Source organism: Pseudorca crassidens, chromosome 11 (assembly GCF_039906515.1).
Source record: "Pseudorca crassidens isolate mPseCra1 chromosome 11, mPseCra1.hap1, whole genome shotgun sequence".
Classification (NCBI taxonomy): domain Eukaryota; kingdom Metazoa; phylum Chordata; class Mammalia; order Artiodactyla; family Delphinidae; genus Pseudorca; species Pseudorca crassidens.
In genome coordinates, this window is record NC_090306.1 from 41248129 (window position 1) to 41536486 (window position 288358).

The 288358-nt window shown below is 40.7% G+C and overlaps 2 protein-coding genes and 2 long non-coding RNA genes across 9 annotated transcripts; 1 reads left to right on the forward strand and 3 right to left on the reverse strand.

The window, feature by feature from the left end:
* Window positions 1-43219: 43219 nt before the first annotated feature.
* On the reverse strand, window positions 43220-47002 carry LOC137202821 (uncharacterized). The gene is made up of 4 exons (XR_010932798.1): window positions 46024-47002; window positions 45479-45520; window positions 44919-44990; window positions 43220-44344 (listed from the first exon to the last, which is right to left on the reverse strand). It is a non-coding gene; the product is annotated as an uncharacterized lncRNA (long non-coding RNA).
* Window positions 47003-70048: 23046 nt separating this feature from the next.
* Window positions 70049-73133, reverse strand: AMIGO2 (adhesion molecule with Ig like domain 2). Its single transcript, XM_067696300.1, has 2 exons — window positions 72995-73133; window positions 70049-72619 (listed from the first exon to the last, which is right to left on the reverse strand). Exon 2 carries the CDS (start codon window positions 72554-72556, stop codon window positions 70991-70993), a length of 1566 nt encoding a protein of 521 aa, XP_067552401.1. The 5' UTR covers window positions 72557-72619; window positions 72995-73133; the 3' UTR covers window positions 70049-70990.
* Window positions 73134-73144: 11 nt separating this feature from the next.
* PCED1B (PC-esterase domain containing 1B) lies at window positions 73145-222519 on the forward strand. 5 transcript variants are annotated; one of them, XR_010932374.1, is made up of 4 exons: window positions 73145-73253; window positions 96544-96622; window positions 134238-134311; window positions 141144-141257. XR_010932374.1 is itself a non-coding variant. In XM_067696301.1 (4 exons), exon 4 carries the CDS (start codon window positions 221060-221062, stop codon window positions 222377-222379), a length of 1320 nt encoding a protein of 439 aa, XP_067552402.1. In that variant the 5' UTR covers window positions 73145-73253; window positions 96544-96622; window positions 209400-209601; window positions 221004-221059; the 3' UTR covers window positions 222380-222519. The 5 variants fall into 5 exon arrangements, 3 of the variants coding, with proteins under 3 accessions (XP_067552402.1, XP_067552404.1, XP_067552403.1); XM_067696301.1 differs by lacking the exons at window positions 134238-134311; window positions 141144-141257 and adding exons at window positions 209400-209601; window positions 221004-222519; XR_010932375.1 differs by lacking the exons at window positions 134238-134311; window positions 141144-141257 and adding an exon at window positions 98069-98149.
* On the reverse strand, window positions 203160-209434 carry LOC137201832 (uncharacterized). Of its 2 annotated transcripts, XR_010932376.1 has the most exons (5): window positions 209298-209417; window positions 208594-208729; window positions 207449-207698; window positions 205837-205888; window positions 203160-203651 (listed from the first exon to the last, which is right to left on the reverse strand). It is a non-coding gene; the product is annotated as an uncharacterized lncRNA (long non-coding RNA). The 2 variants fall into 2 exon arrangements; XR_010932377.1 differs by lacking the exon at window positions 208594-208729 and having other exon boundaries at window positions 209298-209434.
* Window positions 222520-288358: the final 65839 nt, after the last annotated feature.

Here is a 288358-nt window from a genome sequence, read left to right on the forward strand (position 1 = left end):
GTTCAAGGGGGAAACCTGGCATATATCCTGGGGCAGAGGTTCCTTTGGGTCTGCAATAAACCACTTCTATGAGCCAGTTTGGTTATAGATCTATAAGACTCTTCATGGTTTGAGGGGAAATTCCCATGGAAAGTCTCAAACCAATAAGGGGATATTAATGCAGATGGTTCAGCACAAGTTGAGCACTTTTCTTACTGACCAACCTTGGCATGGATCTTTGACAGGTCTAAGCCTTTGCAGCATCAGAGCCACCGTGGAGCTGCATGTAGATTGGGCCCTACTCAGGACACCTGTCCAAGAGCAGAGAAATCAGCCAATGCACTGCTCACCAGTCCATGAGGTGCTAGTCTCCTGGTAGAAAGGGCACTTTTTTCTTATTTTCACAGGAGTGCCATAGAGGCTAGGGTTCCTGAGAGACATTATACATACCCCCAGGCCATGCCAAGAAGGACCTAGGGATCTGATCTCACCTTCACCTTTTACTAGAGGAAAGACCATGAAGAAGAAGTAAATGGGGTTGGTTTAGAGGTACTGGACTGCTTGATTTTGCTCTACTGATGTTCTGTTAAGCCCTCAGGAGATGTACAGTCAGCTGCTGAGAGTGTCTTGTCTAAACAATGGATGAGGGAGATGGATGGGCAGACCACACGCTACAGTGGAGCGTGGGTGCGCTCTTAAACAAGTGGGAACTCCTCCTGCCAATCATCCCAAGAGCAGGAAAGGAAAAGGTCTAGGACTGGGAAGGGGTCTTGCAGTCCATGAGAAATTGAGCCTAAATTTCAGGTAGGAGAATGCAGGCAAAGATCCTTGAAGATGGCAGCAGTCTAAGGATTAAGGAGAAAGAAAATCAATAGAGGATGATCTATAGAAGGGCCCAGATAATGGACTTAAGAGTAGCGATAGTTGGATATTTTTGGACCATTTAGTAACCTCCAAGCCTTCAATGAAGTTTTCTTGAAAACTCAACCTTATATAGGGATGCTTCAGAGAAATAAAGATGTCCAGATCCATGCATGGGGTGCAGTTGTAAGGGAGAAGCCACGGCAGACTGGACAAGCCATTGTATGAGAGGGGAGCATAAGTATGGAGAGCAGTGGCTGGCTAAAGGGACAAATGCAGGGGAACATCTTCATGGGTCATATAAGCATTCCTTGAGGACTCTCAGATATACTTGGTGAGGGCAACCATATAACCTGGACTTCATGCAGTTGTGCAGGTTGGGAGCTTAGATTAAGTTAACTGGTATTAAAGGAAAGATGGCCCTGGAAGGCTAGAGGTCCTGGGGACATGTGAGATACCCAGGGAAGAATGAATAGCTAGAAGGGAAAGGAACATGGTATTCCCACTGCATGGTTACCACAACACAGTGTTCTCTTAGCTCTTAAAAGGAAAAGCTGACAATTCCATTCTTATAAAGGGAAAAGCATTTTGCTAGATGTATTTTCATTTCCTCTCTGTTGTGACGAAAACACTGATAAATTGTAAACACTTGTTCAAGAAGAATTCAGATTCAGATTAGTTAAGAATTAAACATATATTTTAAACTAAATATATTATTTCAATACATACGCAAAGACAGAAAAACAAATCATATTTTGTATATTTTTCTCCGTCACTCCTTTATATTGACTAGTTACTTACCTGTTTTCCTGTCTTTCAGTCATCTAACCTCAGGCACCTACAAAAAGCCAATACTGCCTATTGTTAAAGAAATAAATAAATAAAATAAAATACCCATTTCAGAATGTAGTGTATTATTTTAAATAAAACTGCATATTACTTCCAGATGGTCAAGTCTAACCCAACCAGAAAAAAGCTTATTAAAATAATAGCATAAAGTTCAAGGGAGACAAAGAAGACAAAAGCAAGAATAATATTTATTGAATTATCGATTCATAATTTCCCTGGAATTCTAGTTATCTGAACTAATCTGAGGAAAAGTTTACTTTAGTCAATTTGAAATTTAGTATTAATCTAACTATGTTGATTTGAAGTGTTGAAAGTGTTTCAATAAAAGAAACATCTGGGATGAAGTCATGGATTTAATATTCCCACTGCAGTTGAACAGCAAGCCAAGAATTTCACTCTAAAACTCCACTGCCAAGCACTATGGAGACCACTCTTTTCTATTTGTCTTCAACATCCACAGTTTCACATAAATTGTACTTATTAGCAAACTAATATCTTTATCATATCTGAGTCTTATGCAAGAAGACAGTGAAGCCACAAAAAGTGATATGCAAATTCATCCAATAATGAATATTTATTGAATGCCGTTTATAGGAGGGCATAGAACTAGGTGTTGCAGTTGAAGACATGCATAGGACGCATGTCACTTCTGCCTCACAAACTGACTGTGTAACCTGGTGTTAAACAAATAAATGTAACAAGTTACACCAAAGTGTGTGGGTGGTCTAGATGTGGGTAGCATGGAGGAAGAAACATCAGTGAGATGTGGCCTACCTCGATGTCCTAATCTAGTTATAACTAGAGTCCCTGAATGAGAAAGAGAGACATAGAAATATTTGAAGAAATAATGGCATATTTTTTTCCTAATTTGATGAAACTATGAACACACAGATTCAAGACATTCAGCAAATCACAAGCACAAGAAACATGAAGAAAACTACACAAAACTGCATCATAATCAAAATTTTCAATAGAGCAAAGATGAAGGGAAAACCTTGAAACCATGACAGGGAGGAAGGGGAGGCATTACATACAGAAATAAGGAAGACAGCAAACTGCTGGTCAGAAACAGTGCCAACAGGTAGAGAGTGGAGCAACATTTTTAACATACTGATGGGGAAAACCCTGTCAACTGAGTATAATTCTATATCTAGGGAAAATATCTTTCAAAAATGAAGGCAAAATACATTTTCAGACACACAAAAGCTGAAATAATTTATCACCAAAACACCTGCACTGTAAGAAATGTTAAAAGTCCTTCAGGCAAAGGAAAATTTATATCAAATGGAAGACTGGAACTACACAAAAGAATGAAAAGTCCTGGAAATAATAAATATGTGGATAATAATTTTTCTCTTATAATTGAATTTCTTTGAAAAATAAATGACTAAAGAAAAATGATAATACATTGTGAGTGTTACAAAATATGTAGAAATAAAACATGAAAAAATAGCATCAAAAAAAAAAAGAAGCACAAAGAAAGCGAGGGGAAAAATGGAGGTACACATTGTATTGTTCTTATACTTCACTCAAAATGGTAGACTGTGATAAGTTAAAGTTTTGTACTAAAAATCCTAACACAACCAGTGAAAACACAATAAGGAGTTATAGCTAATGAGTTAAGAAAAGATATAAAATGGAATCATTAATAAAAAATTAATCCAAAAGAAGAGAGAAAACTAAGTGAAATGGAAACAAAGAACAGATGGGACAAAGAGTAAAAGCAAGACAATAGATTTAGACACAACCACACAAACAACCACATTAAATTTAAATGACATATACATCCCAAATAAAAGGCAGAATTTGTCATATTGGATAACAAAAGCAAAACCCAATAATGTGCTGCCTAAAAGAAACACACTTTAAATATAGAGACACAAATAGGTTAGCAGTAAAAAATGGAAAAAGTTATACCAGGCTAACACAGGCCAAAAAATAAAGCTGGAGTGGCATGTTAATACCAGATAAAGTAGATTTTTGAACAAAGGTTATTATCTGGGGTAAAGAAGATCATTTCTTAATGATAAAGGAGTTAATTCATTAAGAGGGAGTAACAATCATAAACATATATGTATTAACAACAGCTTCAAAATACATGACACACAAAAAAATTACAGAATATCAAAGAGAGATAGAGAAATCCACAATCAGAGTCAAAGATTTAAACAACATTTTCAACCAACCAGACTTAGTTGACATTTGTATAACACAGCACCCATGATCAGCAGAGTTAGACATTGTTTTCAAGTGCATCTACTAAGATGAAGACTACTTAGACGAACATCTTAGAAGAACATCTACTAAGATATACTATGTTCTGGACCATAAAACAAACCTCAGTAGATTTTAAATCATTCAAATTACATTAATTATGTTCTCTGTTTGTAAAAGAATTAAATTAGAAATAAGTAGCAGAAACATATCTGGGAAACCCTCAAATATTCAAAAGCTAAGTAACACACTTTTAAATAACTCACTGGTCAAATAAAAAGTCAAAAGAGGAATTAGAAAGGTTTTTTTTAGCTGTATGAAAATGAAAGCACTGAACACAAAATTTGTGGGAGGGAGCTAAATATATTTTGAAGATTGAGCCAATAGAACATATCAATTAAATGGATGTGGAGTATGAGAGGAAAAAGCCAAGTCTGACCCCAAGGACTCTGGCCTTAGCCTGTAGCTGGATGGTGGTATGAACTGCTGAGAAGGGAACAAAGGGCTGGAAGAGTTTCTAGGCACTACAAACACCCTCTCTCCCTGGGGCAAGAAGCTCATGAATCCAACCTCACATTTGGAAAAGGTACAAGGAAATAAAAGGGAGAAATAAAAAGGCATTGGGTTAATATTTGTAAAATGTTATCCCCAGTTACCCTGTACATAGTCTAATCTTAACCATGTTTTAAAAATGCACAGAAAAAAACAAGAAGGATATACCAGAAAGATAACAGTGGTTATCACTGATTAAAGATTTACTAAAGGATTCCATTTTCTTTCGTATAGGCTTCTGTATTTTACAAACCTTCCACAGTGAGTGTTTACTACTCAGATACTCAGAACTAAAATGACCTATAGAACTGTCTTAAGTCCAGAACCATTGTGGTATACATGAACTTGAGTAGATCTCTATTTGAAGAGACGTCATCCTCCCTTGAAAATATGTCAGTGGAAGATGCTTTATATATCAAGCATAATTTTCATCCTAGTTCATCCAAGATATGTACACCTTTACAAATAATTGTTTTTTGGGCTTCCCTGGTGGCACAGTAGTTGGGAGTCCGCCTGCCAGTGCAGGGGACGCGGGTTCGTGCCCCGGTCCGGGAAGATCCCACATACCGCGGAGTGGCCGGGCCCGTGAGCTATGGCCGCTGGGCCTGCAGGTCCGGAGCCTGTGCTCCGCAACTGGAGGGAGAGGCCACAACAGTGAGAGGCCCGTGTACCGCAAAAAAACAAAAAAACAAAAAAAAACAAATAATTGTTTTCTACCACAATATTTTCTTCAACTTTTTAAAAATTAAACTCAATCCAGTTTAGATTTGACTCTTTTTGGGTGAGAAAGAAGTATTCTTGAATAGAGATTCTGAAAGCCCCTGATTAACACAATCCCTAAAGAAACATCAAGCTAAGTTCAAAGTTGGTCTCTTGTCCCTTGTGTCCCTATGCTTGCAGAATCAATTTGATGCCAGGGTTTGGAGAATCTATCCTGGAATGAAAATACATTTATCAGTGAGGCTGTACATGTGACACTTGAATAAACAAGGACCAGATAGAAGGAAGTTGCCACTGCTGTTGGTGAACTGGATGTCCCAGGGAGCATGCCATGTACCCTGGTTTGATAAGCTACTGACTGAAAACCAATCAGTCTGTGTGCCTGCTGTGTCAGAGGTCAAAGTGAGATGGAGAAGTGAGATGCCTTCTTCACACCTAATAACACTCACTTTTCTTGTTTCCCTTCACCACTTCAAAAGACTGTCACGGTAAATTTTGGGTTTCGTCCTACAGGAGTATTTCATCCCAGCCAAGAAAGCAGCCAGCCACTTTAAAGTAATAAGACTTAGTAAAAATTAAAATTGTCTCTCAAATCTCCATAAGGGTCTTTGGAGTCATACTGTACACAGCTGGATTATAAAAATAGCCTTAGTCACTGAGGTAGCCCTGGAGCCTCCTGGTGTCCAGAGCATTTGCACGTCTACTTTCTCCTTTGTAAGCCTTACCTCTGGAATAGAGATTCTTCTGGAATACCTGAGAGGTTGTGAGGGGTGTGCCTGTTGTTTTGGAGCAGTAAAGGCAGCCTAGCTGGTCTCTGAGCTGCTTCCTTTTCCAATGAGCCCCACTCCGAGGTCTACCCTCTCACTTCTGGTTCTTTCCTAGATTTAACACCCAACTTGTTTTCTGTTCATTAAGGTGAGATGGAAATTTTATATAACATAAGTAGGGAATTCAGGCCCAAACCTCCTTGAATGTCAAGGCCAGTCCCCGAACCTTATCTCATCACTTTTATTTTTGGTCAGGGTTCATTCAGCCAAACCACTGTGGTGTCACCTTTCATTTGTTCACCTGGCTCCTGCCTCAAGGCTCATAGTCATTCCACAATTCTGGAACACTTCCCTTCCTCTACCCATCTCTTCTGGAGGAAAAAAAAAAACACAACTAATGAAGAAATAAAGTTAAATAAAATTAGGAAGATTGTGTTTAAACATAAGGAATAATCACTACTTTTAAAATGTCAGCTGAAGTGAATTTCCAGATATATTGTTCTGTGTCATTTCTGGATTTAATTAAGAGAAGAAGTGATAGCTCATGGTATGCCTGATCTAAGGCATTCCCTCACCTATGTGAAGAGGTCCGGGTGAGATGCTTTCCTAAGGTCTCTTCCCAAGCTGGAGTTCCATGATTAACACAGAGGAAGTAACTTCATCTCACAATTTGATTACATTGTCACAATAATCTAAGTGATAACTACATGGGAGAGATAATAAAAGCATCTGCTAATATTTTGAAAAGAAGATAAGTAAAATTATCCTCTAGGAGGGAAAAAGATTTAATCTACACATAATGAATGAGATTGATCATCATGGTGGTAAACCTGGAGACTGTAAATGTTTGCTTGGAGAGTTTTGAGAACAACCAAAACTCCATTCAAGGGCATAGTGTAATCTCAGGGAGGCAAAGGTAAAGAACCAAAGGGACTGGCCAGTGTAAAGCATAAAAAAGGGAGACCCAAGAGTCATAGGTGATAATATATGTCGAGCTACATCCTATGAAGAATTCGGCTCAATGCAGATATAATTACTTAACAGTGTGCACTTTGGTGGGTAGGGGTAGTTCAAGGTCTCATCTCCTAGTAAAATATCCCTCCCAGGTTATTCATAGTCTTTTCCGTTAACTATAGTATTCACAAGGTGACTTCCTACTTGCTAACTCATGTTCCCAGCTACCTCAATATTCATGCAGGTACCCTGGATGGAAACACAAACAGTCTGGTCATTACAACTAAATTAGTAAAGACCCTTCACTTTTTTTTTTTTTTTTACTTTCTCAGATAAAGGTATTTAGTCATTTGAATAGTTGCTCTGCAAAATCTTTAAATTTAAAAGTCCCTTACTTTTAATAAAAATAAAACCCCTTACTGGCATTATGTGGAAAAGAATACATACTTTCAGATCAAAATAGGGAATATATGTAAGACCCCTAGCACAGGCCTGACCCACAAGAAACATCTGGTATTTCCCTCCTCTTACCCCCGTTCATATTATAACAAATAAGTGATGCAGAATTATACCAACCAATTGATATGGAGTACCTACTCAGCTCTCTATCCCTAATGGGTTTCATCCTTGGGCAAGTTATTGATCCTCTTGGGCCATCAGATTCCTAAGATAAAGTGAGGGGTTTGGAGTAGATGATGTCCAATTTCCCTTCTATCTCCAACGGTCAAAGAGACTGAGTATTTGCCTGAGATTCAATTATTCTGCTCAATTGATCTTTCTTAATAATAAACAAAATCAAATAACTTGAACAAACTTTCAGATTAACATGGCAACAAATTAGCAATACCTAACAAACATCCTCTCAATTTCTTTTTAAAATACCCCTGAGAATATACTAAAAGATAAAAATCTGGCACCAGCGTTGTAAAGCAAAGAGAAGATGTGTCAAAGTTCAGAGGGACTTTCCAACTCTCCACCAACTACATCATTTATTGGGAGGGATTGAGAAACATATTCCTGGATGGTACAAACTCTACCCTTTGAACCAGAACAGCAAGAACTACCGCAAAGTAAGAGGAAGACTTTGACTCTCCCCCAGTGCCTGCCCTTAACTCCAGGACAAGGGGATCCACTGTCCAGAAAATGGAGAGCTGTCATCTGAGCCAGCCAAAGTCATAACCTCTCTTCCTTCTCCATCAGCCATTCTATTTCTATATCCATTTAGAGACTACATTTCCCAGTGTGCCCCTCAGCCTGAAGTAGAGGAGGTTGGGTAACAGTGTAATAAATACCAAGTACAAGTGGGGATGGGAATTGTACTGAAAACTGGGTGTGGTAAGTGCTGGGGGGCAGGGGGAAGGGTTCTATTTTTCACGTGCTACACTTGCATAGGAATCACATTTCAATCACTTTCAGACATCCCAGCTCCTTCCAGCAGATGTACGATGTGCCATACAGGACCTTTGACCTTCTTTGGGTAGATCTGGGAAGGAGAAACTCTCAGGCCCAGAGCGAGCAGTGAGGGAGACTAAGGGAGCGAGCAGTAAGGGAGACTAAGGCCTACTCACCCACGCTGTCTATTGGTAACCCAGTGCAAAGGCCTGTGAAATTATTTAGTAACATCAGAGAAGAGGATATTTATACTAATGAGTCAAGGAAGAGCTAATTTATTTATTTATTTATTTAATTTTTTTTTTGCGGTACGCGGGCCTCTCACTGTTGTGGCTTCTCCCGTTGCGGAGCACAGGCTCCGGACGCGCAGGCTCAGCGGCTATGGCTCACGGGCCCAGCCGCTCCGCGGCATGTGGGATCTTCCCAGACCGGGGCACGAACCCGCGTCCCCTGCATCAGCAGGCAGACTCTCAACCACTGCGCCACCAGGGAAGCCCAGAGCTAATTTTTTAAATGATTGCTACAAAACACAAATACAACGATTCTTTATTTTAAAACAATTACTTCAATGTTTTCACTAGCTAACTATTCTCAGGCTCTTTTAATGTTTGGAAACCATTTCCTGGTGAGCCTTATTCACATGGGTTGTTTTGAGCATAGCGTTTCACAAGAATTATCCAAGAGACTGGATTAACTAGCGTAACTATATCACCTTGAACGGTTCTGTCAACTGGAATATAGCCGATGTAATTCGTCATTTCTATGATTGAATGTATTCTTAATTTGAAAGTAAAAACCAAATGGAAATCCCTGTCATGACCAATAATTCATTAGACACAGTGTAGACTGTTACCAGAAGGATTTTGTTCTGCTTTCTCTTCAATAGCTCACGTTGAAAGAATGGCTGTAATATTCTAGACAGTTATATTATTACAATCAAACTGGGGCTGGAAAGACTTAGAGTCTAGATAGTTTGAATAGATGAAAGGCAATTCAGAATTTGCCCACTTTCCACTTTACCAGCAGGATAACAGATAGCTATATTTTAGATCCTTTAATTCTCCCCCTAAATTTAGAAAATAGAATATTTTAGAAATATGTTAATAATTAATAGATTTCTCCCCATTTTCTGTACTTTGAAAACTTTCCTTATAGAAGTCTAGAGGTGGCTGCAGCCACAGCAGTGGTCAGAGCTAACATTTGTTAAATGCGCGCTGCCCTTGTGACCACATGCCACGCACTGTGCTCAGCATTTCACATACATTATCTCATATAATCTTGATGATCATTCGAGGAAATAGGTATATGATTACCCGCATTCTACAAGTAAGGGATGCAAATATCAAACACACTGGAGAATGCTCTCTGAGGAAGAAAACCTGTAAGAGTGGAAAGGTAGCGGTTCACAGAATGTTGTGGTAAATTAAATCTTATGTGTGACCAAGAGAGTTTCTGTCTTAATTAATTCGTTAATTAATTAATTAAAATCAACCAATATTTATAGTGTGCCTAGTATGGCAATTTTCTAGGCAATTAGGGAAATAGCAGTGAATAAAACATAATACAATCACAGTGAATATGGGTTACGGGCAGACACAGGCCATGAGTAAACCAATGAACAAGTTATAGGCCCTATGAATAAAAATGAAACATGATAAGGGATTAGGCAGTGATGGGAAATAGTCAAGGATGTGGAGGGTATGGAAATGGTGACTACAGATGCTTTCTCCGAGAAGACAGGTTTTAAGTTGAGAACTCAATGAAGTGAGGGAGTGATACGTGTGAAAATCTGGGGGAAATGTTCCAGACAGAACAAACAGCATTTGCAAAAGCCCTGGGGTGAAAACAGACTTGGTAACGACAAGCAACAGAAAGAGGGCTGGTGAACTGGCATCTAAATCAGTGGGAGGAAGATTAAAGTTTGTAGACGTAGCCATGGGCTTTACGTCTGGTAAGGACTTTGGATTTTATTGGGTGTGAGATATGAAATCTGCTAGGTGTTCATCCAAATCTCTGTCCTCCTCTTCCTTCTGGGCACGTAGTCAGACCAAATTTCACAGTATACTTTGTACTTAGCAGTAGTCATACGAATGAGAACTAACCAATGGAATGTGTGAATGGAAGTGATGTGAGCCATTACCAGGGCTGGCCAGTAGAAAGCATCCATCCATGCATCTCTGTGCCATTTCTCCTTTCTTGCTCTCTGGGATAGAAATGCTGATGGCAACCTTCAAATCCACGTGTTGAAGATGACAGAGCCTCCATCACCTGAAACCCTAATGACCACATTGAGAGAGTCACGCCGGCTGATATCCACTTACCCAAAACTCTTACATGAGAAAAAATTAACTTCCGTTTTGTTGAGCCCTAATATACTTGGGTCTGTGTATTACCATAACCTAGTCTACCATACTATCCCTGAATATCCATTCTCACTTTTTGCTCTTGTAATAGAACCCTTAATTTCCAACTTAGTATAAGACTACATGGAATTAAAATTATATTTCTAAGCCTCCCTTGCAGTTAAGTGTGGTAACACAGCTCATTTCTGGCCAATAGAATGTGAGTAGAAGCAATATGCACATTTTCAAGGTTGTATCCTTAAGGGAAGGGGCATGCCCTCCTCTTTTCCACCTCCTACTGGCCTGAAATCAGATGAGGTCGCCTTCGTGAATCAGGATGAAGATTACACATTATACACAGTGAAGCGATAAGATATATGTAGACTGGGTTCCTGACCTGTGGAGGCATCATTAACAGCCCTTTTATCCTGTTGAAGCTGTAGTTATCTGGGGTCTCAATTTCAGTAGTTACCTATATGTTAAATAATCCAGCTGTTGGAAGATTTTTAAGGAAAGGTATAATTAAACATATTTTGGTTTATATTTTAAAACTCTGATTGCTAGGTGGAGAATCATCTGTGGGGGCCAGAGTAGAAGTAGAGAGACGAGTTAAAAGGCTATTGCAGTAATCAAGGGAACAGATGATGGAGCAGGCTGAGGGGGAGAGAAGTGGTATGATTCAGGATGTTTCTGGAAGACTGAGCAAATGTTATCAGATAGAGATGAAAGTAAGGTGGTTGCCAGAAAGAGAAGAGGAGAATATGATTCCGTAGTTTCTGACTTGAGCAATTGGGTGAATGGTGGTGCTGCTAACTGAGATGGGGGACATTGAGGAAGGAGCGAGTTTGGGGTAGCAAATCAAAAGTTCTTTTTTGGCTATTTGTCCAAGTGGAGATGCCTAGTGAGCTTAGGAGTGTTCAATCTGGAGTTTAGAGAAGGTGTTAGGGCTAGAATATATTCGAGGAAATCAAATTAATACTACTAACACAATGTACTAGTGTAATCTCAAGAGGTCTTTTTATAGCCAAGAATACAGGTAAAACAGAGACAATACCATGTTGGACTGGCCCAACATGACGTTTGATATTTTTCTAATTGGCAATAAAATAGGACTTAATACATAGGATATTTGTTTATTTTTAATTGACATGTACAACAAGAATTGGTATCCAGCTCTGAGACCTTCAAAAGATGACATAATGTTTTTTTTATTGAAGTATAGTTGATTTACAATGTTGTGTTTGTTTCTGGTGTACAGCAATATGATTCAGTTATATATATATATAACTGAATATATATATATTATAAATATATTCTTTTTCATATTCTTTTCCATTATGGTTTATTACAGGATATTCAGTAAACTTCCTTGTGTTATATATACAGTGGGACCTTGTTGTTTAGTTTGCATCTGCTAATCCCAAACTCCCAATCCAATCCTCCCCTGCTGCCCTCCCCCTTGGTGACCACAAGTCTGTTTTCTATGTCTGTGAGTCTGTTTCTCTCTCATAGATAAGTTCATTTGCGTCATATTTTAGAATCCACATATAAGTGATATCATCTGGTATTTGTCTTTCTCTTTCTGACTTACTTCACTTAGTATGATAATCTCTAGGTCTATCCATGTAGCTGAAAGTGGCATTATTTCATTCTTCTTTATGGCTGAGTAATATTCCATTGTGTGGTGTGTGTGTGTGTGTGTGTGTGTGTGTGTGTATACATACATACATATATGTGTGTGTGTGTGTGTGTGTATATATATATATATATATATGTCACATTTCCTTTATCCATTCATCTATCAATGGACTTGTGGACGTTTAGGTTGTTTTCATGTCTTGGCTATTGTGAACAGTGCTGCTATGAACACTGGGGAGCAGGTACCTTTTCTAATTAGAGTTTTGTTCAGATATATGCCCAGGAGTGGGATTGCTGGATCATATGACAACTCTATTTTTAGTTTTTTGAGGAACCTCCATACTGTTCTCCATAGTGGCTGCTCCAACTTACATTCCCGCCAACCATGTAGGAGGGTTCCCTTTTCTCCACATTCTCTCCACCATTTCTTATTTGTAGACTTCTTAATGATGGCCATTCTGACCAGTGTGAGGTGATACCTCACCGTAGTTTTGATTCGTATTTCTCTAATAATTAGTGATGTTGAACATCTTTTTCTGTGCCTATTGACGATCTGTAAGAAGATGACATGATGTCTTAAAACATTTAGAGAGGGAAAAGAATTATTTGGCCTGATGCCCAAGAAGAACATAGTTAATTGTCTTCTACTTGTTTTTAATCATGTTAACTATAGAAGTGTTCCTGTCTGTCTTGCATTGTCTCCCAAAGAGTGGGAAAGCCTTTATCACTGGGAGCCATACTTGCTAAAGAATAGAAGAAAGTGGTATTTGTACCTCCAGAGGCACAAAATAAAAGAGCTACTTTTCACACTTTCCCCTCCCTTTATCTCCCACCTTCTTAGTGGATACATATTCTCTGGCTAATTGTTGTCTATTTTGTTTGTTTGTTTTGTATTAACCTCACCACTAGCCACCTAGGAAGGCATATAATGGACTCATAAAGCCCACATGCTCAATAGGTTTAATTACACAGACTTGAATGACCTTTCCCCAGTTAATGTAAATACAATTTACAAGAGTACGCTCAATGCACTTGAAATTGTTAATGATGTATAGATGGAGCTTCCAACGGTGAGAGACCAAAATCATAATAGCCTGCTAAATTGTGAGCATCCCTAAATAGCAAAAAGATGTACTATATTATTTCCAATTATTTTCTCTCTCATTCCCACATTCAATCTTGCCTTAATTACTTTTGCTACTTTCTGTCACCTAAGTCATGTCCTTGTATTTGTTTCCTAGGGATGCTGTAACAAATGACCTCAAACTTGGGTGGCTTAAACAACAGAAATTTATACTCTCACAGTTCTACAGGCCAAAAGTCAGAAATCAAGGGGTTGGCACGGTGGCACTCCCTCTGAAGGAGAATCCTTCCTTGCCTCTTCCTGCTTCTGGTGGCTCCTGGCACTACTTGACTTGTGGCTGCATCATTCTAATCTCTGCCTCTGTCTTTACATGGCCTTCTCTTCTTCTCTGTGTCTCTTATAAGGATGCTTGTCATTGAATTTAGGGTCCACCTAGATAATCCAGGATGATCTCATCTAGAGACGCTTAATTGCATTTGCAAAGATTCCTTCCAAGTATGATTACATGCAGTTTCCAGACAATAGGGCATGGACTTATTGTCCGATCGGGACCTAAGCCCGATCCTTAGAGACTCTGATTCCACAGACCTGGTTGGTTTGTCCGTTTGTGTTTTATGGTGGAAGATAAGAACTACATCAGTGTTAAAAAAAACAAAAACAAAAACTCTCCAGGTGATTCTGATAGTTGTTCTGATAGTTGTTATCCCCATCCTTTCACGATCTTGATTTTTGAAAATGCCATTTTGATCTGTTATTTCATCAAGGCAGTGAAAGACAATATAATATCAAGAACGGTAAGATGGTACAGGGGAATTTCTGGACTGGGGAATCTTCTAAGCCTGAATTTGAAATCGGTCTTGTACTATCACCTGAATTCTCCACGCTTCAATTTTCTCATCTGTGGAACGGAGATCTTTACATTATCGTGTTATTGTGAAGGTTAATAAGGTAACGTGTAAAGCCCCAGCACATGCCCAGTGATCAATTAAATCAAGACTATTATTGACAAAAGGTGGATTGAGCTGCCCACTTTATTCCATATAGTTATAATACATTTACCTGAAAGTAACTCATTAATCGTGTATCATGACTTGCATAATTTTAATATAACAAAAGAATAGTTTTGATCAGTTTTAGGATTATGGGAAAGTTTGACAAAATACTGAGAAAATGTGGTAGAAAATATCACTTCCTTACCTGCCACAATGATGATTTTGCAACTTCCATGTAGTTTCTAAAATCCTAGGTAAGTGAAAAATCTCCAATGTGCAATTGATTGAGTGGCTATATCTAACCCACCGTCGTGGACTGAATTGTGCCCCCAAATTCATATGTTGAAGCCTTAACCCCCAATGTGACTTATCTGGAGATAAGATCTTCAGCAGGTAATTAATGTTAAATGGAGTCATATTGGTGGGACCCTGATATAATAAGGCTGTTGCCTTATAAGAGGAAAAATGCCCTCTCTCCCTCTCTCTCTCTCTTTCTGCCATGTGAGGACACATCAAGAAGGCAGCCATCTATAAGCTAGGAAGAAAGCTCTCACCAGAAACTGAATTGGCTCGCACCTTGATCATGGACTTCCCAGCCTCCAGAACTGTAAGAAATCAATTTCTCTTGTTGAAGCCACCCAGTCTGTGGCATTTTATTGTGGTAGCCAGAGCAGACAGACACAACCCCCCACCTAGCCTACACACTTTTTAGCACCATTCTGAAAGGGTATATCTTCAGAGTTTTGCTGCCCATTCCCCAGACCTGCTACTTCTCCTTATTTTTGACAAGGGGCAGTGATAGGGCCACGGGGCAGGCAACAAGACATGTTTCCTAGAAATGAGTTTGTAAACTCATCAAGCATAAACTGAAGTCGTCATTATAGACTGTTTAAAGGGAATATCAGATCCATAGTTTCACTTAAATCAGAATTTATCATTTTCCTTGAGTAAATTTTCTTTTCCTTTTTCCATGAGTAAATTCCTTGATCACGGGATGGCTCGTCAATTCATGGTGGCAAAGACCTACCATACCTTAGCCCCTCCTCTTTATGTGAACTTTCTGTCAGGTCCAGCTGGTACACCGATGTCTTACTGACCGGCTTTGTTCTTCCCCCCTCTGCACATTTCTGCATCTCATTTCCTCTGTCTCACATGCTCTCCTAACACAGCCGCCCAGATCCAATCTAAACAACACTTTCTACTTCACCTCCTACCTTTTCTGAAAAGGCTTTGCTGCCCACTCCAGACCAAGGCTCGATTCATGGGGATTTTATTCTTGTCCCAGCACATTGCACAGGGTAACTCTTTAAATACGCTTGTTGATCTAAACATATTTGTCTGTGTAAAGATAAAATGGGAAGAGGAAAGACAGATTTAAGTGACCTTATAAGGCCCCTTCTGACTTGAGACGCCCTGATTCTATGAACTTTAAAGTGTATCAAAACACATCGTACAGAGGCCTCTCAGTGTTGAACAATATGCCCTTTAAAGTGGTGTCTGCATTTCCCACATTTCTTTCATTGTCCAGAGGAAGGCCTGACAAGCCCACTAAATGATTTGGAACTCTTTCAGGTCTTGTGATCCCATTGTTTGCCATTATCTAATCAGCATTTTATAGTCGTTGGACCCAAAGGAGACAGTCTGAAAACTTGTTGGAAGGGATGGAAATTTCCAGTTGTAGAGAAGAATGCTAATAATTTAGAGACGTCTCACTCCTGTTGATGTCCCAACAAAAGGTTAATGTGAATGTTGCCTGTGGAAAATTTCCAAATATAGTTATGTTTCTTGAAGATAGCTGAAGGCCGTTGTATAGAGACGCAAATTAATGTTTTATTTAGGTGATCTTTACCTAAAAATGAAGCTCCAAAGAATTTGCTCTCTTGATTTAAATTGGAATATTATAATCTTTTGGAATCTCATTTCCATATATTATTTCCATGCATGAGAGGTCAACGCCTTTGTGGGACAGTGACATGGAGAGATGTTTGTGTTGGCAGTATTGGGAGGCACGAAGGCTGAGTGATTTCAGCGATATCAGAATCCCTGTTGCTTCCAGATATAACCTCTTCTGGTTTTCACTCAGCCTGAAGTTTCTACTTTTGGAATCCTATTTTTGGAAAAAATCACTTTTATACACCTGTTATAAAAAGTATACACAAACACGCATACAGAAGTGAAATGCAAACTTTTTAAAAGATATGGAGGTCCAAAAGGTCTACAAAGTCATCCTGAAAAGGAAGAAGAAAGTAACATTTTAAAATCCTGTTTGAAAATTTTATCTGGTGTGGCCCCGTGTGAAAACCAAAATCTTCTATGCCAAAATCTTAAGAGCCAAAAGCATGTGTCTAGATTTCAATATGCTCAGGGCTGTATCAAGAGCTGTTATCCTATGAGCCATTCAGCCTTCACAGAATCTCTCCACTCTTGTCTTCACTCCCCTGCTCAGTGCCTTTGTTCAGCCCAGCCTCTCTTGTCAGAATTTTAAAAACAACTCTCTGATCTCACAGCCTTTACTTTCTCTCCACTTCCATCCAGAGCTAAACCAGAGGACCTGCTCTGCTTAGCAACCCTCAAAGCTCTGTGTTGCTGCAGGAGAAAGTCTAGGCCCCTTCAGGGCTCTTGTGTGGGGTCCTTGCAGACTCACCTCTGCTCTTTCCCCAGCACACTGTCCTCCATTCACACCTTCATCTTCCTAGTCTCTAAACAACTTCCAAATGCTCAAGCGCTCTGCAAACATCTATGCCTTTTCACACATTCCCTGGATGTCCTTCCCCAGCCTTCTATGTCCGGCCAAAGCACCCTAATTTTTCCTGGCCTTGCTCAGCTGCCACACAGACCCTATAGGCAGAATCAGGCTGTCACCTAGATGCATGTGATTTCAGAGTCCCAAGCTCTTCCTCCCATCACGTTACACTAACTGGATTGTGAGATGCAAATTGTGACTCTGAGGCAAGAGGCACACAGAAGCCCTGGACCACATGGCTCAGGTTTCTCCCACCCTACCTCATCCAACTAGGCCCCCAAACTCTCGTTACAAGGTACCCCTGCTCTCACCACCACCTCTGGCATCCTGCTTTGAAGTTTCTCCATAGGGCCCAAGGCTGGGAGGTCAGACTCAAAGTTAGAATTCCCACATTTCTCGGAATCCCACACAGGAATTTTAAGGAGTTGCCCCCTTCTCCTCCCACGCCAGCTCTGTCTGGTACCATGAGGACCCTCAGGCACAGGCACGTGGATGCCCTCTCCTGCATGTCCAAACTCAATCTATACCCATGCCCAATCACCATTGCTTGGAAAATGGGGCTAAGAATTCCAGGGTCATGAGTGCCTAGAATATGGTAGAAAGGAGGGCATGGGCCACCAGTGGCCATATCCCTGTGGTCCCAAGACCATTTGCATTATGGGAGGGGTACAGCCGCATCCACCTGGGCCTTCTGATGAAAGCAAGGATGGGGGTGGGGAGTAGAGGGAGAGAGGCTTCTCTTGTCCTGATCTAAGAAGATGAGGCAGTGGTGTGTCTTCAAACGAAAAGTTAAAGACAAGTCTCACTTGGTGAACCATGTGTTTCTCGAGAATAGTGGATCTCAACCAGGGCTGTTTTTGCTTCCCATGGGATACTTGGCAATGTCCAATGTCCGGTGGCTGTCACAATGTGAAGGGGGTGGGAGTTGCTACTGTTATTTAGTTAGTAGAGACCAAGGATACTGCTAAACATCCTACGATGCACAGGACAACACCATCTCAACAAAAAACCTTCTCTAGGGAATTCCCTGGCAGTCCAGTGGTTAAGACTTTGAGCTTCCAATGCCAGGGGCCCAGGTACAATCCCTGGTCAGGGAGCTAAGATCTCACAAGCCGCACAATGTGGCCAAAATTTTTTTTAAATATATATAAATATATATATAAATATATATATATGTATTTTAAAAACCTTCTCTATAAGTTAATTTTTAAGTTGTCTATATATCATACTGTTGCCAAATAAATCTTAAAGAAGAGTTTGGTTCATGTCACTTGACTACCCGCCCCTGAATTGCTTATAGACCAAAGTCCAAATTTCCTAGCTTTGGATTCAATATTCTTTATCTGGAGCCTACTCTGTCTATCAATTTCATTTCTCTATTATCTCCATATGTAGCCCAAAGCCTGTGTCTGCACTAGAGCCAGACTTAAGTGTTGTAGAATGCCATATGGCCACTTCCCATATTTTCCCTATCAATCTTTGGCTTACTCAACCCTGTATCCAGTAGTGAATTAAATCCCCAGCTGGACCTTCTAATGTAAAATGTTCACAAATCAGAGACTGTCTACACTTAAACATAATTACCCAATAGCATACATCAAGGCTGTACCAGTAACACCGTGATGACTAGTTCTTGAAGTTGGGAAAATTAAAATGTATAAATCACTAAAGCTGTTACCATTATGATGTCCTTAGCATATAATAGGTGCTCAATAAACAGTCTCTGTCCCCCACCCCCCTAATGAAAAAAGCATTCCTGTTAAAAAATAACTTTTGCAAATAAATTAAGGTAAGGCTATTTGCTGTTTAAAAAAAATCTTAATGTCTTAGCACAATTGAAGCTTATTTCTCACTCACATAAAATCCAAAACAAACGTTCCTGATGAGGTGGCAGGAGTGAAAGGACAGGCACAGAATTAGAGGAAGGCTCCACTCCCTATGACCATTCAGAACCCTAGGCTGATGGAATCTCCACCACCTTCCATGTGGCTTCCAACATCATCCTGTTTGTTAATATCCACTTGGTGGAAGTGGAAGGAGAAAGTGCAGAGAAGGTACTACCACTTCCTACTCTCTTGGCCAAGAAGTGACCCACATCATTTCTACTCATATTCCACTAGCAAGAACTAGTGACGTGGTCCAACCTGGATGCAAGGAAGGGTGGGGCTGGGAAATGTGGGCCTGGGCAGGTCAGGGCTTTTCAGCACCATCCCTACACTATGGAAAGGGATTTCCCATCTTTGCCACAGCAAAGTACAAGGGAAGAGAGGAGATGAAGCGATATCCAGCACAGCAAGCAGGCTTGCCTGGAAGGGCTAGGAATTGGGGACCCCCAAGGCACATGAACATACTTAGGCAGCTGCAACTAGAGATGAACATACAAAGTGAAGTAAGTCGGAAAAAGAAAGACAAATACCGTATGATATCACTTACATGTGGGATACAAAATACGACAAAAATGAACCTATGTATGAGACAGAATCACGAATATAGAGAACAGGCTGATGGTTGCCAAGGGGGAGGGGTTGGGGGAGGGATGGGATGGGAGGTCGGGGTCAGCAGATGTAAGCTTTTCTATATAGAATGGACAGACAACAAGGTCCTCCTGTATAGCACAGAGAAGTATGTTCAATAGCATAGGATAATCCATAATGGAAAAGAATATAAAAAAGAATGTATATTTTATATATATATATATATATATATATATATATAAAAAAACTGAATCTCTTTGCTGTACAACAGTAATTAACACAACATTGTAAATCAACTGTACTTCAATTTAAAAAAGGAAGAATAGTTAGGCAAGTGCAGAGAGCCAGACAGAGAGCCAGACCTTTGATCCTATCATTATGAATTTTATTTTGATTTAAGAGACAGCTGTAAATCAGCTCTTGATGAACAGTTACTTGATGAACAATGCTGTTTATATCAAATAGTGTAGCTTCGAAAAATGTTCGTTTCATTATAAAATGAACCTGGTTTTCATTCAGGCACGCCTTCATAATTTAAAAATCGAATCATTACATCATTAAGGACTCTTTTCACGGAATTCTCACATCCCTTCCAACTCTCCCTTTCAATGAATGTGCTTTCCCATGGTTTCAGTTATGCCTACAAACCTGTAGGATCTGCCGCTGTGTTTCTTTATTTGCTGTTCTGTTTTCATTGCTGCCTCTGCTGTGTTTAGTTCTCCTTCTTTCTCTTGGCCCAGACTATTAATTTCTAAAACCCGTCAGCACCCTGTGACTATTAGCAACCACTTCAGAGAACCGCAAAGGAATTACGCCTGAGTGACTTTTAGCCCATATATTTGGTCCCATTAAAATTCTAGACTTATATGATGTTGTGTCAAACATGAAATTAACCTTAACTGTACAACATTTAAATCTTGACATTTCAATACCTTTATTGAGATGTTAAAATAGAATGTTCCTTTAAATATGTCAATATACAAGACTTGGTGCTTTCCTACCTGATAGTTTATATCTCCCACATCAACTTTCATCCAGAGAAACACATCCGATTTTATAATAGAAGTCAGTGGAAAAAGGAAATATGTTGTATAGAAATTCATATTTACAGTCAACTTTTTGATGTTTTCATTCAGCCAGTTATATAATGTACATCCATATAATCTACTGTTTTAACTCTACAGATTTCAAAAATGTTATTTTGTCCTCCCGTTGCTGGAGTATCACCGCTACTAGTGCGCCATCTAGTGGCTCGTATTGTGATATTTTCTATTCTTTGTTGAGGTAGAAGACACTTTAAATGACATTTAAGAGGGTCCAATGAGATTCTTTCCTTGCTACAATGGAGGGACAAGATTGTTATATAAACTATCCAAGGCAAAATGCTGAGTCATCCACAAACGTATAGGAGATCATTGTAAATTCTTATTTAGCCAATATAATTAAGAAATGGAGCTTTTGGGACAAGTGAACATGTTTGTTAAATTATTGTATCATAATATACAAACCATATGTGCATTGGCAATATACCAAGAACCAGAATGCAATAAAATAAACTTGACCCTAAACCTAAGGTAGCTTTAATTTCACTTTTGTTATTCATATAAACTTTAGGATCCTATAGATGTATACTTTGAATACATGAGAATAATTTGAACACTTTTTAAAATGCACATTTGGGCTTTCTGGTTGCTTGGACTTAAAGTGATTTTCTATCTATAAAGGACCAAACCTATAGGAATCAATGTGAGTGGTGTCAAGTCCACCATTTTAATTGATCCTTTGTAGAATTATAACCACATCGTATTATATATTGCCTTATTCTTTATGTGTAGTAAATAAAGAGTGAGAGATAATGATAATGGTTTTTATCTTGTAGTTTTAGAAATGCCTTCAAATGCCTTGTTTCCCAACCATCCCAAAGTGATAGAAGGGATTCTTTTCATTACTATGTACTTTCCCAGAGGTAAGTTATGAAAGAATGAGTGATTTTGCTGTTGAAGATGAAAGGACAAGAAAGCAAAATCATATAGATAATATTGGAAACATTATAAAACATATAAAAAGTACATTTTTATGTACTTTTACATAAGAGTACTTTTTGTACTTTTTAAAGTACAAAACATTATAAAAAGTAGTTATTGCATGTTGGCCCTTGGAAACAGCAATTATTACAATAAAAGGCATATTATATTTATTATTATTAAAGGGACAGTTATCATAAATACAATCATTTCAGAAAAACTTTTTTGGAGTCAGACATGGGAAAACAGCAAGTCTCACTTATTAAGTTCTTAATATATACTAAGCACTTTACTTACTTTGCTTCCTTTAATCCTTACGACAAAAAGTGTCATTTTACAAAAGTAGAAACTGAGGCTGAGTCGTTAAGTAACTTCTTCAAAGTCATGTTGCCGGCAAAAGGCGTCCTCTGGGTAGAACCTGTGTGTGTCTGATTCTAGGTCTTGTGCTCATAAATGTGACCATGCATTTGACAGCCACGTTACGATAAAGCCTGCGCTGCCCATGCTTCTCACCAACGCCCAGACAAGTGCAGACACCATGCGTTCTCCTGGTTGCCATAATCAGATCAATGGGACAGTGAAGCATAAGCAGTAGTTCACTATCTTGGGGTAACGTGATGCCACAGCCACCATTATTGCAGAGCAAGTCTACCAATCATTGGAGTGACATGCTTCTTAGACGCCAACGTAGGTAAATGCCATGTCAGGCTCTTTCAAGGTTACAATCGTCACAGCAGAAGAGTGCACTTCTTTTTTTTTCTGGCTTCCTCCAAATAGCCAGCATTAGGCTTTTTCTTCAGAAAGATTTGTAACCTCTGTTTTGTCATTATCTTCTTTCAACTCTCTGTTAGAACAACGTGCCGAGTCATTGATTCTACCTTAGTCAAGGCCCCTCTTAAGCAAAGAAAGATTAAAGGTCACAGTCCACAGCTGTAAACAGACCACTGTGGAGCACAGAGACTGAAGTCTGAAGGCTCAGCTTTAAGAATGAACTATAGGGCTTCCCTGGTGGTGCAGTAGTTGAGAGTCCGCCTGCCAATGCAGGGGACACGGGTTTGTGCCCTGGTCTGGGAAGATCCCACATGCCGCCGAGCGGCTGCGCCCGTGGGCCATGGCCGCTGAGCCTGCGCGTCCGGAGCCTGTTGCTCCGCAACGGGAGAGGCCACAACAGTGAGAGGCCCGCGTACGGCAAAAAAAAAAAAAAAGAGAGACCAACCTGGAAACAGTGTGTGAGGTCAGTCTATACTTTTAGGCTAGATGCTGCCAGACTGTGAACCTCCCTCATCAAATACCCCTCCCCCCTCTCCCCCAGTAGCCGTTTCGTCTTTTGTGCAGTTGATCAGTGCGTTAATGATTTGCTTATAAGGATGAAAGGACCAGGAGAAAGGTGTCACGCCATATCAGTATCATAGCCCAGTTTGGAGGGCACCTAGATATAGATTGTCCAAAACATTTTTACTTAAAGTATGTTAAACGAGTGTTGAGTAAAAGACATTATAATTGACAAAGGTGTGGGAATTCTTTGGATGCCAAGCATAGCATAAAAGCAGAGAGTAACAAACTAGTAAGAACCATAGGCCTTTCCTCTACTATAGAATGCCAGAAATACAAATATTTATGAAGTCATATAGAAGCTGCAGCTTTTAGAAAATGGTTAAGTCTTATAAACTTTTACAAGACTTGCAACATTGTGAACACATTTGGGCTGAATATTAACTATTCTTATTTGGAGACTAGTCCCCTTTCTTTTGTATCCCCTCTGTATTTAAAGGGCTAGAAGTCTAAAAACTACATTTTTCAGAATTGCTTGGAGCTAAAGTTTTAAATGTCATTTGGATCAGGGTAATGATATAGACTCATAGAGATATAGAAAGCATAATGGCGGGAAAGCCCACCTCTGTGGTGTATAAGACGGCAAGCAAGTTCCCTAAAGCATAGGTGTTTGTGGCAGCCGGACGCTGTTCTCATGTTTAGTTCTCAGCTTCCCGGACGTGAGCAGTTGTGGTGGCAGCTTGACAGCGGCAGCAGTAGCAGCAACGGTGGTTCATCTTGGTACCAACAGATCAGTGGTAGCCCCATGACCTTCCAAAAAATTTGTAAGTGCCTAATTGTCTCTGTTCCATTCCCTCCTAACTGAAAAATCTAAACTGGTTTCTATTTCATGTGCTGAGCTCTGGAATAATATCTAAACAGCAACTTGGAAAAGCTGATTTATTAAAGAAAAGGCATATAATTCAACATCTATGACTAACTCTGTCATATCCCCACTATGCTAAGTCAGAAGATGGATCTCAAAACTGAGGTAAGGGTTACTGTAGGTCTGTTTTTGAGTATGGTATTTCCATATATGTCTTGTGTAAATATGTGAAGCAGAAACTGAGGAATCAATGAGGAATCAATAGTTATAAGAGGGATCCGAAGAAGGAGTGACCTCTGAATTCATAAAAAGCCAGTAATGAAATGGCTTTTTTTAAACAATCGTTGGTGGTTCTCGCCCTCCCCTCCCCCATCATCTCCTCTGCTGGATTCTTCTTTCCCAGACCTCTGAATGTGGGAGTACCCCAGGCTCTCCACCTTGGACTTCTCTCTGCACCTGTACTCACTCCTCAAGTGATCTCATCTGGTCATATGGCTTTAAATGCCATCATTAAGATGATGACTCAAAGTCCTCAAGTCAGACCCTTTCCAATACACCACATGGTTCATTTCTTCATGGATGGGTTGAGGAGAGGATTGTGGTAGGAGGTGGATAATTGACTAATTCTCAGGTGTTTGGGTTTTTTGGAATCCATATGACTGATGAATAGAGTGTTCCAGAAACCATCTACAAAGGGCATCTCTCAGGCTGAGAGGTGCCAACCACTCATACTGAGACCCCTGGTAACATTCAAAAACAGAAAAAGGACAAAGCAATGTTACAAAATTGAAGTATATTTTAAATCTTTACATTGAATAAATTAATGGCTTTAAAGCACAGGCAAATACAATGCCTCTGCTGACAGCCTCATTTGCCATGGACCCAATGGCCTCTAGCTCCCTCCTATCGCTGGTCCTGCAACCATGTGAGCTGCTGACACAAATCAAGACTCTGGGGATGTGGGAGAACTTAAACTGGAGGCTGTCCTTCTTTTGGCAAAGAGAAGTGAAGCTGAGTTCACCCCAGTTGGACTTCTTACTCTCATCCACTCATTCCCAATGTTATCTTCAAATATTCCCGTCTTTGACAAGGACTATCTCTTTGACCAAATTTAGTCAGGTCTTCTGAGCACTCTGCTTGACTGGGCCTTGTCCTTGGCCTGCTAAGCCAGCTGAACCACAAGACTTCCCCTATTATAGGATGTCAGAAATACAAATATTTATGAAGTGAATCCTCCCATCCTTGATATTTAATCATGTCCCTCTTCTCTCACTTCTGATACGTAACCAAGTCTCTCTTAATAATCCATCCACTGAACCCCTCACCTTGACCCTTGTCTATAATTCCACAGAAACCCCTGCTGTTTCTGCAGTTGAGCTCAGTTGTGTATTGAAGTCTCTCTCCTCTACTGCAGTAGCTCAAATAAACTCTGCCTTGCCATTTTTAACGAGTGTCTGGTGCAATTTCTCTTTGACACCTTGTGTCCTTCCTCTCTCAAAACACAACTTACTTGAGACTGGAAAAAGGATGTTAACTTCAGAGATGGGGCTGATAGACTAACAGGAAGTCATCATATTAGCTGCCAGTTGGGAGTCCTGCTAGTTCTACCACCAGGCACTTACGGGTAGGACACTGCGCTCTGAATCAGAAACAGGACGAAGGTTAACCCTGAAGCAAAACTAGAGACAATATTTTGTCTTCCACTTACTGCATCTTTTATAACGTTCTTTAGTGCACACAAAATACTGCTTTGGGGAAGCCATTGTGCTCTGCATGGGAGCCCTGTAACCCTGGACTGTGACATCCTACCTACCTGCCAACTTTCTATGCTTAAAAATGTCTATCTTTTATCAATATCAAAGCTTGGTAAAACTATGTCTATTCTCTCAGAGAACTGTTTCCATTTAAATATCCTAATAGGAAACAATCTTAAAACATAGTCATTCTAGAGAGCAAAATGCTTATAGTCGTTAGATATGATATTCCTCTAAGTATTTGCATTTTTAGCAGGGAATATTGCTTTGACACCATGAAGGCATCTTAATTGTGGAAGAGTGCTAAGAACTGAAACTGTCCTCCCTGATACTCAGTCTGAACACGGAGAACCAAAACCACACCTACTGTCTACATTAGCATCACTTTACTGTTCCTCTGTCTTTACCAGCATTGCTTTATTTGTCCAGGAGTCTTCTGCCCAGGGAAATGGCTTGATTGTTCATTATAGGATCTTCCCAAAAGACCCAGCACCTCTGGATAACATCAACAGAGAGTTTGCAGCTAAGATTCTTTGAACACCTTGCCTCGATGTTTCCAGCTATCTTGGGTGGTTGTATTGAGATCCTTAGCGCCATCTTAAAAGACTCACCTTACATCACCCTTTTAATTCTCAATAAATTCTATCCTCATCTTCCCCCAATCCAAGACAACAGCAGAGCTTCGTGAGGTGGTGGTCACCCTTTATGAGGTAAGCAATAAACTCAGACTTGTCTTATCAAAATTTCTGTTGGTGATATTTGGGGAGCTAGCATTTAATAGCTCAGGAATCTTGCACTGAGAGAAGTCTGTAGCTGTTTCTTTAAATCGTTGACATGACTTAAATGTGAGGCTGTTCCTAGGCTGAATTCTTTCAAATTGGATATAATAGTCAGAGAAAGAGAAATATCATATGATATCACTTATATGTGGAATCTAAAAAAATTATCCAGGGCTTCCCTGGTGGCGCAGTGGTTGAGAGTCTGCCTGCCAATGCAGGCGATACGGGTTCGTGCCCGCTCCGGGAAGATCCCACATGCCGCGGAGCGGCTGGGCCCGTGAGCCATGGCCGCTGAGCCTGCACGTGCGGAGCCTGTGCTCCGCAGCGGGAGAGACCACAACAGTGAGCGGCCCGTGTACCGCAAAAAAAAAAACAAAAACAAAACTCCATAACCAACCCAGAAGATGCCAAAATTCCATCCTTCCTCAAAAATCCAAAAACTCACATGAGTCTTTACTGTGTGCACATTTGAAAGAGCCAATAAAAAAAGCAAGATACGTCTTACAAAATGCTGTAGCACTAGTGTTGTATGTTAATTTCTAAATATGAAAATATTCTATCTTTATGTTGTAAGATACCCTTCAGCAAGGAGCTATTTTCACACGTAAACTACCGTGGGAATGCAAAAACAGTAACAAATTTCATTTTGGAGAAAGAGAAAGGATATATATGAGTTACTACAAGTTTTCCAATATCTGTCTTTAAAGCTTCTGAGAGCTGATGTGTAGCAAATTTGAAGAGATTTTTTTTTCTCTTATTCGGCTTAAAGGTAATTTTTATTATTTCATATTCAAGAAACCACTAGAGGGCCCTAAAGGCCACCTTAAATCCAGAAGTTGTTCCTTTCAAGGAGAGGGATCAGTGCACACACGGTTATGTATAAGCTGGCAAGAAGCAGAAGAAAAACTCTAGTCATTTGCTCAAAAACTAGAAAAAGAGAATTCATACAAAGGTATAATATCTAACCTGTATCTACTTAAATGCTTAATAGAATGAAGTTTTATTCCTCTAATATAGCAGCATTTTTCTTTCTGGGAACATATAAGTACAGGCCATAATAACGACTTGTCTTCAACATGAGTGATTTTTGCAGGTACTAATACAAGTAGTTTGCTTTCCAATGTTGACCCAATTGTTAGAGTTTCTTAGTAGGAATTTTATAGTAAACAAATTCAACTTATAAGAAATAGTGAATTACAGTGAGGCTGCAACTCAGTTGCATTGAGCATAAGAAACAATACTACACAGAATCTCTTACAAACGTGCACCTGCACAGGGTACACGGAGTGTCACTGGCTCTCATGGCCCATGGTACTTCCACCCCTCATTGGTGTCCCCGCCGGCAGGGGCAGGGGCTGTGGCTCTCTTGGTCACAGATACCTGCCCATCACCTAGTTCAGTGGGTCATTAAAGTGTCTCTGGCATGACAGGGCCAGGGATAAAATAAGTACTCAACACGTATTCACGAAAGTTTTATACTTTACTCAGAAGGAAGCAGTCACATTCAGTGCTATAAATCAGTTGACTTATTCAAAAAAGAAATACAAATTAAGTAAATGTCCAGAGTTCCACAGCCGCATTGATGCTAAAGTAGAGAAAAGGAATTAGCACAGGTGCAGAGTAAAAAGCACCGACTCATCAACAGCAGGAGGTAGGAGCCAGGGGTGTCTGTGAGACCCAGGTGAGCCTCCTGGGAATTAGGTGGAAACTTGGAGAAGATACTAGATTTTCCACAGGGTATGAAATGGGGACTCACTCCAGTCTGATTAAAATCTTCAAGACTCAAAAGACCCCAGTGGGCCCAAAGTTGTTACGTAAGCATTTTAAAATAGGAACTATATAGAGAAGTGGGCAGCTGAAATGCAAACGACAGAAAGGCTCTGGGCAAATTGGCCCAGGAGATTCATAATGCTGGAGAAAATGAAGTCAGCCTCAGGCAAAGAGGAAAGGCAGAAGAGGAAAGACAGAGCCCTGAGAAGTAAACTTTTGCAAAGGCAGCCGGCTGAGTGTTGCCTGAATGAAGCCGATAAGGTCAAGAGCGAGCATTTCTTAATCAATCATGGCTCTGGGTTCTTTAAAATACAAACGTCTGGATTTTTCTGGCAAAATAAAAGTCCATTTTATGAGTAAGCAGCCACGTGAATAAGGGGAGAAAAATTATTTTGCCCTTTTCCCTGCTTTGTTATTCCTATCACTCCTCCTATTAAGGTTAATTCTATGTCTGAGAAGGGCATATGTTTTCATCATCTGATAAAATGTCTGCATTTTTATACGCATTAGCATTGCTTTATTTGCTTTTGTCATAAAAGATCCAGAAACAAGTGAAGCCACAAGAGTTCAGTTGATGGCTCATGAGTTTCATTTCTCCAGATGCCCCTGGTTTCTTCACAGAGCATCACCCGTCTCCTGGCTGGATCATAGCACCAGCTCCTGATCTGCAAGCTCACTCGTCACAATACATCCAATGTAATGGATTCACTCATCCAACATCTACTGAGTCTCTACTACAGTATATGCTGCAGAGAGAGAAATAATTAAGCCCAGATCGTTACCCTCAAGGAACTCAGGTCTAATAGAAGAGAAAGAAAACTAAGTGATGATAAGATACTGTGGTAAGTGTTGCAGTTGAGGTGCACATGGTCTAAAGGTTTGGGCTGCAGGCTGTATTTATTTATTAGTATGTATGTATGTATGCATGCACGTATGTATGTGTTAGGAGTCCATTCAGAGGCAGGAAAACCCAACCATCACTCACCTCAGTTTATTTGTCTCAGACAAGGGCAGAGGTGGGCAGTCCAGGGCTCGTGCAGGAGGTCCATGATGTCCTCAGGGATGCAGGGGTTTCCATCTTTCCCTCCACCATCCTTAGCTTAGAGGCATTTGCCTTCATGCTCATTGCCTTATGATTGCAAAATACCTGCTACACCTCGAGACACCACATCTGTCTATGCTCTAGGCAGGCAGAAGGAGGAAGAAGAAAGGGCAACATGAACATCCTAGCTGTAAGTGAAAAATACTGCCTGCCGTATCAGTAAACAAAGGATGTTGCCGCCACCAAGCCATCACATTACAGCCGCCCCAATGGAGAGCCCTGCAACGACGCGCCTGAGGAGACTCAGGATGAGGAAGCACGGGAGACTGGCCCCAGATAGCTGAGGTGCACATCAAAGGAATGATTCCAGTGAGCCCAGATTTTGCCTCTTCCCATACATAGAAAAGCACTAAATTCCTTAACTTGAGATGTCTGGTTTTCTTTAATTAACAGTAATCCTTTGATGCTCCGATACTTGGTCTTTGTTGCAAAAACTCCTATGTACCCTGGCTCCCCCTTGTCTCTTCGGAGCAGTCTCTCAGAGCTATCTGAGATGCTGTGTCCCAGGCTTAAGTCCTCAGTTTTGTCCACCAGATAAGAAACTCTCAACTTTTAGGTGGTGCGTTTTTTTCAGTCCACATAGCCCATTCGGTCTCTTCTTTATCAAGAAAGCAAAAACCTTTCCAGAAGCCCCAACCCATAAATATTCTCTTATAACTCATCCACCAGAGCCGTGTCACAGGCTGAGAGCTGGCTGATGAGAAGGGGGTGGGGGATGGGAATTAGGGTGGCCAACCCACAGTGTAGGACATGTTAATACATTCCACAGCTCTCACTGTTCTCTCTCACCCACCTGAGCAACCACTGTCCTCTCTAGTTAATCTGAACACTGGCAGGGAAAGACTAGGGGATAATTCTGGGATGTGCTTATGGTTACTGCTCTTTCAAAACAGTTCCCTGAGACTTCCCTGGTGGCGCATTGGTTAAGAATCCACCTGCCAATGCAGGGGACACAGGTTCAAGCCCTGGTCCGGGAAGATCCCACGTACCACGGAGCAACTAAGCCCGTGCGCCACAACTACTGAGCCTGCACTCTAGAGCCCTCGAGTCACAACTACTGAGCCCACGTGCCACAACTACTGAAGCCCACGCACTTAAAGCCCGTGCTCCGCAACAAGAGAAGCCACTGCAATGAGAAGCCCGCACCGCAACAAAGAGTAGCCCCGCTCGCCGCAACTAGAGAAAGCCCGTGCACAGCAACGAAGACCCAATGCAGCCAAAAACAAAATAAAGAAATTAAAAAAACAAAAATAAACAGTTCCCTGGAGTAAGATGATGGATGAGGAAGTTCATCTTTCTGAGAGTTTCCCCGTTTAAGTATTGAACTATAAATTTAAAAAGAAGTCACTGTGTCTCCCTAAATAGGTTTCCCCTTCCCCTCTTTGGAGCCTAGTATCAGTTTTAGATGGCAGGGCACCCAGTAACCCCAATGCCATTTTCAGCTGACGTGACTGAAACGTCACCCTTTCACTGATGTCCCCATGACCTCTTAACAAGAGAACTGAATATTTCCTCCCAAGGGGATCCCCTTCCGCATCTTCCTGGGGAAGCCCGCACTACAATTATCACCTGACTTACTGTCAAATAAAGGCATGGCATTCCTTAGGTATTCACTGTATGCCAGCCACTGTGTTAAGCTCCTTTAATCCTTCAACAACCACCTTATGAGAGATGCTGAGGCACACAAAAATTGTCACTTGTCCTAGGTCACACAGCTCGTAAGCAGTGGAGTGGGGATTCAAACCCAGGCAGTCTGCCTCTCAGTGGACACTGGGCAGGGGCTTTTAGTACTAAATCACCTCTGTTCATCTAGGGGGAAATTATATTCTCAGGAGCTCTTCAAGCTACAGACATGAGACCTCCTGGAACCCGTTCTAAGTCAACTTAGAAAGGTGCATAGCTAACACTAATAATTCAGGAATAGAAGCCAGGCTAAGATTTTAGTTGTTCATTCATTCATTCATTCAATAAATACTTATTGAATCCCTGATATATGCTAGGTACTACTCCAGGGCCTGGGGATTCAACTGTGAGCAAGACAGTATGGACACTTGCCTAAGAGTTTATAGCCTCTAGGGAAGACAAGTGGATAAATGACATTTGATGAGTGATATGATAGGAAAAATTCAAGGGGCTATAAAATAGCACAGGGGCCTGGTTCCTATTTTGGGGGTGGAGGTGGGAAGTGATATTTAAGGCCTCTGAAGGGTTGAAGTTGCCAGACAAAGAAGCTGCTGATGGGAAAGAGTGTTCCAAAGGGAGAGAGAGAGAGAAAATACGTGTCCCTGTGTGTTGGGGTTGGGGTGGGGGGTGGGGAGATGTACCTCTACTGTCAGGAAAACCTGTCTTATTGGATAATTGGAATGAATTACAAAACCCCTGGGGCAAAAGTTCAAGGAGAAAAATGGAGGCGTAGGCAAAAGAGTCATGAAGAGCTCTGTAACCTAAGCCATATTAAGGTCAAATACTTTGTTTACGGGTTTAGTCTTTCACAATTAGAATTGTAATTGTAATTACACAATGTCACCAGTAAAGAAACCATAATATAGCGCATGTCATTTTTGTTCCAAATGAGCTTGTTAACTTCATGGCACATTGATCATTTTAAAATGAGATTTTTTTCACATTAACTTAAAAATGTTTGGAAATGAAATGCTTAACATTCTAAAACATTTCTTATGCTTTATAATGGAGGATAACAGGTGAGTATCTATGTGTCATCTGACAGCACACTTTGGTCTTGGTTCTCCTTGTTTTGTGATTCCTGACGAAAAACATATGTCTCAGCTCTTTTATTCTCTTTCAAGAGTGACTTCCACAGAACAGATGAGAGTTCTTCCCAGAATGTGGGATTCTAGTCATGATCTTCAGGGTGATACAAAGGTAGCTGCAGTCCCTCCACCCTCTCTCCTTGTCCCCTCTCTGGCTCCTAGGCAGCTGTGCCACTGGGTGAACTGGGTTGGATGCCAGTGAACAAGTGACTCATTTACCCACTAAACACTGGATAAAGAATGTAAGGGGTCTCAACACATAGCAAGGACCGGGAGATGGGTAAGGAGGCAGGGTGGCTTCGGTAAGAAACCAAGAGAGATATTGTTTGGATATATTCTGTCTAGAAAGTGGGGTGAATGTAGTGCCCAGTCCTGGGGAGATATGACCCCTGTGCAGCCAGGAGAAAGGACCCCACCCCAGGTAACCAGGGGATCAGGGCTCTCTATTCACAGGCAGAGGAGGTCAAAATTCTGAGGGATTCCTTCATTCATTCACTCAACAAATATGCCATGGTAACAGAGCAGTGAATAAAACAGACAAAAACCCCTGCATTCACGAAACATATTCTAGTGCTGCTGAGACAATCCAGTAATATGCAAAAAAGTAATATTTCATGACTGAATTGGACTATTCCAAAAATAAAGTTTTGAATTTTGGTTTTCCATTGAAAAACAAATCAATGTAATTCACTGCATTTATAGAATGAAAGAGAAAAAACACACATCATCTCAATAGTTGCAGAACACATCATCTCAATAGTTGCAGAAAAAGCATTTGGTAAAATCCAATATCCATTCATAGTTTTAAAAAGTAAACACTCCTAACAAACTTGAACTACAAGGGAACTTTCTTAATTTAATAAAAGATATTTACAAAGCAAATTCTGATGAGTGTAAAAATTAATGGTAAATGTTGAAAGTTTTCTTTTTGAGATCTATAACAAGACAAGGAATCACTTTTATTTAACATACACCATTGAAAGTCCTAGCCAGTACAGTATGAAACAAAAAATAAATAAATTGCATAGTTATCAGAAATGAAGAAATAAAACATCACTCTTCACAGCTGATATAATTACGTGAGTGGAAAAATTGAAAAAAAATTACAGCCAAATTAAAATAATTAATAAATGAGTTTAGAGAAGCGAAATTTGTGGCCCTGAACCAAGATGGTGGAGTAGAAGGATGTGCTCTCACTCCCTCTTATGAGAACACCAGAATCACAACTAGCTGCTGGACAATCATCAACAGGAAGACACTGGAACTCACAAAAAAGATACCCCACATCCAAAGACAAAGGAGAAGCCACAGTGAGATGGTAGGAGGGGCGTAATCATAGTAAAATCAAATCCCACAACTGCTGGGTGGGTGACTCACAGACTGGAGAACACTTATACCACAGAAGTCCACCCACTGGAGTGAAGGTTCTGAGCCCCACGTCAGGCTTCCCAACCTGGGCGTCCGGCAACGGGAGGAGGAATTCCTAGAGAATCAGACTTTGAAGCTAGTGGAATTTGATTGCAGGACTTCGACAGGACTGGGGGAAACAGAGACTCCACTCTTGGAGGGCACACACAAAGTACTGTGCACATAGGGACCCAGGGGAAGGAGCAGTGACCCCAGGGGAGACTGAACCAGACCTACCTGCTAGTGTTGGAGGGTCTCCTACAGAGGCGGGGGTGACTGTGGCTCACCGTGGGGACAAGGACACTGGCAGCAGAAGTTCTGGGAAGTACTCCCTGGCGTGAGCCCTCCCAGAGTCTCCCATTAACCCCACCAAAGAGCCCAGGTAGGCTCCAGTGTTGGGTTGCTTCAGGCCAAACAACCTACAGGGAGGGAACCCAGCCCCACCCATCAGCAGGAAAGCAGATTAAAGTTTTACTGAGCTCTGCCCACCAGAGCAACAGTCAGCTCTCTCCACCACCAGTCCCTCCCATCAGGAAACTTGCACAAGCCTCTTAGATAGCCTCATCCACCAGAGGGCAGACAGCAGAAGCAAGAACTACAGTCCTGCAGCCTGTGGAACAAAAACCACATTCACAGAAAGATAGACAAGATGAAAGGGCAGAGGGCTATGTAACAGCTGAAGGAAAAAGATAAAACCCCAGAAAAACAACTAAGTGAAGTGGAGATAGGCAACCTTCCAGAAAAAAAATTCAGAATAATGATAGTGAAGATGATCCAGGACCTCGGAAAAAGAATGGAGGCAAAGATAGAGAAGATGCAAGAAATGTTTAACAAAGATCTAGAAGAATGAAAGAACAAACAAACAGAGATGAACAATACAATAACTGAAATGAAAAATACCCTGGAAGGAATCAATAGCAGAATAAGTGAGGCAAAAGAACGGATAAGTGACCTGAAGACAGAATGGTGGAATTCACTGCTGCAGAACAGAATAAAGAAAAAAGAATGAAAAGAAATGAAGACAGCCTAAGAGACTTCTGGGACAACATTAAATACAACAACATTCGCATTATAGGGGTCCCAGAAGGAGAAGACAGAGAGAAAGGGCCCGAGAAAGTATTTGAAGAGATTATAGTCAAAAACTTCCCTAACATGGGAAAGGAAATAGCCACCGAAATCCAGGAAGTGCAGAGAGTCCCAGGCAGGATAAACCCAAGGAGAAACATACTGAGACACACAGTAATCAAACTGGCAAAAACAAAAGACAAAGAAAAATTATTGAAAGCAGCAAGGGAAAAACAACAAATAACAGACAAGGGAACTCCCATAAGGTTAACAGCTGATTTCTCAGCAGCAAATCAATCAACGTGATACACCATATTAACAAATTGAAGGAGAAAAACCATATGATCATCTCAATAGATGCAGAAAAAGCTTTTGACAAAATTCAACACCCATTTATGATAAAAACTCTCCAGAAAGTGGGCATAGAGGGAACTTACCTCAACATAATAAAGGCCATATACGACAAACCAACAGCAAACATCATTCCCAATGGTGAAAAACTGAAAGCATTTCCTCTAAGATCAGGAACAAGACAAGAATGTCCACTCTCACCAGTATTGTTCAACATAGTTTTGGAAGTCCTAGCCATGGTAATCAGAGAAGAAAAAGAAATAAAAGGAATACAAATTGGAAAAGAAGAAGTAAAACTGTCACTGTTTGCAGATGACATGATACTATACATAGAGAATCCTAAAGAAGCCACCAGAAAACTACCAGAGCTAATCAATGGATTTTGTAAAGTAGCAGGATACAAAATTAATGCACAGAAATCTCATGCATTCCTATACACTAACGATGAAAACTCTGAAAGAGAAATTAAGGAAACACTCCCATTTACCACTGCAACAAAAAGAATAAAATACCTAGGAAGAAACCTACCTAGGGAGACAAAAGACCTGTATGCAGACAATGATAAGACACTGATAAAAGAAATTAAAGCTGGTACAAACAGATGGAGAGATATACCATGTTCTTGTATTGGAAGAATCAATATCGTGAAAATGGCTATACTACCCAAAGCAATCTACAGATTCAATGCAATCCCTATCAAATTACCAATGGCATTTTTTACAGAACTAGAAAAAAAATCTTAAAATTTGTATGGAGACACAAAAGACCCCAAATAGCCAAAGCAGTCTTGAGGGTAAAAAACGGAGCTGGAGGAATCAGACTCCCTGACTTCATACTATACTACAAAGCTATGGTAGTCAAGACAATATGGTAGTGGCACAAAAACAGAAACATAGATCAATGGAACAAGATAGAAAGCCCAGAGATAAACCCACACACCTATGGTCAACTAATCTATGACAAAGGAGGCAAGGATATACAATGAAGAAAAGACAGCCTCTTCAATACGTGGTGCTGGTAAAACTGGACAGCTACATGTAAAAGAATGAAATTAGAACACTCCCTAACACCATACACAAAAATAAACTCAAAACGAATTAGAGAGCTAAATATAAGACCAGACAATGTAAATCTCTTAGAGGAAAACATAGGAACAACACTCTTTGCCATAAATCACAGCAAGATCTTTTTTGACTCACCTCCTAGAGTTATGGACATAAAAACAAAAATAAACAAATGGGACCTAAAGAAACTTCAAAGATTTGCACAGCAAAGGAAACCATAAACAAGACGAGAAGACAACCCTCAGAATGGGAGAAAATATTTGCAAACGAATCAACAGACAAAGGATTAATCTCCAAAATAAACGAACAGCTCATGCAGCTCAATATCAAAAAAACTAACAACCCAATCCAAAAATGGGCAGAAGACCTAAATAGACATTTCTCTAAAGAAGACATACAGATGGCCAAGAGGCACATGAAAAGATGCTCAACATCACTAATTATTAGAGAAATGCAAATCAAAACTACAATGAGGTATCACCTTGCACGAGGTAGAATGGGCATCATCAGAAAATCTACAAACAACAAATGCTGGAGAGGGTGTGGAGAAAAGGGAACCCTCTTGCACTGTTGGTGGGAATGTAAATTGATACAACCACTATGGAGAACAGTATGGAGTTTCCTCAAAAACTAAAAATAGAATTACCATATGATTCAGCAATCCCACTACTGGGCATATACCCAGAGAAAACCATGATTCTAAAAGACAAATGCACCCCAACGTTCATTGCAGCACTATTTACAATAGCCAGGTCATGGAAGCAACCTAAATGCCCATCGACGGAAGGATGGATAAAGAAGATGTGGTACATATGTACAATGGAATATTACTCCGTCATAAAAAGGACTGAAATTGGATCATTTGTTGAGATGTGGATGGATCTAGAGACTGTCATACAGAGTGAAGTAAGTCAGAAAGAGAAAAAGAAATATCATCTATTAACGCATATATGTGGAACCTAGAAAAATGGTACAGATGAACCGGTTTGCAGGGCAGAAACTGAGACACAGGTGTAGAGAACAAATGTATGGACACCAAGGGGGGAAAGCCGTGGGGGGGGGTGTGGGTGGTAGTGGTGGGATGAATTGGGCGATTGGGATTGACATTTATACACAGATGTGTATAAAATTGATGACTAATATGAACCTGCTGTCTAAAAAAATAAATAAAATAAAATCCAAAAATTTAAATAAATAAATAAATAATAAATTTTAAAAAAATTAAAAATGAGTTTAGCAAAGTTACTAGAAACAATATTTTAAATTCTATATACTAGTTATTTAAAAATCAAATGAAAAGATACCATTTATAATAACTGCAAAAATATCATAGAATAAATCTAACAAAGTATATGCAAAACTTGAGTGCAAAAAAACCCTATGAAACACTATTAAGACAAATAAAATAATATCTAAATAATTGATAGGAAATACATTCATGAATTAGAGTAATCAAAATTGTAAAAAATAATATCAGATGGATCTATATATTTAAAGCAAACCTCCTTTGATTGTTATTTTTATTATTACTATTATTATTAAATTTGACAAGCTGAAATTTAGTTAGCTATCCAAGGACCAAGAATCGTCAAGAAAATTTTTTAAGAAGAAAAACAAAGCCAGATTCCTGATTATCAAGACCATGAAGCTACAGTTGTTAAGACACTGGCACAGATTTAGAGAATGGTACAAGGAGAGACAAACAGACCAATGCAGCAGAAAGAGAGCCAAAGCAGACAGCTACACAGGGATATCTGATTTATGAGAAAGGTGGTATTCTTGACCAATGGGAGAAAGGGAGACCTCTTCAATGAATAATATTGGAACAATTAAATATCCCATAGAAAAAGAAAAGAAATTTGACCTCTACCTTACACCATAAACATATATTAATTCCAGATTGTTTTAGTCATAAATGTGAAAAAGAATGAAGGAATTTTAAGAAGATATGATAGGAGTATACCTTCATGATTTCAGAGTAGAGAAAGACTCTAAAAAGAGAACAACATAAAAAATACAAACTATAAAGAAACCATAAAAGCCCAAATCACATATTTAATTACATTGAAATTAATAACTTCTGTTCATCAAAAGTACATTTAAGAGTGAAAAGGGAAGCCCAGAGAGAAGAAAATATTTACAACATGAACAACAGTTAGAAACTTATGCCAGATATATAAAAGACGTCTACAAATTAAGAAGAAAAAAGATACAATCCAACAGAAAAATGGATAAGAACAAATCACAAAAGAGGCTATTCAAATGGCCAACAAATTCTTCTATCATATTACAATTCCTCAAAGACAAACCGAAAACAAAAGATAAACAAGACACAGAAAAGTGGAGGCCTTTGCTGATTGGCAAGCAGGGAGTGTGGAGGGGAGAAAGCAGGGTGTGCCAGGCCTTAGGCTAAGAAAACCTGGGTGATAGTCAATAAAGCTCCACTATTCTTATCTGTGATGCTTGGGACCAGCCCCTGACATTGAAAAGTTTATCAGTTTTCTGTGGGCCTTTGGATTTTCATTAAATCTTTCCCTGATCCCACACACCAATTCTGCCCTCAATCACAGAGCCCAGTTCCTCTCTGTTGGCTGCTAAGTGTGATCACCCTGAAGAAGGCTTAAGGCTGTTTCTTTTCCCATGCAAAGTGCCTTTTGGAGCTGAACAGAGATCTGCAGTTGATTTGTTAGTGGGCGGAAAGGAAGTGTGGAAAATGTAAATTGCAAATTGAATTTTTCTTGAAAAGACAGCTATTGGCTCGAATTTTCAGGTAATCGGTTATGATGCTGTCAAATAAAATCACTCACAATAGGGTCCACCTAATAATAGCAAATGCAGATTACCTCATACACTCTTAACTCCTTGAAAACTCTTGCTTGTGGCTTCAAGCAGAAGACCTCCAGAGAGAAAAAGTTGCAAAAAGATTTGACCTGAAATCAATGATGAAATCCTTTGCAGCATTTTAAGAGTAACTGTGTAAAGAGAAAGCAATTACTGTTGTTCATTTAATCACTCCTCTGAAAGTGAGCTGAATTCTTCATTTGGGGGTGAAAGAATCCACTTGAAAATATTACTTTGCAATAGCTTTTACTACAAATGGCCCCAGAAACACTGTCTGGGTATAACAAATTACCAAACACTTGTGAATATTTTAACTCCAAACATAACTTTATACATTGGGCCTATTGGTGAAGTGGAAGCATTTGTACATATTATAATAATAAATAAGAACGCAACCAGTCTTTGGAAGATTCAAAATAATGTAGTGGAAGCTGCTATACATTTATATTTTTCAAAATATCTTCTATAAAGTAGGTTAGATTTTTTTATTTTATAAAAACTAATTTTGAGTATGCTTCAACTCTATTCCATTCTAGAAAATCAATTTTTAGGAATTACCAATTATTCAACTTCATACATTACAATCTCTATAACTTTAGACACTGATTTATTCATTCTATTTGACAATAAAAAATAAAGTAACCTAAAATAAAATAAAGTAACCTAGTATTACCTTGGTGAAATGTTCTATTAATCTTTCAAGTTTGAAAGTGAATGCCACAGGAAAATGTCAAACAACAGAAAAGTTATTAGGGTAATGGAAGAAAATTTAAAGTACTCTCCTAAGTGTCTGGAACTAGGCTATGCCCTGCAACTGCCTTTGAGTTGAAACTTAAATGAGGTATTGAGTTACAAGTGTGTTTGAGTTAACATAACTGGAGAAAAAGTAGAAAATTCTTTGCCCTAATTCCAGAGAATATTGTGTATAGCTGTAAGTGAAAACAGACACGATAGAACTTTATTCACGTTAGTTGACACCCACAAAGTTGATAGCAATGTATATATGATTCATGATCATCCATTAGTCAAACCCTGCACTGCAGAGAGACCTGTAGGATATTCGTTGGTAGGGCTGGCTTCATGGGCATGTGACATGTGCAGTCACACATGTCCCCAGGCTTAGAAGGGCCTTGCACTTTGTTGGATGTTCGGCTGTCATCGTCTTGAAATTATTAATAATTTATAATAATTTATAATATTTATTAATAATTTTTGAACACTGTAGTTTCATCTTGTAGTGGGCCCCCAAAATTATGTAACTGACCGTCTTTCTTGATGTGAAAACTGAACTGTGACTTGGACCACACTCGATGTCCCCCCATTCCTTAAATATTAAGGAAAATAGTTTTGGCTGTGGTCAAATGTATACAGAGACAAATATTTCTCTCTTCAACCATTTTCCTTTCTTTTCTCCCTCTTCATCCTTAGATGTTCTCTCCTTGACATTGACTATTGTCCACATGTGGGTCTATTATTCCTGGGCTCTCTAGTCTGTTCCATTGATCAATCCCTGTGCCAGACACTAGGTTTTAACTACTACAGCTTTATGATAAATCTTGATATATGATTGTAGAAGACCCCATCTTCTTCAGAAGTGTCTTGGCTGTTCTTGGTCCTTTGCTATTCCATATACATTTTAAAAGCAGCTTACTGTATTGTTGGGATTTTAGGAGAATTAAAATCATTTGATTGATTTGATAATTTTAGGACAGGTTAAAATCAGTCAGGAAGAACATAGGCAGAGTCCAGGATATACCAAATATGGAGCTTCTGTTGTCCTCTCCCCCTGGAGTCATGGATGCATTACTTTCCCAGTTTCAGTGTGTGACAATGTGCACAAAGTACTGTCAACCAGGGAAGCTCACCTGGGCCTGGTGTCCAGGGTCTTTACTGGGGCTCCACTGCATAAGTAGGAGTCATCACCCACATGGCTGATTTCAGTCTCCGGTTCCCATTTTTCCAATGTAGTCACCCTTTGCCCTAAATTATCCTGTTAGACTCTCCAGTTATCCAAAGTTCCCAGGCAAATAAAGACATTCCTATCAGGCATGATGTACTAAATGCTTAGAGATTATCTCCTAGAAGCTAGGGACAAAGGCCAAACCTCTTTGGGGGCAAGTTTACAATCTTTACTACACATGAGATAAATAATATAATTTTACCTTCTGACATTAAATCAGCTTTGTATTCCTGGAATGCATTCAACCTGACCATAAATTATTTACTTTTTTATAGATTATGGAATTAGGTTTTATAAGCTTCTGTTTAGGATTTTTACACCTATGTTCAGGAATGAAATTAGACTGTAAATTTTCTATTTAATATCGTTGTAGGGGAAGCAGAACTTTACCTCTACCCTCTTCGGGTCTCTGGCTGGGCCTGAGAATTAAATTAACGTAGGACAGGGCTTCCCTGGTGGCGCAGTGGTTGAGAATCTGCCTGCCAATGCAGGGACACGGGTTCGAGCCCTGGCCCGGGAAGATCTCACATGCCGCGGAGCAGCTAGGCCCGTGAGCCACAATTACTGAGCCTGTGCGTCTAGAGCCTATGCTCTGCAACAAGAGAGGCCGCAGTAGTGAGAGGCTCGCACGCCGCGATGAAGAGTGGCCACAACTAGAGAAAGCCCTCGCACAGAAACGAAGACCCAACACAGCCATAAATAAAAAAATAAATAAAATTTAAATTAACGTAGGACAGATCAACAGGAGAAAAGCATGTAGGTTTGTCTATGTACATGGGAGCCCCCATAGGAAAATGAAGACCCAAAGAAGCGACTACACCTAAGTGTTTGAACAAAGAAGAGCCATTGTGGAAAAGTAACTAAAATATATGGAGAGACTAAAGGAAGATAAGAGTGGATTTTAACAGGGTCTGTTTGTGCAGATTTCTCTCTACCTTGACTCCTCATCTCTGTTGATAAGAATGTTTCTTCTTCTTGGTACAGAGAGGGAACATTTCACATGGGAATTTTTATCTCAAGCTTCAAGGTCAGAGTGTCCTTATCGTATCGGTTGTTTTTCAAATGATTTTGGCTCAAAATAATCCTTAACCCAAAGTGGCATATTTGGGGGCAGCACATGCTGGCACCCTTCACTGTTCTTGTCTAGTTTTGGCATCAAGATTATGCTTGGCACCAAGATGAATTGGGGGCTAGTCTCTCTTTTTGTGGAACCTAAAAGAGTTTTTGTAAAATTGGAATTTCATTGAATAAATATTTGGTAGAATTTGTCTTTTAATATTTGTTAGGATGTGTTAGGTTTTTCTTACAACTTAAATGAGTGTTGGATTTCACCTTTCTTAATGCTTTTCTATTAAGATTATTATATCATTTTTCTCTTTAGAATGTCGGTATTGTAAATTATATTAATGGGCTTCTAATGTTGAACATTTTATAACTTTTGGTTTTGTATGTTGCTGGGTTTGATTTGCAAATATTTTTATAATGTTCATAAATATAATAGGCCTACAATTTTTATCTTGAATTCTCTTATGTTATCAAGATTATACTAAATGTATAAAATAAATTTCCCTATTTTTCTATAACAGTTTGTATAAAATAGAGAAGATCTATTCCTTAAAGGATTGGTACAATTGGTTTATAAAACTTCCTGTAAGTGATCCCTTTTTGGGAGGAATAAGTCTGATTACCGATCTATCATTAATGGATACTGGTATTTTGGCATTTTAAAAATACCTTTCTTGAGTCATGTGTTGGTGGTTTATATTTTTCTTAAAAATACCTATTTCATCTATGTTTTCAAAATTACGGTCATAACTTGCTTATTTTATTCTCCTATGATTTAAAATCTCTAATGGAGCTTACACTTCTTCACGTCTAATATTGTTTGCTTATATCTTCTGCCTTGATGAAAATGGCCAGAATTTTTCTTTTCAAATAAACACTTTTGTGTTGATCATCTCTATAGGTTTTTTTAAATGTTATTAATTTGTAAGCTTATCATTATTATTTATTTTACTGCCTTTGGGATTATTGGGGGTTTTCTTCTAGTTAATTGAGTTTTAACTTTAGGCCATTAATTTTCTATTTTCTTATTCTATTATAGATATTTTAAGTCTATTAATACCCAAATACTGCTTTAGCTACATTCCACAAATTCTGACATGTGTTTATCAGTAACAGATGCAAATCCCCTGACTCAGTAGCCTACCTGTGTGTTTGAGTGTCAGCAAGGAGGGCAGTTGGACAAGACACCGGGCTGTGGGATCAGGGAGGAAATGGGTCACATAGTGTGGGGACTTGAGGGCCACTGTAAGGACTTTGGCTGTTGTTATTCAGAGTGAGATGAAAAGGATTTTGAGCAGTGAAAAGATGTGATCTGACTCACTTTAATAGGATCATTCTGGATGTATTAATTACATTGTGAATTTTACAATAAAAATGAACACAGATAGGGAAAACCTTGGCTCTGCCAGTTTTCAAGCAGACTCCCAACAGTATTTCCAAAATCATCTGTTCCATATGTGCACAAGCATAAATTGATAGGATAGCTTTTCATCCAAACAGAATACTTCTTAATATGAAAGAGGACACATTTTATTTTTTTTAATTTATTTTATTGACGTACAGTTGATTTACAATGTTGTGTTAATTTCTGCTGTACAGCAAAGTGATCAGTTATACATATATATACACATTCATTTTCATATTCTTTTCCATTATGGTTTATCACAGGATACTGAATATGGTTCCCTGTGCTATACAGAAGGACCTTGTTGTGTATCCATCCTATATATAACGGTTTGCATCTGCCAGCCCCCAACTCCCAGTCCATCCCTCCCCCATGCCCCTTCTCCTTGGCAACCACAAATCTGTTCTCTATATCTGGAAAGAGGACACTATTAATAATTATGCCGGGAAAACAGGTGCACACAAGGACCGCTATTCATAGGTAAAGCTGGATACATGTCCTCCTATCTATTGAGCACTTACTGTGACTTATGTGTCAGTCCCTCTGCTAGGACACAGAGCCTCATCTGAGAATAAGAAAGGGCCCTTGTGGAAGACAAATCACCTCAATACAATGCGATCAGGGCTATGGAGAATAACAGAGAGAACAAGCCAGGCAGTCCTTTTGTCTTCACAGGCTACTTATGAAGAATGATGGTTTTTAATTAAGGCAGCAGCCTATTTTCAGACTTAGTAATATCCTCCACCCAATCCTTTTTCCTTTTCTCAAAGCATCTTGTTCGATTCAGACATCACATATTGATAAACATTTATGCTTTATCTGTTTTAGATTGTTGTTACATCACTGTATTAGGTTCCTGGCATGGTCATAACAAATTAGTACAAACTCAGGGGTTGAAAATAACAGAAATTTATTCTCTTATCATTCTGGAGGCTGGAGTCCGAAATCAAGGTGTCAGTAGGGGTGGTTCCTCGGAGCCTATGAGGGAAAGATCACTCCATGCTTCTCTGCTAGCTTCTGGTGACTGCAGACAGTCCCTGGTGTTCCTTTGCTTGTACATATCTCCAGTCTCTGCCTCTATCTTCACAACTCCTTCTTCTCTATGGGTCTCCTGTGTCCTTTCCTCTACTTAAAAGGACTCCAGTCACAGGATTCAAGGCCCAGCCTAAATCCAGGATGATTACATCTTGAGATCTTTAACTAATTACATCTACAAATTTCCCAAAAGGTCACATTCTGAGGTTCCGGATGAATTTTTAGCAGACACTATTCAATCTACTGCACTTGCCTAAAATACAAAAAAAAAAAAAAAAAAGAAAGAAAGAAAGAGAGAGAGAGAGATGTAATTCTAAAGTATAAGGGAAAAAACTTTTCTAAATGAGACTTTTGAATTTCTTGGTACTTTGTCCTGGATCTGAGGAAATGAAACGTATTTGAGGTGGAATTGCTTTAAAAAGCACTCCGTTGGAAAAAGTAGATGGGTCAGAGGCTAAAGGTCACAGAAAAGAAAATGTTAACCCCTATAGGTGGTGGCTTCTGGGGGGATAATTACATATTGGATCACCCACCAAGCCTGCTTTATAGTTTAATGTGAAAATGTAAATAAGAATGACAGTGTCTCTGAAGCATTTAAAAATGCTCACCCAACATTTATTATTATTATTGTGTTAACAGTTGTGTTAGATGCATAATAGAAAATGGATTGGTACCAATAAGTATTTCACTAAGTCAGCCGCCAATCCTTCCAGTGGCAAATGATTTAGAGTAATTTATTGGCATGATTTAACCCTAGTCAGTGCTTGAGAAGCAAGTCGCTATATTTTAATATTTAATAATATACTTAAAGATATAACTATACAAACCTCCTAGGTTATTGCCCTTTGTTCAGCATGCTTCTTTGGAAAAAATTTTCTTGGATTTTATGAGAAGTGCTTCTAGAAGAGGAAGTAGATTAACAGCAGGCATGGAACAATGGGTACAAATTACAAAGTGACAGCAGAGAGCAACATCTTTAAAACTTCGAATTACTACAAGCACTTCCAATCAAGGAAGCACTGAGGCAGAAAGCAGATGGGCACCCACTGGGGATGCTATAATATGGAGACTCTCGGGATCCCTTCCATCTCTAAGATTCCATGATGTGCTTGAGCCGTGGAGAAGTGAACACTGCTGAGGAGGCCAGCAGGCCCAAGTGAAGGAGAGTGAGGCAGCTGATTTAGAAACCTGGAGGGAAATGCTCCAAGAGCTTCTTGGAAATCCATACCCCAGGCCAAGAGGTGGGCCAGGCAACCATAAGGCAGAGGAATGGAATAGAAATATACCAGCTTTCCAGGCAGGTAGATCTGAATCTTGTAGGTGGGTGTGTCTCCATTCCTTCATATACAGTCATTAACATTCATATGAGATTAAATATGCAAATTACCTGAATATTAGATGCATGACAAATGGTAGCTGGTATTAAAAACTAGGAAAGAGAAAAGAAATTGTTGCATAAATGGCAAAAATTCGAATCATCAATTAAAACTATTTACATAAGATGTATAAGCTTTTAATACTTATGAGCATATCTTTTATCATAAAGAGGAACTGTATTAACATAAATGATTACCGTAACATGGGAGTTATTTGCACATATCACTGTGGCAGCCCCACCCTACTGATGTATTATACATGAAAATATGTGTTGCTGATGTGGGTACTGAGAAATCAGGTTATCACTGGCCCTTCCTCCTCCATGTCACTTCCCAAACAAGACAATATCTCATGTGCACTGTGTGTTAAAGAGAATATTTTTTTTCTTTCTTTGGAAGAATGAAATACTTAGAAAAATAATTTTTTAAATTATCAGGATGCTCTCATTAGTACTGAGTTGTTTTTGCTGGAGTGGGTCAAAAATCAGCTTTCTTGCTGCAAGGGTTTACTGAAACAATATGAAATTGATGTTTGATTATCAAGGAATTCAGCTACCTCTGGCACTTTAAAAATAGCATAACGGGGCTTCCTTGGTGGCGCAGGGGTTGAGAGTCCGCCTGCCGATGCAGGGGACACGGGTTCGTGCCTCGGTCCGGGAAGATCCCACATGCCGCGGAGCGGCTGGGCCCGTGAGCCATGGCCGCTGAGCCTGTGCGTCCGGAGTCTGTGCTCTGCAACGGGAGAGGCCACAACAGTGAGAGGCCCGCATACCGCAAAAAAAAAAAAAAAAAAGCATAACGTTCAGTGACTTGAATAGGGCTGGTTTTGATAGATTACTGTTGTGGGAGACAATTCTCCATGGATCTCAAGCCTGCTACATGTTCTCTCAACCACGCTGCACATCTTGCAAACAGAGGCACTGTCTGTCTTTTGTTACACACTATCTTTTCAAGGATGTTTGTGTGGAGAACAACCTTGAGAGATAGAGACTGTGTTTCCCACTGGAGCAAAGGACAGGCCTATCTGCTGCCCAGTGTAATGAATATAATGTCTCTTTTTGGAGCAAAGAATAGGCATGTTTACTGCCCATTACAGAAGATTCTGGTCAGAGTTCTCCTGGGTCACAACCTGCTGGATGCGCAGGTATCATCTGGTCTTTTCCTATTGCCCTTTGGAAGTTGGGGCTTAGGGAGTCGGTGCAAAACATGCTAACATCCTGGCGACAACAGTTGCTGTGAATAATGACCATTCCGAAGCCAAACTACAGGGCTTCCTAACTTGCCCTGCCCCTTACTAGCTGGGCAACGTTACATAAATTACCTAACCTCTCTGTGCTAATGTCCTCATGTATAAAATGGAGATAATTATCATACCTACCTCACATAAAGCAATAAGAACAGGGCTTGATACAAAGTAATTGCTGAACCATTGTTAATTATTTTCATGAGATCATACATATTCCAGGAAATAATTTATCCAAAATGTTCAGGGAAACAAAGGCACAAATCAACCATTCTACCACCGTAGACCATTGATCCACTGATCTACTTCTCAAAAGTTGATTAGCCTAAGGGGAGGAAGAAATAAACATTTTCTGCAGCCCCATCTGTTGGATGGGGGGGATGGGTGCTACTCAAGTCCGACTCACTTTCTCAGCCACTTTGCAGAAATAAAAATGAGGTAAAGGGCTTCCCTGGTGGCGCAGTGGTTGAGAGTCCGCCTGCCGATGCAGGGGATGCGGGTTCGTGCCCCGGTCCGGGAAGATCCCACATGCCGGGGAGTGGCTGGGCCCGTGAGCCATGGCCGCTGAGCCTGCGCGTCCGGAGCCTGTGCTCCGCAACGGGTAACGAGAACAAAGTCCTTTTTCATAAGCTTACAAGAGCCTTTCCTTTTTCATCTAAAACTTACTCACTGAGGTTTTTCAGAGTAGTAGTGGGGGGCTGCCGCCCTCTGGTGGTGCTGTCGTGCATTACGCCTTAGGGTCACACAATCTGGGGTATTAAAACCATAGTAGCGATGACTAGCATGGCAGTTTGCCAAGCTCTTTCAAGTGTTTCGCATTCGAGCCTCACAAAAGCGCTGTGGGGCATGAGGTAGGAGGAGCGAGTGATCTGAAGTCAGAATTCAATTGTTTGGTAATTCACTAAAAATATACTAAGTACCCACCAAGTACCAGGCACTAAGCAGATCTCCCAGTGGCCTCAGCTTTCTGGCCCTTTAGCACTTACCAGTTAAACCTCATCAAAAGCAAGCCCATTCTTGTTTCTAACCTTTTCTCTTTTTTTTGGTTAAGAGGGGAATGAGTGTTGGGTGGTATAAGCATAGGTGGGCCAGGAGAGTTCTGTAGCATTCTGGTTATGGTGCTTTCCGGATGGACTTTATATTTGCAGTCTGAGTGGTTAAAGACGCAGAGCTCAGTGACTAATTCTAGCATGCCTAGAGCAGACCAGTAAAGAGTAAGTGCGACAATTTGTAAAGTCGTGTGTGTATAAAAATTATATATTTTTAAAAGCCGGAGGAGTGTCTGACTTCCTAGAAGCTGGGATTTTTCAGCAACGAGGTAGCAGGTGAGGTGACATTTCCTATCAGCTCCTAAATTCAAAGAAATCAAAACTACAGTAAACAATATTTAGACTAATGGTAACTAGAAATGTTACACCTAAAACACATAGGGGACAATAACAGCGATAAGCAAATAAATAAATGGAGAATTGGCTCTAAAATGAAAGTCACATGTATCTTGAAAATACCTGTCATCACTCATGGAGTATATTGATCATATTGATTTTTTAAAACAAATAATGCATTTCAGGGCTTCCCTGGTGGCGCAGTGGTTGAGGGTCCGCCTGCCGATGCAGGGGACACGGGTTCGTGCCCCGGTCCGGGAAGATCCCACATGCCGCGGAGCGGCTGGGCCCGTGAGCCATGGCTGCTGAGCCTGCGCGTCCGGAGCCTGTGCTCCGCAACGGGAGAGGCCACAGCCACAGTGAGAGGCCCGCGTACCGCAAAAAAAAAAAAAAAAGAATGAAAAGGTTAAGAAAATAGGAGACTGGAAAACAATTCGGCTTTTTTGGGGGGTGTGTTTCCGTATACTATTGACATTTGCTTATTCTTTGCACAAGTAGAGGAGAGACAGAGAGTGGGACCCAGCACAATATTTAAGTGCCAAGACTAATGGAGGCAAATATCACTCCTGCCCATATTCTAGGGACCAGAGCTGTTATTGACTCCTTCCAAAAGCAGTCGGGGCTGGGAAAGGCAGTCTTCCTGGCCCCAGGCAGAAAATGCAATGATTTGGTTTCTCTGCAACAGACAAGGCCTGGAGTTTCTCTTCTCTCCCTCTCAACGCTAAACATGGTCTGTCTGGCTACTGGGCCTTTACACCCGATGTTGTTTGCATCTCTCTTAGCTTATCTTTTCCAACCAGGTGGTAAGATCCAGAAGAGAAATCATGGCTTAAAATTCTTATACTAAATCACACCCAGCATGGGGCCCTGTGTGCTCAGAAATTCCTTGCTCCTACTTAGTGCATTTCAATTTACAAGGTATCTTCACAGATTTATGGCACTGTGGATTGCTGAAATGGAGGACCACTATTTCTGACTTCAGGGTATACAAATGTTTGGATAAGTTGCAGAAGGTTGAGCAAAGCAAATGTTTTCATTCCATGCAGTTCAGCCAGGCCCACGTAGATAGACCCTCTCTCTTTCACCACTAAAATAAACTCTGTTGGGTCATGCTGTATTTTTCTCTTATCACTGCTGGCATTTTATTTGAATGTGTGCATCGATACTCATAAGTCAGATGGAGGTTTCCTTTTTTTGTGTGCTATCTTTTCTATGTTTTGTATCAGGGTTATACTCGTTGGAAATGAATGATCCCATATAGCAGAGTCCTGCACAGGAGTCCCCATCTCTGAGTCTCTGATTGGAGGGCAGCTGTCAGGGGGGCCGCCAAACCCAAATTTTATACTGGGAAGCCACAGAAATGTGGGGACTTTTGTTATAGCAGCAAGCATTGCTTTTCCCAACTCATACACCCTTCTCCTCTCAGGTCCTGCCAACATCCTAGGTGACTTCTATGGCCACATGGATGACCTCCAAGCCTTAGCCTCAGTTCTTCCTACTCTCACTAGCCTTCATGACCTCATTTCCTCTACTGCCATTTAGTTACAATCCTGAGCTTGTTATCCCCTAGAGCTGCTATTCCTCAACAATTACAAATTCTAACAGACACTCCCTTCCACAGCTTCCTTTCCTTGCACTATAGCCGCTGCCTTGCTCTTCGATACCCTCAAGAGCTCTTCTCCACTTTTCTGCCCTTCCTGCCTTCACCTTCCTTCCCTGACCACATATATTAGTCTACTAGGGCAGCCATAACAAAAGCTGTAGGCCAGGTGGCTTAAACAACAGAAATTTATTTTCTCACAGTTCTGAGGGCTGGAAGTCCAAGATCAAGGTTTTGGTTGATTCGGTTTCTGGTGGTGAGAGCTCTCCTTCTGGCTTGTGGACGGCCGCCTTCTCATGTGTCCTCACATGGCCTTTCCTTGATGTGTGTGAATGGAGAGACAGCTCTCTGATGTGTTGTTTTTGTTTTTTTTTTTAATTTATTTAGTTTTATTTTTGGCTGCGTTGGGTCTTCATTGCTGCACGCAGGCTTTCTCTAGTTGTGGCGAGCGGGGTTACTCTTTGTTGCGGTGCGCGGGCTTCTCATTGTGGTGGCCTCTCTTGTTGCAGAGCATGGGCTCTAGGCGCGTAGGCTTAAGTAGTTGTGGCACACGGGCTCAGTAGTTGTGGCTCTCAGGCTCTAGAGTGCAGGCTCAGTAGTTGTGGTGCATGGGCTTAGCTGCTTCTCGACATGTGGGATCTTCCCGGACCAGGGCTTGAACCCATGTTCCCTGCATTGGCAAGCGGATTCTTAACCACTGAGCCACCAGGGAAGTCTGCTGGTGTCTCTTTCAATAAGGACACTAATCCTATGAGATAAGGGCCCCACACTTATGACTTTACCACACCTTAATTACTTTATCAGAGGCTCTGTCTCCAAATACAGCCACATGGGCATTACGGCTTCAACATATGAGTTTGGAGGGAGGGGGCACAAACATTCAGGTCATAACACCACCTTGTTATCAATAATCCATAAGCTCAGTTACTCCCAAGCTAACTACCACCCTGAATTCCCTTGACCACTTGTCCTTCCATCCCACCAGTTTGGAGAAACTAAACATAGATCAATCCCAGGGCCCACTTTCTCTGCTCCTACACCTACCCTGCTACGGAAAAAAAAATCACACAGAAGTGTAGACATGTTGTTGTCTTCAACTTGAAAACCCTCTACATTTCCCTAGTTATATCTCTATCTTATTTTCCATGAAGGGGTCCAGAGTATGCCACTGGGACATAAAAATTATTTTGAGCTGAAGGCATTTGAGAATCAGCAGATGCAGGAAGAGATTTTTTTTTCTGAACTCCCCTTATCTGCCTGAAAGCAGAGCCTCCCAAAAGAACTCAATTGTCATCAATCCCTTTCCCAGGAGTTTCACAGTCAGACAAGATTGACTCCTAGCACTGGAGAAGAGAAATTGGCACCAGGATAACAGAACACCTAAGCAGGTATTGTCATAAAACTATCATATCTGCCATTTAGCCTCCTAAGGACCCATTTATTTTCCCTAAAATTGGGGAAATTGTTTTCCTTTCTCCTTCTCCCCTTCCCTTATCAAGATGGTATATAAGCCCCAAATTCTAACCACCTCCCTAAGTCACATTTTTTTCTGGAAACTTCTTTGTATGTATGTGAATAAAAATCTGTGTTTTCTCTGTCTCTTGTCAGCCTAATTCACAGGACTCCATGAATGAACCTAAGAGGGTAGAGGAAGTTTTTCCTCCCTGGTACCCACAATGACTATTTCAAATCTTCTCTACTTTCTTTAAGTTCCTCCCCAATCTGTCACTTCCCCTCACCCTCATCAAATGACCTCCTTTCCTATTTCACATAGAAATTGAGATCTTCAGGCAGATATCTCCTCAACTTCCTACCCAGTCCTCCAAATCTCTTTTTTCCCCTTCCCTCTTCATTGAATTGAATTGATGTCCCTTCTGTCCCCCCCACGCATTCATTGCCTCCCTCCCTCCCTTCCTTGCTTCCTGCTGTCTTATGCCTTTGCTTTGCTGTCTTCATGCCCTATCTTAGCTAGATCTTCAGTCTCTCCTCTACTGGCTTTTCTACTCCAGCATTTAAATATGCCCACGCCTTCTGAATTTCTTGATTCCAGCCCTCTCTTGATTCCACAATCCCCCTGCATAGCTCAGGCTCTATCTTTTGTTCTCCTTCCCTCACATACAAACTTCTTGAAAGAGATGTCTGCACTTCTTTATTCCTTATGCATTCCTCAACCCACTGCCATATGCCTTCCTCCTCCACTTTACTTCTGCCAAGGTCACCTGTTTCTAAATCCAGTGAACATTCACAGGCTTCCTCTTCCTTGATTTCTCTAATGTATTTGGTCCTGCTAGAAACACCTCCTTTTCCTCATTTGGCATCACTGATACCATCCTTCTCTGCTTTGGCTCTTGCTTCTTTGGGTCCTCCTTTTCTGGCTCCTATTCTTCCAACTACTCAGATATTTTCTCCTCTGTTCCATCCTCTTCTCTCCTCTTGCTAAATATTCTCTGATATGTTTCATCTACTCCCATGGCTTGAACTGCTAACTAAATGTGGACTCAACACCAAAATCGAAATCTCTGTCTCAGCTCTTTCTTCTGAGCTTTAGGCATCTTCATTCATCTTTGTACTAGACATTTCTTCTGTAGCCCTACAGGCTACTCAAACTCAACCTGTCCAAAACAAAACTCATTTTCTTCTTCCTCAAATATATCTCCCATCTTGGAGATTGGCACCATCCTTTACTGTACCACCCAAGCTATAAATCAGAAAGTAAATCTGATGCTCCCTTCAACCTTCCTCCAGCTAATCAGGCAGCAGTCTTGTCAATCCTAGCATCTTAACATCTCCCAACTATGGCCCCTCCTCCATCTCCATCACCATATCTCAGTTCAGGCCTTTATCATCTCTTCCTTGGGTCATTCTTATAGTCTCCTAACTAATCTGTTACTCCCTCCTCACTGCAGTCAGAAATCTCTTTCTAAATTATGCAGGGGAAGAAAAATTGTTTTCCCTCTACCCATCTGAGGTTCATATACTGCAAATTCGACTAACAAAAGCAGATTAATAAGAGAAAAACAAACAGAAGTGTATCAACATGGGCATCACGCATACACATGGGAGTTCTCAGTGATGAGTAACTCAAAGGGGTGGTTAGAACTTGGGCTTATATAGCTTCTTAAGAAAAGAACAATACGTTTTTAGAGAAGTCACAAGACAAAGGTGAAGGCCTTCAGTTTTCTAAGGCAGCAAATTGTGGGAAGGTAAATATATGGGAGAACTAATAGAAGACAAGGGCTAATTAATAAAGTTTGTTATATAGATTCCTCTGGTGCTGTCTCTGGGCTAATAAGAGTTAGAGTTGTCTCCAGTGATCTACTTCTGTCCTTCCTGGTAAAGAGGGGAGGGGGGAACACCTTTATAAATTTACGTTCTGCTTTAGGTAAATAGAAGCAAAGTAGAGAGCTTTTCTGATATCTGCTTCTTCTCAATTGGCTTCAGCACAAAATAATCCTTAAGCCAAAGTGGCATTTTTGGGGTGGCATATTCTGCAACCCTTCAGTTACACATCTGTTCATATCACTGCAGTTGCTGAAATTCACAGATTGACCTCATGGCTTTCAGAATAAGGTTGAAATGACTTGGGGTGGCACATAGGACCCTTCATGATCTGACTTCTGCCTTACCTTTCTAGCTTCCCCTTTGCGGGGTTCCTACCTCTACCCATCCTCAACTATAGTTCTGGCAAAACCAAACTACTGGTACTGAATGTATCACATTCTCTCTAATCTCTCAGCGTTCACGCATGCTACTCCCTCCAACTGGACTGGAATCCCCTCCCTCCGACTCTACTTCACCTTACAACTCATTCTCCAAGGATTGTTGTGGGGTATTATAGCCTGAGGAAGACTTTTCTGGACACTCAGTACTACTACCACCCTTCTTTGTTCTCCTATAATGCTTTGTGCGTATCTTTATTATTACCCTTGTGTGAGCTGGAAATGACTTGTCTGTCTAATTTCAATCAATGAAATCCTCAAAATTGTGCCTCTTTAATCTCTCTAAAAACCTGTCCTACTTTTGCTACTGGGCCACTGTAAAGTCTTCTATTGGTTTCCCTGTTTCCATTCCTCCCTTCTCCACAACCAACCCATCTCAGCATCATTACCAGAAGCATCTTTTTCAGATGCAGATTGAATTAATATGTCTTCTCTGCTTCAAAGGGGTCTTTCAAGGAGGGCTTAAATCAGAAATGGTTCAGAAAATGTTACTTTCACATATGAATGAATGAAGTCAAAGACGGCTTATATAGTGGGAATTTGCTAAAACATTTTAGGATTAATAGACTATCAATCAGTGGAAAATACCACGGAGAATATTTTAGGTGCCTCTTTAAGGACCCCTGAATAGGCTAGATTTGAATGCATTGTTGAGAGAGAAGAATTGTGGGAATGAATACTGGAAAAATTGCCTGGAGACAATCTAAGGAGAATTTTGAGTGCAATCCGAAAGGGTTGCACCATTAAATGTGTTTTATGCAAGACACAATTGGGTTCTGCATCTAATTTCCCTGCTTCAGACTGATACAGTTTAGGAAACTTAAATGGGAAGTGAAAGGAATTATTTTTCATTATCATTATTAGGTGACAGATCATATTATTGATCCCAAAAGACTGATGGAAATCTCAATGTCATGGCAATGCCACCCCACTCTCTGTCAGAAAAGAAGCCAAGAGATGTGTTGGGAGGGAAAGAGCTGAGGGGGCAAATCGAAATCATTTTAAGAGCTGCAATTTTAATGTTCTGCTATGAAAATTACTGAGATATAGACTGACCTAGGAAACATTGTTTAAAAGAAAACTATCAATTACTGTCATATTTAACCAAAGCCAGTGCCTGTTTCAATGCTTAATTTTTTAAATGTGTACCAATTATAAGATAATCATATTCTTATAAGAGAATCTAACCAATAAGAATAGGAAAAATTAGGGGGAATATGCCATTATTTAAAAAGAAAATAATATGCTACAAAAAGTTTGTCTTCAGAGAATATGATAGGCTATTTAAGAGGATGCTCCAGTGTAAAAGCTTGGTTATCAAATTCAGATGCTTCAGGGAAGGACTCTTCTTTTGTACCACAAAATAAATAGTTTGCATTAGGGCAAGGTTCCCCTCAATGGTCTGAATCATCTTTGACTGGCTAATAATTAAGCCAGTGATTTTTAATTTTTAAAACTACTTTGAGACAGGGAAAGTTTGAATTAATGTAGATTCTGTTATTATTCTTAAATGCTTTTAAAACAATGAATTGAGAATAGCAATGCCTGGATTAGATTTCCAGACCTACAGTGATTGAAGAACTTCCACTACATTATGTCAATTAGTCAACAAATATATCTTGCTGCTAAAAACAAACAAACAAACAAAAAACTGAGTACAATGTGCTGATGAGCTACATGTTTTGTAAACAGAGTTTAAGTCATATAATTATTTTTCAGGAACATATTAAATATTAGCTATCATGATTTTGAATGCGGGTTGTGACAATATTGTGGGATATTTTATGACACTTAAAGGAATATTTAAGGCTAGTGAAAGGGAGGTCTGTTGAATTGAATGTAAGTATCTTCCTCCTGCCCTCTATTAGAAGGACATTTACTGATAAGGCAGCAGCCTTAGGAACAACATGAAAGGTGATCTCTACTGGTTACATACCATTTAAGAAAGACTGGTGGTCAGCCATAAAAAAGAATGAAATACATAATGCCATTTGCAGCAACATAGATGGACCTAGAGATTATCATACTAAGTGGATTAAGTCAGACAGAGAAAGACAAATACCATATGATATCACTTATACGTGGAATCTAAAGTATGACATAAATGAACTTATCCACAAAACAGAAACAGACTCGCAGACATAGAGAGCAGACTTGTGGTTGCCAAGGGGAGGGGGTTGGGGGGAGGGATGGATTGAGAGAGTTTGGGATTAGCAGATGCAAACTAGTATATATAGAAAGGATAAACAATAAGTTCCTACTGTATAGCATAGGGAACTACATTAAATATCCTGTCATAAACTATAATGGAAAAGAATATGAAAAAGAATATATATATGTGTGTGTGTGTATGTGTGTGTAACTGAATCACCTTGCTGTATAGCAGAAACTAACACAACATTGTAAATCAACTATAGTTCAATAAAATAAATTAAAAAAAAAGAAAGACTGGTGATTCAATGAGTTGAATTTAATGTTAGAAATTGAGCTGAATGATAAAACATGAAGTGTTTTCAGACTATAAAGGCACATATCAGCAGAGTCTAAACTATGAGATTCTAAAGCATGTATTAGTCTAGGAGAGTAGTACTAAAGCTTTTCTAGACTAAAATTAAAATAATTATTAAACAAGTAGTGATTTAATAAAAAAATAAAGAAAGAAAGAAAAAGACAAAAAAGAGAGTGAGAAAAAGGAAGGGAGGGAGGGAGGGCGCAAGAGAGGAAGGAAGGAAGGAAGGGAGGGACATGGGAAAAGAAGAGAAAATTTAAAGGAACTGACTTAATACTTGGGGCCAAATTCAGTGGGATTTTTTCCCCATGAGAATAAAACCAAACATAAGACAATAAACATGCATAATATGTATGGACACAAATTTTGTAAGCGCTGCCAAAATGATAATGCTGCTTCTATTTTCAGAAATATTTTTATTGGACACACTCAGTTGATTTTATCCAGCTGTCAGCGAATACTTTCTGGAAGTTGCCAGAAAGTGAATTGAATGTGAACATTTAAAACAATGAGTAAATAATCTTAATCCATCCATGAGCATAAAGAAGGGCCTGTGGGGCTTCCCTGGTGGCGCAGTGGTTGAGAGTCCGCCTGCCGATGCAGGGGACACGGGTTCGTGCCCCGGTCCGGGAGGATCCCACATGCCGCGGAGCGGCTGGGCCCGTGAGCCATGGCCGCTGAGCCTGTGCGTCCGGAGCCTGTGCTCCACAACGGGAGAGGCCACAGCAGTGAGAGGCCCACATACCGCAGGAAAAAAAAAAAAAAAAGAAGGGCCTGTGGGCCAAAAGGCTTCCATATCTGCTTTTTGGCACAGGTATCGAGGTGTTCCTAGACCTGGTTTGTGTAGGATGTGCTTTCAGAATTGTTTTTCCAATGGAAAAGCTAGGTTTATGATGAATATCTTCTGTCTTAAAAGGTCTTCCTGGTGGCCAATAGTAGCATCTTTTCCTGAGATGCCTGCCTGGGACCGGAGAACGTCTGCTGCCTGTGCTAGATGGATTCAGACAAGCTCAGGTAGGGATCTGGCCCTTGAGTTCACACTCAAAAGTTCCCCAATGCAATGATGAGCATTCTTGGTTCTTCGGTTACAAAGAAAAGATAATGGCGTGGCTAAGATGCCTGGTTACCCAGCAGCACGTGGCTTTTGTACCAACCCCGGGCGGAGGGAGGACCGTGAGCCAGGCAGGAGTTTGGCCAAGGGATGTACAATCACATCCCATCTCAGCTACCTGCTAGCTCTGTTAGGTAACCTCAGGCAAACTTGCCCATCTGAGAGTGGGTCTACTGATGCCTGCCTCCCAGGGATGGCGCACTTCTGTGCAATTATGTCAGCAAGAATCTGTGTGCCAAGCGCACAGACCAGTCACGGTGCCTAGAGCCGTCATTCTTGGCGACTCTGAGGTGCCACAGCTCAGACTTGGATAATTGGTTGTTTTTTAAAATGAAGCTAAAAATGATAGAATCTTTACCTAACACCTAGGGATATCTGGCTGCCTGCCTCCAACAAAGGTACACTAATACCAAATTCAGACTATTAATAATGAATCAGAAAGAGTGGGCTTTACCCCAGAAACCAATTAAAGTACAGCCAGGGGCTTTGAAACCAGACAAACTTGGGTTCGGATCTTAACTTCTTAATAGCCATGTGGCCTTGGGTAAGTAATTCATGTCTGTCAATTTTCTCCCACGTAAGATGGCTTCATGGTACTTACTTCAGTATGGCGTTGCCTAGATTAAATGAAACGATGTGTATGAGCGCTGGCTCTGCCGCTGACTGGCTGGAGGACCTTGGGCAAGTTTCTCAACCTCTGCTTCAGTTTGTGTGCAGGTCAGAGGCTTTCAGTCATCCCTAATTCAGAGGTTGTTCAGAGGATTACATGGAAAACAATTAAAACAGGGGCTGCCACATGGTGAGTACTCACTAAATGTTAGTCATTCATTTTTTCATCGTCACTTCTTTTTTTTTAATAAATTTATTTATTTTATTTATCTATTTTTGGCTGTGTTGGGTCTTCATTGCTGCACATGGGCTTTCTCTAGGCGAGCGGGGGCTACCCTGTGTTGCGGTGTGTGGGCTTCTCATTGCGGTGGCTTCTCTTATTGTGGAGCACGGGCTCTAGGCGTGCGGGCTTCAGTAGCTGTGGCACATGGTGTCAGTAGTTATGGCTCACGGGCTCTAGAGCGCAGGCTCAGTAGTTGTGGCGCACTGGCTTAGCTGCTCTGCGGCATGTGGGATCTTCCCGGACCAGGGCTTGAATCCGTGTCCCCTGCATTGGCAGGCGGATTCTTAACCACTGCGCCACCAGGGAAGCCGTCATCATCACTTCTTATTCAGCGATGTTATTATAACAGCCAGAAATTAGGTTGATTAGATGACAATAGCACAGACTTGAAAAAAATGCTTTAACCGTATAGAGTATAAAACGGCAAGAGGAGTAACCTCCTAAAAGCAGTATGCAGAGTCTTGCTCTCTTGAGTTTAGCCTTACACAGACTCTCAGTGGAACGGAAAGAGGGGTCCAGGTGGAGGAGAGAAGCAGTAGCTGTTTTGGAAAATACTGAGAGAGGAGAGGACCATTCTACAGGAGCGAACCACCCATGAGCCACCAACGCTGGCCCCAATGCCATCTTTTTTTTTTTTTTTTTTTTTTTGCGGTACGCGGGCCTCTCACTGCTGTGGCCTTTCCCGTTGCGGAGCACAGGCTCCGGACGCGCAGGCTCAATGGTCATGGCTCACGGGCTCAGCCGCTCTGCGGCATGTGGGATCTTCCCGGACCGGGGCACGAACCCGTGTCCCCTGCATTGGCAGGCAGACTCTCAACCACTGCGCCACCAGGGAAGCCCCGCTGCCATCTTTGAGTATCACCATCATCTTGCATTTCACTGTTCACCAAGCACCTCTCATCACACACTTGACCCTCACCTGGAGTAGGTGGATATTCTGAGTGGCCAACCCTCATGTTACACACCCCACCCCTTTCAGGTTTTTCCTTTTGCCTGGTGTTCTCTGTGGTAATGTAACTTTTTCCTCATACCAGGAACTAATTCAGAAAATATGTTGCCATGGAAGTTGCTGGAAGTTTCCACGTATTGACAAGGAAAAGAGTTAATTGACCTGTCGCACCACACCACCTCCCCAGAGCTCATCTTTAACTGCACGCAGGAGTCACTGAGTAAACACAGCATCTCTGCTGTGTGCCTCTAAAGCAGGCAGGATGCCTCTTGACGGAACTAGATTCGAAAAAAAACCCAAAACACACCTGCTCCAAAGATAGGAGACAGTGTATTAGCTGTGTCAGGCTTACTGCCGGATACCCTTTAAGCCCAGTCTGATTCTTTTCAGGCCCTTGACACATGCTAATTGGCATCACTCACTCAGCAGATGCTGAGAGGAGACTGGCTCGCTTCCTGCTTCTCCTGTACCCAGCAGGACATCTTTCCGTAAACACCAAACGGGATGCCTTAAATAATGAGAAAATATGTGAAATGGGACTGAGATGTATTTAGACCGTTTATTCATCACTGAATATGGCCAAGACCTTCTTGCGCTCTTTTGGGGGGTGAAGAAGAGTGTCACAAACTGTGGGACAAAGTAGAAAGTGTGACACGTGGAAACCAACTGTTGTCAGCACTATTTGCCCGCTGTGGCCTTTCCTCATCTCAGTGCGCAGCCTCACAGCTCCTTCCTGAGTGTGTTTCACTCATTGGATAAATATTTATTTGCAGATATTTATTTCTACTGTTCTTGGCGCTGGGAACACAGCACACACACACACACACACACACACACACACACACACACACACACACACCTGCTAAAAATTCTTGCCCTCGTGGAACTCCACAGTAACATTCAAAATACATGGGACGTCAGTTGGCGACGAATTTGATGCAGAAAGATAAAACAGGAAAAGGGGAGACGGAAGGTGGGCTTGGGGTGGGATATCCAATTTTAAATAAATTGGTCAGAGGCCTCGCTGAGGCAACACTTGAGCAAAGACCCGAAGGAGGCAAAGCCAGTCAGGCAGGAATCGGGAAAAGAATATTCCAGGCACAAAGTGGTAGCGTGCCTGGTGAGCACAGAGGCCGACGGGTGGGCGCAGAATGAGGGGGGATGGGGCCGTGGCAATGAGGCCAGAGAACTGGCAGGGGTCGGGGAAGGGTTGAAGACCATTATGAGGACCCAACCGTGGCTTTACAGTAACCTGTGCAATTTTTAAAACCAAGTGATGGGGCTTCCCTGGTGGCGCAGTGGTTGAGAGTCCGCCTGCCGATGCAGGGGACGCGGGTTCATGCCCCGGTCCGGGAAGATACCACATACCGCGGAGCGGCTGAGCCTGTGAGCCATGGCCGCTGGGCCTGCGAGTCCGGAGCACAACGGGAGAGGCCACGACAGTGAGAGGCCCGCGTACAGCAAAAAAAAACAAAACAAAAAACCAAGTGATGGTTGGATGGAGCTGAGGCCTGGGAGTGTTTCTGAAGTCTCCACTGGTGCCTCCCGGGAGTAGTCAAGGGTTGAGACACACTGAGTCCAGAGGAAGGACATGAGCTAGCTTACGCTTCAGAAGGATCATGGTGGCTGTAGTTTTAAGAACAGGCTGTAGGAGGACAAGGGTGGAAGCAGGGAGACCAGCAAGGCTATAGCAATAATTCAGTGAGGGATGCTGGGGGCCTGGATGGGGATGGAAAGGAGCTGGTGAGAAGAGGTCAGATGCCTCCAGCTAATTTGGAAGGTAAAGCCACGGGGACTTCCCCACTGATGGAATGGATATAGGGTATGAGAGCAAAAAGGAGTCAGACTTGACACCAAGCTTGGGGGCTGAGCAGTTGGAAGGATGGGGTTGCCATTTGGCTGAGATGAGAAAGACCACAGGAAAAACCACGTTTATTCAACAACCCAGAAGGCATTTCTAGGTCAAATATAAACACGTTGCATGGAAATGCCCATAGATAGTGACGTACTCTGCGCCTGGCACTTTCCAGGGGTCAAGAATGCCTTTAAGAGGGACAGGGTGGGGTGGGGCTGGAGGGCGAGTTTCTATAGCCAAGTATGGTTAAGGTAGTTTGATAGCAAATAATAAACACGTGTTCCAAGCATTTTCCAAAAATAAACTGAGGAGATAAAGACATAGCCAGGAAAAATTTCCCATAAATGCCTCTGCCGCCATCTCCTCTAAATCTTTAGGACCCTGTGGGAAAAGGCTTTGTTGCCTTGCAAGAATCCTGGCAATGGCCCTAAATTCAAGAGATGTAAGGGATGCTTGCTGCCTCTCCCTTCTCCCCAAGTGTGCAGTACTGAAAACTGAACAGAATTAGAGAGTACTCTGAGTGACAAATAGCAGGGGAGTTAGTCAGCCACCTTATTGCGATAAGCAGGCAGTCCTTAAAGGGCGATGCCTGAGTCCAGTTCCTCAGGGAAATCTCAGACCCTTTACAGGGCTGCATATAATCTCATTTTCCAAAACCCTGTCAAATGCCTAAGATGCTTAACGTTGACCAATTAAATGAGAAAAAAAAAAGTAATAACATTCTTTTAGCAATCAATAACAATCAACATATGATTTGATTTGTCATTCAAATCACTTCATTTCGGACTAATTAAGTCCTATTTAAGGTCCTTATTCACATTATATATTATAATTAATGATATAATTTTTTTAATTGAATCCTTACGTGAATAAGATTTACTAACTGAATAAGATTTATTAACACAAATATTTCCTGACAAACTTGGCCCGGGATCAAGAACGACATTTCCTTTGGCTTTTAGGAAAGAGTCAAAGTTATTATAAATGGTTGCTTAGGGGAGATATGGCTATTTTCTCCACTTATTTGAAGTAGGTCAGATTGAGAGCTCAAGGCTTCCCTAAGGTTGTAATTAAGTATGAATATTAAAAAACTGAAAACAAATAAAAAATAAACAGCCTTCTTAGGCTTTCACATCACAGGCCTTTCATTAAGTTTGTACCTCAGGCAAGATCCTTTTCTTTGGAAAAAAGAATATAGTTTAAAAAAGAAACAGATTAAAGAAAACCAAAACAAACAAAAACCCCTGTGCCATAGCTCTTGAAGTCTAGACTCCTAGAAAGATTCACTCAAGCATGAACGCTTTGGAGACGTATTTAAGTGGACAGAGCTGAGGCAAAAATGCACACAAACACTCAGTAAGCAGCCTGAACTGTGTAATTCAATCCTGCAGGTCGGTCACATCTTTCTGTCTCTTCCCACCCAAATCATTTACTCTTATAAAACTGGCTTAGTCAAATCAATATCTAGGCTAGCAATGTAAATTTAGTTACAGTGAGGCTTGGATAAACATTAGCTCTGAGGTATTTCTTGGTCCATAGAGTGATAACTGAATTAAGTAGCATTATTTCATCATTGCTGTACGAAGCCCACATTGTTACACAAGAGAAGCTAATATTTCTAACTCTTTTTAGCTTGGCCAAATGTGCTATAAGCCTTTACATGAGCCAATTTACTATGCATCCTCCTTGAAGAGCTACGAAATAGGACCACACGGCAGCTACATTTTCAGCGAGGATGGAATGCGGAATGAGAAGGGTTCACGCTGGGCCGCATCCAGAGAACCAAGTGATCAAACTACCGAAGGGGGCCCACTGCAAGGCAGTTCCGAGCGCACCAATGCCGTGTGTCCTACAGCCGCTCTGGTTGAATCCCCAGTGCCCCAGAGTACGTTCACAATCCTGCCTTCCATCCTGTCTGCATGTCCAGCTGTGGACAACAAACCAGACCTCTCCAAACACAGAGGCCTCCTTGGAGCCTCCGCTCAGGCAACCTTTCTTCAGGAAAACTCCCCTGACCTCCCTGTCTTTGGGCCCTTCTCTAGCAGCGCACTTGCCTCATTAAAGCTGTGTTTCTGCCTCTCTTCAAACACTGGGAGCTGCTGGATTGTTGTTGATCTCTGGGTCGAGCTCAGGGACAGGCACGTATTAGGTATTCAATACTGTGTGTTGAATGAATATAATTGAAAAGTTGACATGCAAACACCTACTATGGGCTAGGTGCTGGATAAAGGGATAGAAGACATCTCCTCAAGTAGCTGAGGACCCGGTCAGGAAGATGAGGAATGTGAATAGAGACAGAACGATAAAAGCCAGCATCGCTTAAGGGCCAGAGCAGCGAGCTGCCGAGGGGAGGGGGAATCACTGCGGGACAGGGTACGGAGTCTTGAAAGAAGAGCCAGACCGCTGGAGGAAAGGTCTCCTGAAGCCAGATAAGCAGAGGGCAAAGGGGACATGATGAGCAAAGCCCTCTTATGGAGCTGGAAAGTATTACAGTTTAGTCTATTACAGTACAGACATTAAGAGGCTGGGTTCTGGATGGATCCAGACAAAACCGGATCCAAATGGACGTAAAAATACCTTCCTCATAGGTATGGGACAAAATATGTAAAGCCCTTATCATGGAGCTTACATATAAAAATGTTATTATTTTTTTCTGTTTTTATAATTTTATTGGAGTATAGTTGATTTAAAATGTTGTGTTAGTTTCTGCTGTACAGGAAAGTGAGTCAGTTATACATATACAAACATCTACGCTCTTTTAGATTCTTTTCCCGTGGAGGTCATTACAGAGTATTGAGAAGAGTTCCCTGCTGTCATTGTTATTATTCTCATTCCTCGGGACATGGCTAGGACATTCAGAAGTCTTCATTCTAACTGTGATGGACGTGAAGTTTGGGGCTGTGAGTGTAGATAAAGGACCAGTGTGAAATATTAAGGTCTCTTTCTCCTCTAGATTTGATCACAAATGATAACAAATGAGCAGTCAAATTTTAAATAGAGTCCCTGACATTCATTTTAGAGCACTATGAACTAAGTTTGCACCACCTCCTTACAATATTGTCTTTCTGAGGTAAGGATCCCAGCTAATGTAACATTCAGAGCATCTATGGGCTGGCTATTCAGTGTTCAAGCCTGTGTCACATTAGCCCGACAGGGTAAAGCAAGGTCTCTGCTAATTATCTGCCTCTTCTCATCTCTTATTTGCCAGTTTAGTCACTAGTAGACAAATCAACTCTTACTCGTGAATTGTTTCAGGTTTTTTGTTTGATCTCTCAGTTGTACTGTAATCTCCTTTAAGGGGAGAGAACAGTTATTATACATCATTTACGGCCTCCACACTATGTAGAAATGCTTAATAATCTTCTCCTGGCTACCACTGGCCACTCATCACCAAGGGTTTGGCCTTTGATCTTATGATACTCAACTCCACGACGCCAAGATCCTAGTGCATAGATGTTAGTGTAACTGACACCATCTTGGGCCCTTACAATTTCTCCTGTCCTTCCTCTGACCCTCCCCAGGACTGTACTGTGCAGTAAATCACTTCTCTGTCGTCAAGGGCTTTGTAGTTAAAAGATATTGTTTAAATAATCATTAGGACCAGGTGGCCTCTATGCTCTGTTAGGCCCCAAACAATGATGGAAACCTTCGCTGACGTATTCCTGGCGCCCAGGAGACTAGTGACCCATTCATGAATCTTGACTTAGGAATGCCTGTCCCGTTTCCAAGCACCTACCCCCTTACCCTAGGTTAACTACAAAATTGCCTCAATGGCCCCTCAGTGGTACGGAGTATGGCTGCAAATGCTTCTGGATGGTTACCTGCCGGATCCCAATCCCACCCTGTAAGTTACCCTATAATTGACTGATCCATTGATTATACGCAGCCGCCTGCCTCATTTTTCAGTCTCAGTTCGTGGGCACTTTTCGTTCCCTCCGTCCTGTAGACACTTAATATATACACATACACTGAGTATGATGTTTGATACTTTGCTGATATATTACCTAATAGAGAAGTTTAATCAGGTAAGCTGATGATGCTACCTTATGCAATAATTTTTTTTATTATTTTGAGAAATCTAATTTAAAAATTAGCTGAAAAAATCCCCCACTGGCTCTGAATTGCCCCCTCCATTCTTCTAGACATTTAAAGCAAATTATCAGATGCCCCCTCCAATAGGATTATTTTTTCCTGTAAATTGGGGTCATTTTTAATTTAAAAAAATTGAACTCAATCACTTATTCATTTAAAAATCTTGAATATGTCGCTTATGATGATGAGGCAGATATTCGCTTTGCATATTAAGCAGTTTCATGTGTGAAGGGCAGCCAGACTGAAGAGAGCCCGCAGACTAAGGAGGCTTCGTCTATTAAACCAAATCTTCTTAGGTAGATTTCTAACTTTGCTACTTGTGACTCATTGTGTTTTAAGGGAAAAAATAATAATAATTTCCATCTTTATTATGTTTGAATGACTTATGATCCCCCAACCCTTCATTCCTCTTCTCCCAGATTTGCTGTGAGCACTAATTACATTTATGAGTTTACTTATTGCCCGTGCTTTACATAGTTATTCTGTTGGTAGAACATCCCTAAGGGTTCTGTGCAGAGATATTTTTTAAATGATTCTCATGATAAAAACGACTTATTAGCTGAGTCACCTGGGAACATTATTTATCCCTTTTAAGCCTCTTTTTCCTATCTGAAACAGTGGGGGGGGGTTAATATTTCCCATTTCAGGGCTTCTGTAATGAGGAATAATAAACCCCAATTCTCACACTTAATAAATTAAAGCCAGTATAAATTCCATATATATGTATATATGTATGTATATATGATATATACACACACATACATATCTCTATCTATATCTGTATACAGATATATAGATATCTATATATATATAAATATATCTATATATCTATATCTATCTATATCTATATATCTATATATATATATCACCTCTTACAATTTATAAAAGGATCTGTGTTTCCATACTCTGTTTACTCTGATCCTCACTGTAAAAGGATTCCCCTTCTGGAATCTATTCACAAATAACAACGGTCCTGTAAGCAGTCCTCTCAATTAGTCAAGAGGTTATTATAAGAGTTTTTGGTTCTACATTTTATATGTTACTAACAAATAATACTTGCAAGGGTGAACTACCATCATCTTTCCACACTAATTTTCATATTATAAAAAATAAAAAATATGAATTGGGGGCTGGCTCTTGGGCAAAGAGGGATGAGAAAACCGTGAAAAGAATTTCACTGCTCTCTTTTAAAAATATCGTTCTAATATATTGAAAAAACAAAGAAGTTTGTTCTCTGTAGCTGAAATCTGCACTCGTATCTTTGGAATATGCCTTCACTTTACTATGATCTAATCAAATTTGAAAGCCCCAAAGCTCATTGTTAGGAATCAGATCTGCTGTTGCCGCTTTCAAGCCAAAAATAGTTTTAATAAATGAAAGAATCAGAGATCTAGTCATCTCAAAGTAGTTATTCTGTATTTCATAATTTAGAAAAATAGAAATCACAAATTATAGCCAACAATTTACTCTAGAGTTTATTTAGTATCAGAGGATCACTCTTTCGTTTTCCCAACATATTAGAATTTTTTTTAAGTGAGCGCTAAAATTCTTTTTATTAATAAATCCATTAGCAAGTAATAATAATGTATTTTGACAGAGCCCCAAACGCAAAATTTGCTACAGCCCCATTTTTTTTGGCTGTGTTTCAACAAAATAAGCAGAAGCATAATTATTTGGAAATTTCAAAAAAATATATGATATTCAGGCCTTACCTCAGGTGGCCTGAACCAGAACCTCTGGTTGGGCAATGTATAGAGGGTACCTGCTAGAAACACTTGTTTATCTAACTTTCCCCTGTGATCCTATGGAGAAGCCTGGGTTTAGACCTATTGTTAGACCACTTGGTAAACCAGATGACACTAAAAGGTGACAATCACCAAGCAGCAGTCACGGCCAAGAAAAGCCAGCAATATTGCAGGGTGTTTAGGCTATATCCTCTTTTAACAGTGCTTAGCAGGTTGATACAAATAGACGTCTTTTTAGAATCTGGACTGTGCGTCTTCTTGTCCCTCTTATGCTTCCACCCCCATAAGTTTCACCTATGTCCCTTCTGATTAACATTTCAGAAAAATGTTTATTTAGAAAAATGAAAAAACATGTTTTCTGGGCAAATAATTCAAGCAATCAGCGCTAAAAATTAATCAAAATTTTTTTTTAATATTTAAATCTCTCTAGGCCAAACGGTGAGGATTCATGAAGAAGTTAACTATAAACTAATGTTTTAGGCCATTAGTTCAGATTATAAGTCTTAAAAGTGTATTTTAAAAATGTAACTCATGATTAACTAGACAGTCTGTTGTCGTGAACCTAATATCTTCTAATTATAGTGAAAAAATATTGTAAGCCCAGGAAAATTTCACATCAATGATCTTTGCTTGATTTTTCCAATGAGTATCCACCTCTCTCACAACTGTGTAATAAAAAATACTAAGTACCTTAAAAGAATAACCCAGTTACCTAAATCCAGATTATTACTTAGAAGGAAAATTATAAAAAAGTTTTGAGCGGAACAAATTTATAAAGTACAAATTAGTTCTGTTCCTATATTTAAAATACATGTGATCAGGCTACTACCAAAAAAAAAAAAACAGGTACATGTAAGAACTTAAAATTCCACATCATAACAGTCAGTTCTATGCTTTACATCACCGCGCCTTCCTATTCCTGTCCAAAACAAAGCTTTGCTTTGCAGCATTCAGGATTTTTGTTTGTTTTCTTTTTTATTATTTTTATTGAAATATAGCTGATTTACAATGTTGTGTTAGTTTCACACGTACAGCAAAGTGATTCCGCTTTATATATATATATATATATATATATATATATATATATATATATATATATGTTTTGTTTTGGTTGTAAATATGTTAGTTTTTTTTTTTTCTTTCTTTTTTTTTTTGCAGTACGTAGGCCTCTCTGTTGTGGCCTCTCCCGTTGCGGAGCACAGGCTCCAGACGCGCAGGCTCAGCAGCCATGGCTCACGGGCCTAGCCGCTCCGCGGCATGTGGGATCTTCCTGGACCGGGGCACGCACCTGTGTCCCCTGCATCGGCAGGCGGACTCTCAACCACTGCGCCACCAGGGAAGCCCAGTATGTTAGTTTTTATCTCAGCTCAGCCCATCCTTTAACCAAGCATCTGGATTAGGACCAGCCAAGATCAGGCTTTCCAAACTCCCCACTCTAGCACTGTCCATGTCCCCTTGCCAAAGGCAGCATGCGTTTCCTAGGAGCAAGGGTTTGAGGGCTGAAGGACCCTAGAGAAAAGGTTGAATTCAGAGATCCTCTGCAAACTCCCTGCCAGCCAGGCTTTTTCACACTCAGCATTGGGGTCATCACGGCCCCTGGAGGCAGCCCCTCCCCTTGCTGGAGAGTGTCAGTGGTTCGAAAGAGTTTTCCCTTGTGTCCAGACTCCCCTGTGATCTTGAACAAATCACAGCATCTCTGAGTCTGAGATTCTCCAAATATGAATGATGAAAGGAGTGATGATTTCAAAGGTTACACAGATCACAGAATTCTTCCTCATTACTTAAATGGCAGGAACTGGAATAAAATGTTTTCCTATAGGGACTTCCCTGGTGGTGCAGTGGTGAAGACCCCAGGCTCCCAATGCATGGGGCACGGGTTTGATCCCTGGTCAGGGAACTACTATGATCTCGCAAACCGCACAGTATGGCAAAAAAAAAAAAAAAAAAAAAATTAAATTAAATTAAAAAAAAAATGTTTTCCTGTAATATCTTTGGGGCTGAAGGATCTTATCTAACCGGTGAGGTCTGTGTTTAAAAGGCAGAGGCAGGGACTTCCCTGGCAGTCCAGTGGTTAAGATTTCACCTTCCAATGCAAGGGGTGCGGGTTCGATCCTTGGTCAGGGAGCTAAGATCCCACATGCCTTGGGGCCAAACACCAAAATATAAAACAGAAGCAATATTGTAACAAATTCAATAAAGACTTTAAAAATGGTCCACCTCAAAAAATAATAATAAAAAAAATAACACCGGCAATAAAGAATTGTCAATGCGACTGAGCAGTGGCTAACATCCTATTCCCTCGGCACACATCACCCACTCCTTAACCCCCAGCTGACCAGCATCTGCCACTGGGAGCCTGGCTTGGCACTTATCAAGCTGTCACCAAGTACCCAGTTCCCCCAAAACATTGCCAAAGTCAGTCTTCCCTCCTCCTCTGGTTCTCCAGTTCTCCAAATATTTGTTACTGTTGCCTAATTCCATCTTTTAAAAATTCTCTTCTCTTGGCCCCAGGGACAACACATCCCTGATTCACTCTCCTTTGCCATTTTCTGACCTCTCTTTTGTCTCGTTCTTTGGCTCCTTCTCCATCCCCATAGTTAAAAATAACCACTTTTTGACCCTCTTATCTTCGCCAGGAAGAATCCCAAAACTCAGCTCTCCTCGCAACCCTGTCACTAACTCACTGTGTGGCCTCAGACAACCCACAACCCTCTCTGGGCTTCCTTTATCCCTGAGAAAGGAAAGGAGCTTGACTTGATGATCCGAAATCATAGTCCCTCGGAGCTGGGCAGTGCTACACTAGTCTGTCCTAATCCCATTCCTGTCCTCCATCAGCATATGGTACATTTTCAGAAAGCCAGTCCAAGTCTGTAATGGAGCTAAGACCACCAGGAAGTCATCAATTCCAGGGTAGAAGAAACCTTAGACATCACCTAGTCTGAAATTTTCATTTCATAGCTGAGGAAACCTAGGTCAAGAGTGGGTACTCGGGGCTTCCCTGGTGCCACAGTGATTGAGAGTCCGCCTGCCGATGCAGGGGACGCGAGTTCGTACCCCGGTCCGGGAGGATCTCACATGCCGCGGAGCGGCTGGGCCCGTGGGCCATGGCCACTGAGCCTGCGCGTCCAGAGCCTGTGCTCCGCAAGGGGAGAGGCCACAGCAGAGAGAGGCCCGCGTACCGAAGGAAAAAAACAAAACAAAACAAAAAACAGTGGGTACGCGATTACATCACAGCAGGGATAGGAATGAGGAGGAGGTCTCCGGGGCTCTCACATGTTCCAAAATCAGAGCTTAAATATCTTCCAAACCTGGTTGAAATGTATAATGGTGTCAGAGTAAAATGTGATATAGAAGGTATAAACTGGGTAGGGCACCTTAGAGCCTTTTTCCCTCTTTAAAAAAAAATAAACTCTGTAACTCTAAGAAATTTGGAGAGGTATTTGCTATAGAGGGTGCTTAACACAAAAGTAGCAAAATCAGATCACATAAAACATCTTAGATGTATATTTTTAAATAGGCAAATAAAACAGAACATCAAGTCGCAGAACACATATATTTACAATAATTCAAATGTCCAAAGCACAATACAGTGGTATCTCTTTAACAGTTCATATAATTTAAGACATACATTCACACAAGCATATGAACAAATACTAGAGTCCTAGACCAAAGGCTGAAGAAGTTACTCAGACGTTCTGGCACTGACACCTACATATTTATGGCAACAGATAATGATGGCTTTAAACTTTCAGTAAGATCTTTTGCACAAAGATAGGAAATGTACAGAATGGGAAGAAGACAGTCAAACAAATGTACCTTTACTGTACTATTTATCTAACACCACATGGGATGTGGCACTGCTCAGTAAATTTGATCAGGATAGTCTATTTACTCTGGTCTGCAATGATGACATGAACCGAATTATTCCCAAATCTAACTTTACTTTGCGCTTTATAAATAATTGGTGCTTGGTTCTTCCTTCTACATCTTTTAAAAATGAACACAACACTTTTCTTTAACATAACTCAACTTTGGTGCCAATAAGTTAGTAAAACCCCTTTTTTAAGAATACTAATATTTGGAACTTATTTTTTCTTTTAAGAATCCTGAGTGAAAGGACAGTGTCAGTGATATCACCTCCAGGCCAGCTTTGAAATTATCAGTGGTGCTAAAAACTAAGCTACTATCTAGAACTTAAACTCTGAAAAACAACCCCATCTTTCTCTGGCACGAACCCAAGTGCTTTAGCTCGAACCTAAGTGCTTCAGCACATTTCCTATTAACCAGAGAAAGAGACACTTTGGTTGTATTTCAGAAAAACAAAACAACCCCATTTCTGTCCTTCTGTTTATTTCTGCAGACCACACACAAAGCGGAATATGAAGAGATTCAATCACTGCATCATAAAAATACAGGCACAAAATTAAGTGGACGCCACAAAGGGTGTGTCTGAAAACACTGAATTGACTGAATCTGAGTCAGATTTCACCCTTGTGGACTTTAAGATGCCCTCAGCTATGACCGTTTCACTGGGAAAGAGCCTGACTTTCCCATTCTGCCCTGTTGCAGTATCCTTCAGGGGTTCCAAAAACACCACTCTTTTCCCAGCCCCTGCCTTCCGTTCATCGGCGGGGGCATCGCTTTCAGGGCCAGAAGTGAGAATAGATGCATGGGCATTGCTTTGGTTTAGCATATTTTTTCGTCTCTTGGGTTTACATTTGCAGGGACACGGTGTCAGATAGAGGTACAGAAGTACCAAAACAATGCTGGCCACACAGGCTGCAAGAGTGGTAAAAGCCGTGTTAAATGCCTCGTGAGCATGGGATCTGTTTACGGTGAAATTGCTCACGTTTATTGTGATATCCACAGTTTCATTTAACAGACGTTGCCGATTCATTGCAACACAGGAATACACTCCAGCATCCTCAAAACGAGGACTTTCTATAACCAGACTTCCATTGGGAAATATGTGAAAGTTTTCTATCTCTTTATCGGGCTCCAGCACTCTGTTATCTGGACCGACCCACATGAAATCGGTATTCACGTTACCAGTCTTGCTATCACAGTGGACAATCAGCCTTTCCCCCACTTGCGCCTCATGAATAAAGCCAAGGGCACGGAAGGAACCATTGATGATACTGTCAGAGCAGTTCATAAAGCTATCCTGGAGCAGAAGCACCTGATGGAAGTGCCTAGCGTCAGACCACAAGCGACAGGTATAATCATTCTTAAAATCCATCACTGAGCTGAAGTGCCTACGATACCAAAAGGTCAGCAACGAGTAAAGGGAACAGTCACAGACAAATGGGTTTCCATGAAGGTAGATGCCTCTCAGCTGCCTTCCTGGCACTAAATTTATATGATGCATCGGCAGGGAGGGGATCCGGTTATAAGAAACATCTAGAAACATCAGTTCTGCCAGCTTGAACCTTCCAACGTACAAATCCATGGGAAACTGCGTGAGAAAGTTTCCACTTAAGTAGAGTTTCTGCAGTTGGGAGAGCCCTCCAAACGCTGAAGGGTCGAGATAGGAAATGTGATTGTTGTAAAGCAGGAGCACTTCCAGAACCTTCAACTCCTGGAACACTGCACTTTTCACAGTCTTCAGCTTGTTGGACGATAAGTCGAGACACTTAAGATTTGGCGTGCTGGAAAAACTGTCCGTAGAAATGCTCGTGATGTTGTTATGCCGAATAATGAGGGTGTTCAGCTTTACAAACGACACCGGAATCCACTCAGAATCCAGGAGCCCGATTCTGTTATAACTCAGATCCAGTCTCTTGATCAGTCTGAAAAGGTTCCCAGGCACCTTGGACAGGTTTTTGTTGGTGCAGCTGACGATGTCAGTGGCACAGATGCAAGCGGTGGGGCACACCCCGGAGGCCCCACGGCTCGCAGTCACCGTGATCACCAACAAACACAGCAGTTCCCTGCAGCCCGGTCTGACAACTCCAGGCAGGGTGGGCAGTGCGTGTAAACGTAAAGACATTATGGTCGCCTCTAGGGCTCTTCCAGGCGCCTTTTCCACCAGCTCAGCCTCCCACCAGTGAACCTGGTAAACAATCAATATTTAAAGAGGGGTAAAAAAGCAAAGTTAACTAGCACTAGTTAGCCCTTAAGAGTAATATCTGGCTTTCTTTCCAATAACTTTTGAAATGAAAGCTTTTGGGTTTTTTTCACACTGGGGAGCCTACGTGTCCTTTTTACTGTTGGATGCAATTTTTCCTGGGTTACTCCTGCTTACAGACATTTACAGTCTCATTCTATCAACACAACCGTCTCAATATCAGAAACTCAATTGTTTTTTAAGGTGCATCCTGCGTTGTTTTTTTTAACTCTCTCCAAGAGTCACAAAAATATACAAACGCATCTTATAAACAATTACACGGAAATACTTAGCAAGCCACCCGTCCAGAAAGCAACTCACGGAGCTGGGAAGCCTCACGGGCTCCGGGGATAGGCCGCCGACGGTGGTGTCTTCTGCAGGTCTGTGCGTCTGTCTGTCTGTCACTCCGGCATCTTACGAGTTCCTTTCCCTTTAGCTCCCGGCGGGCGGCAGCCTCTCGCTGGCTCGCAACTTTGGGGAGTTTCAGGCAGCCGCAGCGGCGGCAGCAACCCCGGGCGCAGGAAACGTCTCGGCCGGCTGCGGTTGCTTCTCCCCGGCTCTCTTCATTGCTCTGCTGAAGGTACCGCCTGGGCGCTCTGGCCGTCGCGTGCCCGCGCGCGGGGCGCCTTGCTCCCGGAGCCTGGTCCAAGGGGCGGAGGCGCGGGGAGCGGGTCGGACCCGGCCCCGCCTCTCCGCGCACCGGAGGCTGCAGGGCCCGGGTTCACGGGCGGCGCCGGCCGGGTTTTATCCCCGCGCGCCCGGGGTCGGGTGCGGGGCTGGGAGACCGGTCCCGCCCTCGCACGTCCTCCCTCCAGCGGGAACCAGCTCCCGGGCTGCGGGCCAGGGGCGCGCGGCGCGGGGAGGGGGCGGCTGCGCAGCCAATCGGGGCAGCGGCCGGCGCCCCCTTCGCCCCCACCCGGCAGCCCCGCCGCCAACTCCACCACCCTCCCCCCACTCCCGGGTCCCGGGAGAGCGGCCGCGCGGGCGGGGCGGGGCGGGGGTCGACACCTGAGGCCGTGGGCGGCGTCCCCCGGCGTGAGGACGCGGTCGCGCACTCCTGCCAGTCGCGTCCGCGAGCCCAGCCGGGGTCAGCAGGGTGATAGGGTTGGGAGAGGATAAGGGACACGCCCAGTCCCGGAGGGAGAGGTCGCACCCTTCAAGACCCACTTCGTCGCGGCAGCGCAGGTCGCCTCCCTCTCCCACCCAGCCCGCTGAGCTCCCCGACCTCTTTACGGCTTGCTTTGGGCGAAGGCCAAGGGGCTCGCAAAGCGCTAAGTGCAGTAGGTTTTAAAGGTTTACAAAACAAACACAGAAGCTGCCTTCCGTCTCCGCCGTCATTTGGGGGCGGGGGGGGGGGCGCAGAGAAATGGGGCACGTTCCCTCCGGTGCAACAGGATCTCTTCTAGGGGAAAGGAACCGGGAAAGCGCAGCGGGGACACTCCGCAGCTCCCTGGGAAAGTTCTGTCCCTTTCCCAACTCAGGAGGAAGCATCAGCGATGGTCCCCCGTTCGCGAAGGAGAAGCTCAGGAAAGAAGGGTTGGAACCGACCTTCCGCCTGGAAAGCAAAGATAACAGTATTCAGCTTGAAAGAAAAAGGAAAAAAGAAAAAAAATCCCAGATCCAGACTTTTTTTTTTTTCAAAATGTGTTCGCGCCGGACAAGGGCTGATCCCAGACAGAAGGGGTGTCTTGCGCGGAGGTTCTTCATCCCTTCGCGAGAGGCAGGCTAGGAAAGTTGCAAGCAGGGTGGACAAGGCCAGGTGACAAGATCAGGCAAAATGAGGTGGGGGAAGGGGAGTGGAGCTGATGAGCTTTTCGATTAAAACTCCATTTTTGGTTGATTCCGAGATCAGTTTTAACGATGGGATTTGACTGAGCCAACTGACCCATTTAGCCGTTATATCCGGATTAACAAGAACTAAATTACTGCGCTGACGAGAGATATTAACCAAAGCAGAAGGGAGGGGGACATTGAAAAGAGGACCAAATTGAGAACAACAGTTGGGGGCAGGGCACATAACTTGTAATATTACTTAAAAAATAGAAGCGATGACGTAGACAATCAACTGCCCCCCACACACACACACACACACTTGCGGTACCGTGAATTTAGTGAGAGTTGTTCTCTACATTGTCCGTGAATGGATTCATGTGGTAGCACAGATCTGCTAGGCTAGTGCCAAATTTAAATAGAATTGTGTGCATCGTTAATTTAGTTAGGCTTTTTGTGGGATGAATCTGAAATAGCACCTGGTAAATTAAGATTTTTCAGGTGAGAGCAGCTTCATTCAGATTAGTTTCAGTTTTATGAAAAGTTGAAGTTTATCATAAGACTACACAGCCTGAAATGCTTCAGGAACGCATTCCTTACTGCGAGCTCCCAGGGGAGAGGAAGAGGTTGAGATTTTCTGAAGTTTACGCCACACGTCCTTGGGTTCTCAAAGAAACTTGGTCTCCAGGCCATTTTTACAGTTAGAATGATTAACACAGAGAAACAGATTAAAATTACTCAGAGGCATACCTTTTAAATGACTCATAAATGACCAGATGTTTGCAGTGTTTTACTAAGTAACTAACATCCTATTCAAAGGAAAACATGAAAGTGGGAGAAAGACCTGTATTTAAAAGGAAAAGAGTCTAAAAAGAAAAGTGATTTCAGGGGCTTCCCTGGTGGTGCAATGGTTAAAGAATCCGCCTGCCAATGCAGGGGTCACAGGTTTGAGCCCTGGTCTGGAGAGATCCCACATGCCCTGGAGCAACTAAGCCCGTGCGCCACAACTACTGAAGCCCGCGCGCCTAGAGCCTGTGCTGCGCGACAAGAGAAGTCACTGGAATGAGAAGCCCACGCACCGCAACAGAGAGTAGCCCGCGCTCGCCACAACTAAAAGAAAGCCCTCGCGCAGCATAGAGGACCCAACACAGCCAACAATAAAATTAATTAATTAATTATTTTAAAAAAGTGACTTTCAAAAATGGAAACAATGGTAATGTTATGTTATTAGGGCTGAAGGCACATCTTAGAAATATTATGCAAAGATTACACAGCCTAAATAAACTACATGCACTCAAATCCACAGGCAAGTTTATTTATCTCTTTAGAGACCTGATTTTTGGGATTCTGCACATTTGCCAAGGGGAAAAGAGTTTTGAAAGGGATGGGTTTACTTGGCTTGCTGAAGAGAAAGCTAAGAGTTGACTGTAATAATGGTATAAGGTGAGACCTTACTTTGTAGAGGATAACTTTATATCTTTCTGGCATCCCTTCCCCTTCTTCTACCAGATCCACTCTTCCCACTCGAAGGTATATTCCACAAGGGTGAAATGTTATGTCTTGGACACTGCTCTTTTCTTAGCTTCTAGAACCATTGAAGGAATTTTTGATGAATCAACTGCTGAATGGAGAACCTATTCTAGGCTTACGTGACCTGAATCTGCTCATAGCCCTCCTGCTCTTTATACTTCAAAAAGCTTTTCTGAAAAACAGAAGAGAGGAAAAGACGAGCCCTGCGAACATTATTTGAGTCCTGGATCCCGCAGTGCCTGAAAGCCACTGCACAATTTTACTTCCTTTCTAATTACATTCTCCACCCCGCATCCTTTTTCTTTTTCTTCTCCCGCCCCCTCCTCCTCCTTTGCTTAAATTATTTTGAGTTGTGTTGATATCACTTGTGACTGAAAGAGTCCTAATATATATAATGATGGTAATAATAAATAAATATGTATTGGGCTGTTATGTTTCAGATCTGAGCTCTGTGTTTTACATGCATTATTTTGTTTACGGCTCACCAAAACCCTGTGACATTGTATAATCCTATAACGCAGATGGTAAACAACTGTGTTCCAAATTATCTGAAAATGGAATGGGACAAAATTAGCTTGAAGCTCCACTTGAAGGATTTAGATTAAACAGAAGAGAGACGTTTTTGACAGGGTAGTTCCAGCCTGCAATGGGTTGCCAAGACAGATGGTTGAGTTGCCTTCTCAGGAGTTTAAAATAGGACACATAGATATTTCTCTGGTCTTTTCCACATGGCATAATCTATTGGTTTTTCTGACCATTCAGTAATGACTCCAACGGATAGGAGAAAGTGAATTGACACTTGATGTGATTCTGAATCTAGTGTGCTCAGGCACGTGTGGTCCTTTGAGTGTCTGGCTGGGATTGGAAGTAACTCCTGACTGGGTCAGGGATTTGAGTAGATGAAATCCCAGGGCATTTTCTAGCCCTATGATTTCCAGAATTTCTCAGGTTGTAATCAAAGATGTAAGGAATTAGGTATATGAGACAAGAAATTGTTACAGCACTAGTTTGATGATTTGGAGTCATTTTTACTAATAATGAACACTTTAATAGCACTTTATATGCTGTGAGGGGCTTTCACATTCTGTGTCTCATTTGATTCTAGCATGCCTCCTGTAATCAGGTGTAGTTGGGACACCAATCTAAAGTTACCTCTTTTTTAAAAAATTTGTTTTATTCAAGTATAGTTGATTTACAATGTTGTGTTAATTTCTTCTGTACAGCAAAGTGATTCAGTTATACATATATATATTCTTTTTCATTCTTTTCCATTATGGTCTATCACAGGATATTGAATATAGTTCCCTGTGCTATACAGTAGGACCTTGTTGTGTATCCATTCTATACATAATATTCATAGTTTGCATCTGCTAACTCCAAACTCCCAGTCCATCCCTCCCCACCTCCCTCCCCTTTAGCAACCATAAATCTGTTCTCTATGTCTGTGAGTCTGTTTCTGTTTCATAGATAAGTTCATCTGTGTCATATTTTAGATTCCACGTATAAGCGATATCATATGGTGTTTGTCTTTCTCTTTGTCTTACTTCACTTAGTACGATAATATCTAGGTCCATCCATGTTGCTGCAAATAGCATTATTTCACTCTTTTTTATGGCCGAGTAATATTCCATTGTGTATATATATATATATATATATATATATATATATATATATATATATATATGCCATATCTTCTTAAGCCAATCATCTGTTGATGGGGACTTGGGTTGCTTCCATATCTTGGCTATTGTAAATAGTACTCCTATGAACACTGGGGTGCATGTATCTTTTATATATATATAATTTTATTTATTTATCTTTGGTTGTGTTGGGTCTTTGTTGCTGCGTGCGGGCTTTCTCTACCTGCGGTGAGCGGGGGCTACTCTTCGTTGTGGTGCGTGGGCTTCTCATTGTGGTAGCTTCTCTTGTTGTGGAGCACGGACTCTAGGCGTGCAGTCTTCAGTAGTTGTGGCACGCGGGCTCAGTAGTTGTGGCATGCAGGCTCTAGAACACAGGCTCAGTAGTTGTGGCACATGGGCTTAGTTGCTCTGCAGCATGTGGGATCTTCTGGGACCAGGGCTTGAACCCGTGTACTCTGCATTGGCAGGCGGATTCTTAACCACTGCGCCACCAGGGAAGCCTGCATGTATCTTTTTGAATTATATTTTTCTCCAGATATATGCCCAAGAGTGGAATTGCTGGATCATATGGCAACTCTATTTTTAGTTTTTTAAGGAATCTTCATACTATTTTCCATAGTGGGTGCGCCAATTTACATTCCAACCAACAGTGTAGAAGGGTTTCCTTTTCTCCACACCATCTTCAGCATTTATTATTTGTAGTCTTTTTGATGATGGCCATTCTGAACAGTGTGAGGTGGTTCCTCCCTGTAGTTTTGATTTTCATTTCTCTAATAATTAGTGACGTTGAGCATCTTTTCATGTAAGTTGCCTCTTTTTTTAACCTTGGGACACATCGGGTGTTCTTCAGGGACAGCTCACAGGAGTATCTGGCTCTGCGGGAGCCTGGTTGTTGCATGCAGAAGCTTTCTGCTGAGAGCCCACTCTGGGGGCAGCACTCTTGGTAGGGTTTTTGCAATGTGACTGCAGGCTAGGCCCGCAGGAAACATAACGTTGCTCACCAGCTCTGGAAGTGCACTCTACTCCTGCAACAGCCTTTTGACCTGTTCCAGTTGGTTTTTGTAAATTGCCCAAGATTTAAGGTAGAACCAGATCGCGAACCCAGTACTATGTCTCTGGCTGTATGGAAACTTGAGCTCCAGCCCCTGTGCTCTCTTAAAGACTTGAGCTCCAGCCCCTGTGCTCTCTTAACTCCAGCTGGCGTGTGTCACCTTGTGGCTGGATTCTTTGGAAGCTCCATAGGCTAGAAATTGGGCAGGGAGTGGAGATGGAACGTGCAAGAAGTACCCACATACCCTCCCCAGGGAGGGCCCACAGGGGGCCAACTCTTCAAGGAATCACCATTCACCCACCTGCTCTTTCTATCTCCTGTCTTCACGGACATGGACTGGATAGGATCCTTGTTGTTCTTTTTAATTTAGCTGGAATAAAATTCACATAAACAAAATTCACTGTTCTGACCATTTGAAAGTATACTATTCAGTGGTTAATGTCGTGCAACTATCACAGCGATCTAACTCCGGAATAATTTCATGACTTCCCGGAAGAAGCCCTGGACCCATTAAGCAGTCACTCCCATTTCCCCTCCTCCCAGCCCCTGGCAACCACTAATTTACCTTCTGTCCCTATGGATTTGCTTATTCTGAACATTTCATATAAATGGAATCATACAAGATGTGGCCTTTTGTGCCTAGCTTCTTTCACTTAGCATAATGTTTTCAAGGTTTGGATGGGTTTTTTTGGCTAAAGCTTGTAGAACAAGTTGGGATCATCCCTTTGAAAGTCTTGCGTAGTTGGGTTAGTTGCACTTGAGCTTAGACGTGGGGCATCTGCCCCTGCCGTTGTCAGCCTTGAGGCCGGAAGTCCCATTTGTCCAGAGTCTTCAATTATGAAAGTATCAAGCCCCTATGTGATTATAGAAACCGAGCAGTCTTCTGAGCTAAAGACATCTAAGTTCTAGTCTCGGGCAAAACTGCTTTCATCTCTCCATAAAACCCAAGAATCAATTAAGGATATGACAGTTAATGGTTTCTTAAATTCCTTTTAACTTCAAAAAATGAATCTGATTTTCTGATCACAACCTGTCTGCTGTTGCCCAGGCCCCAGGAAGACAGACGATTAGAACACAGGTACTAACCAGTTAGAGCTGATCTGGGTTTAGTTCCTTCCTCTGGGTCAGTTATCGCTGCACCGGGCAGACACAAACTCCTCCTTTCTCCCCAGTGATGTCAGTCTCATGGCTGCTTCAGGAAAAGCAACTGAGGGCAAGTTGTCTATAGTTGAGACATCACTTTAATTTATTAAGTATTCGATCATGAAGAGGCAGCATCATTTCTCAGAGGAAAAACAAAAGTGTATCCTTAATGTGCAACAGGGATGTGGGTGAATAAATGACTGTGCACGCATCCGTCATTGTGCTATATTGTCATTAAAAATAATGTGGCAGAGAAATATCTGGTGACATAACAAAAAAATTACCAAAATTGCTCTTCCAATTTTTGTAAAAGAAAATACATATGTATATTAATCATATGTATGCATCAAAGCTAACCTGAAAGAATATATACCTATCATAACAGTGGTTCTAAAATTTTTCTTCTCTTATCTGCATTTTCTATTTATCTGCAATGCTTTTGTGATAAGAAAACTCAGAGACAACTTATCATTGTTTAAAGTTACCAGTGACTAAGTCATGTGCATCAATGTTTCTTCTTTACTGTGATTACTACTTAATATTCAGCAACTCTAGTTTTAGAGAACAAACCCTCTTCTGGCTTCTCAGGCAGGAAGTGACTCTGATTTCCCCTGGTTTGAGATAATAATTGCTGTCCCCTCTCAGCACAACTGTCATTTATTTGGCAAATATTTCCTGAGCATCTGCTATGTTCCGGGCACTATTCTTTAGCCTGAGAATTTTAGCAATACACAAGTGCTACTGTAGCTCACAAGTCTTACTGGAATGAGGCACATATAGTCACTCACATATTTCTTGTTTGGCCAGCTGTCCATATTCCCAGGTTTGCAACTCAACATCCTTGGTTGGGATCAACTCCCAGCAGTTGTGAATCCTTCCCTCTCACAAAACATTTTTAGACCCGCCTTTGTAAGGAGCATGGTCCCCTACCCCATACCACCATTGGTTTTTCGATGAGAAGCAAAGAAAAAGTAGCAACTAAAAACGTTTTTTCCTAATCCTAAAGGTACTATGCATTCCTTGTAGGAGAAGTGGAAGATACAGAAAAACTGTAAAGAATCAGAGAATGCCATTTATAATCTTACTGGTCAATTTATTTTTGCTGAAAGAACAAATCCATTGTTGTGAGGAGCCTGCGAATGTTGCAGAAGGATGTTTTTCTCTTTGTCATAATTATGTAACAAGAGAAATAAGCAGACCTTTCTTTTCTTTCTTTTTTTTTTAATACTCTGAATTCTCAGCCTTAGGAATAAAATAAGCAGATGAAAATTTGCTTTATAAAATTCAGTCTTAAAGCCATGCATCTAGCATTATGTTCCTTTTATGACTGGTCATAAATGGTAGGTGCTCTAATTTTCACTTTGCTTATTATTAGCCTGAAGGGATCGTCTATTTGAATTCTTAAATGCTGTTATATCTCTCAAAGCTGGGGCTAATTTTCTCTCTCTGAAAACCATGGATAATTTTTAACAAACCCAGTTTAGAGAACTAGATGAAGTGTTCAGACTCCAGTTTTATGTCCTTTAAAAAAAATGATTTCCTGTAACAGGAATTATCATACCTTTGTTAAGGTGATACTTGATTATTCATGGAACTATCTGATTGGAAGCAATCATTATTTGCTAGTCAACATTTACACAAAATAGAGTAACATAAAATTGAGAGAGAAAATAATAAACACTCTATTATATAACCAGCACTGTGGCAAATACTAATTCAATTATTTTCAGCAAATCCAAGGCCCTCTCTGGTGAATGCTCCGTGAGTAATTGGCTCTGGAGCTCTGACCTTTCAGTCTGTGCTCGTGGAAAGAAACATTGTATTCAAATGGGGAAAGGCAGAAGGACCTCTGGAAAGATCCAAGGAAGTGGGCTTGATAATAAGACCCAACATTCATTCTCAGCATCTACCAGGCTTCTCATTTAATTCTCACAAGTGTCCTAAGAGATGGCCATTAACATCCCCATCTTCTAATGAGGGCAGTGGGGCTTAGTTGATTTATATAACTTGCCCAAGATTAGTGGTAGAAGCATATCTGTCACCAAGTCTGCCTCTCTCTGATCTGATGCTCAGCCATTAACTCTAATGCTTCCCATTAGGGAGTAGAAGGTTCAGCTATAATTTAAATTCCATTCAGCAAATATTGTTAGCTCTGGCCACACTCCCAGACCCATGATATGGTTGCTCTACTCTAGGAATTTGTAGTGTTATTAGAATAATTACAGGATATAAGACAGTATATAATTCAATTTCAAATTGGATATTACCAAGAGCTAAAATATTTGCAACAGAAAATATGTACTTTGGGCCCTGAAAATTCCAATACAAGCAGAATTTTAGGTCTTACTTTTTCTAATTTTAGGTCAACCATTTCTTGGTTGACCAAGTAGCTGATTCAACAGAGCGAATTGGATGCAAATAAAAACATAATTCAGGAGAAACTATTTGAATAGTCAGAGATGAAAATGAACTCTCAGAATTAAGCAACAATAATATGAATCCTTCCGGCTCATTTTTTCCACGGCATTCACAATGGAGAATAACAAGCAAGGAAAGTAGCATCTCTCTCCTGACATGTGCAAAGGGTCTGAAACATCCTCTAATTGTATGCCAAATGGCAATGTGTAAAAAAAAATAGGGCAATGTGATAAAATTGAGCATTGAATAAAGAATCATATCTCTGGGTTCTGGTGCCAGAACTTACATTTACTAACTGTGTGACCTCAGGGAAGTTGACCTGGTCTTTCAGACTCTGAAGTCTCCCAGTTGTGAAATGGAAATGCAGTACCCATGTAAGGCTCTATCTGAGTTCACGAGGCCGATGGAGATGAGACATGTGAAAAGTGCTTTGGGAACTATAAAACTGTAAAAGAGTGTTACAGTGCGTCCTGTTCATGTGTTGTTCATCCTTATTGTCCTTGTGCCTTGGATGTGATCTGACACAGCACAGATGTTTAACAAATATTTGTTGAACCTAATGGAACCGAAGCTAGGTTTGTGTACAGAATAAACAGATCTGGAGAGGTGTCTCACCACAGTGATGTTTGTACTAATTATATGGCTCCCCTGAGCTGGGCTGTACCAGAGCACAACAGGTCTTCATTTGGTCCTCGTTTGGAGAACCTGTTGTTCGCTCAGCCCTGCCTTACTCTCCATGGTACTGTCAGCTGCTGCAGATGGGAATGAGCCGCCAGTCTGCATGCCTGGGCTGCCCAAAGCCCCAGGGGAATTGAAGCTGGCAGGTTGTGGGGGAACATCCTGGGTGAAGACCTTTAGTTAGCAGAGATGACTGGCAATGTCAATACACACTGGAGGGTACCCAAAGGGGTTTTGAACTACAGGGAAAAACAAAATAAAAAAAATAATAATCACTGTGTCTGGAGAGCAGTTTTGACATGCTGCTGCTTGCCTCTTGCATCGTGATAAAAATGCATGGTAGGAAACTAAGGAAGCGTTCCTTGGAAGCTGTTATGTAGAAGAGGTCAGGTGCAAATCTGAACAAGTTGCTGGAGGATGAGTCTGCTCACTGACATTTCCTACTTTACAGAAACAGCAGGATGCTGGAAAAACATGCTATTGTGGCAGCTGTCCACATTTCTCTCAAAGTGGAATTTTTTATTTACTCAATTATATTTATTAGAACTGTTGGACATCTGAACTCCTCTTTCCTAAATGTCCTTTGCTGGGAAGGCACGGGGCACCTTAGTTCTATTTTCATAAGCAGAATAACATTGACACAATGAGTATCAGATGTGTTTGTTTGCTTGTTTGTAGGGTGTGTCTGGGGGGGAAAGCTGGATGGTGGGCTCTCCAGATGGACAACCTTGAACGCATCAACATAGCCCAGGTTGGCAGGTCCAAGCTTGATATTTTTGATGTCCCAGAGTTAATTTGTTGGGTGGAGAAAGATTTATAATATAAACCAAAAGAATACCTACCTGTGAATTTAAAGCAAAACTCAAGTGGATCAGACCTTGATATGGTCCTAATCATAGTTTCTGCCTATAAGAAGCTTTGGGAAGCCAAGTTTATAATCACAAACAAATTTACTGAGTGCGAAATAGAAGAGAAGAGTAGTTAGTTTGATGAGTTTAATGTTTAGTGGTATCAAGCATGACAAATCCATTGCCACAGGAGAGGTATGTCTGCCAACAAGTCCACATATTCAGGTTGGCTGGACACAGCACTGTCATCCCTGGGCAGAATATGCCAAGCAGTTAATCAGTGAAATCTTAAATTACACAAGAAATACAATGACATCATGTCTCTGCCCCAATCAGAAAATTACTCTTCCTATTAAAGATAATCTCTCCCTCTTTCTTCATCAGTACAGTAACAGAGTAGCAAAGGCAGAACAACAATAAATAAGGCAGAATGGTGATCAGAAGAGAGGCAGATGGACAAAACAGAACACATCAGAAAGAGTTCTCAGAGAGCTGCGGAGCTACATGGAGAAAAAAAGTCAGTCTCCAGAAATAATCCTGATAAGCAGGCATTTTGCGGAACCTCAAGAAAATATAATGGTAAATATGCATATTGAAAGTAAACTGAATAATTACCTAAGCAGAAATTGAGTTCTGCCCAACCATTTTGAAAGAAAAAAAAAAGTTCCGGCAAAGACAGTCATGAGATAAGAATCATGTAGCACGTACAGAAGAGGATTAACAAACAAGGGCAAAGTCCCCCAAATCAAGGAACAGAACATTTACCAGCACCCACTAGGTCCCATGTTCCCTTCCAGTCTCTAAATGCCCAACGATAACCACTCTCATGACTGCTGGGTTAGTTCTGCCTGTTCTGATACATTGTATACATGAAATATATACTCTTCTTGTCTGGCTTCTGTTGCTCAACTCTATGCTTGAGAGTTTCATCCATATTTTTGCATGTAGTAGTAGATTATTCTCACAGCTATGTGGTATCCCACTGTGTGACTATATCACTATTTAACCATTTTATTTTGGATGGATCTATGGGTAGTTTCCAATGTTTGCCTATTATGAGTACTGTTGCCATGAACATTCTAATACATGTCTTTGGATAAACATCTGCACAAAATTCTATTGGGTATAACCTGGAGATGTATTCACTGGATCACAGGTTATGCACATAGGCAACTTTAGCAGTAACTGCGAGTTTTCCAAAGTGGTTGTACCAAAGTATTCTCCCACAAGCGATTTATGAGAATTCCTATTCATCCACATCTTTATCAGCACTTGCTATTCTCCATCTTTTTCATCTTAACCATTTGGGTGGGTAGTCTTAATATTTCATTGTGCCTTGAATTTGCATTTCCCTGATGACTAATAAACTCGGGGGCAATTTTTCATATGTTTATTGGCCATTTACATATCCTCTTTTATAAGTCTTTTGCCCATTTTGCTGTTGAACTGTCCATCTTTTTCTTATTGGTTTGTAAGAGCTTTCTAAGAATTCTGGATCTGTGTTTTTTATCGTATATCTTACCTAAGTGTGTGTAAATATATATGTTTAACATTTTTTCCCACCCTGTAGGTTGCTGTTTTACTCACTTTGGGTGAACATAAGTTCTAAGTTTTAATATGGTCAAGTTTATCACAATTTTTTTCTTTTATTTTCCTTCTTTTTTATTTCTTATTTTAAAAAGCATTGCCTAGTCCAAGGTCATGAAGATGCTTCCCTCTAAAAGCTTTATTGTTTTATCTTTCAATTTATTTCTCCAGTCTTTCTTGCTATGGTCTGAACCCCAAACTCGTATGTTGAAATCTTAACCCCCAAGGTAATGGTATTAAGAGGTGGGGCATTGGGATATGCTTAGGCTCCAGAGAGATCCCTATCCTCTTTGCAGTGTGAGGTCATAGCAGCAAGACACCATCCATGAATGAGGAAGCAGGCCCTCACCAGACGCCAAAGTTTATGGTATTTTTGTTATAGCAGCCCGAACGGACTGACACATCTGGAATTGATTCTTGTGTGTAAAGTGATGTAGAAGCCAATAGACATTTCTTCCCCCTATGGATATCCAATTGACCCAGTACAATTTTTTGAAAAGACCACCTTTTTCCTTTACTGCATTGCATGGTCATTTTGTCATAAATCATGTGATCATATATGTGTGGGTCTGTTCCATTGGACAGTTATCTGGTCATATACTAGTATCACACAGTTTAGCTTTATATTAATAGTTCCTGATATAGTATATGTCCTTCACATTTGTTCTTCTTCAAGAATACCTTGGCTATTTTGGGCCTTTTGCATTTCCATATGAATTTTAGAATTGATTTGTACATTTCTGGGAGAAATATCCCACGGTTTGGATTTTGGTTGAGAGTTCATAGAAGTAGATAATAGTTTGGAGAGAACTTATATCTTTACAATATTGAGTCACCCAATCCATGACAAGTCCATTTATTTGGCTCTCCTTTATTTTTTCTCAATAATATTTTGTAATTTTTAGTTTAGAGGTCCTGTACATCTATAATGAGATATATTTCTAAGTGTTTGAGTTTGGGGATGCTATTATAAATGTTTTATTTTCTATTTGTTTATTGCCAGTATATACAACTGTGACTCATGTCATAATCAGCTCAGACTGCTATAATAAATACCATAAACTCGGTGGCTTATAGACAACATAAATTTATATCTCATAATTCTGGAAGCTGCAAAGTCCAAAATCAAGGTGCCAGCAGATCTGGTGTCTGGTGAGGGCCATCTTCTTCATACATATACAGTGGCTTTTCCCTGTGCTGTCACATTGTGGAAGGGGTTAGGGATCCCTCTGGAGACTCTGTTGTAAGAGCGCTAATCCCATTCATGAGGGCAGAGCCCAAAGGCCCCATCTCCTAATACCCTCACTTTTGGGGTTAGGATTTCAAAATACGAATTTTGGACGGAACACAAACATTCAGTCTATAGCAACTAATTTTTGTATATTGACTTTATATCCAGTGTCCTTCTTAATTCTCTTATTAATTCTAAGAATTTGTCTGTAGATTTTTTAGAAATTTTCTATATGCATGATCATACTATCTGGAAATGACAGTTTTATTTCTTCCTTTTCAATCTCCATGACTTATATTTCTTCCTCTTGCCTTTTGCCCTGGTTAGACTTCCAGTTACAGTGTGGCCATTCTTGACCCAGTCCCAATATTAGGGAGAAGGTTTCAGTGAAAGTTTCATTTTCAGTGAAAATGATGTTTGCTGTGGGTAATTTGTAAATATTCTTTATCACATTAAGGCAGTTCTATTCTTACTTGACTAAACGTTTTCATCACAAGTAAATGTTGAATTTATCAAATACTTTTTCTGCATTTGATATGATCATGTGATTTTACTCCTTTTTATGGATGTGGTTAACTGAGTTTATGATATTTGAATGTTAAACCTGCTTGCCCACCTAGACTAAACTGTCCTCAGTTTACTATATCACTGGATTTGATTTCCTAGCATTCTGTTAAGAATTTTTAAATAATGTTTATGAGAAAGATGGGTTTGCAATTTTCTCAGAATGCTTGTCAGAGTTTTAAATGCTGTTTTCATTTTTTAAAAGTCTGGAAGTTCTGCTTCTGTTTCTGTCTTCATGAAGAATTACATGTGTTATTTTTCCTTAAATTTTTGGAAAATTCATTGATAAGCTCTCTGGGCCTAGACTTTTCTTTGGGGAATGGATTTTAAATAATGGGTTCAAATTTTTAAAACATACACAGAACTATTCATATTTTCTATTTCTTCTTCTATCAGCTTTGGTAAGGTGTGTTTTTCAACAAATTTGTCTATTTCATGCAAATTGTCAAGTTTATCTGCATAGAGTTGTTTTTGGAATACTTTTTTTTGTTTGTTTTTTTGTTTTTTTTGTTTTGGCGGTATGCGGGCCTCTCACTGCCGTGGCCTCTCCCGTTGCGGAGCACAGGCTCCGGACGCGCAGGCTCAGGGGCCATGGCTCACGGGCCCAGCCGCTCCGCGGCATGTGGGATCTTCCCGGACCGGGGCACGAACCCGTGTCCCCTGCATCAGCAGGCAGACTCCCAACCACTGCGCCACCAGGGAAGCCCTGGAATACTTTTATTGTGCAATCAATAGTGATATCCTCCCTTTTATTGCTATTGTTGCTGATTTGTGGGTTTTCTACTTTTCTTTATCAGTTTTGGTTTTATTAATTTTGTTAATCTTTTCAAAGCCAGTTTTTGGATTTGTTGATTGTTTTCTATTATATGTTGGATTATTATTTCCTTGATTTCAGTTTTTGTCTCTGTCATTTATTTCCTTAGGTTTGATTGCTGCTCTTTTTCTAGTTTCTTGAGATTAATACTTAAATCATTGATTTTAAGACTTTTTTCTTTTCTACTATATGCTTTTAAGGCTATATATTTCCTTCTAAGCATCATTTTAATTCTTCCCCTAAGCTTTGAAATGTATTTTTAATTATTCAGTTTAAACTATTTTCTATTTTCTTCTTCATCCCATGGATTATTTAGAGTGTATTTTTTAATTTTTAGCAGTTGGTTTTTTTTCTATTTTCGTTATTGATCTCTAGTTCAATTCCATGGTGGTCACTGAAGATATTCTTAAATATGTCAACATTTTGAAATTGTTGAGACTTTATATTACAATACATTGATTTTAATAAATGTTCCATGTACATTTGAAACGAATATGAATTGGTCATTAATAGGTGCAATGTTATATGCATGGCAACTAGATCAGGCTTGCTAATTGTACTGTTAATATCTTCTATATCCTTACTCATTTTTTATTTTTGGCTTGTCCTACTGGCTATTGAGAAAGATATGTTAATGCCTCCCACTGTGATGTTCATTTGAACATTTTCACTTTTTGTTCTGTCCATCTTGGTTTGATTTATTTTGAAGCAATGCTACTGAGTGCATAGAGAAGGTGTAATATCTTCCTATTGGATAGCCCCATTTACAATTATAAACTGTCTGTCTTTATCTTTAATAATGTTTCTTATCTTAAAGTTCACATTGCCTGATATTGGTAGAGTTACACAAGATTTTTTTGTTGTTGTTAGTTTTTGCTTGGTGTTATTTTTTTATTTTACATTAAACATTATTATTATATTTAAAGCATATGGTTTTTTTTCAATCTAGTGTGACAATCATAGTCTTTTACTTCAAATTTAATTCATTTACATTCAGTATAATCTCTGACATAACTAGCTTTCTAGATAAAATTTTATTTTTCATTTTTTATTAGGCTCTTCCCTTTTATATTCCTTTTTTCTTTTTGTTTTATATTCCTTTTCCCCTTTTTTTGCCTCTTTTAGATTATTCAAAAATTTAAAATTATTTAATGTTTTTATTCTAATAACTTACAAATAATACATTAGTTTCTTGTTCTGAGAGTAGTTATCCTAGAGAATACAACACATATCCTTGATTGATTACAGAATTATACAAATTATTATTTTACCACTCCTCTGATATTATCAGACCCTTAAAACTTTTAAACTGTTCACCCTTCCTGCTTTTCTGTTCTTCCTGTTTTGCATTTTAGTTCTACATAGATTTTACTCTACGAAAAATATTACATTTATTGTTTTGTACAGTCAATAGTAGTTTATAAATACCTGTATACTTACCCTTTTCAGTGTTTTTTATTCCTTCCTGCATATTTTTTCAAAAATAAACTTGCAACGCAGCTACTATGTGAGTTAAGTATGCTGGTTTAAATATATTCGAGATAGAATTTTGATTAAGTAATCACCAAAAATAGACTGTAAGTTTGGATAAGACAACTTTAGTATCGAGGTCAAGCAGTAATACTGATTTTTCAATAAAGCCCTGAATTTACACAGTCAAATTCAAACACTTACTGAATGGTATTCTCCAGTTTTCAAAGAGCATGAACCTTCAGCTCTCAGTTGATCCTGTTAATAACTTGATGGATAAGCCAAAAAGATAAAGAAGCGGGGATCATGGGAGGAAAGAGACTTGCCCACACCTTACACTGAACCCAAGTCCTCTGATGCCTAGTTAAGGTCTTTAACTTTCTGTATCAACTAGAAATACCTAAAATAACTCATCTGTCTATAAAGATAAGTGTGGGTATGGAAAATACATCCCTCAAAATGCACAATTTAATTACAACTTCTTAAATGATCACCCTCTTCTTTCTTTTTTATAGCTCTGAATCTAGATTTTTAAAACTCAAAACAGACATAAATATCTGCCTGTAGCAAACATGGTAAGTTTCCTCTCAGCTGGAAGCTCACATTAAAGCCATGCAGGAGTGAGGCAGGGGAAGTGAAATGGATTATATTATGTTTATTTTAGTCTTTGTGCTTAGTTTTTCTTTCCAGGCACTGGACTGAACTCAGTTTTCTGAACCAGAAATAAGCATTGTTTATGTATCTGTATTTATTAATACTCTGCTTTTAGAAATTTTTAGGTACAATAGATTCCAAGAGTATTTTGGGAACTTCTCACTGGTGATATCTAGATTGTATTCAGTGGAAAGTCAACAAACACATACCCCAAAGAGCCGTTAATAAAATAAACTCTTGGAGTATATAAGGGTCTCCTACTCTTCTAGCAGAAGGCAGAACAGAACAGGTGATTACTAAGGTTAACTAACTGAATGAAAGAAGGGATGAAAAGAACCTCAGTAGCTAGCTCTGTCTCCTCTGTTTACCCAAAGATTCTCTTGGCCCCATTCACAGGGATGGCAGTGCCACCGTTGAAGCAGCAGTTTACTTTCTGTTAAATTTGTAGTAGAGGGAGAAAAGGGATGGAGACTCAGAAACCACATTTTCATCCATGCTCCAAACACAGTGCTACTCAGTTTTGTACCATAGCAGACAAGGTCCTGCCCCTCTGCAAGTGAGGCTTGCCCACTGCCACACTGTGAGGGGAAAACGTTTGGTCTGGAGTAGTGGTTGACATGCTTTGGGACACTTGTGTCTCCTCCCCAGTTCCTGTCCCTGAGGATTCCTGCTGTTCATAGCCTGTGCTGTAAAGGACAAGCCTAAGTAGCCCTGACCCCACCCCATGTCCACCTTGCCCCAGTCTGAATAGACCAGGAACAGACTCATGGACAAGCACGATCAGACTCTCTCAAGAATTTGAGCCAAATGACAGAATCGACAGTCGATGGTTGTGGACTCCCGCTCAGAGCTCACGTCCAGTCTGGGCTGAGGTTGGCACCAGTGCACGCCAGAGTCAAGTACAACCAAAGTTCCTTGAAAGCCAAATTATGAATAATCAGAGGAAGCCGAGTCTTCAGAGGGAAGACATTAGATATGCTTAAAAATCAAGGAGAAGGGTCAAAAGAGAAAGAGTTTAAAAAAAAGAGAGAGAGAGAGAGAGAGACAGAGAATAGAGACCCAGTGAAATTCTAGTTCCCAGCTTAGGTCGCTATGAAGTGCAGCTGGACTTTGTTTCCTGCCTCTAGATGTCTGTAAGGTTGCCGGTTTTATCTTTACAGTTAACTCCTCTTTTTAATTTGAGTTAATTCGAGTGAGATTGGACTCCTAGCAACCAGCAATCTCTTGACGTATCCCTTCTCCCCAGGCACCCTGCTTTGGTGTGGCCCCTCTCTCTCCGGTGAGGAAAGAACATGATCTGAAAAATTTCCCACTATCAAATTGTCTGACTTTTCCAGTAATATTTTAGAAGAGCAGTGCAGTGAGAAGGCAACAGTAGGCACTAAGGAATAACAATTCCCAATATCATTTTGGGCATCGGTTGGAATATATTTTAGGAATCTTCCCAGAGCACCTTTTATTATCTCAGTAGCCAACCATTCTATCTGCCTAAAAGGGCTACTTATCGTTACACAGAAAACTTTCCCTATCCTCCCACACACTGCGCCACGCGCCCACACATGTAAAACTCTTCTATCAAATTGTGAGTGCCTGAGAATAGGGATTACGTCCCCACCACATCTGCATACTTAGCACCTAAGTACACTGGCTGACAACTATAGCGTTCATTTGGATGGATACGTCATATACATAAATTGAACGAATATTCTTTCTCCACCTCTGTCGAATGTTTTTAGAATATTGGAACTAATATTCAGATATTACCTTTTCAGAAACTTTGCTTTTCCCTTCTGCTACTCCATCTGGATTTCCACATGTCCTTAGACTTCTGTGAGCCCTACTAGAAAGATTTGAAGAGCATGAGAAAGACAGGGAAGCAGTATTAGCCTTTACTTAGCCCAGGAAAAGAAGACTTAGAGGTGGCCCAGTCATAGTCACAAGGTCGTGATTTTTTTTTTTTTTTTTTTGCGGTATGCAGGCCTCTCACTTCAGCAGCCGTGGCTCATGGGCCCAGCCGCTCCGTGGCATGTGGGATCTTCCTGGACCAGGGTACAAACCCGTGTCCCCTGCATCGTCAGGCAGACTCTCAACCACTGCGCCACCAGGGAAGCCCTACAAGGTCGTGATTAAAGGAGCCAATTTAGGCATTTGAAAGGGATTTTCTGAGCCAGCACAACCTCCTGTTCCATCTGGGCACTCCTAACATCGGCCTGTAAATCCACAAGCCCACATCCATTACCTGCCAGTCTTAAAGCTGATTTTCCTGAGGACATTCAGCACATTTTCATCAATGCAGGTGTCAGTGCATAAACCCAGGGGCTCCAAAGGAAGGGCTACACTGTGCAATGTTCCATTCCTTCCTTGGAAAAGGGGCCATTCTCACAGACTTGACCTAAGGCCAATGAAGGATTATTAATAGAAACACTTGAATCCAGTACTATTCATAAATACTCTTTTAGAAAAATTATTTGCATGCATAAAAGACTGCTTTTTCTAACAATCATTAACATTTTATTCCCCTTTTCTATGTCATTAAAGGCCAGAGTAATAGTCAGAACACTCAAGAAAGTCATATATGGAAATAAAAGAAAACTATTTTGTGAGCATGTTTGGTTCTCTAGCATATTATGTGCTTGTCTTTTCTGGTACAATAATATGATTTATTTTATAAACATGCCAATTTTTACAGAATGAGTCATTGTTAATGTAGAAACCAGCTGAATCATCCATCCATCTATGAATATACTTATTCTCCTTTTTTTCTCTGTATGTTTATCATTATACTAAAAGGATATTTGGTATTCTCTTATTTAGAGTACTTCTCCCCTTCGGTTGTGTCATTTGGTTCACAAGTAATATGGTAAGGCTACCGTAAACTTTGTAATGGTTCAGATTTCTATTCATAATATTGAGTCAGAAACTTGAGTCATGTGAAATCCTCCAGTATCTCACATCGGATGCCTCCCATACAAGAGGTGAACAGAGAGTCCGGAAAGGGTCAGATAGAAAGGAAATCTTTTCTGACCCTGAGAAAGGCCAATCAGACTTTGGATTCTGGTAATAGATCCGTAGGAACTTACTCTTAAAGTTATTTGATCATCTTGTTTCAACAAATCTAAAACATCTAGTTTATCCCATCTTAAAATATAATCACCCAGGATACTGAGTTCATTTTAATGTATTAATCTGTTAGGCACAGCTCATGATTCCTTCCAGATGTCTTCAAGGAAAAGAAATGTAGAGAAGGAGAAATGAAATATTACGTGGAGCCAGACTATGATTTTAGGGAGGGAAAACATTAACTCAGACGTCAAGGGAACTGAATGCTAGTCATTGACGTATCACCAATGAGTTGAATGACTCTGTCATGTATTTGGCTTTCTTCTGTCTCAGTCTCCCCTTCAGTAAAATGAGATGCTTCTCCTGACTGAAATCTCAGTCTAAGACTCGTTGACCCTTTTCTTATTATTTACCTTTTGAGCCAAACTTGTGACACTAAACCGTCCCAATTATGCATTTAACAGTTTACTCTTCAGTAGGCATCACATATTAAGTGCAATAATTACTATTAGCCACCTTAATATTTCCCATTCTAACTCTATCAGTGGAGAAAACTGTGAATTAAAAAGAAGAGTTGGGTTTATTTGCACCATTTTTAAGAGAATGCAGAGACATAATTTGTCCTAGACAATAGCTCCTATCTAAGCCATTATGCTATTGACTTTCAGGTAATTCCCAAGAAACTAAATTCCTCTTCCCAAGTTATCTTTTTGATGTATACGTGTTATAGACGCATAGCCTACCTGCTCACTAAAACGTGTGGTCCATCAAAATTATATCTCAACATCATTAGCTTTTAAATACTAGAAATCATTTCAGGGCTTGGAAAAGTCTGATGAGCATGATTACATGTGGAGATTTTCAGGTAGAATGTATCAGGGAATGTGAGGAGAATAGAGAGATTTTGACAGGCTTTGCCATTTTATTTGGGTGCAGTTTTATATTATGTCTCTATTTGTGATGGTAATAATAGTTGGTGGAAAAAAAAAAAAAACCAGATCATTTGACCAATTCCCCTCCTCTTCCCCCCAGTACTGCACTGGAAAATGTTCTGATAAAATGAACGGTGATGTCAGAAGGAGATTCTAGGTTTCCTTTCAGGGCCAACACCCTGTAGTAGTAGGTGGAACCATAAAATCACCATTGTTGGGCAGAAATGATTGACGACTGGCAGTTTCATATGGCTCAAGCCAAGGAGCCTTGAATTTGAATTCCAGCCCTGAGACTCACTTGCATGTCAGCTCAGGGCAGTTAATTAATTTCTGAGTCTTGGTTTGTGAAGTAGGAATAACACCTACTTTGTAGGGTTGATGCAAAGCTTAGCAGTGTATAGAAACCCTGTGTCTGGAGATAGTAAACGTTCAAGAAACAGTTAATAGTACAATACTATAATCCAGTAAGTAACTTAGGGAGTTTTTTCACTTGCCCCTTAGCAATTTCTGCATATAAGGCAAAGGTGACGGTTGCCATGGTAGAGAGAAATGGAAAGTGTTTGTTAGGCACGATATCGAAAGCCCCAGTAGCTTTAAAAGGCTTTTCATTCCCGTCCTGTATGCTCTGGTATGTCCTAGTAAGGTCACAGATAAAGTCTGACATACACGCAGTGGAGTAGCTAAATAGGAAATGTACTGTAGCAAATCGAGAACAGAGTTTAAAAAAAGAAAAAAAATCAAAGCACTGAGCAAACATTCTTAACTTTTGGCAGAGGAACTGGACTGCCTGAATCTCCATGACTCTTTGAGTTATTAATAGCGACTCATTTTGCTATATTCGGGGCAGTTATATATTTATATATCATGCAGCGTGTGTGAGGCTTTCAAGGCTCGATGGTCTTTTGAAAAATGTGGTACTCTGGAACAGAGTGGGGCAAGGAGGATGCCATGTTGTCATCTGCGTCGCACCTACCAGGCTGTGCTCATTAAAGCCTGGGGACAAGCCGGGCGCTGCAGCACTGCGTGGAACGCGGCTCCATCTGCTAGGCCAGAAGCCGTGATGAACTCATGAGTTTCACAACAGTCGTAATTCGCAGCTATCTGTGACCATTTTAATAACGAAGGTCTAGATTAGAAGGCTGTGTTTACATGCCGTACGGCAGAATGCTTCCATGAATCATTCCCACAGTAACTTTTGGTCAAACCAATCAACCAAGTAATGAAAAACCAATCCGTTGGTCCTGGGGCTGAGATGAACAGGTCTCCACTTGCCTGATGCTCCTCGAATCTGAGACTGAATTGACCCTGATAAAAGAAATGGTCACATATTGAGGTATGGGGAAGTCATTCTGGCTTATACATGATTTAATTGAAACTTTAAACCAAAACAGCCTGTTTGTGGCCTATCAAACATACATTGCACATCTGCTTTAATTACCAAAGAAAACGGCACACTGACCAGGAGTAAAGAATGTCTGTGCTAAAACTTAAGATTAAACGCCCCTCTCCCCGGGATGCAGTGCTGGTACTCCTTTGATGATAAGACTCCTTTCCCAGGTGCCAAGGCCATACTGACTCACTGTGTACATCCTGGTTTTGTTTTGTTTTGTTTTTTGAAACACTGTAGAAATGTAACCCTGACTTGTTTAATGTTCTTTTTTCTGACAAGATATAAACCCGTGCTGAAAACCCTCCTTCTCCAGAGCAGTTTCTCAGAGTAATCTGGGAAGTGGGCTTCCGGGCTAGTCCTCAGTTTGGCTCAAATAAAACTCTTTTCTGTTCTTATCATTGATTATGTATTGATTATTTTTGTTGACAGTTCCCACCCCCATGCACACAGCCTCCCCTCCCCTGTCCTCCTAGCAAGCCAGGGCGCTGCAACCTGTACCCACACACACACTCAAAACCCCACACAGGGCTTCCCTGGTGGTGCAGTGGTTGAGAGTCCACCTGCCAATGCAGGGGACACGGGTTCGTGCCCCGGTCCGGGAAGATCCCACATGCCGCGGAGCGGCTGGGCCCGTGAGCCATGGCCGCTGAGCCTGTGCATCCGGAGCCTGTGCTCCGCAACGGGAGAGGCCACAACAATGAGAGGCCCAGATACAGCAAAAAAAAACAAACAAAAACCCACACACTCAAAACCCTCAGACAGCAGTGAGTCAGGGGAGCTTTGGAAACCCCTGAAGACAATCTGTAAACAAACTGTAATTTAGAAAATGTCTATTTTTGGCATATGTTTATTTTTTCATTGTCACCGCTCCATTATGTGACTTCCGTCAGTGACCCTGACAGCTCATTTGCATCAAGAGCAGTGAAACACTTTCATTTGTCCATTTCCACTGACTGGAGGTTTTAGTTAATTATCACTTCCTGACAGCCTGAAGGTCAGACTACTTCCTTTTGTTTCACACGGCAGTTAATCCCCTCATTAAGGGTGATGGAAAATGAATAATTAAACTTATACCATTTTCATATTTCAGGTAATGAGATGCCCTAAGATCCCAGATGTACCATATGAGAAGTCTGGAACGTGTTGAGGACTCTACTTCCAGCAAGCATGTGAGTTTCTCTCCTCTGGTTTCAAGGTAAAGCAGGTTCAGCTAAGGCTCTTCCCCTACACAAAAACAGCTTTGCCACTCACTAGCTGTATAACTTGGGGAAAAGGCAACTCACATTTGGAAATGAAAGATTTTCTCATTGTAAAGTGGAGAGAATAATACCCAACTTAGAGAACTGTTGTGAGCATTAAATGCATGAATGAAAGGTACAAACAAGAGGGCCTGCCACATGGTAAGAGCTCAGTCAGTGTAAATGAATTATGTTATCACTTTCATTATCACCCTGGGCAAGTCATCTTCTGAATGTTTTGGTTACCAGGCCTCCACCAAACATCTACTTGCAGAGACCTTGCTCATACCTGGGTCAAAAGTTCACTTTGACCCACTGGGGCAAGGATTAAGGTTAAATTGTGTTAGGCTCTGGAGAAAAAACCGAGGTCTTAAGGAATTCAACTCTTACTCATCCCCTTCTAATTACTCTAAAAAGACTGGGAGGGCTTCCCCGGTGGCGCAGTGGTTGAGAGTCCGCCTGCCGATGCAGGGGACACGGGTTCGTGCCCCGGTCCGGGAAGATCCCACATGCCGCGGAGCGGCTGGGCCCGTGAGCCATGGCCGCTGAGCCTGCGCGTCCGGAGCCTGTGCTCTGCAACGGGAGAGGCCACAACAGAGAGAGGCCCGCGTACAGCAAAAAAAATAACTGGGAATCTTCCCAGAGACAGGACCACGTACTATCTAAGGGAGTAACGATAGCTGGGCTGCTGAGATAGACGTGAACCAGTGAGGAAGTGTCCCAGGGTTGAGTCAAGGCTTTAGACTTTATCCTGCAGTCAGTACAGACACGGGAGGGCGGAAGCAAAGTGTGTCGTGCTGCGCATGTGCAATGGGTGGGGCTCGACTCGGTGGGAGGAGCCTAGGGCCTGAGGTAAGGGAGACCTGGGAATGAAAAAGGAAAGTAAGATGCCCTGGGATGCTTATATGATTATTTGTAAAGGGGGTGGAAACCATTGCTCAACACTGAATTTAAAAATTTAGTTTGTCAGTGCTTTACCCAAAATTGTCATTCAGTAAATCGTGTTCGGATTTTTGTAGGAAAAATATTTTGGTCCTTTAAAAAAGGTTCAAGTAAGAAGCAGCTTTAAAACTGCTTCTGGAAGAATAAAGGTCACAAGGGGAAAGTGAGTGGAGCATGGGTGATTGAAAGAGTGACAAAGTACTGGTGTCTTTTGAAAGAACTTGCCCTGAGTTGATGCTTTAATGTGACAAGTACAATCTCGTAGCCGTTTCATGCCCTCGTCAATGTTGGAACATACGCCCTATATCTTCCCATAAATAGTAGGAAAATATCCTAACGATGATGCAGTTAGCAAGTTTTATCATTTTTAATTGAAAAACTTCTATGAAAGTTAGAAAATTAAATCTGGAAGAGAACTTAGGTATCCTTTTACAGAAGGGGAAACAGGACCAGAGGGTAACCTACCACAGAAAGCCACCCAGCTGCGTGTGCCAGACCCACTGCTCAAGGTAACTGCTTTGATGCCTGGTGTGAGCTCTTTCTGTAACTGCTTTGATGCCTGGTGTGAGCTCTTTCTGCTTTGCTGCACGAATCCCCAAAGACCATTTTATTGCCGATGTAGAAGAGTTGGTGCTTTCCATTTTCTCTTTCTAACGTCAAGAACCGTTTCATTGCATAAATTCCTCACATTGCTCCTTACTGCACAATTTTTTCCTGTTTTTGGAGTTACGTCTAACTGCTAGGTACTCCTTGTGTTGAAAATACCTTAACTTATGGGGGAGAGTTGCATAGTGGGAAGGAAAGTGGGTTCGTATGGGAAACTGCTCTGGCCAGTCCACTCGACGGGTGTTTGAGGAAAGACAAAGCATCAGCAAACCGCTGGTTCTGTACTCACCTGTGCCCATGCTGACTGTCATCCCAGTTCCTTGAGGGGAGGCATGAAAGCTCCTGCTGGGGGGGGTCACAGCGGTCACTCGCTGCCCCTCCCCTCTGTGTGAATCTCATTACCATTCTCCATGAGGGGTAGGGGGGTAAGATGATTCTAGTACCAATTCCAACGTGGGGTGGGGTTTCCCACAGCACCAAGCAATTCTCAGCCACCATCTAGGGGTCCTACAACTCATCTCAGTTCTGACTTCGGACCCTATTTGCCTGGAGATAGCATCAGATCCCACAGGCTAAGGGCTCAATCCTACAAAATTTCCCCGCGCCACCGCCTCCTCTTCTTCGGACACCCGTCACAGGTCCAGGTTGTCAGCTGGGCTTCTGACACACCGGCTGTAGATTGGAGATTCCAACTACCCCCTCCTTGGGTTCGATTAATTTGCTAAGGTGGCTTACGGAACTCAGAGAAACATTTTACTTACTAGATTACCAGTTTATTATAAAAGGATATAACTCACGAACAGCCAGCTGGAAGAGGTGCATAGGGCAAGGTGTGGGGAAAGAGCACAGACTTCCCGTGCCCTCCCCGAGGCTGCCACTCTCCCCTAATCTCCGCATGTTTACCCACCTGGCATCTCTTCCCCCCCACCCCCCGACTACTATTTTTATATGAGTAGGCTTTTATGTTATGGAGGCTTCCTCATGTAGCATGATCAATTATTAACTCCACTTCTAGCCCCTCTCCCCTCTCTAGAGAACTGGGGGCCAGGCTAAAAATTCCAAGCTTCTGCTCATGGCTTGGTCTTTCTGGTGACCAGCCCCCATCCAGGAGCCATCCAGGAGCCCACCCAGAGTCACCACATTAGAAATAAAGATACTCCTAGAGCTCATGTCACTCACTCAGGAATTTACAAGGGTTTGAGGATCCCTGTGTCAGGGATGGGATCAAACATACATTTCTTATTATAAATCGCAATATGACAGGGCCCCTCCCCTGACCTCACAGAAGTCTTGGTTTCCTACAGGGCACCCCTCAGCCTCAAAATTTCTCATTGTCCACCTTTCTTAGAAGAAATTTAAAGAAAAAGTAAATTCCTCCTGTCAGAGCATGCTTTTTTTCTTCTTCCTCCAACCTTTTTCTTTGTGTCTCAGGCCCTGGCCCTCATCCAGGTGGAATGGCATTTCCCCACCGTGGCAAATGCACTTCAGGGCCCACAGCCTCCTCTGCGTGGCACCCTCTCCCCCAGATCTGCTTCTCTCTGTGTGTTAAGAACCACGCTGGGGAGCCAGTGTCATGGCCTGGCCTCAGGCACAGGAAGTCCAGGTCACCGGAAACTGCGAGCTTAATTAACAGAAGCTCAAAGAGTCGTGTTTTATTAAAGTGTGCATAGGGCAAGAGCATGTGCGATCGAGAGTCTTTGCAGGCCATAATTTTTAGCACAACCCAGTGAAGTACCCAAGCAGTGTGTTTTCATGAGTGTGTAGTTCCATTAAACACAGGCCGATGAGGAGGTCTCTCTGGATGTCTGGCTTGATGATATTTCCATCTGGAAATTGGGTCAAATAGAAATATAGGGATAGGTGGTAGGTTTTTTAAACAAATTCTGTTTTTCGCATAATATAAATGTCAACTTTTTCTGTAAACTTTAAAATTTTCAGAATTAGCTAGAACTTTGAACCTTTTTCTTTTACGACCGTCTTAAATTTTTGACGTTTAGCTCATTAGACCCTTATTCTTTGGTGTTACCATTTCTGTTCTGTGGATTTCCTGGCCATGAATGGTGAGGCTAGTTGGGTCTTCTTTTTTTATATAAATTTATTTATTTTTGGCCACGTTGGGTCTTTGTTGCTGCGCGCAGGCTTTCTCAAGTTGTATGGAGCAGGGGCTACTCTTGGTTGTGGAGCACAGGCTCCAGGCGCGCGGGCTTCAGTAGTTGTGGCACACGGGCTTCAGTAGTTGTGGCTCGCAGGCCCTAGAGTGCAGGTTCAGTAGTTGTGTCGCACGGGCTTAGTTGCTCCGCGGCATGTGGGATCTTCCCAGACCAGGGATCAAACCCGTGTCCCCTGCATTGGCAGGTGGATTCTTAACCATTGTGCCACCAGGGAAATTCTAGTTGGATCTTCTAATTCCAGGCACTCATCTCGTTTCCTCTTTCTTTCTGTCGCTGGTTCTTATGATTCTCTAACTTTGGAGTCACATGGTGCTGCCTTACATTGTCTAGAAAAGGTTGAGTTGATTCTTCATTCAGTCATTCACAGAATGTGTTGGATGCCAACTGTATGCCAGGAATGTTCTAGGTGCTGAGGAAATCATGGTGAATAAAGATATCCCTGCCCTCATGGAGTTTACATTCCAGTTGAACAGACAAGCAATTATCAAATGATCAAATGATCATACAATAAGCATATAATTAAAATAGTGACAAATGGGATAAAGGAAAAATATGGATAATAAGTTAAGACCTAATTTCCATTGGTTATAATTTTATCCTTTGGGATTCTCTCCATGGAAATCTATTTAAACTGTTTTTTTTTTTAAACAAAATTGATGATGAAAATTAAACAAAATAAATGTAAATCTTACAAACACTTATTCATTATGTAGAACGGTAATGGCCATTTTTCATTTTCTGCCCAGTACTCCTTCCTCTTTCTTATGGTAACAAAGACCATTCCAGTTCTCAGAGATGGTCACATGATCCAAAAGAGGACTATTTGAATCCTTCTCCGGGATTTTTCTAAGTGGAGCCACTGGGAAGGGTTTCCCATTGGTTGTGGAGGGGAGGGGATGTGAGCTTGGGATGCTGTTCTCCATGCCCATCCTCTTCTCCCTTCAAACTCTCCGCTAGCACCTCTGAACTCAGACAGAGTGAAGCCAGCCTGCGGAGAGAGGCAGAGATTAGAGACAAAGAGAATCCCAGAGAGGGGTTCCTGGCTTTGGACCAATCTTCTGTGCCTTTTTCCATGGTTAGTATACAAGAAGACATAAAAACACCTATATCCAGCTTAAGTGAATCTGAGTCCATTTTTGCCACTTGCTAATGACGAGTCCACATTAATACAGAAAGCAAGCACTTCATGTTGTAAAAGTTTCTTAGGGTGGTTGGGCTGCTGGGGCATATCTTCCAATGAATTCACTGAAGTTCTGATTTTCTTCCTTAATCTCCTTGAAGCAAATTTTCTGTACACAGAGTACCCAAATTCTTTGTTTGAAGTCAGTGGGAGGAAGGGGGTGACATCAGTTTTGATAATCAAGTCTTCATTGTTGATTCATATTCACGAGAGATTCCTGAAGTTCTGATTGGAGAACTCTGTGCCAAGTGTCATAAGTCAAAGGAGTTACCGTATTGCATCACATGAAGAGGCTGGGGATCTCACTGGGATCAGAGTCTCACCCACCTCCACAGAACACTGTCCTGCTTTTCTCGGCCAGCTTTATGAGACAGGATAGCAAATGCTCTGCTCTAGGAGGAAGGAGGCTGTTCTCTCTTCTCCCAATAGGAAAAGGTGGGAACAGATAGGTGGCAGCCCTTGGGGCCCCAATTTAAGAAGATATATGGAGGAAAACTTGTTGAGGTTTTGACCATTGTCCCAGAAGAAGGAGAGGGTGCAATGGATGGAAGTTAAAGCACCTGGGAGGGCCATGGCATGGCCCTGACATCAGCTTGGGCAGAGAGACCAGTTTCCAGCAGGTGGCAGCAATGGCAGCAGAGGCTTCTTCCTTCAGTGGAGGTGGCTCAGGGATTAGTCATTGGAGTCACCAGCCTGGGGTTAGCATCCCACACATTAACTGGTTCCTCAGGGATGTGTTCAGATACAGTGTCCCCTAAAAGAGGAAATTGGTGGAAGAGTATATTTTCACTCCTCAAAACTATTTTACATGCAGGTGACACTCCTGGATCAGCAAAAGAGGGCCAATTACAAGCTAGGTGTCCTCATGAAAGGCATTGAAACTCTCTAAACTTCAGCTTTCTCATATGTAAATAGAAATAAAAATAATCACTACCATTGAAACTCTCTAAACCTCAGCTTTCTCATACGTAAAGAGAAATAAAAATAATAACTACCTTGTAGGATTGTTGGAGGACAAAATGAGAATATGGCAGAATGAAGTACTGTCCTGATACCAGCCAGCACTCAGGAAATGGTGGGAGATGCACCACCAGCAACTGAGCTATTGAGAAGGTTACCACCCAGGAGTATAGAACTCGTGGACTTGCACGGTGATGGGGAATCTGGGATGGAGGAGTGGGTGAGCATTGCTTTCTCCAGTCGAGAACACTGAGAGCCACTGCTGGAGTGGGCTCTGGATGGGAGCAAGGGCCCATGAGAGGGAGAGTAGCCCAAACACTGCTGAGCTTCTCAGGAGCTGATCCATACACACTACACAGGACCTAAGACAAAGAATTAGGGTCCTTTGCGTACAGAAATGTTGCTTCAAGGAGATTAAGGAAGAAAATCAGAAGTTCAGTGGGTTCATTGGAACATATGCCCCGGCAGCCAGGCCACCCTAAGAAACTTTTGCATGCAGTGCCTACCTTCTGTAGTAATGTGGACTCATCAACAGCAAGTGGCAAGATGGACTCAAGCTCGCTCAAGCTGAAAGTAGGAATTTAAAGTCTCCTGTATCGGAGCCATGGAAAAAGCCGCAGAAGACTGGTCCAAAGCTAGAAGCTCCCACTTTGGGTCTCTCTTTGTCAAGAATCTGAGTGGAAGGCAAAATTACGGAGTTAATGAAGAACAACAGATCTTTCCCAAGGACTTCCTCTCCCAAGGTCTTTGGTACTCTGTACATTCCTGTTCAGAGACTGTTTGGAAGCGACACATGTTCCAAACGTGCCTTGGATTCCCCTTTTCCCCATGTCTTCGCCAGGCCTGGATGTTATCCATGTTTTACTTTTTCCTAATCTGATAAATCAAGCTGTAGTTTAATTTCCATTTTCCTGACCACTGGTGAGACGGAGGCTCTTTTCATATGTTTATCGGTCATTTGTATTTCCTCTTAGGTTTCCATTACTTGACTTTTACAACAGAATGGAATCATCTTTAGAATCAGTCCTGTTACTTCCTCTCTGTTTTCTTCTCTTCTTTAAACTTTGTGCCTCCGATTCATCTATTTAATTTTAGCAGTGTATAATATTTCAAGGCACACACAGACTTTGTCTTCCTTTGGCAGACTTCTGACAATAGGTGGAATTCTTTCATTTTTTGGATTCATTGCCGTTCAGACATTGAAATGAAAAAAACTAAAATAAACTCTCCAGTTTGCCTTTAATGACAATTTAAATTATTCTAGGTTGAATAAAAATCACCTACTTGATAGTACTCTATATTTTTGCACTTAGGGTGTTCGTGTCTCTAAATGAATTATTACTCTGGACTTTGGTTGAGCTAAAAAGTAGGTAAACATGCAGTCATGTTCATAGCAATGTTATGCACAATGGCTAAAACATGGAAGCAACCCAAATGCCCATCAAGAGATGAATGGATAAGCAAAATGTGGTATATACATATAATGGAATATTATTCAGCCTTATAATTGAAGGAAATTTTTTTCTTTTTTATATTTCCCATCTATCCTCCTTTCCTGTCCTATTTTTTAAAATTTATTTATTTTTGGCTGTGTTGGGTCCTCGTTTCTCTGCGAGGGCTTTCTCTAGTTGTGGCAAGCGGGGGCCACTCTTCATCGCAGTGCGCGGGCCCCTCACTGTTGCGGCCTCTCCCGTTGCGGGGCACAGGCTCCAGACGCGCAGGCTCAGAAATTGTGGCTCACAGGCCCAGTCACTCCGTGGCATGTGCGATCCTCCCAGACCAGGGCTCGAACCCGTGTCCCCTGCATTGGCAGGCAGACTCTCAACCACTGCGCCACCAGGGAAGCCCCAAAGGAAGGAAATTCTGACATATGTTACAGTATGGATGAACCTTGACATACACCGTATGAAATGTCAGTCATGAAAAGAAAAGTACTGTATGATTCCACTGATATGAAGTACTTAGAATAATTAAAATCATAGAGGCAGAAAGTAACATCGTGGTTGCCAGGGGCTAGTGGTGTTGGGGGCGGGAGGACTTACTGTTTAATGGGTACCGAGTTTCAGTTTTGCAAGATGCAAAGAGTTCTGTGGGTGGATGGTACTGTTGGTTGCACAACACGATGGATGTGTTTAACGCCTCTCAACTGCACACTTAAAAATGCTTAAGATGGTAAATGTTATGTACATGTGTATTTTACCACAATAAAAAACATGTTTTAAGTAGATGAACAAAGAGAGAGAAAAGAATGAACGATCTGTCATGTAAATTACTGATTCAGAGGACAGCCAACAATCACTTCTGTCCCCACTTGATTGAGTTTAGAGTGTGTAATGTGAGTTTTGCAGGCATAGCTGTCAGTGAAGAGGGAAGTCCAGTGGTTGCGTTGAGACTGACTTCAATGAACAATTTTTCATTCAGTCAGTAGACATTCAACCAATCACTTAATTATGAATTGCAAGCACATTTCACCCAGGAAGTATTGGGTAACAGTTTGTAGTTGACAAGGACAATGTGTCCGGCATAGGATCTGACCCAACTTTACTAACAAAATATGGTATCTCTCTACACAAGGAACTTTGAGTATGACTAGGGAGACAAGACCCTTAAGACGCAAAGATACTCCATCACATTCTTATTGCCTGGTAGAGAATATAAACGTAAGAGAAGGAGCCTCATGTTGAAAGTCAAGTGAGGAAGGTTTCAGGAGGCCTCTGCGTCAGGATGTGGGAGCATAATCAATGCAAGGGTATGATTCTCCTTGAGAAGCTGCTGTGATCATGAAAACACGAGCTTCATTTTTAGATCAAACGAGCATTTTCTTTCATGTAATTATTGATCAGGTTGTTCTCTGCCGAGTCAATAACCAACACATAGCAGAGGTTGGTCCAATGTGAAGTTTGATTTCCCAGGCTACAGTTTCAGGGAAACTTAGGATCAGAGCACCAAAGGTTTGAGCTCTTCAGCTCAAAACAACATATGCAGCATGAAAGAATGTGCTGGAGTTCTTTGAAGTTTGACTTATATAACTTCAAATTTCAAAGAGAAATACATTTTTCTTCCCACTGAATTCAGTTGCTTTAGAAGTAGTCTGATTTTTTTGGTTTTTTTGATAATTAAATTTTGGTAAAACTGAAGAGTCCATTTAACATTTGGGTTGGCTTACTAATATAAATCCAGGGACACTGTGGACCTCATATTTTGAGCCACAAGGACACAAAGATGAAGATGGTATCACACTGTCTGGAAGGGCTTATGCTCTAGGGAGAACCAACTCCCACAAGAAAGAACGTTGTGGAGGACCGCCTCTCAAATGCTTCAACACGCGTCTGCTCTCTTTTTATGATAGGAGGAACATCATGAGGGTTTTCACTGACCCTCAGAAGAAATAAGTGTTTATTAGATTTTTATTTATGTGTCTGTTTATATATTTTTTCAAATTTTTAAAATTTAAGTATAGTTGACTTACAATATTTCAGTTATGCAGCAAAGTGGTTCAGTTATACATATATATATTCTTTTTCATATTCTTTTTCATTATTGGTTATTACAAGACATTGAATATAGTTCCCTGTGCTACACAGTAGGTCCTCGTTGCTTATCCACTTTATACATAGTAGTGTGTATCTGTTAATCCCAAATTCCTAATTTTCCCTCCCTTCTACCCTTTCCCTTTTGGTAACTGTAAGTTTGTTTTCTATGTCAGTGAGTCTATTTCTGTTTTTATTAATATGCCTATTTATAAATTTTTTAATTGTGGTAAGACACACATAACATAAAATTTATCATTCTAGCCATTTTTAAGTGTACAGTTTAGTGGTATTAAGGACATTCATATTGTTGTGTAGCCACCACCACCATCCATCCACGTAACTCTTTTCATTGTGCAACACCGAAACTCTGCATCCATTCAGCAAGAACTCCCCACTCCCCCTTCCTCAGCTTCCGGCAGCCACCATCCTACTTTCTGTCGCTATGAATCTGACTCCTCTGGGAACCTCATATTAGTGGAATCACTCAGTATTTGTCCTTTCATGACTGATTTATTTCACTCAGTGTGGTGTCCTCAAGGTCGAGGTTTTTTTTTAGAGAGCTAATACTTTCAAGTCTCACGAACACTCAACTGTACTTGTTCTAGCTGAGGTGCCCCAGTGTATCTACAGATCTTATTAGAAAGCTGCTTCTCTCAGCGGTAAAGGGAACTGATAAGGTGTCATTCCACGCGTAGTTGAAGGAAACTGGCGTCACTGAGGACTTGTCTGAACCCATCCAAGGCTCTGTGAGCTCTCAAAAGCCCCAGCACTGCCCCCTAATAACTGTTTGCGGAGGTCGTGAAGCTCTTCCACAAGACGGGGCGGGGAAGGCAGCCGCCTGACTCAGAGCTGCCACAGCCAGACCCCAGCCCACACGGCTCTGCGCTCGATTACGGGTGTGTTATAACCATCTGGTATGTAGGTTTAGCATTAAGAATGAGAGAATCAGGCTCCTATGTCACATGTTGCTATTATTTTATTTAACACTTGTTATGTGGCCAACACTGCACCGAGCCCAGCATAAACCTGGGATTATTCGATAGTCTCTGTCTGTTATACAAGGGGCACTTCTGCTACAGGGGATCGATTCCTCCAATCCACTGAATAGTAATCTCATTTCCTAACGCCTTTCGAATACAGTCTTGATTATTTAAATTCCAAACAGAATTTTTTTAAAGTGCTGTTTCAGTAAGAGTCTTGAGGCACATTTCACTATAGTTCATTAGCTCCGTCTTGCAGGAAAATATATCCCTCCATATTTCATGGTGTTAGTGCAGAAAATGCAGCAACTGTTTCTACCCACTATATCCCTTGTGGTTTCTATTTAACAAAACAGTTAATTTTGGCTGAAGGTTTATTTGTGATTTTGATCACAATCTGTGTATCAGACTTTAGCAAATAGAAATTTGTGTTTTCTTCATAGGAAAGCCGCTTCCGGGGTACATTACTTTACCAGAATACCTTCCAATGTTGTAATCCTTTAGCCAAAACTTTGTACGGTCCCATTATTTGCAAATATTTAGAACAGGCATAATGCTTGCTTTTCTCTTATGCCCTTTAAAAGATTCCCCATTCTCTGGGCTCCAGGGAGTACTGGAATATTCAAGTGCTTGCTCCCTTCAACTGGGAGACTAAAGTTTCATTTCTACAGTAGAGAACCTCAATCTTCAGTGAGCTTCTTGGGCAAGAGATAGTCATTGATCTGCCCCTGGCACATCCTCCTGCCCTGCTGGGTACAAAACCAGGTGGAAATTCCTTTCTCTTTCTCTTAACTAATAATCCCCCACTCTTGGTACGTTTGTCTTTACAGTCTTTTACCGAAAACTGGCAAATAGAACTAGCTTTCTTTAAAACCACACACAGTCCCCTCCTAATTATATGGGATGTCTTATTCATTCCATAAGTTAATGTTTTTATGACCGGTTTAGGTCTCTGGAAGATACTAAGAGGAATCAGACAGAGTCCTTGTCCTGAAGGAGTGGGGAGAGGATGTCTATTCCATTATTATAATGCAAGTCAGGACATAATTCGTGGAAAAGAGAAGGCTGTGGGAAGTCATAAGACGGGAATATCTCTGAATTTAGGATCCACAGATGAGAAGTGAAAATAACCGACTTGAACACATACTATGTAGCAGGCACTGTGTTAGGCAGCTTCCATAAATTATCTAGTTCAATCCGCACACCCCTTGTATGATTAGGCATTTTTACCCCCAATTTAGAAGTGAGGACACCAAGCCTTGTCCAAGTATGATTGTTTGCTCAGCTTTTATCCTTTTCATCACACTAATCCATGCTGGTGACACTTCCTGCTTCATGTCCTGCCCTGACCCTGATCCCACCCGCAGAAAAGAAGAAGAAATATTGGAAGGCTTCAGACAGTCAACTTTTACCGGATTTGAATGGCCTTCTCATTGGCATCAGAAATTTGTGGGACATGTAGGCAGAGGAATGCACGTGCTCAAAGGATAGCCAAAAATGGATTTTTTTTTAAGAATGTGGTTTTGAGAGTCATAGATTTTTTTTTTTTAAGAAAAGAAGTATTACTTTATTTTTACAGTACTATTTGTTTCCTTTATTTAACGTGTGTTTTAAAAAATAAGTCTATAGAGAAGGGCTTTATTTATTTATCTAAATTTTTATTGGAGTATAGTTGATTTACAATGTTGTATTAGTTTCAGGTGTACAGCAAAGTGAATCAGTTATACATGATCATATATCCGCTCTTTTTTTTAGATTCTTTTCCCATATAGGCCAATACAGAGTACTGAGTAGAGTTCCCTGTGCTATACAACTGGTTCTTATTAGTTATCTATTTTATATATAGTAGTGTGTATATGTCGGTCCCAATGCCCCAATTTATCCCTCCCCCGATCTTATCCCCTGATAACCATAAGTTTGTTTTCTACATCTGTGACTCCTGTTTTGTAAATAAGTTCATTTGTACCACTTTTTTAGATTCCACATATAAGCGATATCCTATGATATTTGTCTTTCTGTGTCTGACTTACTTCACTCATTATGACAATCTCTAGGTCCATCCATGTTGTGGCAAATGGCATAATTTTGTTCTTTTTATGACCTGGTAATATTCCGTTGTATATATGTACCACATCTTCTTTATTCATTCTTCTGTCAATGGACATTTAAGTTGCTTCTGTGTCCTGGCTGTTGTAAATAGTGCTGCATGAACATTGGGGTGCATGTATCTTTTCGAATTATGGTTTTCTCTGGATATATGCCCAGGAGTGGGACCAAAGGATCATATGGTAGCTGTATTTTTAATTTTTTAAGAACCCGCCATTCTGTTCTCCACAATGGTTGTACTAATTTACATTCCCACCAACAGTGTAGGAAGGTTCCCTTTTCTCCACACCCTCTCCAGCATTTATTGTTTGTAGATTTTTTTGATGATGGCTATTCTGACTGGTGGGAAGTGATACTTCATTGTAGTTTTGATTTGCATTTCTCTAAAAATTAGTGGTGTTGAGCATCTTTTCATGTGATTTTTGGCCACATATGTGTCTTCTTTGGAGAAATGTCTGTTTAGATCTTCTGCCCATTTTTTGATTGGGTTATTTGTTTTTTTGATACTGAACTGCATGAGCTGTTCGTATATTTTGGAGATTAATCCCTTGTCGGTTTCTTCGTTTGCAGATAGTTTCTCCCATTCTGAGGGTTGTCTTTTTGTTTTGTTTCCGGTTTCCTTTGCTGCGCAAAAGCTTTTAAGTTTAATTAAATCCCATTTGTTTATTTTTGTTTTTATTTTCATTACTCTAGGAGGTGAATCAAAAAAGATCTTGCTGCAATTTATGTCAAAGAGTGTTCTACCTACATTTTCCTCTAAGAGTTTTAGTGTCCAACCTTACATTTAGGTCTTTAATCCATTTGGAGTTTATTTTTGTGTATGGTGTTAAGGAGTGTTCTAACTTCATTCTTTTACATGTAGCTGTCCAGTTTTCCCAGCACCACTTATTGAAGAGACCACTGAGAAACACACTGAGAAATCCCTTTGTCTGTTTGCATAATTCTCTCTTCTCCTGTGATTCCAATTACAAGGGAAAAAACTAAGTTTGGGTCTTTGGTAATTTACTGAAGATTTGTTGGGTGTATGTAGGAAGAGACACAAAGCCATAATAAAGAGAGAGGCACACTTCTGTAGAGAGAGCAGCTATCAAAATTCAGATTCAAAACACCTCCCTGAGCGTCCACCATGCACCATTACGGTTGAGGCTTGTCTTCTACCATTTTTCTTCATAGCAAATCCGGGAGGTGGATGCTAATCTCCTCCAGTAGACACATGACAGAACTGAGGCCCACATAAATAGTAAGTGAGGAACTTAGATTCACACTCGGGCCCTCTGTCTCCACATGCAGCCTCTGACTTAGAAGCAGAGATCTAGGCAGAAGCTTTTCAGCTAATTACAATGTGGCCAAAAAAGCTGGAAATGCAGCTTTCTCCAGACTCTGGTTTGTCTAGAGACAGAGAATATTGCCCCAGGAACAGATCTGTGTCAGACTCATAAGATATATGCACACACCTCGATTCTAGCTCAAAATTACATTGCCCTAGGTTAGCAACGGCTGCCTCTCTGCAACTCCTGCTGTCACTTGACCTGTAGAACTTTCTCAAGAAAAAGCAATTGTCCTTATCTCGGAAGGCTTAAGGTTGCTGCCACCAAGCCCCCCAGCTAGAGCAGCAATGGAGGCCCCTGTTACCAGGGACTGCCTCCAAGTGACAGGCCTGAGGGTAAGCCTTTAAGAGCTCGATCATGCCAGCATCTGACTTTCCATTTTGAGCATCTTACTCCAAGACAAGCAAGTTTCTAAGAGAATCTTCTTTCATGTTTCCTAAAGTTCATTAAGCAAAGTTTAACAGCCTAGTCTGGAGATACAGGTGGGAAGAAGGTTTGAGAAGTTAGACTATGTGCAGGTGAAAACTGTAACTTTGGGGACTTTCCTGGTGGCGCAGTGGTTAAGAATCCTCCTGCCAGTGCAGGGACCATGGGTTCGATTCCTGGTCTGGGAAGATCCCACATGCCACAGAACAACTAAGCCCGTGAGCCACAACTACTGAGCCCACATGCTGCAACTACTGAAGCCCACACGCCTAGAGCCTGTGCTCCACAACAAGAGAAGCCACCATGGTGAGAAGCCCGCGCACCACAACAAAGAGTAGCCCCCACTCAACACAACTAGAAAAGCCAAGGCACAGCAACAAAGACCCAACACACTGAAAAATAAATAAATAAATAAAATTGATTCTTTAAGGAAAAAAGAAACTAACTTTAAATTACTCCAAAGTTGATATCTTCTTCAAAAATAATAAAGAAGAAATACTGCAAAATAAGTCAATTCAAGTCTCAATCCCTGTGATCTGAATATAATGTGACGTTACCAGTTTATCTAAGTATCTGAAGGGGTATATAGTAAAGCCTGGCACATAGGTTATCAATATGTGTTTGTATAAATGAACAAATGGATGGTGGTTTTAGGACCCTGTGCAAACCAACGGGGGCAAACTTCTCTGGATTAGGCCCAGTTTGGAAGCTGTATAACAATGATAGAGGAAATTTCAGGCACAAGAATCACAGAGCAGTTAAAATGACCTTTTAGTGCTCCTTTATTCTCTGCCAAAACCAGTATTAAACCACCTTCCGGTGATATCTGCTCTAGATTCTGGCCTCTGCTGGTGTGGTTTCTTCCATCACCCTGGCCACCCCCCCCCCCTTCAATGTCTGTGACTTTTTGTACCTTCCGTTTTGTAATTTTCAGGGAGCGAACAGAAGGGTTTGTCTTAAAGCCATAGTTGTGCTCATGTGGAGCGACTAGAAACTGCTTCGAAAAAGGAAGGTATTGTCAACACTGATTACCTCCTCTTGGGCAGAATGATGAGCTCTAAGTCAACCAGTCAGAATTCTCGTACCTCACTGGAGATGAGCTCAGTGAGCAAGCCCCTCTCTTGGACACTAAAAGAGTTTTCATGGGAATTTTAAAGGCACCACACATTCTATCACAAGCAGCAGTTAAATTTTAATGTCCTCTGGAAGTGTGCTAATGAAACTTTGATGCAATTACAAGGTCCCATTTGTTAATCCTGGTTGTTTCTCGTTAAAGGAAAGATAATCACTCATTGGGTATTAGGGGAGTCAGGTCTATAACGGGGAATTTAACTGAAGTCTTCCAGAACAATTGGCAAATGAATGGATTAACAGGTGAATGAATTAAGCGTTTAAGGAAGGTATAAAGGATGGCTTTATTCATCTGGCCTGCATAGTCTTACACTCCTTTGACAACTTGGCTGGGAATTTTAAATCTTTAATATTTTAAAGAATTTTTAAATGGCTTTTAGCTCCCAGAGTTTTGATTATTAAGATTCTTCCTTGGTTTGCATTAATTCAAGTACATTGTTGTAGTTCCAGAAATAGCATCATTTTTTAAGATTAAAATTCTTTTCCTTAGTCTTGATTAAACTTCTTTAAAAATATTCAATCTTGGAGCTCTTTTATTTCAACCGTGCATGTGCTCATGTGAAACATTTAAGTTCTCAGCCAAAGTGTATACATAGCATTTGTATTATTGAATCAGCTTTCCTGTATTTCTACTTAAATATTATAATGTACTTTTTAACTTTTTCCAATGTGTAGCCATCTGATGCTTACAAACACACAAATAAGAAAAAAAGTTATTTGCCTTCTTTGTTTTCTCTCCTTTCTCTTCTTGGTCTCCTCACCTTCTTCTTCTTCCTGTTCTTATTTTTCTTCTTCTTCTTTTTCTGTCATATTTTTATTCCTCTCCTTCTTCCAGAAAGATTTCAATTAGGGAATAGTCTGTCTCTTTGCTGTTAAAAATGTGGTATGGATTGAATCTCCTTATTCATCTTAGAGATCAAGTTTGGTATTCATCTAATGTGCAAGCATTTATTGTCTAAGTGATGTGATGATTATCTACAGCAGATTGGAGGACCCCTTTCAGATCGATACCTCTTACATCCTCATATAATCCTTTTATGTGCAACTACAATGAAAAACAATTGTATACACAGTGTGAATGCTGTGCTAGGTTCTGATCCTAAGAAATGGTATAGATTGGTTTTCAGCATGTAAAAGCATGTGTTAGTCAGCTTGGACTGCCACAGAAAAGTGCAATAGACTGAACGACTTAAACAACAGAAATGTATTTCTCCCAATCTGGAGGCAGAGAAGTACATATCTTGTTGCTGGCTGACTTGGTTTCTGGTGAGGACTCTCTTCCTGGCTTGCTGATGGCTGCCCTCTTGCTGTGTCCTCATGTGGTGGAAAGAGAGAGCTTTGGCATCTGTCCTTTTTCTTATAAGGACACCAGCCTTACTGGATTAGGGCTCCACCTCATTTAACATTTATCGTCTCCTCACAGGCCCTATCATCAAATATAGTCACATTGGGGTTTAGGGCTTCAACATGTGAATTTGGGGGAGACACAATTCAGCCCATAACAGAGCACTTGAGCTTTTGTTAAACATCAGTAAAGCCATATTCCTGTAAAGTAACACACTATAAATCTATATTAATTAGATTAACAAAAATTTAAATATATAAGATATATAGAACACAAAAAATATTTCTGAATCAATCACTCCACGATTTATTAGTTTATTTCTTTAGCATTTTGTTTCAAAATTTGACATTATTCTCTCAGTGTGTTTCTTTGTTAAAATAATCTTTACTAATAAGATTTTTTTCTTGGGTCTACATGGTGCCAAATATCCCAAAGGCAAATACAGAATTCTATCATCTAAATATTTACTGACACAACCTCTGTATGATGGGCCTTGACTACTAAAGAGGTGTTGATAAGTTCTGTGCACAACAATAATTGTTTGTTCCCTATAGAGAAGTACACAGTCTGTCAAAACACCTGAATTATTTCTAGTCTGCAAGTGAATTTAATGGAGGAGATGCATTTTAGGTCACAGTTTGGGAGAGGTGACATCTTTATTATGAAAACACCAAGGTTTATTTTTTAATCTGTAAAACAAAAACAAATAGATTGGCCTAGCTGATGTCTAAATTTTTTCAATTCCAAAATTGTATAATGTACTTTATTTTGAGAGTTTGATTTTCAAAAAGCACAGTCAGATAAGAAAATGTGACTTATTTTTGTCATATAAATTTCATCCTAAACATAGTAGATAGCAGGTGACTTTATAACAGTTCACTACTGATAAGTATAAGTTTTAATAGGTAATTGGATTATTTGAGCCAAATTATTTGCCAATCTCAAGGCTAGGTAATCATTTATTAAAAATATTGGAGTTGTGAGATCCTGGACTGTGTCAACCATGAATGTTTGTAAAGCCTCATTCTTTGAAAAACAACAGTACTGGCACTGGCATAAGGACAGACATATAGGTCAATGGAATAGAATTGAGAGTCGAGAAATAAACCAATGCATCTATCATCAACTTATTTTTGACAAGGGTGCCAAAACCATTCAAGAAGAAAGAATAATCTTTTCAGCCAATGGTACTGGAACACCTGGATAGCCACATGAAAAAGAATGAAGTTGGACCCTCACCTCTCACCATGTACAAAAAAATTAATTCAAAATTGATCAAAGACATAAACTAAAAAGGTAAAACTATAAAACTCTTAGAAGAAAACATAGGGTTAAATTTTTACGACCTCATATCTGGCAATGGATTCTTAGGTATAGCACCAAAAGCACAAGCCACAAAATAAAAAATAGCTAACTCGGACTTCATCAAAACCAAAAACTTGGGCTTCCCTGGTGGCGCAGTGGTTGAGAGTCCGCCTGCCGATGCAGGGGACGCGGGTTCGTGCCCCGATCTGGGAGGATCCCACATGCCACTGAGCGGCTGGGCCCATGAGACATGGCCACTGAGCCTGCGCGTCCGGAGGCTGTGCTCCGCAACGGGAGAGGCCACAACAGTGAGAGGCCCGCGTACCGCAAAAAACAAAAAAACAAAAAACTTTTGTGCATCAAAGGACACCATCAAATGGCCGGGGGTTGGGGGTAACTTAGGAGTTTGGGATTAACATATGCACGCTGCTATATATTCAATATAAAATATGTAAACAACAGGGGCCAACTGTATAGCACAGGGAACTATACTCAATATCTTATAATAACCTACAATGGAAGAGAATCTGAAAAAGTATATATATATATATAAAACTGAAGTCCATATAGTAATTTGACTATTTTAGTTACTGCAAAATATTGGAAATTTTTTTAAGAAACCTTCCTTTGTAATTTTTACTTAATCTGCAAGTACAAAAATGCATGTTTAACATGTTCTAATACAATTTCTAATACACTAATTTAGTCTACTTAAATGTCCAAAGAGAATATTTTAAATAAGCTGGCTAGGCTGCCTCAGGAAGTTCCTTCTGATTGGGGGCGGTAGAGAAGTGGTTAAGAGCACTGTGGACTTAGGCATCTGTCTTGGCTCTGTCAAAACAAGCTGTGAAAAGATGCTCTCAACTTCCCTTTCTTGATCTGTAAAACCAGTATGATTACAGTTCAGTCTTCACTGATGTTATAATTAATTGGAATAATAAAATGAGTACACCTTGCATATAGTAATCACTTTAAATGTTTCTCATCATTATTATTTTTAATTAGGCATTCATCACTTGGCCTAATAAGCATCCTATTGGAGGATGACGTATAATCTAGTGATTCACACTGGCCCTCTTTTTTTTTTTAAAGCACCATGGCCGGTTTGCCACTGACTTAAGTGTTTACACCACAGAAAATGTGCTTCATTTGTAATTGGAGCCAACATGATGTTTCCCTGAAGATGGGCAGAAAGCCAACCACGCGTACTTGGTTCCAGAACTTGGTATTTCACTTTGTCGGGCTGTGACTTACATCATAGTTGCTCAAACCGTATTTTGTTAAGTATGAAATACAAATGCTTTCCTTATGTCCTCAGTAATAGAAAGTCATTGAACATCTTGCAGCCCCTTAATCTTTTAGTTAAGGTATATAGTATAGAAAACTAGATTGATGGTGCCTCTCTGCTGGCAACCTCTGCTCTCAATATCTGCCTTTCTTTTTTGGAAAATGAACATTGTCCTCAAGGCATTAAGCAGCTTCTCTGTAGCCTATAGTTAAGTCCCTCAGATCTGGAAAATGAGAACCTGGAGACACTTGCGATCCTTGGTGCTTGGATCAATGATTTACAAGTTTATCTTGTCCCTTTGTAAGAGCTTGGCATACAGAGCAAGTCTTATCAAAAATCTGTTCTATGTTTACAAATTTATTAAGAGCTCTGAAATGTCCTGTCCATTTTTGAGAAGTTGCAAAAGAATTAGTCACCGACCTCCTGGAGATTATAACCCCCTAAATCAAAAACAAATACCATATGCCCATTTTATTTCCCTATTTTCTCATTAGTAGGGGACATTTGAGTTTCATGGGAAGCATACCATAGTGTGGGAAGCAGAATATAGAAAATCAGGTTATTAGATTAGAATGAAGAATTTAACATTGTTGACTGAGAAATCTTACTTTCTAGTATAACTATACAGTTATGTCATAGCCTAGATTATTTGACCAAATAGTTTTCCACAAAACAAGGTGCTACCTTTGATAGCAGTCACACTAAAGAAATCCATATTCAGTTACAATTAGCGGTAAAAGAGATTTCCTACAACTTTTGTTAGGTAATAACACTTTCCTCTTTCTGAACACTAAAAGTTATTTTAGAAGGTATGATGACATTATCTGAGCTCTAGCATGGCTCCTTCTAAACAGTGTGTGAGCACAGCCTCACACAGTATATCCTTATATATCTGTCCATGCATAGTTGGATTTTATCCAAGCAGAGGTCATATAGAGATGCTTAATTTTTATGACATCAATTATCTTTGGAGAACAGAGATTGCAAAAGCATTGCCCTTTAAAGAGCTTATTTAATCTATGGTTAAGATGTATATACTTTCATTAGAATAAATAAAACAATGCAGCAAAATTCTATAATAAGTCCACCAGGATATCCAAAAAAATTAAAATTTCTGTTTCCCCTTCCTTAATATATTTTATATTCAAGTGAAAACTAGGTGAATATAAGAAGACAATAACAAAAGATGAATATAGGTGATAAGATGCCATAGACCCAATGAATCACAGGTATTAAACAAACAAGATTTTTCTTCCCATTTTGTTTCTATTATATTTTAACTTACAAAATCAGGATTATCACAGTCATTCTTATCTATAATTTTGAATTCACTTTTTTATTAACATATGCCTTGTAACATGACCCTTTAATCATGTTATTAAGTTTCTTCTGAAAATATTTTAGTGCTTGCATGATAATTATATTTTATGAACACATTATTATTTATTTAGCCATTTCCCTACTGTTAGACATTTTGGGCTACTATAAATAAGAGTTCAATGAACATCTTTATACATACATTTTGAACAGTTACTGATATATAATTGACATACAATAAATAATATACAGTGTATAGATTGATGTTTTCACATGTATACACCCTATAAAGCTATCACTATAATCAAGATAATGAACATATTCATCACCCTCAAAAGTTCTATCATGCTCCTTAACCCCCTTCTTAATCCACATCCCCAGGAAATCATTTATTTATTTTATGCCACTATAGTTTGTTTTTCTATAATTTTATATTAATGTAATCATATGGTATATACTCTTTTTGTCTGGTTTTTTTCACTCAACATTATAATTATTTTGAGATTGATGCATGTTGTTTAGTATTGAGAGTTTATTCCTTTTTATTGCTGAACACTGTTCCACTGTATGGATATACCATAATGTGTTTATTCATCCACCTGTCGATGAACATTTGGGTTGTTTCCAATTTCGGGCTGTTACAAAAAATTCAAAGCTTCTATAAACATTCATGAACAAATCTTTGTGTAGACATATGCTTTTGTTTCTCTTGGGTAGATAACTGGGAGTGAAATGGCTGGGTATGTGGTAGGTGTATGTTTACCTTTTTAAGAAGTCTGACAGCAGTGCATGAGAGTTCCAATTGTTCCACTTACTGATGCTTACTGATACTTGTTATATTCAGTCTTTTTAAGATATTTTAATAAGGTATGGTGTTACTATATTGTAATTTAAATTGGCATTAACTAATGGCTAATGATGCTGAGCAACTTTTTATGCCCTTATTTGCCATCTCTATATCATCTTTGGTGATGTGCCTTTACAAATTTGTTTCCCATTTTCTAACTGCATTGTTTGTTTTCATATTATTGAGTTTTGGGAGTTCTTTATATATTCTGGATACAGATCCTTTATCCGATAGATGATTTCCAAGTATTTTCTCCCTGTCTTTGGCTTGGTTTTTCAACCAAACCAAACCAAATAAAGCAGTGTCTTTTAAACAGCAGATATCCTTGATTTTGGTGAAGTTCAATTCATCAGGTTTTATTGTATGGATTGTCTTTTTGGTGTCATACTTGAGAAATACTTGCGTAGCTCAGTGTCACAAAGGGTTTCACTTATGTTATCTTTCAGAAGTTTTAAAATGTTGCGTTTTACATGTAGGTCGATGACCTTTTTTTTTTTTTTTTTTTTTTGGTTAAGTTTTGTACACTGTAAAAGGTGTGGAATGTAGTTTGTTGTTATTCTTTTTCTTGGTATATGGATTGCAAATGTTTCCACTACTATTTGTTGAAAAGACTATCCTTTCTCTAGTAAATTGCCTTTGTATCTTTGAAAAAAATTAATTGTTCATATATATGTGGGTCTGGACTTTCTGGACTCGCTCTTCTGTTCCATTGATCTATTTGTCTATCCTTATGGGCAATGACATGCAGCTTTGATTACAGTAGCTTTATAATGTCTTAATATCAGATTGTGTTAACCCTCCATTTTTGTTCTTTTTTAAATTGTTTTGGCTGTTCTAGGTCCTTTGTATTTCCATATGAAATTTAGAATCAACTTGTCAATTGACAAAAAATCCTGCTTAGATTTTGATTGAGATTGTGTAGTATGTACAGATGGATTTGACAATAATTGGAATCTTACTAATATTGAGTCTTGTGAATCATAAACATAGTATATCTCTCCATCTATTTAGGTCTTTAATTTTTCTCAGCAGTGTTTTGTAGTTTCCAATGTACAAGTCTTACACATCTTTTATAAGATTTATCCCTAAGTAGTTCACATTCTTTGATACTATTATAAATGGAATTGCATTTTTATTTCAATTTCTTACTGCTTATGGCTAGTATATAGAAAACAAATTGACTTTAGCACTTTGGGCTTGTATCTCACAATTTCACTGAACTCACTTACAAGTTCTAGTAGCTTTTTTATAGATTTCCTTTGATTTTCTACATACACAATCATGTCATGTGCAAATAAAAGCAGTTTTTTTTCCTTTCCAATCTTTTCCAAAAATGCCTTCTATTTCTTTTTATTTTCTTACTGCATTGATCAAACCTCTAGTACAATGATAAATGGAAGCAATGAGAGTAAACATCCTTGCCTTGTTTTCACTCTTATAGGGAAAACATTTCAGTCAATCTTTCATCATTAGCTATGATGTTAGCTGTAAGATTTTTTGTAAAAAACCTTTTTTTTCCCCTGAGGTTGAGAATTTTCCCTTCTATTTATAGTTTACTGTGAGTTTTTATAAGGAATGTATGTTGGATTTTGCCAAATGGTTTCTCTGTGTCTGCTGAAATGATCACATGTTTTTCATTTTAGTCTATTAATACGGTGAATTATATTGATTGGTTTTCTAATGTTAAAACAACTGTGCATTCCTGAGATAAACCCCACTTGTCAAGATGTATTATGTTATTTATGTAATGTTGAACTCAATTTGCTAAACTTTTATTAAGAATCTTGGCACTGAGTTTCATGAAGGATATTTGTGTGTAGATTTCTTTTGTTATGGTGTCTTTGGTTTTGGTCTCAGTATAATACTGGCCTTCTAGAATGTGCTGGGAAGTAACACACCTCTGCAATTCCCTTGGAGAATTTTTTGTAGAATTAGTATTATTTCTTCCTTAAATGTTTGTTGAGATTCACCAGAGAAGTCATGTGAACCTGGAGTTTTCTTTGTGGGAAATTTTTAATTTCAAATTCAATTTTTTTAATAGATGTAGGATTACTTAGGTTATTTATTTCTTGTAGAATGAATGGGCTTTCATAGTTTGTGTCTTTCAAAGAATTCATCCATTCCATCTATGTTATCAAATTTATTTGCATAAAGTTTTTCATAATATTCCCTCATTATCCTTGTTACTATCCATTGAGTTGTCTCTCATCTCTGATGTTAGTATCTTGTTTATTCTCTCTTTTTTTTCCTGTTGATTGGACTGGCTAGAGTTTTTATCAATTTTAATGATTTTTCTCAAAGAAGCAGTTTTGGGTTTCATTCCTTTTCTCAGTTATTTATATTTTCTATTTCATTGATTTTTCACTCTGATCTTTATTATTTCATTTCTTCTGCTCCCTTTTGGTTTTCTTTGCTGTTTATTTTCTAATACTTAAGGTGGAAGCTGAAGTCAATGATTTCAGAACCTTCCTTTTGAATAAAGGCATTTTAGTTTTAGGAACTATCCTTTAAGAACTGTGTCAACTGAATCCCATGCATTCCACACATTTTGGTATGTTTTGATTGCGTTGACATTTAGTGCAAAATGCTTTCTAATTTCCCTTTGATTTGTTTTATTACCCAGGGGTTATTTAGAAATGTGTTATTTTTTCCAAATTCTTGGGGACTTTCTAATTATCTTTCTGTTATTGACTTCTAATTAAATTCCACTGTGCTGAGAGAATATACTTTGCATGACTAAATCCTTTTAAATTTATTTAAACGTGTCTTATGGCTCGGAATATTGTCTATTTTGGTAAATTTTCTATGTATATTGGAAGAGAATGTGTATTCTGCTGTTGTTGGGTGAAATGTTCTATAAATTACTATTAGATCAAATTGGTTGATAGAGTGGTCAAGCCTTCTATAGACTTAATAATTCTTTTGTCTATTTGGTCTATCAATTACTGACAGAGTGCATGTACATTCTTTTGCATCTTGATAATTTTTTGTTTCATTAATACCTAATAAGAGAACAGTATTGTGAATGCCATATGGAAAATCTTGGTATCATTTATTAATTTAGTATTTATCATTTATTAATAAAGTACTTAGAAATGTTGTTCTACAGATTTAGATCTTGAAATGAGAAGTTTAAATAGTTGGCTGATTATGGCAGTTGACAGCCTCAAGTCAGATTGATCTATGAAATGATTCAGTGGTATGAACACTATGATCCAGACGATGAGATATAATTTAGTGATTTCAAAATTTTTTTCTCAGTTGTAAAAAACTTCCCTCACATAAAATTTTACCAGAAATTCAATACAGATAGAAAAGTGAAATAGCTTCTCTTTTATCTGGACTCCAGTTGTTCAGCCTCACTGTGGGCCTCACTCTCCTTCCCCCAGAGGCACCCCCTCTGGTACCTCAGCAGAAGACTTCAGACACCAAGGAGAGTATTGAAAACAGTAGATGTACTCAAATACTCTGCTTACCAGGAAAAAAAAAAAAAGAAATGATCCCATTCAAAAGTGAAATTGTAAATGGATTTCAACTCTCACGTCAACAATAGGGATTGGTAACCTGCCTAGTGAACTGTCTGAAAAAATGTCTGAAATTGATTCCTGTCTCATTAGTAACTTAAGGGGTTGTGTTCAATTATTGATGTCGGTCGGGGGCACACGTGTGGGAACTGGAAGAGCACATGCCACACGTTTGATATTCTTAGACTTGAGATATTGACAGATCTACTGTTCAAACCTGGTTTCACATGACATCTCCTAGCTGAATAATACGTTTGGAAAATTAGGAAAACTATACAGTGACATTTGCCAGGCTTTTCCAAATTGAAATCGACAAAGAATGCTTAAGTAACCTTGCAGGATAAAGATTTGTGTAAGGCTACATGGGATGGCGAGGAAGCACAGGACAGCTTCTCAAAATTTCCTTCACAGAATGTCAGAAGTCCCAGTGGTCTGTCAAGGGAACTCTGAACCAGGGGCCCGCTGTCCCTTTCTTTAGGACTCTGCCAGCATGATGACTTAGCTGCTCTCTCCTTTTCTTTCACTGTTCCTGCCATAACAAACTAACTCTAATTCTGTTTGCCTCAAGGCTTCTGCTCTCCGCCTTCTTTCTGCATATCTCCTTGCCACATTCCTCACTGTACATTTCAAGTTCAAATTCCCCACAGAGAATGATAGGTCAACAAATGACTCTTCAGAATGGAGTGTCCCCTTGGGCAGAATTCTCATGCCAGGTTACTTACATGGCACTGGGGAGCCTATAGATAGCTGTCCTTTGATCTGGTGCCCATCCCTAGTCCAATCACTTGTGGTTAAAGTGGCTAAATCACAAGATACGAAGGATGGAGAAGGGGCCATGTGTCTGTCAGGAATTCTGAAGGATCCCAGCAGGAGGCGCGTTACCTGGTAGGCATGAGATGTGGCCTGTCCATCATAACCACGTCCCACAGCATGGTGAACACCAACTGGACTTGCTTGCTGTCACAGAAAGAATAAATTTCCTTATGATGGGCTAAAGCAGTGGTTTTCCAATTGTGCTTGGCAGGAGTCTTGAGTTCTGCCCGAAGGAGAAACTCAGTAGGTAGGACCCTGAGCTCCCTATGCCCTTTTTCAACCACTGTAGTTTCATATTATTCATTTTTGCATATTGGATTTTCAAGTAAAATTTTACTTGAAATTAACATTCCTCTATTAACAAATAGTGAACTGAGAGCCACTGAGCTAGAGTAGTAGAAAAACTTTCATTTGGATAATTTTTTTTTAAGTAGTGAAGCTTTTGTTTTTAAAGAGTAAGTGTTATTAAGATATACGATGGGACTTCCCTGGTGGCACAGTGGTTAAGAATCCACCTGCCAATGCAGGGGTCACGGGTTTGAGCCCTGGTCTGAGAAGATCCCACATGGCGTGGAGCAACTAAACCCATGCGTCACAACTACTGAGCCTGCGCTCTAGAGCCCACGCGCCACAACTACTGAAGCCCGCGTACCTAGGGCCCGTGCTCCACAACGAGAGAAGCCACCGTGATGAGAAGCCTGCGCACTGCAACAAAGAGTAACTAGAGAAAGCCCGTGTGCAGCAACAGACCCAAAAATAAATAAATAAGCATATTACTAAAAAAAGAAAACAAAAGGTATAAAATGTCACTGAATGCATTTTACCCAATTTTCTATAAAATGCTTCTGAGAAGGGTAAACAGGAAAATAGAATGAGTTTATTTAACATTACTTTCTTCATCACAATTGTTTTTATGTCAGATATTATCATGGGAAAGTGTTTAATTACGACTGAAATATTTATTTCATGAGTAGGATAAAAATTTTGATACCAACAAGCAGTTTACAAATTCAAACGGTTAAAAATAACATATTATTAAAGCTGTCTTCGTTGCTTTAGTTTACAGATACAGAACTGTAAAGTCCGTATTAATTGCTAGTTACATTGACAGTTAACTACTCATGATGAACAGGGACGCATTCGAGCAGCAGTCCCCAACCGTTTTGAAGACAATTTTCCACGGATGGCGGGGGTGGTAGGGGGAGATGGTTCAGGCGGTAATGCAGGCGATGGGGAGCTACGGGGAGCGGCAGGCGAAGCTTCCCTCCTCGCTCAGCGGCCGCTGCTCACCTCCTGCTGTGCCGCCCGGTTCCTAACAGGCCGTGGACTGACAGCTGTCCGAGGCCCGGGGGTTGGGAACCCCTGCATTGGAGGACGGAGAGAACGATAAAAGTGCCCACTGAACTGAGAAGGCATCTTGAAACCAAAAAAAAACGAGGCAGGCAGCTCTATATTATCAATGGATTGGTTTTTTTATAAGGTAACTTACAAGGTGGGAGCAGGATTTGACAGACAAAGATCTGGAAGCATTTGCAAATGCGTTCCACACAGCCAAGGGGCCATTAGGACAGTTTTTTTGTTTTGTTTTGTTTTGTTTTGTTTTTTACGGTACGCGGGCCTCTCACTGCTGTGGCCTCTCCCGTTGCAGAGCACAGGCTCCGGACGCGCAGGCTCAGCGGCCATGGCTCACGGGCCCAGCCGCTCCGCGGCATGTGGGATCCTTCCGGACCAGGGCACGAACCTGCGTCCCCTGCATCGGCAGGTGGACTCTCAACCACTGCGCCACCAGGGAAGCCCCCGGGACAGTTTTGTAGTTAACCTAGGGTATGGGGGTAGGAACTTGGAAACAGGACATGCATTCCTAAGTCAAGGTTCATGAATGGGTCACTAGTCTCATGGGCACCAGTAATACATCAGCAAAGGTTTTCATCATTGTTTGGGGACCAACAGGGCATAGAGGCTACCTAGTCCTAATGATTATTGAACAATATCTATTCATTACAAAGCACTTGACTTTGGAGAAGTGATTTACTGCACAGTACAGTCCTGGGTAGGGTCAGTGGAAGGACAGGAAAAACTGTAAGGGCCCACGATGGAGTCAGTTATGCTAACAGCCATACGGAATGCATCACAGCAATCACACATTACTTATATGTTAGATCAATGTGTACATTTTATTTTATTATAACAATCATATTTGTTACATTCAGTCTTATCATAGAATGGTTATCTCCAAGAATATTTGTTTTAAACTGAAGGTATCTTGCTGGTATTTATAAATATGAATTACTTTTATAACTGAGGAGCCATATCCTTATTCTATGACTTGGGACATGCCAATACTTATTTAAAGAAGACTGACTCATCCAATAAAGATTTCATGTCACCGTTACTTGTTGAAATGACAAAACTATCTGAAACTCTCTTCTAAGCATTCCACCCCTTAGGCTGAGCAAATGCACCCCCAGATTCTTCAGAATGCCCCCCAAATGCCCTCTTTAACCAATGCAAGACAACAGCCTTCCTTTACTTCCTCTCAGAATCTTAGTGCCTCTCTGGATTAAGCAGAAAACTATTCAACTACTCTCATTTCCTGGAAACTTGTTAGAGTGAATGTGGGTGCTCTGTTCTACGTATCATCTGTCCTGGCTGGGATTACACCAGAAAATTCTCACTGCAGAAACCACTATGAGCAAAAGGGAAGGAAGGTTGGAGCGAGCAACCTGGGCATGGGTCACATTTTTTCCTCCATGGCTCATTTTCAGTGTTCTCCAACTTCCTGATTGTGCCGAACCTGTTGTCATGTTTTGCTTCATCTTTACATGAATAATGAGGAGGCTAGGGTGAAAGTAAGTGTCCTGGGCAGTAACGGACTTTACATGGAAAGTCATTGGCATCAAGGACAACTAACAACAGTGGAAACCTTGAGATTTTTCCAATGTGTATTCTTTTTTAATAAAACAATAACTGGGGCTTCCCTGGTGGCGCAGTGGTTGGGAGTCCGCCTGCCGATGCAGGGGACGCGGGTTCGTGCCCCGGTCCGGGAGGATCCCACATGCCGCGCAGCGGCTGGGCCCGTGAGCCATGGCCGCTGAGCCTGCGCTTCCGGAGCCTGTGCTCCGCAACGGGAGAGGCCACGGCAGTGAGAGGCCCGCGTACCGCAAAAAAAAAAAAAAAAAAAAAAAAAAAAAACTGGCTGCCAGTCTTCATATTAATAAATAATTAATCGCTCCTTCCTTTTTTTGTGAACTCTTATTTGCATATGAACTTCTAAAAAATCAGTTGAGATGGAGCCTTGATTTATTGAAGTGGATCTGCATAAACATTCTTATGGGAAAAATAACCATGTCATAAACATAATTCACCAATTGGGCTTCCCTGGTGACGCAGTGGTTGAGAGTCCGCCTGCCGATGCAGGGGACACGGGTTCGTGCCCCGGTCCGGGAAGATCCCACATGCCGCGGAGCGGCTGGGCCCGTGAGCCATGGCCGCTGAGCCTGCGCGTCCGGAGCCTGTGCTCCGCAACGGGAGAGGCCACAACAGCGAGAGGCCCTAATACCGCAAAAAAAAACCCCCCAAAAACAAACAAACAAAAAATATATTGTACCAATTAATTTTTATTCCTATGTGTACTTAAGCCTGCAGTCTGGAGCTTGGACCCAGTTTACCCAAACTAAAAATGACGCTAATATAGTTGTAGTAAGACTTTTTCCTCTGACATAAATGCCCCTGTAAAAATGTCCCAGTGCAAAGGAAGAATTAAATGTCTTACACTTGGATTTATAGTTCAGAGCTTGAATGCCATCATTATATTATCAGGAAAACAATATTCTCATGCAGGCTAAGGGGCAGGCTTCATCTGACAGTGAAGTCAGTTCAGTCATTGTAGTGTGTTGTAAGTCGATTTCTAGATGGCCCTAACTACACACTTCATCCTACCCAACTACGTCAGAAACTGTGCTGTCAGTTAAAAGGGAGACTGGAGGGGACACTGCATGTGACTCAGCCTAAAGGTATTGATTGCTATTACTGGAATAAAACCCAAACCATGACCTCAGGGTGGCAAGTAACATCCTCTTGAAGTTGAATGACAGCATCACTACCAAAGGAGAACCACACCCAGCTGGGGCACAATCAACATCTGTGGAATTTAAGTTAGAAGTTCTTTTGTTAAAGATTATCATTAGAAATACAGTACATTCAGGGGGAAAAAATGAAAGAAATATGACAATATTGTAATCCCATAACACTGATGAGTAGACAGTGGTTCAATATACTATTCTACTTTTATATGTGTTTAAAATTTTTCATATTTAAAGTTTAAAAATACAGGTTAAAAGTAATTCTCCCATCTTTTTTTTTTTTTTTTTTTGCGGTACGCGGGCCTCTCACTGTTGTGGCCTCTCCCGTTGCAGAGCACAGGCTCCGGACGCGCAGGCTCAGCGGCCATGGCTCACGGGCCCAGCCACTCCGCGGCATGTGGGATCTTCTCGGACCGGGGCACGAACCCGTGTCCCCTGCATCGGCAGGCGGACTCTCAACCACTGCGCCACCAGGGAAGCCCCTCCCATCTTTCTTATAAAGGAGGCTTTAGAGGATATTTTCTGTATGTGTAGGTCCATAAAATAGTACCAAGTTAATTTAAATTACGAAGACACAAATATTATTTTCTGACTATTTTCACCTATCTATAGATCTGCACAAGTTTGGAATTCATCCTTGATAAGCTAAACTGGGTAAGGTAACATGACATCAGCAAGCATACTTTCCAGGTACCTCAAGGGCCACGATTTCTGTAGTAGGAATTGTACTAAGAGAAGAAAGACAAGTCTATCCCTGTCTTAAAACAGTTTGCTTTGATGGATGTCCTGCTGGGGCACCCCTTATATGGGGCCCTGAAACATCAGAGACAAAATGGCTAGACGGTTGGACCAAAAGCAATTGTATAATTCTTGGTTCACTAATAATGACAGGTATAATTATGGGAGTGGACTGGTGGGAACTGGGGACACATCATGCCAGTGGGATTTGGAAAAATGACCATGGGCATTCTGGGTTCAGACCTGATATTCACTGAGATCTGTTGCTAAAGATAAATCTGGACAGTAGTTAAAACAGTAAAGATAGGTTCTACTCAGAAATAAATTATTGCAATAGGGAAGGGGGTCCAGCATGAACTGAGCTCAACTTTGCCAAAACAAAAGGCAGGAGGCTTTTTAAAGGCAGGGGTGGGGGGCTTCCATGGTGATGCAGTGGTTAAGAATCCGCCTGCCAATGCAGGGGACAGGGGTTCAAGCCCTGGTCCTGGAAGATCCCACATGCCGCGGAGCAATGAGCCCGTGCGCCGCAACTACTGAGCCTGCACGCTAGAGCCCGCGAGCCACAACTACTGAGCCCGCGTGCTGCAACTACTGAAGCCCACGTGCCTAGAGCCCATGCCGCACAACAAGAGATGCCACCGCAATAAGAAGCCTGCGCACCAGAACGAAGAGCAGCCTCCCCTCACCGCAACTAGAGAAAGCCCACATGCAGCAACGAAGACCCAAGGCAGCCAAAAATAAATAAATTTTTAAAAAAGGCATGGGTGGGCCAAGGGCAAGTAACTGGGGAGTGTTAGGGGGGTTGGTCCTTGTGACTGGATCTTCTGGCTTTGTTTATTGGTGCTTATCTGGAAGAGAAACAGATGTCTCCTATCTTAATGGCAGGAGCAGTGAGGCAAGTAAAAGTAAGGCCCTACCAACTTTAGCCCTAATCCTCCCACTGGCCTGTGGGAGAGTCATCTCCACAGATGTTTGCATTTCAAAGACTCTCAGGCCCTTGAAGAAACCGTCTTGGGTAGTAGAATTGCATCTCAAAGGGCAGAGAAAGGATTTATAATTGCAATCTTTCTAAAGTGTCTGCTCAAAGAGAGGGTGCAAGAGCCTGTCTACCAATTACCAGGTTTTGGCCAGGAACAAACAGTAAATTCTCCTGGAAGCACCAGGCTTTTTCAGGCAGATACTTTGAAAAGGAGTGCAGACTTGAGCTGTTAGAAACTGTGCTAGTGTTTGTTTAAGTCTCTTGGTGGTGGAGGGAACAGGGCAGGAGTGGACAAATCACTTGTTCCGAGAGCCTGCAAGTTTTATAAGCCAAGGTTGCAGTCTGTTCGAGAAGAGGGCTCAGAGGAGCCTGAACACAGGTTGATCAAGGAGATCGTCTTTGTCACAGCTCAGAGTTTCCACTAATAACATCATTTTGCATATAAAGTACATCACTGTTCTCTGAAGACCAGTATCACAGTTCTAGCATAAGACGCCTCACATCAGGTATCTTACTTGCCAGGGCAAGGGAAAGAAAGAAAATCCTAATAGTGACTTTCAAGATACAATTTCCAGTGACCGAGATCCCTGACTGCTTCATGACGTGAATGGTCAATCCAGAAGTGAGAGCATCTTCAGGTGCTCAAGGAAGTTTCCATAACATGATGGACATTTTGTGCCACATGGGAAAATAAAGAGGAGATTTAGAATGCAAGGCCTACATTAGATTAGGACAGGAGGTAATGTGAATTGACTTTGTGGACAGGAATTTATGTGTTTGTTTCCTTATCCACATGGAACGCCTTCCTTCCTTTCTCTTTTTCTTCCTTCTTTTTTTTTTTCAATTCAGTGAAATGTAGAGAAGACATCTCTTATTAACACTTAAATAATACACCAAACAGAAAATAATACAAATGTCTGGTTAGAAAATAGGAAATTCAAACAGGGCAAAAATTGTACAAAATGAAAAAAAGCAACCCCTGCCCCCACCAAATTGACTTCATCCCACCCAATCTTTGACCTAAAAGTAACCGCTATTGAATAATGTCTTGTGATTCATCCATGACGCAAAAGGATACACATATGCGTGTACACGTGTACATGTGTTTATGTCTATTTTTCTGTTTCTTTTTTAATCTATAGAATAGGGATCGTACTATACACACCTCTTTACTTGTTTTTCAACTTATAACCAAATATTGAAAATCATTCCATATACAAATTTACATTATCTTTTAGTCATCAGTATTTGCTTCTATGAATTTGTCTGTTTTTTATTTCACCAATTCCCTACTGATAGGAATTGGTTGTTTAGAGTTTTTAGCCATTACAAATAATGCTGTAATTAATAAAGTTTGATATACATAGATTTAGGTGAACTCCATCAATATATCCTTATAGTAAGATTCATACAATGGGATTAATGGACTTGAGGACATGGAGACGGGGGAAGGGTAAGCTGGGACAAAGCGAGAGAGTGGCATTGACATATATACACTACCAAGTGTCAAATAGATAGCTAGTGGGAAACAGCTGCATAGCACAGGGAGATCAGCTCAGTGCTTTGTGTCCACCTAGAGGGGTGGGATAGGGAGGGTGGGAGGGAGACGCAAGAGGGAGGGGATATGGGGATATATGTATATGTATAGCTGATTCACTTTGTTATACAGCAGAAACGAACACAACATTGTAAAGCAATTATACTCCAATAAAGATGTTTAAAAAAAAAGAGATTGTTCTTTTAAAAGATATATATATGCAATTAAAATTTTTATAGACAATGTCAAATTGCTCACCAGAAGGGCATTCAAATTTACACTTTCACCAATAGGACACAAGAGTCATTTTTCCCTCATACCTTCACCAGGAGTGAGTAGTATCCAATTTTTTTTTTCTAAGTTGATAAGTACCTCAGTGTTTTGCTATTTACTTCTTTCATTATAAGCATCTTTCATATATTTATTGGCCATTTGTATTTTTGTACTATAAGATTCATGATCATATCTTTTGCCCATTTTTCTATTGGTTTGCTCACCTTTTAATTTATCTGAATGAGCTCTTTATAAATCAAGAAAATTAGGCTGTCCATCTGTCAAAAGATTGAATGGTAAAAATAAATTATTCTCTTCCTTCCTCTTAGCAGATGGAATTATTAAGCCCTTTTAAAAAAAAGAATTTCAGCCTGATTCCGTTTAAAAATGAGATATGGGAGATGACAAAAGCCAGACCATCACTTACTTTAAAGGGTAAGTAAACAGTAAGAAGGCAGCATGAGGTACCCAAGGGAAATTTATCCATCAGAGTTGGGAAAGCAACCAAATATTCATGCCTTTATAATCTGCATAAAACTTGCACACCACTCACCGCAACTAGAGAGAGCCCACGCACAGCAAGGAAGACCCAACACAGCCCATAAATAAATAAATAAATTTATTTAAAAAAACCCAAAAAACTTGCACACCAGAACTTCAAAGAGTGTCTTTCATGTAGCTCTTCAATATCTTTCAGAATCCTGAATCTTCCAAATTTTAAGGGATGTTTCTGACAATTTTTAAGTTCTGTTTTGAGCATCTCAGTATCATTGTGAAATAGGATTAAGCAACTCCTTCAGTTAAAACGCTATCAACTTATATTGGAAGGTAAAGCATAGTACAGCAAGACAGTCAGGTTGAAGAATGGCCATCATGATTAGGGTCAGTAAACTTGGACTCTGCACCTGTCTCTGTCACTTTCTTGCCATGGAACCTTGAGTAACTCCCTCAGGTTCTCTGTTTCAGTTTTCTCATCTATAAAATGAATATAATAACTTTCTACCTATCAAATAGGTTATTTTGTGAATTAAAAGAACTCGTGGTAAAACATTTTGTAATCCATATGACCCTCTGAATTACTTTAACTGTTGGAAAGTAACATATCTGTAGATTACATTCTGCAATGTCTCATTGGCTTCCTGTTATTATCCAGCTTGTGAAAGATCGTGGTACTGATTACAAAACCTAATACAAATTTTTTTCATGAAGTGGGTCTCAACATTACCTTAATTTCACTTTATTTCCTTCATATTTAGACAATGACATATTTTGATTAAATGTGTACATTTTAGCTCCTTATGTTATCAGTCAATATATATCTTCAAATATAGAAATGATCAGAATTGGAATCATCAACACATCCAAAGCAGTCCTTTGCAAAAATGATTTATCTGTTATAGGAAATAAAATATTTAATGTATATAAAGTAAGCTCTACAATAATGCTATTAGATAGATTTCTATAGAAAACGTATTTCTAAAATGTTCCTATTCTAATTTCTAAACATTGAGGGAAAATTTTTTTGTCTTTCAAAAAAGGAATCTTTTTAATGCTTAAAATTACAAGGATTATATAGTCCCAAAAAGCTACATTGTACCCAGAGCTGTTTATACTGAAGCTGAGAGGTTTGGGCCACTTTAGAGATTTGACACTTTATTCAGAAACCCTCAAACCTTGTCACTGAAGAGAGCCCTGTAATTTAAGTGCAAATGGCCTATTTTGTTGAAATTGCCAGTGAACAGTTCTAATGATCTGAGAAGCAGCCCTCATTCCGGAGGTTCATGTAGCATAAAAGCCCAGGCTACCATTCCTAAGAGAATTCTTTCCTTCGAAAGATAATGAGTTGGGTGAAGTGTGCCAGACATGGCAGACAGGACATATCATTAAACATGTAGGGGCTCCTCCAAAATATGTCTGTTCCTTCCTCTCTTTTACACACACACACACACACACACACACACACACACACACACGCACACACAAATATACATGCATGTCCGCACGTGTACCCACACACTCAGATGTTTCTATTCGGTGCCTGCCTTCTGTATAGAACCTCAAGAATGAGAAGAGAAAGAAATTATTTTCTGTTGCTTTTTGGTCTCTTCTTTTCTCAGATCTGGTCTGCCATTTTTAGCCTTTCTATCATTTGGCCACATCTTACGGCACCAGTGGACTTTTACCTTCCAGAATGAGTGTATGTTAGGACATTCCTAGATGAGTAGTCTGATTCTGGTCTTGCCTTGTGCACCACCAAGGCATGAAAGGTCCCGCCTTTCAGTAACTTGGCTCCCACTTTTAGACTGTTGATTATTTTCTCAGAAGAATCCGTGTTGCTGGATTTCAAGTCAGCTCTAGCCACTATCAGTAACTGACATTAACAAGAGTATCTAAACTCTACGACAGTTCATTCTGCACAGTGTTTTGAGTGGATTCACTCCAGATTCCACCATTATCTTAACTGCAATTATTGCTACAGTGAGAGTCATTAGACCATCTAAGGGTTTTTTACAGGATTCTTGCCTTGAGCCTAGATTCAGAAACTATGCCTCCTTTTCAAATGTGAAGGAACCCCTTGCTAAACTTTCTGTATTCGTGAGTTAGCGTGCCACCTGGCTACCATCTTGAATGAGCAGATGTTTCAACATCTGGAGAATTTCAACAGACTGTATCTCCATGTGCCTTTGGGATAACGTTTCTCAACTATTCCTGGCTCTTTCTTACTTCTGGCTCCTTTTTCCTCCCTCCTGGATTTTTTTTTTTTTTAAGCATTAATCACTACCTAACATTATGCGATGTGTTTATTTGTTTATTACCTATCTCCCTGAATAGAATGTAAGTTTCCTTGCCCTTTTTGTACCCTTCTGATAACCAGTACTTAGAACAGTGTCGGCACATAGGAGCTGACTAAATATTTGCTGAATGGATGAATGAATGATTTGTGTAACTTTGGACACGTTACTTCTCCTTTTTGAGATTTCCATTTTGTTGTCTGGAAAATGAGAGTGTTAAACTAGATTTAATTATTTCTAAGTTTCATTCACATCTTGTGGCTGGGATTAAGAGCGTAGATAAGTTAAGGCCAATCTGGAGAGCAATGGGGAGGGGCAGACAACACAGAGATCTGTGTGCTCCCCTGATTAAGGGGTCAGGGAAGGGCTTTCTTAGGAAAGCTGAGTAAGCCATGTGCATGTCCGGGAAAGAGAAACTCAGCAGAGGAAACTGCAGACGCAAAGACAGGAGTGTGTTTGGCTTGTTCAAGAAGTGGCAAGGGGGAGGGTGTAGCGGAAGTACAGAAAACAAGAGAGAGGGTTGGAAAGTAGGTCAGGAGGTAGCCAGTGGCTAGATCGCATTTGTGCGGGGTAGGTGCGGCGGGGTGTGTGCTTGGTGTGAGAGGGAATGTGTGTGTGGTATGGTGCGTTTGGTGCATGTATAGAAATGTCTTGTGTTTGTGTGATGTTTGTGTATATGTTGTGTATGTATGTGTGTGGTGTGGTGTGTGTATCGTGTATGCAGGTGTGTTTGGTATGAGAGGGGGGTATACATGGGGATCCTGCGTGTGCATGGTGGTACATATATGTATTGAAGTTACTACTCTTGTTACAACAAAAGTTGGTCAAAATTCATCCTGCCGGGGGTTTGAAAACCATAGCTTGAAAAGGAAAGAAACATTCCTTTTCTGCTTCTGAACAAACTCACAGGATTAAAAGACTGCCTTGCCTAAGTTACTGCATACTAACAAGGAATTTTACTTATTGAACAATACAGATTTTCAATAGTGCATTGATGTTTTCTGAAAAAGAACACTGTTTTGTTTCTGCTACATCATCCTAATCATTTAAATTTAATGCCTGACAACATTGTCAACACATAACGCAGCAAACACAGATTCCAAAACAACATAATACATTTTAAATAAGTAGAGAGTTTTAAGACCTATTTGTTTGCAATTCTGGTTAACACGTGGGTTTGAAAGCCCAAGGATTCTTGACCTATATTACCTAGTCTCTTATGCCCCTGGCATCTTGGGCTGCCAAGAAATGTGCAGCGAAGTGTCAGGGACAACAAAATATGTTGTCGCTTTCAACTGTTTTATGCATTAATATCTGTACCCAAAACCTCTCTCTTCATTTAGTCAGTGAAATGCAGTGATATCCGGTCTCCATCTTGACCCACATAGAAAAAACAAGCAAGACTGAAATACTGAAGGTATGTTTCACAATCGAGATTTTGAGTTATGTCAGAAGACAGTGGAAAATGCTTCACATATTTGACAGATGATATAACAGATTTATCCGCTCGTGATGGTGGCAGTTGTATGCAAAAAGGAAAGTTTGTCCAAAATACCTGGATAAACAGGAAAAGGGAGCAAAGACAGCGAGTTCCCCTTCTCCTGTAGTGTTGTTGCCTGGTGTGTCCCTAAGATATGAGCCAAGATATGTTCACTTGCTAAATATCCTTACCCAAAACAAAACAAAACAGAAAGTTCTTAGGTAAGAGTGGTATATTTCATAAAGTGTCCTTGATTTAGGGACGGTTTCTAAGACATTCTCGGTACTTTCAGATGACAGGCTGCACACGTCTAAGGGGTTTCATATTTAAGAGACTGAATTTGCTGGACATACTTGAAAGGATGGAATTACACTATAAAATGGTGGCTCACTCGAGCTCTGCAATCAGAAGACTGTGTTTTGAGTTCCTGTTTGCTCTTTACCAGTTACAGAGCCCTGGGAAGGTTGTTTAATTTCCTCCTCACAAAGTTTCCTACACATATAACATGAAGCAGATGCTAGAGTGGGGATTAAATGAGCCACTGTATGAAAATGCTGGCACAAATTCAGCCCTCAGCATTAGCTATTAAGATTCCACCTTTGTGTCAAGTATTAAAAGTATATAGAACACCTAACGATGAAAAGTCCCTACAATTTTCAAAGTGTTGTCACATGCATTATCTGATGTGCTTCACACAACAACCCATTGTAGTGGAGCAGATATTGTCCCATTTGGCAAAAGAGGGCAGATCAGGGAAGATCTGTGCCTGCTCCAAGGCCCCCCGCCACCATGTCATGGAACCAGGATGTGAATCCAAGTCTGCTGTGTCCCAGTGCTCTTTCCAGTGAACCAATTAACCCAGTATAATATTGAGTTGATCTGTGACTCTGGAAAGAATATAAGAGATTCCAAAGGAAATGTTACGTTTTGGTGTAGCAGGAGTTTTGAGGATTCTGCGAGACCATCCTCAGGTTCAGTGATTCACTAGAGGGACGCACAGAACTCAGAAAAGCTGTTATACGCATGGCAATGGTTTATTACAGTGAAAGGATACAGATTAAAGTTAGTAAAGCCAAAGGCAGAGTCCAAGGGAAATCAGCCACAAGCTTCCAGTTGTCCTTACCCAGGGTCGTTGGAAAGGCAGCCCTTAATTCTCCCAGCAATGATGTGTGATGACACACAAAGTACTATTGCCGACCAAGGGGCCCACCCGAGCCTTGGTGTCCAAGGTTTTTATTGGGGTTCAGTCACATAGGCGTGGAGCACCTGAACGACTGACCTGAATTACTCAGTGTTCAGGCCTCCGCAGGTCACACTGGTACCTCGTGGTCCAAGGTCACAGGTCAACAAAGCAGGCGTTCTCCATAAATCACCTTGTTAACACAAATTATCTGGTGTGGCTCAAGGTCTCAGTTATACAAAGGCACTCTTGTCAGGAAGGATATTCCAAGGGCTCAGAGGTTATCTCCCTGGAGGTTAAGGCCAGGCCATTCTTTAACATGTGCCAGGTTTGAGCACCCCCAACTCTGCTGAGCTAATCCTTCACCGCACAGCCGAGGCATAGCATCTGGGCTCTTGACGATATCAGAGCACAGCAAGAGGCAACTCAGAGGCAACTCGGCCCAAATGGGAGCCTGAGAATCAACTTCTAAATTTGGTCCATGCGTCAATCCCCCGAGCCAATGGGTATTTCTGCTATTGCAGTGGGTTACCGGAGCCTGGAAGGTCTGCCTTGGAACCTAGCCGTGATGGGATCTCTTGTCTCTACTCTGGGCCCTTTAGCCTTCTGGGAGTGTCGCACTGTCCCCACTCTGGGAGACCTCCCACGGAGTGAAAGGGAGAGAGGACTTAATATTACTCAGCAATCTACTCTGAAGTAAGGATTTTCTTGCTAGCATGTTCAAAATTTCATTATTAGAGTAAGAAGAAGAAAGAGGTAGGACTCAGGCAACAGAAAACTCAACTCAGCGTGGCTGAAACAGCCATGGATTTATCGTCTCACATAACAAGAAGCCCCGAGAGAGCACAGCCCAGGGCTGTTCGATTCAGCTCCTTGACAACAACACCAAAAACCCAAGTTCTTTCTTCAGCTTCTCCATCCTGAGCATCTTGGTTAGATTTCCTCATGGTTTAAAAATGGCTATAGTAAGAACAAACTAGTGGTTACCAGTGGGGAGGGGAGAGGGGCAATATAGGGGCGGGGCACTGGGAGGTACAAACTATTGTGTGTAAGATAGGCTCAAGGATGTATTGCACAACATGGGGAATATAGCCAATATTTTGCAATAACTGTAAATGGAAAGCAACCTTTAAAAATTGTATAAAAAATTTAAAGAAAAAATGGCTATAGCGGATTCAGGCATCACATCTTCACAATCCATTACACAGACACAAAAATGGGACTTTTCCTTGTGTCTCTTTTAAAGAGTTATGAAACTTTCCCCAGAAGCCTCCCTTATGAGCGTCCCTTTATGTCCTGCTGGCCAAAACTGCCTCTTCCAAAGCCAATCGCTAGCAAACAATGAAAAATTTTTTCCCACTGGGTTCGTATAATCAAACACAGGACTGGGAATGGGACCAGCATTCCCTAAAGCCTCTGGATTCTTGGAAAAGTATAGACACTAGAACAAATTCAGCGTCTATCAGAAAATACTGAGTAGGGAATTGCTATTGGGTAGGCAACCGAAGCTGTCTGCTGCAGCAAGTTCCCAGGTAGAAAAGCAGAGCAGAGGCAATTCTCTGCAGCTTCTGAAATCTCTAGTCCTCATGGGGGACCCCAGAGGTCATTTGTGTTGCCTCAGTTTCCTGGAGTTAATTGATTCCTAGGAGAAAAAAAAAAAAAGTCTCGAAGAGCCATGTTTGATGCTCATATAAGGTTTATTTTCCCACTTTTTGTTCAGGTGTTCTCCCTAAAGGAAAGCCCTCGACTTTAGGAAGGAAACATGCCCTCTGTTTCACATATTTCTTCATCATTAATTCAGACATGCCTACCCCATTGGCCAGATTCTCGTGCTGCTGACTAGAGTTCCTTAAATCTCAGGCATATCTCTGTTACCGGACAGACCACAGCGGTGTTCAACATTTGTCCCCCTCAAGAGTCTTTCGTTTATCCAGTGAGATTTACAAAAGCAGGACTTTCTGTCCCCCTTTTGTCTTCCCCTTCCCCATTTCATTTTTCCATTGTCGACGTACCTTCAGGTTTGGTAACATGCCATCAGAAATGGGATTGCTGAGAATCTGTCCCCATGGAACTCAGTGGAAGATTCCATGAATCTAACAATCCCTTTGGCTATTCCTGGTCTTTTCAATTTACAGAAATAAATCTGTGCTCTCAAATGGTGGAAACAACTTTCCAGCTATTATTTCTCAGTTTAGACATTACTCAATTGCTTTCATAATTTGGTATGTTGTATCTAGCTTCCAAACACCCTAAACCTAGAATTGACAATACATTTCACTTTTCTTAAGTGCTTCCCCTCCAGAGCGATCCCCCCACAAAGTCATTATGTTTCAACACAGGAAGAGACGTTGACATCCTCACCTGCTATTAGAGCTCAATTCCTTTTTCTTCACACTTCTCTCTCCCTTTGTCAGGTTCCCTGAAAACTGGCATAATAGTAGCCTCACACTTTCTCTACCTGTTATTATTTCCTTATTCTGCCTCTCCCTGATGAATGATTGGGGATAACTGTCTTTTTATAGGCTGGCTTGCACAATAGTAGATGGCCTATCTGTAGGAGCAAATATGCTTCCTGATCATTTTCTCAGACAGATGCTTTAAAAGTTGATACTGGGTGGCCTTCCCTGGTGGCGCAGTGGTTGAGAGTCCGCCTGCCGATGCAGGAGACACGGGTTCGTGCCCCGGTCCGGGAAGATCCCACATGCCACGGAGCGGCTGGGCCCGTGAGCCATGGCCGCTGAGCCTGCGCGTCCGGAGCCTGTGCTCCGCAACAGGAAAGGCCACAACAGTGAGGCCCGCGTACTGCAAAAAAAAAAAAGTTGATACGGGAGCCTGTCAGCCTGAAAGATTCCTCAGGAGGGTGAGGAGGGAGGAAGGCATCACAGTAGTTCTATGACAAGGACTTACACTTTAACATATGAGCTTCTTTTTTTAATAGCTTTTGCGCTTTTTTCAGATTTTAAAATAGTATATGTTTATTGCAGAGAATTTAGGAGGAAAATCCCATATTTCCTTTGTATAAGGACAGGCAGCTATTAGAAGAGATGTGGAGGAGTATATTGAAGGCAAACATTCTAATGAATAAGATTGAATCACATACTGCACTGGCACAGTTACTGGAACATGCATGTGAGGCAGAAATACAGATTGTCCGTCCTTATGCTGGCAATGTATCATCAGCTGACACTCGTCATTGACATCAAAAGCATCGAAGATATTTTCTTAAAGAAATATGAAGCAGGTTATTTCAACAAACATTCAACACAAATATACATATATATACATATAAGTTCCTACTAAGTTCCAGGTACTGTCCTAGGTCAGGAAGTATGGCAGTGTACAGAACAAAACCCTCATGGAACTCACATTCTTGTAACTAAGACAGACAGAGAAATTGGTAAATAAGGTGCCTCAGGAAGCCTGAAGGAAGCGAGGGCTCAGCCATATTGATGTCTGCTGGAGAGCACGTGCAAAGGCACTGAGGTGGGAGTGTGTGTGGGGTGTTGACGGAACAACAAGAAGGCCAGTGCGACTGGACGGCAGTGAGCAAAGGGTTCGGAGGTAAGGAGATGAGGTCAGAGAGGCATAAGGAGGCCAGGTCATGCACAGCTTACATTAGGGAATATCTTCTAATTTGACTTAGAGTGAGAGGAGTAGTCCTGGAGGGTTTTGTGCAGATATGATCTCACTTACTTTTTAAAAGGAATGTAAGGGGTAAGAAATGTCCAATTACAGATGAACAATAGAACCACAATGAAGGGAGTACAGAAGAAGGCATTAACCTAAGTGATTTTGGAAAAGAGTATTTTGACTATATATGGAAGATTAGTAATCTGGGTTCTCCAGAGAAACAGAACCAATAGGAGAATATATAGATAGATATAAAGGTAGAAATATATACCATGAGTTCTGTCTATCTATCTATCTATCCATCTATGATTTATTATAAGGATTTGCCTCACATGGTTATAGAGGCTGAGAGGTCCAGGACCTGTAGTCCACAAGTTGGAGACCTGGGAGAGCCGATGGTAGAGGTCCAGTCTGAGTGCAAAGGCCTAAGAACCAGGAGAGCTGATGCAGTAAGTTCTAGTCTGAGTCTCAGTCCAAAGGCAGGAGAAAACCAATGTCCCAGCTCGAAGATAGGCAAGGAGAAAGAATTCTTTCTCTCAGCTCTTTATTCTATTCAGGCCTTCAATAGATTGCATCTGGCTCCCACACTGGGGAGGGCAATCTGCTTTGCTCAGTCTACTGATTCAAATGTTAATCTCCTTCAGAAATAGCCTCACGGACACACTTAGACACACACGGACACACGCACGTGTTTCTACAAGGGCAGAAACAACATTTAATCATATCTTGGTACCCCATGCATGGCCCAATCAAGTTGACACATGAAATTAACCATCATGCACCATAAAGCTAAAAGCAAAAAGAACTATACAGAAATATTTTATTTGAATTGATAAATTTGTTTTTCACAGAGGTATGGGTTAAGCAACTCTGAAATTACTTTATGTGCATTATAGGATTGTGCAAATAAATAACTAGATTATGGATAACAAGAGTCAGGTATCTTAACTGAGGGGAAAGAAGATACAAATAAGGAAAGGGGGGAGACTATAATGAAACTTGTCATGTTGTACTAGAGTCAGAGATACCAATGAGAATCATGGTGATAGATAGATAGATAGATAGACAGACAGACATATGTGTGTGTGTACACATACATATATATCCTAGTTCTGTTTGCTGAAATGGCCTGTAAGAGATGACACCCAGTGATGATGAGCACACCTGACACCCACAAGATTTTGGTTTCTAATCATCATTCTCTAATAAAAGGAGCCAGGGCTCCTTGGAAAAATGGCCAATTCCAGGGCTGGAGAGGAGAAGTAAAGGATGAGCCTGGGCTATTTGTGGTCTCAAAAAATATGGCAGTGCTTAAAAAAATTATGGGAGCATGTCAAAAGAATATAGGAGCCAATTTAAAGGAGCTACCAAGGACCAAATATGGAACAAATTGAGTAAGAAAATAAATATCCATGAGTATGCACTAATATAAATAAATTATTCAATTGTTCTTTACAGTAGAATTCCAATTAATAAATGCTGAAAGAATAACAGAAATAGAAAATCACTCTTTAGTAAACACCAAAGTAAACAGTAGTAAGTGTTGCAGGCTAGCAATGTTGACAGATGCCGAAATTAGTGGGCAACACCATGATGAGAAATAGGATATCTGCATAGTCTCAAAGTATCTCACCGCAAGATATTTATTAGTTACATGGGAAAAATCATAACTTTGTGGTGGAGAAAACTTAACCAAAGGATCAAAGTCAACATCACCACTTATGAGGCATACTGACATCATATACGTCCTCATATGCTGCACTAAGAAGACGTATTACCACTTCTGTAGTCTTCTTGATAAAAATGAGTAATCTCTGTATAATCATGAAAAAACATTAAACCAACTCAAACTGAAGGACTCTTCAATATATCTATATCTATATATATCAATCTATCAAGGACTCTTGATATATTGATATCAATCTATCAAGGTCATGGTAATTTTGTTTTTAACTGAAGAATTGTTTCAGATTGGAGAGGACTGAGGAAACATGAAAACTACTTGCAGTGTGAGATCCTGAATTGAATTTTGGACCTGAAAGAGAACAACTGGAGATACAGTATTGGAATAAGTTCTGAAGATTAGTTAACTGTGCAATCGACTCTCCATATCTACAGGTTCCATATCTGTGGATTTAATCAACTGTGCATTAAAATGTTTTGGAAAAAAATTCCAGAAAATTCCAAAAAGGAAAACTTAAATTTGCTGTGCATTAGCAACTACTTACATAGCAGTTACACTGTATTAGGTATAAGGGGAATGTGCTTAGGTTATATGCAAATACTATGCCATTTTACATAAGTGTGGGTCCTGGCACCAATCCCCCACAGATACTGAGGGAGGACTATTATATCAACGTTACCTTCTCAAATAGCACTAGACTGACAATTAGTAAAAGTTATAAAGAAAATTATTACATAGGGGACTGAAATCAAATGTACTAATTCTAGGAAAAGGAGAAAATGCTTAGAATTTATAAATTGAAGTTATAGCTGAATTATACACTTTTATTTTTCTCTTTTGCGGTACGCGGGCCTCCTACCGCTGCAGCCCCTCCCGTCGCCTGCAGCCCCTCCCGTCGCGGAGCACAGGCTCCGGACGCGCAGGCTCAACGGCCATGGCTCACGGGCCCAGCCACTCCGCGGCCTGTGGGATATTCCCGGATCGGGACACGAACCCGCATCCCTTGTATCGGCAGGCGGTCTCTCAACCACTGCGCCACCAGGGAAACCCTGAATTATACACTTTAAAACTGCAGAAAATGTTCTCTCCATGTATATTTTATAGATAATTTGATATATAAATTCAAAATGATTGGAGTTCCAGTCATCTCAAATCTGGTAACTGGCTTTATCTACCAATTCAAGTCCTTGAAGTAGGAGGACCAGGAACTGCTAGATATAGCCAAAAGAAAGGAAAAGCCATCTGTGCTGAAAGAAGAAACAGTTTGCTCTCCAGAGCTGAATGGTGAACCCTTGCATCGCCTTTAGGCTAAGACTCTTCCAACTACTTTTAAGCAACCAGATTTATCCTCCCCACTGAATTATGAACTATATAATAGGTATGTCTCTGAATAAAAAGGGAAAAGAACTATTCATTGTTTCCTTTGTCCTATTCCCTTCTCTGTGAATTGACCTTTTCATTCAATTTCTTTCCCGTGGAAAGACTAACCCTGCACTGCCCCAGACCACAGCTGGACCACGTGACCTTCCTAGGCAGGCTATAACCTATGCCTCTTCATACGGATATTCTTTCAGTATATGTTTCAATATGTTTGTTCTCATATGTAGTTCACTATGTTTGTTTAGCGGGGTGGGAACTACTCTACTATATTCCACTACGCCACGTTACTATGTTGTTGCTGGGAGACAGTTCTCCAAGGTCTCTCCCATTTCTATACCTCTTGTGAGCAAGGCACTGACTGCTCTTTGTTCCAAACCATCTGACACACGTAGACAGGTATCATCAACTGGAAACCGTGAAACGGTAGCAGGCTAACTCGTTCGTTCACAAGGAGGGCCACTCTTGACAGTTGTTTGAACTTACTGACCCCAAGCCCTACTTTCAGCAGCCGGGATGTTAGGATTGGTGGCCGATGCCATAACTGCACTATGGGACTTGCCCGTGAGCACCACACAGATACTCATTTCAAACAGGTTTAGCACCTGTAGGGAGTTTTTGGTTTTGAACTGTTTCTCCTAGAAGTCAGTATCTCCTTTAGTGGGCACGGAACCAACTTGCATTTCAGCCACCATGTAGAGTTGCTGTCAAACACCTGAGTTAGCAGGTCTCCTAGTTTTGATTTATGCCAATGATATTTTAGCGCCCTTGCAGGCTGGTTTCCCAGGCAAATATCTACTAACCCGTTTCACAGTCTTGTTCTGTTACCTGTAAAAGTGTGTGTGTGTGTGCGTGCATGCGTGCACGCGTGTGTGTGCATCTCCTGTTCCCAAGCAGGTGACACCAGCTATTCTAGAGTCCCACCCACCTACATTCCCTTAGAGCTCTGGCTTTGGGGGTTCCTGAAGCCTCAAGGCAGAGCTCCATAATATGGGACAGAGGGATGTGTGTGTGTGTGTGTGTGTGTGTGTGTGTGTGTTTGCACGAACATCTTCCTCTTTCCTCCCCCAACAGTAAGCCTTGCTGCTGTTATCAACGTGTTTCTACAAGGCTGGAAAATTACATTCATCACATTCCTGCCTGGTTTCACTTTAGAAACAGCTTTGAAAATCTCAGACTAAAGTCTTTTTCTGTTTTGTTTAGTTTTAGCAGCAGCACGTGTGGTGGGAGAAGGACAGTTGAGATACTGAAAGGTGCCACCAGATGGTATAGATTACATAGGAGACTGAATAGATGGATGATTTTCATGTGTCTTTTCTTAGGAACAGATGTGTTGCCAGGTTGCAACAGCTCAGAAAGATGAGATGGGTCCTTGCCATGAATCTTATCTTCTCTGTCAGAGATTTATTGAATAAGAGTAGGGGTTGGCTTCTTCTTTTATCTGTTGGCCTGGAACCAAAGTCAAATGCTCCATATGCTGAAAGGGATTACCCTATTTCATCTCATCTGAGACTTCCTCCACGGTAAGATGCTCCACTATTTTATGATCCACTAAGTAAGGAAAATCATTGCCAATGGTAAGATACATCCCAATTTCAGAAACGTTAAGACACGAGAAACAGCGTGACTAAAAATGTATGAACTATGATACATAAACTGGGGGTTGAAAACTTTTTGCCTAGGCTACTTCATGGTGTTTTATTATCTAACTTATCATTTGAGTTTGTGACTCTAAGTACATAATAATAGCTACTGACTGTAGAAGATATAGTATATGTGCGCCCACCGCATTTACGTTCCTTAGCCCCAGTCCTTTCAGCTCTACTGCAAAGAAGATGTATAAAGCCTGTTTTACAAAGCAGAAAACTGAGCTGCTGGAGGTTAGGTAAGGTTTGAGAGGGAAGATGCTAGAAGGAGTGGGAGCCATGACTTGGACCCAGCTGAAACGCCTCTCAAAGCTGAAGAGCCTTCAGTTACCCTAAGGAATTGCCTCTTAGAAGAAGAGTAGCTGCCTGCGTTGAGAGTAGCTTTCAGAATGGTACCAAATCTAAATATTTGTGGGTTGTTTTAGAAACAAGTTCCCACCCATCGCACAGCTGTCACACAGCTATAATGGGGAGCCTGGGCTCCTTTCTTTCAGAGAGAGTTAGCAGGGAAAGGAGGGGTGAGGGAGCGGCTGTTCACCACAGAAATCATTACAGACATAATGGAGCTAATGCTTCGTGGAGCTCCAAAACGCAACGTCATTGTTTACCTTCTGTCAAGTCTTTATTCTTAGGAGGCAGAAAGCCCTTTCAGAACTCTCTACCTTGTGAAGGTTTTTGGCCTTTTCAAGGGCCTAAGATGTTAAGGGCTTTGAATTCTTAAAGCATATGCATAAAGTATTTCCAGTGCATTATTTAAAAATATACCTTTCTCTCCCTTGCTTTCTTTTCTTTTCTCTCTCTCTTTTTTTTTTTTTTGGCTGTGATTTGAAGAAGTCTTCACCATAGCCAAGAACAGAATTTTAACTGATGGCAAAAATATAAAGCCTTGAGGTAATGTTTTATCACTGTTTATTACTGTATCCAAAGAAGAGGCCTTGACAAGTGTCGGCTGCTGCTGGGTTACCATGGCAGTAATCAGTCAAACAAGGATGGGATTTTTAGAGCCTGCTTAACCCTTTTCCTTACCCACTAGTGGAAACTAAGAGAGATTTTCATTTTGCACAATAGCGTAGGATGAGGCAAGTGTGTCCCTTTGCTCTGAGATCCCAGTCTTACTCTCTGATCCTCACGCCCCCTCGCACCCTTGCTCCAGACAGAAGGGAACCACGTGCGTGGCTGGAGAGCGTGCCCCCTTCTCTCCAGCCTCTGATCACGGGTGCATGTGGCTTCTGCCTGGAACCCCCTTTTGCTCCTCTCCTAACCCCAACTCCTATAAACATTCTATTCTGTGAAAATAACACCTCCTCCAGGAAGCCTTCCCCATCCTTTTCTCCACTAACTATGGGTTAGAAACATGTCCTAAGTGCTCCAGTAACACTCTGTATTTACCTCCATCCTAGCATATATCTCCTTAATTACAGTTGTTTGAGACAGTCTTATTGAAGAAGAACGTCTAGAACCGGTCTGCCTGGGCTTGAAGCTCTCCTTTATTACTTACTGGCAGTGATCTTGGGCAAGTCACTTGACCTCTCTAAGCCTCAGCTTCTCGCTATGAAGAGAAAAATATTTACTTCAAAGAATTATCATGGGGGTTAAATGAGATAAACTAAATAAAATGCCTAGCACCAGTGAATGTTCAGTAAACGTTAGAGTGAAAACTTGTCTCCTCATAGAGTCTAAGCTCCATGAGGGCAGGGACCATGTATTTCATCTTTGAATATTCAGGACCTAACAGATATCAGGCACATCGCAGACAGTTCCTAAGGGTCTATAATAATATGGTCAAGGAATTGGTTTCTCTACATAAATGAATTTTCCATATAGCTAAAGCCTACCCCTGAACACACACACAGAAAATTCCTTCTTGTTTCTAATTAGTAAATTAATTCATATCTATTGGTGAAAATTTGGAAAACACGGAATTATAAAGAAGGAAATAAAAGCTACCTGTGACTCTACCAACCACTAATCTATATCTTAATCTATATCTATACCTTAATCTATATCTTTTCACATGCACATGCATCCTTTTAATGCACGTGTGTACATTTATATTATATTGAAATATTCTAATTTAATTTTTACAAATCTTTGTTGGTCAATATTTCTCTATTGATGGGCAGTTTTTCATAGTAAGTGTTAATACTGCAGTAAACATCCTGTCATACCTTTTTGCAAGCATCTTGCATTGCGCTTAAAACTTTTAAAAACTGTTTTTAAACAGTATACAACTTTTTAAAACTTAAAACTGTTTGCACCACCCAACAGTTTATAAGCATACCTATTTTACTGTGCCCTTAGCGGCACTGGGTTTGATCTTAAGAAAACATCTTTGCCAATTTGATAGAAAAATGGCCTCTCATTTTTCCCATGCCTCTGTAAACCCAGCACATAGCTCCCCGTTTAAGCCTTCGGAAGACAGTGTGGTGGTTCTAAGCACTAGGTACCGTATTCTTCTGAATCTCCACGCAGTACCCCAGGGCTCCTGAGGTGCGCGTGGGCAGAGCTCTTTCTCCCTACACCGAAGGGTCAGTCCCATATAGCTGGGCTTCCTCGTGCATCAGCCCTTTGATTTTAGTTTCTTCCTACACTGTCACCAGCCATACGTGACTTCTTGCTGCTTCCAGCAGGACATCAAATCTTCTCATGCTCTATTTTCTATTCATAGTGTTTAACGAGCATTTATTGTACACCCGCATCGTCAAGGTCTGGGGGAAGGTTTTAAAGGAAAGAGGAATACAAAAATTAATCGGAGAAGAGCTAGAGATGTAAACAATTATACAGGGGAGTCAACTGGGGAGAGAGGCAGATGTCCTGAACTAGGACTCTGGATAAAAACAGACAGGTTCCAAAGTGGGACCTGGTATTTCTTAAAGCATGATGCTCGACAGTTCCAGCCCAGGAAATTAACATTATATAAAACCCTTCTAAATTGTGGCTTAGAAACCAGATAAACAAAATTATTTAAATCCTGTGCTAAGTGAGATTAAATAAGCTTTGGTTGGGGCTCCGCGTGCTTCTCCTGTGATAAGGGATTTAAACCTGCCGGCTGTCACTCCAGGAGCTTTGGCTGGCTCTTCAGAGGCCGTTCTGGCTTCTTTCTTCCATCTCAGCTATGCTTCTTAGAGGGAAGATTTGGTGCCCGGAGTATCCAATTAAATTCAATGCTTCTGTGTAACAGTGAGAAAGGATCACATTGATGATATGGCTTCTTTGTAACTGAACAATCTGAGCTTCTTTCCCTTTATCATTTCTTTGAAAAAGATGCTTATTTAGGGCTGATTCAACAGTTTGAAATGTAAATATTACTCAGTATCTCCAATACTTTATTTACGTGTGACCAAAATATGCATTTTGAAAACTCCACTTAACATGTATCTCCAAAATGCCTACTGTGCGCCAGCCACTAGGTATTCGATTATACGTTTGCAAATTCCTACCTAAGGTTGCTTTGTTCAATTTTCACCCAGATCTGCTGCCATCATCTAGGCCCAAATGCAATCTGTAGTAAGACGAGGCTTTTGTTTTTCCTGTTGAACCTTCAGCATACAGTGCAGAACCAATTTCACCAAGGGAATATCTGATTTAGTGAAACATTTATTCTATTTTTCTATTACATATTCTCCCACCTAGTGCTTCTTGTTATTGCAAACGTAAGACCATTTTACAACCAGTAATGAATGAATGATGGGCAATTTTTCTAGAATTGCTTTTCATTTCTGTCAGCTTTATGGAGGTTTTCACATTTTCATATATATGTGTGTAGATATATATATATTTCCGTAGAGTATATGTGTACTGGAAAAACATTCTGATAACTAACTGAGCACATATTCTTTTAACAGCTCCAGAGAGAACAGAGATCATTTCTTTCAGTTGTTTCAGTAATTTTTCTACAGTGAAAGGAATGATAAAAAGTTCCATCCTATATTCACTTGTTCAACTGCCTATTTAAAGGCTTTTATGACTAACTCCTTGATTTCCTATCACCACTTAGAATTGGTGGGCAAAAGTTGTCTATTTGAGTTATGCATCCACCAAACCTTGCTCCTCCATTTAAAAAGATGTTTCCAGTTGGCTATCCTTTAGAGCTGATTCTGTACATATTATGCTCTTACTTAGGAATATTTTCAGGGATTACTGGGGCATAATGTGCAATTAGTCTTCTACTCAATTAAAAAGTTCATATGTAGTATTCATTTGACTTTATATTAGTAAATGAAATTATAAATTTAGTGACAAAGAGGAATCATATGGTAACAGCTGTATATATTAAGATTATTATTAGCATGATTTCTTTAGGTTACATCTGAGAACTGTTGATTTGTCTCATCATGAATGATTTTGTCTACCCCCAACACTAAGACTTTGAACAAACACTAACATGGCTTCTAACAGCTCAAGGCTGTGTCCCTGGGATGACCCAGCCCCCCTTAAGTTCCTGTCTGGGAAACGTCAAGGCTGACTAAAGAATTTACTGTTTGTTCCAACCAACACCTGAAGGCAGGGCCTCTTTTTCCCAGTCTCTGTGGGAGGATAAAAGTCTCACTTCCATAAGGGCCAGTTAATAATCCCAGGTGGCCTAATCACATTGACACCACCCCCACCCCACCCCCGCCACTTGCTTTTTGTAATTTTCCACTTTCCTGACTTTGCTCAAGCCCTGACTCCATCTCTGCACCTCTACGTGGATCAGAGCTGAGTTTGGTTTTGTACTGAAGTCCTTTTCCCCTACTGCAGTAGTTACTGAAGAAAGTCTGTTTTTACTACCTTTAACTAATGTCCAGCATTGTTTTTCTTTAGTGCATACAGCCCAAAACTGGAAGGAAACCAATTAAAATATGGATGCCTAGAAACTTTTAGCTGACCTCAGAAACATGTCATGGCAATAGTCTCTGAATTAAGCATCGTCGAATGGCCACTGGCCACAGTCATGACAGAGGGTGATTCACAATCCATTCTAGTAAGAGAATTTGAAATAATGCTCTGCTCATCTCAATTATTCTTCCATAAAATGAAAGGATCCAAGAGGGAAGTCTTTTTGCAAACAAGTAACTAATCGAGATGAGCTGTAGTCAAAAATAAAATCATCTCCCCTATCAAAAGGGTTGATTTTTCTGCTGGTTATTACTTTTATGTCTCTCGGGCATTCCTGGGGGGTTTGTGCTGGATTTTCTCACTGCCCTACTGGGGAACTGAAGTGGACATGTGGCTGGCTCTCTAACAGTTTCTCCTCAGGTGATTCAGCCAAGCCAGCTCTGCCCCTTACCTGTGATTGGGCTCCTGAGCTGTGAGGTTTGGTTTGCTGGGGTTGTCCTAGGAAAGAACCAGTTATCTTTGCATCCTGTACATGGACAAGGATGCATGTGTACCGGGTGGTGCATTGACATCACCTTGTTAGAAATGCAGAGACTCTGGCCACACTCCGGTTTGTCTCAGTTTGAATCTATATTTTAAAGACATCCCCCCAAATATAACTGGGGGCAAGGTGTCAGAAAGGTCCTATGGAAAATGAACGTGGTGAATCTTGAGGAATGGGTAGACTTGGGACAGAAGAGAAGGGTATTCTAGGCTAGTGGGTATCAATACATCTTACCTTAAGACATAAATCAGGAGAGCCTGGATGGAGTTTGGGGCTAATATGAAACTGGTTGTATAAAACTGGATCCTGATCAAGGAAATCTCTGAGTACTAGACTGATCAATTTTGAGTGTGATCCTGTATGTCATAGAAAATAGGATAACATGGTGAAATAGTGTGACCATTGTGGTCAGAAAGACCTGGATGTAAGTCTCAGTTCTACATTTGTTGGCTTTGTAAACTTGGGCAAATTGCTTACACTTTCTGACCCTCATCCTGTAAGATGGAGATGACAATGCCTTCTTGCAGAACTCTTGCTAGGAGATCATGTCTGGGAAAGGTAAGGACTGGCACATGGTGAGCTTCTCTCCTCCCTTTCCTGGTGGTATTGAGGAAGGGAGGAATTTTCTCCTGAGACCCCGAGGACACAGATGTGTCACTGTGGGAAAGGGACTGACGAGGTGGCAATAGGAAATCAGTTTGAAACAGACAAGGCTGAGAAGGTACTGAATTGCATTTGTGCGTCTGTAGGAGCAATTTTGGGGGAAATAAGTGAAAAGAGGCAGTGGGGAAGACAAGACAGTGAAGAGAGGAAAAGCAACTAAGAGAGTGAAGTAAGAGAACACTAAAAATTTCCTTTGAAGTTCTGACTCAGGGTGAGCCATGTGGAAAACAGAGCAAGTGGGGCTCAGAATGACCCATCAGGCATTAAAATGGATGATTTAAACTATGGCAAGTCATACAAGGACGAAGCCAACCATCGGAAGAGTTGTAAATGGATTCCCCCCAAAGCTAATATATAATTTACAATACCCGTTGGAAAGCTCAGAATTATTTATTATTTCTTTAGCTTTGTAAACAAACACATAAATTCCCCCCCCTTGAACATGGTGGGGGGAAAACAGAATGTCTGTATTTATCATGGAATTTGAGCCATCCTGCCAAAGAAGATTCACAATCACTATTTTAGGATGAATAGGATTAATCTCTGAGATACTAGAAGAAAAATGTAATGCCCAAATAAGAGACACAATTTTCATCAATTGTTTAAATATTGATCATAAGAGCCTCACAGATACTTCTCGGGTTTTTCATATATTTTGAAACACCGAGGAAACCATTTGCAGGAAATGCAGCAACCACGTTAAAGAGTATTCTTCTTGAAATAAATCTAAATAAATATATATGAGAAAGTGTCTAGGATGGGGTCCAGCAAACAAGAGAAGCTCAACAAATGTTAGGGGAATCCAATGAAATCCTTTAGTCCATATTTAATCGAAAGTAGTATCAGACAACCCTTTGCTTCAGAGCAGATTTCGGTCCAAAAATGTGGCTGGGGTAGGCCTTAGAGGTAATCATTGCTAATTCAAAGCACCCAGAGACAACCCGAGGATTCTTTGAAATTCACTCCACTTTCCAATATGTAGTGTCATGGGTTACAGGGAGAACATTTCTGTTGCTCCTTTAAAAAGCCTATGATTACCTGAAGGTATGATTACAAGGCTCTCAGGATTAAGGTGTTTCCTGGTCATAGGATGGTTCAGTGATCAGTCCAAAAAATAGGGTGTTCCACACCCTCCCCCTCACTGAAGTCTTCGCCAACTATAAGATGTATTAGCTAGAGGTCAAGAATCATATTTAAGAACGGAGTCAAGATGGCGGTGTGGGGAGATGTCGAGTTAGCGTCTCCCCACAACTAGGGTGCCTGCCAGCCGCTGGTGGGGACTCTGATGCCCAAGGAGATGGGAGAACCCCCAAGTGAACCATCACTCCACGCAGCTTGCGGGATCTTTGTTCATGAGCTGGGGGTCGGGCCAAAGCTCCTACGGTGGGAGCTCTGAGTCCAAACCACTGGACTAACAGAGAACCTCAGACCCCAGGGAGTATTCATCAGACTGAGGTCTCATAGAGGTCCTCATCTCAGCACCAAGATGCAGCTCTACCCAGCAGCTTACAAACTGCAGTGTTGGAAGCCTCAAGCCAAACAACCAGTAAGACAGGAACACAATCTGACTCATAAAAAAAAAAAAAAAGAGAGGGCAAAAAAATATGTCACAGATGAAGGAGTAAGGTAAAAACCTACAAGACCAAATAAATGAAGAGGAAATAGACAATCTACCTGAAAAAGAACTCAGAGTAATGATAGTAAATATGATCCAGAAACTCAGATATAGAATGGAGGCACAAACTGAGAAAATACAAGTAATGTTAAACAAAGATCTAGAAGAACTAAAGAACAAACAAACAGAGATGAACAACACAATAACAAATGAAAAAAACACTAGAAGGATTCAATAACAGAATAACTGAGGCAGAAGAATGAATAATTGAGCTGGAAGACAAAATGGTGGAAATAACTGACAAGGAGCAGAATAAAGAAAAAAGAATAAAAGAATTGAAGACAATCTCAGAGACCTCTGGGACAACACTAAACACACCAACATTCAAATTATAGGGGTCCCAGAAGAAGAGAAAAAGAAAGGGTCTGAGAAAATATTTGAACAGATTACAGTCAAAAACTTCCCTAACATGGAAAAGGAAATAGTTACCCAAGTCCAGAAGCACAAAGAGTTCCATACAGGATAAACCCTAAAAAAACACACCAAGACACATATTAATCAAAGTAACAAAAATTAAATTCAAAAAAATATATTAAAAGCAGCAAGGGAAAAACAAAAAATAACATACAAAGGAATCTCCATAAGGTTATCAGCTGATTTTCAAGCAGAAACTCTGCAGGCCAGAAGGGAGTGCCAGGACATACTTAAAATGATTAAAGACAAAAACCTACAACCAAGATTACTCTACCCAACAAGGATCTCATTCAGATTTGATGGAGAAATCAAAAGCTTTTCAGACAAGTGAAAGCTAAGAGAATTCAGCATCACCAAACCAGCTTTACAAAACATGCTAAAGAAACTTCTGTAGGAAGGAAGCACAAGAGAAGAAAAGGACCTACAAAAACAAACCCAAAACAGTTAAGAAAATGGTAATAGGAGCATACATATCAATAATAACCTTGAATGTAAATGGATTAAATGCCCCAACCAAAAGACACAGACTGTCTAAATGGATACAAAAACAAGACCCATATATATGTTGTCTACAAGAGACCCACTTCAGACCTAGGGACACATACAGACTGAAAGTGAAGGGATGGAAAAAAATATTCCATGCAAATGGAAATCAAAAGAAAGCTTGAGTAGCAATACTCATATAAGATAAAGTAGACTTTAAAATAAAGAGGGACACTACATAATGATCAAAGGATCAGTCCAAGAAGAAGATATAACAATTATAAATCTTTATGCACCCAACATAGGAGCACCTCAATACATAAGGCAAATGCTAACAACCATGAAAGGAGAAATTGACAGTAACACAATAATAGTAGGGGACTTTAACACCCCACTTAAACTAATGGACAGATCATCCAAACAGAAGATAAATAAGGAAACACAGGCTTTAAATGACACAATAGACCAGATAGATTTAATTGATATTTATAGAACATTCCTCCCAAAAGTGGCAGAATACACTATCTTCTCAAGAGCACATGGAACATTCTCCAGGATAGATCACATCTTGGGTCACAAATCAAGCTTTGGAAAGTTTAAGAAAATTGAAATCGTATCAACCATCTTTTCTGACCACAATGCTATGAAATTGGAAATCAATTACAGGAAAAAAACCTAAAAAACGCAAATCCATGGAGGCTAAACAGTGCACTGCTAAATAACCAAAAGATCACTGAAGAAATAAAAGAAGAAATAAAAACATACATAGAAACAAATGACAATGAAAACATGATGACCCAAAACCTATGGGACGCAGCAAAAGCAGTTCTAAGAGGGAAGTTTATAGCAATTCATTCTCACCTCAAGAAACAAGAAAAATCTCAAATAAACATTCTAACCCTACACTTAAAAACAACTAGAGAAAGAAGAACAAAGGAAACCCGAAGTTGGTAGAAGGAAAGAAATCATAAAGATCAGAGCAGAAATAAATGAAATAGAAACAAAGAAAACAATAGCAAAGATCAATAAAACTAAAAGCTGGTTCTTTGAGATGCTAAACAAAATTGATAAACCCTTAGCCAGACTCATCAAGAAATAAAGGGAGAGGATGCAAATCAATAAAAGTAGAAATGAAAAAGGAGAAATCATAACTGACACCACAGAAATACAAAGGATTATAAGAGACTACTACAAACAACTATATGCCAATAAACTGCACAGCCATGAAGAAATGGACAAATTCTTGGAAAGGTACAATTTTCCAAGACAGAACAAGGAAGAATTAGAAAATATAAACAGACCTATCACAAGTAATGAAATTGAAACCATAGTTAAACATCTTCCAACAAACAAAAGTCCAGTACCAGAAGGCTTCACAGGTGAATTCTATCAAACATTTAGAGAAGATCTAACACCCATCCTTCTCAAACCTTTCCAAAAAATTGCAGAGGGAGAAACACTCCCCAATTCATTCTGGGAAGCCACAATCACCCTGACACCAAAACCAGAAAAAGATATCACAAAAAAAGAAAATTATAGACCAATATCACTGATGAACATAAATGCAGAAATCCTGAACAAAATACTAGCAAACAGAATCCAACAACATATTAAAGGTGTCATACACATGATCAAGTAGGATTTATCCCAGGGATGCAAGGATTCTTCAATATACGCAAATCAATCAATGTGATATACCGCATTAACAAATTAAGGAATAAAAACCATGTGATCATCTCAGTAGATGCAGAAAAAAATTTTGACAAAATTCAACACCATTTATGAATAAAAACTCTCCAGAAAGTGGGCATAGAGGGAACCTACCTCAACATAATAAAGGCCATATATGACAAACCTACAGCAAGCATCATACTCAACGGTGAAAAACTGAAAGCATTTCCACTAAGATCAGGAGCAAGACAAGGATGTCCACTCTCACCACTCTTATTCAACATAGTTTTGGAAGTCCTAGCCACAGCAATCAGAGAAGAAAAAGAAATAAAAGGAATACAAATTGGAAAAGAAGTAAAACTGTCACTGTTTGCAGGTGACATGATACTATACATAGAAAATCCTAAAGATGCCACCAGAATACTACTAGAACTAATCAATGAATTTGGTAATGTTGCAGGTTAAAAAATTAATACACAGAAATCTCTGGCATTCCTATATACTAACAATGAAAAATCAGAAAGAGAAATTATGGAAACACTCCCATATACCACTGCAACAAAAAGAATAAAATACCTAGGAATAAACATGCCTTGGGAGATGAAAGATTTGAACTCAGAAAACTATAAAACACTGATGAAAGAAATCAAAAATGACGTAAACAGATGGAGAAACAAGAAAATCCATGTTCTTGGATCACATGAATGAATTTTGTGAAAATGACTATACTACCCAAAGCAATCTACAGATTCAATGCAATCCCTATCAAACTACCAATTGCATTCTTCACAGAATTAGAACAAAAAATTTTACAAGTTGTATGGAAACACAAAAGACCCCGAATAGCCAAAGCAATCTTGAGAAAGAAAAACAGAGTTGGAGGAATCAGCCTCCTGACTTCAAACTATACCACAAAGCTACAGTAATCAAGACAGTATGGTACTGGCAAAAAATGTATTATAGATAGATCAATGGTACAGGATAGAATGCCCAGAGATAAATCCATGCACATATGGGCACCTAATTTATGACAAAGGAGGCAAGAACATACAATGGAGAAAAGACAGCCTCTTCAATAAGTGGTTCTGGGAAAACTGGACAGCTACATGTAAAAGAATGAAATTAGAACACTACCTAACACCACACACAAAAAATAAACTCCAAATGGATTAAAGACTTAAATATAAGACCAGACACAGTAAAACTCTTACAGGAAAACATAGGAAAAACACTCTTTGACATAAACAACAGCAAGGTCTTTTTTGACCCACCTCCTAGAGTAACGGAAATAAAAACAAAAATAAACAAATGGGACTTAATTAAACTTAAAAGCTTTTGCAAAGCAAAACAAATATCGCATATCAATGCATATATGTGGAACCTAGAAAAATGGTACATATGAACTGGTTTGCAGGGCAGAAATTGAGACACAGATGTAGAGAACAAACGTATGGACACCAAGGGGGGAAAGCAGCGGTGGGTGAGGGTGGTGGTGTGATGAATTGGGAGATTGGGATTGACATGTATACACTGATGTGTATAAAATGGTTGACTAATAAAAAAATATAAAAAATAAAATAAAATTTTATTTTATTTTATAAAATTTTGTATAAAAAATTAAAATTAAAAAAAGAATGGAAACCATAAACGAGACAAAAAGACAACCCTCAGAATGGGAGAAAATATTTGTAAATGAAACAACTGACAAAGGATTAATCTCCAAAATATACAAACAGCTCATGGAGCTCAATATCAAAAAAACAAACAGCCCCATTAAAAACTGGGTGGAAGACCTAAACAGACCAATTTCACCAAGGAAGACATACAGATGGCCAAGAAGCACATGAAAAGATGCTCAACATCACTAAGTATTAGAGAAATGCAAATCAAAACTACAATGAGTTATCACCTCATTCCGGTCAGAATGGCCATTATCAAAATATCTAGAGACAATAAATGCTGGAGAGGGTGTGGTGAAAAGGGAACCCTCCTGCACTGTTGGTATAAACTGGGAATATAAATTGAACAACCACTATGGAGAACAGTATGGAGGTTCCTTAAAAAACTAAAACTAGAACTACCATATGACCCAGCAATCCCACTACCGGGCATATACCCTGGGAAAACCATAATTCAAAAAGAGTCATGGACCACAGTGTTCATTGCAGCACTATTTACAATAGCCAGGACATGGAACCAACCTAAATGTCCATCGACAGATGAATGGATAAAGAAGATATGGCACGTATATACAATGGAATATTACTTAGCCATAAAAAGAAATGAAATTGAGTTATTTTTAGTGAGGTGGATGCACCTAGAGTCTGTTATTCAGAGTGAAGTAAGTCAGAAAGAGAAAAACAAATACTGTATGCTAACACATGTATATGGAATCTAAAAAAAAAAAATGGTACTGATGAACCTAGGTGCAGGGCAGGAATAAAGATGTAAACATAGAGAATGGACTTGAGGACACGAGGTGGGAGGGGGAAGCTGGGGCAAAATGAGAGTAACATCGACATATAAACTACCTAATGTAAAATAGATAGCTAGTGGGAAGCAGCTGTATAGCACAGGGAGATCAGCTTGGTGCTTTGAGATGACCTAGAGGGGTGGGATAGGAAAGATGGGAGGGAGGAGATATGGGGACATATGTATTGTGAAACAATTATACTCCAATAAAGATCTATTTTTTAAAAAAACAACTATAGGTCATATATTTTTGTGGACACATTCCCATTTATTGAGTTCTTATTATATCCCAGGTACTTTGCAGACATTTTCTCATTTAATCCCCATAACAACACTGTGAGATAGGTTTTATCACTATCTTCATTTTACATATAGGAAACACAGGATTAAAATCAGTGCAGTGTTGATAGTGAAGTAGAATTTGGAGTCAAACTTACCTCAGTTTAAATCTCAGCCCATGACTTTGGCATTTCCTACACATAGTAGGCCTCAACTTATTAATTCTGTCTTTTGTAGAATGATTCTTAAAATATTAGAATTAGAAGTTATGTTATAATTATCTAACAAACTTTTTTTTTTTCATACGTGGGCCTCTCACTGCTGTGGCCTCTCCCGCTGTGGAGCACAGGCTCCGGACGCGCAGGCTCAACGGCCATGGCTCACGGGCCCAGCCACTACACGGCACGTGGGATCCTCCCGGACCGGGGCACGAACCCGCGTCCCTTGCATCAGCAGGCGGACTCTCAACCACTGCGCCACCAGGGAAGCCCCTAACAAACATTTTTTAATATCTGTTAACAGCAAGTCGTGGACACCAAATGCCCGACTTGTAATGTTTGGGAATAGTTGACTCAAATTTGTTTTATTCACCAGGTTGTTTGGCATCCTGAAGACCTAGCGTGAATCTACTCTGCACCATGGCATTAAGCTAGAACCAAATTTTCAGGAGCTAGGAATCCCTAATTGATTAGGTGGCTTTCTCTTTGTTTCCTAAAAAATCCCCCCCACCATCTCCCTACATAATGTAGGTGTTTTGTATTCTATCTGCCCCCACCAAAAGATAAATAAAGGGAAACCTGAGGAAATGTATTTATATTATGTTTATCTTCATAGTCACCATTTCTAACGTGCTTGTTTTCTTCCTGAAGATCCAAGTTCCCATCTAGTAGCATCTTTTAATGCAGGTCTTTTGGCAATAAATTCTGTTTCCCTTTACCTGAAGATGTTTTTGTTTCATCTTCATTTCTTAAATGCTTTAATTGAGATACAATTTTACTTCAGTAAAATACATAAATCTTAATGTACAGCTTAATGAATTTTTATGTATGTATACACCCATGTAACTATCACCCCAATAAAGATATAAACATTTCTGCCACCCAAAAAGTTCCCCAGTGCCCCTTTGTAGTCAATTTCCTTCCCCATCCCCCAGACCTTGGCAATCACTAACCTGTTCGCAGTTGCTATCATTTTGCCTTTTCCAAAAGGTCATCTAAATAGACTCATATGATATGTACTCTTTGGAGTCTGGCTTCTTTCACTTAGCACAATGCACTTAAGATTGATCCAAGTCATTGCCTGTATCCACAGTCCATTCCTTTTCATTGCTGCATAGTATTCCATTGTATGGATATACTACAACTTGTTTATCCATTTACCACCTGGGTTGTTTCTGGCAATTTTGGATAGAGCTGCTATAAAAGTAGGGTGCAAGTTTTTGTGTGACTATGATTTTCATTCATCCAGAGTAAATCCCTAGGAAGAGGATTACTGAATTATAAGGTCAGTATATGTTTAATACTGTAAGGAACTGCCAAGTTGTTTTTCAAAGTGTTATACCATTTTACATTTCCACAACAGTGCATGAATTCAGTTGCTTTGCAACCTCTTAGCACTTTTTGTTGGTTTCATTTTATTTTAGTCATTCTAATAGGTGGTATTTCTATTGTGGTTTTAATTTGTATTTCTCTAATCACTGACAATGTTGAGCATCTTTTTATGTGATTATTTGTCATCTGCATGTCATCTTTGGTGAAAGATTTTCAAATTTTTAACCACCCTCCCTTTTTTTTTTTTTTTAATGTGATAGTATTCAGTTGGTATATGGGTTATTTATTTATTTTTTATTATTTTTGTCTGTGTTGGGTCTTCGTTTCTGTGTGAGGGCTTTCTCCAGTTGCGGCGGGCGGGGGCCACTCTTCATCGCGGTACATGGGCCTCTCACTGTCGCGGCCTCTCCCGTTGTGGAGCACAGGCTCCGGACGCGCAGACTCAGTAGTTGTGGCTCACGGGCCTAGTTGCTCCCCGGCATGTGGGATCTTCCCAGACCGGGGCACGAACCCGTGTCCCCTGCATTTGCAGGCGGATTCTTAACTGCTGCGCCACCAGGGAAGCTCCCCCGCTTTTTTTTTAAAACTGGGTTGCTTATTTCCTTATTGCTGAGTTTTGGAAAGTTAGTTATATACTCTGGCTACAAGTTCTTGATTAGATATGTGTTCTGCAAATATTTTCTCTCAGCCTGTAGCTAGTCTTTTTATTTTCTTAAGTGTCTTTCAAAGAGAGGAAGGTTTTAATTGTGATAAAGTCCAATTTATCATCGTTTGCTTTCTGGTTAGTGCTTTTGTGTCATATCTAAGAAATCTTTGACTAATCCAAGGTCACAAAGATTTTTTTCCCTAGGTTTTATTCTAGAACTTTTACAGTCTTACATCAAACATTCAGGTCTATGGTACATTTTGAGTTTATTTTTACATGCTGTTCAAGGAACAATGTTCTTTTTTTTTTTGCATATGAATGTCCAACTGTTCCAGCACCATTTTTCAATTTCCTGACTCGATTTGCTCCATTGGCTCTCTAGGAACAGTTTATTTCATCTTTATTACATCTTTCAAAAATTGTATTTCATACTTGCATTGGCCAACAACTGAGTTTTGAAATTTAGTAATAAAATACTCAAATGACTTAGGAAGGAAGCAAAGGAGGGAGGGAAGGAAATAAAAAGCAAAACAAACAGAAAGTCAATTGAAAATCCTTGGGCTGCTGGCCCTGGCCTGCTTCCTGGCTGAGGGAGCACCAGCCTCACACACAGCCGCGGCTTAAGGAAAGGTCTGAGCCTGGGGTTCCTGCTGGGGAAGGCATAGTTTGGTGCCTGCCTCAGGACCAGGGGCCAGGACAGCCCGAGTAGGGCTGCGTAAGCCTCTCTTAGGGCAGATGGTGTCAGGGAGAAAAGAAAGCTCTGAATGGAGGCTAGATGCCATGGAACGAATCTCCCTTCTTTCAATTATATTCAGGTTTGAGTCATTGTTTTTCGTGTAAAATGCCAAGAGCCCTCACATCTGAATAGGTAATCTCTTGTTCCTGCTAAGACTCAGATTAGTAAATGTGAACAGGGCCCATGTAGATTTGCCAGCCTAGTAAAAACTGTGGACAGAAAGGTTTCCTCCTCTTCCTCCTATCTGAAAGGCAAGGTAAAGGAACAATTAGTCAACCACCCAAATAATTCTTTTAGCTTCAGCTACCAAATGTTGTGTGGTCGTGCTTGGTGGCTGGCTACAAGATGCAGGGACGTGGCACATCTGAACTATTATTGGGGCTGTAAAGTGGTGAGTGAGCCCCCGGCCAGGATTACATTCATTGTTGCAGGAGAGGGTCTGTTTTCTGTTGCTTTCTTGCTATCTTTGCGTTCTGGAAGAGGCAGCAATATGTGAGATGAATCTGTCTTGTGCACTATCTTTCACGTTGTTGTTGTCTTAAAATCACAGAAGGTGCTGGTATGATGAGATATTTGTATGTTTCTAATGTATTGGTCACGTGCATCAGCATTCTTAATATAATCCAATTCACACATTCTACTGTGCTCAGCTCAGGTGCGACAATGTCCTCAGTCAATCACTTGATCTAGTAGCTTTATGCAGACCTAGCTTCAGGTTGAATTAGTACCACTTGGAAATTTGAAAACCAACAGGTTCAGTGAAGATGACCTACAGTCAGCTCTCCCGTATCGGCGGATGCAGAACCTGCAAATACAGAGGACCTGACTGTAACATTTTATATAAGAAACTGGAGCATCCACAAATTTTGGTATTCGTGGGGGTCCTGGAACTAGTCCCCCATGAATACCGATGGACAACTGTATATGAGAAACTGATATCACTATGATGTAGTTACTTTTGCATATATGCCTCTGAGATAATCTCTGTAAGGCAGTGACCACAAGTTTTTTTTTCTATTTTAATCCCAAGAACCCATTAAGTTGTCCTGTTTATCATACATGTTCAATAAAGATTTGTTAATTGAAAAAAAAAGAAACTGAAATAATGGCTAAAGCAATTCAGTAAATTGCTAATTTTAAATGTTTTCATAGGACTTTACTCATACCATTTTTTTTTTAAGATTTAATTTTTTATTTTTGCCTGCATTGGGTATTCGTTGCTGTGCACAGGCTTTCTCTAGTGGCGAGCGGGGCCTACTCTTCATTGAGGTGCACAGGCTTCTCATCACGGTGGCTTCTCTTGTTACGGAGCACGGGGTCTAGGTGCGCGGGCTCAGTAGTTGTGGCTTGCACGCTCTAGAGCGCAGGCTCAGTAGTTGTGGAGCGTGGGCTTAGTTGCTCTGCAGCATGTGGGATCTTCCCGGACCAAGGATCGAACCTGTATCTCCTGCATTGGCAAGCGGATTCTTATCTACTGTGCCACCAGTGAACTCCTACTCATATCATATTGTACTTAGCCATATTCATGCCTGTTCCTCCAGGTCCCGTGAGCCTCTTGGGCACTAGTTCTGTCTAGTTCATCCAGACATCATCAATACATCTCATTCATCCTTGCATTTAGAAAAGTGGCTAATTCATAACATGTGCTCAATAAAATATTTGTTGACTTCGATTGAAAATTATTTAATTCACTGAAGACATAGAAGGCATTTTATCATATCTGCAGATATCGCAGGGCCTGAAGTATTGACGCTGTTGATTTCAATGACACAAACAGGCTGGAATTCAACCTGCCTTCAGCAATTTGGAATGTTGGGCCACTAAAACCACAAAGAAATTAACAGGAGTACAGGCAAAGACCCATGTAAAAGTTATTTTCGACTGGGTTTTCATAAATGTAAGATGGATATCTGGCTTGGTAGTGGCTGTTTAAGTGAAAAAGATCTAGCAGTTTTCAGTGGCCATGAACTCAATACCAGTGTGATGTGGCAGCTTCCAGTGATAATGCAATTTAAATGACAAGTAATAAAAGAACAGGGTGCCTTTAAGGAAGTAGTACATCCATTGTACTTCCTACTGGTCAAGCCACATATAGAATGAAACATGCAAATTCCAGTACTACATTCTAAGGGGAAAATTGGCAATTAGAACATGTCCTGTAAGATGGAAACAGACGAGGGTTAACCCATGATATGTACATGGCTCTGAATAATTTATGACTCACTGAATTTAATGAGTGAGAGGTGCCCTGTCATTTGCAATGTAACTGAGAAAATTTTTCTTTGTGGGCTCAGATTAAGCTGTCTCTAAGAGCTGAATTTTGCTCTTGGGGGACATGTGGGCATAATCTAGTAGAACTCTCTTAGAAGCAGTGAGGATCATGGGGTTGAAGAAGCAAAGCCCACTGAAGGTCATACTTCCTGGTACTTATCTACCTGGAGTCTTTAAAACGCAGCCTTTAGGGACTTCCCCGGAGGTCCAGTGGTAAAGACTCTGCGCTCCCAATGCAGGGGGCACAAGTTCGATCCCTGGTCAGGGGACTAAGATCCCGCATGCTGCATGCACAGCGCGGCCTAAATAAATAAATTAAATTAAATTAAATACAGGCTTTAGGCACTATTTTCTCCTGCACAGGTGCTGTGGATTCTCCTTCTGCCTCAGCTTAGTGCCTCCAACTGCCTGATCCCACTCCAGTGCCATAAGCCTAGCTAGATTCTGTAGGGATGGGCTATTGACATGGAGAATTAGAAAATGTAGAAGCAGTGATGTGAACAGCCACAGTCAAGCTGCCTTTGTACATGCTTCTGCTCTGGGTACTCCTGTTGCCCTCTCATCCCTGCACCCCCTGTCCCCCGGCCCCAGTCTTCTGTGTGATGTCCGGCAGCAGCGTCTTTCTACCCCGCTCACCCTCGTGTCCTGATTCCTGGCTCCCTCAGACTCTGCGTCCTCTGTGCTCTCTGTTGGTTGCCCTTTGGCTTACTCTACCCACTGGTTTTGGCAAACATCCACCCCTCTTGCTCTTGGCTTCTCACCTTTTCCAGCATTTACTTTTTCAGATCCTTAGCTAATCTGAATGTATGTGACAATTTTATGAGGGGATAGAAAAATAACTTCTATATACTTTTGCACACTGAGATGTAATCTTTTTTTTTTTAAGTGGCTTCCTCCTTCCTGCCTCATAGCCCAAGGGTTAAATGCATAAGCTCTGGAGTCAGACATGTGTAGGTTCGAATCCTGGGCCTGCCTCTAACAGACTATACTAACTTGGGGAAGTTCTTAATATCACTGAGCATTAGTGTCTTAATCTGTACAATGGGAATTAAAACGATCTACTGCATGAAAACAAACTTATGGTTACCAGGGGGGAAAACGGGGTAAGGGGGAGGGATAAATTGGGAGATTGGGATTGACATATACACACTACTATATAAAAAATAATAACTAATAAGGACCTGCTGTATAGCACAGGGAACTCTTCTCAAAACTCTGTAATGGCCTATATGGGAAAAGAATCTAAAAAAGAGTGGATATATGTATATGCATAACTGATTCCCTTTGCTGTACAGTAGAAACTAATACAACTTTGTAAATCAACTATACTCCAATAAAAATTTTTTAAAAACCTATCTACTGCATAGATTAAATGAGATAATGTAAGTAAAGGTCTCACAAGTTATCTGGTATATAGTAAGCCTCAAAAATGAAATGTATTATTGTTGCTTATAGCACTTATAACTATATATCATATAATTTTATGTGTCTAGGTACTATAACACTTAGAATTATTTAAAAATACCCCTTTAACATTCCTCCTCAAATTTCTCCAGTTCTGCATTGTTGATGTTTATTAGGAGATTGAATAACAAATTGTAGAAAAATTAAATTGCTAGTCAAGTGGAATATTTACAATTAACATATGGTACTGGATTTAGCTTAGGAATCTGATCTTAGAAATTAAATTTGATTTTTTTTTTTTACATTACATTATCCTAGAAGCAAAGTGGGCCAACTGCCCATAATATCTGGGTAACAAACCAAGTTCAATGAAAATTTATTCACTCCTGGACCTTTGTATTATTTAAGTTAGTAATTCGATATTAACTTGCACAGTATCCTCATAGGCATGAATTGAATTAGTTCAAAGCTTTTTTTCCAAAGGAACCAAACCTCATAATTAATTTTATTTGGTCATTATCTAGAATATGATGTTTTTTAAATGTTGGGTCACAGACATTTCTAATGTATAGAAATTCCATTTGGGAATTCAGAAACCTATCTGTTTGTTCCTTTTAAGATTGGTGTGTCCTAGCCAATGGCTCTTTGAATAATATTATTGCTCAGTACTTTTCCTTCTTAAAACGTGTTTGGATTTCAGACCAGCTAAAATCAGGAAAACATGAGGAAGAGAAGTCAAAGTTGTTCCCCAGTGAGGACAGCAAGAAGATGGAACTGAGACTGAGTAAAGAAACAGGCGGAGGGGAGAAAACAAATAAAAAGACGAAAGGCTGTTCCTTTGGTGCAATCTGGGATTCAGTGTCAGCTGTGAACTGAGAAGTTCACAGAATGGAGTGAGCAGCTAAGGCTGCCTGTTTCATGGCTCTGGAGGAGAGGAAAAGGAATGCTACCGGTTCCAAGGCGCCCAACAAACACAAATTCTAGCCTGGGAGCATGTGAAGAACTCCTTGTCCCTAAGAAAAATTTCCACCAAGTCCCTTTCTATTCAACAAAGGGATGACTAAGCCCCAGGCCCTGGAAGAGCTGGTGGGCAGCAGTCACCTGAGGGGTGCCCTGAAGGAGATGGTGTGTGGAGCCCAAGGTGGTTAGGTTTTGTTTCGTCACTTCAGAAGTAAGAGAAAAAGGATTCCTTCTGTAAGAGAGCATTTAACCCACTGCTAAAGAGCACATTCATTCCATCCCCTCGCTGTGCTCCCGTCACACACAAAACCTCTCTGTACCAGTGATGTCCGTGGAGCTTCTGCACTGTTGTGGCCTCTCCCGTTGCGGAGCACAGGCTCCGGACGCGCAGGCCCAGCGGCCATGGCTCACGGGCCCAGTCGCTCCGCGGCATGTGGGATCTTCCCGGACAGGGGCACGAACCCGTGTCCCCTGCATCGGCAGGCAGACTCTCAACCACTGCGCCACCAGGGAAGCCCCGATTGTGGCATCTTTGCCCCAGCTGATGCCTTAGCCCAGCCTGGGGGTGGGGTTGGGGGAGGAGTGGTAACTAGAAACTTAGAGAATGTTTCCAAAACAATTTTGGCCAAGGAATGAGTGCCAGAATTATTGACATAATAATTCAATAATAATAATTCTGTCATAATAATGAGTGACAGAATTATTGTGTTGACAGAATTTGTAAGATTCTGAGTGAGGGTAGAAGTCAGAAGCTGGAAGCGTAGAAAGGACTCTGGATATAATCAGATCAGCTTAAGGGCCCAGTGACCAAGTGTCGCAGGGAATTAGAGAAAGGGCCTTTCTCCCCTCCTCTGCATAAACCACACCCACACCCCAAGAATATAGCACTCTGGGCATGAACGCTGACGTCGTCACCTCAGACAGTGGTTCCTGGCAGTGTAGGCAAATCAATGGCAGCAAGGCAAAGACATGAGTAAGTACAGCCAACAGAAGGTCGTGGTGGACGCCATGTGCTAACCGTGTCTGACAGACGGGTCTGTAGGCAAATGTGAAGCACATCTTCCGGAGTGGGGGGGGGGCGGTCTCCAAAATAAATAGGGACAGTTTGAGAGAGGGGATGCTAAGTTACTGTTTGAGAAGTTGGAGTGCTGCCACAGGAACTTCCACGGACTGGTGAGGCCAGATTAGATCAGGTTTACTTTCAAATAATGGAACAGCAGTCAAATATCTCATATAGCTCTGCCACCATTTCAAAAAGTAAAGGAAAGAAATAGAAGAGCGGGAAGGCACCTCAAATGTACTCATGAAGTTAATGTAAGATTAACTCTCTTCATGCTGAATGATATAAAAATGCAAATGCCATTGTTTACAAAAGCCCCCGAGGCAATTGCCTATCATTTTTAGTTTTGAAAAGTAAAGAAGGATTAATGACACAAAGTTGTACCCGGACAATACAAATTACAAATGGAAGCACTGCCATAATTTGCCTTATGAAGAGCCCACTCAGCTACCATGAGGCTGCAACCACAGTTTAGATCCTAACACCTAATCTCCGTCTTCCCTTCCCTGCTTCTCATCTTCGGCATCTCTGAAAGGCTCAGACAGAACCTTCTGCGCCAATGTTAGCTAGTCACAGTTAAGTGCCAGAAAATTAATATGGAGTTAAATTGGGGTGGCCGCTTCTCAAAGATAAAACAAGAGACCATCAAACTCATCAGAACATCTGGGAATGCTTAGCTGAAGGATGGATTTTTTTTTTTTTTCGGTACGCGGGCCTCTCCCTGTTGTGGCCTCTCCCGTTGCGGAGCACAGGCTCCGGACGCGCAGGCTCAGCGGCCATGGCTCACGGGCCCAGCCGCTCCGCGGCATGTGGGATCTTCCCGGACCGGGGCACGAACCCGCGTCCCCCGCATCAGCAGGCGGACTCTCAACCACTGCGCCACCAGGGAAGCCCTGAAGGATGAATTTTCATGAAGTTTTGTTACTAAGGGCAAGGTCTGCACCTTTACTCTTCAACTTGAAGCCTCAATTAATTGGAATCGGTAGACCGTTCAGATGAAATAATATTTCTGGTTAATCAATCATTTCTTTTAAGAAGTCAGTACTTCATCAGTATCTTTCCTAATACTTTACAAGTCAACTGCTCTGCTTGAAGAGGGCCAATTCCATTCCAACATTACTGATATTATGTTGATTATTACAGACCTTACAATGCCTCTGCTTCATAACTCTGAACAATCACTTCCCATCTTTCCAAACATACTGTTTCCAAACATACAGTACCAAACATACTGTTTTCATTCATTCATCAATCCGTTTGATAAATATCAACTGAAAGCCTACTATGTGCCAAGTGTTCTTCTAGAGGCTGCGGGCATAACAGAGAACAAAACAGAGAAGAATCTCTTCTTCCATGGAGATTAAATTTTAATACAATGTTACATGTATAAGGAATAGGAGGTTGGGTTGACTTAACTTATACACGGACATACCCTTGTAGTTGATTTTTGATTAATCACTGAGGTCAGCTAGCTTTATGTTATTTGATGTTTTCTCAGGAAGTTTATATTTCTAATCTATTTAAATCATGGTTTCAGGGAGTTGAGTTCTGGCTAGTGAAGGTATTTTCCACTGTATTCTCTTGATTGAGTACAATGACATAGAAAAACCATACAGAGTAGAAAGAATGTTGAATCTCTAAATTCTTTTAAACCTAGAACTTTTTTAACCTCCTCAGCTTAATTTATCCCCTCTCCTGAAAAAAAAATAGTAAAAGAACTCAACTTTTTGTCAGTGCTAAACAGAAGACAGACCATCATTACCAATCATTCCAACCCTTCTGTGATTTTAGTCCTGTCACAAGAAACATCCTGTAATTTCCCCCCTTCAAAATCAGAACTGAATCCAAGAAGATCCGTGCAGAACTGGATGCTAAAAATAGTCCACTCCCACTGACAACAGAAAGGCTGAAGGCTTCACACACCTTTTCAGAGAACAGTTTGATGTAATTTTGAAGTCACAAATGGTTCTGTTTCTCTATGCAGGCATTTTTCAGAGCACTGAGCTCCGTTAGAAATCCTAAAACTAAAGAGAGCCAGTGAAACTTGAAGCTCGTTCCGAAAAGGGCAGCTGAAATGACTGAAAGCTTGGGAGAGCCTCCTAGTGAGGAAGCTGTTAGAGGAAATGAATTTCTTTGACTTAGCTGAGTAAGAAAGAGAGGGCTTGGAATTCAAAGGTGCATGGTAGTGAGTCACTATAACAATAATTCTAAGCGCTTGTTAAGAGAGCTATAGCTACAGTAATACTACCTTGAGTGCTTTACACATATTGTCTTTTTTAAGCCTTTCAGTAACTCAGGAGGCAGATGTTATTGCTATTATTCCCATTGCACAGCTGAGGAAAACTGAGGCTTAAGTAACTTGCACACAGCCACACAGCTAGTAATGGAAGAGCTGGAACTTGAACACAAGCTGCCTCCAGAGCCTCAGCTCTTCATCAGTGCACCACACTGCCTTACGAGCAGAAACATTCAGTTGTCTGAAAGGATGTGAAAAAAATGAGGCCATATAAACAAATGAGACTTTGACACTTATCACTCCAGAGATTGTAAATGGAAATGGAATGTCTTATTGGGATGGAGGGAGTTCAGGTCTGCCTTGGAAAACCAAATGCTAAGTTAAAATGGCTTTGAGGTCTCCTTCTTTCTCGTCATGATTGAAAAGATGGTTTTTACTCATTATACCATTTGAAAAACAGTTGGCATAAAGAAAATTAACATTTTGATTAAATAACATATCTGATATATCGGGAGTGTTAATTATCCAATTAGAGAGGAGAGTGAACTTTTTCCCAATTAGGGAAATGTGGCTTACCTGTAACCGCTGTACTCTAAAATTGTAATAGGTTAATGTTCATATCTTGGTGATTCCGTATCTGTAAAAAGGTGGGCAGAATATACCTATAAAAACTTCTCTGGTTTGTCTGGGGGTGGAATTCCTAAATATATTTTGCTTTAATGCCTCATAGAAAAGCCCCTCAAGGAAATCGACATAAACCTTTCAAGAAATCTAAGATGACAATGTGCTCGTGTTTCCTAAAATATGCTCTGTGGAAAGCTAATTATAGGTGATGCACTCAAAAGTGGATTCCATGGTCAAAGTAAAGATTCACTACCACAGATTAAAGGTTCACAGTATCATATTAAAGGCTCTGAGCAGTTTAGCAATAAAGACACCAATTTAACTTGGTTTAACCAACATTCCCCAAATGTATTGCCTACAGAACCATTTAAGTTTTTTCAACACCTATAAACCTCCCATTGAACCAGTGTTTAACTGAACATACTACAGTAGATTGTTTAAAACTCACACTCTTGTGATTTTCACTACTTGAAATTACATGGTACTTTTGTTACTTGCATTTTCCCCTTAGCCATCTTAGAATGTACACCCCTTGAGGACAGGGATTCGTTTGTCTACAGATCCCTCACTGGTAAATATTCTTATGTTACAATAACTTTTGCTTCCCTAAGCATCCTGATGGCTGGAATCTCTGATAATGACTCCTAGGAAAATGAGGACCCCAGAGCCCACTACATGCTGTGGCAAGCAGTGAGGATACTGTGTGAATAGAACAGATGTGGTTCCTGCTGAGGCAAAGCTAATATTTTCATGAGGGAAATGGACTGTCAGATAACTCAACAAGCAATGAGACAGAATATTTTACATTGTAAAATTTTAAATTACTAAATTAGGTCCATCTCAATCTCATGTTTGTTTTATTCGGTATGAGTTGTCCCTTGCATGCTGACACCCTGCACCTGCAAGAGGCAGGTATGGGGCAGTGTTGTGCTGGAAAACAACCAGCTGGGGGAGAAGGGATTGGATTTATAGTATCTGCAGATGTCCGTGATGTAAATACTCCCACCATGTCAGATTTCAAGTTACCAAGGTGATGTCAAGCCACTTCCTGGAAATTTAACCCCCTCCTCTCATGAGCTGGTGCCCGAAGCTGCAGCATATCACTAATTCTAGGTTTCAAGGCAAATTCAGCAGCATTTTTATCATCACAGACTTTTGGATTTCACAAGGTAAAAGAAAAAATTTTTGAAAATTAGAGAAAAACTAACTTTCCAAAATTTTTCCTCTGTCCTTCATTCATTCACTCATTCATTCTTTCCTTCCTTCCTCCCTTCCTTCTCCAAGTAAAGATGCTAAAAAACAAATGACCTTCTATAATCACCATCATTTCATAAAAGAAAGCATATTTTAATAACAAAAAGGTGAGAATGATATAACTTCACAATTTTAAAATATCCTTTAAATTTAATGAATCTTGCTCAATGAAAATTTTACTACCTTACTTATTTTTCTAATTCTGTTATGAACTAGGGAGATTTTGGTGTATCCATTAGGATATTTTTACTACAAGTGACAGAAAACCTGGCAGTGACTTAATAGCTCAGGGTCACTTTCTGACAAATCAAGTGGTCTAGAAGTAAACGGTTGCTGGCAGTGGTTCAACTGTGCTGTGATGCTATTAGGTACCTACTGTTCCCTTAGCTTTCCTTTCCACCCATCTTCAAATTGTAGAGTCTTTTCATGCCTATAACCTTATAGTCATCAGATGGCTGCTGTACTTCCAAGAAGGTAAAGTGAAAAGGGCAAAAGGCCTTGTGGTTTCAATTGTGTCCACCAAAAAGTGTGATGAAGTCCTAACCCTGTGGATATGACCATATTTGGAAATAGGGCCTTTGAAAATGTAATTAATTAAGAGAGGTCATACTGAATTAGGGTGGTCCCAATCCAATAACTGGTGACCTTGTAAGAAGAGAAAACAGAGACAGACTCAGAGAGGAAATGCAAAGAATACATGGAAAGAAGATGCTCACTTGAAGACGGAGGCAGAGGAAGCTACAAATCAAGGAACGGCAACCATCAGAGATGAGAAAAAGACAAGGAAGAATTCTTCCTTAGAGCCTTGATTTCAGACTGATAACCTCCAGAACTGTGCGGGAGTACGTATATGTTGTTTTAAGCTGCCCAGTTTGTGGCATTTTGTTATAGTAGCTCTAGGAAACTTATCACAAACATCATCACAAAATCTTATCATAGGTGGTCTCCAGATCTCCTTTTACATTCCATTGGCCAGATGTGGGTCAGATGTCTAAACTTAGAACAATCAATGGCCAAGGAGAAGGGGATTTCCATGACTGGTTTGGACCTAATTCATCTTTGGGCCTGGGGTAGGGACAATTCTCCCTGTGACCAAGGGATCTCTACCCACCATCTAAACACACTGGAAGAAGGGGAAATGGCCTAGGAGAGGCAATGGGCAGCAAATATGAAGATGGACTGTTTTGTTACTCTGTAGCTGGCATGTTAGCAGTGCTGCCCTAATTAATGGGGCACATTCACATTCTACAGAAGCCCTCAGAAATTTAGGTAAAGGAGGGGGGAGTCAAGATGGTGGAGTAGGAAGACCCTGAACTCACATCCTCCCAAGAGCAAACCAAAATTACAACCTCTTACAGAGCAACTGTCTGTGAGAACAACTTGAAGACTAGCAGAAAAGATTTTCCACAGCTAAACATATAAAGAAGGAGCCACAACAAGATGAGTAGGAGGGGCAGAGACATGATCTAGTCAGGATCCATGCCCCCAGGTCATTGACCCACAAATAGGAGGAAAATCATGACTGTAGAAGTCCTCCCCAAGGACCAAGAGACCCAAGTGCCACATTGGGCATCTCAGCCCAGGAATCCGGCACTTGGAAGATAAGCCCCCCAGAAAGTCAGGCTTTGAAAACAAACTGAGCTTACTTTGGAAGAACTACAGGGCTATAGGAAACTTCACTCTTAGATAGTGTATGCAAAATCTTACATGCTCTGAGTCCCAGCACAGAGGTAGTAGTTTGAAAGACACCTGGATCAGACCTTGCTGATCTTGGCGAACATCTTTGAGAGGCAGGTGGCAACTGGGACTCCTCCTGGAGACTGAGACTCTGGCAGCAGCCGTTTTTGACCTCTTGTTCTTCCGTGCTGACACCAGTGCTGGCAAGGACCATCTTGGAATCCTCCCTCTAGCCTACTAGCGCTAAGGACTTGCCCTGCTCACCAGCAGGCTTGCAGCAGCCACACACTGTCAAGCCACACAGTAAGCCACCTAGGGACCCAGCCCATCCACTAGCAAACCCACAGTAGCTGAGTGTAGCCAGGCCACACAGCCAGGCAGGCCAGCAATCAGCGCCGCCACAACAGAAGGGCACACGCAGCCCACAAAGGGGATACCCATGGAGCATCTAGATCCATTGGACAAGGGGAGTGTGCTGCTGGGCCCAATAGGACCTCTCCTACATAAGGTCCCTTCTTCAAGATCAAGGGATGAAATGGACCTACAAAATACACAGAAATAAAATAAGAGACTAGGCAAAATGGGGAGACAGAGGAATATGTTTCAAACAAAGGAATAAGACAAAAACCTCAGAAAAAGAACTAGGTGAAATGGAGACAAGAAATCTACCCAGTGTATTAAGGGTAATGATCATAAAGATGCTCACCATTTTCAGGAGAAGAATGGATGAACACAGTAAAAACTTCAAAGAAGAGTTAGAAAATATAAAAAAGAACAAATCAGAGCTGAAGAATACAATAACTAAAACAAAACAAAAAAACTACAGGGAATCAAAGTAGATTAGATTATACAGAAGAATGGATCAGGGATCTGGAAGACAGAGTAGTGGAAATCAACCAAGATGAAAAGAAATAAAAGAAATTTTAAAAATAAGGGCACTTGAAGGGTCCTCTGGGACATCAGGCATACTAACATTTGCATTATGGGGGTCCCAGAAGGAGAAGAGAAACATAAAAAGGCAGAGAATTTATTTGAAGACATAATAGCTGAAAACTTCCCTAATCTGGGGAAAGAAACAGACAATGAGGTCCAGGAAGAAAGAGTCCCAAACAAGATGAGCCCAAAGAGGACCACACCAAGACACTTTGTAATTAAAATGTCATATTAAAGGTAAGAGAGACTTTTAAAAGCAGCAAGAGAAAGCAACAAGTTTCAAACAAGGGAACTCCTGTAAGACCATTGGCTGTCTTTTCAGCAGAAACATTGCAGGCCAGAAGAGAGTGGCACAATACATTCAAAGTGATGAGAGGAAAGAGCCTAAACCAATAGTACTCTACCCAGCAAGGTTATCCTTCAAAATTGAAGGAGAGGTAAAGAGTTTTATCAACAAGCAAAAGCTAAAAGAGTTCAGCACCACTAAACCAGCCTTATAAAAAGTGTTAAAGGAACTTCTCTAGGCACAAAAGAAAAGGACACAATTAGAAGTAAGAAAATTATGAAAGGAAAAACCTCATTGGTAAAGGCAAACATATAGTAAAGATAGTGGATCAATGACTTACAAAGCTAATAGGAAGGTTAAAAGACAAAAGTAGTAAAATCATCGATATCTACAATAAGTTAAGGGGTACAGAAAAATAAAAAGATGTAAAATATGATGTCAGAAACAAGGCATGGTGGGAAGGACTAAAAATGTAGAGCTGTTAGAATGTGTTCAACTTAAGAGATCATCAATTTAAAGTAGGTTATGTATCTATTTATCATCTACCTATCTATCATCTATCTATGTATCTATCATCTATCTATGTATATATCTATCTATCTATCATCTATCTGTTAGTTATCTGTCATCTATCTATATATCTATTATCTATCTATCTATCTATCATCTATCTATTAGCTATCTATCATCTATCTATATATCTATCATCTATCTATCTAACTATCTATCTATCTAGGTTCTTATACATGAACCTCATGGTAACCACAAATCAAAAACCTACAAAGATAAACAAAACAATAAAGAGAACAGAATCCAAATGTAACACTAAAGATAGTTATCAAATCATAAGGAAAGAGAACTAGAAAAGAATAAAGGAACAAAGAAGAACTACAAAAACAGCCAAAAACCAATTAATAAAATGGCAATAAGTACATATCTATCAATAATTACTTTAAATGTAACTGGAATAGATGCTCCAATCAAAAGACATAGAATAGCTAAAAAAATTAGAAAAAAATGAGACCCATATATATGCTGCCTGTAAGAGACTCACTTCAGATCTGAAGACACACAGACAGAAAGTGAGGAGATGCAGAAAGATATTCCATGTAAATAAAAATGAAAATAAACCTGGGGTAGCAATACTTATATCAGACAGAATAGACTTTAAAACAAAGACTGTAACAAGAGCGAAAGAAGGGCATTACATAATGACAAAGGGATCAATCCAACAAGAACATATAACACTTGAAAAAAGATATGCACCCATATCTGAAAAGGAGTTAATATCCAGAATATAGAAAGAACTCATACAACTCAACAATAAATAAACAAGAAATATAATTTTTAAATGGGCAGAGGATAAACATTTTTCCAAAGAAGGCATATAGATGGACAACAGGCACATGAAAAGATAGTCAACATCACTAATCATGAGGAAAATGCAAATCAAAATCACAATGAGATATCACCTCATACCTGTCAGAATAGCTATCATCAAAAAGACAACAAATAACAAGTATTGGTGAAGATGTGGAGAAAAGGGAACTCTCACTGTTGGTGGGATTGTAAGTTCGTGCAGCCACTATGGAAAATAGTATGGAGATTCCTCAAAAAATTAAAAATACAACTACCCTATGATCCAACTATCCATTTCCACTTCTGCATATTCTCTGAAGAAAACAAAACCCTAATTCAAAAAGATACATGCACCCCTATGTTCATTGTGACTGGGCCCGTGAGCCGTGGCCATTGAGCCTGTGCGTCTGGAGCCTGTGCTCCGCAATGGGAGAGGCCACAACAGTGAGAGGCCCGCGTACCGCAAAAAAAAAAAAAAAAAGAAGAAGAAGAAGATGTGACACACACACACACACACACACACACACACTGGAATCTTAGCTATAAAAAAGAATAAAATTTTGCCATTTGCAACAACATGGATGAATCTAGAGGGTATTGTGGTAAGTGAAATAACTCAGAGAAAGACCAACACCATGTGATCTCACTTATATGTGGAATCTAAAAAACAAAACAAAATGAAAAGAGACTCATAAGAAAACAGAGGGGAGGTGGTTTCGCCAGAGGGGAGGTTGAGGATGGGGAGCTAAATAGGTGAAAGGAATTAAGAGGTACTAACTTTCAGTTGTAAAATAAATGTCACGGGGATATATCGTACGGCATAGAGAATGTCGTCAATGGTACTATAATAGATTTTTGTGGGGACAGATGTTTACTAGACTTACTGTGGTGATCATCTCACAATGTATTTAAATGTCAAATCACTATGTCGTGCCCTGAAACTAACATAATACTGTATATCAACTGTATTTCAATAAAAAAGAAAGGGAGGATGGAAGGAAGAAAAATTTAGGTAAGGGATCCAGTTATATGGTTCCAGGTAAGCAGTTAGAAAAGTGAGGGGCAGTGTTCACAGGAAGAGACCATGGAAGCTCATGGAAAACCAAGTGAGGGGTAGAAATTTTAAAGAAAAGCGCATGTCAGGAAACTGGAAATCTCAGGGAGAAAAGGCAGGTGAAATGATCTGGTACTAATGAAAATCCCCTATCCCTACTCCAAGGGAATTATTAAGCCAGTTTCAAAAAGAGAGAGAATAAAGGAGAAAGAGAGAAACAGAGATGTCATTTTAACTGTAGGCAGTATCGTATAGTGAAACAAATTTTTCATCTTCATTCAGTGACAGGTTTAAACAGTTAAACCCAGCACTAAACAGTAAAATGTTGAAAAATCCATGTTTTAAAATCTATTTTTTCACAGTTAAGGCAGAGACTAAAGATGCTAGGAATTCAGCTCTGAGAACCAGAGGCAATAGGGAAGTAGCTGTCTGAGCATTCCGTCTCCCAGGCAACCCCCAACTCTACACGTTCTGGAATTGCTCTTAAACATTAAGTTGGCTTCATTGAAGGCATATCTGGGAACTATAGACCATCCTATGGAGGCCAAGTCTTGTAAAGACTGTGGCTTTATGGGTTACACTCCCACTGGCCCCGTCGGCCACCTCTTCTACCTGGACCTATCCTTTATCCTACCTGCTGGACCTATCCTTTATTCCACCTGCTCCAAGGATAGGATTTCGATTGGTCAACTGGATCTACCTGCATCTTCCTGACTATCCCACACTCTTTGACACACGGCTGCTTTATTTATTCCCACAGTTTGCTCTGCCTTGGAGCACCTCCTTGTTCTTTGTGTCCCCTCTCTTCCCCAGACATACATGTCATAACACCGGAGTATTTTGTGGCATTTATTAAATTAAATGTCTGTCTTCTCTTACTAAATAAGGACTTCAGAAGCAGTAGCCATGCCTTAGTGATCTTTGTGTTCCCAGCATCTAACACAGTGGGGGATCTATTAAATGTTGGATGAATAAATAAATTTTCAAAGGCTAATCCCAAGGGAAACAGATCATGTTATAAATTCCTCAGCTGGAACCCATAGGAATCAGTGATGTTCCATGCAAAAGCCTTATAGGGATAGGAATCCAGAGTGTTGACCACAGGTCTTCTTGGTCTATTGAAAAGTGTGGGATATACTGTGAGCCTAAAGAGAAATATCCTTTGAACTAATCTGATTTATTTCTATGAAATTCTTTGCTTAGGTGTTGTGAGCTCTGTTTCTAATGTGCAAATTCTGCGTTCCTTAGAAATTGAAAGGGGCTTGAGACATTTCTTAGGTAGTTTCAAGACGAAACTGCTTGTGAGAGTTAAGGACTTCCTTTTCTGACTGTGTACTAGAAAAGTTAGCAGTTAGAGGTGAGAGTGGCAGAGCCTTGCCGATATGAACGTAATATGGAAACTCATCATCCAAACTGAAACGTAAAACATTAGCAGTAGCCATCCAGTTCCACTGAGGTGTTGGAATGGGCTGAGGAGGAAGGGATTTTGGATGAAAGTGAAAAGAAGTGCAGAGGACCACTGGAAACATACTCATTTTATATTTTCTCTCTAAAAATAGACTTGCTGCTGGTAAAATGGACTTTTTCTAGCCCCGGTTATACAATTGCTGGATTTAGATGCCAGATTCATGTTGCTTCTTATTGCAAAATGCCTCTGTGTTGCATTTTGCCTCGTTTTCGTTTCTGCCGTTTATTAGGTCACTGAACTTTTTCTCCGTGTTTACTCACAATATCAGAAAGACATGGGGGGAGACTCCACTTATCTTGGGACCTCACTCTGCTGTTCTTTTACATTTCTTCTTATATTTGATCATTTTAATCTTCTCTTCTTTCTTCCACTTTATTGCTCACATCATTGGTTTCCTACCCAAGTCTGGAAGTGACCTTAAGAGACTACCTAAGCAGAAGAGCATGCACTGTGTCTTCAGACTTTCAGAGATGGGCTGCCAATACTCCATGGGGTACCTTTGTGTGAGGTGGGAAAAGGCATCCCTTCATCCGGGCTGATGCAGTCCACACTCGGATGCACGGCTTAGTGAGCACAGGACAGACTGATTTCAGGACCAACGCTATTATTCACTCGTGTGACATGAACAACCAGCCCTACCGGAAGGTGCAACCCTGTTCAGAAAAGAAGAGTCCACAATCTTGCTTAAATAAACCATTATAGCGACCATTATTCTCATGATGAAAATACTCTTCTTTAAAGTCCTCTTAAGGGATGAATAACCTCGGACACACATTTATTTCTTCAATTTTCAGTAGTTTACAGGTCCTTAAACACTACTCAAGGTTACATCATAGCTTTCCGGCGCCATTAGCATCAAATCCAAACACCATGATCTAATTTGCTAGGCCATCTCTTCTATTTAGCGCTACATCATCATCCCACATTTTGTCCTCATTTCAGCAAACAATTAATGAGCATGAACTATGAGTCAAACTCTTGAATCCCATCTTTTGTTCCTCTCCAGCTTGGCATTTTCACTTCAACTAGCCCTACGACAAAATAGGCATCCTTGAAATCTCCAAACAGAAGGTTCCTGAGCTGTTTGGCAAGCCCTGGGCGTAACTTTCTGCTGCTTCAGACCTGGAATCCACAGAAGAGAACTCATGGGTCTGTTCCTCCAGCCCTGCCTGGCATTTCTCTTAGTCACCCTCACCCTCCTCCCCACAAACCCACACGCCCGCTTCAATACAATGTGCTCAGAATCCTGCTTGAAGTGCATAAGCACCGCACTCGAAGTGCACTAGTTCAACGTCATTTCAGGGGATCTCTAGGTACAAACTACACATAGAAAAACAATGGTAAGTCTTTATTCACACAGTAGTGTGTTATTTAGAAAACCCTTTCATATGCATTAGTTCTCTACACAGACTTGCCAATATTTTTCATCTGGTCTTTGCCCCAACGTGGAGGTTCTCAGCCTTTGTTGCACTTTAGAATCACCTGGGAGCTTTCATAAAGTGTGGAGACCTGGGCTCCCTGCCCCGGAAACGGAAACAGAATCTCTGAGGGTGGGGGCTGGGTGCAGGTTCCTTTGTTTGTTTGTTTAGTACCAGGTGATCTTAATGAAAATCACTGCCTGCCTTTCTCTTTGTCAGTCTTTACCATTTTTTGAGCTCAGAATTATCCAGATACTATACGGAACACCCAACATAGCACTGGTCAAAGAGATGATTCTTTTCTCCCCATACATCCTCATTAGCTCCCGCCCAATACACCAATTGACTTTGTCTCCTCTGTGTGAACATATCCAACCTACCCCATATGACCATGGAATATCTATACATTATCACAGAATTATTGTTTTCTCTTTGCATATAGATCTGGTTTATTTAAACAAAACGGCACCTGTCTCAAAGATGGAGGCTATCTTTTCTATTCTTTGTCTCCTTCCATAGGGCTAGCGAAGAGCTTCTGAACCACAATAGACAGTAAACGGATGTTGATTACAAGTAGAACCTATCCATTTTGCTTTCATTTTCCTTTGATATGAAAATCAAATAGGCTTCAGAGAATGGGGTTAGAGGGTTGAAATAAGAGAAATATGTAACCTGGAAAAAAAACAAAAGCAAAACCAAGATGTCCAGTAAGACAAAGTAAATTTATATGTACTGCAGACTTAGTACCTGTCAAAGTGGTTAATCCTTTTACATATGAGCTCATTCAAATGTTAAATGATTTCATTCAGAACTTCATTTGGGAAAAGTTGCTAAGTTTCCATGTTACACAAAAAGATCCAACACTCTCTTTAGAATCTCCAGTAGGAAAAGTAGGATGGATGAGTCCAGACCTTTACTTTTATTTTGAGCATAAAACTGTGGCCTGGATCCTAGTCTAGTCTCTGCTATTAACTAGCTGTGACCTTGATATGTCATTGAGTTCATCAGAGCTCTTTAGTACCAGAGTTCTCCATAGTAATAATGTTAATAAAAATAGCCAACGTCAGAGAGAGGGGGAAGATGGCGGAAGAGTAAGACGCGGAGATCACCTTCCTCCCCACTGATATATCAGAAATACATCTACATGTGGAACAACTCCTACAGAACACCTACTGAACGCTGGCAGAAGACCTCAGACCTCCCAAAAGGCAAGAAACTCCCCACGTACCTGGGTAGGGCAAAAGAAAAAAGAATAAACAGAGACAAAAGAATAGGGACGGGACCCGCACCAGTGGGAGGGAGCCGTGAAGGAGGAAAGGTTTCCACACACTAGAAGCCCCTTCACGGGTGGAGACTGCGGGTAGCAGACGAGGGGAGCTTCGGGGCCGCGGAGGAGCACAGCAACAGGGGTGCAGAGGGCAAAGCAGAGAGATTCCCGCACAGAGGACCGGTGCCAACCGGCACTCACCAGCCCCAGAGGCTTGTCTGCTCACCCACCGAGGCAGGCTGGGGCTGGGAGCTGAGGCTCAGGCTTCGGTCGGAGCGCAGGGAGAGGACTGGGGCTGGCGGCGTGAACACAGCATGCAGGGGGTTAGTGCGCCACGGCTAGCCGGGAGGGAGTCTGGGGGAAAGTCTGGACCTGCCGAAGAGGCAAGAGAACACTGTTTCAGGGTGCGCAAGGAGAGGGGATTAAGAGCGCTGCTTAAGGAAGCTCACAGACGGGCGCGAGCCGCGGCTAACAGCACGGACCCCAGAGACGGGCAGGAGACGCTAAGGCTGCTGCTGCCGCCACCAAGAAGCCTGTGTACGAACACAGGTCACTATCCACACCCCGCTTCCCAGGAGCCTGTGCAGCCCGCCACTGCCAGGGTCTCATGATCCAGGGACAACTTCCCCGGGAGAACGCACAGCGCGCCTCAGGCTGGTGCAAAGTCACGCCGGCCTCTGCCGCCGCAGGCTCGACCCGCATCCATACCCCTCCCTCCCCGTGGCCTGAGTGAGCCAGAGCCCCCGAATCAGCAGCTCTTTTAACCCTGTCCTGTCTGAGCGAAGAACAGACGCCCTCCGGAGACCTACACGCAGAGGCGGGGCCCAATCCAAAGCTGAACCCCGGGAGCCGTGCAAACAAAGAAGAGAAAGGGAAATCCCTCCCAGAAGCCTCAGGAGCAGCGGATTAAATCTCCACAATCAACTTGATGTACCCTGCACCTGTGGAATTCCTGAATAGACAACAAATCATCCCAAATTGAGGAGGTGGACTTTGAGAGCACGATTTATTATTTTTTCCCCTTTTCCTCTTTTTCTGAGTGTGTATGTGTATGCTTCTGTGTGAGATTTTGTCTGTATAGCTTTGCTTTCACCATTTGTCCTAGGGCTCTGTCCGTCCGTTTGTTTTTTACTTAAAAAAATTTTTTTTCTTAATAATTATTATTTATTTTAATAACTTTATTTTATTTTACCTGACTTTATTTCATTTTCCTTTATCCTCTTTCTTTCTTTCTACTTTTTCTCCCTTTTATTCTGAGCCGTGTGGATGAAAGGCTCTTGGTGCTGCAGCTAGGAGTCAGTGCTGTGCCTCAGAGGTGGGAGAGCCAACTTCAGGACACTGGTCCACAAGAGACCTCCCAGCTCCACATAATCTCAAACGGCGAAAATCTCCCAGAGATCTCCATCTCAACGCCAGCACCCAGCTTCACTCAACGACCAGCAAGCTACAGTGCTGGACACCCTATGCCAAACAACTAGCAAGACAGGAACACAACCCCACCCATTAGCAGAGAGGCTGCCTAAAATCATAATAAGTCCACAGACACCCCAAAACACACCACCAGATGTGGACCTGCCTACCAGAAAGACAAGATCCAGCCTCATCCACCAGAACACAGGCACTAGTTCCCTCCACCAGGAAGCCTACACAACCCACTGAACCAAACTTAGCCACTGGGGAGAGACACCAAAAAATGGGAACTACGAACTTGCAGCCTGCAAAAAGGAGACCCCAAACACAGTAAGATAAGCAAAATGAGAAGACAGAAAAACACACAGCAGATGAAGGAGCAAGATAAAAACCTACCAGACCTAACAAATGAAGAGGAAATAGGCAGTCTACCTGAAAAATAATTCAGAATAATGATAGTAAAGATGATCCAAACTCTTGGAAATAGAATAGAGACAATGCAAGAAACATTTAGCAAGGACCTAGAAGAACTAAAGATGAAACAAGCAATGATGAACAACACAATAAATGAAATTAAAAATACTCTAGAAGGAATCAATAGCAGAATCACTGAGGCAGAAGAACGGATAAGTGACCTGGAAGATAAATAGTGGAAATAACTACTGCAGAGCAGAATAAAGAGACAAGAATGAAAATAATTGAGGACAGTCTCAGAGACCTCTGGGACAACATTAAACCCAACAACATTCGAAATATAGGGGTTCCAGAAGAAGAAGAGAAAAAGAAAGGGACTGAGAAAATATTTGAAGAGATTACAGTTGAAAACTTCCCTAATATGGGAAAGGAAATAGTTAATCAAGTCCAGGAAGCACAGAGAGTCCCATACAGGATAAATCCAAGGAGAAACATGCAAAGACACATATTAATCAAACTGTCAAAAATTAAATACAAAGAAAACATATTAAAAGCAGCAAGGGAAAAACAACAAAAAACACACAAGGGACTCCCCATAAGGTTAACAGCTGTACTTTCAGCAGGAACTCTGCAAGCCAGAAGGGACTAGCAGGACATGTTTAAAGTGATGAAGGAGAAAAACCTGCAAACAACATTACTGTACCCAGCAAGGATCTCATTCAGATTTGATGGAGAAATTAAAACCTTTACAGACAAGCAAAAGCTGAAAGAGTTCAGCACCACCAAACCTGCTGTACAAAAAATGCTAAAGGATCTTCTCTAGGCAAGAAACACAAGAGAAGGAAAAGACCTATAATAACAAACCCAAAACAATTAAGAAAATGGGAATAGGAACATACATATCGATAATTACCTTAAATGTAAATGGATTAAATGCTCCCACCAAAAGACACAGACTGGCTGAATGGATACAAAAACAAGACCCATATATATGCTGTCTACAAGAGACCCACTTCAGACCTACAGACACATACAGACTGAAAGTGAGGGGATAGAAAAAGATATTCCATGCAAATGGAAATCAAAAGAAAGCTGGAGTAGCAATTCTCATATCAGACAAAATAGACTTTAAACTAAAGACTATTAGAAGAGACAAAGAAGGACACTACATAATGATCAAGGGATCAATCCAAGAAGAAGATATAACAATTGTAAATATTTATGCACCCAACATAGGAGCACCTCAATGCATAAGGCAAGTACTAACAGCCATAAAAGGGGAAATTGACAGTAACACAGTCATAGCAGGGGACTTTAACACCCACTTTCACCAATGGACAGATCACCCAAAATGAAAATAAATAAGAAAACACAAGCTTTAGATGATACATTAAACAAGATGGACTTAATTGATTTTTATAGGACATTCCATCCAAAAACAACAGAATACACATTTTTCTCAAGTGATCATGGAACATTCTCCAGGATAGATCCTACCTTGGGTCACAAATCAAGCCTCGGTAAATTTAAGAAAATTGAAATTGTATTAAGTATCTTTTCCGACCACAATGCTATGAGACTAGGTATCAATTACAGGAAAAGATCTGTAAAAAATACAAACACATGGAGGCTAAACAATACACTACTTAATAACGAAACGATCACTTTGAAGTGATCACTTTTGAAGAAATCGAAGAGGAAATCAAAAAATACCTAGAAACAAATGACAGTGGAGACGTGACGACCCAAAACCTATGGGATGCAGCAAAAGCAGTTCTAAGAGGGAAGTTTATAGCAATACAATCCTACCTTAAGAAACAGGAAACATCTTGAATAAACAACCTAACCTTGCACCTAAAGCAATTAGAGAAAGAAGAACAAAAAGAACCCCAAAGTTAGCAGAAGGAAAGAAATCATAAAGATCAGATCAGAAATAAATGAAAAAGAAATGAAGGAAACTATAGCAAAGATCAATAAAACTAAAAGCTGGTTCTTTGAGAAGATAAACAAAATTGATAAACCATGATCCAGACTCATCAAGAAAAAAAGGGAGAAGACTCAAATCAATAGAATTAGAAATGAAAAAGGAGAAGTAACAACCGACACTGCAGAAATACAAAAGATCATTAGAGATTACTACAAGCAACTCTATGCCAATAAAATGGACAACCTGGAAGAAACGGACAAATTCTTAGAAATGCACAACCTGCCAAGACTGAATCAGGAAGAAATAGAAAATATGAACAGACCAGTCAAAAGCACTGAAATTGAAACTGTGATTAAAAATCTTCCAACAAACAAAAGCCCAGGACCAGATGGCTTCACAGGCGAATTCTATCAAACATTTAGAGAAGAGCTAACACCTATCCTTCTCAAAATCTTCCAAAATATAGCAGAGGGAGGAGCACTCCCAAACTCATTCTACAAGGCCACCATCACCCTGATACCAAAACCAGACAAAGATGTCACAAAGAAAGAAAACTACAGGCCAATATCACTGATGAACATAGATGCAAAAATCCTCAACAAAATACTAGCAAACAGAATCCAACAGCACATTAAAAGGATCATACACCATGATCAAGTGGGGTTTATTCCGGGAATGCAAGGATTCTTCAATATACGCAAATCAATCAATGTGATACACCATATTAACAAATTGAAGGAAAAAAAACCATATGGTCATCTCAATAGATGCAGAGAAAGCTTTCAACAAAATTCAACACCTATTTATGATAAAAACCCTGCAGAAAGTAGGCATAGAGGGAACTTTCCTCAACATAATAAAGGCCATATACGACAAACCCACAGCCAACATTGTCCTCAATGGTGAAAAACTGAAACCATTTCCAGTAAGAGCAGAAAGACGACAAGGTTGCCCACTCTCACCACTCTTATTCAACATAGTTTTGGAAGTTTTAGCCACAGCAATCAGAGAAGAAAAGGAAATAAAAGGAATCCAAATCGGAAAAGAAGAAGTAAAGCTGTCACTGTTTGCAGATGACATGATACTATACATAGAGAATCCTAAAGATGCTACCAGAAAACTACTAGAGCTAATCAATGAATCTGGTAAAGTAGCAGGATACAAAATTAATGCACAGAAATCTCTGGCATTCCTATACACTAATGATGAAAACTCTGAAAGTGAAATCAAGAAAACACTCCTATTTACCATTGCAACAAAAAGAATAAAATATCTAGGAATAAACCTACCTAAGGAGACAAAAGACCTGTATGCAGAAAATTATAAGACACTGATGAAAGAAATTAAAGATGATACAAATAGATGGAGAGATATACCATATTCTTGGATTGGAAGAATCAATATTGTGAAAATGACTCTACTACCCAAAGCAATCTACAGATTCAATGCAATCCCTATCAAACTACCACTGGCATTTTTCACAGAACTAGAACAAAAAATTTCACAATTTGTATGGAAACACAAAAGACCCTGAATAGCCAAAGCAATCTTGAGAATGAAAAACGGAGCTGGAGGAATCAGGCTCCCTGACTTCAGACTATACTACAAAGCTACAGTAATCAAGACAGTATGGTATTGGCACAAAAACAGAAATATAGATCAATGGAAGAGGCTAGAAAGCCCAGAGATAAACCCACGCACATATGGTCACCTTATCTTTGATAAAGGAGGCAGGAATGTACAGTGGAGAAAGGACAGCCTCTTCAATAAGTGGTGCTGGGAAAACTGGACAGGTACATGTAAAAGTATGAGATTAGATCACTCCCTAACACCATACACAAAAATAAGCTCAAAATGGATTAAAGACCTAAATGTAAGGCCAGAAACTATCAAAATCTTAGACAAAAATACAGGCAGAACACTCTATGACATAAATCACAGCAAGATCCTTTTTGACCCACCTCCTAGAGAAATGGAAATAAAAACAAAAATAAACAAATGGGACCTAGAAACTGCAAAGCTTTTGCACAGCAAAGGAAACCATAAACAAGACCAAAAGACAACCCTCAGAATGGGAGAAAATATTTGCAAATGAAACAACTGACAAGGGATTAGTCTCCAAAATTTACAAGCAGCTCATGCAGCTCAATATCCAAAAAACAAACAACCCAATCCAAAAATGGGCAGAAGACCTAAATAGACATTTCTCCAAAGAATATATACAGATTGCCAACAAACACATGAAAGAATGCTCAACATCATTCATCATTAGAGAAATGCAAATCAAAACTACAATGAGATATTATCTCACACTAGTCAGAATGGCCATCATAAAAAAATCTACAAACAATAAATGCTGGAGAGGGTGTGGAGAAAAGGGAACACTCTTGCACTGCTGGTGGGAATGTGAATTGGTACAGCCACTATGGAGAACAGTATGGAGGTTCCTTAAAAAACTACAAATAGAACTACCGTATGACCCAGCAATCCCACTACTGGGCATATACCCTGAGAAAACCATGATTCAAAAAGAGTCATGTACCAAAATATTCATTGCAGCTCTATTTACAATAGCCCAGAGATGGAAACAACTTAAGTGTCCATCATTGGATGAATGGATAAAGATGTGGCACATATATACAATGGAATATTACTCAGCCATAAAAAAGAAACGAAATTGAGCTATTTATAATGAGGTGGATGATCTAGAGTCTGTCATACAGAGTGAAGTAAGTCAGAAAGAGAAAGACAAATACCATATGCTAATACACATATATGGAATTTAAGAAAAAAAAATGTCATGAAGAACCTAGGGGTAAGACAGGAATAAAGACACAGACCTGCTAGAGAATGGACCTGAGGATATGGGGAAGGGGAAGGGTAAGCTGTGACAAAGTGAGAGAGTGGCATGGACATATATACACCACAAAACATAAAATAGATAGCTAGTGGGAAGCAGCTGCATAGCACAGGGAGATCAGCTCAGTGCTTTGTGACCACCTAGAGGGGTGGGATAGGGTGGGTGGGAGGGAGGGAGACGCAAGAGGGAAGAGATATGGGAACATATGTATATGTATAACTGATTCACTTTGTTATACAGCAGAAACTAACACACCATTGTAAAACAATTATACTTCAATAAAGATGTAAAAAAAAAAGTAGCCAACGTTGATGGAGTACTTGCTATGTACCAGGCACTGTACTGGGCATTTTTCAGGGATTATTTCACTTAACCCTCACAATCACTCCTTGGGATGATTACTATTATTATCCCTAACTGAGGAAACAGAGGCTCTCGGAGATTAATTTGTCCAAGTTCACAGGGGAGATGCATTTTAGTGGAAACGTACTCATTCAAGCCTGGCTCAAATACCCATTCCCCTCTCCCCACATATGCAAGCAGAACACCTGATTCTGGGCTCCTCGAACACTTTAGGGAGGCTGATATCTTTGTGCTTATCACTTGCCCCTTTGTAGTGTGTTGTTTGTTTTTGCACATCTCTCGCAGCATACTGGACTTTGAATTCAGGGTTTGGCAATTAATAGACTATCAGTATATGTGTCAAGTTAGTGGTATGAACTCTCATTTAGCTCTCACAACAACTTTGTAGGTAGAATTTTTCTTGTTTTTACAGATAAAGGCTGAGAGAGGTTAAGTAATTGGCTCAAGTTCACACAGAGCATAGAAACTGGAGTCAGGTTTTGACTCCAGCCATCAGACTGTGCCTTCTCTGTGCTGGCATCCCGGTACACTCAGTTGTCCGAGCCAATCCAGAAACCAGTGTTAAGTTAACTCAACAAGGAGACCATTAAGACGGGTGGCACCGGGCTTCCCTAGTGGCGCAGTGGTTAAGAATCCGCCTGCCAACGCAGGCGACACGGTTCGAGCCCCGGTCTGGGGAGATCCCACATGCCGCAGAGCAGCTAAGCCCGTGAGCCACAACTACTGAGCCTGCGTGCCACAACTACTGAAGCCCACGCGCCTAGAGCCCGTGCTCCACAACAAGAGAAGCCACTGCAATGAGAAGCCCGTGCACCGTGGCAAAGAGTAGCCCCTGCTCACCACAACTAGAGAATGCCCGTGCACAACAAAGAAGACCCAACCCAGCCAAAAATAATAAATAAATAAATTTATTTTTAAAAAAAGACAGGTGGCATTAATGCCGTGGCAGCCTACGTGAGCAAACCCAAATCGAAATGCAAACCTAAGGACAACCAGTCACAAACAGCCAACGAGGCTTTAAGCTATAGCCAACCCATAATTCCTTGCTTTGCTTCCACCTTCTTTCTATAAAGTCCCTCCCAGAGTTCCTGTTGGTGGAGGGCTCCTAACAACTTCTGATCTGGCGCTGCTCCATTCCAATTGATTTTTGCTCAAAGAAACTAAAAAGTTTTAATATGCCTCAGTTTATCTTCTAGCACCAAGGAAGCATTCTGTACAATACTTCTCGGCTCGTGATTCTCTCCCATCCCCCACTCCCCTCCAGTCACTGTTCAGTCTATCACCTTGTCCCCGTCCCCTCCATCACCACCACCTTCACTCACCTGGATTACTGCAATGGTTAGTGTAAAAGATTTGGAATTTTGGCTGACCTCCAAAACAAAAAGATTAAAAATTATCGGTGACTTTCGTAAATTGCAAGCATTTCTTATTATCTCCCTTAGAGACAAAGGCATACTTCCACACCCTCAGCCCTGTGTAGCTTAAATCATGGTTCACTGGGAAGTTAGAATTGTGTTTACACCTTGTGACATAAACTTTGGTATGAGGATCAACACACTTCTCCAATCCTATAAATCATATGAAGCAACTGGATAGTTTCCAAGGTTCTAACCTCGTTTGCTGATTGCATTTATGAGTTTATTTCAGAGTCTGCCATTTGGGACCCAACTGTGATAATTGCACTTGTTTTCCTGAGTTGTTGTTGTTGTTGTTGTTTTCAGTACACGCGCTTCTCACTGCTGTGGCCTCTCCCGTTGCGGAGCACAGGCTCCGGACGCACAGGCTCAGCGGCCATGGCTCACGGGACCAGCCGCTCCGCGGCATGTGGGATCCTCCCGGACCGGGGCACAAACCCGTGTCCCCTGCACCGGCAGGCGAACTCTCAACCACTGCACCACCAGAGAAGCCCCTGAGTTGTTTTTAACCCATTTCATTTGCTCTTTCTCTCTGGGGCTGGGGCCTTGCCTTGCTCTTACCTTCACTAAGCTGCATTTCTGGTTTCCTGCCTTCCTACCTTGGCATTGAATATCATATACTCCTGCTATGCTATTGCTATGCCCTGTCACCTGTAGGGACACTTGGTCATGTTGTGTTAAGACCTCCCTGCAGTACTGGCTGCCCGCCCTTTGCTGCCAGCATCCTTCAGAAAACTTCCTCTCATGCCCCTGAAACAGATCTGTCTCCCAACTGCCTGCCTCGTCTCGGGGTGGCCCTCTTTACAAGCACCGGAACTAGTTTAGACCCATAAATGTCCCTTTGATATCTACTTATTGCGAACACAAGAGAAACTTCTTCAGAGCAAAGGAAGTCAGTCATTTTTGGCAGTCGGCTCAGACTGTTTCAACAATAAAGCTTCTCCGAATATTAAGGTCTCCTGCTCTTCTGGGAACAAAGTACTCTAGCTAATATTGTCAGATGACCTGCCAAAAAGAAAGGTCACTCTGGTAGGAGTTCCACATGCTATTTAAAGATCGGATGTCCCTTGGATGGGAAAGCCGCGCTATATGGCCAGGGTTTTAATGAAGCAGAGAAAGGTACAAGGTGGCAAAATTTGATAGTAAACGAAATTGTTCTCTTGAAAAATAACACTGTCCATTTATTCTGTTTTGTAATTCCATTTAAAGTTATTGTCTTCATTGGAGTATTGTGAATTATTTGTTAGCATTATGTATTTAACTTGTTAAGTGAAGACGTGTTCTTGAATGAGAGGAAAACGAGCTTGTTTTAATCTTTTTTTAATAGTCTTAGGAATATTTCTAAAAGTTGGAGCTATGTCTTGAGGGAGGAAATGGAGATCATGAGAGAATGAAACAATCTCTCTCCATATTTATTATGTTTACCCTCAACTCCATCTAATAATTGATGCTTGCAAGGCTATTCCTTTTTTGCTCTACCAATCCTTCTTCTTCCTTTGATTGCTCTACATTCATTTAGAAATAGCGACTCCCCGAAACTAGAGTTGTCTGTTCGACTTTCTGCATTTTCCACTTCCTCACCTTTCGTTCACTAGTTTTGTGTAGTTAAACATTCATTTTTCACTTTATTATGTCCATGCAAATAACATTCACAACTTAATGTTGTGTGCACTGTAATCATGAGGTTTCTCTTTACCATTTGCTTTTTCCCTATAGTTAATAATTGCCTTTTCTTAAAAATGGCTTAGTTTTCCTTGTCTCATAATTTCTCCCACATCTTCGAATATTCTATCAGTCCACTTTTCCATAAGATCAAAGTACATAATGCGTCAATTCCAATTCCAAAATAAATGAATGCTTTTAAATTTGCAAGGGCTATGACATATAGCTCTATGTTATAAAATTTGAAAATCTTGACACTTTAAAAGTAGAGTGTTTATGAGTGTCCTTTTTAAAAAATATGTAGACCATTAAAAATATTGATAAATCATATCATCTTCAAGTGGCAGCACTTCTCTGGGAGGCAGTAAAGCTTAGGGACTGAGTGTCTGGTATTAGAGTACCTAGCTTCAAATCCTGGCTCTGTGCTCACCTGCAACGAGAGACTCACCGTCTTGTGCCTCAGTTTCCTCATCCTTAAGATGGAGATAATAATACCTACCACAAGGGTTCTTGAAGGTTTAACCTAGATAATATACAGTTATCTATATACTGTAGATAACTATGTTATATATATTATATATAATTATATATCTATACTCTATAAAGTATATAAAGTATTATATACTTTATATAATGCCCGATGCACAGTAAACACTTAGTGAATGTTAGGTATTATTTAGCATGATAGCAAAGGAAGAAGCAATATTTAAAATACTGAAAGACTTTATCTAAAGCTTATGTATGAAAAATATGAACACAAAATTAAGAGGAAAGGAATAAGTTGGAATAGAAACATTTGCAGCATGTGTGACAGAGTAAAAGGTAAACACTTCATCTATCATAAGCCTTAGATAAAATCGAAAAACAGGCAAAGTACATAAATTCTGTGGTTTATAAAAGAAATAAAACTGGGGACTCTATGGGCACTTCCCAGTGATCCAGTGGTGAAGACTCTGTGCTTCCGCTGCAGGGGACATGGGTTCAATCCCTGGTCTGGACTCTAAGATCCCTCATGCTTTATGGTGCAGAAAAAAAAAAAAAAGGCTATATGAAAACATATCTGCTTTCACTTATAATAAAAATTGCACATTAAAATATAATGTATACAAAAAAGAGAAGATAAATTGCTAATATCAGAAATGAAAGAAGGGTTATTACTACTGATCCCACAGATATTAAAAGAATAATAAAGGAGTGTTATCAACAACTCTGTGCCCACAGATATGATAACTTGGATGAAATGGACCATTTCTTTGAAAGACACAATCTACAAAAACTCATACCTAGGAGAAACAGAAAAGCCTGAAAAGCCTATATCTATTATGGAAATTGAATTAGTAATTAATAATATTCCAAAACAGAAAGTACCAGATAGATTCACTGGTGAATTCTACCATACGTTTAAGGAAGGAATGATACCAATTCTCTACAATCTCTTCCAGAAATAGAAGCTGAGGGAATAATTCCTAACTCATTCTATGAGTCCAGCATTACCCTAACAGCAAAACCAAACAAAAACATTAAAGAAAGGAAAACAAGCCAATGTCTCTCATAAACATGGATGTGAAAATCCTCAACAAAATATTAGCAAATCAGGGCTTCCCTGGTGGCTCAGTGGTTGAGAATCCGCCTGCCAATGCAGGGGATGTGGGTTCGTGCCCTGGTCCGGGAAGATCCCACATGCCGCAGAGCAGCTGCGCCTGTGAGCCATGGCCGCTGAGCCTGCGCGTCCGGAGCCTGTGCTCCGCAGCGGGAGAGGCCATAGCAGTGAGAGGCCCGTGTACTGCAAAAAAAAAAAAAAAAAAAAAAAAAAAATTAGCAAATCAAGTCCAACAATGTATAAAAAGAATTATACACCATGATGAAGTAGGATTTATTCCAGGTACATGAGACTGATTCAACGTTTGAGAATCAATTAATGTAATTCATCACATCAACAGGCTAAAGGTGATCATATGATTATATCCATAAATGTAGAAAAAGCATTTGAAAAATCCAATACCCATTCATAATTCAAACAAACAAAAGAAACCTTAGCAGAGTAGGAACAGAGGGTAACTTCCTCAACCTGATAAAGAATGCCTACAAAATACCTACATCTAACTTCATACTTAATAGAAACTAGATGCTTTCTGCCTAAGATTAGGAACAAAGCAATGATGCCCCCTCTCACCTCTCCTTTCCAGCACTGCACTGGAAGTCCTAACTATTGAAATAAGATTAAAAGAAGAAGTAAAATGTATACAGTCTGGGAAGAAAGAAATAAGACTGCCTTTGCTCACAAATAACATGACTGTTTGTGTAGAAAATCCCAAAGCAAGAACAAAAAATCTCCTGAAACTGATACATGATTGTAGACAGGTTGTAAGATACAGATGAATGATACCAAAGTAATTGCTTTCTTATATACCAGCAACGAACAATTGGAATTTGAAATTTAAAACACAACACCATCTACATTAACGCCATTTACAAAGGAAAGAAAAAGAAATACTTAAGGAAAAATAGATATAAGATCTAGCTGATGAAAATTACAAAATTCCGATGAAAGAAACAAAAGAAGATCTAAATCAATAGAGATGTATTCCATGGATAACAAGAGTCAATATTGTCAAGGTATCAGTTCTTTCCAATTGGATCTATAGATTTAACTCAATTCTAATAAAAATACCAGCAAGTTATTTTGTGGCTATTGACAAATTGATTCTAAAGATAACATGGAGGGCCTTCCCTGGTGGCACAGTGGTTAAGAATCCACCTGCCAATGCAGGGGACATGGGTTCGATCCCTGGTCTGGGAAGATCCCACATGCCACGGAGCAACTAAGCCGGTGCATAACAAATACTGAGCCTGCTCTCTAGAGCCTGCGAGCCATGACTACTGAGCCCATGCACCACAACCACTGAAGCCCGTGCACCTAGACCCTGTGCTCCATAACAAGAGAAGCCACCGCAGTGAGAAGCCCACGCCCCGCAACAAAGAGTAGCCCTCGCTCACCAAAACTAGAGGAAGCCCACACGCAGCCACAAAGACCCAACGCAGCCAAAAATAATTAAAATAAATTTTTTAAAAAAGAAATTTTTATGGAGAAGCAAAAGACCCAGAATAGCCAACACAATATTGAAGAAGAAGAACAAATTTGGAGAACTGCCACTATCTGACTTTAATTCTTACTCTAAAGGTACAGTGATGTGGAATTAGCAAAAGAATAGACAAATATATCAATGGCACAAAATAAATAGCTCAGAAATAGACCTACACAAATCTAATCAACTCATCTTTGACAAAGGAGCAAAGGCAATTCAGTGGAGAAAGGATAATCTTTTCAACAAATGGCACTGGAAAAACTGGACATCCACAGGCAAAAAGAAAAGGAAAGAAGGAATTGACACAGACCTTACATCTTTCACAAAAATTAACTCAAAATGGATCACAGACCTAAATGTAAAATGCAAAACTAAAATTCTAAGAAAATATAGAAGGAGAAAGTCTAGGTGATCTTGTGTTTGGCAATGAGTTTTTAGATTCAACATCAAAAGTGCAATCCATGAAAGAAAAATTAAGTGGAACTTCATTAAAATTAAAAACTTCTGCTCTACAAAAGACACTGTTAAATGAATGAAAGGACAAGCCATAGACTAGGAGAAAATATTTACAAAACACGTATCTGATTAAGAACTTATATCTAAAATGTAGAAAGAATTCTCAAAACTCAACAATAAGAAAACAAACAACCTAACTTTAAAAATGGGCAAAAGATCTAACACCTTAATAGATGGCAAGTAAGTATATGAAAAGATGCTCAACACCATATGCCATTAGGGAATGACAAACTAAAACAAAAAATGAGACACCTATTAGAACGGCCAAAATCCAAAACAATGACAATACCAAGTGCTGAACAGGATGTGGGGCTACAGGAACTTTCATTCGTTGCTGGTGGGAATGCAACATGGTCCAGCCATTTCAGAAGACAGTTTCTTACAAAGCTAAACTTAGACTTATTGTACAATCCATTAATTGTGCTTCTTGGTATTTACCCAAATGAGTTGAAAATTATGGCCACAGGAAACCCTGCATTTCAATGTTTATAACAGTTCTATCACACTTTCCTGAACTTGGAAACAACCAAGATGTCCTTTAGTAGGTGAATGGATAAACAAACTGTGGTACATTTATGAAATGGAATAGTATTCAGTGATAAAATAAAATGAGTTATCAAGCCATGAAATGACATGGATGAACCTTAAATGCATTTGCTAAATGGAAGAAGCCAACTAGAAAAGACTATATACTGAATGATTACAGCTATATGGCATTCTGGAAAAGGCAAATTATAGAAATAATAAAAACAGTAGCGGTTGCTAAGGCTTCTGGGGGAGGGGAAGATGAGTAAGTACAGTACAGAGAATTTATAGGACAGTGAAACTATTCTGTATGATACTGTAATGGTGGATACATTATATGGTGAAGCATGATAATACATGACACTATGAAACATAATGGATACAAATAAACACTTGTCTAAACTCATAGAATATACAACACAGAGTGAACCTTAATGTAAAGTAAGGACTTTAGTTAAAATAATATATCAATATTGGTTCATCAGTTATAACAAATGTACCACACTAATGCAAAATTTAATAATAGGGGAATCTTTGGGGGTGGGAGGAACGTGTATGAGAACTCCATACTTAATAGTCTATTCATATATATTTTATATATCATTTTATATAATGATACAACATGTTTCACCCATGACATTTCAAAACTGTTTTTGTATTGCAATATCCACTGTTAGTGAGGATGAAATCTATTTTCCACTCAAGGCCTGAGTTGTCCATTTTTAAAATTACATATGTATTTATACATATAGTGTAGGTGTGTGTGTATACCTTTTTTAAAACCTGTTTTTTTTCTCAGTGTTCTCTACAAAAACAAAAATTCATATTTGCTCCTATCCTTATAGAACCTAGAGCAGTACCTAGTCCATAGTAGATTTCCAGTAAATATTTGCTAAATCAATGTTGAATGATATGTTGAATGTAGATAACTAACTATGAATGCACTAAAACGTGCTGTCATCTAGTTCATACGTACTTCTCCATCTTATTTCTAATGTTATAATGATAGGCATTGCCAAATGCCTTGCTGATATCTGGATACAGTGTGACTATAGCTTTCCCCTGTTGTGTCAGACTACTAACTCTAATCCATCTCAATTTGGCTTATTAGAGATTATGTGGAAAAAATAATCAGGACAGTTAAACAGTAAAGGGCCCATGAGATGTGGATTAAAAGGCACAGTTGCTCATTTAAATTCTATTTCCCCAGTGTTCTTAAAAACAAAGTAGAGATTTGTTTGAAGTTATTTGGAAGGCTTTTTGAAGTCCTAGACAGTATGGTTATTCATACTGCCCAAACAGTATTTTATTACCATTATTATTCCTTAACAAAAAAAGCAGATATTTTTAAGTTCATCTTTGAGTAAAACTGAGCCTCTAACTGAGCTGTGCCCAACTGTGAAGAAATATTAAAATCCATTTAGATCAACTGCACTATCAGCATATTGGTGTTACAAATATCCGATTATCTATATTTGTTTTAAGCACCAACCACAGATAAAATAAAAACAATGTCTAGAAGATTCTTATGTGGCAGTCAGGCTTTGAGAACTTGACTTCAATGAACTACAGAGACAAAGAAATGAGAATTCATTAAGAACTCTGTACTTCACAGAAGGGTTAAAATTTGCCATGACAGGGAGTTGCTACCCAATAGCACCATCTCACCTTCCATTCTTGGGTTGGTTATACTCTGAGAACTGGTGCCAAAATTTGCCTATCAAGAAATTATGCTGCACTGCAGAAGTACATGAGTTTTCAGGCTATGCCAGCCTGGATGTTGCCTGGGAAACTGTCACTGGTTTGTACTACAACTAGAGGGGAAATTGTTCCCAAGGCAAGAATGTTTTCAGAATTCTGTCTCTCTCTGGCTCTTCTGTAGCTCCTGCAATCCTCACTGCTTCCCTCTCTTCTAGCCACTGCTCCCATTTGATAGGATTCTATGTGGTTCCCCATTCCCAGATGTTTGCTCTAACTTGACTCCCTCGCTGTCTAGATAGAAGTAAAAAAAACTGGATACTGGAGCCAGATTCTCTAATGAAGCAATCTGCTAGAGCAGAGTGGCTCCTGCCCACTTAAATGGTACATGTGTTCTCCAGTTTGCCACAATCCCCACTACTCCCTAATATCTCCGACACTGAGGCTGAGTATTAAGTTTTTGTTTACCACTATACTTTCACTTCTGTTTTATCCTTATGGTAGAGAGGTATTTCTCTGTTCCCATATATAATATTTATCAGAAGTGGCAAAACACGAGATATGAGAGGTTTAAGAATTTAAAAAAAAAAAAAAAGTATAGTATAGTCATCCCTTGGTATGCACAGGCAATTGGTTCCAGGACCCCCAGAAGATACCAAGGCCCATGGATGCTCAAGTCCCTCATATAAAATGGCATATATTTGCATATAACCTATGCACATCCTCTTGTATACTCTAAATAGGCTAGGTTATTTACAATACCTAATACAATGCAAATGCAATGTAAAGAGTTGCCAACACGTGGCAAGTTCAAGTTTTACTTTTTGGGACTTTCAGGAATTTTTTTTTTTTTTTTAATATTTTCAATTCCCAGTTGGCTGAATCCACAGATGCAGACGGAACCTATGGAAACGGAGGGCCAGCTCTACAAGTCTTAGAGTTAACAAAGACTATTCCTACATGTTTAATATGCAAAATGATTGTTCATACAATGAACAGACCCTGTTCCTGTACCCTCTTCCATCTCATGTCTAATACCTACAGCCACGGGAGCTTGCAACTCCTGGTCTTGTTCTCAGGCATCTGGGTGTTCCTGGAGTGTCTCTTAGGTTCTGGATTAATCCCAGTGCTTGCTAGTTTCCTTAATCCCCCACTGCCTACAGACCAGGACAGGCAGGTCAGACATCTAAAAGTAAAGGTTCTGGTGCCTCTAATTCTCCTCCTCATTTACATGCCTCATTGTCCAAAAATACGCTGATTTCCACAGTTGAGCCATCGTATTTCCTCCTAGTTTAGCATTAATGCTATATATTCAGTGGTTCTTAGTGTAGAAGAATCTGAATACCCTAGTTCAGTTACTTCCCTGATCATTTCGTCTCCTTATAATTGAGGTTATGTGTAGATTGTTATAACCAGCAATTCATTGAGTCCATAGTTTTTTTTATAAAAATGAAGGAAAGGGAGGGAGGGGAGGAGGGAGCAGAGACAGGAAGAGGAACACAAACAGGGCTCAGTAAATGTGAACCATAGTATGATCAATAGTTGGCCTCAGGACTGGTATGTTTTACTCTGAGTCCTCTCTCCTTGGTAATTCCTTCAGCCTACTGGAGACAAGGCAAAACTGTATTTCCATTGTCTGCACTCTCTCTTTATATTAATTAATTATTTAAAAAATCCTAGGTTTTTAAAGGACCTGTTATGTTGGAAAGGAAAGTGAAGAAAGAGATCTGCATGTAATCATCCGCCTTCCACTCTGCACCCCCAAATCTCAGCACACCTCTGGGGAATAGACTGCTTAGCCAGTGTCCCCCTCCATACATAGATGGCTGTCTGAATGGACAGGGACTTTGATAGACTCGTCCAGGAGAACTGCAGCCAGCTTCATTGGCATCCAGATAAAATGTCTCACTGCTCAGACTGGCAGGGGCATTGAATGGGGTGTCAGCAAAGCCGACAGATCTTTTCTCCAAAAGCTCATTAGGAGAAGGTGTAGCCCAAGGTGACCCTGGCGGTCTCCGGCTGAGGACCTTCAGGGAAAAAAATTCTTTTCAGGTCCTAAGAGGCATCCCGTGGTACAGCCACCAAGAAAAGGGACTTTAGCCCCAAAGTGACAGACTGAGGACTAAATTAGATTAAATCTTTGTCCCCACATGTAAAAGAAATGATTAGGAAATCTCAGTGTTGGCTTGAAAAAGTGTGTGGGATTGGTTGAGATGAAGTGGGGAGAGCCAGCCAGCAGCTGGGCTCATCTGGGAGCACAGATAAGAGTTGAGACTCTGTAATTAGCTCCAGGAAAGAGGAAGCCCTGAGCCATCTCCCCGAGCAGGCTGAGGCCACAGGGCCATGCCCTCCAGCTGGCGGAGGCTTCTGCTCACACCCAAGCCCTCCGACGGAAGTACCGTCTCTCTCCTGATAGGACGAGAGTGACCCAGCCGATCGGCAGGTGGCCAAGAGGAACTCCCAACGGCCTTCTTCTCCTCTGAGCACAGGTGACAGTGTGGCATGCCCCCGACCTCTCTTCCTTCCTCCTGGACTAAGCCCTGATGGGTCAGGACAATAAGGAGATCGTCCTTGCATGACCCTGTGACTATGCATCCCTCATCAGCAGACTTCGGCCACAAGGTAAAGGACTTACTTCAGGCTGGTGAGCTGGGTCCTGGCCCCTGGCCATCAACGATACATCCCTGTTCTTAAGATATCCACTGAGAGAACTTATTCAGACAAAACATTTGGGGGCTTTTTCGATTTAGGACTTTCCCACTTAAAGAAATAAGAAGCTTCTCATCTAGTTTTGTTTGACAGCCTCAGCAGACGACAGGCAAAGTTTGCAGATTTTTCTTAGGCTACTTCCTCCTAAAATTTGTCTGTGGTTAATCACGCTCTGCAAGAGACAGTTTCTCCTTCAGCCTGGGGGCTAACATTCTGTGACTCCACCGTATGTCCAGGACTTCTGAGCCTGCCGTCACCAGACACAACCCCGAAACCCAAACAGTAACACTTTAGGTAATGGACTTGGGGAAGTCAGCTTAGTGCCAGGCTTTGTTCCCCAGAAGTCGTAAGTCAAAACAGTCTGCCTGACTTGGCCACAATATTTTAATTTCCATTTCCATCACCTTTCTTTTTTTTTTTAACTTTTTATTTTATATTGGAGTATAGTTGATTAACAATATTGTGATAGTTCTAGGTGTACAGCAAAGTGATTCAGTTATACGTATACATGCATCTATTCTTTTTCAAATTCTTTTCCCATTTAGGTTGTTACATAATATTGAGCAGAGTTCCCTGTGCTGTACAGAAGGTCCTTGTTGGTTATCCATCTTAAATATAGCAGCGTATACATGTCAATCCCAGACTCCCTAACTATCCCTTCCCCCAACCCTTCCCCCCCCATAACCATAAGTTTGTTAAGTCTGTGAGTCTGTTTCTGTTTTGTAAATAAGTTCATTTATATCATTTCTTTTTAGATTCTGAAAGTAAGCAATATCACATAATATTTCTCTTTCTCTCTCTGACTTCATTCAGTATGACAATCTCTAGGTCCATCCATCTTGCCGCAAATGGCATTATTTTGTTCTTTTTAATGGCTGAGTAGTATTCTATTGCATATATGTGCCACATCTTCTTTATCCATTCCTCTGTAGATGTACATTTAGGTTGCTTCCATGTCCTGGCTATTGTAAACAGTGCTGCAATGAACACTAGGGTGCATGTATCCTTTCAGACCTTGTTTTTCTCTGGATATATGCCCAGGAATGGGATTGCAGGATCATATGGTAGCTCTATTCTTAGTTTTTTAAGGAACCTCCATACTGTTCTCCATAGTGGTTGTATCAATTTACATTCCCACCAACAGTGCAAGAGGGTTCCCTTTTCTCCACACCCTCTCCAGCATTTATTGTTTGTGGATTTCCATCACCTTTCTTGATGTGACACCACTATAGGCCTGTAAGTGGTGAGGCGCCCAGTACTGAGGGTGGGCAGAGAGCAGGGACAGGGGGAGTTGGCTGGCTCTGGACCTTGCTACTTCCTAGCTGACTGGCCTGGGGCAAGCCCTGACCTAAGAAATCCCTTCCCTCATTTCATCTTCCTCCTGGAGACAGGAACACTAACCCGGCATGGCGGTTTAAAAGGTAACAACTAATGGACAGCTAATATCTGGATGGATATTAGACTCCCAATAAATGGTGGCAATAATTATTATTGTTGACTTTGTCAAAAGAGTTAAAACACTTAAAGTGCTCAGAATAGTATACTCGATAAGTGTTTGTTATTATGTATTCTTGTGATCTAAAGGAACCCAGATGCCTTGTCACTTTGGGATCTGCAGGCCTCACTGAGGTAATGCTATGTATTTGGCTAACATGCCTGATTAAGAAAAGGCAGAAGGTTTGATATTTTCAGAAAATTTTTGACACGATTTAGCAGGTTAAATTTAGCCTATGAAAGGGAAGTGAAATTGTATGATCTGCGTCTTAGGAAGAACAAAGACTGCAGGTCAGAGAATGGGGTGGAGGAAGAAAACCATATACATGGGAAGATAAATTAAGAAGCCACAGCAGGACTGCAGATCTGAGCTGAGGTCAAGACTGTAGGGAGAGAAGGGGACTTACCCAGCAGTGGTTCAGCAGGTAGAATCTACTCTACTCCAGGTGGAGGAAGGCAAGGGAGGAATCACAGATGACCTTGTAATTTCTGTCGTGTGGCAATTAAGTAAATGTTGGCTTCACTTACTGAGAAGAAGAACAAGCTTGCGGAATAGGCTCATTAGTTTAGAACTGGTTTTCAATTGGATCTTTGCACAGTTGCAGAGTTTATTCAACCAGCAACAAAGAGACATTTCTTTCTTCTTAGGAATTTTTGTCATGTATTTTAAAACTACTCCGTGATTTAACTAGCATGCATCTCCAAGAATAAATGCATATATGGAACATAAACACAAAGTTTTTTGTTCTGATACCAGTATATCAGGTGACTGATCAAGAATTATGCAACACTTAGAAATCATGACTAAGAAAACAGAATATCAACATATGATTCAAAGATTTACAGTCATAGGTTAATTAAACTGGTGAACACTAGATTCAGAGAAGTGGAAGTAATTTGTAGTTCTCCACCTTCATTTTTTTAAATGTATTTCAGAGATTTAACAACAAAATGTGTTAAGGAAAGGAATGTCCTAAAGGAGAAAGAAAGGAAGGCAATAAGAAATAGCCAGTAACATTATTTTTGTAAATAATAATTTGGAAAAATATTTAAAAGCCTACTATTGTACTGGTAGAATGGAATAGTGACACACATTTGATTTATAAAACAAATGATGCCATTTGGGGCAATCATTATCTTTATAAAGCAAATGTCCTTCTGAAGAGGGTCTGACAAGAAGCCACTTTTCACAATGCTATTTTCAATCATATTCATATCTTCAGTAAGATTTTTCAAATCCTTTTTCAGTGATAGAAGTGATGCCCTAACATAAGGCTGTAACTTCACTTCCAATATTGAATTACAATCATCTGCTTCTGTGTTTCTCCCTGACTGGGAACTTTTTTTTTTTTTTTTTTGCGGTACGCGGGCCTCTCACTGTTGCGGCCTCTCCCGTTGCGGAGCACAGGCTCCGGAAGCGCAGGCTCAGCGGCCATGGCTCACGGGCCTAGCCGCCCCGCGGCATGTGGGATCTTCCTGGACCGGGGCACGAACCCGTGTCCCCTGCATCGGCAGGCGGACTCTCAACCACTGCGCCACCAGGGAAGCCCTGTTTTTCCATTTTATATATAATAGTTGCATCTGCTAACCCCAAACTCCCAATCCATCCCTCCCCCTCCCTCCCTCCCCCCTGCAACCACAAGTCTGCTCTCTATGTCTGTGAATCTGTTTCTATTTAATAGATAAGTTCATTTGTGTCATATTTTAGATTCCACATATAAATGATATATGATATTTGTCTTTGTCTGACTTATTTCACTTAGTATGATAATCTCTAGGTCCATCCACGTTGCTGCAAATGGCATTATTTCATTCTTTTTTATGGCTGAGTAATATTCCATTGTACACATGTACGACATCTTCTTTATCCATTCATCTGTCGATGGACATTTAGGTTGTTTCCATGTCTTGGCTATTGTGAATAGTGCTACTATGAACATTCGGGTTCTTGTATCTTTTTGAATTATAGTTTTGTCCAGATATATGCCCAGGAGTGGGATTGCTGGATCATATGGTAGCTCTATTTTTAGTTTTTTAAGGAACCTCCATACTGTTTTCCGTAGTGGCTGCATCAGCTTACATTCCCAAAATACCCATATTTTTAAAAACTGACAGTGTTGTGAATAGCCCCCTCCAATATGACAAGTTGAAAAGTAAAAGACATTTTAAAGAGAAGATTTTCAAACACAGATCATGAATGTAAAAGGTAAAGGGAGATTCTTTGCCAGCTTTTCTTGGTGAGAGAAAAATGATGCTCCCAGCGTTTTGCAGGTCTAGGGTGGAACCTCTTTGCTTGCATAGTTTATGCCAACATGGATTTTGTATAGGATATTTGTTGTCACTAATAAATAACTAAGTCAACTGACCCTTAACATAAAACATCTCAAAAAGAGTGTCTTCGAGCACTGGCCTGGGGTTGGACAAAGCTGTGTTCTTACAGATATGGTGAGCAGGTGAATTTTAGAGAACTGGATGTTCGATGTTATTCAGCCTGAAAAAAGAAGGAAATCCTGTCACCTACAACAACATGGATGAACCTTGGGGACATTATATTAAGTGAAATGAGCCAGACACAAAAAGACAAATACTTGTGATTCCACTTCTGTGAGGTGTCTATAGCAGCCAAATTCACAGGAACAGAAAAGTAGAATGGTGGTTCCCAGGGGGTGTGGAGACCAGCAAAAGGAGAGTTATTGTTTAATGGATAGAGTTTTTCAGATTTGTAAGATGAAATGGTCTGTTTCACAACAGTGCGAATATACTTAACAGTGCTGAACTGCACGCTTGCAAATGGTTAAGATGGTAATAAGAGAGAGAGAGAGAGACTGGAATCAGAAAACTAAGCCAGTAGTCTGGAGTCTTCTAATAAAATGTAATATTATTTAGAGGTGAGGGACATTGCTAAATAATTCAGGGCCCTATTCTCCTAGGGTATTAAATTACTCTTTGTGAAAAAGGTTCACAAGCTTTTATTTTTCCTGATTTTCCTGAAATTCATGAACCGTGGCTCTGGGACTATGGGACCAAGATTTAGGAGGCCTGGTTCTTGGTTCAAGCTCAGTAGTTAGCCATTGAAAGTCTATTTTTATACTGCTAAATTACTAAGATAATTTAGTAATTATTTTATATTACTAAAGCATGGATGTATGTATACCAACTCCTAGAATAAATTGAACATTGACCAAGTGCCAAGCACTCTGCTTAGCATTTGGCCTGTTCAATCTCCACAAGTGGAATTGGACCAGAGAGCTTAAGTAACTTTCCCAAAGTCACTCAGCTTGTGCATTACAAACTTCGGACTCTGAACTCATTTCTTCTGCCTGCAAAGGCCATGCTCGGAACCATGAAGCTACACTGGAGCAGAATAGGGAAGTCACATGAAACATAAAAATTCTAAGAAAGTTTGCAGAAAAGTTAAAGCAATCCTGACAGAATGAGGTCTCTATAAATTCCGTTCCTCCGAAATTGAGTTATTTGTAGTGAAGTGGATGGACCTAGAGTCAGTCATACAGAGTGAAGTAAGTCAGAAAGAGAAAAACAAATACTGTATACTAACACATATATATGGAATCTAAAAAAAAAGAAAAGAAAAAAAAAGTAGTTTTGATGAACCTAGGGGCAGGACAGGAATAAAGACGCAGACGTAGAGAATGGACTTGAGGACACGGGGAGGGGGAAGGGTAAGCTGGGACGAAGTAAGAGAGTGGCGTGGACATATATACACTACCAAATGTCAAATAGATAGATAGTGGGAAGAAGACGCATAGCACAGGGAGATCAGCTCGGTGCTTTGTGACCACCTAGAGGGGTGGGATAGGGAGGGTGGGAGGGAGAGGCAAGAGGGAGGAGATATGCGGATATATGTATATATATAGCTGATTCACTTTGTTATAAAGCAGAAAATAACACACCATTGTAAAGCAATTATACTCCAATAAAGATGTTAAAAAAATTTAATAAATAAACAAATAAATAAATTCCGTTCCTCTCATTCCATCCATCCTGGTGAAACCACGACCTGGGCTCTTGCCAGCCTGTAACCTCCTAAACTCTAGCAACTCTAGCCTTGTTCCTCTACAACACAGAAGTTTGCATATACCAAATTAGTGCAGAATTGAGTCCAGTTACTAAATTCAGCTCATGAGAAGTTTTGATCCAGTCTCAAAGTTCTTTTTTTTTTTAATTTTCTTCTTTTTATTTATGTATTTTTTATTTACTTTTGGCTGCATTGGGTCTTTTTTGCTGTGCACGGGCTTTCTCTAGCTGCGGCGAGCAGGGGCTACTCTTCGTTGTGGTGTGCAGGATTCTCATTGCGGTGGCCTCTCTTGTTGCGGAGCACGGCCTCTAGGCGCACAGGTTTCAGTAGTTGTGGAGCGCGGGCTCAGTAGTTGTGGCGCACGGGCTTCGCTGCTCTGCGGCATGTGGGATCTTCTCAGACCAGGGCTTGAACCCGTGTCCCCTGCATTGGCAGGTGGATTCTTAAGCATTGTGCCACCAGGGAAGCCCTCAAAATTCTTAATATATTCTCATAGAAGACTTTGTGCCCCCAAAGAAACAAATTATTCATATGTGCTTGAAAGTGCTAAATGCAAATGCTTTGAAGAGAAATGATCAAAAATACGTACTGTTTCAAGGCATACAAGCAAAGAAAACACATATTTTTTGTGATTTGCCAAATTTGGTCCTCTTTTTAGGGTAACCAGGCATTGATTTGAACCCAAACACACACCAGCTGGCTGAAATAAGTGCGTTTATAAGTAAATATTTAGTGGGCTGATTTCTGGCCTGCTTGAAACACTCAGTTCCAAGAAGATAAGAAAAATAAGTGTTCCTTAAAATAGAAAATGTGGCTATAATGATAATGGCTCATAGAAAGATAAGTCTAAATTAATCTGTGGCTGGAACTATTAAAAAGTTGTTAATATTAAAGGAACCATCATTTCTGCCCTTATATTCAGAATACTTTTTCACTAAATTATATTTCACTTTTGTGAGTTTGCTTTTAAATAAATCATGATTTAAAATAAATTATAAAATTCTAATGGCACATTAACGTAAATAGAAACTGAAAGGCAAAACCGCAATCCGACTAAATACCATTCTTGCCCACTCTGCACCTGCACCCACATGGCTGAAAACAGACTAGAGAAAACCAACCACCCCTGCTGGGCATCCTCAGTCGAAATAAGGGCTCCCAGCCTTAGGTGGGCCTCCGTACTGTTGAGTAATGGCAGCCTCCTGATCCCCCAGACACCTATTTCATACCTTCTTCTCCATCCTCAAACCTCTAATCCCACCTTCCCCAGGTTCACTCTCAACTGGTGACCTGGACCTTGCTGCCTATTTCACTGAGAAAAGAGCAATCAGGAAAACCCCAGCCAGCTGTCACCTCCACATCGTGCGTCTTCCCTGGCGTTTCTCTGGTTGAACTGTCCACGCTCCCACCCAAGGCCAAGCCCTCCACCTGGGCACTAGAGCCCATCCCTTTCGCCAGCTCAAGGGCATGGCTCCAGAATTCTCCCCATTCCTCCTGCAGCATCTGTTTTTCCCTGTTTACTGAATCATTCCTGTAAGCATCCAAACACGCTACCATTGTTCCCCATCTTAAACGAAACAAAAACTCTCTTATCACCACTTCCCCTGCAGCTGACTTCGCTCTCTTGGCTTCCCTTTAGAGTAAAACTCCTCTCGAGGGGGGGGCACTGCCTCCAATTCTCCTCCCATTGTCTCTTAACCACTCTAACCTGCAGTTTTCCCCACCACTCTGTCTAGGTTCCCAATGTCCTGCCAATGGCCAAACATCCCACTTGACTTATCAGCTATCTCTGACTCAGACCATCCCTCCTTGGAGTCCTCCCTCGACACACATGTTTTTCTCTTGGCTCCTGGGACCTCACACATTCTTCTTCCTGCTTCACAGACTCTTCCTTCTCAGTCCCTTTCCAGGTTCCTTCTCCTCTTCCTGACCTCCCAGGTGTGGAGCGCCCCAGGGCTCAATTCTCAGACAGCTTTTCTTCTCTAGCTTCACCGTCTCCATTGGCAACAGCATCCAAACCCAAACCAAACTGCTATCTCCAGCCTGGTCCTCTCCCTCAGCTCCATAAAAGGAATCTCAAACAGAACAAGCCCTCCACCCCCAAACCTGTTTCTCCCAAAGTTTCTCCATCTCAGTAACTTCATCCAGTAACTTCATCCCTCCTGTTGCTCAGGCCAAGAGCCATGGAGCTAGCCGTTGTCTTCCCTCCTTTTCTCACACCCCATCTAATCTCCACAGGCAAATCCTACCACCTCTACTTTCAAAATATATCCAGAATCTGACCCTTTCTCATTCCTTGGCTAATGTCATTCCGGCTTAAGGCTCAACTCCTGCCTTACTCAGTAACCTCCTAATTGGTCCCCCTCCTTCCCCTCTTACCCCGGACAGTCTAGACTAAAGTGGTATTGATTTTCTGCTCAAACCCTGCACAACAGCTCCCAAAATAAAAGCCCAAGTCCTTTCGATGACCTTGATCTGCCTCCCTTCTTCCCTGAGTGTGTCTCCCGTGTCCCCCTCCCTTGTTCACTTAGTCTAGTCACGCTCGCCTACTTGTTCTCTCTGCTTGGAGCTTTCTCCCCACAGATTTCCACGTGGTTTGCCCCCTTACCTCTCTCTGGATACTGCTGGTCCCTTCTGTCTTCTGGTTCTCAGCTGGGTCTCTGTAACAAAAGACAGATTAACAGGAGAAAAGCTAGAAAGTAGCCTTCCAAAGGAAATGAAGACCTAAAGGAAGGTTCAGCCTGAGTGTTTTCACACTGGGTTTGATGAAGGTTGATAGGACAAAGGGTAAGAGCTAAGGGTGGAGAACAGAGGGAACTTAACAAGGTCAGTTTGTTGGAATTCCTCTGAGTCCCTTTGTCTTCAGAGATAAGGATGCTCCTTTCTTATGAGTATAGCGAGGGCCCCTCCCACACAGGGTCTTAGGACCTGCTTCAGGGGGCATCAGAGAGTCCTTCCAGTACCTGCTGCTTTCTCACATTCTTTCAGCTTAAAATATTTAGTATGTTGAGGTGCTGTATTCTAGGGTACAGTGTTATGAACCCTGTAGCCACACCATTTAAAATTCCAACCCACAGTCCCTACATCCTCCCCATGCAGCAATCATGTTCCTCTTTTCTTTTATATAACATATTATTCTACTTACTTTTTAATTGTCTGCTTCCCCTCAGCCCAAATGTCAACTATATAAGGGCAAGGTGTTTGTTTTTTTTTCCATGTTATTCACAGCGATATCCCTAGCACCTCTAATACTGCCTACCACGATTATTTTGAATGAATGAGTGAAAGAATAAATGAGCCATGGTTAATGATATAGATATATTTTATTATACACCACCGTGTACCTGGTTCTTGTCTGTTTTTCTCGTTTAATCTTTGCATCTCTGTAGTGCTTATTTCTATCCCTGTTTCGCAGATGAGAAAATCAGAGTCACAGAGGAGTTAATTGACTACCAAAGACATGCAGCTACAAGTGACAGAATCAGGTTTCAAACCCAAGTCTGTTTGGCCCCAAAGCCAGTGATCTGACAGTTCACTTTATTTCACAGCATTATAGCTCTGGCTCCAATCCTCACCGTCAACAGACATGCAGTCACCAAATCACAAATCAAGATCAGGGTTTCTGGGGGCTTCCCTGGTGGCGCAGTGGTTGAGAGTCCGCCTGCTGAGGCAGGGGACACGGGTTCGTGCCCCGGTCCGGGAGGATCCCACATGCCGCGGAGCAGCTGGGCCCGAGAGCCTTGGCCGCTGAGCCTGCGCGTCCGGAGCCTGTGCTCCACAACGGGAGAGGCCACAACAGTGAGAGGCCCGCATACCGCAAAAAAAAAAAAAAAAAAAAAGATCAGGGTTTCTGAGTGGTCCCCAGATGGGATAGCACGCCACGGGGACAGCAGCCCACCTCCTTTTACAGGCTGTTGTGAGTCTTGAGTTTTTTGAAAACATTTGAGTGTTTGGAACATTCTGGGTGATCAGTTTACCAAAGATCAGTTTCTGCAGTTTAACATTGGTTCTAAGTGATGCTCATATTCTTTCCTAACAACTGCCTTCAGTGCAAAGGGAAGTTGACTCTTTCAGAAAGAAGAAAGAGAATAAAATATTTCAGGGAGATATAGAATATCTGTATAGAATATTTCTGGTAGAATAGACAAGAAGCTGATGACAGTATTGTTTCTAGAAAGAAAACTGAGGGATTAGGGAACAAGAAAGGGAGGGGGACTTACTTCTCTCTCATATACCAGTTGTACCTTCTGAAGTTTTGTGCCATGTGCATTAAATAGCTTCTAGAAATAAGAAAAATGTAAGAATCACAATGAGGGCAGTGTGCCCTGTGTGGCCTTCCCCGCCCCCCAACTCCCCAAGCCCCCAGAGGGCAGAGACGATGACTCCCTGCAGACGGAAACACTCCATCCTATGCTGATCACCGAGGGGATTTAAGTCACTTAAGCTCTCCCAGGGCCTCAGTTTCACCATCTACAAAGTGAAGATAATAATTAGAGCTTGGCTTACTTTATGTACTGGGATCTGTTGCGAGATAGCACATTCTAAGTGTAAAACATTATACATGGGTAGTTCTCATTATTTTTTAGGAAAAAGCCAGGTTTGGTGGATGAGAAAGGCAGCTCACTGAGCTACGGAACATGAAATGGGGCCAGGATAGCAATCATAACTGTCTCCATGTATCATAATAAGTTCTTGGAAGTAAGAAAATCGTTGGAAAATCTGTTGCTTGGTCTCAAAAATATTCATTTTAAATTTAAAGAGTACAGGCAAGATTATCATTTGCATTATTACAGCTCCTCTATTCTCTGGTCTTAGGATAATTATGTGAATTTTAGTCATCCTCTAAATTGTTCTTTTATTCTCACAAAGTACACACTAGCTGGAATTTAGAGAACTGGAAAGATCTGCAACTCATTTATAGAATTGCAAGAATCAAATAATGGCAAGTTTTCAAATTATGTCATAGATTACTCTGAATTTTAAAATACTAAAGTTATCAGCTGGGTTCTAGATGCAGCCCTGCCCTGAGACACAATAATGATTGTATTAAAACTCATGGAAAAACTGTGAAATAATTTGATTTGTGGCTATAGATAAGAGGATCAAAACAATGGGTAATGTGTAGGATTAATTTTTAAGCCATACATTGAGCAGTCAGTGAAGTAAGCTGGTATTTTTCAAAAAAAGACCACTGCGTTGCTTCATCGGCCAGTTTACCTAAAACATAGCATTAAACACAAAAGCCATGTAGGCATGAAGGGCATGTATTTCAGGACCATTTTGGAATCTGTTACTCTTGTTCATTAGGTATTTTATACCATTTAATGTAGTGGAGACACATTCTATCCTAAAATGTTTGACACACCTCTAGAGGGTTCGCCATTTGGGGAGAACTTTTAAAACTTCATTTTCTCTTTTTTAATGATTTATTTCCTCCGTCCCTTTTGTCTTGGTATCTGTAGGGGATGTGATATGATCTTCCTCCTCTTCCAAATCAGGTCCTTCCAAAACAAAACAAAGCTCTGAGCTTATCTAATCAATCAGAGGACCACTTCCCTTTTCCCCCTCCGTCACCTGCTGGTTTCAAATGCAGCGGGAGAGAAGGCGTCCTGGCTCTGCCACTTTCTGTGTTTACCTCAGGCCTGTGGCTGAGGCCCCTTGCCTTCTGCAGCTGTGTAATGGTCTATTCTTCCGCCCACAGTGCGTGGGAGGAGCAAGGGAAGCGATCGGAAAGTGGTTTGTAAACTGCAATGCCCCACACAAAAGTGCAAGATTATGACCTTAAAAAATTAATTAGAAAAGGGAGCAATCTTCCTCTCATCATTTCCTGTGTCTCTCTCCTCACTTCCTCCCGGCCCCTCGCTGTCTCTCCTTCCTTCCCCCCCTCTAATAGCTTTCCCAGCTGTGAACAAACCACACAAGTAAGGGTAACAAGAGCCCAAGGTCTGAATTGTTAGAACGAAACCAGGCAAGAGTCAATACACATTACACCCAAATTACTGAGAAATGTGAAATGAAAACTAGCTCAGAGCCAAATTCCAGGAAGATGCTGTATTTTGATTTACTTACCACTTTGTGTTTTCGTATTTGCCCAGTTCTTAAAGCTTCGGTCATTAGTCTTCCACTTCGTAATGCAAGAAAGTAAATGCTGTCTCGTGTCATTTGCCCCAGATGCCTCCAGAAATGGCCTCTTCTCCCCAGACGCTGGCTCACAAACGGAGCAGCACCCAGAGGTGAACTTATCTGCCTTGCAGCCCAGGCTCTGGGCTCTCCAACCTGACACGTCAACCTCCAGCTGAGAAAGGAGTCTGTCTAGGAAAAGAACTAGAATCAACTGAGAGGCACATTTTTTAATCACCAGTTACTTTAATGAGTAAGTACTTTCCAGTTTTTCCATTTTATTTTAAGCATTAATTTTGCATTTCTGACCAGCCTTTTTCAGGATCCTCATTTCTTGGGCACTTTGTATAGGAAGAAGTCACCATCCTAGCCCAGTCCACCGTACCCCCACTTAACTGAAGAGCCCTAGAGAGACAACCATTATTATTGTAATATTATTTTGTAATAAGGATTTGTGACTGATAAGCTACTAAGTCTCTAAAAGCGTACAGTGCAAGGAAACAGCCAGCTGTGAACCGGAGAAAGGCGGTGACACGTCTATTGTCTGTGTCATCTTGTATGTTGTGGTTGACCACAACGGCTTGGCATCAGTTATGACTCCCAGATCCACCTTTTATAAAATGGATGACCTTGGGCGATGACTCAATCTTGTAATTTTCGAACGTGTAAAATGGAGAGAATAAAGCACCAATTTCATACGGGTCTTAAGAGGAATAAATACTGAACATACTGTCGGAGTGGGTACTAAATAACGTGACTAAGTAACAAGTTAACTTAGCAAATAATAAGCTAAAGACTAGATTTCATTGGAAAGCTCCCTTCACTGCTAAATCCCATCCCCCAAATTGCTGAGCTGACTCTGAATAACAACAATTAACATCGTGGAGTTTACAGAGCATCTCCTTTCATTTCCACAATTAACCCTGAGGTAGGCAGCGCTGTTAGCTTAGTTTTGTTACTGAGGGATAAGGGAGAAGCTGAGAGCTCTCCTGAGCATGTGGCAGGAAGAAACTCTTCGGTCCCAGCTCAGGTCTCAAGGGAGGAAAGCACGACTTGGGAAAGGTCTGGTGTCAGAAGTGAGCCGGTGCCTTCAGTTCTCCAGCCTAGATTCTCATTTCCTCAGCCCCCTCCCCTCCTGCGCTTCAGCCCTCCTCCTGTTCCCAGCCTTGGGCTTGAAACTGGGGAAATCTTTGACATACATACACTAATACGTATAAAATAGATAACTAATAAGAACCTGCTGTATAGCACAGGGAACTCCACTTCGCTATGCAGTAGAAAGTTACACAACATTGTAAAACAACTATAACCCAGTAAAAAACAAAATTTAAAAAAATGCTTTCTGAAAGTAAGAACAAAACCTTTTCATGGCCCATAAAAACATAAAAATTTAAAAAAAAAAGAAACTGGGGAAATGTACACGGAAAGCAGTGAGAACCCAGGGCTTCCAGATCCCCCTACCAAAGAGAGGTGCTAGGCAGCAGGACAGACAGAGACTGGCTCTGAGAATCCTATTTTTCCATTCAAGAGCTTTGTTCGCCATTGAAACACTATCGCACCTAGTATCTCAATACTATGTAATATTAATAATACTACCCACAGCAATAATAAAATAATATTCATTTTAAAAGCTCTTCTGGGCAATCTCCCTAGAGAAACATAGGGGCCGTTTCTTCCATTTCAAGGTTGAACACACAGAGATAAAGTCAGCACTGGCAGTGGCAGAAACCCTCCGCCTGCTGACTCAGCCTAGGGTTCGCATGGCTGGTTAAATGGGCTTTTGTGGCCATTCCTGAAAACAGAATTTTCAGGATCCAACCTGTTAATCAGTTGAAAGCAGTTTAGTCATTATTAGCACCACCACCCACACTCTTTTCAGTCATGGAAACTTTTACTCAGCCATTGAACCTAGAGTAGTTAGAATCTAGAGTAGGCAACGTAAGAATAGAAAAGTTTGAAACATTGATGTAGCTTTAGGGCAGCACTGACTTTCCCACTGACCCACTCAGAAGAAGAGCTGACTATCGGTGACGGAAACAACTAGGTTGATTTCATAACCGCCTTGTTTTCACATGGAAGAATTGAAAGCTGTGCACACGGCATTGCTTTGTTTTGTTTTACGACAGAGAATAAAAAGGAAAATTACATGCAAATTTTTTTCCTAGGTAAGATTATTTTTTCCTCTTGATTTCAATAAATCTGTATAGCTGAGGTTAAAAGCCTGGGCTCTGGAGCCATATGTCCTCCTAAGGAAGCAAAACAAAATCTTAAGCTAATCTAATCCATCAGTAGATTCACTGTCCATAAGGGACAGGTGCTGCCTCTTCTTACTAGCTGTACAACCCTGGATGATTGACATAACTTCTCCAAGCCTCACTTTACTCACCCATAAAATGGAGATAATAATAGTTTCTACTTCACTAGGTCATGAGAATAGAATAGGCCTTGCACAGGGTAAATGCTCAATGGATAATAACCATTGGTCCATGAGGGGTACAAAGATGGGTGAGACCTATTTCTGCCACCCAGGACTGGGATGTACTGGGGTAGAAATACACATGGACAGGTAATTATAGAACAAAACAGAACCAAGTGCTAAATAGAGGCAACTGTCAGAGGAAGGGGAGATTTTTCTGTCTGGGAAACTAGGAAAGGCTCTCAGACAGAATTGTACTCTAAACTGGGTCTTAAAGAAGGAACAGAATTTCAAAAGGAGAAGGGGTTAGGGAACGCTCAATGCTGAGTCATGGAGCAAACATGAAGAGGTAAGAAAAAGCCCTCTGGGTATACGCAAGCTCTATAATTCATCCACAGGCTTTGGAGAGATGCACAGAAGGAATGATCATACCCTAGGTTAAAAAACAAAGCTTATAAATGCAAAATGTTGTAGTTATGCTAGCGTATCAGATGAAAGTGAAGATATGAAATTGAGAAATATGAGAAAACACGTATACGATAAAAACTCTCCCATTTTAGAGAGTATTTCAATCAAAATAAGACACTTCCTTAAGGATTAAGAGAAATGTATGGGAAGTAGAAAATTTAACCGTAAAATCTAAAACAGAGGTGAAATTGATTACTGCCCTCAGCCTCCTAAAATATATTGCAACGTTCTCCTCCCTAAAGCGTATTTTCAAAAATTACATCTTATTTTTTTATTGCCAAGAAATAGTTGAACCGGCCTATATCCAGGCTGTCCCTGAAGGATTTTGATGTTTTACGAACAGTGACAACGGCCACAGTCATGAAAAATAAAAATGACTTGACCCAAGCGTTTTAGAAGCAGTTTGTTTCCACCTAGTTATCCCCAGCCAGTGTTGCAAGCGTAAATTATAGAGCAGTTCTCTGAAAATGCACAGCAAAATATGCCATCATTCTCACGGATGATCGATATTTACCTTTAGGAAGATTGTTCAAAGGTCACAAGAGAATTATGTTAGGAATTCAGCCACAGTTTGATGGGAGGATAATGGCATCCAGAGAATTTAGAAGTGGTAAGTCTAAGTCACCAAGTCACGCAGACTAAGTCACTCCTTGCCCCCCCCCCCCACTTGGAACTCACCTGAACTCACCTTATTCTACTCACCAGAAGATGTCAGGCACTCAGGAGACAAGTTTGGGCTAGCTAAATTTACTGAGCACTTAAAAATATGGTAGACCTCATGTTAAGGACTTTACATGTGTTCATTTAACCCTCACTTCTTAAGAAATCTACAGTAGTATTCCTGTTTTACAGGTCAAAATTCTGAAGTGTTACTCTACCCAGGGTCTCAGAGGCTAGTAAGTGGTGGAGCAGGATATAAACCCAGAGGGCTGACTCGAGGGCCCACCCCCTCAGCCTCTGTGCTTTATGGCCTCAATTCGGAGTCATCTGCATACAAATAGTAATTGATATGGGGACTGTATCATTTGTTTCCTTCCCAAATGGGACATTTAGGGGGAGGGTCGCTATTAACGATTACGCTGGGAAAGCAGACGTAAACCAGAAAAGCTGGGGCAATTAGGAGTGTGTGTTCACCTTACGGATGGACGCCAAGAGCGTGGATGAATCCAAAGGAAAGAATGTTGAAGAAAAGAAGAAAGGAGCCAATGAGTGGGCCTTGAGAAAGACCGACATCTGGGGATGGCCAGAGGAAGAGAAACTCACACAGGATACCGGGGGAGGTGAGACAGGAGACCAGGGTGTCAGAGTCTCCGGCAGAGTCGTGGAAGGGAGTCACCATCGGTGCCCCAGCCCCAAGGAGCTAGGAATGCTACAGATGTGATAACGACCGAGAAGTAGTCGCTGAAAGGAGCAACAAGGAAATCGCTGGGGATTTACTGACAAACGTTTCGCTTTGGTGCAGTTGGAAGCCAAAATCAAGTAAAAGGAGGAGTGAGTGGGAGGTGAGGACCCAGACGCAGCCAGTTCAAACAACTTTGCAAGAAGTGGCCTTGAAGGGGAAGCAAAAGATAGGACTGTCTTGGAGGTGGAGTCAAAGACGTTTCCTTTCTTTTTTAAAGCAAGAAACTAGAATGTGTTTAAGGTTTAAAGAAAGGAGTCAGCCCCAGGAGATTGAAGGAAACACAGAAAGCATCATTCTCCCCTCTCCGGGGGACCTCCTGGAGCAAAGTGCCTGAGGATGTAGGAGGACCAGCCACCTGAGCTGAGGGATCACCTTTACACCTGAGGAGGTACAGCTCTGCCCCTTTGGGAGGGAGGAACGGGGAGCTGTGGGTTTGAGGGAGGCAACCAGAGCGAGCTGCCTTCTGCCGGCTCAGCATTCTTCCCACAGGGAGGGGTTGCTGTGCGGGGGGTTTAAAGGTTCCTAATGCACGTCGGCACTGGCCTAGACCTCTGATGGACGCTGACCTTGATCTCTTTTCATCTTCACTATTATTGAGTGACATGGGGGATATTACCCCTGTTTGACACCAGAAAAAAAACGTCGCTCGGGGCAGTGGGCAGGCAAGAGCGCACGGCTGTTCAAGGCCAGACGCCACATCTGACTATGTCGTCTCCTCGAAGTGAAAGCCAGGTCACTGCCTTCCAGTATCTTTCATTCCTGTTAGAGGAGTAACAGGTAGGGAGTTAGCAAATGTAGGGTTTTTTTGTTGTGTTTGGCCTCACCACGTGGCTTTTGGGATTTTGTAGTTCCCCGAGCAGGGACCGAACCCTGCCCTTGGCAGTGAGAGCTTGGAGTCCTAACCACTGGACGGCCAGGGAATTCCCACAAGTGTAGTTTAAATAATGGTTCGAGACCAGAATGTGGAAGTTTGTCATAGGCTGTACGTGATTGAAATCATATTTTGTTTATACGAATTGCTTTGATTTTTTTACTTTAGGAGGTCCTTTGGTAAAACACAAGGTTTTTGTTTGTTTGTTTGGTTGGTTTTTTTTTAATGGGGCTCTTTGGATAAAGGCTCCATAGTTTATCTTTGTTTTTATAGAAGTTACCTGCATATCAGGTATTATGAACCCCCACTTCTTTCATAAAGGATGTCCCCTGCGTTTCTTTGTATAATCCATAAGAAATTTTTATATTGGACTATTACTATGGGGAAAATATGCTGCCTTAAGGATTTTTAAACTTGGTAATTTTCAAATTCTTCAAATGTGTGAAATTCTTCTGCTGATACTTTGTTACAAAAGAATCCCAAATTAAGATTGTGGCCTGGTGAGGATGGTACGGATACAAAGGGAATTATGTCCACAGTGATTCCTGCCTCCACAAGGAAAACTTGTGGTTACATTAATCTAAATGTTCGAAGATCATTAATCTAAATTCAATTTTCCATTTATGCCACATGTTTCTGAGATTTTAGCTGTGGTGTATAAGAACTAACTGAATAACCAAGTGAGATATATAGGCCATATGACATATGTGTTGGGATGGGGTAGAGAAACCATGAGAGTTGTTGCGGGATGGGAGCCAAACTTGCAGAATGACACCTGTCGCAGCCCCAGGTATACACGGTGTTTTCTAAATTTTTACTGAATGAATGGGCTGCAGAGCTGAGGCCTGTATTAGAGGTGAGGGGTGTGGGATTAAAATCGGTCTTTCCAATGGCTAATATTTGGAAATCATCTTTCTATTGCTTTATGTATCACGGTATCTCACAGTACTTTCGTGCATCTTTAAAAATTTCTCCTAAAACCACTTTTAAAAATAATAGGCCTGCACTATTTCCCATTTTTGTGTTTACAGAGGAGTAGAATGTTAACTGACTTGCCCCAAATCGAAAGATCAATCTCTTGAGAATCCCCATCTGCGGAAAAGAGAAGTTTGCTTTCCTAAAGAGAAGTTTGAATCTTTTACTTTTCTCTTTTCTTTGGAAACTTTACATGATACGCAATTTAATTTTTGACCAGTTTAAATTCCACGTAGAATACTAAACAAACACCGAGAACTGGTAAGCTGTATAGGTGAGTTCACGAAAAATCATTTTCTTATTTGTAACATCTAATCCATTAACGTTTAAGGGGATCTTGGATAGTTCAAACATAGATCTGATCACCAAAAATGCAGTTAGAAGGAAATAAAGTATTTATATTCCTAATACAGTGTTACATTAAGACGGTTAGTCATATGCAAGAAACTTCTAAACTAGTTAGAAGTACTTCCTACAACTAATCAGAACAACGTCCTAATTGTTAGTGATTACCTCTGTGATTTAAGACTTCTTTGCAGGGTCTCCACAGTAACTGGCCTCTATATCTTTGCCACTCTTCCTTTGACTAAAGATATTAGGAAAAGAAAAAAACGAACCTAATTTCTACAACACATTGATTAATGAAGAACAATGCTATGTGTTTGGTTTGTGATAGTTATAAAGCAATAGTCAGTGATTTACAAGTGACGGTTTATGAAGCTATTAAAAAAGCAATTAGCCCCAAATGGAAATCTAAGCAAGATGCCTAAACGTAATTTATTATAGTAGTAGCCATTATTAATGTATATTTCTGTCAGAGCTTTAGCCAAAGCCCAAATTTTACTTTGAAAACAGAAAAACATGGAACTACTTATAATTTAAGGAATCATCATAAAACTCTTTTAAAAATCGATTTTAATTTGAGGCTGGAATCACAGATTGCCTTGGATCATCCGCCTGTCTCCTCCCTCCCCTTGGACTCTTCCTACTGGCTTTGATATGTCATTTACATACATCAGTTCTAGCTGTTAGCTCCTTTGATATTTGTATGTGTCCATTTTCTTACCCCTCCTCTTGAGAGAAGAGACTGCCTTTTTATACCTACTCCTTGCACCTAGCACAATATCTAGTTCTCAATGAATTCCTTAATGAATGAATGAATGCGTCAGTTGATCTATAAAATAGCTACCAAAACTAATAAGTTTTGCAAATTTGAAGCAAAGAAAAACTCTTAAGCCAAAAAGATCACTGATCTGACTGTTTTCAAATCCCTTTTTTGTTTCATTTTTATAAATAAAAGCTTTGAAAATGGAACTTACCAACTTTTTTTTTTTTTCCAGACCAGAGAAGATTCAGCTCTCCAAATTATTCTTCACTCACACCTCTGAAAAAAATCACTTTGTTTTTATTAGGTTTTGTTTTTAATGCTTGGCATCTTAGTTTTTAAATGATTTTTTTTCCCACAGTTATAGTCCTGAGGATGTCTGATTTGTTAATTCTGTTGTGACAGGAAGTTTATCAAGAATTTCATGAATTTCCTTTCAGTTTCAGCTTCTAACTGGAATGCTTCTTTCCAGTCATTTCCCTCTCCCTTCTTGCCTACAGTCCAATCTGCATGTTGCATTGCAGAAGAACAATAAGAAATTCTTAGGCGGGCATTTTTGCCCAGTTTTGGCTCCAAGCCCTTGGAACACCATCTGGGTGGATTAGGTTCACTGGTCAGGATATAGGGCAGCCAGAATTTCTCAAACACTGTGAGACTCTGAAATCTGTAGAAATTTGTTTTGGTTATTCTAAAATCCAGGTCTTTTAATTTTTGTATGTCTCTAGCTTGAGATCAAGGTATGGGATGAGATATATCTATATCCTCACTTGACCCCCCAACCCCCTAAGTACGCATGGACCCCTCTCCCTAGCAGGCAGAGTAAAGGATTACCTGCCTGTGCTTAAAGGCACACTGAAACACTCTTCTCCCATCTTGCCCTCAAATATTTCCCTGACATGAGCCAAGCTTTTGGATTCAGACTCACCTGCAGGGGTTCTGCTCTAAGGGGTGCCTCCTACAGGGACAGGCTTTGCCATCAGTAGTTTTAAATCTTAGCTCCATCACATGAAGATCCTTCCCTATAACATGGAAAGAATAAGAACCTTCTCACAAATCAGATAATATTTACAAAGCACTTGGCATCTGGTAGCTGTCCAATAAATGTTAATTTTGCTTTATTCAAAATCTTTCACTTGCTTCTTCTCATTTTATCTTCACAGAACCCTGCTAGACAAACGGCACAAATATTGTAACCCCCTTTTACAGATGATTAACCGGGTGTTCTGAAACTTGCTCAATGAATTATTATTGATTATAATATTTATAATTATATATATAATACAATATTATATAATAATATTATATATTGTGTATATAATTATAATTATGACTATTAGAAATAGTCATTCATGCTATTTGTCAGGACATTGTTCTAACCACTTTATATTTAATCTTCAGATCAAATCTCTGAAGTGGGTGCTAAAAGTCCCATTTTACAGATGAGGAAAATTAAGGCAGAGAAAGGCTAAATAAGTTGCCCAGGGATAAAGAACTAGCAAAAAGAAGAGCTGAGATTCAAACCCAGATAGTGTGGCTCTAAAAGCAATGCTCTTCACCAGTATATTTAAGAGCCTCCGTTTTCCACAGCTTTTAAGTAGCGGATTTGACTCACATTGTGAGTTCAGCTCTAGAGACGTCATACTCAGTGAAGGAATGCACTGGGCCGTGTAAACACAGTACCACTGAAGGAGAGAGCGCTGGGTTATCCCATCTGCCAGCCTAGGGGAGGGAACTCCAGTGGAAGGGGATGATGTCCTCTACTCTAGGGCAGGGGTCCACAACCCCCAGGCTGTGGACTGGTACAGGTCCGAGGCCTGTTAGGAACCAGACCACACAGCAGGAGATGAGTGACAGGTGAGTGAGCGAAGCTTCATCTGCTGCTCCCCCCGTCGCTTCCCATTGCTCGCATTACCGCCTGTGCCATATCCCCAACCTCGCCCCGTCCATGGAAAAATTGTGTCCATGAAACCGGTCCCTGGTGCCAAAAAAGGTTGGGGACTGCTGCTCTAGGGGACTAGAACAGAATATGACAAGAGTCCAGCCCAGAGAGGGCACATATAGCTGGGGTGGCATGGGAGCCCTGAAAACACTGGGAAAGGTTTTCCCCTTCACTTTGCACTTTGGAGACTTGGGTCTAGGGTAGAGTAATCCTGTTCACAAAGACCCCTGAAAGTCCACCGCACCTGCTCATTCTGTTTTCATGGCACTTAGCACTTTCAACTTTTTATTACAGTTACCAATGAATATATGTGATCTGCTCCTGAAGGGCGAGACCAGGTTTTATTCATTTTTATATGCTCCATGTGGAGCATTTAGTCAGTGCTTAGTGTAAGTTGGATGAATAAATGAATATAAACTAGTGAACATGCCTGAGCCCCAAGGGGATCTGGAGTTTGCTTAATTATGTTTTATTTTGTTGTACCACAATGAGCAAAAGCCTAGTTTGAAGCTTTTTATCTGATAGCAAAAACATTTAAATGAAGATTCATGTAAGCCAATATTTTAAACTGTTCTCTTAGTGGAGCACTTTTGTACTCCATCCATCTTCATGTTTTTATTTTTGTACTCATACCCATTTAAAACCACAAATAGTATAGCTTTAAAAAACCAGATGTGTAATTTACACCTATTAAAATGTTTACTAATACATGAGAGCCTGCGAATAGCAAGCCACAGCAGATTTTAACAGCTTCTGTGTAAGTGTGTGAAGTGGATGTCATGTTCCTCCCCATGTGAGATTTGCCAGTAGTATTTTAGTGTGTTTCCACCTTTTATTCATTAGTGGATATGGCTGTAAATGGCAGCTTGAAATAAACTCGATCTGAAGTTCTGAAGACAAGTTTCACAACTTCTGACGTTTTATTCAGTGTAACTGGGGAAGAAAAATCTTTTCCTCTACACTTTTAGGTTCAGTGTCTGGGGCCCTGTGAATAAAACTAACAAAAGATAGATTAACAGGAGAAAAGGCACACAATTTTTGTTAATATTTATGTGCATAAAAGTTCACAGAAAAGGAATGAAACTCAAAGAAGCGGTGAAACTTGGGCTTATACACTATTGGGGTTTTTTTTGTTTGTTTTTTTGTTACGCGGGCCTCTCACTGCTGTGGCCTCTCCCGTTGCGGAGCACAGGCTCCGGACGCGCAGGCTCAGCGGCCATGGCTCACGGGCCCAGCCGCTCCGCGGCATGTGGGATCTTCCCGGACCGGGGCATGAACCGGTGTCCCCTGCATCGGCAGGGGGACTCTCAACCACTGCGCCAGCAGGGAAGCCCGGGCTTCCATACCATTTTAACAAAGAACAAAGGGTATGAGTTTCAAGGGATGATAAATTGTGGGGAAGGGATTTATGGGGGTACTAATGGAAAATAAGGGCTCTTTTAGTAAGGTTTGTTTATGCAGACTCATCTCGGGGTTGACAATTCACTGTCTTCTTCCTCGGCTCTTCTCTCCTTGCTGGGGGAAGGGGCACCTTCCTCAAAAGGAAATTTATGCCCTGCTTTTAGGTTCATAGTGGGAGGGCGGAGAACTCTTCCTGTATCTATTGATTCTCAGTGGCCTTTAGCTAAAATATTTCTTATGCCAAAGCATATTTGGGGTTGGCATATTCTGATCTTCAAATGAAACACTAAGAATATTACAGCTGAAACACACGTGAATTATTTCCAATTTTATTTATTTCTTACAAGTCCCATCAATAAGAAACAGTTGCTCGCTTGTAAAAGAAATCTGTTTTTAATAATACCTGGCATATGTGCTCTTCCTTTCTGCAGCCTGTTGCATTTCATTAAATTCCTTTTAAGTTATTAAAATTGATTTACGACTATATAAAGTATATTTACAAAAAGGGGAGGGGGAGGCAAGTCACCCATAATCCTACTGTCCTATTAAAAACTGTTTTTTGCCTATTTTCTTTCAGTGTGATCTATGCATATCTATTTTATACCATTTCAGGGAAATGGGGCACACATATGGTAACTTCCTCAACTTAACAGTATATATCACACTCTCCATGTTCTTGCTTGATATAATCCTCAGTATTTAACAGCTGCAAAATTTGCCTAACCATTCTCCAGTTGTCAGACTTCTGGGCGGCCTCCAGGCCGGTGGTGGGGTATCTTGTGGTGGTTGTACCTCCAGCCCGGGAGGGCAGGGCAGGGCCTCCACCCCCACCCCCACCCCCACCCCCCGGCCAGGTAGAACCTGGGTTTCCTGGGTGTTCAGAGTTACGTCTCAGGCAGAAACTGCGTGCAGGCCAACCAGGGCTTCTGGCTCCAGGCTCCCTTCCTTCCGGGCTGACGGTAGCGGAGCCCCGCCCCTGCAGGTGCCCCAGGCTAAAGTTCCATCCCCGTCCCCGGGCCCTCCCAAACCGTCCTGCCCGAGGTGGACCCTTCCCATATGCTCTCTCCTTCTGTCCTAGCCATCCGCAGAGCCACCGAGTGAAAGGAAGGAGCTAGGCGGCGCGTCCCGGGCGTCATGGTCCACCTGCTCGCCTCCGAAGTACGGCAGCTACTTCACAACAAGTTCGTGGTCATCCTGGGGGACTCGGTCCAGAGGGCCGTGTACAAGGACCTGGTGCTCCTGCTGCAGAAGGACTGTCTGCTCACACTCAGCCAGCTCAAGGCCAAGGGAGAGTACAGCTTCGAGCAGGACGAGCTGGTGCAGGGGGGCAAGCAGGGCCGCATGCATAACGGCACCCACTACCGCGAGGTGCGCCAGTTCTGCTCCGGCCAGCACCTGGTGCGCTTCTACTTCCTGACGCGCGTGTACTCCGACTACCTGGAAGCCATCCTGGAGGAGCTGCATTCGGGTGAGCACGACCCGGACCTGGTCATCATGAACTCCTGCCTCTGGGACCTCACCAGGTACGGGGAGGACTCCTGGCCGAACTACCTGCAGAACCTGGAGAGCCTGTTTGGGCGCCTGCGCCAGGTGCTGCCCGAGTCGTGCCTCCTGGTTTGGAACACGGCCATGCCTGTGGGCAACAACATCAATAGCGGCTTCCTCCCGCCCGAGCTCCGACCCGCGGCCTCCACACTGAAAACCAACGTGATTGAGGCCAACTTCTACAGCTCTGTCGAGGCCCAAAAGCACGGCTTCGATGTGCTGGACTTGCACTTCCACTTCCGCCGCCACACAGGGAAGTACCTGCAGCCCGACGGGGTGCACTGGAACGAGCGAGCGCACCGGCATCTCTCCCAGCTTCTGCTGGCCCACGTGGCCGACGCCTGGGGGGTGGAGCTGCCCCAGCGTGACCCAGTGGGCAAGTGCATCAAGGATGGCCCCGCGAGGGGAGGACCTGGCCGGAGACTTGAGAGGCAGCGTCCGGCCTGCAGAGATCAACCGGCCTTCCCTCCTCCGCACCGACCCTTGCCTCTGCCTGGGTGCTGCCCCCTGCTCCCCACGCCATCTCCCCGCCCACCCCAGTTCCCACTTCTGCCCCCAAAACCCCGTCCCATCCCCCTTCAGCAGGTGACACCCCCGTTCCTTGTCTGTCCCCAAGATGCCGATTTTTCTTCAGACCGTCCTTTCCAATCGGATCAGTTCTCCTTGAACCATTTCCATTCAGATATTCTCCCATCTACCCAGACAGAATTTGCCTTCGATGGTGACTTTATGTTTAGTCCCCAGCCGCCTAGGCCCCCCTTCCCCCAACCCTGTTATCAGCAGCGGGCCCCTGTGGTCCATAGGGGTTTTCCCCGGTATTGTCCCCGTGGCCCCTACTTGCCCTGGAGAGGGCGGCCCAGAAATTCCAAGAGAAGGGCCCCAGCCTATAGAGAGCCAAGGCCTCAATAGACTGACTTGGGTGCCTTCCTCCTCATGCACATGGACTGGACAGATCGTCCAACTCTCCCCAGACAGACTGACCTTGTTAACTGAAGCCTTTGGTCCATTGCTGTTATCAATAATGGCAGGGAAGGGCAGTCTGACCTATTCTTGCTGGCTGTCGCTTCTCACTGCACTCTGCACTCTGCGAGGGGGAACCAGGCATCATTCCTGCCTCCCCACTGCCTATTCTCTTTGTCTTTTTGTAAATATAAAATTGAAATTAACAAGTTGTTTCATAAAAGTCGTTGTGGGTTTTGTGAGTCTGTATTTAATGGTGCCTCTCCCTTCCATTGAACACTTAGCTTCATAAGAGCAGGGACAGTATCTGCTGTAGAGTTACGGCCCCTTGATAAACTACTCAAAATGGAATTTCTCTAAAGGGTTTCCATAAAATGGATCTGATTCCTTACAAATAAATAAAAGAACTTTAACTTTTTGTGGTGATATTTTCCAGAGATTCTCGAAGAATCATGGAATTTCAGAACTGAGAAAACTAAAAACATAAAATTTAACTAACATTTACAAACAGGGAATCTGAGGTCAAGAGGTGAGTGACTTGTTCTAGGTCACACAGAAAAATCACTCCTCCACTAGTCTTTCACAGTTTATACTAGTATCAGTTTATATTAACTTTCAAACTTGATTTATACTGCAACAAACCAAGAAGGGAAGTTTACCAAACATGGTCTTTCTATGGAAGTGATGATGAAAAACCCTTATAGCTCCATAACCAGAGGCTTATTGGTTATGTAAACTAGAGTGAATGGCATGCTTATGACCTTATGATTTCTTTAATAGTCTTGAGTTTGGGGCTTGAGAAAATTAAGTTGCACTCAATGACAATGTGAATCATCATAGGGTAAAACTAGGAGTTGGAAGGGACCACCCAGTGCACAAATCCCTTCCTTGTAAATTGGACAGGTGGACCCCACCATCTCTTCTCTGTTTCGTAAGAATGTTAACATCATTGAGATTGTTTAAATGTTAGGCCCTTTGTCACACTAGACTGGTGAAATGTTAATGCCTAGATAAAACAGTCAAAATAAGGCATGACTAAAATTGTCCAGATAACAGGGTTTTTCATTGAATTGATTTGACTGTTTTACAGGTCCTCAATTGGACCATCCCTAACTTTGGCAATGAGGGTCAGGAAATGTTATTCTGCAAAAATGGAATCCATGAAGTCACAAGACATGGATGAGATCAGCTATTTACAGAAGAAATACGTGGAAACTTTTAATCCACTAAAACACCGTAAGAAAATAGGGCCTTTATCTTACTTATCTTTGGGTCTGAAACCCTAGCACAATGTCTGGAACTTAGTAAGTACTGAATGATATTTCTTGAATGAATCAGGGAGTGAATGATGAGGTGGAGTATGTGTTCCTGGTGAGACTACATGAGATGAAGTAAACTGACATTTAATCTTTGTGGTCCATTGGAGGGAATCTTACCAAAATAGGGTCATGATGATCTTTGAGGACTCTAGAAAGGTAGTGCCTACAAGTCAAAATTTGCCAGAATGTCCCAACATAATCAGGAGAGGGACCCGCCTGACCAGTGTAAATGTTCTCATCCCATGGAGATGAGTGCAGCAGGCTATGAGATTCGGTAACATTAGGCATCAGGATGAGCCCGTTGCCATCATTCTGGCTTTACAATTCCCAAGCAAGATCAAGCAACATTTAGCTGCGGATCTAAGTTAAGTTGACCCATTTAGTATTTCTACTTCCATGAATAAGCCAATTAATTGATGTCTTGTGGTTTATATCTCTCTCTTGTGAGTTAAGTTAGTGTGTATTCGTCCTCCTTAATCTGATCATGCCTGATGAACCAAGGAGAATGAGTTCTTAGACATACAGTGCTGAGCACCGGACACTGACTCGATGATGAATCCACTAGGTTATGGATTAAGTGGCACTGATCCCTTAACAGTCCTGTTTCTCTTAGCTGTTTCGGAGTACGGGTAAACTCAGATAATCTTCTTCCCACGTGTATTCATTTCCTATGGCTGCTGTAACAAATACTACAAACATGGTGGCTTAAAACAACACGTATTTATTCTCTTAGAGCTCTGGAGCTCCAAAGTCCAAATCCATTAGCCCAGAGTAAAATCCTTACTATGTCTTATGCTGTCCCACATGATCAGGCTTCTGCTTGTCCCTGCAGTGTTATCTTTTGGAACTCTCTTCGTTGTTCTTCACATGTTCAACCCCACAGGACTCCTTTCTATTTTTACAAGATGTCAAACTGTTGTATAACTTGGGTCTATGCACTTGCTCTTCCCTTTGCCTGGAATGTTCAACATCCTCTACTCCCTAGTTCTTTGGATCTCTGACTCTTCATCCTTCCCCCCACACCTTCCAAGTCATCTCCTAAGTGGCCTTCCATGACCATCTAAGAGTGCTGTTAGGATCATCGTAACACACTCTTTATCTCCTTTGTGTTGCTCCCCACTCAGTGGCGTCAATGGCTGCTTGTTTGTTAGCTTCTCCAGGAGTCTTGCTTGCCGTTGAATTCCCAATGCCTATTAGCAGGGTGCCTGGCAAAGAAGGTGTTCAAGCATGTTTACTTTAGTTAAATGTTCAAGAATACAATTACTTCACATTCTATCCTTAAGTAAGAATGCAATTTACATCAGAATTGAGCTGTATTTGTTTACTTTTCTTTCCAAACTGTCTACAGAACTCTCCTATAACTTTACCTCAGTCATTCTGGGAAGCTAAGGCCCCCTGGACCTCACCCCCACTGGGAGTTAGAGCCTGAGGGCATCTTCAATGGCCTTCCTGTTAATTTCCTACATACCCTGACCTTATCTTCCAGCCTAGAGCTTTCTTCTGTGCCCATTTTTTTTGCTATTGTCTTCTTGTTCCTTAAGTCAAGAAACCTAGCAATGCAATCAAGCTATTGTCTGGTAAAAAAGAGCCAAAATTATTCAACCTTTATGAGAGAAATTATTGCTCTATTGTTAAGACTCAGAATTCAGGGTTCATTTGGCCTATTCTTTCCAGCCTCAAGAAATGACAGCTTTTTTATATTTGACTCTTGTCTGCAGTTTTCTGGGGAAAAAAAAAAAAAGGAAAATTAATGATTAAATTAACATCTGTGCAGCGTATTTCTCACAAGATTCTATAATAAGATATACTATGTTATACCAAAAGCCAAAACTTTAAAGCTGTAACTTTTTTGTTGTTGTTGTTAGTACAAGCAAAGCAAGGCCCAACATTTGAAAACAAATGGAAACTTACATCCTCCCACAGGATCAGAATCAGCCCCATCCCTGGTCAGCCACAGAGCTCTTGCTGGTTCACATGCGCCCCCCTCCAGCTTCCCACTCCCAACCCCTCCCCCGCATCTGCATTGCATAACAGCCAGGGACAATTTTCATTTTAAATTCTGGAGTTGTATGTAGCAGCAGCTCCATCTCTGGAGCTTTCAGTTTCACGAATTCCGCAAAGGTAAGTTGTTTTGCAAACGTAGATCATGTCAGAGAAAGGATTTACCATTGTTTTCAGCTGCCGTATGTCTGTTGCTATAAACTAGAAACAGTATTCTCATTGTCACAACTTTAAGAAAAGACTTTATCACTGCATGCTTAATTTATAGATATAATTCTTCATGAGACTTTACCCATTAATCTTTAAAGAAACATGTTCTAAAACATGTCCCTTTAAGCCATAATCTTTACTCCTCATGCATTCTGTGGGCAAGGATGCTTACAAAAGGGTTCACTCTACAGTCACCCCATGTGGAAACTCACAATGGCTTTTAACGCATTAGAGGCTCTGAGAAGTTCTGTATGAAATAAACTTGATTCAATGTATCTAACCTAGTATTTCCAAGGTTTATTTAACTACAGACCACTTTCATATGTAGCATCTTTTAAAAGCATGTTTGGGGAAATATTATGCTAGAGAAGGCCAGATAAAATAGTTGGGCTAAGTGAAGAGAAAAGGTTTGTTGGTGACACTTTATATATGAAGCCCTTTTTAAATGGAGCATTATAATAATCTGTGCCCAAATATGGGCTAAAATTGATCAGATAAACCTGGGACAAGTCCGAGATTAGCTAGTTAATCAAAGTGGGATGAAATGTACAAGGAATGGTTGCCCTCTTCTTCCCCCAAGATGGGGGAGGCATCAGGACAGTCTTCCTTGACAACAAGCATTGGGGTGGGTCTCCTCCAGCCTGCAGAGTATGGCGTGGAGTGGAGGTATCCCACCCCAGGTATTTGATGCCCAGCACAGGGTCACAGAACATCCTAAGACACATCCCAGTGGAGCATGGTAATGGGAAGTGGAGAATAAACAATATTCTGAAACTGAGCAGAGATAGTCATTCAACACAGCACCCTCTGCCTATGGACTGAATGTTTGTGTCCCCCACCACCCCAAATCATATGGTGAAACCCTATCCCACCATAGGATGGTATTAGGAGGAGAGACTTTGGGGAGATAATTAGGATTTGATGAGGGCATGAGGATGGATCCCTCATGAGTGGGATTAGTACACTTGTAAGTTTCACAAGAGAGCTTGCTTCCTCTCTCTGCTCCTTCCTGTGTGAGGACACAACATGAAGCTGGAAAAAGAGGGGCCTCGCCAGAATCCAGCCATGCTGATACCCTGATCTCAGACATCCAGGATCCAGCACTGTGAGAAATAAATTTCTATTGTTCAGAAGCCACTCAGTCCACAGTACAGTAGACTCCCTTATCCACAGTTTCACTTTCCATAGTTTCAGTTACCTGTGGTCCAAAAATATTACATGGAAAATTCCAGAAATAAACAAGTCATAAATTTTAAATTGTGCACCACTCTGAGTAATGTAATGAAGTCTCTCACCCACCTACCCCCACTCCACCCGACCCAGGATGTGAATCGTCCACTTGTCCAGTGGATCCCACCCATTGGTCACTTAGTAGAGGTCTGGATTATCAGATCAACTGTTACTCTGTCACAGTGCTTGTGTTCAAGTATCTTTTATTTTACTTAATAATGACCCAAAGCACAAAAGTAACTATGCTGGCAATTTGGATATTCTCTTACTGTACCTAATTTATAAATTAAACTCCACCATAGGTATGTATGTGTAGGGAAAATCATAGTATCTATAGGGTTCAGTAATATCCAAAATTTTGGGTATCTACTGGGGGTCTTGGAACACACCACCTGCAGACAGGGGCGAACTACTGGACTTGATACAGCAGCCGAAATAAGACAGATGTTCAGTCCCCAAAATGTTTTTGACGCCTATTCAGAGTGGGATCCACTAAAGAATCACACATTGCATTGCTTATTATGTCTCTGGATTTCTTTTCATCTAGAAGAGAACCCAAAGCACTCCCTTCTTTTTTTCACGGCATTGACTCATTGAAAACATTTGTCCTGCAGAATGTTCCACTTTCTGAGATTGTCTAATGATTTCTTCATACTGTCATTTCACTTTTACTTTATCCCCTGTGTCTCCTATAAAGTGAATGATAGATCCAAAGGTTGGGTTTAGAGGCAAGTTAAATGTTTTTGGTAGAACACGTCACAGACAAGGCAGTGAGCTTCAACTGTACCACAGGAGAGGGCATATAAGCTGGTTCCCAGCATTCTGTGCTGAGATTGATCACCAAGTAAAGGGTGACAGTCAAACTCCTAAACTTCAAAGTTATGTTTTCCTACTTGCAACCAGCAAGTGTCTTGTGGGTGGTACATTGGTACCAAGTCAGTATTCCGGTTCCTCATCAATCTTTCACTTAATGGTTTTAACACACATTGATGATTCTTGCTCGAAACAGAGATTTCGTTAGGGGTGGAAAAATGGTGATTTTCTGATTTTACCACTGTTTGCACGTTTCTTAGCTTGGCATTCTTTTGTAAAGAAGAGATTTTCTTCATCTACGGGAGTTGTTTGCTTACTCTGAGATACACTTCCTACAGAAAAGCCTGGTCACCATGAGATATGGTAATGGATACAGGTGGACTCTATTCTCAGACCCCCTTATCCATTCCGCCCCCCATCAATCATCTAGGTCTCTACTGACACAGACCCAGACACAGGGAGAAAGGCATAACACTGATCATCTGAAATGTGATTCTAGACAGAAGCCAGCTATTTGAAACAACCCCATAAAGAGCATAAAGAGCCCCAATATTAACACTGGGAAATAAGCTCGGAGCTAGAACAATACCAAAGATATAGACCAGATGGAGATGAACTTGCAAACAGTGGACAAATTGTCCTGATTTTGCAGATGGGAAGGAATCAAAGTCTGGGGATTAGCTTAGACTCTATAAAATCTACCCAGTGGGTTAGTTAATAAATGGACAATAAAATGGAAAAACTCCTTTGCATATCAAGTGATCTTCGTTTTGGTATTATATCTCCCTTAATTGACCAATAAATAAATGATTACACATCAGAGTGAGGGTATTTATGTGTCTATGTCAATCTGCAAATGATATACTAGTCTCTAATTAGTTTATTGACAAATACATATTTGTTAACCAATAAAAGTATTTATTAGGCAATACATTAAATTTTCATGGCTAGAGATAAAATTTAGATAAGAAATCATATTATATAAGGTTATTCAAGGAAATTACTCCTGGGTGAATTAACTTAAGAATGCTTTACTAAGTAATTCTTTAATACCATGTTCTCACTTTTCCACTGGAATACCTCTAATGGTGGAGGAGGCTGAACCTTTACCTACAGGAGGTCTCCCTGCAGCAGCGTAGCCCCCAAATTAAATTTATTTCATGCCTCATATTAAAATATTAATGGATAGAATCTAAAAAAAATGATACAAATGAACTTATTTACAAAACAGAAATAGACTCACAGACATAGAAAACAAACTTATGGTTACCAAAGGGGAAAGAGGGTGGGTAGATAAATTAGGAGTTTGGGATTAACAGATTCACGCTACTATAAATAAAATAGAAAAAAACAACAAGGACCTACTGTATAGCACAGGGAACTATATTCAGTATCTTGCAATAACCTATCATGGAAAAGAATCTGAAGAAGAATATATATGTATCAGTTAGAACGAACAGGAGATGTCAGAGCATTGAAGCCAAAGTTTACTCTGAAAGTTATCGTGAAGTTCCAGAGCCAGATCAGAAATGCAGATAAGATTACCAAGGTAAGCCAAAACAGCAGCGCTAGAAAAAAGTGAACTTAACCTTGAACAATTTCTCAATGAAGATAAAAGCTAGGAGAAGATATGATGGAGGTGGAGTCCTTTGAAAAATGTCCATTAGAATTATGTTCAGTTCTTTGCTTTAATAAAGTTACCCTTGTGTGAAAATTAAAATATATATATATGTGTATACACACACACACACACACACACACATATATATATATATTCAGGGTTAATATATATTATATTGCTCAGGGTTAATATCAATATATATATATAACTGAATCACTTTGCTGTACACCTGAAACTAACATAACATTGTAAATCAACTATACTTCAATAAAAATTAAAAAATTAAATATTGAAATTCTATGTTCAACTCTGTACAGTTTAATTTAAAAAATAATGCTCTTCAAAACTGGGTAGTATCAGTGCTACAAGAATACAGTGGAATTTAGGGTCCTAATTTGTAAAATTAGGATGGTAGCATCCTACCTCATAGGTAGCATCCTACCTCATAGGATGATTATGGAGGGACATCAACCAAGTTAATGTTTATAAAGCCTTACAGCTGCGACTGGCACATACTTAGCACTATGAAAATATTTGTTAGATAAAATTAAAGATTTGTTCCAAGTTCATCCTACTGTTCTAGCTACCACTGTATAATCACCTTCAGGGTATGAGTAACCTAGTTTGGTGTATTTTTCTTTTTACTTATTTAGTTATTTATTTTTAACTGAAGTATAGTGGATTTACAATGTTGTGTTAGTTTCTGGTGTACAGCAAAGTGATTCAGTTACATATATATATATATATATATATATATATATATACTTTTTTTCAGATTCTTTTCCCTAATAGGTTATTACAAAATATCGAGTATAGTTCCCGAGTGTGTTTTTAATATTGAAAGACGTTAAGTATGGTTGGAGTAGGATAAATAGGAGAATGGGGTTATTTATTTGGGCTAAGATAGAAAAGGGATCAAAGAACAGAGGAAAATGGGCATGGAGCCGTGCAGCTGGTGGAGGGCAGCGGAGCGGCCAGGCAGGTTAGTGGGGCAGCCACTTAGCAAACATTTCAGAGCACTGGCCACAGGCCCGGTGCTAAGTACTGGACTGAGGAAACTATAAGCAGTTGGTGAGACAACGAAGCAGAGCAGTGTTTTTGAGATCACTTGCATCAGAATCACTAAGGTGTTTGTGAAAAATGCACAATGTTTGTGGCGCTACCCTGATGCACGTGGTCAGAACTGCTGGGGCTGGGCCCAGGGATCAGGATTTTAAACAAACCCAATCCCTCTGTAACTAGAATGTGAAAAGCACTCTTGTAAGGGATATGGCTTAGGGTTAATGACCTTTTCTTCTTACAAAAATAAAATTTTAAAATAATTTTTAAAAATACAACCCACTCACCAGTCAAAATAACCTAGAATTTTTCGCTGGAAGAAAATTTAGTAATCATTTAATCCAGTAATTCCTATCCCTGGTGGCTTGTTAGTGTAATCTGGGGAATGAAAAAACAAAAACAAACAAGAAAATAAGACAACAACAAAAGCCAGGGCACAGGCCCTACCCCAAGAAAACTAAATCAGAGATTCTGGGGCAAAAATCTGGATAAAAGTGTATTTCAAAGCTCTTAAATATTTCTAATTTACAGTCAAGATTAAGAATCACAAATCTGGTCCAGCCTCCTCATTTTGCAGATGAGGAAACTGGAGACTCAGAAATAACTTACTTAAGATGGTAGACCTCTCTTCCAAAAGTAATTGTGTCAGATAGACTAGCTGTGTATTAGTGTCATGATTTTCAAAATAAAGATAATAGCCTATTAGTGAATTCTGATAACAATCTAGTGGTTCCCGACCAGAATTTTTAAAAATAAAATAGAGTAGAGTAAAATATATCAGAGCACACATAGAGTAGAAATGATATTATGGGATGTGTGTGTGTGTTCTGTGATTAGATGTTAAATGTGATTCTTATTACGGGTTGTTGTCAAAAAAGTTGGAAAGTTCTGCCCTGGAGTTTCTTTCAATTCTAATATCTAAGGTTAGAAGCTGACATCTGTGTACAGGAGGGATGTACCTCCTTCCTCTGCCTGATAAGTAGCCCACAGGGAAGTTCTGGATGGCACTGAGGTCAAGAACATGGGATTAAGGATGCAAACACCTTGCGGTAAATGGCGTCTTGTGCCCCTTACTGGTGATGAGAGCTTGAATAAGAACCTAAACTCTTTATGGCTCAGCTACCTAAACTTTAAAATAAAAATAATAATACCCACCTCACAGGATTGTTAGTTTTGTTTTTTTTCTTAATTTTTAAAATTTTTATTTAATTTTTAAAGGTTACACTCCATTTACAGTTATTACAAAATATTGGCTATATTCCCCATATTGTACGATACATCCTTGTACCCTCTCTTACAGCCAATTGCTTGTACCTCCCACTCCCTCTTCCCCACTGGTAACCACTAGTTAGTTCTCTATGTCTGTGAGTCTGCTTCTTTTTTTATTATATTCACTAGTCTGTTGTATTTTTTAGATTCCACATATAAGTGATATCATACAGTATTCTTCTTTCTCTGTCTGACTTATTTCACTTAGCATAATGCCCTCCAAGTCCCTCCATGTTGCTGCAAATGGCAAAATTTTGTTCTTTTTTATGACTGAGTAGTATTCCATTGTGTATATATAGCGCATCTTCTTTATCCATCCATCTGTTGATGGACTGTTAGGTTGCTTCCATATCTTGGCAATTGAAAAAAGTGCTGCTAGGAACATTGGGGAGGATTGTTAGTTTTAAATGGCAGAATATCTATAAACACTTAGCATAATGTCTGGCATATAGTAATAATAAGTACAGACAATTAAAAATGCATTTGTGATCTATCGTTTCCTGACTCTAAGAGGAAAGAACTAAAAATATACCAAGAGTAGAATAGTCTTTGGACGGATGTGTAATGGGTCTTGGGTCTAATGTTTCTTTTAGAAGGACAAAAGCTAAAAAATACCTAAAGTAATTGCTTTAATATGCAAAATATGAACAACGACAATTTTCTGTTTTCACAGAACTGGAAATTATGGTGCCACAAAGCTACCTGCTTGTCTTAGAGACAAAACATTAATTTTTTTTTTTTTTTGAAGAATGGCCCTGGGCTTCCCTGGTGGCGCAGTGGTTGAGAGTCCGCCTGCTGACGCAGGGGACACGGGTTCGTGCCCCGGTACGGGAGGATCCTACATGCCGCGGAGTGGCTGGGCCCATGAGCCATGGCCGCTGAGCCTGCGCGTCCGGAGCCTGTGCTCCGCAACAGGAGAGGCCACAGCAGTGAGAGGCCCGCGTACCGCAAAAAACAAAGAATGGCCCTGTTTCACAGACGCACAAGCCAAGTGTGCCATCAACTCTTTGACGCTGTGGCTTGTTTAGCTTCATTCTTAGTTTCTTTCTTTCGAGAAAGATATTGATTAACATCTGCATTAAAAAAAAAAAAGCGTTTTGCATTCTTTTCTGGTGGGTAGCTGGATCCAAAATAAAATAAAAAATTAAGCTGTTGGCCCAAGACCTTACTGCTGCTCATGGACCTCACCTTCCTCTATTTGTTCAGATCCTGTGCCTGAATGCAGGGGAGTCTCAGGCACAGCTCTCCACTTTTACTGCACATCTCCTCCACCAAGGGATAAACTTACCATAGTCTTCCATGCTGCGATAGCCGTCTTGTGAAGGGAGGAGTGCTCAGGCTAGTCTTAAAGATGTGCCTGGGATGCTTGACATTTGCGTGGCAGCTAGTGAAAAACCTTAGTTTTCTTTTCTCCTTTATTCTTATGAGAGCATATGGTTCTATATGACATACTATAATGTCATTTACATATATGCACATACGTACGTACACACATACATGCATATACACATACACACGTGCATATATGTACATGTACACACATATAAAGGACCGTGATTATATGTTAAGTTCATAGGACATAAACCTATTGGGCTAAACATTATGGAAGATTTAGAGATGAGTCAAACACTAGCCCTGTCATCAAGGAACTTAAAATCTTGTAGAGAAGATATAATACGTGAATGAATAACTCTTTCAGGAGAAAATGCAGTAAATGCCAGGACAGGGAGAGACAGACACAGCACTGCAGGAGTTCAAAGGAGGGAGAGATTGAGGCAACTGACAGACGCAGTAACAATGGAGGTTGAGGCAGAGGAGACATCTGAGCTGCATCCTGAAAGAGGGACAGGATTTGACTCTGCTGAAACGAGGTGGCATGATGCCCTCATGAGGGAAAGCATAAACAAGGATCCAGAGGAGGTGGAAGAGCATGCCAGGCACCACAGACAAGGTCACTTTGCCCAGAACACAGGACTCATAAGGAGAGTAGAGGTCAATGACTTGAGGAAAGAGATCTGTAGTCGTTTTCTTGGCTGCTGTAACAAGTTGCCACAAACTGGTGGTTTCAGAGAACATAAATGTATTATCTTACCATTCTGGAGGGAAGAAGCCTGAAATTGTGCTCACGGAGCAAAATTAAGGTGTCGGCAAGGCTGCGTTCCTCTCTGGAGGCTCTAGAGGAGAATCCAGTTTCTTGCCTTTTCCAGCGAGAAGCTGCTCACATTTCTTGGCTCCTGGCCCCAAACGTCTTCAAAACCAGCAATGGCCAATTGAATCTTTCTCACACCATATCACATCACATCAGTCTGACACTGACCCTTCTGCCTCTCTCTTCCACATTTAAGGAGCCTAGTGTTTATACTGGGCCCACGTGGATAATTCAGGATAATCTCCGCATCTCAAAATCAACTGACTAGCAACCATAATTCCATCTGCAACCTTAATTTTCCTTTGCCATGAAACCACACATATCACAAGTTCCAGGGAATAGTATGTGGACATTTGGTGGGGACGGGAGTGGTGGCTTTCTGCCCATCAAAGGTTGGAACCAAAGACTAAAGGGTCCTGAGTGTAAGATTCTCATCTCCATTCTTCCTGCTGGGGGAGAAAACACAATGTCTGTTTTCAGGTTAAAGATGGTTTCCTTTTAGATATTTTCTTGCTTTTAACTGGAATTATAGCAATTCTGTGTAGTAACCCAGGTTGTCTCATACCGATTGGATGTTCTGGTTGGCAGTTATAGATGATTTTGATTAATAAAAAAATGGGAAGATAAATTAAATATGGATACATGCAGTTTGGTGTGTTCGATTTTTCAAAACACAGGGCCCATGGGGATGGGAAGTCATAAAAGAGGATCTCAGTATTGGAAACCACTGCCTTAAAAATTATGGCCTCTGATTATTTCAGTTGGTTCCAGCTGTGTATACGGCATTTTTCTCTATTATTGACACATCTCTAGGGTTGGAGGATGAAAAGTTTGGAAAAGATTAAAATAAAACTGATTTAGCAAATGCATTTCATCTTCCAACTTGTTCATGGTTTGATCAATAATTCATCCCTTAACGTCTGTCTCTAAAAGACTATCTTGTCTGTTGTCTTTATGGATGAAAAATTAGGATATTGGGGAAACAAAAGGTCTTCTTTTTAAAGTACACAGCGTCTCAAATGAAATGCCTGAAATTTATAGTGTGTAGATAACAAAAACAAATGACTTAAAACTGTGCAACAGGCAGAGGGAAGAAAGATCTGATAAGGCAGGAAGAACAAATAAGATAACAGAAAATCCATCTGGACATGGGTACCGAACTGTTCAAAGGGCCTTTATTTATGTGTTTAGCCAATCTGAAGATTCTCTCTTTTAAAATATCATTTAAATTAAAATGTTCTACTATGAACCTAGGGGTAGGGGCAGAACAGGAATAAATACGCAGACATAGAGAATGGACTTGAGGACACAGGAAGTGGGAAGGTAAGCTGGGACGAAGTGAGAGAGAGGCATGGACATATATACACTACCAAATGTAAAAGAGATAGCTAGTGGGAAACAGCCGCATAGCACAGGGAGATCAGCTCGGTGCTTTGTGACCCCCTAGAGGGGTGGGATAGGGATGGTGGGAGGGAGACGCAAGAGGGAGGAGATATGGGGATATATGTATACATATAGCTGATTCATTTTGTTATAAAGCAGAAACTAACACACCATTGTGAAGCCATTATACTCCAATAAAGATGTTAAAAAAAAAAAACTCTACTATGAACTACTGGAGTATAAGTTTATATAGCTGTTCATTGCCCTGAACATTAATACCTTTCTAGTATAGCTGTTTGTGCGGGATATATTTTTCTCAGAATTTTAGTGCTTGTCTTTTTGATTTGAATAAAGAAATGATGAGAAGGCAGAACAAACTAGTTCTACGGAGAGACACATCTAGGCAGGGAGAGGAGTGTCAGTTGGGCACAGACAGTGGTTTGTGGTGAAGTGTTTTGACTCATCACAGCTAATACTTCCTGTGCACCAGGCATCGTGCACGATTACTGATCTTCATGGCCACTCCATGAGCCCTGCACTACCATTAGTCTTATTTCTGATGAAGACACTGAGGCTTGGAGACATTAATTTGCTTGTCAAACCTCACACTGTCGGTGAGTGAGTGAGTGAAGGAGCAGGGTATCAATCCCTAGGCTGTCTTTTAAAAATACAAATTTAGAACCCTAACCCGAACCTGAAAAAAAAAATATATATATGTAAATACAGTTGTTTCACTCCCCTGCTTTGTAAACATTATTTCTTTAAACTTCACTGTCTTGTGGTTCTCTACCTTGGCTTCACTCGGGGACCTGTTACAAAATAACATTGCTGGGGGGAGGGATAAATTAGGAGTTTGGGATTAACATATCACACTACTATATAAAATAGATAATCAACAAAGACCTACTGTATAGCACAGGGAACTCTACTCAATATTCTGTGATAACCTATATGAGAAAAGAATCTGCAAAAGAATGAATATGTGTATATGTATAACTGAATCACTTTGCTGTACACCTGAAACTAACACAGCATTGTAAATCAACTATACTCCAATATAAAATAAATTTTTTTAAAATTGACATGCCAAAAAAAAAAATTCACATGCCGCTTGATACTCTGGGCCATGATACATTTTTTTATACCAAGGACAAGTCTCTGCTCATAGAATAAAGCAAACACACAAACAAACAAAATACCATTGCCTGGAATCCACTCCGGACTATTTAAATACAACAATGATAACACTAATAATTATCAGGAACACTTATATTGGGGCTAACCATGTGCCAAGCATCTTTCCAAGTGCTGTATATATTCTCATTTAATCTTCAGAACAACCCTGTGATGAAGACACCGTTACGTTTACAATTGACAAACGAGGAAAGTGCGGGTAAATGCTTAGCTCAGAGTCACGCGGCAAAACTGGGCTTCAGAGTCTGCGCTCAGAAAACAAAAATCAAACAAATAAAACAATCACAATGAACACCTTCGCTGGTAACCTCTGGATGCGATCCTAGAGAATCGTGCATCTATTTTTTTGAAATGGCAAACAAAGAGAAAGAATCAAGCATTTATCCTGCCTTTATATGTATAAACTGTACCTCAGGATAACTATGAGGGGACATCTCTTGTTTTAGGAGAATTTCAACTAATAAATGAATGAGGGATAGAATTAGAATATTCTCATTTTGACACCCTCAAGGAAATAATCTAATCCATGATCAGCAATGGATGAAACCTTCTCAAAAAGGGATGTCCAGACTCTTCCTAAAAGAAGTACACATTATTACTTCTTACGAAGTGTTCTTTCCTAGAAGAATCAGATCTCTTCAGGATTCTTGAATCAAATACCACTTTGAGATAAAAAACAGGAGATCTGAAAAACATGTCACATGACACCTTGGGATCACAATTAGCAAAATCCAGACTGGGGAACTCAACAGACAAGACCATTTCTTTCACATGTAAGTTAAGAGAAAGGAGAGAGAGAGAGAGAAAGAAAAAGAGAGATGGAACCTATAGATTAAAAGATTTGTATAAACTAATTGCAATGTAATGCATCATATTTGGATCATGATTTGATCAAATACCTATAAAAATTAAATTTGGAGAGACTTAAACATTGACTAGATATCTTATGTCATTAAAATATTATTTTTTTTCTTTTTAGTGTGATAGTTATATTGTGGTTATGGTTTTGGTTTTTGGTTTGGGTTTTGGGGCACTATGTATATATTTTTCTTCCAGTTTTATTGAGATATAATTGACATACAGTGCCGTATAAGTTTAAGGTGTACAGCATGATGATTTTTTTTTTTTTTTCCGGTATGCGGGCCTCTCACTGTTGTGGCCTCTCCCATCGCAGAGCAGAGGCTCTGGACACTTAGGCTCAGCGGCCATGGCTCACGGGCCCAGCCGCTCCGTGGCATGTGGGATCTTCCCGGACCGGGGCACGAACCCGTGTCCCCTGCATCGGCAGGCGGACTCTTAACCACTGCTCCACCAGGGAAGCCCCAGCATGATGATTTGATTTACACACATCATGAAATGATTATGATAAGTCAGTGAATATCCATCATCTTGTACAGATGCAAAATTAATGAAATAGAAAAAATATTTTTCCTTGTGATGAGAACTCTTGACATTTACTCTCTTAACTACTTTCATATATAACACACAGTAGCATTAATTATGTTTATCATGTTGTACATGTCATCCCTAGTACCTACGTATCCTTTAACTGGAAGTTTGTAACTTTAGACTACCTTCATTCAATTCCCCTGCCCTTTACCCCCAACCTCTGGTAAACACAAATCTGATTTCTTTTTTTATGAGTCTGTTTGCTTGTTTTTGTTTTGAAGTATAAATGACCTACAACACTGTGTTAGTTCTTGTTACACAACATAGTGATTTGATATTACTATACACTTCAACACGATCACCACAGTAAGTCTAGTTAGGATATATCACCATACAAAGATATTACATAGTTATTGACTATATTCCCCCCAGGCTGAGTCATATTCCGTTGTATATGTATATGCCACATCTTCTTTATCCACTCATCTATTGATGGCCACATAGGGGTCTTCTATATCTTGGTTACTGTAAATAATGCTGCAATGAACATAGGCGTGCATATATCTTTTCAAATAAGCGTTTTTGTTTTCTTCATGTAAGTACCCAGGAGTGGAATTGCTGGATCATATGGTAGCTCTATTTTTAATTTTTTGAGGATTCTCCATACTTTTTGCCACAGTGGTTGCACCAATTTACTTTCCCATCAACGGTGACTGAAGATTCCCAAACTAATCTGTTCCTCAGTTCAGTTACCTCTTGATCTGGAACCTTGGTCCCATCCTGGGGCTTAAATAGAACTGTGAAGAAATATGCTCTTTTATAGGATATTCTTATCTGACTTCATTCCAAGAGCTCAAATTGTTTTCCACCAAACTCATGTAAATTGATCACATAAAATGGAGAATGGAGAAGGAGCCCAGGGGGGTGTCCAGAGGGCAGAACTCTTCACCTTGGGCTCAACTTTTAAAACATACACTGACACAAGTTCATGGCTGAGACTCACATGCTTCTGAAGAGTGAAGTGTGGAGACAACAATCCCCTGGTACATGTGTTTGAATCCTTGATTTACACCGAAGCTGAGGAGCCTCCAAGGAAAAAGACTTGAACCATGTACACCCTAGCGGATTTGTTGTGTGTGTGTGTGTGTGTGTGTGTGTCTGTGTGAGTGAGTTTTCAAAGCATGCCAGTGATTCCAAAGCAGCCAGATTACAGTGAGAATTATGGGGACTGCTACAGGAGAACATGTTATGAGGGGGGAAGATCTCTGGCCTTGGGACTTCAGGGTGCTGGTGGTTCTAGAAATCAGGAGGAGCCTTATAGTAGAAGTCAGCTTTACTGACACCCAAATACAGCAGGACTCTACCTGTAACAGCAACAACATATGGTGGGATTCCAACCTCATGGACAGATATTAATTTTGGCCACATGAACGTGGCATTAGGAACAATAATCTAGCTCAATGGCACTGTAGACCTGTCAGGTGAGGGACTGCAGAGTTGAGAGGTGAGCAGTAAGCAGGGATGATCCGTGGACACATGTAAGCCCAACTGGAGAGTTCCAGAAATTGCTGAGGAGGGGAACTTTGTCCAATCATCTAAGCCCAGGTGCTCACGCCTTTAGGTCTTTCTCTGCTATTGTAGCATCTAAAAAAAAAAGTTCCAAGTTCCAAAAGAAAAGTTCCAGTTCCAAAAGAATTTATGAATAATGTTAAGGTCTCTGAAGAAGCCTCAAAGAGCACTCCTCTTCCCCATGCTGGGTTCTGAACAAGTTGAAAAAATAAAACAAAGGTAGAGCAAATGGAATCACCTTTGTTACTGCTAGAGACCAGGCTGGAAGACTAGGCTTTAGGTCTGGCAGTCAAATGGGCTGAAATTAGACAGACTTGCCCATAGGCAGACACTTGCTGGACCAGAGCAGCCCTGCCCAGGCAAGACTTTCAATACAGAGAGACGTTGTGCTCTCTTGGAAGGCTCACTCCAAACAGGAAGAAGCGGAGCTGATCCAATGGGCCCAGTGATTCTTCCAAAATTATGATCAGATCACTCGCTCCAGAGCCCAAAAGGAAGAAGCAGAGCTGATCCAAGGAATGGAATAAGTAAAGGGACAAAGAGAGACAAAGCCTGTGTTTGGGGAAATCCTCACTATAGAAACAAGGAGAAGAGAGAAGAAGCCTCTCCTCTGTATCAATTGGGGTCTGCCCGAAAAACAAAATCCACACAAGGGTTATTAAATAGAGGGTATTAAACACAGGGAATTCGTTACAAAGATGCTAGAGGAGTTGAAAGAATAGCCTAGGTAGACGAGGCAACCTGAAAATTAGCAACTGGGAAGCACTATCCATTCCTAGGGCTGGAGGAACAAATAGAAAAGTGATGTTACCTGAGCCCAGGACCTGGGACCACTCAGTAGACACTAATATCATAAGGGCCTAATCTGGGCAAGAGCTGGAGCCACACAGGAGTTGCTGCTGTGGCCAGGCATGCCTCCTGGAGCAGAGGAAAATACCCTGGATTATTCTTTCTTCCCAAACTCCAGTCTCCACCAGTGCCTAATATACAGCTGGTGGTCGAGAGAGCCTGGGAGTCATAGCTCGCAAGAGTCAGACAGAGAGAGCACAGGCAGGGAATGGGTCCAGGGCAAACAGGCAACTAGCCAGCACAACCTTCAACAAGAATAGTTTCAATGTTTCTGTAGATAAAGAGGAATCTATATCTCATATCACACACCAAAAAACCTTTCTGAATGTCATTTCACCATTTCTTTACATTTCTCTCCTGCAGCAGCTACCATATCGCTCTCCATCTTTTCTCCCCACCTCAGCTCATCCCTCTTCCTCCCCTCCTCTCCCCCATAATTCTCTCCTGAATCTTCTCCACGTAAGCTTTGTCCATAAGCTGGGGAGTTCAGTTTACCCCCTTCTCGCCTTTTCTATCAAAGATGGCTCTCCATGGGGCCTCCCTCACTGGCTTAGGGCTTTAAGGTTGGGTAAATATTGTATCGTATACATTGTACACAACAGTATTAATGTAACCAACTTGGTCACTGCAGTTTGGTTAAGCCTGAAGCAGCTGAGTTACCTTGGTTCATGTCAAATGCGGCCCCTGCAGCGCCCCCCACCCCGCCGTTTAACAGAACTGAAAGGACTTCTGTTTCATTTTCTTGGAACCACAGAAATTAAGTATCTGTGGTTTAGCTTGTGGACTCACTATTCGAGGGTGATAATCATTGCTATTTCAAGATAAATGAAAGCGATTAGAATAGTACCTCGGACATAATAGGAATTTTAAAACTGTGTGTTGAGAAGACACAGATAGGTTATATGATTGTATTCATTTACTAAGGCTGTCATAACAAAGTGGTTTAAACAACAGGCACTTACTTCCCGCAATTCTGGAGGCTAGAAGTCTGAGATCAAGTATCACAGGGGTAGTTTGTTCTGAGACCTCTCCTTTTGGTGTGTAGATGCTTGTCTTCTCCCTGTGTCTTCACGTGTTCTTCCCTCTGTGTCAATCTGTGTCCTGATTTCCTCTTCTTCTACGGACACCAGTCAGATTAGATTAGGACTCACCCAATGACTTTCTTTCAATTCAATTACCTCTTTAAAGAGCCTATCTCCAAATAAGGTGACATCCTAAGGTACTCAGGGTTAAGACCTCAGCATATGAATTTGGCAGGAACAACATTCAGCACATGATCCAAAGTCACATTGTATCTCACGCAACGACATTAATACCTGAACTACAGAGAGCAACACACATATTTACACGGTTAACTTTACTGTTGATAGTTGCAGGTACAGATTTCCTGGAACGCTATTCCGTGTCTGCTGGCTCTGTTAGACTGTCTTCCCATTATGTGGGGATTACAGCATAATTGTTAGATGATCAGGCAGTGTAGCCATATAGGCATGAGCCCTAATCCCAGACCTGCTACCTATCAGCTACTTGACCTTGAATCAGCTCCTTAACATCTCTTAGTTTAGTTTCTGCATCGATATAGTGGGATAATAGTAGGACTTTCTTTACTGAGAGGGATGAGGGTTCAATGCAATGATGATGTATATTGTTAAAGAGGAAAAACGTTTCTTCTACTCTCTTAGGTTTACTCTTTGGGGCCCTGCAAGTTCAACTAAAGGAAGGCAGTTTAAAAGGAGAAACAACAGACCATTTTTATTAATAGTTACATGTACGTGAGTTCACAAAAAAGAAGTGAAACTCAAAGAATTGGTTAGACACTGTAGACCAATGGTAATTTAATAGCCTCATCTCTGGTCTGAAGTTCAGGGCTTCTGTAAAGAGTATATGAGGGGAAAATGAGGTTACTGGTAGTGATTCTGCAAAAACATGTGCGTGAAAAGAATGGTTGTAATGTAATGAAATAGCCTTCATACGTTTCCTTGTGGAAGATATATGTTAATTTCCCAAATGTAAGAGCATCTGTGTATTTTCATGGGGAATACACAGTGCCTTTTCTAACACTAAGAGGCTTGAAATGGGGTTATTTCCCTTTCAAATGAAAACCAATTAAATAAATTATATTTTTTTCCCTTAGTGCTTACAAAGTGTGGGAGTTGTCTCCAAACATTACTAAATGTTCTAATTTAGTCACAAATAGGCTGGAAGAATGTAGCGTAATTACTAAGTCCAAAGTAAGTTGTTCTAAATATTTTATCTTGTTCAGCATATGCCGTTTAAAAAAACTCCTCAAACTATAATTGTCAACATTCAATTCACAAAAAGTAAACAACAGCTGAGTATAATGGGATGATAAAGAATCTCTCCATAATTCCCACCATATGGCAAAGAGTATGTCCATTTCGAAGTGGAAGATGGTCACGTTTATCAACTGAGTTATTTTCTTTCTTTGAATTCTTCCTATAGGAAAAATCATCCCCAGAAAAGCTAGAGGCATTTTCCGAAAGCAGACAGGAGGACATGAGAAAAAGTTGTACGGTATGGCTGGATCACAGATGCGAGGAATTTAAAACTCACTATGGCAATCGAAAGGGGAAGAGTAAAAAGAATGTCACCTATTTCCGTATGATCAGTCATGCTAGAAGCATCACACGTGAAATGAACAAGCATAAGTGGAAAATGTATGGATACATTTTTATTTATTAGTTTCTGTGAACAAGCTCTCATGGGCCCAGCTCATGATACTTCCTGTCATGATTTGGATTCATTTTAAATGCATGGACAATTAATCTGTTTCTAGGCAAGGGAAGCCGCTTGAAACTTCTTCCTTTTTTTTTTTTTAATCAGATGTTTTGTATATGTGGGTTTTAAGCTCGGAGGAGATACTTACAAACCATTTCTCTTCAGAGTGAAGTACTAGATGGAGAGGGGGACATAACCCAGCCACTGTTCCAACCAGACACTTCAAACCTGTCCTAGAAGGGAAAAGTGGGACCCATCTCCAAAGAACGGGCTTTGGTTCTTGGCTGCGAGAGATAAGGAGCAGAAGTCCAGCTTGGGGACAAAGGGGTTTGTGAAAAAATGCTGAGGAACAAGACACCCCCCTTGTTTTTCCACAAGAAGGATGGCAATCTACCTTAAATCCTTTTTGGAATGAGCAGTGGGATTTGGGAGCAGGTATAGTATTGAATGCATAAATGAACAAATCATGGAACTCATTTGTTAATTACTAACCACAGCTAGGCGGAGAGGAATGAACAAGATTTGCCAAGAACACTTGGGAGGAATGGGCAAGTTCTACATGGTCTGATGGAGGGGAAATCCAGCAATTTGGAGGCAAAGGACTGCTTTCTGAACTTTAGTTTTCTGGAGATTATATAATTAGTACCATGAATATGTTGTGCAGCTCTAAAATTCCATAAAGTGGTACTTATTTCATTCTGCTTGTCTCCTTGAGATGCTGTTTGAAAATGATGGCATTGTAATTAATCAGATTAATCTCTGAGTAAAAATAAAGGCTGCCTTTTCCAAGGGCTCTTCATCGTGCCAGGCAGGGTGTCTGTCCACACACAATGACTCTTTCTGTATAGAGACACTGCTGAGCTCAGAAGGAGCTCCAAGAAGCATCAAGATGGTTGCCATAGAGACGGCACAATAAACAGGCACACACACCACTCAGTTATTTAAGTGTACTTGAAGGAGGCCAAAGGAGAATTCTAAGAAAACAAAGGGACTTCAGAGAAAAACTCAGGATGATTTGTCTGAAAAAAACCCTGTAACGTTCATCGTAATGATTCTTGATGGGAAAGATGGCATTATTATTGCCTGAGACACAGAAAAGGAAGAGTGAGATTCTGGACAGAAAACATCCTTATCGTGAAAGGAGAACATGAGTGACTGGGATGTTTGATTGATTTCACTTCCATCAATGTCTGAGACCTGCTCAGCGCTGTCCTGGAGGAATTGAGAAAAGTAGAAAGTATGTGTAATGCCGGGAATTGCTTTAGGCGTGACAGTCCCGTGAAGCACGCCAAAACTAGGACGGGACGGGACGGATTGCCAAAGGGAACAGAATGGGTCTTTTCTCAAAGAAAAGAAAGAATGCTAGAACAGTATGAACTGAAGCAGCAGGGAAAGAGCCTTACTGTGCTAGCAGGTAGCCCACCTGGCCCCTCCTCTTATGAAACACACAGTTATTTCTTCAGTGTTGGATAATGATGGTGATGGCGATGGTGATGGAAGAAACATGTCTTAAAGATGAAAATCTGAGAAAATGGTGCATCTTGGTCCCCATCCCAAGTCATTTAATCATGAGAACTAGCTGGATTTTATTTAACATAACATTCTAATGACACCAAATTCATGGTATGGATCCTAAGGGCAGTTTCCTAGTCATTCTCTTTCTTGAACAATTTTAGTAATATTGATTCTTCCCCTTTAAGGTGTTCCTTTCCATCTATTATCTTCTCTGATGGTACTTACCTAACAACTAAATATCAAGTTGGGAGATGGTAATTATATGCCGTATCTTCTTCTTCCTATTCTTCAAGTTTAACTTGACCTTTTCTTTTTTTTTTTTTTTTTTTGCGGTACGTGGGCCTCTCACTGTTGTGGCCTCTCCCGTTGCGGAGCACAGGCTCCGGATGCGCAGGCTCAGCGGCCATGGCTCACGGGCCCAGCTGCTCCGCGGCATGTGGGATCCTCCCGGACCGGGGCACGAACCCGCGTTCCCTGCATCGGCAGACGGACTCTCAACCACTGCGCCACCAGGGAAGCCCAACTTGACCTCTTCATGATGGTGCGTTTTTCTCCCCTTGAGTACTGGCGTTTGGATGCCACTTAAGCAAGCTGTTATGGATGGTTCCTTGATATGGAACTTCTCATATGAAGGGTTTCAATCTGAAAAGTCAGTCCCTCATTTTATTTTTGTAATTAACAACATTTTTACTGATTTAAACAGGTTCTACACAGCTGTCTAGACAAAGGCACAGAACATATGTGTATATTACATTACAGATCACAAGGGCTCCCAGAGGATGTAAATATTATTTTAGGTTCTAGATTTATCTCTATCTTATCTAACTTTCCATTACTGAACAGAGAGTCATAGCGATCTTCCTGCAGAAGATATGGTGTTCTTTATTCAAATTGGGACTTATACTGACTTACTTAACATATATTTGGGGGGAACACCTGTGCATGGTAGGAAGGGTGAATGATCTATCAGGTTTGCTCATTGGTTTTTCATAAAAGATTTCCTCATTTCATTGCTGTTAGAGAATTATTGATGCTGTGGTTTGTTTTTTTTAAGGCAGATCTTTAAGTTGGTGGAATAATTACATTTGCACTTGTCTGCTATGCCTAAGAAATAATTGACGATGCTTGTGGAACGTTCATATTTCATGTTGCCTAGTTAGATCATTGAGGATGCTCAGTTTTCTGGTCTGTGTTTTCTTTTGCTTGTTTTGTTTTTGAGAGAAAGAGGTCAGCAGGGCACAGAAAGCTACTTCTCTGAGATTTATACAGAGAGATTTACACAGGTCCCTTAAAAAAAAATTATAGTCTAAAGGCTTGCAGAAAAAAGAGGTCTAAGCAGGGAAGATAGGCAGATTAGTTTCTCAGGATAAATATACGTTTGGGTGCCTCTTACATGTTATGATTTTAGGGCAATTTGGTCCCACCATAATCACAATACCACCATATATTTTTCTACATAGTAATACTCCTGTTTAGCTCAGCAAGCTTTACAGATGCTCGCTGATTCCTGCAGCAGCCAGAGCAGCTACTGAGTCACTTGTCCATAAATCCTTAATGAGCCCTGTCTAGGAGCAGGACACTATGGGCCCATGCAGTAGACATTTTTAGATTAAATCTTAGTTAGTCCTAGTTAAGATCTGGTTAAGAGAGTTAAGCACCATTTTTACAATGTTTAATTACACTGTTCAAATAACCAGCATACATTTGCAAATCCTAAATAAGTGAAATTTGAAATAAACTTACTGTGACTCAGTCACTGTGCCACAACTCATCACGTGCAATGCTGTGGTCCTCCGATCTTGGCAGTACCTTGCACAGAAATATCTGTTGATGGCAGCCTGACTGAAGGTAGGTATAAGAAAGGTAACTCCCGGTCCCCGATGCCCTGTGCAATTGATTGCATTATAGTGGGCTTCTGACCATATTCTTCTAATGAACTCTTGGTAGCTATCAAATGAAATGGGCCCAAACTCTGACCACAAATCCATGTTTATGGCTTAGACCAGATTGCCTCTCACTCTTTAAGTGTGTGAGCACAAAGGAGTTAAACAGCAGAACCCAGGGAGACAGGAAGCAGACAATTTTCACCATAGCTGTTGTCCCTGAAGGGCGATGGGCAGGTCGGGCTTTATTGCACAAGACAGGAAGAATCCAGAGAGAAGGAAGGGCATGAACTTGTACTGAGTGCTGTGGCGGGCACTACTCCAGCTGTTGACATAAACCATTCTTGGGCCTCACGGCAGTCCTGAACAATAGGCATTTCCTGGTAGGAAGGACAAGTCTCAGAAGTAGGTAAGTAGGTAAGTAACTTGCCCAAAGCTTCACAGCACACACGTGGCAGATCCTGGCCTGCAGCTCAGACCTGTGTGCTTGGAAGACCATGCCTTTTCCATGATTCTCAGCTGTGCCCATTCCACCACCTTCTGTGCTGAGGGGACCTTTTGAGTTAGGCTTTCTAAATTTTAAGAATAAGACTCAGGGACTTCCCCGGCTGTCCAGTGGTTAAGACTCCGTGCTTCCAATGCAGGGGACGCAGGTTTGATCCCTGGCTGGGGAACTAAGATCCTACATGCCACATGGCACAGTCAAAAAAAAACAGACTCAGGTCACCTCAAGTAATGAAGAATGTGCTATATCTAGTCTTATAGAAATGAGGAAACAGTGATCTCAGCTTCATGGTCAAGTCTCAGAGAACCCCAGAAAAGCAGAACACCCAGGTTTCAGGAAGGTTAGAATGGTGTCAGAGCCAGGCTCAAGGGGACTGCAATGAGAAACGCGTTGAGATGCTGAGAACCTTCTGGGAGCTCAGGTGGTGGAGTTTCTGGGTCTTCTGGAACGTGCCCTGCTTACTCTCTGCAGGTTTGCTCCTCTAGGCATCTCTGATTCTCTTTCACTCTCAATTGCCTTTCCCACATTTTACTCCCAATATTTTCTTAAAGCACCCATGTGCACATTGATTCTGCTTCCTCTCAAGTTCAGCTTGCTCATGACTCCTCGTGGCCTCTGCTCTACTTCAAGGCCTCTTTCTTTTACATAATCTGAAGAACTCTCACTGCAAACTGCCCCCTTTTCTCAGTGTTTCTTAATTCTAACTCCTGAAAGTTAGATGGCTGAAACCAACTGATCCTTGTTTGGATAAGGCTTTTCATGTCAGAATATCATGGACAGTGAACCAGCCTATATGTTTTGACTGCCCTTGAGTTAGGGATTCAGCCTGGTCCAGTCACCCCAGAAGAGCTGTGAGTACACCTAGCTCCTTTAGGAGGGGCTAGGGGTTTGGCTGGCAGGGCGACTGGCAAGAATGAAAATTTATCTCCCATCAATATCAGGTCAGCAGCCATAGGAAAGATCACAGACTTTCAGTGGCACAAGATGCTAGCTTCGTAGACTCTCGGTAGGGAATTGAGAGCGCTTGGGGAATGAGCTGCAGACTGTGAGGCATCAATAAAACATCTGCTGGGAACAGACAGCTTCTTACAAAGGAACCACTAAAGACGGCCAGGATCACTTCTCCCCTTTCTACTGGTTGTTGAGTTTCATCAAATGTGTACAATCTCATTGAGAGTTGAGATTTTCTCTTATTTCCAACCTTGGTACAGAATCTGAGAATATGACATTTATCTTGTATTTTTCTCTCTCAAACTTATTTTTAAAAATTATTTTAATTATATAAATAACATATAAAAGTTATGAAAAATTCGAACTTCAAAGGTAAAGCCTTCGCTCTCCTTTTCAAATCTTGCTTCTTCCCCAGAGAGCATTCTGGGTACCCTTCCAGACCTGTTTCTATGTGAATAGAGAGTTCCGTTTTATTGTTTTGTATGAATGAACAGCCATGGTTAGTACTGTGCAATCTAGAACCATTTAAACCAAAGTACGTAGGTGAGATTTTTCACATCTCAGAAATATCTGTAACATTCCCCACTCACAAGTATTGAATGCCAGCAAAAGCTAAACAATTAAGCAGATAATTCAAAGGCCAAAAGAATCATTTAGTCAAAGTGTAAAAAGGCACACGGATGATATGACCCCTTATCTCAGGAACAGAGACTCTCCGTCCATAGCTTGGCTCCTGCCTGGTTTGGTGCTGTGAACTCTGTAAACATTTGCTTCATAAATAGCAGATGAATTGAACCAGGATAGAGGTCAGGGTCAGCTGATGAAAATAGAACTTCCCGGACACAAACAACTATAAAAAGTCACACTAGATGATAATAGAAAAGGGAAGACCTAAATAAACAAATGAAAATTTTATTTGACAGCCCTCCCTCTTCCCACAATTGTTGTTATTTCCATTCCAGCCTCATCAGATAAAATTCTTCAAAGGAGAGTTGAATCAGGAATTTAACCCTACATAGAATTCTCACCAATTTATGATTTAAAACTTCATGAATTTGGAAAAATTAGAAAAGAAAATACAGAATTGAAAAATTCTCTCTTCTAGAACAAACATATGGACACCGGGGCGGGGGGGGGGTGGTGGTGTGAGGAACTGGGTGATTGGGATTGACATGTATACACTGATGTGTATAAAATTGATGACTAAAAAGGACCAGCTGTATAAAAAAATAAATTAAATAAAATTCAAAAAGTAAAAAAATAAATAAAAGTTAAAAAATAAAAATTCTCTCTTCTAAAGTGCAGTTTATGGAGAGGTGGGGGATGGGAGGGAGGTCCAAGAGGGAGAGGATACATGTGTACATATAGCTGATTCACTTCACTGTACAGCAGAAACTAACACAACATTGTAAAGCAATTTTACTCCAATAAAAAAAAAAATGTTGCTAAGAAAAAAAATAGGGATTTCCCTGGTGGCACAGTGGTTAAGAATCTGCCTGCCAATGCAGGAGACATGGGTTCGAGCCCTGGTCCGGGAAGATCCTACATGCCGCGGAGCAACTAAGCCCGTGCACCACAACTACTGAGCCCGTGCTCTAGAGCCCACGAGCCACAACTACTAAGCCCGCGTGCCACAACTACTGAAGCCCACGCACCTAGAGCCTGAGCCTCACAACAAGAGAAGCCACTGCAATGAGAAGCCCGCACACCGCAATGAAGAGTAGCCGCAGCTCACTGCAACTAGAGAAACCCCTCGCGCAGCAACAAAGACCCAGCACAACCAAGAAATTAATTAAAAAAAAAAACTTTACATACTATGTCTTTCCAAGAATAATATAAAAATACTCAATTTCTTTAAAAAAAATAAAAAAACAAATAAATAAAGTGCAGCTTAATTACGAATTATAAGTATTCTAATTAAGGTTGTGAGACTTTTAAAATGATCAACAATCAGGGCATCATTTAGTACTATCTACATATGAACATGTGCTTTTTTTTTACATATATATATTCTTTCTCAGATTCTTTTCCCTTATAGGTTATTACAAGATGTTGAGTAGAGCTCCCTGAGCTGTACAGTAGGTCCTTGTTGGTTATCTATTTTATATATGGTAGTGTGTATAGGAACATGTGCTTTTAATCTGTAACACCTATTTGCTTCATCCAAAATCATTCAAGTATGGATTAAACTCGGACTGTAGACCATATGGAGACGAGGATCCCGTTGTTGTATTCCAACACCCCTCCCTTTCCTCCAACATAGGCACACAGGGCACTGACTATATCTCATACATGAACTTGCAATGTATGCATATGGACTGTTGAAAACATGATGAGATCCTGGAGATACAGGGATGAACAAGACAGACAAAATAGTTGCTTTTTATAAACAACCAACATTGGGGTGGCTGGTGAAGACAGAAAATAACATGTAAATGAATAAATAAAAATCACTTCAGATCATGATCAATGAATGAAGAAAATGTCACAAGCTAAAGGGAGAGAATGCCTGGGGGTGGGTGTATTTTAGTTAGGGTGGGCTGGGAAGTCCTTCCTCAGGGTCCCATTGAAGCGGAGACATGAATGATGAGAAAGAACTAGTCAGGCTAAGACCTACACAGTGCAATTGGAGAAACCAAACATATCCACATAAAGCAGTTAGCAAATAATTAGGGGCTACACTATGGGGTGATGACCACAATGACCATGGAGTATCCACAGTCAGATAGGAGCAAGTGACTCTGGTGAGGAAGTTTTCCTGGACCCTATTAGGGTCCTTGGCTGGGTCTGAAAATTAAACTGACAAAGACAGATTAACAGGAGAAAAGTATGCAAATGTATTTAATGTAAGTTTTATGGGACACGGAGGTCTTCGTAAGGAAATGAAGACCCAAAGAAAGAGTTAGACTTGAGTATTTAAATGCTGAGTTTGAGAAGAGTGGACAGTCGTTGGGGGTACGATAGGGCAAGGAGTACGAGGTGAGTGTAGTAAATGGGGCAACTTAGCAAGGCCTATCTGTTAGGATTCTTCTTGGCGTCCTTTTGTCTTGTTTTAGAGACAAGGATGTTCCTTTCCTCCAGGTACAGGGAGGGGATGTTTCACATGAGAGGTTTATGACCTGTTTCAGGGAAGCAGGGTGAGGTGAATGTTACTCTGAGCTCAGAATAACATTCCTGTTTCTGACATCTTCTCAAACTCTTTCAGCTTAAAATATTCAATATAAGAAGGAGCCATATCTTGAGGTCCATGTCCTGAATGCCATCACCGGTCTCAGTGTGTCTGTATCAGGTCTGGTGTGTGATCTCAGTCCCGGCATGCAGGCTCAGGTCCCAATCTGAGTTGCACGGTTTCACCTGCTCAAAGTAATAGTAACACACTTGAGTTGTGCAGGGTGTTGCCGGTGGTGCTTGCTGGCAGGGTTTGACAGAGGTGAGAATGCTTCCGCTGAAGGTGGAGCGAAGCAAGGTGGGGCGGTAGAACCGTAAGCAGATAGGTTAGCGCGTCCCTGGAGAAAGAGAACCAGGAATGGCTTTCCTGACATCAGAGAAGGCATTTGGGCCTAAGGCTTTTTGTGATCTAAGCCTGGCTGCAATGCTTGCCCTTGAAAAGTCTCAGTAATTAATGATCTTAAGGGAACAAAGGAATGCAAGAACAGGAAAAAAAGGCAGTCAAACAGTAGTGTAGTGACACAGCGGAGTCCTATTTCCTCCTCAAGGGATAGGCATAATAATATATCTTTGAGTTCTGCAGGAACTCAACTCAGGTATATATCAGTGTTATGTATATCCTTTGAAACAGGGAGGAAGGGGGCAGGGCACAACCTTTAAAAGAATGACATAGCCCTTGTGGATATAACATAAACTGGTTAGAATCAACTAGGTCCAAGATGGTGGAAGATTCAACTACCAGTAGACCTTGAGCCTCATTATATGCTCATTGTAATACATTAGCATATGCTAAATGACACACCCACAGGCCCCATGACAGTTCCAAGGCTGACCATAAAAGGCCAAAAAGTGGGTGGTGGCCCAAATCCTGGAAATTCCCACCCCCTTCTCCAAAATAGTTGGAATAATCCTTCCACTCATCAGAGTATGAAATTACCCAGCCCATAAAAACTAACCACCCCATATTTCAGGGCCTCTTGCCTTCTGAGATGGCCCATACTCTGTCTGTGGAGTATATCTCTCCCAAGGCCATTCTCACCTTTTGAGATGGAATGCATTCTGTCAACGGAATGTGTGTCTCTCTAAATAAATCAACTTCTTACCTATCACTTTGTCTCTCACTGAATTCTTTCTGCGATGAGACATAAAGAACCTGGGCTTCATTAAGTCCAGAGACTAGGTGTATGATCTCAATTAAAGGACAGTGGGTTCAAGTCCCCGTCTGGGTTCTGTCTGTGTTCGAGTCCCAGCCCGCGGGTTCAAGTCCTAAGCTGTGTTGTTTCACCTTGAGGAGGAACTAGGACTCTGTTTTATCACTGAACTATTATTTCTTGCCTGTTTTTCCTTTGTTTCTGCATTCTCTCATGTCCCTAGTTAGTAACTGCTTACGTCTGTTCTTTAGAACTCAGGAAAGACCTAGGAGACTAAAGTCTTTCTATACAAACAGAAATGGAGGGCACCTAGGCGCTTTTGTACCAAGGAGGGCCCTGCAGCATCCTGGGCTTGGTTTCAATTTAAAAGGAAAATAGATGTTCTAGGACTAAGTCACAGAGAGAAAGGCTTCTCCACCTTGGAAAGGACAAAGCATGGGCCTATGTTCCAGGCTCTGAGGGAGAAATTCTCATTGCCCTTCCCTGTAGGTCTGTGTAGCACCACCTCTCCCTCTACCCTCAGGTTATTTGTGTGTGTGTTTCCCGCCTTTCTAGACTGTCAGATCCCAGAGGGCAGGATGCCTCACTGATTCGCTCCTGTGTTCTTCATGGTGCTGTTAGGGGAATCACTAACTCAAACTGCCCACCCTGGCCAGCCCTTATAGAAACCAGTTGCATGAGTTATCTTAAACAGGAGGTACTGGTAAGGAATGCAGAACTAACAAGGTACCACCAACCAGAAGAATTCAGGAAAGGTCAAAAGGAGAGAGGAGACCCCAGTCCATATGTCCTACCCACCTCCCAGAATGCTTCTCGCTGGAATCCAGCGTGGCTGAGTGATGCATGCGCCATCAGGAAGGACCCTGAGTCAGAGGGATTGGCCAGAGACAACCCGGAAAATAACCCCATTACCATAAAACCCAAGACTGCAAACCACGTGGCAGAGCAGTCCTCCTGGGTTCCCTTACCCTGCTGCTCTCCACCGGGCGCTCCTTCCCTTTGTCAGCACGTGTGTCTCCTCGGACAATTCATTTCCGAGTGTTAGACAAGAGCCCGCTCTCGGACCCTAGAAGGGATCCCCCTTCCTGCAAGAGTGCTAGTCTAGTGCCTGTCACAAAGTTAGTTCTTGGTCATTGACTTATTGTCATTGTATCTGTAATGTATTGGAGAAATGATTCAAAAATAGTTGGCTTTCTCTAATGGGACTTTTGCTGGCTGGGAAGGTGATGTAGGGCACCTTCTCAGCAGGGTTTGAATTTTGAGTGCTAGGGAAAGAACAGCATGATTGGAAGAGAGGCACATTTTACTCAGATACACTCTGTTGTTTTTGTTTTACATTTAAATGAAACATTTGGGTCTACATAAAATTTGGATGACCCATTAAGGGCAATTTCCTCAGTGTGATTCAGGTTGAACTGAGGCCTCCTGGAGTATCCTGTTTGTGCTACTGATTGGTTAAGGGCTTTTCCAATGTGGGGTGAGCTCATCTCCCCTTGGAGAACTGAAGAGCAGAGCCTCTGAGGCCCCGCCAAAGTGAACTCTCTCAGCAAAATGTCTGATCCCCTGAGCTGAACCTCTTGAGTTCTCTTCTTCACTACACAGGAAGCAAAGAGATGTCAGCAGCCCTGTGTAGTGAAGACTTAACCTCCATCACAAGAGGTCTGACCTTTGTCCCCAGCTGCTGGGAGGTGATCTCTGTTGTCTTTCTTCTCCTGGGGCAGTAGATAGTCTGACAATGTGATGTAGAGTAGGGCAGGCCACGCCCTACCCAGAAAGACCAACCACAGAACTCAGGGCCGAGGCTTTGGGTCTCCCGGGATCAGGGGCCTGAACGCTGAGATCGACCACATGGGCAATTGATCAATCACGTCTATGTAATGGACCTCAGTAAAAACCGAACACCTGAGCTTCCCTGGTTGGCAATACTCTGTGCATAATGTCACATGTTGATGTCACAATGCCTCTGATATTTCACATTCATTTGCTCATACTAAGTCTGTGAAATCTGGTGTGTATTTTGCGCTTACAGTACATCTCACTCGTCGCATTTCAAGTGCTCAGAAGCCACCTGTGGTTCCCATACTGGACAGTGTAACCCCAGATCTCATCCCTTCTTCCCTATCCAAGGACATCACTCATTCCCTGAATCTCCTCCACGGATCGGTTTTCATCTCTCCCCTGGATCACTCCCTTTTTCATACAAACATGCTGTTAGTTTTCCCATTTTAAGATAGCCCTCTCATGACCCCACTTATTTTTCCATAAACCCTATTTTGACTGCTCTTTTTTAAAGCAAAATGACGTTGTTTTGCTACTTGTCTTGTTTACAATCATTGTTTACAATTTCTTTCCCACATTCTCCCCTGAATCCACTCCAAATCAGGCTTTATCTGCCAAAACTCTGACAAAACTCTCTTCATTCAATTTTCCAAATGACCACTGTATTAGCCAGTTCAATGCTAATTTCCAATTTTTTTGTCTTGCTTGATTTAGCTGACGGCACTCCATCTAAAAAGACTATTTAACTTGAGGATATCACACTCATGCTTTTCTTCCTACTGCGTTGGTCACTTTCCTTACCTGGTTCCCCTTCATCTTCTCAAACTGAATATTGAGTGTCCCAGGGCTCAGTATTTGGTCCTCTTCTCCAGCCTATTTATATCATTTTACTTGAAATTGAATTTCGTGGCTCTAAATATTATCCATATGGTCTCTACACACAAATGTATATCTCCAGTCCAGGGATTTTCCCTAAACTTCACTCATGTTTTCACCTGCCTGCTTCTATTAGCTTCTTAGGGCTACCCTAGCAAATGACCGCAAACTGGGTGGCATAAAACTGAAATGTATTCTCTCACAGTTCAGAGGCCAGACATCTGAAATCAAGGTGTCAGCAGGGTTGGTTCCTTCTGGAGGCGTTGAGGGAGAAGCTATTCCATGTCTCTCCCAAGGCATCTGGTAGTTGCAGGCAATCCTTGTCATATCTTAGTTTATAGACACATCACTCCAATCTCTGCTTCTGTCCTCACATTGCATCCTCCCTTGTGTGTCCCTGTGTGTTCACATGGCCTTCTTATAAGGACAACGGTCATTGGACTTAGAACTCATCCTAAACCAGTATGATTAATCTAAATAATTAAACCTGCAAAGGTCCTATTTCCAAATTAGGCCATATTCTGAGGTTCTGAGTGGACATGATTTTGCTATTCAGCCCAGTATACTACTCGGCATTGTCATTTAATATCAAATGGGCATCTAATTTAAGAAGTCAAAAACTGAACTAACCTTGGCTAAGGTTAGTTCGATTAGATCCCTCCTCCACCCATACTCTTCTCCATCTCAGTTGATAAAAAATCCATTCTTCCATTGGAATCCTACCTTGACCATATATCCAAAATCTGTCCACTTGTTACCATTTCCACTGTTAACTGTGGTCCGGGCCAACAACACAGCTTGCCAGGATTATTGTAATAGCCTCTTAATAGGTCACTCTGCTTCTAATCTTGTCTCCCTGCAGTCTATTTTCAGAAGAACAGCTAGAGTGACCTTGTCAAAACCCAACTTAGGGCTTCCCTGGTGGCGCAGTGGTTGAGAGTCCGCCTGCCGATTCAGGGGACACGGGTTCATGCCCCGGTCCGGGAGGATCCCACATGCCGCGGAGCGGCTGGGCCCGTGAGCCGTGGCCGCTGAGCCTGCGCGTCCGGAGCCTGTGCTCCGCAACGGGAAAGGCCACAATAGTGAGAGGCCCGCGTACCACACACACACAAAAAAACCCAACTTAGATCATGAACCTTCCAATGGCTCCCTTTTTATTCAGAGTAAGTGTCAGAGTCCTTACAATGTCACACAAGAGACCACCTACATCTCTGACCACATCTCTGGTTAATCTCCCACATTCTCACTCTCCTCCAGCCATGGTGGACTTCATGCTGTTCCTTGAACACTCCAGGCACCCTCTGACCTCAGAGCCTTTGCACATGCTGTTCCCTTCACCTAGAATGTTCTTCCCCCAAATATCTACATGGCTTATTCATGGCCTCCTTTAAGCATCTTCTTCAAATGTCACCTCTTCAAATGAGTTCTACTCTGATCACCTTGTTTATAATTACAAACCCCCACCTCCCAGCCCACTATTGGTTTCCATAACCCCACTCTGGTTTTTTCCCCATGGCCCTTACTACCTTCTAATACATCGTATAATATACTTATTAATTATGTTTTTTGTCTACTATCCCTACAAGTAAGATCCATGAGGGCAGGAAATATTGTCTGTTTTGTTTTCTGATGTATACCTAGAACACAGTCTCACATATTTGACGCTCAATATTTATTAAATAAATGAAAGAGAATAATTAGGTGAATGAGAAATGAATGAGGAACTACTTTCTAGGCACAGAAAAGATTAAAAGGAATCACAAAGTAGGGAATTCTACATTGTACTACATACAAATTTAAAACTTTATCATGTATAATAGAACACAAAGATAGGCTACTATGCTATATATTTTAGAAAAACCTCATATCTCTCCCAAAGTAAGACCTTTTAAAATTTTAGAATACATGAGTACTTATAATAAAAATTCAAACTTTAAGTCATCTTTTCCAATTCTAGAAAAAAAGAGTTGAGGTGATTATACTCCCTTTTGCTGAAGGCTGTCTACATAGCTTTATGCTTTCTCCACAGTACTGATATAAATTAGGATTTAGTTATGGGACATTTACACACTTTTAATTTTCTATCCATGCTTGGTTATCCAAATTCCTATTGGCCCTTTGATTTAATTTTTTATTTTAAACACTATTTTAAGCAGATGAAACCTAAAAATGTAGGAAAGACATTTTGAGACCCTAGGGGCAGGACAAGAATAAAGATGCAGATGTAAAGAATGGACTTAAGGACACCAGGAGGGGGAAGGGTAAGCTGAGACGAAGTGAGAGAGTGGCATGGACTTATATATACTACCAAATGTCAAATAGATAGCTAGTGGGAAGCAGCCGCATAGCACAGGGAGATCAGCTCGGTGCTTTGTGACCACCTAGAGAGGTGGGATAGGGAGGGTGGGAGGGAGACGAAAGAGAGAAGAGATATGGGGATATACGTATACGTATAGATGATTCACTCTGTTATAAAACAGAAACTAACACACCATTGTGAAGCAATTATACTCCAATAAAGATGTTAAAAAAAAAGACACTGGAATTAAAATAAGTTTTAAAAAAACCCACATGGAATTATCTTAATGATATTAAATGGCTTTACTATAAATAATCTTCTAATGAACTTATATAAAAAGCTTTTAGGTAATTAAGGCCAATTTTTTACACTTTTTTAATCAGAAAGGGTTTGGATTGAAGCTGAGAACAGACTAAGGAGATTGCTGGCTGATGCCCTGTGTTATTCCCTGTGCTAGGGCCCCATCCACAGCCAGAAGAGACTTTCTAGCCCGCCCCTCAGTACGCAGGTGAGAAAACCAAAACTCAGGAGTTAAGTAAGTTCCATGCTGAGTAGCTAAAACCATGATTTTGGTTTGATTACAATAAAACTCCAGAGAGCAATTCTTTACTTCACCTATTTATTAATTGTTAGTGTTAATATTAAAAATATAGGAAGTTATGAGGAGTAAGGTATTAAAGTATTCTTTCTAAAGAAAGAATTCTCTCTAAAGAAAGTAACATTTAAAATTACCTAAATATTCACTTTTTCTATGACATTTTACTGAGAAATATGCAAATACTTCTCAAATATGCAAATATTTGTCAAGTGCCTAAGACAAATATACAACTTAACAAATTGTTGTGATGTAAACACCCATGAAATCACCATTAGGTCAAAAAACAGACTATTTCCAGTATCCAGAAGACCCTGTGTGCCCCCTTCTCAACTGCAACCGCCTCTCTTCTTCCTTTCCCAGAGTAAGCACTATCCTGGCTTGAATAATAATCAATTCCTTACTTTGCTTTAGAGTTTCACCACCTAAACATGCACCCCTAAGACATACGTTTAATATTTATTTTCTGTTTATTCCTTCTGTTTTTTGTTGTTGCTGTTGTTTTTCTGTTTCTCTTTTTCTGCATTCTCTTGAGCTATTTGAATATTTTATAGTATTCCATTTTAATTTGTCTACTCTGATTTTTTCTATATTGCTTTGTATAGCTTTTAAGTGTTGCTTTAGGGCTTACAATATACATACTTAACTTTTGACAGTCTACTTAGAATTATTATTTTACCACTTCTTATGGAACGTAGAAATCTTACCATCTTCTGGGTTCCTTTGTCTCCCCCCCTTTACATTGGCACTTTATTACATATTATATCAACATACATTCACACCAATCAGACAATTTCATAATTTTTGCTTTCAAACTTCAAACACTTTTTAAAGAACTCAGTCTATTATGTATACGCAGTTAATTTTCATTTATGTTGCTCTTTCTTTTTCATATATTTATTTTATTTATTTATTTTTGGCTGTGTTGGGTCTTCGTTGCTGGGTGTGGGCTTTCTCTAGTTGCGGCAAGCGGGTGCTACTCTTCCCTGCGGTGCGCGGGCTTCTCGTTGCGGTGGCTTCTCTTGTTGCGGAGCACGGTCTCTAGGCACGTGGGCTTCAGGAGTTGTGGCTCGTGGCTCTGGAGCACAGGCTCAGTAGTTGTGGCACACAGGCTTAGTTGCTCCATGGCATGTGGGATCTTCCTGGACTAGGGTTCGAACCCGTGTCTCCTGCATTGGCAGGGAGATTCTTAACCACAGCGCCACCAGGGAAGCACTATGTTGCTCTTTTTAAAGTACTGAGTTCCAAGTTTCTTTCAGGTATCAGAGTCAGTTTGCCAGCAATAAATTCTCTTAATTTTCCTTCATCTGAGAATGTCTTTATTTCACCTTCATTTCTGGAGGACATTTTACCTACATATAGAATTCTAAGTTCTTTTCTTTCAGCATTTTCAAAATGTGATACTTCCTTTTAGCCGTCATGATTTCTGATGAGAAATCCACAGTCGTTCAAATTACTGTTCCTCCATACTTACTTAAGGCATCTTTTCTCTCTGTCCGCTTTCAACATTTTTTTTCATTGCCTTTAGTTTTTAGCAGTTTGATTATGACGCCTGAGCATAGACTTCATTGAATTTATCCTACTTGGAATTATGAGCTTCTTGAATCTATAGGTTTACGTCATTTGCTAAATTTGGAAAGTGTTCAGCCATGATTTTTTCAAACAACTTTTCTGCACCATACTCTCTCCTCTCCTTCTGGGACTCTGATGACATAAATGTTAGACCTTTCGGTATTGTCTCTGAGGACAGTCAAGTCCCTGAGGCTCTGTTCTTTTTCTTTTTCCTCTGTTGTACAGATAGATAATTTCTATCGATCTATCTTCAATTCCACTAACTTTTTTTTTTTTCCACTAACTTTTGGACTCGTTATTCTGTTGTCTCCGTTACATTATTAAGTCTATCCAGTGAGATTTTCTTTTATGGTTATTCTATTTTTCAGTTCTAAAATTTCCATTTAATTCTCTTTTTATATCTTCTATTTCATGAGTACTTGCCTTTATTGCTTGGAGCATTTTAAAGTCTGTCAGATAATTTCCACATCTGGGCCTTCTTGGCTTTGATGTCTACTCATCATTTTTTTCCCATCTGAGTTGAGATTTTCCTGATTCTTCATATGCTCAGTAATTTTGGATTATACACTGGATGTTTTAAATGTTGTGCTATGAGACTCTGGGTCTTTTCCAAATCCTGAGGATTATGTTATTTTTATTTCAGCAAACAATGGTTGTGACGGAAAGTTCTTTTGGTTGTAGTTTCACGATCAGTTTTCCTTTCAAAGCCTTCGCTGTGCTGTTCAGATATGTTCTGTGTGCACCATGTAGCAGCCAGTCCAGGATCTGGATCGAGGTTTACTCTTTAGTTCAGTTCTCAAAGTCTTTGGTGGTGTTTAGGATTGGATCCACTTTCAGAGGTAAGCCTAGGATTTCATAAAGGACTTTTATGGACTTATGTTCTAAAATTCCTCTCTTTGCAATCTCCCTGGTACTTTTAAGTTCATTGGGCTTCCCCCTTACAGTCTTTAGGCCAGAAACCTGGGGCTTTACTCTGTTCTACCGTGCACTTGCCATGACTGTACCACATTTGGCACAGATGAGAGGGGAGTGGAAGGAGAGAAAGAATGAAGAAAACAACAGGGGCTTGAGTTTTCCCTTTCTTGACACCTCAGTTCCTGCACTTGGAGAGAAAGTTCTCTCTTCCTCAGAGTTTAGGTCCCTGGGCCTTTCACTGCTGCAGGATTGCTGGGGAACTGGGGAGAAAAAAAATGAAGAAAAGAGAAAAAAAACAAAAACAAACAAACAAACAAAACACCATGAGCTCCCCTATTCTTTCTGAGCATGAGAAACCCCCTTGCTTGCTCTTTGAGCTGAGCTAGAAGGCGTCTAGAGCTCTCTCTCTTTACGTCCTTCCAAGTTCAGGCTTACTTTGTTGGGAGCCGTATAGGAAGTGCCTTTGAGTCTCAGCACGGACGAGACCCATAGTGCCAAGCAAAGCTGGTACTGTCAGGTACAAATATGGAGAAGCAAAGCTCTCCTCTGTGTGGTTCCCCCTGTTTTTCCCTGCTTTTGCCTAAGGTGATTTTTATAGGATTGCTATTAGTGTTGGGAAATATGTATAGTTTTAATGCAGGGGTTTAGGAAAGGCCCCGATTTAGGGTAAAGCCAAAAAAGATTGTAACTACTCCGGCTCCTTTAATGATTATACCTGAAATTTCCATTCCCAGGCCAGGGCATTGGACTTGGGGAAAATACAATGGTGGGAACATTTGTGTGGCAAGAATTTACTTTAAAAGAAAAACTGAAAGAATTATGGCTCCCCAGGGGAGTTGTAAATATGTTGGGAAATACCTGGGTATGGTAGCGAGGAGATTTTATGCAACGGTGGGTTTATTCAATAAGTTAATAGTACAATGTCCGCCCCCACGGCCTCCTAGAAGTATAAAAAATAATGTATATTGTTTGGATTATAATGATAGGGTTAGAAAACCTGTGGATGAAATGTTGTATTATTGCTTTTAATTATTAATAGAATTATATGCTTAAGTTTGTGGCTTGATTGAGCAGAATGTGCAGGTACAAGAACATCTTAATCTCCTGAGAAGAATGAGGAAACCGCAGACAGAGTTCCTGACCTAGATGTGACCAAGATGTACCTAACTACAGGGGACGAAAGAGACTGGAAACAATAAGAAGATTGCTTAATTTGTTTAACCTGCTGATGTAAATAACTTTTGTTTTATGGCTCATGTAAGGGATTTTTTGGCATGGGAATGAAGTTTTAAGATTGAAAATGAGATTGCTTTACAGTATAAATACTTTAGAATCATGAGAATAAAGTTGGCAGATCCTTGCATCCTCTGAGGTGTCTTGTGCTCTGTCCACGCCGACTCCGTCTCCCCTTTGGGTGAAACCTGTCCAGCTGGGGCCGGTCCCCGGCATTACTTGAGTCCAAGGAGATACCAGGGTTAAAATAGCAAACTGACAGCCTATTCAGTGGTACTCTGAATCCTGGTCTTCTTTCCTGATCCTCCTACCACTATTTACTTTTGAGAATCACCAACTAGCTGTACCATGCATTCTGTCCAGGTTCCGTAGCTACATTTAGTGGAGGAACAGGATGGAATATGCTTATTTCACCTTACTCAGAACTACAATGAAATATTTTAATTGAAAAAGTATAAAACTAGAAACTTCACTTAATCAAAAAATAAGTAAGAAAAAGTATTAGAAATTCACCATTCTAATAGAACGATTGTGTACGTTTGGCATATACAACCTTTCAGATATTTTCTATGCAAATATATTAGTTTTAATACATAAAAATGTAATTGGTATAGATTAGTGGTAAAAGCATGAATGCTGCCCAGTTTGAATTTCTTCTCTACCATTTATAACTTGTGTGATCTTGAGCAAACTAGAAAATCTCTCATTATAAGATAATCATAAATAAATATTTGTAAAGTAGGAATGACATTACCTGTCTACATCACAGATTGTGAGGGTTACTTTAGTTAGTATCTGTAAAGCATTCAGAATACTGCTTAACACATAATAAGTTCTATATAAGTGGGCATGCTTTTATGTGTGTTCTCTTTTTATTAAAAAAAAAAAAAACATCACCCTCTAACTCATTCAACTAAGGCACATTGAGTACTGGTATGTTGCTGTCATTAAAAAGCCAGAGACACTTTATTGATGGTAATAGTGGTCTATGGTCATGGAAACAATGATGTGCTGGCCTATAATTATCAGTTCAGATTTTTACCCTGGCAGGATTCTAATAGGCAAAGGCGTGGAAAGAAAGTCAGACTCCTCCCTTGCCTCCAGCTGCATTCCCTGTGACTGAGTCTTCTGTGCAGAAAAAGAACTCTCTAAATAGCTGGGTTGGAGGAAACTCAGAAATGAGAATTGAGGATGCTCTGGAAGTCACGTACCATCCTCTAGTCCTGAATCAGAGAAGCTGGGGTGGAGATGTGACTGTCCTGAGGAAGACAGAGGGGGCAGCTGTGTGGCTCATTTTCTCATTTGTCTTTCAAAAAAGTCTATCTTTCTTCCCTTTTGGCCAGAGGATAAGGATGTTGATGGGTTTCAGAACACGCTCTTGCAGTATATGGTACCTTGGCATGTTGAATACTTCAAGCTGAAGTAATATAGAGAAGCAGCAGGTACAGGAAGGTCACTCTGATCTCCCCCATTCTCCCCTGAAGCAGGTCGTAGGACCCTCTTGTGAGAGATACCCTCCCTACCCCCAGTAAAAAGAAGCATCTTCATCTCCAAAGGCAGATGGAATCCCACAAACAGGCCTTGATAAGTTTCCCCTGGTTTATCACTCTAGCTTATACCTTTTGTTCTATCATGTTTTCCCATGACTTTCTACTCTTCATTAAACCTGGTATAAAAATGCTCAGGCTTGGGACTTTCCCGGTGGCGCAATGGTTAAGACTCCATGCTCCCAATGCAGGGGGCCCAAGTTCGACCCCTGGTCAGGGAACTAGATCCCACATGCCGCAGCTAAGAGTTCACATGCCACAACTAAGACCTGGTGCAACCATCCAAATAAATAAATATTTTTTTAAAAAGTGCTCAGGCTTAACCTTGTCTCCAGGTCTTCATTTCTTTATGAAGGCTCCTATGTCCCTTAAAACTTACATTAAATAAATTTGTACACTTTTCTCCTGTAAATCTGCCTTTGGCAGTTTAATTTTCAGGCCCAGCGAGGGACCCTAAGAGAGTCAAGGGAAAGTTTTTCTTCCTTTAAAATATTAAAAAGGAACTCTAATTGTAATTTTTGAAAAATTCTTTGGTGTAAAGCCAGTTATATTTGTGAGTTTCTATTTTATGAGCTTTACTAGCTCCTGAGGGAAATTCGTATTTCAGCATTGTGCAGTAATGATGTTCAGATCAATGCAGCAAAGTCAATAAGAAAATACCAAGAATAAGAAAACTCGTTCAATATGGCCATCTAAAATATTATTTATATGCATGTGTACACATACATTTAATAAATAATAGATATTATTACATAAAATACATTTAGGAAATATTTTTAGTTTTTTTTTTTTTTGCAGTACGCGGGCCTCTCACTGTTGTGGCCTCTCCCGTTGCATAGCACAGGCTCCGGACCTGCAGGCTCAGCAGCCATGGCTCACGGGCCCAGCTGCTCCGTGGCATGTGGGATCTTCCCGGACCGGGGCATGAACCCGTGTCCCCTGCATCGGCAGGCGGACTCTCAACCACTGCGCTACCAGGGAAGCCCTTTTTAGAGTTTTGATATTTAAGGGTTTGGTTTTAGTAATTTGGAAATTTTACTTACGTGGCATGAATGCTTCATTTACTCGTGGTTCCAGATAAAGAAGATTTTACTCTACTGAAAATAAGTATTTCTATTGGTAATATTTTAAAAAGTGTCTTCTTTAAAAATATTAATACTATCATTTAAATTTCATGATCTAAAATTATTAAATAGTAATTCACATTATGCTAAATCTTAATATATTAAGACATTTAAACCAGCTGCATTCTGAAATGCTGTATACTGAAAAAACTCCTTAAAAAAAAAGTTCACATATAAGCATTACAACGAATGGATGTTAGACAAATCCTCGAAAACTAAGAATGATTCTTAAAATTGATTATTCTTGACTATTCTTAAAGTTGACTATTCCTATGCTTTTCCTCTCTGATAAACCTTTTATGTAATTTCCCCCCATTACCAATACAAATAGCCAGAAGGCATTGAACATCGTGCTGTGCTTTACACACATTTTCTCATTTAATCCTCATCACAGACCCACCTACTATGCTGTCTTCTCTTTCTGAACAAGAAAACGGAAACTTAGAACTGTTCAGTAGCTTGCCCCAAGTCCCACAAGTCAAAGGAATCCAAGGTTTCAAACCCAGGTCTGTTGGAAGCCAAGAACCTTAGTAAATTACTGACTATGATGCAGAAATAAATAACCCATGGACATGTAAGGCAGATGTTCAATTTCTCCTGGGACAACTTCTTACTCTTACATTTAGTCCTTCCATCGCCATCTTCCCTACTTGATTTATAGAAGGGAGTTTTTCTTCAGGCAAAGAACACTTTCTTCTGACCTATGAAGGAGAAAAAGAATGGAAAGACAGCTCATGTTTTCCTTTGGGAAAGCAGTTATTTTTCAAAGCCCTTTATCAGTAGTTTCAACAAATGATGTCACGGTAGCCTGGTCTGGTATGTGGCAAGCACTCAGATATGTCCATCTGACATGACCTCTGGGAGAACAATGTCTCCATTTCTACTCTCTGAAGTGATTCCTCTTTTATGTGGGGCTGGTGTCATGCAAATTGGGGTATCTTCGATACTGTCATTTTACAGATGCACTGTACTTTTCGGCTGCTAATCTTACATGTGGAAATGATGATCTCGAGCTTCATTTCCCCTCTGTTAGAGCCGAACCCTGTAATTTTGCTTGTCAGATTTGCAAATGAAGGTTATCTTATTACTGTTTAGCTTGGTTTAAACGTTATCACCGTGGGTGGTTATAGGCCTCCTGTCATGCTGATGAGAAGCGTGCCTCCCTGGCTATGTTCACCAAGGCCTCCTCCCTGGCTATGTTCACCAAGGCCTCCTCCCTGGCTATGTTCACCAAGGCCTCCTGCTTGAAGGGGAAGACGGTGTGGAAAAGGTGCTGGAAACCCATGGATGGGGTAGTTAAGGAAGAGGAAAGCCGGGTCCAGAGCACTCAGCTTGGAATGTCTCCACCTCCCTGGCTCTCGAGCTTTTAAACACCACAGAGTGATCCTTATCATGGTGCTTTACAGATTACAAAGCACTTGCACAAATTATCATCTTAATTCATATAATAAGCACAGTAGCCCTGCAAGGTAGGTTTCACTATCCTCATTTTCTACACTGGGAAACTGTTCTATTAAGTGGAAAATATTTGATTCAAATGGGGTTTTCCAACTGGAAATCCAGACCCAAGCACACGCCACCCTGCGTGAAGGATGGTGATGGAAACAGGTCCTTCCCTGCCCCCCACTGGCTGCTTCTCTAACTTCTTCAGCTCTTACAACCCCCTCACTCCAGCTTCAGTCCCCTGGTTCCTTGAACGCACCAGCTGCATTCTGGCCTCAGAACTTTCGTTCTTGCAGGAATCCTCCTGCAGATAGTAGCATAGCTCATTCTTTCACTTCCCTGGATCTCTGCTTAAATATTACCTCATCAGAGAGCCGCTCCCTGGAAACCCTACACATAATAGCGCCCTCATTACTCTCTGTCTCCTTTACCACAGTGTCTGGAGGTTGAGGCGGAGTGTGCCCCAGGCACGAACCAGCAATAATACAACTGGCTCAAACTCAGTCTGCTTTTTTTTTTAAATTTATTTTTGGCTGCATCGGGTCTCCGTTGCTGCGCGCTGGCTTTCTCTAGTTACGGTGAGCAGGGTCTACTCTTTGCTGCGGTGCTCGTGCTTCTCATTGCGGTGGCTTCTCTTGTTGCAGAGCATGGGCTCTAGGTGCGCGGACTTCAGTAGTTGTAGCACGCGGGCTCAGTAGTTGTGGCGCACTGGCTTAGTTGCTCCACGGCATGTGGGATCTTCCCAGACCAGGGCTCGAACCCGTGTCCCCTGCATTGGCAGGTGGATTCTTAACTATTGTGCCACCAGCGAAGTCCCCAGTCTGCTTTTTATTATCACCATGCACCAGGATTACAAACAACATCAGTGATGGAATACTCTTGAGAAAATAAAAAGCAAAACTTTCCTTGGTCTAAGTTCTAGACAATTGCCACAATTACTTTTATAAAAATCTATAATGCACACTTGAAATTAGCACATTTTAATTACTTATTCTTTAACAAACATGGTGTTCTACTTTTTTTTTAATTGAAGTATAGTTGATTTACAATGTTGTGTTAATTTCTGCTGTACAGCAAAGTGACTCAGTTATACATATATATATATATATATACATTCTTTTTCATATTCTTTTCCATTGTGGTTTATCACAAGATATTGAATGTAGTTCCCTGTGCTCTACAGTAGGAACTTATTGTTTATCCATTCTATATATATACTAGTTTGCATCCACTAATCCCAAACTCCCACTCCATCCCTCCCCCACCCCCCTCCCCCTTGGCAACCACAAGTCTGTTCTCTACGTATGTGAGTCTGTTTCTATTTTGTAGATAAGTTCATTTGCGTCATATTTTAGGTTCCACATATAAGTGATATCATACGGTATTTGTCTTTCTCTTTCTGACTTACTTGACTTAGTATGATAATCTCTATGTCCATCCATGTTATTGCAAATGGCATTATTTCATTTTTTATGGTTGAGTAGTATTCCATTGTACATATGCACCACATCTTCTTTACCCATTCATCTGTCAACGGACATTTAGGTTGTTTCCAGAAACAATGTGTTCTACTTGAAAGTGCTTGGACGTGGTATTCTACTTGGAAGTTAGTTCAGAGAACTCTGAGCTATACAGTCGGCCCCTGACACAAGTAGACAGGACGATACATGTTGTTTGTAAGTAAATTTCTAATAGTTCAGAGCCACTGAGCTTGCTTTGGGTGGAGCTGGCCATCCCAACCGCTGTGTGGTATAGACAAATTCCTATGTAAGGATCAACTATGGGCAATGATAAATTAACAAACCTAGGTATACTGTGTTGAACATGAATATGCAGAAGAGATCTATTTTGAGGAAGCCACTGACAAATTTGCAGATGTCAAGGCTTAAAAACAAAAACCATAAATTTGTTTATTCACTCCTGTGACAGGCCAATATTTCCTCTTTTTCAAAAAAATTAATTAATAATAAAATAATTAATCCAATAATTAAAATTAATAATTTAAAAATTTTAATCCATTTTATCTTTTAGTTATTTATCTTTATTTTACTTTTTATTATTTTTTCTTTTTTGCTGGCATGATTATAAATGTGAAGTTTGATAAAACAAAAATTTCACTGTCTGCCCTTGTTTTCTGGCCATTATTAACATGTGTTTTGTATTAGTTATCTATTGCCATATAACGATATTACCACAAACTCAGCAGCCTTTAAGAACACACACTTATTATCTCGTCATGTCTGTGGGTCAGGAATGAGGGCATAGCTAGGCCGGGCTCTTCAATTCAGGGTCCCCCATGGCTACAATCTAGGTGTGAGCTGCGTTTAGGCTGGGGAAGGACCCATGCTCACGTGGTTGTTGGCAAGATTCAGTTCCTCGTGAGATGTTGGACAGAGGGCCTGTCTCTTGCTGGATGTTGGCCAGGCCAGAGGCTGCGTTCAACTCCTTGCCGCGTGGGCCTTCCCAACCTAACCCTTACTTCCTCAAGGCCAACAAGTGAGGGAGCCTTGGAGCAGGGTGGGTTACCATTTTATGTAATCTGTAATCCCACCCCATCACCTTTGCCTTATTCTATTGGTTAGCAGCAAGTCACAAGCCCCACCCAACTCAAGGAGAGGGGAGAACACAGAGATGAACACCAGAAGGTGGGCAGCAGGCATGTCCTCTTAGAGTGTGTCTGCCACATGTTTCATTTCATGATTATTAAGTATAACTTTTCCCATAATAATTTTGCCGTATAAAGAAGGAGCATGTTAAAAAATGATCTGCTCAGGATGTCAAGTGCACTAGGTACACCAGTACCCTGTACCTTACTTGATTTTCTTCATAGCATTTACTTGATTTATTGCATATTTTCATTGTTTTATACAACATTTAATATTATTTATATATTTTATTAATATGTAATAACATTTTATATTTAAGTATATATTTTATATAATATTATGTTATTTGTATTTCATATATTTATTTGTTCATTGTCAACTCCCATTTATAACCTTCTTGAGAGCAGAATTTTTTCTGTTTTGTTTACTATTCAGCATCTAGAGCACTGGCTGGTACACAGTAGGCACTCAACACAGATTTGATGTAATGAAATCTGAAATATGTGTAATGTTCAGAAGCATTAATTTTGATGAAAATAGTTAATAATTTCCTCAGGAGTTTTCCAGTCTCAGATTTTTCAATTAATTTTCACTGCTGTCATTGATATGTACCTGGCTTAGAAAAAAGAGTTAACAGCATAAGGCTCAGATGAAGAGCAGTCCTCCCTGTGCCCCACCTTCTCCCCAAAGCAACTAATCAAGACTTTCAGTCCTTGCCCCTTGCTTCTACCTCCTCATTTCTAAGTAATTTGTTTGTATTTCTAAGCCCTGTACCTCATCAATGTGATACTAAAATAGCTGAATAAAAAATAAGGTTTTGGACAATGGCCCAAGATTCTTTGTTTCAGTAATACCAAATGACAGTTCATTGTAACAAGTCCATCTTCTAACTGTTCTACTTTCTGAACTTTGTCCTTTGTGGCAAGAGTCTTACACCTCTCAGGGAGAGAAAGTGAAGTTGACTTTCTGCAAATTTCTTTTGGGTAAAAATAGGGTTAAAGAACAACCCCAGAGGTTGACCAGGGTGATAACCTTAGTGGTGTATGACTCCTTCAGATACAAAGATAGAAAACTCTGCAGGAAAACAGAGTTTAGAGCAAAGGACTGCTGTCCTTAGAGAATGATGTTGCTTTGACCATAATCCCAGACTAAATAAATAAATAGATAAATAACTATCCCACAAAACTCTGGTTGGCCTCACGGGTTAGGGATCTGACTATGGCAAGAGAGAAGGACTTAAATTTTGTGAGACCTGAAAGAGAGATGTTCTGTGACCTTGGTCAAATGAGAGAAAATCAGAGGTATATATTAGTGATAGTGCAGAACTTGCCTGAATTCTATCAACTTTATATGTGTGTCGGGGAGAAGGAGGTGGGTAGGATGAGGCTGCAGCAAGAATTTGGTGACTTTGCCAAATATTACTGTGTATTCAAGTTGAATATAGACCCACAAATTATGGAGTCGTTACTCACAGGGCTCCCAAAGCCCTTATACCAATGGACATCTCCAAAGCATTTTAAGACTTTCATAGTATATTAATTGTGTTCTCTAAAACTTAATAATAGCCTTATTTGTTTAAATCAAAGCCTTCAGCATAAATTTAAGTGCCTTTCATGCTTACATACGTCATGGCTGCCATTAGCCCAGGCTCCTTTCTGCAGGAGGCATTGTGTATTATTATTAAAACATCCAAAAGAAAAAAAAAAGATCTCTTGTGACAACTTTGGATTTTCTTTGCAAGGAAATACCTGTCTTGACCTCATAGAACATTTGGAACTATCTCCCTTATAAATAGAACTCTCACTATTTAGTACCATTCTTTTCCAAGGTCTCCATAGTTCTTAGCTCTAGGAAGAGCAGTATGAATATACTCATTCATTTGAAAAAGAAAGAGTCTGCTCCTATTGCAGATCCAAGTACACCACAAGGTCTGTCCTTGGTACCTCACTTTAACCTTCTTAAAAGAAGGTACTAGCACTAGAACATTCATTCATTCATGCAAGTAAACATCCATATTCTAAAATTAAGGCTTCTGGAAAAGACCTTTAAAGGGAACTGAATCACTTGTCATAGGCCCTTTATTCTCCTTTGCCCTTCTCCTTCTTTCTGACTGGAACGTGAATGTGATGGCTGGAGCTCCAGCAGCTCACCTGTGACCACAAGCACATGATAACTAGGAGAAAGGATAGAAGAAGTAAGGACCCTGATAATATCACAGAGCCATCAGACCATCCCTGGAGGCCAACCTTAATCTCCTTGTTATGTAATAAAAATAAATAAACAAGCATTCATATTTTAAAAGCCACTATTGTCTGGGTTTTCTCTTATATACAGCCAAATTTAACCCCTAACTGAAAAGCACCCACTACTTTTTGGATTTTTTCAAGTCTTCAGATGCCAAAGGAGTTATCTCGTGGGCGGCACTCACTCTCTGTAATCTCAGAGAAAATTATCCCAGACCATGAGTGTGGCAAAATATCAAACTATTTGACTTTCTTATCCTTTCCATTGCTGTAACAATAGGACCGCTTTCATAGACCTACAAGCTCAAAAATGAATTTTCCACTGTTGGTCCTTTCACTTAAGGTTAGAATGAGGAACACTGGACAGACCTTGTGGAATACTGTAGCTCATGTCAAGAAAACTCTGAGAGAGTATTATATATTTCTATAAATTGAAGAAATGTTATAACTGAAGTGCTCTCCTATGGTAGAGTACAGTGATGAAGAACCTGGCTGAAACCATATTGCTGGATTCAAATCCCAGTTCGACCACTGACTAGCTGTGTGATTTGGGCACAATATTTAACCTCTCTCAGCCTGAGCATCCTCATCTATAAAATGGGGAGAGTAAGAGTCCCCACATCGTACAGCTGTATGAGGAATAAAAGGTACCAGGTACATAATTAGTGCTCAGTAATGGTTAATATTATTATCACAGTCTACCTTATATTATAATTATTTTTTACTGTGTTTTAATCCCTATAGTTTATAAGCTTTTTCAAAGCAAGGATATGTCTTATTTATTTTTGTGCCCTTCCCACCCATCCCAGAGAGAGGAAAGTGAGCAGCACATAGTAAATCTTTTGTACATGTTTAATGTTGGATTGAATAATTTGCTTTATTTTATTATCTAATAAATTCTTGATTCAGTTAAAAGGATGGCTGGAAAAAAAAGCATTTTGGGACTGATAATATATATCTACACAGAGTAATAATATCTTACAAAAATCTACTATATATATGTGAAAAGAAAGCCATCAAATTTTAATAGTAGTGAGATTGTCTATTTTCTAGATTTTCTTCACTTGACATGTATAACATTTGTAATTAGAAAAATAGTTAATCTTAAAAAAACAAGCTGCTTGGAGAAAGAGCAGAGTTTACAGTAGAAGAAAAAGTAATGAGATGCATATTAGTAAATTTGATTTCCCAATAATTTTAGTTCGTTTTGCCTTCCAAAAAACACAATGGCCTAATAAAATTGAGTTTGAAAGTTCTCAATAGATTAACATATTCTGATAAATCTGTAAGAAGAAATGGAAGCACAATCTTTGGTCTAGAAAGTAAATATCCAGTCATCATCTGAGCAAGGAACACCATCTTTCACAAAGTAAACAGCATGCAGCTGTTTCCATCATGCTGACTGTAAGATTATCATACTCAGAATGGAAATTCCAGGAACCTACATTCTAATTAACATGGAAACGAAATCCACAAAATAAATAGGTGTCCAAAGTGTATGCAGTCCCAGGGTACACGGAGACAGATGCATATTGATCTAATCTGGTTGTGTTAGAAACACAAGTGCGTGCCGGGGAATGTCGCATGGAAAGTTGACATTTGATCCAACTAGGAGGGACAAAGTAAAAATGATGAAAGCAATTTCCTTTGTCCAGTTATATTAGGCATCCAAATAACAGACTACTCTTTGACCTTCCTAGGAAAGGTAAGGATGATTTCAAAGTGGTCAAAAGAGGGGTGGGATAGGGAGGATGGGAGGGAGCCTTGAGAGGGAGGGGATATGGGGACATGTGTAGGCATATGGCTGATTTGCTTTGTTGTGCAACAGAAACTAACACAGTATTGTGAAGCAATTATACTCCATTAAAGATCTACTAAAAAAAAAAGTAAAATAAAAAGGTCATTAAATATAGAACCAGCCTACTCTTGGAATTGCTTAATACACAGGATTTAGGGAATACATTCTACACTGAAAGTCAGCCAAGAAGGAATCTGCAAGAATTTCTCAAATGTATTCTTATTATTTTTATTTATCAATTTTTAATTTGGAGAAAGAAGGACTGGTAAGAGTATCAGACCAAACTGAATATGGGGTCTATTAAACAAAATTAAGAGGTCACGTTCTGCTTCTTACTAATGTGTGGTGTAACTGCTAAAGAAAGATTTTTTAAAAATAGCTCTTCTGGGTGCTTCTCCAAGGTCCCTCTTGAAATAGTTGAGAACATCCTTGGCATTTGGAAAGGTACATGATTTCTTTAATTAGACTGGTGACTTGTAGGACTAGAGTTTAAGGGCCCCCTTGATTCTGCCCTAGGTTATAATTCCCAGCTACTGCTACTTATAGAATGGACAAGCTGCTATTTCATCCACCAGCCCATGCTTGCAAGTGTACGGAAGTTAAATGAAATCTCCTTTCTTACCCATTAAATTCCAAGTTGCCATGATAAAAACTGATATAAACAATGAATTAATAGGACAGATTTTAAAGCTATTTTCCCCTGATACATACATCTTTTTTGCTCCTATCCTCTCATTCAGATTCAGATTCAGCCAACGTTTATTAAGCATTTATCACGTGCTGAGTTCCATGCTGGGGATTTCATGAAATCCTTACCTGGCCTTACAGTTAGAGGAAAGCTGAAGACATACCCTGAATTAGGTGTTGTGACTCAAAATCATGGGTCCTTCTAATTGTCAGTGGATTATTATTCTGGGGTGTAACTTAAGTAATACAAGAAATATTTGAAGTTATATTTTAGTATTATTATCATGATTGTTATTATTATAGAAATAATGTGTATGTGTACATGATTTTAAAAATTCAAACAAAACAGAGTGGTATAAATGAAAAGTAAAAGTTGTCCATCCCTCTCTTCCCCTACTCCCAGTTTTTTTTCCACTGAAATATAGTACTTTGTGAAAATGACTATAATACTATGCAGTTCCTCCTGTCAAGAGATAGGATTCCTTTGAATGTGGGATGGCCTTGAAACTTACTTTAATAGAACATTGTGGAAGCGGCAGTGTATGAGTTCCAAACCTAGGCTTCAAAAGGACCTGGAGCTTTCTACTCTGAAAACTACAAGACACTGATGAAAGAAATCAAAGAAGACACAAATAAAAGGAAATGTTAATGTTCATGGATTGGAAGAATTAATATTGTTAAAATGTCAATACTACCAAAAGCCATCTATAGGTTCAACATAATCTCTATCAAGATTCCAATGACATTTTTTACAGAAATAGAAAAAAACACTCCTAAAATTTATGTGGAACCACTAAAGACCCAGAATAGCCAAAGATATCCTAAGAAAGAAGAACAAATCAGGAGGCATCACGCTTCTGATTTCAAGCTATACTATAAGGCTATAGTAATTAAAACAGTATGGTACCAGCATAAAAACAGACAAATGGATCAGTGAAACAGAACTGAGAGCCCAGAAATAAAACCAAGTACACACAGTCAACTAATATTTGACAAAGGAGCAAAGAATACTCAATGGAGAAAAAGACAGTCTCTTCAATAAACAGTGCTGGGAAAACTGGATATTCACATGTAAAAAAATGAAACTTGACCCCTATCTTACACAACTTGCAAAAATTTACTAGGAATGGATTGCAGCTTTAAATGCGAGGCCTGAAACATGAGGAAAACATAGGAAAAAGACTCCTTGATGTTGGTCTTGGTAATGATTTATTGGAAATCACACCTAAAGCCCAAGAAACAAAATAGAACATAAACAAGTGGGGCTACATAAACCTAAAAAATTTCTGCACAGCAAAAGAAACCAACAACAAAGTGAAAAGACAACCTACAGAATGGGAAAAATTATTTGCAAATTATACCTCTGATAAGGAATTAATATCCAAAATATATAAAGAATTTATACAACTCAATAGCAAAAAAAAAAAAAAAATCCAATTTAAAAATTGACAAAGAGGACTTACCTGGTGGCACAGTGGTTAAGAATCCGTCTACCAATGCAGGGTATACAGGTTTGAGCCCTGGTCTGGGAAGATCCCACATGCTGAGGAGCAACTAAGCCTGTGCACCACAACTACTGAGCCTGCGCTCTAGAGCCTGTGAGCCACAACTACTGAGCCCACATGCCACGACTACTGAAGCCTGTGTGTCTAGAGCCCATGCTCTGCAACAAGAGAAGCCACTGCAATGAGAAGTCCATACACCACAACCAAGAGTAGCCCCTGCTTGCTGCAACTAGAGAAAGCCCGCACGCAGCAACGAAGACCCAACACAGCCAAATAAATTAATTAATTTTAAAAAATTGACAAAGAAACCAAATAGACATTTTTACAAAGAAGAAGTACAAAAGACCAACAAGTACATGAAAAGATACACAACATCATCAGTCATTACGGATATACAATTAAAACCACATGAGATATCACCTCACGTCTGTTAGAATGGCGGTCATCAAAGAGATAAGAGATAACAGATCCTGGTGTGGATGTGGAGAAAAGGGAAGACGTTGGTGGAATTGTAAATTGGTACAGCCACTATGGAAAACAGTGTGGAAGTTCCTTAAAAAATTAAAAATAGAAATACTATATGATCCAGTAATTCCACTTCTGGGAATATGTCCAAAGAGAATGAGAACACTAACTTGAAAAGATATATGCACCTGTGTGCTCATAGCAGCATTATTTACAATAGCCAAGACATGGAAACAATCTAAGTGTCCATTATGGATAAATGAATAAAGAAGCTGGGAGATATATATATATATTTATTTAGTTATTTATTTATTTATATTTATATTTATATATATGTGTGTGTGTGTGTGTATTTCCTATATCCCCATATATATAATGGAACATTACTCAGCCATTATAAAAACAAGGAAATTCTACCATTTGCAGCAACATGGATGGACCTTGAAGGCATTACGCTAGGTGAAATAAGTGAGAGAAAGACAAATACTGTATGATATATGTGGAATCTAATTTTTAAATAAAAGCCAAACTTACAAAAAGAAAACAGATTTGTGGTTACCAGAGTCAGAGGTCGGGGGTGGGGAGTTGGAGGAAACTGGTCGAAAGGTACAAACTTCCAATTATAATTTAAATAAGTCCTAGGGATGTAATGTACAACATGATGGCTATGGTGAACACTGCTGTATGGTATATAGGAAAATTGTGGAGAGTAGACCCTAAGAGCTCTCATCACAAGGAGAAATTTTTTTTCTTTGCTTTTTATTGTACCTATACGAAATGGTAGATGTTAATTAAACCTATTGTGACAATCATTTTGCAATATATGTAAATCAATCCCTCACGCTGTACATCTTAAACTTATACAGTGACATATGCCAGTTATTTCTCAGTAAAATTGGGGCAGGGGAGAGAAAGATGCCTTGCAGCTTCCTATATTTTTCTCTTGAAACCATGCAGTCACCAGATGACCATGCCTGGGAGAACATGCTGGAAGATGAGAACCCACGTACAGTAGAGAAGGGCCATCTCAACTGAGGCCCCCCAACCAGCCAATTCCCAGCCAACCTGACCAGAACTACCTAGATGAACCCAGTCCAAATTGCCAAACTGCAGAGCCATGAGCTAAAAAACAGTTGTTATTTTAAGTAACTAAGTTTTGTGATAACTTTTTATGCAGCCAAAGCTACATGGTACAAGAAGTAATCATTTCTAACACCTGCAGGCTAGAAGGACACAGGAACACCTAAAAACCCATGGAATAATGAAGTGGTAATGGAAGGAAGTAGAAGCGGGAGCCCAGTAGGACCCTGGGGTAGGTAGTATTGTGCAACTGTCATGAGGGAAATACAAGGGAAATGGGGAGAGCAGAGACAGAACAAAGTAAGGAAGGGGTTTTGACCTTGTACGAATATGTAAATTCAAGCATGCATCCTTAAGTACTCCTCAGGCACAGTGCCTACCCACCCATGTGTTTGCTGTCAGGTTAAGCAGATTCTTGTTTCCTCACCTTCTCCACTTGATAGAAATGCTGTGTGGATCGGTCTATGGTTTGGGAATCAGCAGAGAGAATTCTAGTGATGGTGTGATGGTGTTTATAGATTGACTCAGCTCCAAGCAGGAGAAAAAAAGGGGTTGTCAACATCTTGGTGTGACAAGAGCAGATTGGAGGCAGTCTCTGCAGACACCCAGTAACTGAGGCCAGCTGGCCTGGGATAAGGAAATCCACATTCTATACTCAGAAGATAGGCCTTCAGAAGAAAGGGTCTGACCACAATATTGCCTCAAGTGGAAGAAAAAATATCTCTGTGAGTGGCAAGATTTACAAGGCTACAAATAATGCCACTCTTAAAATCAGTCCTTTGTATGTAAAGTGGTTTTTTCTTTATCTGGAAGCTTTCAGGATATTCTCTCTATCCCTGGGCTTTTGAAATTTCACAATGATGTGGCTTCATGGTGGACATAGTTTTCATTCATTGAGCTGAGCAATCAGATCAACTTTTCAATCTGGAGACACATGCTTTAGTTTGGAAATTTTTCTTCTATTGTTTCTTTGATAGATTTCTCCCCACTATTTTCTCTGTTCTCTCTTTGGAACTCCCATTTCCTCTTCCTCCTGCATTCACATTCAATTTCTATCAGCTATATCATCAATTTACAGTTTTCAAGGTTTAGATTAAAACATTTACACTTTGTTCTCTAAACATACTTTGTCTATAGGTTGGTTCTGAAAACGGAACACATCACTCACAATACATGAGTATATGATCATTAGTCACTGAAGAATCAAGTAATGTGATTTGATTCATTAAAAAACAAAAAGGAAATATAATTCCTCTGTCAGTACACTTCTGCAACTTCAAGGAGAATGTAAAGGGTCTATTTTTCTTATGTTGCATGAGCTGCTCAAAACACTACCATATTTAATTTGATTCATATATGGACTAACATTTTCTTCTAAGCTTTATGTTTTTCTTAGAGCTTCTACTTGAGTTTGCTGGAGGAATAGAGGGAGTTTCTATTCTTCTAAGGGAATGTTTGCTAGAAAATGGGAATTAAAATATTAATAACCTTTAAAAATCTTGAGAATTAATAACCTTAAAAAATTATTGACAATTTTCCCTATTTGCCTGTCATGTTGCTCATGGCAGTTAGACGATTATTTGGGTAGAAATGTGACCTGATAATACCCAAATCTGTGTTTAACTCTGGGAAATATAAACTGTCAAGTTCAGATGTCCTTAAAACTTCAGGAGGAGTGCTGTAAGGCAGAATGTCTTTGAGAATCAATCTCTTTTTTTTATGTGAAGCATACAAAATATTGAAAACATAAAAAAAGGGACAGTGTTGGGACAAGCTACAAGGATGTATTTTTCTGTGAGCATACCTGTTGTACATACATGGCAGAAATTATCCCCAAACATTGCCGGTATCTTTTTTTTTTTTTAATGTATATATTTTGGCTGCACTGGGTCTCTGTTGTGGCGTGCTGGCTTTTCCTTGCAGGCTTCTCTCTAGCTGCGGTGTGCAGGTTTAGTTGCCCTGCGGCATGTGGGATCTTAGCTCCCGAACCAGGGATAGAACCCGCGTCCCCTGCATTGGAAGGTGGATCCTCAACCACTGGACCACCAGGGAAGTCCCGCCAGTAACTTCTTGATGTCAACTCAATCGGTACTAATCTTTAGAAAAGTTGAACTAGAAGGATTTAAGTAACACATCAACTGCTATCGTGATTAAGGAGGAAAGGGGAAACTAACCTACTATACACTATGTATTGTCCTGATGCCTTTGTATGCAAATACTGTTTAATAGAACATATGTTATCACATACAATTATTTATATTATATTATTATATTATTTTATATTTAAAATATTATTACAGAATATATTTGTTTAAGGCCAGCAGAGTTGGTCCACCTTGCCTGGGAGTTAAGATCGCCCTCTCCTCAGCTTCCTTTTTTTAGCGATCCTGCCATCTGACCCTCTTCCTGGTATGAGCCTATAGTGTAAGCCCTGACAGTTGTTGGTTTTTTTTCCTTTTTTGTAATGCAAGTGCCTGAATTAAACTTTTGTGAAAGCCATCACTTCAAAGCCGGCTATCTCAAATAAACACATCGCCAGCCACCGGCTAGATAAAGAGCCAGGTGGCCTCCGCTGGGAGGTTCCTTTGTTTTAGAGATCTTGGTTGATTTCAATAAGTGACCTTTTAGGCTACTTGTTTTCTCTTCCTGTGCTTTAAATCCGGCACTTAATGTTTTAAATTCACCAATAAAGAGTGAGTTTGCAAAACCCTAGGCCCCCATCCTCGACCCCAATAAAAACAGAACCCCAGGCCCACATGCGTGCTCTCCCTACCCACAACCTCACTGTATGACCCCAGGTGTGCTGGGTAATTTCCAGGTCTTGGAAGTAATAAACCTTTATTCTTTCAAAGTTTCCTGATAATTATTGCTGAAGGGCATCTTGCAATCATAATAAGAACCACAAGGCTGGTCCAGCCACAACACCGGTTTTTGGTAGGCTGAGAAGGGCACAAAACAGAGCCACGTTATGTAGCCCTGCTCCCCATCCTGTCTCCCAGTTCCTCCCACTGTTCTTAGTATTGGTCCTTCCATCCAGCTTCTCCCTCAGCTCAGATTCTTAGACCCCGAAATCTGCCTTAATTCATCTCTCTCAAAAACTTCTAGCGCTGCTCTTGAGTCTGGTAATATTTAATGTCAGCTTTCCTCTTGAATAAATGAATGTTTTCTAAGGAGTCCAAATTCTTCTGACTTGAATCCCAGAATATTAGAGCCAGAAGGGACCTCAAAGTCAACTAGACCATTGGTTCTAGCCTGTGGCATTTGAACTCACAGAGACTGGAGTTACTGCAAGTCTTGGGACCAATATACATTTACAGGTTTTTTTTTCTTTCACTTAGCAACAAAATTGACACTATCGTCACGTGGTATCCATAACTTTTTGAACTGAAGAAGAGTTTTCATATTGTAAAAATCTGAAAACCACTGATTTACACCATTTACAAATGAAAAGGAAAACAAAAACAAGATGCCCAGAAAATGCTTTGATTTGCCCAATGTCACAGAGTGAGTTAGGATCATGTTGGATTCCCACCTATTAACCCATTGTTCTTTCAAGTACCCCAACCCCCCAGATATCACAATTCTCACAATTTCATAACAGCTCCCACAGGCTCTATTGCCAGGGGCAATAAAGGGTCCCCATCTGGCCCAGGCTGAATTGTGAGGGAGCAACTTTTCCCTCCAAAGCTTTATTGAAAAGTATTGCCAGGATATAATAAGCAAATAAACAAATATCCTTAGAGAGTATGCTAGCATTTTAAAGAATTGTTCCATCTTTTTTCAGCTAATCTTATCTTGCTACGGCCCCTGCCACAGGTGAGTGAGAAGCCCTAGATCCCAGAGGAAACTTAATCCTTCCCTGGGATTCCAGAAGCTCTCTAGATTTTAAAATGAGTTCTTTATACGTAGGTTGATTTGACTGGAGTTTGGGGGAATAAATTCAGATCTCATGAATAAAAACCTCAGAGCCCTCACAGCCTGAGATACGGTGATTACCCACGACGCCTCATGGCTGAGGCTGCCTCATCAGGAAGATGAAGGACAAGAGGATTTTCGCTGGAACCAGAACTGCCCAACATGCTTCAGCATGCTTCAGTGCTGATGATGGGCACTGGTTGGGAATTGAAATCATCTCTTATAAGAGTCTCAGGACACACCCGACTCCATGATACACAACTCTGTAGAGACCTCATCTTAGTCCCAAATATTTCTGAATTTTTTTCCTGTTCAGAAGGATCCTCTCTCTAAGTACTTGAGAATAGGAAAGAAGATTTTGTATAATCTCTCTGGTATCCTTCGTTTCAGCAAAAAAAAAAAAATAATAATAATATTTGATTTTGAGATCTCTGTCCTATAAGGCACTTGACGTGAAACCTCTAGTTCTGAGGCAATTCAGAAAAAGAAAAAAGTTGACTGTGGTGTTGAAATCTATTTATCTTTTTTGATTCTCAAGGGCAAGAAACAAAAATAATAATAAATAATAATAGGTTTCCAGTGTGGTGACAGAAAGAAAATATTGGTAAAATCCCATGGTGGAAATAAAGAAGAAAAGAGAAGACAAAGCAAGATTACTGTTTGAGAAAGATGCGGGGTGGGGGGGTGGGGGGGGCGTGGAGATATAAAACCAGGAAGGAAAACAGGTGATTGTTAGTGATAACCAAGATTCTTAAAAGATAAAAGATACTGATTCATCTACATAAGTAGAGGTAACACACAAAACAAACAAACAAAAAACCAAGGGATGAAAACTTGTTGACTCTTTGATCGGAAATCTCAGGGATACAACATTGTAGTTAAATTCTGACTTTGGCTTAAAAAAAAATCAGAAAAAGAGATTTGGGGAAATAAGCAAGGAAAATTGTGTGAAATGAGTTGTTGCTAAAATAAAAGTCAGTATATGAGAAACTGTGTGATATCTTTCAACCACTGTCTCTATAATGCACATTCTAAGTTGTTAAGAGAATTAATGAACAGATTTAGAGAAATTCTAATCATTACATTAGGGATCACTTTGGAGGCGGTATTTCAGAGAGCTGTCAAAGTAAGAACAGTTCTTTAAGATATTAGAGGGAAAAATAAGAAAAAATGAGCACACGTGGACCTAATTTTCTTCTTTTCACTCTCCTTCCTAAGAAAGGCCTCCCTGGAGGGCATTTTGTAAGTGAAATAAGCCACAAAAGTATTTTTGTGATGACTGCTTTAAATCTTTGTCAGACAATTCAACATCTCCGTTATCTTGGTGTTGGTATCTATTCAGTGTCTTTTTTTCGTTTAGTTTGAGCTCTTCCTTGTTCTTGGTGTGATGAGCGGTTTTTTAAATTGAATCCAGGACATGTGGGGCATTCTGTTAGGAAGCTCTGATCTTATTAAACCTTCGTTGTCTCTGGCTTCCTCTGATACTACTTTGGCAGGGAAGAAGCAGGGACCACCTCATCATTGCCAAGTCGGGGTCGAAACACTGGTTTCCCATTTGGCCTTTGTTGACACCCAGGGCGGGGCTCCTCTTTACTGTTGGGTGTGGGTGGGAGTTTGGCTCTGCGCTAGGCCAATAGGGATGGTACCTCTCTGGGTGGGCAGAACAGGGGTCTTCATTATTGCTCCTCTCACAGCCTCACTGACTTGATGGTGGAGATGTGAGAGGGCCTTGGGGAAAATCCTGACACCCCATTAGGCCTCCTTTGACACTCTCCCAGGGGGCATGGGGAGGGGTGCCCCATCCTTGCCAGATGGCTCTCTGCTGATCTCCACTGATAGCACAGGAGGAGGCCTCACTACCTCCCTGGGATGAAGAGATGAACGTCCTGGCTCTCTGTTTTGCCTTTTCTGACACCATCCTGGCAGAGAGACTGGGGCTTCTGGTGAAAGCCACACAAGGGTGGATATCTAGGCTCCCCACTGGCAGGGGTAGAAGTGGGACCACAGATCTGCTGCAGTGTTTGGCTGGAGAAGAGCGGTTACTGTCGAAGAGGTTTCTGTCTTGCTAGGCTGCTCCTTTGACTGGAGAGAGCAGGCATCTGCTGGGGCTTCTTTTGTCCACATTCACTGGCATTTCCAAGTTGCCAGTTTCTTCAGCTACACGTCAGGGATACGTGAGGCAAAAAAAAAAAAAAAAAAAAAATGCAGGCAACTCACCACCATACTGTTCCTTGGATTCCAAGGTCCCTGGTCAGTCTGCTTTCCCCTCTGCACCTCTCAGGGCCTTTCTGTGTTTGGTTTATAGACTGTACAGGGTTTTCAGTTGTACTCAGCCGGAGGAACAGGGGAAGGCACATCTACCTATTCCACCTTCTGGAACCAGACTGCCAGGGTTTAAAATCCCAGCCCTTACACTTAATAAATGTGTTGTATTTGGGAAATTACTTAATCTCTCTTTGCCTAAACTTCCCCGCTGTAAATGCCAATAATAACAGCTTCTTCTTCACAGGGTTACTGTGAGAATTAAAATAGTGACTATATCTGAAACACTTGGACAATTGCCCGGCACAAAATAAGCTCTATTTAAGTATTAGATATTACGCTTTTAAGCTAAAGTACTTCATTTTTCTCCTCAATAAGTAGTAAAGCATCGTTATCTCCATTTATAAATAAAGAAACAGAAGTTCTGAGGCATGCAGTGACCTGCCCAAGGTCACAGAGCCAGCCTCAGCCCCAGGTCTTCTAACACCAAGTCCAAGGCTCCTGCCATCATGTCAGCACTGAGCCGAGGCTGGGTTAGGAGTGTAAGGAGAAGGTCAGCATTTGTGCTCAGACACCAGGACAGGCAGGCAAGTACAGAAACCACACCAGAGCTGGAGGGTAGCGGGAGGATGGGAACAGGAGGGCGAGAGGGACAGGAAAGACTATGGTTGTTGGGCTAAGTCTATGTCAAGAAACTGGTGTTGAAGAAACCACCAAGGTAATTTCCAGTGAGAGACTTCTACCCCAGAGAGTATTCCATCAACATCACCTGTTGGCAGGGCAGGGAAGGGCAGTGTTCCCTAAGAGCTCACCACTCCCACTCCAGGGCAGTCAAACGCTCTTCAGGGAGAGTCTAGTTCCAAGAAAGTGGAGGCTGTGCCTTCTTCAGTTCAGTGTCCTCAGGTCTCCCTCCTTAAGGATTCTCACCGTCACCCCTGCCCAGCCTGCTGTCTTTATACTTCTCAGCCTGTCCAAGTTCAGCTGGAACCTCTGTGCTTGTATCAGGAGCCACCAAACCTTTCTGGAGACACCACCCAAGACTGAGCTATCTCCTTCCGAAACCCTGAGCAGTAACTATTTCTGCCACATGTTTTGGGATGTGTCTAATTAAGTACCACATACTATCTAGTCTTATATTTTTCCTGATACTTTTCACATGTCTGAGTTTTGTGGAACCAGCAAGACTGTGATTCTTGAGGGCAGAGGTTGCATCACAGAGGTTTTGTGGTATGACTCACGGCCTTTGACATAGAACATGGTACTCTGTAGTGAGTCAATGAATTCTCACTAACTTTGAAAGAAAAGGTCACAGACAAGCAGAGCTGCCCCTATTTCGATATTTGGGGGTCCCAGGCTTTTTTTTTGCAAGACCCTAACTAAATACTGTGATTAACAAATATTTTATAAAATATGTGGGCCCCTGGAAAGTATAGTGATTTACTGATGAAGATTCAGAATAGTGGGTAGAAAGAGGTGGAAGAGATACTTTGATATGTATTTATTGTCCAGTCCTGGCAAATGTCCAAGGGCCATCTTTTTCTGTTTAGGTCCAGGATTCATCTCTTCATGTTCTTTATCATTGAATGTGCCATTCTTGGATAATTTCATATTTTCCACCCCCCACAAAGGAGTAGCGTGCTATCATTACTCACAATGTCATGACTCTGTGAAACAAGTTTATATTGAAGCCTTGCAGATCTCCTCATCTCTGCATTTATTTAATGCCGGTTGTATCATTTATGTATGACACTAGATCATCCATCGTGTGGCCTGTGAGTATCCGTTTCCAAGGACTCTCTCAAAGTAATGACTGTGCTTCATTGATGATAAGCACAAATGCATGTCTCACCCAGAGGATGCCAGAGAATGTGAATAATAATCCATCTGGGGGTCATATAAAGTTTACAGTTTGGATTTTTTTTTTAAACTAATGTTGAATTGTACAGTAGAGTTTGGAATTTTATAGGCTAGAGGTAGAGCAACTTGTCTTCCAACTCTGTCTTCTCTTTCACTGCATTCTCAGAACGTGATCTCTTTCCCTGCTGACCACACCCCTACTTCCACCCATCCCCACCAGCCAGGACTGTAGGAGAGGAGTCTGTGGGCAGAGTTAGTAAAACCAGCACATTCTGCAAGAGATATTCTTCCATTACCCCAGGGGAACATGAAGTCATCATATCCACTGGGGGCAAAGGAGAATCCAGATCAGAAGGGCCCATCAGCGTGCTAAAGCAATGGTCTGAAAACCCTTGGAGGAGATAGGCTTGACCACCTCTGCGGACTGCCCAACTGGGCAAGGAACTTACAGAGGCGTGGGGTAACCCCTGGGTGCCAGCAGTGAAGGGTTTACAGAGTAAGGGATGCCCACAGCCTCCCGCTGCCCTTGGGCGTTGATCAGAGGAGGCCACAGAACAGGGGCAGGCAAATGACGATGCTGCATGAGCTCAAGTCCAAAGCTGGGGATGGGGGGTGTTCTGTCCTGTCATCCCAGAATTCTGAGTAGCTGTGTCCAGTGTGAGTGAATCACCTCAAATCAGAGTGTCAGACCCTTTCGGCGGTCACAATCTCATTAAAAAAATACTGGCCAGTAGAAATTTGTACAGAAAAAAATACTGCGCTGTACAGCTCACAAGCCCGCCCTCCTGGAAGCAGTCCAGGTCACAGGCCGGGACTATGACCCCAAGAGCATGAGTCCTGGAGCTTCTTGGGACTAGTAGAGACTTCACCTGCAGGGTCAAGGGTCAAAGAGTGCCTCGGAGGATGGAAATAGGAACCAAGACTCACAGGGCTTTGTCCAGGTTGGGGGTGTTCCACCCAGGTGGCACTGCCAGCCCTGGTGGGTCCCAGGCACCCCAAGAAACTTCTTAAAAATTAAGGAAAGCACTGAACTCCTGAGATGGGCCCAGGGCAGCAGCCTACTTCCTCAGGTCTACAGGTCTTCCTGAAGATGAACCTTTCCGTGCTTCTGTCAATCCCAAGACCAGCAGCCTGTGTGACGAGGGGGCTCACCTTGTTCAGTTCTTTGAAAAGAACAATTATTGTGAACTAGTTCACAGGACAACCTACCAAAAAAAAAAAAAAAAATTCCTTTTTTTTTCCATGTTAATAAGTGTTAAACAGCAAATAAGTTTTTCTTTTTTTCCTCGTGTGGCACTTCCCATTATACCTGGCATTTTGAGCCACATACACGTGCTGGATTCTGCAAAAACTGAGAGGTAGAGGCTAGAGGGTGAGGAGGGGAGAGACATTTTATGCGTCATGAAAATATAAATTTTTAAAAATCGCTAAAAATATCTCACTAAATTATATCATTGGTAGCATCCATTAAAACATCCCATCAAAAATATCACTGATAGGATCCATGATTTGTTATTAAATCTCATTGGTCACTAGTTGGTTGTCTCTCTGTCACCATCACCTTCACTGCTCAGACTACAACCACCCGTACTTCTTAGTTTCACTCCAAAGAATGTTGTCAATATGCGAATTTCTGGTTACCCTGAAATCGGATAAAGCAATGGGCATGCCGGTAAATACAGAACAAAGTATTCGTTTTTAGCTTAAAACAATCTTTGAAGGCCTTGGTTGACCAGTAACTGGCCTTTACTCCTATTCGCCTTTGTTTTCCTTTCTAAATAGACTGTGCTGGGGCTTCCCCCATTTAGAAATGAGAATTCCTAACTCTTATGGCAGTTCAGGCACAGTTTCTACCACTAACCTCACAATATACAGACAGGACTGGTATTTATATAATAGAAATAAACTCGTATAAACTAATGTTTACTGTGAGCCCCCTGCTCTGCTGGGTGGTTCTCTCCTGTTATTGCATTTAATCAATTGAGCAACTAATGTTTATCCACTATTTGGTGTTTCTTTTAAATGCAGTGGGTCTCAAATGTCAGTGGACACTGGTATCACCAGGAGAGGACGTGTTAAGACACAGACGACTGGACCCACTCCCAGAGTTTCTGATTGAACAGGCGGGGAGTGAAGGGTGAGAATTTGCATTTCTAACAAATTCCCTGATGCTGCTGGTCTAGGGACCCCACTTTGAGAATCCCTGGCAGAGTAGTTAAAAACAGTGACTTTGTTATCACACCGACCTGGATTTGAGGCCTTTAACTTTTTTTTTTTTTTTTTTTTTGGCTGTGCAGCGTGGCTTGTAGGATCTTAGTTCCCTGACCAGGGATAGAACCCCAGCCCTGGGCAGTGAAAACACAGAGCCCTAACAACTGGACTGCCAGGGAATTCCCGAGTCCTTTAACTTGAATAAGTTATATAACCTTTTTTGGCACAGTTTCCTCATCTGTAAAATTATACCTTCATCATTAGACTATTCGAGGGATTAAATGAGATAATATACATGTAGTGTTTAGCATGGTGTCTTGTATGAGTTAGAGCTCAGTAAATGTTAGCTGTTACCATTGTAGCAGTTACTACGGTACTACTGTCATTACTAAAGTTAGAAAATGACTGATTTCAAAATAATTTCTAAATTGTTAATGCTATCCCTTCTCTAAAGTGAAGATGATCTCCAACAGCTAATATGCTATGACATGATCATGTGATTGATAACTAAGACTGTAAGGAAGGATATATTAATGGATTTTTCATATTATCGTAGAGATACTATCTCTATCATTAGAGATAAAATTTCATATTATCATTGTAACTAAGAAAAATATATAAAATGAGTGTCTTCTTTAATAAGGGACATAACTGAAAAAAATCTCTAGGGAAAAGAGCTGTAATTAAGTTAATTTATTAGCTTCATAAACTTTATTGAATATGCTATTATTGGCTATCTAAAGAAAAGGATACTTCCATTCAGTGGTTAAACACACACACACACACACACACACCCAAAACAAACAAAAATGTCAAGAACCTTCACAAAAAATTGCTTAATCTTAAATAATACTTGAGAAGACTTAGCATGTACTTAGACCATAGAAAATTCCAGTAACTTATTCAAGTGAAATTACCCTGCTACTAGTCTGCACAATTTTAGAGTCCCAGAGATGGCAGAGTATATAAGTTGGAAAGATATTCGTCATCTATTCGTCAAATACCACCCTAGCACTGCCATCGGTTGTGTGACTCTGGATAACCAGAGGCTCATCCCGGACTCTTTCCATCACCCACATCCAGATTCTTCTCTATTTGAATGCAGAGCCACTAAGAAATACAACGGATAAGCGAACACCAAAGATTTAATCCAAATCATTTAAAACGAGTATGGTAAACATTCACATTACAGAAATGTCACATTCAATGTTGGCTTTGAATGATCTAATATTAAGGGTGATGTAAAAAATTAATAAATGTCACTTGGCTTCTTTGGTTTGAAAGTCTTTTGGGCATATAAGTAGAAGCAACATTTATCATCTGGTGCCTTTGACCCTGTAGCCCAGGGATGAGGAAACTATAGCCCTCTACCCTGTTTCACAAAAAAAGTTTTATTGCAACACAACCATGCTCATTCTCTTACCTATTGTGTAAGGCTGCTTTCAGGCTACAATGGCTGCAACAGAGACCATGAGACCTGCAACACCCAACATAGTTACTCTTTAGTCCTTTATAGAAAGGTTGCCCATCTCTGCTGCGGACTGTTAGTTGGGATACTTTGGAGAATAATGTAGCAAGAAAAAAAATGTAATCTCCATCCTTAAAATATCTGCCCAGAGAGATCATTTGTCTTCCATAACATAGTTTCCTACTACAACAACCATCCATTAGCCTTACAGTTGGTTTCCCCTTAACCTCAGGCTGTTCACTAGCTCTTCCAAATACTTAATGTCATCAGAGTGACACATCCACCAGCCATGGGCAACATCCTACTCCGGGCCAGAGGTTGTCCTCAGTTTTGCATTATTCTTGCTTCATTTAAAGAGCCAGACCTAATTTTATTAAGGTTAAGGAAATCCCAGAACCTCATCAATGGCTAAAGAAATAACCTCTGTCTGGGAGCCACACAGTTATTTCAGAAGTAGTACTTCACTTAATGCACCTATGAG

Excerpts from the sequence above, each read along its gene's own strand:
- AMIGO2 (XM_067696300.1), bottom strand. The coding sequence starts at position 72,556 with ATGTCTTTACGTTTACACGCACTGCCCACCCTGCCTGGAGTTGTCAGA.
- PCED1B (XM_067696301.1), top strand. The coding sequence starts at position 221,060 with ATGGTCCACCTGCTCGCCTCCGAAGTACGGCAGCTACTTCACAACAAG.